The 288358-nt window shown below is 44.9% G+C and overlaps 1 protein-coding gene across 1 annotated transcript; it reads left to right on the plus strand.

Annotated features, from left to right (window-relative positions):
* The first annotated feature begins 20989 nt into the window (after nucleotides 1-20989).
* On the plus strand, nucleotides 20990-197923 carry GUCY1A2 (guanylate cyclase 1 soluble subunit alpha 2). Its single transcript, XM_083170033.1, has 8 exons — nucleotides 20990-21694; nucleotides 74863-74924; nucleotides 83684-83805; nucleotides 91076-91800; nucleotides 128886-129371; nucleotides 173783-173926; nucleotides 181456-181610; nucleotides 189977-197923. The coding sequence occupies exons 1-8, from the start codon at nucleotides 21269-21271 to the stop codon at nucleotides 190182-190184; spliced, it is 2328 nt and encodes a 775-aa protein (XP_083026159.1). The 5' UTR covers nucleotides 20990-21268; the 3' UTR covers nucleotides 190185-197923.
* Nucleotides 197924-288358: the final 90435 nt, after the last annotated feature.

Raw genomic sequence — 288358 nt, forward strand, 5'->3', positions numbered from 1 at the left:
CACTTATAGTGTATGTGGTGTATGTGTATATACATAAAGTCATAATGTTTTGGTGCAAGACAGAAGTTTAAATCCTCCCCATCCCCCTGTATCTGACCTTGGAAATAGCTCGTCATAAGGTACCTGATTAGAATTGCAGACCATGCACCACAGAAGTCTGTAGCCGAAGGCTTAGAACGTCACAGAGAAATGCTGCAAAATATGTGGATGTAGTACGTATATATAAATCAGGAACCCCTCCGGCGCTCTGATCTCCAATGGCTGACTAAACTTTAACATTCAACGTGGGGGAAATCACTGACAAGAAGTCCTATGACATGCTGCATATAGAAGGTCAGTGGGGGCCTGAAATTACCAGGTTGGGACCCATTTACACAGTAGGGACATCCCAGGTTGTCACCTTTCGAGCATTATTCTGTGAGCTTAAAATAGTCATAAACTGTAAAACTGGCTATTGCAATTGCCTGTATACGGGGTATTCAGGTAACAGTGGTGGAGGGTTGGGGGGGGGGGGGGTGTCATAGTAAGGACCTCTGGAATATGGGGTGCTCAGGGGACAGTAGGGCCCTGAATAGCTGGGTACATGTGTGTGCCCTGAAGTCGGGGCAGCATGCGTTCCAGGAACTGGAATTGCCGGTCGTGCAATTTTTAGACTTTGTGATTTTTGCAAAAAATGGCCGAATTCGCACATTTTCAGAAAATCATACATTTAATAGGATGCAAATTGAAATATTAGCCACAAAAATCGCATATTTTGACCTGTTGATTTTTTCTCACACTTCAATATGCATCCAGATGTTTTCTCATTATAAAGTATACAACTCACAAATTTAATAAGGTGTGATATTTGGTACACGTAGCCAAAAATCAAAAACAAAAATAGACTAACTAGGTTGTAACTGACAAATTTTACCGTACCATGCATAGATCATTGAGATTTGTGCATGGTACTGTCTTAAAAAATGTATAAAAGTAAAAATAAAAAATGGTATAGGATCCCCCTCCTGAGCATAACCAGCCTGGGGGCGGGCTCAAAGAATTAGTCCTGGTTCTCACGGGGAGAAAGAAATAGGGTCCCCTTGATTTTTTAAAACCAGCCCCAGGCGCAAGGGCTGGTCCTGGTTCCCAAAATATGGGGGACAAAATGACTAGGGGTCCCCCGTATTTTGACAATCAGCACTGGGCCCAACCAGCCAACAGAGTAATGTCACAGCCGGGGAAATTTATTACGTAAGTTCCCCTGGCCAAAGCATTCAGCCCTGTGGATGGTCAGCCCAAGCAGGGATCCTGGAGGAGTGCCCCCCCCCCCCCTTCAGAGTGACCCCTACCGAGTCTGAAACCCAGGGCTGTCCTCGATGCCCCTTGGGCATCGGGCTGTTACATTTTTTTAAGTAGAATTAACTATTGTGTATTGTTGTGGAACAACAAGTCTCCATTTTATCACTTTTGAAGTTTAGTTCATCTGGCTCCCAATCCCAGAATGAAGAATTATAAGGATATATTTCCAGTGAGTAAGAGTCCAGCTTTGGTACATGCTGGTTAAAAGTCTCCTGTGTGTCCAAGTAAAGTGCCCTTGGCGCGTTTCGAAAATCCAGGTATATATGCCGGCCTGTGAAAATAAGAAGACGAGTTACTTTTGGCCTTTTTCTTGGAGTATCAGGGAATACGCAGTCATACACAGTTATGTGATCCCAGCTCCGCACCCGTCTACTTTTATTGCAACCACCAAGTAAGTCCTGGTCTACGCATACAATGCACACACTGGAAAAATCATTTGATTCGCAGGCTTGCACGGGGCGGGATTATACTCTGGCTGGGCGGAGATTACCTAGCAGCCCAGTGATCAAGTCTGAACAACCCCAAGGATCGGAGCATGTCCATTGTTTTTGTTGTTTGAATATGACTCTAATGTCAAAAAACCAACTAGCAATCTTCATTCCAATTTATCATGCTCCCGTGTCTGCATTTTTACACCAGATGAATTATCATATAATATCTTTATGCTTGACCTTGCATGTAGACTGTATCCCTTTGCCCTGAGCATCAAATTATATTAAAAGCATTTCGAGCCTGTTTCATCTGCGGCATTGTACGTATGGAATTGTCAGTATTATAAATTGCAGAGGTTTTCAGAATAGACTGATGCTACGTAATTACATTTTCTAAAAGAAAGGTCGGTTATCATTATCTCAGTGTGGGTTTTTCTCTTCTCAATCTCTTCTTTTATTTTAAAATACAAATTATCTTATTCCCTTAGACCATTGAGGTATAGTGAAGAGGAAGAAAATGGGGGTCTCTGTTGAAGAAGATTAGTCTAAGTGAGCCCATCAAGCAAATTTCATAGCATAAGTAGAAGTCATTAGGAGAAATTGTTTCTTGTTCTATGGTAGGATCCGTATTGTAGACATTTCATTACAAAGAGTGCAACATTTTTAAAACTTCTTTTCATCTATTTTCCATTACCGTCATACATAGCCCTTATGCATTTTCATATAGTACAATGGTGAGCTAAGCGATCTATACAGTTTAATGCAATGCAGCTTTTGAACCCTTTAGGACATATGGAGGTATAGGACATATGGAGGAATACAATGTCCTATCCCAGTGATTACACAGAGCCAGGCTAGCCATCAAGGGGAAACAATGACCCCTACACCCACTCTTGGCACGCACAAACTTAGTAGGTACTCCTTACTTACAGTAGGAGCCCATTTCATCTATCTTCCTTAGGCCATGGCTCAGGATGGCTAGCCATGGCTATTCTATTGTTCTCAGCTGCAATACAATACATAGAACAATACAGTAGGGGATTAGCAGAGTAATCTAATTACTCACTTAATCCTACTATAGAGAAAGATTGCAGTGGCTACATCTGTAAGTAGGTGTGACTCATTCTCTGGTTTAAGCCACGCCCCCTCTTAGGGAATGGAGCCCAGCAGATAGTAGATGTCTATGTGGACATTCTGGGTGTAGAACTCCAAGTGGTTTGCCATATTCAGGAATTCCTGATTCTCACAATACAATACATTCTGTTGAGTGTCTACTCTTTTAGGGTCCCAGGACATTAACACACTGACAGTTGAAGTTCTAGATCAATAATAAAGTTGGTTTATTATGGACCAATCATGGGCTTTGATTAGCAGATTAAGATATGCTTTCATTATTCTCTTATGGGGTTTAATGACAAGGGCGGGATGTACTAAACCTCACTGATGCATCCTGCCACACATCACATGGGCATCGCATTGATACTAATGACCTAAGCACTAATATATGAGATTAGGGTTGGATTGCTGGATTGTTGGACCCGAGATATTAGAAATGTCCCTTTCACATTGCACGCCGACCCGGGTAGACCCGACTACAGTGGGATCGACCCGGGTTATTTGTGCAGTGTGAAAGGGATATTACACACAGTATATGAACCCAAGGGTTACATGTGGGCATAACACACAGGTGTGACCAGAGGACAAGGTAGGCAGGGGAGCCAGTACCTCACCTGTTATAGACTAGTATAATTTTACTATACTTTACTACTAGTATAATAATTTTAACAATAAATATGATTAGAATAGTGCAAAGAAGATATAATATATTATTTGTATTTCTCTAACGTCCATTATGGAATACTGGGGTTCAATACTATGGGGATAGAGATCCTCCGCAGGAGAGACAGGCACATAAGATCTTTCAGTGTGGGTGCACTGGCTCGTCCCCTCTATTCTCCCTCCACTAGTCAGTTTAGAAAAATGTGCCTCAGGAGAGGCTGCACTTCTGGGAGCTCCAGAGAGATTTTTCAACATTTTGTTTTAGTTTGTTATTTTGGGGCGCTGCTTTTAGACCTAGGCAGCAGTCCTGCTTCGAGGGTGCCAGGGGAAGGGTCAGTCACCGGCCTCTTCAGGCGCAGAGCTGCCATGCTGCAGGACTTTGTCTTGAGAGAGGTTTCTGTAACAGCACAGCATTGCGCTGGGGCGAGCAGACCTCCCAGCTGCAGCACACCCCTGGCAGGGTCTGAAGACTACAAGTGGTGAGTACTGGTTGGGGTCCCCACAAGGGGTACCCCGACTTTGGCCCTTATTCTGATTGATGCGGACTTTACCGCGTTCTTACGGATAGCGTCTTTACGGCGTCTGCGCATGCGTGGAGAACGCTACGCGCATGTGCCACGCCTTGACTCGGTACCAGTTCGGACAAAGCCCGTCCAAAACTGGTCCCCGCAATCAGTCGGGAAATAGGGGCGTATTATGGGCGTCATGCGGAATGACACATGGGCGTAGTTTCAAAGTGGGCAAAACGGGGCGGAAACATGGGCGGACACGGGGGAGTACACTTATGTTGGGGGGCGTACATTCGGAAACCACTCCGAATGCACGCGAGCAAAAAGGGCTGAAATGTGCGGTGTCCACAAGTGTACTATTGCTTTGCGGACACCACTCGTTCATGCGGTAGGCGAACGTACGCCTAATGACTACAACCATTAACACCTGAACCCAATACAATCTACTCCTTTACTCATTACTCACTAATAGGACGCTTGTCAGTGCTTTAATTGAAACCATTGCTGCTTCAAGGAAACCTTAGTAATCCCCCACATATGCTGTACTTGTCCCACACTTAAAAACTGCTAACAATTGACATGACAGAATATTAATCTTTTACACAGGGTGTAATACAAAGCATTGCACTTACATTGCTGTAAGGGTTAATGTGTGCAATGCATGTGTTAGGCATGCTTGTAAGGATATATTGGAATCTAATTGATTCCATTTCCAAATAAGCAGTTTTTTATGAGGATAGGTAATTGAATAAGTGGGTCATGTGATGTCTTGCAGAAGATACTTCATAGTGGGTTGTTTGGCGTAAATACTCCGCTTACGTGCGGTAGCACCGCTTGGCTCCCGGTCGGATGCGGTATTCCCGAGCATACTCTGTAATACTCTGTAATACCGTGCCGAATCGGAGTGTTTCTCCCGCACACGCATGGTTTGTATGTCGTCCGTAAACACGCCCTGTTCTTAAAGAGTGAGTCCGTCCGAATGCGGAGGACACGTGGGCGTTTCTACGGACGATGGCCGCACGCGGCAAAACACCGTGGCGTGCGGACCGCTCCGTAAGAATGCGGGAATTTCCGCACAGATCAGAATAAGGGCCTTTATGTGCGGCAAGATGGCAGTGACAGTAGCGGCGGACCTCCCGCAGGTACCGCGTGAACCCCCCATCTTTTATATATTTGCTGGCAGGTACAGATAGCCACTGGACCACCAGGGCTATGGCAATGTCTGGTTTTTGCATAAAGCACAGATAAGCCTAAAAATGCCCCCGAGAGAGGGGGGGAGCAGGTACTAATTACCCGGGCCCAGGCTTGCTGAAGGGGCCCCGCAGGGGCCCTGGTTCGACCCCTCCCTTCCCCCTCCGTCCCTCCCGGGTATCACCAGTAGCACACACTTCTACAGCATGTGCTGTTCTGACAGCAGGCTCAGCATGAGTGTCTCACTGACAGCGTGAGAGGTCATGCTGAGCCTGCTGTCAGCACAGCACATGCTGTAGGTGTGTGCTGCGTCTGAGATTACAGTTTTTAGAGTTTTCTTTTACCCACCTCTAAACATTTTGGGGGTGTGGCCTAAGTGTGGGAGGTGCCCACACCACACACACTTAGGCCACACCCCCAAATTTTTACCGGGGCCCGGCATTCCTCTCGGCTGCCCTGGCTGAGGTAGCCATTAACAGCTCCTCATCGGTGGGGTGGATCTGGGATCCTTCTGCCTGCAGAGACAGCAAGTTATAGCACTAATTAACACTTACATTGTGTTGCCTAGCATATGAATATTGCACTGTTTTTCTGAAGAATTACTGTGTGTTTTACTGTGAACCAGCTCTCTCCAATCTGTGAGCTCAGGTTACAGGGTGCCCTGCTTTCCCAAGTAGCTGTTTACCCCACACTGGCTAGTTAAGATCTTAGTATTTAGCACATAGCCAAAGAACACTTACAAATCAGTGTGAGTGTGTGTGTGTGTGTGTGTGTGTGGTGTGGCTGAGTCTCCAGCTTCACAATGGTGAAGAACCTGACCTGCATGGTGTGCAGCACCAAGTTTATCCCTGCCTCACAGTCACAGGTTACCTGTGAACCCTGCGCTTACTACCCAGAATATGATAAGAGATGAAACTACAAATGTAGTCAATAGGGTTAAAAATTAGAAATTAAATTGCCTTGCACAAAGTATGATATAAATAAAAAGTAATAGTTTATTCAAAACTGGTAATGTGCACAATTAGCACCACATTTATTAAAATATTCTAGTGGTTAAGCGTATTTGGAAGAGCTATTAAAACATCTAATACCGATATACAAGTGGACACAGGGGGACTGGGAAACACAGACAAGACAATACATATAAAAGTTCAGTACCGGTATGATCCTTGTTCAGCAACAGCTGAGGTTGGCTCCTTTATGTGGAGTGGTATCAAAGTCAATAAAAAATGTGAGTACCTGGTATTCCAAAAAATGCAGGGGTGTCTGCCGGCAGACTTACCCTTCTAAGCCGTGTGTGTACAACGGCAATATCAGGGTATCCACAGCGTCAACTAGTTTCGCCCACGGGCTTCTTCAGGATGGTGTGTGGAGCTCTCCCTGCTGGCTTGGATATAAGTACTCGCTCTTAATTGATACAGTACGCCCTACTGAGGGCGTTTTCGCGGCTTCTTCCGGCTTCCGCCCATACTCCATTGTCTATTTCTGGCGTCACTTCCGCCCTACGTTGTGCGCTCAGGAATGTGATCCCTCCACGTCGGGGTAGTCAACCACGGCCTGCAAGAAAACAAGACCAGGCAACCTAGGAATTGTGAAAGAAGTAAAATCAAATTAGAACAATAGAGTGCATAAAATCAGAGAACGCATAACATGCAACACAGAAGGAGTTATCTATATGCTGGAGTGCCCCTGTGGGCTACAGTATATAGGAAAAACGAAAAGGAAACTGCATGTACGCATCCAGGAACACATTTGCAATATCACCAATAAGAAAGAAAACCACAGTATTCCTTCCCACTACAAAGAAAAACACAGTAATGACCCAAGATCACTAAAGTTCATCGGTTTGAAAAAAGTTAAGATCAACTGGAGAGGAGGCAATCAAGATACGGCCCTGACAAAAGAAAGAACCAGGTCTTAACGTAGACTTCGATATAGCAGCCTTCTTATAAATACAAACACAATAAATAAATAAAAATGAAAATAAGAAAAACCGCATATGGACCACTACACCATTAAAAATGAAAAATTCAAGAACCCTATCCAATACCTTGCCCGTACAACAAAAGATAGCAAAATTTCACCTCTAGCAATTAAGTGGCCACATAATATAATTTAATTATACAATTTAAGTAATATGCCTTGGATTAAAAATCATTCACCCATTCTTCAAGCAGTAAAATATATGAAATATACATATAATTTATTTTAACTAATTAATTAATTTATTTTATATGATATTAGCTTATTGACACCTAGCCCTCTAATGGTATAGGGGGTTTTGTACTTCTATTTCTGTTTTTATACAGCCCCCTTTTTTGCATAGCCCTTTTTATAGCATTTCATCCACCTTTACATCAACTGATCCATTAGCCTAATCGGCACTATATATAATATTAGTTTTATTGATAGAACATATTATGGTACTTATGTAGTATCTGGGCTGCCGATTTTGTGATTGTATGCCTTACCTTAAGGCATACAATCAGATGCGATGCGATGCGATGCGATTCGATACGATTTTGCATAGGATTCAATGTTAAGAAGGTCCTGTTCATTTCCCCACTATCCAAGTGGGCATAGAGTTGATTTTATATAGCGTGGCGAGCGCAGCGAGCCACCGAGCCCGAAGCGTGGCGAGCGAAGCGAGCCCCGCGAGGGGACGCATATTTCTTAAAAAGTATTCCTTGTACCCTTGCGGGGCTCGCTACGCTCGCCACGCTTCGGGCTCGGTGGCTCGCTACGCTCGCCACAGGTTTATATCCAACTCCATGCCCACTTGGATAGTGGGGAAAGGAAAAGGACCCCTTTTTCCCATTGAATTCTATGTTAAAATGGACTCAGACCATTTTAACATTGAATCCTATGGAAAAATCTTGACCATCGCATCGCATACGATTTGGTCGCATGCGATGCGATACGATGCGATGCGATCCGATCCGATTTCTAAATCGGCAGCCCAGATACTACATAAGTACCCATATTATTATTCATTATTTGTCTCCCTTATGGATCTGTTTTAATGTGTATAACAGCCAAACTTAACAACGATGCCTCTGCCCACACTTAGGAAGGGCAAACCGATAGGCACCATAGAGGAACTGTGTATTAGAAAACACACACCTCACCCACGTCACAGATGCAAAGGAACAGATGACCCGCCGCGCCATGACAACGACGTACGATACAACCCGCCGCTCCATGGCAACGACCCACCACACAAACCCCCACCTGGCTAGGATGCCACAGGTGCTAATGATCCCACCCCCTAAAGCCATCACAGACGTAATCCATCCTCCGGCGACGACACCACGTGACTACCCCGACGTGGATGGATTACATTCCTGAGCGCACAATGTAGGGCGGAAGTGACGCCAGAAATAGACAATGGATTATGGGTGGAAGCCGGAAGAAGCCGCGAAAAAGCCCTCAGTAGGGCGTACTGTATCAATTAAGAGCGAGTACTTATATCCAAGCCAGCAGGGAGAGCTCCACACACCATCCTGAAGAAGCCCGTGGGCGAAACTAGTTGATGCTGTGGATACCCTGATATTGCCGTTGTACACACACGGCTTAGAAGGGTAAGTCTGCCGGCAGACACCCCTGCATTTTTTGGAATACCAGGTACTCACATTTTTTATTGACTTTGATACCACTCCACATAAAGGAGCCAACCTCAGCTGTTGCTGAACAAGGATCATACCGGTACTGGACTTTTATATGTATTGTCTTGTCTGTGTTTCCCAGTCCCCCTGTGTCCACTTGTATACCGGTATTAGATGTTTCAATAGCTCTTCCAAATACGCTTAACCACTAGAATATTTTAATAAATGTGGTGCTAATTGTGCACATTACCAGTTTTGAATAAACTATTACTTTTTATTTATATCATACTTTGTGCAAGGCAATTTAATTTCTAATTTTTAACTCTATTGACTACATTTGTAGTTTCATCTCTTATCATATTCTGGGTAGTAAGCGCAGGGTGTCCCATCCACACCTGTCTACACTCACGTCTATCGGGTATTAAGTAGTACACCCAGCTGCTACATCCAGAATAATAGGTCTGTGGCGCAGTATTCTCACCACCTACCCGTAACCAATACCTGTGAACCCTGTATGTCTCCACAGCCTAGTGGGACTACCCCTCTGGCTAGTGGTGTGCCCCCACAATATAGTGGGGTGTCACAGGGAGATAATGAGCCCGCATGGGCCAGCAGCATTAAAACACTGTTAGACTCAGTCTCATCCCAGCTAGCTGCTAATACAAAGCAGACTCAGAGGGTGCAGAAGGATTCAGCCATCCTGTCAGCTAGGGTGGATATCATCACTCCTTTTCCCAGCCAGTCTAGCCAGCCTCAGAAAAGGCCCGTGTCGGCTGTGGCCCCTGATACAGATGAGGATGATATCCTTGATGAGGGGGAGGAGTTGCAGGATCAGGAGCCTGTACAAGAACAGGCACCAGTACATGGCCCTGAGCCTCTTATCAGAGCTATTAGGGAGGTCTTAGAGCTCCCTCTGGAGGAAGTCACGGATGGTGACTCTTTCTTTAGGACACAGAAAAAGCAGTCTGTGTGTTTCCCAGAGCAGGCGGAACTAGAGGGTGTTTTCAAAAACGCCTGGAAAAACCCTGAGAAGAGGTTCCAGCTCACAAAGAGGTTCGCAAATGCGTACCCTTTTGAACCTGCAGGTAGAAAATTGTGGGAGGAGCCTCCCGTTGTGGACTCCTCAGTTTCACGCCTTTTTAAAAAGGTGTTACTACCGGTCCCGGCTGTTTCCACCCTTAAGGACGGGGCTGACAGGAGACTGGAGACCACTCTCAAGTCGATGTTTACGGCTAGTGGGGCCTCTCAACGTCCCGTACTGGCCAGTTGTTGGGTGGCTAAGGCCATTCACACGTGGTCAACCCAGATCCAGGAAGGTTTGCGGGGGGACATGTCGGTGGCGCAGATAGGTGAAAATCTGCGTCACATTCAGGACACGACAAAGGTCCTATGCGAGGCCCAGAAGGAATTGGGGGCCATAAATGCCCGCAACTCTGCAATGGCGGTCTCAGCCCGGAGGGCCCTGTGGCTGCGACAGTGGGTGGCGGACGTGGACTCGAAACGCAGCGTGGAAAGTATCCCCTTCTCAGGGGAGAGGCTTTTTGGGAGTGAGCTGGATGAGTGGATCTCCAAGGCTATGGCTGGTAAGTCCGTCAGCCCCTACTGCGCCAAAACGTCCATTTACCTTGCCTACCCAGCAGTCCTTTCGCGGGACTCGGTTCCGCCCAGGGCCAGAGGTGTGTCCAATGCCAACAGAGGTGAACGGGGTAAGTTCAGGAAACCTAACCCCTCTGGCACACAGCACTGTGCTGCCACTGCAGCTGCCTCCAAGCCGTCAGCATGACGGGATCTCCCCACCATGGGATCCTCTTGAGGTGGGGGGTCGTCTGTCGTACTTCAGCCAGGTGTGGGATGCCTCGTGCCTAGATTCCTGGGCCAGGACTCTTATTTCGCAGGGCTACAGGCTGGAGTTCGACAGACCGCCTCCCAGAAGGTTCTTCAAGTCGGCCTTCCCCGCAGCAGCGGAGGACCGGATTCTCCTACAAGGGGCAATCCAGGGACTGCTCCAGTCTAGGTTAATCCTGCCGGTTCCAGTGCAGGGGCAGGGTTACTACTCGAACCTCTTCCTGGTGCCCAAGCCAGATGGGACAGTGATGCCCATTCTGAACCTGAAGGATTTGAACCCGTTCCTGTGGGTGTTCAAATTCAGAATGGAGTCCCTCCATTCGGTCATCGTCAGTCTCGAGCCAGGGGAGTTCCTGGCTTCCATAGACGTCAAGGACGCCTATCTACACATCCCCATTTGGCCCCCACACCAAATGTTTCTGAGGTTTTGCGCTGGGAAGGGAACATTATCAGTTCCGGGCGTTGCCCTTCGGTCTGTCCACAGCTCCGCGCATCTTTGCGAAGATCATGGCGGAGATGATGTCCCTTCTACGGCAGCATCGGGTGAATGTCATCCCGTACCTCGATGACCTGCTGATCAAGGCAGGGTCAGCAGGAGCCTGTTGCAGTGCTATTCAGCTGACCAGGAGGATCCTCTCGGACCACGGGTAGATTTTGAACCTGAAGAAATCATCCCTGGTCCCAAGTCAAAGGATGCTGTTCCTGGGCATGATCCTGGACACAGCAGAACAGAAGGTATTCCTTCCACCGGAGAAGGTGGCTGCAATCCAGCAACTGGTGGTAGAGGTGTTGGCGGGCCCACAGGTGTCGGTTCAATGGTGGTTGGAGTCGACAAATCTACTGGCCTCCCGTTCCTTTCAAATCCAGGATTTGCTTCTGTTGACCACGGATGGAGGATGGGGGGCCGTGGTTCAGGGTGTCCATCTTCAGGGCAGATGGTCCCTGTTGGAAGCCAAGCTCCATATCAACAGGCTGGAATTGAAGGTGGTTTACTACACCCTGTTGAAGGCTGCTCCTCTGCTCCAGGGCAGGGCTGTGCAGGTGCAGTCCGACAATGCGACCACGGTTGCCTACTTAAACAGGCAGGGTGGAATGAGGAGCATGCCTTGCATGTGTGAGAAGCTGCCAGGATCATCTCTTGGGTGGAGCAAAACGTTCTGGCATTGTCCGCCATATTCATACCGGGAGTGGACAACTGGGAGGCGGATTTTCTCAGCCGCCACGACCTCCATCCCGGGGAATGGGAATTACACTAGGAGGTGTTCACTGCCATTGCGGATCTGTGGGGGACTCCACAGATAGACCTCATGGCCTCTCGAAGAAACCACAAGGTAACCAGGTACTGCTCTTGGACGAGGGATCCTTGTGCGGAGGCAGTGGATGCACTAACTTGGCCTTGGGAATACCAGCTGGTATATATCTTTCCTCCGTTACCACTACTGGCGAAAGTGTTAAAAAGAATAAGACACCAAGGAGCAGAGGCAATCCTGGTGGCACCAGATTGGCCTCGGCGAACCTGGTTCGGGGATCTTCAGGCCATGCTGGTGGAAGACCCTTGGCATCTGCCCCTCAGAGAAGACCTTCTTCTTCAAGGGCCGTTCGGTTACCAGGACTTGCCTCGGTTTCGTTTAACGGCCTGGAGGTTGAGCGGCAGATCCTGAGGCGCAAGGGTTTGGATTCCTCGGTCATAACAACCATGACCCAAGCCAGAAAACCGGTAACGGCCTCCCATTATCACCACATTTGGAGGGGATATGTGGCCTGGTGTGAGGGAAATGCCCTACCACCTGCGAATTTTAAACTGGGTAACTTCTTGCGGTTCCTGCAAGCAGGTTTGAACTTGGGGCTCCGGCTGGGGTCCTTAAAGGTCCAGGTATCAGCCCTGTCGGTGTTTTTTCAGAGAAAACGGGCATCCTTATCTGAGGTCCAGACTTTTCTTCAGGGGGTGTTAAGAATTCAACCCCCTTTTGTGCCGCCCACTGCGCCATGGGACTTGGATGTAGTCTTATCTTTTTTGAAGTCATCCTGGTTCAATCCATTAGATCAGGCAGATTTGCGGTTTCTGACATGGAAGACTGTGGTCCTGCTGGCCTTGGCTTCGGCCAGGAGGGTGTCCGAACTTGGGGCCCTTTCTTGCAAGAGCCCTTACTTGATTTTTCACGGCAACAGGGCGGAACTGAGGACTAGGCCGCAATTCTTGCCTAAGGTTGTGTTGGCTTTCCATCTAAACCAACAGATTGTGGTCCCGTCCAGTTTGGCTCATCCAGGGATTCAGGCATCCCTGGATGTTTTTCAGGCCCTGAGGGTCTATGTGAGGCGAACCTCTAGGTTCAGGAAGATGGATGGTCTGTTTTTGCTTTACGATACACAGAAGAAGGGTGCTCCTGCATCAAAGCAGACTATTGCCCGTTGGATACGTACCACGATCCAACAAGCCTATGGGATGGCTGGATTGACTATTCCATCCTCATTGAAGGCTCATTCGACAAGGTCTGTAGGGACTTCCTGGGCGGCTTCTCGAGGAGTCTCGGCCTTACAGCTTTGCAGAGCTGCTACTTGGTCGGGGCAGCATATGTTTGTAAAGTTCTACAAATTTGATGCCCTGGCCAGGGAGGATTCCCAGTTCGGGCAAGCGGTGTTACAGCAGTCTCCACACGTTCCCGCCCGTTCTGATGGCTTTGGGACCTCCCCATAGTATTGAACCCCAGTATTCCATAATGGACGTTAGAGAAAATAGGATTTTAATATACCTACCGGTAAATCCTTTTCTCGTAGTCCATACGGAATACTGGGCGCCTGCCTCAGTGCGGAATTTTCTGCTGCAGGTAATACCTTGCTTTCTTGGGCTTGTTGCCTTGTTGAAGTTTAACGTTCTTGTATTGGCTGGTTGCCTTTTTGAACGAGTGACGTTCTAATATTGGCTTGTTGCCATATATGCATATATATACAGATATATATTTATTAAATATTTCAGTTATGGTGTTCACCATAGGTTATTATTATAGGTTTCTTCACCTATTTTGTTATTTTTGTGACGGTGTGCTGGTATGAATCTCACCACATTTACTCGCTTACTCCTCATATACTTTGCTCTCCATCGGCGCAGTTTTTCATTAACTGACTAGTGGAGGGAGGATAGAGGGGAGGAGACAGTGCACCCACACTGAAAGATCTTATGTGCCTGTCTCTCCTGCGGAGGATCTCTATCCCCATAGTATTGAACCCCAGTATTCCATATGGACTACGAGAAAAGGATTTACCGGTAGGTATATTAAAATCCTATTTTTTCATATATTTTATATACTGAAGTCATACTGGAATATGAGAGGAAAGACTCTGCCTCACCTTCCTTATCTGCCATACCACACCTCACCTCACTTCGCCTCACCTCTCTGCACCTCACCTCATATCACTGTTCAGTAGGTGCAATTTTTGATAAAAACAAAAAGTATGTGCAAAGTGGCGTATGGGGGTGGGCATACGGACTCAAAGTGGTGGTGGCTAGAACGGTTGCCCTGACAACAAGCAGATCGACTGAGATATGGGGCAAACCAATGAGGAATCCCATAACAACGAGCAAGTACCATTGGGCATCTTAAACATTTTCAGCGTGGGGGTTCCTAATTTATACTTAAACCTTATAATCCACGATCTAGGGGCAATATGTAAAGGTGACTTAGGGGCAAGGTTGAGTGCCTTTGCCAGAGTTTAAACATAGTCCCAATGGTGTAATCCCCGTCCATTGATGCTAATGAAATTAGCACCAATTTCAGAACTCAGGCTAGTGTCTTGCTCAAACCATCAAAGTTTATTTTACATTCCGAGACAGCCTTATCTAATTTGATTCCCAAGACAAGATTTTGGTTTGTGCTCCTAGTATTGTCACTAGTTCTGCCCCTGACCCACTGCCCCTTATTCACATTACACCACACCGTATTGCTTCTTATTCATATTACACCATACATCAGTGCCCTTTATACACATTATGCCACACAGTAGTGCATCTTAAACACATTATTTTGCTGTACTCCTCAAAGACCAATGGAAGGAGTAGCTGCTGCAGCTGGTCATGCACTGCAGTCCCCCACAATGAAGATGGCAATTTTTGTTATTGCCCCCAACACTGCCTCCACTGTCTCTGCTTCCTGAACTGATGCTTCCACAGCTGATGACTCAGTTGTGTGAGCTGGATGCCCTTGGCATTTTAAATGATAACCGGGATAAAACGGCTCAGAGTCCACTATACTGATACTACAACCAACAGAATAGGGTCTATCTGCTTGATTGACAGATACCGTCAAATGGCATGACATAATTACCAACATATAATGTCTGCCTAGCAATCAGCCAGGCAAGTTGTTCAGAGAATGTCATTCATTGGATGACAGAATAGGCTTGAAGCAACAGAGTCTGCATTACTGTAATAAGCAGTGCCTCCCTCCTAGTTATGCAGCCAGTAGAAATCTTTAGTTTAATTTCCGACTCTTTGTCACTTTTCCAGTATAAATAAAGATATCTTAATGAGAGCACAAACCTTGCTGATATATTTACATTCCTACATGCAGTACAAGCAGATTCGGCTATCTCTCTGTGGTACATCCTCTTAGAAATTGCTCACTCAGATGTTTTGCTTCTAGCTAACACCGATAATGACAGTGTGAAGAATAGACTGACAGTGTGAGGAATTTAGTCTGGTTTGTATCACTGGGCTGAGGCACAAGAGTTGTGTGAAAGAATATAGGGGGAAATGTACTAAGCCTCAAAAGTGATATACAGTAATGGGGATGGATAAAGAACCAGCAAAGCAGCTCCTAACTGCCATGATAGAGGCCATGGCGATCAGTTAAGATGGATCATATATGCTAAGCTGCTTGCAATAGCTTAGCATACATGGGACCAGATGCATTAAGCTTCAAAAGTGACACCCTGGAGAGTGATAAACAGCCAGCCAATCAGCTCCTAGCTGCCATGTCACAGACTGTGTTTAAAAAATTAGTCAGGCAGGAGCTGATTGGCTGGATGTTCATCAATTTCCATTGTATCAATTTTGAAGCTTAGTTCATATGGCTTACCTACCCTCCCGGAATGACCGGGAGGCTCCCGAAAATTTGGTCCACCTTCCGTCACCTGGGAAGGTGGGCAAGTCTCATGGTTGTTGGCCAGAGCACCCCCTTGCTGGTTAAATTACCGCAAATCATGGGTCTGCGGAGAGGGGGCAGGGCTACAATGAAGCGATGGCGACATTTTGCATCATTTAAGCCACTCCTCTCTTCGCAGCATGTGAATCACAGAGTTTTCTGACATGGGGGTGGGGCCAAGTGATGCCAGGCTTCTCCCTAAGAGGTGAAAATCAAAGTAGACAAGTATGATCATTTGCAAGGCCGCTCTTCCAACAAGAACCATCTTTTGCAATGTGAGGAATTTGGGGTTTATGAGCCATAGGAGACACTGGGAGGAATCCTGTTGGATCCCTTGGGAAAGTCTGTTGCAAGAAGCCCATAGACTTCTATAAGGCCTTAAATGTCATTATTTAAAAGGCTGGCTGGATTTTTGAAGATAGTGCATCTCACTCTCTGGGGTAAATATACTAAAGGTCAATTTGGGATTTTTAGATCTTTTACCAAATGGAAAACAATAGCAACACAATAAAAAAGCCAACTGTAGATATTTTAGATCAGACAAAAAAAAAAAAAATCAGTTAAAAAAAACGATGTATATTTTATACAAGTTCAGGAACAGTGGCGTAACTACTGTAAGGCAGCCCCAGCTGCCGCTTGGGGGAGCAAGCAGCAGCGGGGTCTGTGTGGGCGCCGGCACCCACTCGACGCACTGACATGCTGCTGTCTGCCGCTGCACACTGCTGCCCACTGACTGAGCACTGGAGGCAAGTCATCCACAGCACGGGAGCGGCCATGGCAGAGATAACAAATCCCCTAACTGATTCAATTGACTGTACATAGAGCCAGCTATTGGCTACTGTGCACAGGATGGGAGGGCGGATGGGCGTGCTAGGGCGGCCTGGGATGCGTCGGAGCCAAGGGAAGCAGCAGTGTCTGCGGGTCTCTCTTCCTCTCTCCTGCTTCAGCTTCTCCGTTATGCGTGTGATGTCATCACGTCACACACTGGGGAAACACGCTGGAGAGGAGCCTGGGGGGGGCGACCTCAAACTCTTTGGCAGGGGGGAGCAAAATGTATAGTTACGCCACTGTTCAGTAACCACAGGTTTATTTTAATAGTTGATTTTAAAACTGTAAACCTTCACACCTGCTGAAAAACTAGACCTGAGTTCTGGTGAAGCTCTACACAGATCCCTATAAATTTTGGATTGTCACCCCCTCCCCCAATACCTGACTATTTGCAGCCACCCTCTTTAGGATGAGGAGTGGAGCAAGCGGACCGGGGGCGTGGAAATAAAATCACGTCAATAGACCCCACCCCCCCATGCTTTACAATGCCCACATGACCGCCATTGAAAAGTGGGGTGCGAAAATTGATGCCAAATGCAGCTGGCAGATGGTGTTTCAGCTGAAATCCAACGGTTATCTACTTGCCTTTTCTTAGCAACACGCCTTCTATAACCACCGTGAACCTGGCGAGTTTGGAATAATGTATATAAATAAACACCTTAGATGGGAGTAGATGTTGCATTATCATGTACGACGATGGGTCACTCAGTATTTAAATTTTATTGCTGAAAACATTCTCTGTTAAGTTAATGTTGGTTATGTACAGGTTATGTAACCATGGATACTCTAATGACGGATTCTTATTGGATGAGTTTAAGACACATAACAAACAGTTTGCAGTTTATTTACAAGCCTTGCATTGTAAGCCGTGCACTTAGAATCATGTTTATGCCCAATATTTAAAAGGCTTTTACTAATAGTGTCTTGTTGCGACATGACCAGGACAACTTGCAAATACAATAATCCACTTTCTATACAAATGTAATTGCACACACAGAAATAGAACAAAAATTCTATTAGTATGGTAAACTATAACAAAAAAGTTTGTTACAATGTGTGATTGATACTGATTATTATTTATTATGTCATTTTTCACTGTAGCCTATGGGCTACAAATTGTAGGAGTTTACTGAAGGTGGATCACCAAAATCCCTCCCCAGAACTGTCCACTGACACATACATGGTCAGCACTGTGATCTCCACACATTGCAACCCTGCAGAACTACATTTGGAGCCCTTGTACCCTTACAGGTCCTCGTAGGTGTATTTTTTTTTTAAACTTGCCATTCATTTCTTAGTGGTACAAATAACAGAAATAACATTTTTTCATTTCTGGGTCTAGAACCTGATAATAAATATTTATTCTCATATGTGAGATAAGTTTATTGTGGTGGCAGAGGTATTTTTACTAAAGAGAGCAGATAAGGCTTCTCCATCTCAAACGGTATCAAGCCCCCAGGTGGGTGACAGCTATTGTGCAATATCGAAATGATACCTGTGGCCAGAATTCTGGTGATAGCAGCAGCTTAGGGGACTAAGTAAAAACCGGACCCCGACAAGACCCCAGAACGCCGGACCAGACATAAAACTCTGCATTCTGGAACTTGTAGTGTCCGGTCCCGGAGGTGTCCCGTCAAGGGGGTGTCTTGTCCGTTGGTGATGCCTGTGGTACTGTAGCTTTCACCAGGGACATGGGGGAGGGGAGATGACAGCCTTCCCGTGTGGTCCGTAACGTTCCGGTTTCGGCTACATGCCCGGACCTTACAGGGAGGCTTTATTCTCCCCCCGGGCTTGACACTACAAGCTCCCGAATGCCGAGTTTTATGTCCAGTCCGGCATTCCAGGGTGTGGTCCGGGTTCGGTTTTTACCCATACCTTTAGCTTAGTACAGCAAGGAAATGTATTACTGACTGTATGTAAATTACACGTTTCTTCATACAGTAGAGACAGATAAACTACTATCTACTAACATCTCAGTTTTTCAAACCCAGGAAGCAAAATGACAGAAGCTGATTGGTTACTACTTTTTTTTACTCCACTTTATCTCTCTCCAATATGTAAAACATCTACCCCAGGGTGACAACTGTGCTTTTGAATATGTGAATGCACTACTGTGTGGGCTCTATGCCCTATTTACTAATATGGGAGTTCTATTGAAGATGGCATGTTGCTATGGGCAACAATCCGATTCCGTCTATTATCTTCTAGGAGGTGCTAAATAAATAGGTACATTCTAATTGGTTGCAATGTTCAACATCCCATCTTCGATAGATCTCCCATCTTAGTAAATAAACCCTTAGGGTATAATGGACAAATGCTGTCCCCCCTAGAAACTGCAAAAATGCCCCAATTACCAAGGTAACCTAGGAGCTCGGCGGCCCTGTTATCAGGTCTAATGGGCTACACTTTCGCTTTGTTTTCAGAGAGGGATCTAAAGGATCCCTCTCCACTATCGCTCATGCAATAGATTCCGGACCTGGAAGTTAAGTGATTGTCCAGGTGATTAGTTATATTTTTTTTAGCATTTGCTGGTTGGGGTTTTTATTGGAGCCAGTAACCTGGTGTCCATTTTCCGCTACACAGGAGTGACATCCCAGTTTTATTGTACTCTAGCTTGGCACAGCGGCTCGCCATATAGTGCCCCATTACATACATGTTATTTTCCTGTACCACCGCTTCATACAGGGGGCCTGATTCAGACCTGCTGTCTAGGCTGCATATCTCTATAACAGATGGTTACTCAACATCAAATGATATTTCCTCTGTTTGCAGCAGAACAATGGCCCAGGCCTTACTTTTCTGCTAGGGAAAAACAAGTGGTTGTTTTGCTCTAAAAAGGGGCTCCCCTTTTTCGGTAGTCTGGTCTAACAACTTGAACAAAAATTGTAGAAATATATACAATACTCTCCTAATAGGTGTAGTCTTCTTTACGATATCTTTTCAATTTTCCTCCTATTTCTGTGATGAATTCTCGGTGGAGGTTATGAAAAATAAAAATATGAAAAGCCAATGTGTAAAATACGTTTTCATATGTCAAAGATCAGTTGATTAAATGACATCACGTGAGCGTACATCAACTCACTGGCAGTAAGCTGAGACGCACATATAAAGGTATCTTTTGGTAATAAGATGGCGTACCACTACTCACGATTAAAAGTAGTTTTCCACGTATATAAAGAAACCTTTATTTCTACAATTTTTGTTCAAGTTGTAAGACCAGACTACCGAAAAAGGGGCGCCCCTTTTTAGAGCAAAACAACCACTTGTTTTTCCCTATTCTGTATTGGGTATTTTGGGGAAAATACCCCTTTGCTCTTTATAGGCGACCCAGAAATCATTTTAGCGCCAGGAGATTCATCCAAAACCTTTTTACATAGTTCACTTACTTTTCTGCTGCACGGTCTTCTCCCAATTGGGAGCGGGCACTGATGTCATGCGTCATCATCCTCGAGCAGGCAGGGGCACGCCTGCGTTTGCTGGGGTCCGTCCAGTGTTTCTATGGGCACGCCCGCCGTTTTTGTGTGCATGCCAATGAAATGCTGGGCATCCTCCCTGGAATGGCCCCTGCCTGTCAATCAGGCCAAGAGCACCCCAGCGGGGGACTGCACATGTGCATTAGTGCCTATGCGCATGGGAAATCCCCCTCCATGGGGACGGGGATGAATTCAATGATTTGGCCCTATGATACATTACCTTAAAAAAGCTTTCTAAATGGCTGTAATAAGCGATAATGACCAATGCTAATTTTCTGTGTGTGTGTGTGTGTGTGTGTGTGTGTGGGGGGGGTTGTTCTTTTAAATGTCAGACATGTGTGCGGGGGTTGGGCATGTTCAGTGCCTGGAGAGAGATAAAGGGGGACATGTATCAAAGCTTGGAGAAAGAGAGATAAAGGGGGAAACTTATGGAAGCTTGGGGACAGGTAACATACCAACCAATCATTGTTGGCACAGCATACAGATAGGAGCTGAGTGACTGTTACTTTATCCCTCTTCACTTTATTTCTCTAGAACTTTTTTTTTTACATACTGTATGCCCCATAGTATTATCTTACTATCATTTTTCAAACAAAGCCTTTAAAATGACAGATATAAGCCGATTGGCTGGTACTTTATCTCTCTCTCTCTATTTTGCTTTCTCCAATGTTTAATACATGAAATAGATGCTTGTGTATGACTGTGTACAATGCAGACATCTGTGCCCCCAGGTGAGAGTGTTACTGTATATACTGTTGTGGGGGGAGGGGTACTATGCCAGTACCCTGTGTGACTGTGGGGGAGCTGCACCAGCCTGCCATAGTGTGCATTGGTACCCATAAGTCACTATTCCAGCTTTGTGTGTCAGGAGGAGGGGGACGTGCCTGTGCATCACAGCTGTGAGCAGGAATCTCCACCAGGCACAGTGCTCGCATTGCACAGACCCTTTCTTCCTCCTCTCTGGCAATTGCACAGACATTAAGGGGGGTGGGCTTGTCCCCTTGCCATGCCCGGGCACAGAGTGCCAGTCTGGTGACACCGCATGTGATGGTATTGCAGCAGCAGCCTGGGCAGGAGGAGAGGAGGACACACGTATTATAGGATGGGAGAAGGAAGAGCAGCTGCCTCTGAATGACAGAGGGGGAGAGAAGCAGCCAGACGTGCAGTGCACCCAGCCTCGCAGGGATACCAGGGACCCTGCATAAGAGTGACGAGCTGGAGCCTGGCATCGCACCCCAGCATGACCGCGGCCACCCTCTGCAGCCCGGCATAGCGCACCCAGCAGCTCATGGTGGTTCCCCCAGCGCCGGCAGCATGTCCAGGAGGAAGATCTCATCCGAATCCTTCAGCTCGCTGGGATCTGACTATCTTGAGACCAGTCCGGAAGAAGAGCCAGAATGCCCACTGGCAAGGATGTGTTGGAACGGGAGCAAAAGCCCCTCGGGGTCGCAGGAGCAGCACCCACCGCCGGCTGTTGGCCCCAGAAGAGCGACCAGGAGGAGACGGGTGAATCTGGACTCCCTAGGGGAGAGCATCCGAAAACTGACTTCTCCCACGGTAATAAATGAGAGGGACCCTATAGGGAAAGCAAAGATGGGCAGAGGTGGATGACCATGTAAGGACCAGCTATAGATGGGCAAAGGTGGATGACCCTGTGGGGACTGTTTATAAGTGGGCAAAGGTGGGTGACCATATTGGGACCAGTAATAGAGGTCAGAACGGTTATAGATGTGCAGAGGATGATGACCCTGTAGGGACTGATTACAGGTGGACATCTAGGGACAAGTTATAGATGGACAGAGGTGGGTGATCCAGTAGGGACCAGTTATTGGTGGACATAGGTGAGTGACCCTACAAGGACCAGTTATAGGTGGACAGAGGCGGGTGTCCCAGTACGGACCAGTTATAGATGGACAGAGGTGTATGACCCCGTAGGGACCAGTTATAGGTGGACCGAGGCGGGTGTCCCAGTATGGACCAGTTATAGATGCAAAGGTGGCCGGTTGTAGATGTGCAGAGGTTTGTGACCCTGTATGGACCAGTTATAGGTGGACAGAGGTGGGTGAGTTAGTAGGGGTCAGTTATAGATGGGCAGTGGTGGATGACCCTATAGTGACCGGTTGTAGATGTGCAGAGGTTTGTGACCTGTATGGACCAGTTATAGGTGGACAGAGGTGGGTGAGTTAGTAGGGGTCAGTTATAGATGGGCAGTGGTATATGACCCTATAGTGACCGGTTGTAGATGTGCAAAGGTTTATGACCCTTTATGGACCAGTTATAGGTGGACAGAGGTGGGTGAATTAGTAGGGGTCAGTTATAGATGGGCAGTGGTATATGACCCTATAGTGACCGGTTGTAGATGTGCAAAGGTTTATGACCGTTTATGGACCAGTTATAGGTTGACAGAGGTGGGTGAATTAGTAGGGGTCGGTTATAGATGGGCAGTGGTGGATAACCCTGTAGGGACCAGTTATAGATGGGCAGTGGTGGATGACCTAGTAGGGACCAGTTATACTGTAGCTGTGCAGTGGTGGATGACCCTGTAGGGACTGGTTATATACGCGCAGTGGTGGATGACCCTGTAGAGACCAGTTATAGATGGTCAGAGGTGATTAACCCTGTACGGACAAGGTTTAGATGGGCAGAGGTGGATGACCTAGTAGGGACCAGTTATAGATGTGCAAAGTTGGAGGACCCTGTAAGGACCAGGTATAGATGTGCAGAGGTGGGTGACCCAGTAGATGGACAGAAGTGGATGACCCTGTAGGGACCAGTTACAAATAGAGATGCATGACCCTGTAGCGATCATTTGCAGATGGATAGGGATGCATGACCCTGTAGAGATAGGGATGCATGACCCTGTAGGGATAGGAATAAATGACCCTTATAGATAGACAGAGGTGGATGAAACTGTAGGAACTGGTTACAATGGTTACAAATGCAGAGGTGGATGACTATGTATTGACCATTTATAGGTGGACAGTGGATGTCCCTGTAGAGACTGGTTAAAGATGCAGCGGTGGAGCACCCTGTAGGTACTGGTTATAGGTGGACAGAGGTGGATGTCCCTGTAGATACCAGTTACAGATGCAGAGGTGGAGCACCCTGTAGGGACCGGCTATAGGTGCACAGAGGTGGATGACCCTGTAGGGACCATTTATAGGTGGACAGAGGTGGATGACCCTGTGTGAACCAGTTGCAGATGCAGAGGTGGAAGACTATGTAGCCACTGGTTATAGGTGGACAGAGGTGGATGACTCTGTATGAACCAGTTACAGATGCAGAGGTGGAAGACTATGTAGTCTTGGTTAGTCTTGGCACTGGTTAAAGGTGGAAAGAGGTCGATGACCCTGTAGCGATCATCAGAAGATGATAGGGATGCATGACCCTGCAGGGATAGGGATGCATGACCCTGTACTTATGGGGATGCCTGACCCTGGAGTGGCCAGTACAGATTTAAATGGATACTTGACCCTGTAGGGGCCAGTTACAGACGGCTGAGATGCTTCATCATGTAGGGATCGGTTATAGATGGATAGGATATGTGACTATATCAGGATTGGTTACTTAGGGGCATGGATGTAAACTGTAGGTACAGGTCACAGAGGTATAGGGATTCATGACACTGTAGGGATCAGGTGGCAGATGATTGGGATGCATAACCCTGTAGGTATTGGCTACAGATGGTTGTGATGCATGATCCTGTAGGGATTGGTCACAAATGGTTAGGATACATGATCCCGTTGGTATTGGCTACAGATGGTTGGGATGCATGACCCTGTAGGTATTGGTTACAGATGGTTGGGATGCATGATCCTGTAGGGATTGGTCACAGATGGTTAGGATACATGATCCCGTTGGTATTGGCTACAGATGGTTGGGATGCATGACCCTGTAGGTATTGGTTACAGATGGTTGTGATGCATGATCCTGTAGGGATTGGTCACAGATGGTTAGGATACATGATCCCGTTGGTATTGGCTACAGATGGTTGGGATGCATGACCCTGTAGGTATTGGTTACAGATGGTTGGGATGCATGATCCTGTAGGGATTGGTCACAGATGGTTAGGATACATGATCCCGTTGGTATTGGCTACAGATGGTTGGGATGCATGACCCTGTAGGTATTGGTTACAGATGGTTGTGATGCATGATCCTGTAGGGATTGGTCACAGATGGTTAGGATACATGATCCCGTTGGTATTGGCTACAGATGGTTGGGATGCATGACCCTGTAGGTACTGGTTACAGATGGTTGGGATGCATGATCCTGTCGGGATTGGTCACAGATGGTTAGGATACATGATCCCGTTGGTATTGGCTACAGATGGTTGGGATGCATGACCCTGTAGGTATTGGTTACAGATGGTTGGGATGCATGATCCTGTAGGGATTGGTCACAGATGGTTAGGATACATGATCCCGTTGGTATTGGCTACAGATGGTTGGGATGCATGACCCTGTAGGTATTGGTTACAGATGGTTGGGATGCATGATCCTGTAGGGATTGGTCACAGATGGTTAGGATACATGATCCCGTTGGTATTGGCTACAGATGGTTGGGATGCATGACCCTGTAGGTATTGGTTACAGATGGTTGTGATGCATGATCCTGTAGGGATTGGTCACAGATGGTTAGGATACATGATCCCGTTGGTATTGTCTACAGATGGTTGGGATGCATGACCCTGTAGGTATTGGTTACAGATGGTTGTGATGCATGATCCTGTAGGGATTGGTCACAGATGGTTAGGATACATGATCCCGTTGGTATTGGCTACAGATGGTTGGGATGCATGACCCTGTAGGTATTGGTTACAGATGGTTGGGATGCATGATCCTGTAGGGATTGGTCACAGATGGTTAGGATACATGATCCCGTTGGTATTGGTTACAGATGGTTGGGATGCATGATTCTGTAGATAATTGCAAATGTACAGTATAGTGATTATGACCCTGTAGAATTTGGGCACCAATGGCTGGGATACAGAATTATAGAGAGGGATACATGACCCTGTTGGGACTGGTTCCAAATGGGTAGGAATGCAAACCCCTGTAGGGATCAGTTACAGATGGATATGGATTCATGACATTATAGGGACCATTTGGTTAGGGATGTAGGGATGGTTACAGATACAGTCGATTGTGATACTTGACCCCGCAAGGACCAATTACAGATGAAAAAGGACGAATGACCCAATAGGAATCAGTTACAGATGATAGGAATATATGACCCAATAGAAATTGGTTATAGATGGATAGGAATGCATGACTTAGTAGGGATTGGTTACAGATGGATGGGCTTGCATGACCCTGTTGTGATCAGTTACAGATAGGCAGACCCTATAGGGTTCAGTGTGGTATGAAAAAATATCCCCTTGTGGGCTCAGTGGCTTACTGCGCTCACCACAAATTCTATTCTCCATCTATGGGGGGGATGGGGGTCGTTTACCCCCGCGAGGGAGAATATCCCCTGTTGGTCAGGATTCCAACGGTCAGCCAGTCATCCGGCACCCCAATTACAGATAGATAGAGGTGCATAACCCTATAGGGACCAGTTACAGATGGATAGAAATGTATGACCTAATAAGAATCAGTTACAGATAGATAGGAATGTATGGCCATGTAGTGTTACAGATGGATAGGAATGTATGGCCATGTAGTGACCAGTTACAGATGGATAGGAATGTATGGCCATGTAGTGACCAGTTACAGATGGATAGGAATGTATGGCCATGTAGTGACCAGTTACAGATGGATAGGAATGCATGACCCAATGAGAACCAGTTACAGATGGATAGGAATGAATGACTCTGTAGGAACCAGTAACAGATGGATATGGCTGTACTGTATGGCCATGTGGTGACCAGTTACAGATGGATAGGAATGTATGGCCATGTAGTGACCAGTTACAGATGGATAGGAATGTATGGCCATGTAGTGACCAGTTACAGATGGATAGGAATGTATGGCCATGTAGTGACCAGTTACAGATGGATAGGAATGTATGGCCATGTAGTGACCAGTTACAGATGGATAGGAATGTATGGCCATGTAGTGACCAGTTACAGATGGATGGAAATGTATGACCCAATAAGAACCAGTTACAGATGGATAGGAATGAATGACTCCGTAGGAACCAGTAACAGATGGATATGGCTGTACTGTATGGCCATGTAGTGACCAGTTATAGGTAGGTAGACCCTATAGGGATTAGTTACAGATAGGAAACCCAATAGGGACCAGTTACAGATGAATAGGGGTGCATGACCCTAAAGGGACCAGATACAGATGGATATGGATGTTTGGCCGTGTACAGTAGTGATCAGTTATAGATCGGTAGACCCTATAAGGATTACTTACAGATGGATAGAAATGCATGACCCAATAAGAACCAGTTACAGATGGATAGGAATGTATGACCCAATAAGAACCAGATACAGATTTATAGGAATTAATGACTCTGTAGGAACCAGTTACAGATAGATATGGATGTATGGCCATGTAGTGACCAGTTACAGATAGATATGGATGTATGGCCATGTAATGACCAATTATAGATAGGTAGACCCGATAGGGATCAGTTACAGACGGATAGGGGTCCAGGAACCTGTAGGGACCGGTAACAGATGAATAAGGATGCAGGAACCTGTAGGGACCGGACAGCATATAGGGACTGGCATGTCAGCCAGTTAGTGTAGATGAATGACATTTGTCCGGCCTGTCATTAGACATATGCTGTTCATTAGTGTCACAGCATCCAGAGACATGAGCCAGGCAGGCAGTATGGTCATAGCCACACAGTCACTGCACTATGTCATCTCTCTCTGTGCTCCCCTGCATACATACTGTAGGTATAGTGTAATGCACACATGTATATATATGTATATGTACTGCATATGCAGTGTATAGGTATATAATACATTAGAATAATACCACTGCAGACTAGAAGCCATGTCCCTGTTCTCTGGCACATCATAAGTGTGTAGGAGTGAAGCTATATACAGTGTGTAGACGTATACAATGATGTCCGTATGGAAACCTTCATTTCCATAGTAACACTGTCCTATATATAAAATCCAGGCATTGCAAGCAAAATGCTGTGTTACTTATTATGTATGTTACCTGATTTATCATGTGCTCAGTAATACAGGTTTGTGTATTAATGTGTGTGTGTGTCTGTGTTAGTGTCTGTGTGTGTGTGTGGAGTGTTATGTAATTGATAGTAGAGCTTTGACAGTAGAATTTTGCCTAGCTTTTGGCATCTAGTTTCATGTGTTCTCTGGGTAGAGGATACAGGACCCAAGCACGGGGATACCCCCAGGATGTGGTCACATTTATCCGATGGAAGGATGTTTGGAGGTTGTGTAATGAGATAATGCTGTGTAAAACGTCACCAAGGCTGTAATAGATGCAGCACGAATATACTATTACCCTTAGCAACGGGCTATTTCTGTGTATAAGCAGTATACGGCTGTGGACCTTCACACAGAGGAATAGACAATTTGTGGGGGAGTAGGTTGAGATCAAGGGTTGGGAGAATGTAGAAACAGAACGGACCAGCGCTGACTTACCCCCTTCACGTAGTTAGGAAATGATGGGAGCTATTGGGCGTATAATCGGGGAAGAGAGACTGGCTCATTGTAGTCTGAGCAATGCCTTGTCATTTGCAGTGTGTATTTACTGTCACAAGTCACCGCCACATACCCTGCTAATTGCACAGTCACCTAAAATGCTTACAAAGGACCTGTTTCTTGAAGGAAAGGGCAACAACCAATAGTTATTGGACAGATGGGAATGTAAATCACTGATGAGGGAACTTCCTCGCACACACTATATAATGGTCAGATTTATCAAATCTTAGAGAGAGAGATAAAGTGTTGTACAGGCAGTTCCTAACTGGCATTTTCAACAGCTTGTAGCATGATGGTTGGGAGCTGATTGGTGATTACTTTATCTCTCTCCACTTAATGTCTCCCCAAGCCTTGATAAACCTGTCCCTTAAACTAGTGTTTTAAAGTGCGTATGAAGAGGTAAGTCCTCCCCCATCCACGATTAATGCATAGCCAACTCCAATGGATGGCAGCCTTGTTGTAAGGGGGTTATCCCAGTCCTCGCACGGAGGACCGATGTTGTGCGTCTGTGCATGTGCAGAGGCAGGGTGCACCCACAACAAACATTCTCGGCGAGTGTGGGGGGCGGGGGGGTTTTGAGGCCGGGCAGCCCCATTACCATATGGGAATGCCCAGCATTTTGGCGACCATTGATAGATGTGGGTGTTCCCTGCAGCATGCGAATAGATGTTTATGTTAAACATCCATTCGCAGCCAGTGCAGGCGAACTCGCGCTGTGAAGGAAGGGGGGAGGGCGGAGGTCGGGCATTCGCCAGGCGGGGTTTGGTGTACTTGCAAGGCTGCAAATTCGCAGCCTTGCAATTCAACCAGAATAAGGGCCATAATCAGACGTAAGCGCTGACCAGTTTCTCATGTCTTGTTGCACCGAATATATGTGTTTGTATAGGAATGAAAAGTTTGTAGTCTCATGCATATCGGTTCGTTAAACAAGATGCTTAACCCTTTGAGTGCCAATGCTGCTGTGAGAGATCTTTAAAATATCCGCTAAAAATGCCAGCATCGCTCACAGCGACTGCTCTTTCAGTATAAATCAATACAAATACAATACAAACACAGCCAAGTCAGTTACTTGAAGTTTAGTTAAATATTGCACCCAAAAAAAGAACAGTCACTGTGAGCGGCACTGCCACAGCAAAGTGGCGATCAGAGGGTTAATGTAAAGGTTTGCTTGGCAACTTTCACACCAATTTTGACAAAATCCCTTGAAACACTCCAAAGGGTTAATTTCCCTCAAAATAGGTGACTGTGGACCTTAGAGGTCCACCTTTGGTATCAATACTGAGACAGATGTAGATTCAGAGCACACAGATTGGAGGGATCTATTGACGTGACCAATGATCTTCTGACTTCTAGTTGATTCTCCCCTATCCCCATCTACCATTTTGGAGCAGGCTGAGGTTACTGTGGGTTCAAAAAAACTGTGCAGATCATTAATCATTTCCATTCTGCCACCTACATGTTTATGATGTGCTTATTACAAATCATTACAGATGGGCGTACCTGCTCAATTCTTGATCTCTCCTAGTCCCCTCAACTCTTCACTTTATTCATTTTATTCATTTACTTGGTGTTTGTACTTCCCTTCTTCCATACTTATTCTGCATTCAGAGAATTCCCTTGATGCATCGATAACACTAAAGTTCCTCATCGTTCTAACTTAGCACCTTTCCTAATATCCATCAAATCGTCTTCATTTTCTTATCATCATTATCTTCAGTACATATTTATTCTTCCTCAAACCCTTCGGCTCCTTCACATCTCTTTATACGTCCTCCTTCTCCCGCAGACCCCACTGAATCCTTCCTCTCTTCATCTAATGTTCTCCACCGTCCCATCCATCATTTTTATGGTGGACTGATCATGATGTATCACACTGATGGCACTCCACCCACGATGTACTTTAATGAAAGGCACTGTAGCTGGAGCAGTAGATTTATCAGAAATGTCATGGTGCATGATTAATCATAATGATTACAGTCCTAAATTATTCTAATACCATCGGCGGTGCAACAAAGGCCTTCTTATCTGCTGCATTCATTGTGTGGAACTATGTAGGACTTTCAAGTTAACCAACAGATTCAAGCATATGCTTTGTACCTGAAATATGTCCCATTCTATTTCAGAATTGCTACAGTGTATCATATCATTCTATACCATTGTATCTTACCTTGCTCAGACAGTCATATGTAAACTGAAACGGATTAATTCTAAATTGAAATAAAGCAGAACTGTCCTTTAAGGGCGTTATTCTTATTCCCTCGGTCCTCTGTGCGACCGATGTTGCACGCATGCGCATAAGGTCGGAGGATGCTTACCGTGTCCTTCAGCGGCGGTGAGTATGACTGGAGCCAGCGGGGGAGAAGGGGGAGGGAGCTGAGCGATGATGGCTAAAAAAACATGACGTGGATGGTGGGGGTATGAAAAGGTCGGAGGATGCGTACCGCCAACCCGCGAGGGGTTGATAGCACGGGTTGATAGCACGGGTGGCGTGGGGGTGCTTTTAACATTGTAAGCACCTATTACGGTGCTTATACAATTATTTATCTTATAGGGGGCACATTTAACATTGAAAACACCCATTACGGTGCTTATACAATTTAAAATCTTATACCATTGTAAATGCCATACAATGGCATACAATTCGATGGTATACAATTTGAAATTGTATAACATCTGCTAACATTGTATCGCATCGCATCGCATACCATCGTATGCCTTATGGTATGCGATGGGTGCCGTGATAATACACAAGTACCGTAATCATAAATAAAAACAGAACAAATATATACTGTACAGTGCTTTAGACCTGAGACATAGGATAGAGAACAAAACAGCAGATGTATTAAACCTTGAAACGTGATAATGTGGCGAATAATAAAGGACCAGCCAATCGGCTCATACAGAGGGCGCGGGTCTCTTCTTTGCATCCCCTTTCGCACGGTTCCCCCGGGTCCCCGCCAGCTTGTCGGCGGTGACCCAGGGTCCACACCGCCTCCCCGCACACCCCCCTAACCCTGTCCGTCTCCCTGAAGCAGAGACGGGCAGGGTTCCCGTCGCCCCGCCGCCCGGAAACTGAGATGCGCATGTGCATGATACGCATGCGCGTCTCAGTCAGATGAGAGCCGGGCTGCTGGCGGATCGCCAGCGATGACGTTCTGGCGATTCGCCAGCAAGAGGGAGCCTGGCTCCATCTGTACCTATCATTTTACAGTCTGTGTTTAAAAAGGGTGACAAACTGACAGTTGGGATCCCAAAGGTCAGTATACTGACATCAGAAACCCGACTGTTGAACTGCCCGTCTGTCACGATTCCAACCCATAACGGCTATTCTTCGTGGGGGTACACAACCTCCATAGAGGCAGACTAGAACCTGTGGCGAGTGCACCGAGCCCACTGTGGGCCGGGATTCCAATGTCGGCATACTGACCGTCGGGATCCCAACCGTCGGCGAGTCATACCACACCCTTTTGAAAAATTGCAGGAGCTGATTGGCTAGTATTTTATCTTTATCACTTTTCAAGACTGTTTTTTATGATATCAATGCCATGCATTAATTGTCTCCATGTGACATTCCATTGCAGATAGAGCTCAGAGAGACACTTAAAAGCTTCTCTGCTCACTCCTTCATCTATAGTACCTTGTGGGGGTTATTCTGGTTCATTCGCTCGGATTAAAATTTGCATCCTTGCAAGTGAACCAGATCCCGCCTTGCAAATGGTGGTACGTCCATAAAATACTGGGCGTTCCCATATGCTAACCCCCCCCCCCCCCACACACACACTCCCCCATCCCCCGCCCTCCGGCTGCAAAGATGGGTGTGTGTGCCCAGCGAACAAACAAACAACATCGGCCATCTGAAAGGACCTGAATAAATCCAAAACAATTCATCACGAATAGCAGTCTGAAACCAACTTCAATTTTTTTAAATTTTTTATGGAATTGCTACTTTAATGAAAACGGTGGTAGTTTGTAGTCATGGATACATATAGTTTTAACACTTTAAGTGTAGAACCAAACCGGTAGTTTATTCTTTTTGGCTCTTATTGGTCAGCCCTTCAAGAACATAAATATACTTTATTTTAATAGATACATGAATGATGTTGTTCAAGAATTATGCTGCTTTCCCACTGCAGACCCGTTTTAAGTACTGGTATTTTGAAACGATATTTTTAAACGGTATTTAAAACGTTATTAGCATTCCCACTGCAGCAGTTTTAAATACCGTTTAAGTACCATTCCCATTGCAGCGAACCGTTTAAAATGTAAAGAGTGCCTACCCCCCCCAAGTGTAAAGAGTGCCTAACCCCCCCAAGTGTAAAGAGTGCCTACCCCCCCAAGTGTAAAGAGTGCCTAACCCCCCCCCCCCCCCAAGTGTAAAGAGTGCCTAACCCCCTGTGCCCCCATCTCCCCTCCCCTTGTACTTACCTGCACGGGGATCCAGGCCGGGGATGCAGGGCAGTGGGGAGGCAGCGGGGGTCCATATGGGGTCCAGGCAGTCCCTGTGCCTGATGAGAACTAGTAGTTCCAACTTTGCGCATGTGTCATGAGCGCAGAGCATAATAATGAGCCGCTCATTACATATGCGCATATGTAATGAGCGGCTTATTATTATGCACTGCGCTCATGACACATGCGCAAAGTGGGAACTACTAGTTCTCATCAGGCACAGGGACTGCCTGGAGTTTAAATACCGTTTAAAAGGCATTCCCACTGCCTTAAAAACGGTATTTAACTGTGTAGGACTCTGCTTTTTAAACGGGTTGAAATACCGGTAATCTTTAACCGGTATTTCAACTCTAGCGCTTTCCCACTGCAGCCTTAAACGGTAAATTGAGCTGAAAAATCTGCAATTTACCGTTTTAGACCTGCAGTGGGAAAGGGGCATTAGATTGCTGATGACTTGTCTATTTGTACATATTGTAATGTTTATTTAGCACCACCATATTCTGTTTTGCTTTACAATTGGGAAGAAAACAGAAATAAAACAAGACTTTGGAGTAGTAGACAGATATAGGGGTAGGAGGGTCCTGCTCTCTAGCTTTCAGTTTATAGCAGGCATGTCCAAACTATGGCCCTCCAGCTGTTGTGAAACTACAAGTCCCATCATGCCTTGGCACAGTTTTGCTAGTAGGGAATGGTAAAACTATTGCAAAGCATGCTGGGATGTGTAGTTTCACAACAGCTGGAGGGCCATAGTTTGGACATGCCTGGTTTATAGTAAAATAGCTATCGGATACATGAGGATAAGTGCAACATGTTCCAGGCAGGTTGTTTGTTGGCTATATTATTCAGTCACAGAGCAATGTTGGCCGGGGGGCAGCGGGTTGTGTACAAAGAGAACATATTTAAAGTTTTGAATGTGCAATATAAATGGGGAAGCACTTCGGTAGAATCAGTGTTGCAAGTAAGGGGGTACGGCGTGGTACGGAGTACCTGTAAGAAAGATGTTGCAGGTACGCAGTACCACTTACGCCCAGACCCACTGTTAATTCTATTTTCATTTTAAGTCTAAATATAATGCATCCGCAACCCGCCCACCCAGCATTATGATTGGTGCTGTATGCAGCTACCGGCTACTGCTGATTTAGCCTGTCACACTGACAGGCATCAGCGGCGCCGACAGCATGAAGAGCAGGCTCCACAATTGTAAGCACAAGCTGCCCGGCTCTCCCCCAAGCAAGAGCCAACCCACCCCCAGCCATCCCTATTTCCCATTCCTTGTCCCCTGATGCCACACCATTATTGTCATTTAGTCACTCCTCTAGCTTGTGTGACCACGCCCCCTCATGACACATGGCCACGCCCATTGTTGGTGGAGGCTATCAGTACCACCAAGAAAAAAATTCTACTTGCACCACTGGGTAGAATAGTCTGCAGAGATTAAGAGGGTGGCTCTGGAATGTGATAAACTGCTGGTGCCAACCCTTTTTCTGTGTTGAGCATGTGCGTTTTGACCTTTCGGTATTGGCCTTTTGACTGTCCATCCTATTATCTAAAGCCCTGTGACTGTGAGCAGGTAATGAGTGTGGATGTGAGGCTCAGATCTTCCACAGAGTGGAGGAGATGAATGTGGAGATCTTAAGATAAGGAACAAGGTGTTTGTTGGTGTACAGTAGGCACTTGTGGGTTGATAGCCTTTTATGTAAGCAGAAGTATTGTATACGGAAGTTGAAAAAAATACAGCTACCCAATACAAGGCAGTAGGTACAAGGAAGATCAGCCGCGCAGCTATGAACATTAACAATTGGTGAATATCTATTAGAGGGAGGACCAGAAAGGTGACTATTGCAAAAGTCATTGCGGGAGATGACAAGCACATGAATTTACATTTTATCAGTGTCTTGTGAGATATACAGTATGGGCGTATTCTGGGTATGTCATTTAAGTGTTTGTAACATGATTTGGATACAGATTGAATATGACGCACAATGGACAAGTCAATGATGACACCTAGGCAGTGAACGTAGCGATTTATTGCTTTGTTTTTAGCAGGAATAGAGCTGTCAGGTCAGCAACTATAATCGGATGATGGAATATTATATAGATTGAAAAGAAAAAGATTGTGGTTGCGATGGCGAGATGATATTCAAGGTCAAATGACAGAAAGGCAGTCAGTAACCTAGTCCAACATGTCTGGTAAGAGATCTGGAGAGGATTGGTGAATTTGAGAATCTTCTGCGTGACATAAACTGGGTACACATTGGCCAATATATCATTAAGAATATGACTGATATCATGAACAATATCGCTCAGAGTGTATGCACTATATTGCTCTCTCGCAGCGTGTATGCACTATATTGCTCTCTCGCAGCGTGTATGCACTATATTGCTCTCTCGCAGCGTGTATGCACTAAATTGCTCTCTCGCAGCGTGTATGCACTATATTGCTCTCTCACAGCGTGTATGCACTATATTGCTCTCTCGCAGCACTATATAGTTTACAATATCGGCGGTGCTGAGGATCGCTAAGTGTAAACCCAGCTATACAGTAGATAGAGATCTAGGGCTCAGCAGATCTAGGACTCAGCCTTGTGGAACTCCATCTGTCACAGAGGAATAAGGGCCTGATTCAGTGCCACTTGCTAAGCAGCAGTTGTTAAATGCAGAGAGCATGTACAAAGTCAAAGTTTAGGTAAGGCTTTTTACCTGGCACAGCAGTATAAGTTGATGTGACTTGCATTACTATACGATGAAATGGGCATTGATACTAAAGTATTTTATGCCTGTGCAGGGATACAGTCACTAGGTCTACAAGCATTAGGTTGACACCACTAGGTCGACATGCATGAAGGTCGGCATGAATGAAAATCGACAGGGTCATTAGGTCGACACAAGCATTAGGTCCACAAGGGGAAGGTCAACAGTCAAAAGGTCGACATGGGGTTTTTCACTTTATTTTTGAGCCGAGATGCCGACAGGTGGAAGCATGGCAAATGCAGCGAGCCATGCGAGGGGAAGCGGTGCTACGCTACGGTGTCCGTGTTGACTGTGTCGAAATTTGGGCCCCAAAAAAGTGAAAACCCCATGTCAACCTTTTGACTGTCGACCTTCCCCATGTCAACCTAGTGCTTGTGTAGACATAATGACCTTCAGTCATGTCAACCTTCCTGTATGTTGACCTTCAGTCATGTTGACCTTCATGCATGTAGACCTAATGCTTGTCGACCCAGTTACTGTCTACACTATGATCCATACCTTCTGTGCAATAATGCATTTTGGTCGGTGGTCCCTGATCACACATATTTGGGGTCATTCAGACCTGATCAGGTAAATGCTACCCCACCATAGTTTCCCCTACGCCTCTGTGCATTCGCAGCCGTGCACATAAGGGGAAATCAATTCAGAATCACTCACCGTCAAATGGATTTCCGTTTGCCGATGCCAAGTAAGTCTAGACTTACTCAGCGCTCCGATGGTCATGGGAAGAAAAAAGCCGCTGCTGGTGTCCCAGAAAATGCCGGCTAGCTGCACAAAAACAGGCTCCGGCTGTCAATCGCCTTGCGAATTGCCACCGCTGGCTTCGTTCAAAGGGGGGCATTGCGTGCCGCGTGAATGAAAGATGTTCGGTAAACGTTCTGGCTGCGAATCGGGTCTGAATGACCCCTATTTTGTCCTTTCTCCGCAATTGTGGGGGGGTATACCAGACTTCCTAAAATTCCGGGAGCCTGCCAGACAATCTGAGAGCCTCAATATGTGCGCTATTTATAATCAATATAAAGTTGTATTCTTCTTCTTTAATCCGGGGAATAAATACTGTGACAAAATGAATGATAGATATTTTTATAGACTTTGTTTCCAATGGAAAACATTTCTTTCAATGCAATTTTGTACTATTCAGTATCACACTTATCTTGTAATTACCCCCTTCTCTATAATGAACATGTGCTCAATCCACCCACAGGCAAAGGCAATTAATACCAAAGCAATGCTCTGTTACTGCTTCCTGTTAGTCAGCTGTTGAACATGTTAAAATACAAACTAATACATATAATCATTTCATTCTGCGGCATTAATACATGAGAGCATTGCAGCAATTGATGTGATCGAGTCAAGAAGCTGATCTCTGTATAACAGAGGGATCATTATTCTTTGTGTTTCCTGAATGACAATTGGATTTGAAGCTTCTATATTAATGCAGTGCAGAGGGTAAAAATATGCAGCCAGAGTCAGATTGCGGCACAGGTTTGAGGATGAAAGCAAACAATGAAATGTATTGACCCTTTTATGTTATATCATTTGGGAATGTGGTTAGAATCCCAGGAGTCAGGATCCTGTTGGTCACAATAACGACAGCGCAATCCCAACAGTCAGGATCCCAACCGAATCTGAATGTACAGCATGGTTGCCTACCTGACCCTCTCCTTCAGGGAGAAAATGCTCTGTTCCTGGACTTCCCTGGTAATGTATGATTGCCGTCACCTGTGGGGAGCTCAGTAATTGATAAGAAAGGTGTCACCACAGGTGATGGTAATCCTACATTACCAGGGAAGACCAGGAACAGAGCATTTTCTCCCTGAAGGAGAGGGGCAGGTAGGCAACCCTGAGGTACAGTAAGTACGGGCCTTGGGGTAGCTGGCTGCTCTCTCCAGCCACAGAGGGGTGGGGGGGATTTTGTCACATGGGGCACGAGTGGAGGTAAGTGGGTGGAATGGGGGTGTGGTGGCCGAAACATATTGTCGTAGCTGTGCCCCCCTTGCTATACTGAGATTACTGACATCGAGGGGGCATTGCTAGGATGACACAAATCAGCCAGAAAGGAAAAGGCTGCCTTTTATACTTGTAATGTGGGCGGCTGGGTCTGGGTTGTACAGAGATGCCGGTAGACTAGCCTAGACTTCCGGTGCTGCCGGGAGGGTCTCTCAATTTTCGGGACCCTCCCTCATGATTTAGGAGAGTAGGTGAGTATGGGTTTGGGTTAAGGGGACCAAACACTAGGAACATCTGCGATCTTAAGATGGACAAAAGATTTCAGGCAAGCGCACATCTTCACCAAAGATTTACAGTATCTTAAGATCCCGTGTGCGTTCCTATGGATCTTTTGCTAAATCTTCTGATCTTTCCTGCAGCATGTAAGATCAGGAGATTAAGCAAAAGATCCGCGGGAGCGCGCATCTGGTCGTGATTGGCCAATTGCTCGAAAATCGTCTGTTTGGCAATAAAATCGTTCTCATGTATGGGCAGCTTAAGGCAGAAAGGAGGGGGTAGGGATAGGCTATCGGGGAAGGTAAGGTTAGGGATAGGATTCCCTATCAGGACAGGATCCCAACTACTGAGATTTGTACCCAACCCATATAATTTACCTGGTGCATAACATAGAAAAAAAAGTGTGTTTTTTTTTCTGCAGGACTTGAACGTAGCTTAAAAATAATAATTTGGTAAGTTGTTGCCCTTTGGGGAGTATCCAGTTAGCGGCACTGGCCATGATTGGAAGGTGCCAGTATTCCGATTAATTTACCATTACCTTGCAGCTAGCTGCTTCCCAGAATTGACCTCGCACACCATAGAGGCACTCGTAGTGCAGTACACAGCGGCCCATCGCAATGTCACATCTCCTCTAATTGCTCGTGTTGGCAGGAGAAGATCAGCCTCGACCTTCCGGCGTGCCTCATTTAACATAATGCTAAATACTTTGCTCCCAATCTACAAACTCATTTTCCAGTTTCAGTAACTTGGGTTCAATTAATCAATTTATATGAGAGCTGTTTTTTTTAAACATGAATTAATGAATTCCTCCTATAATCACCGTAATAGGCTAGAAGAAAATAAGTAGAAAGTTCGGTACTTGTGAGTTATCCGGGCGCCCGATGTGGTCATCGCATGCCATTATAATAAGCATACGATACGACGCGATGCGACGCGATTTTCCATCGCGTCGTATCTCGTCGCATCGTATGCTTATTGTATGGTATACAATGGGATGCGATGCGACGCGACGCGATGTTTACACTTCCCGCCCATTTTTAAACCCGCCCTCTGGCACATCTGGCAGAAAATCATTGTGAGGTAGTTTCCAGAGGAGAGAGCAAGTGTTTGAGTGAGAGAAATTGATTTTCAGCATTGTCGCATATTACTGAGGTGAATTATTGGACATTTACCCCAATATTGCCCCATTTGGCCCTTTACACCTGCCCCATTTCACCCCTTACACTATTATTGCCAAAATGGCTGTGGTTGATGGCATCTTCAGCCTCCCAAAAACAGAGGAAGAGACAGTCACATTCCTGCAGGAGAAAGGGCTGCTCCCATTGACTGCCACATGCCCAAATGGCCACCCTATGCGCCTGTCCCTGAAAGAGCGCAAATGGCGCTGCTATATTAAAAGCTGCAGCAAAAAGCAGAGTCTGCGGGCCTCCCTATTTTATCCTGGGTGCAGGCTCCCCTTCATGACGATCCTGCGCTTTATCTGGTGCTGGTGTGATGAACTGACATCAATTGAATTCTGTGCCAAAAATTTGAAACTCTGCAATAAAAGCACCATTTTCTACAATGCCCTGATGCGGGAGGCATGCCAATGTGATTTAATGGCACAGCCACAGCAGCAGATTGGAGGCCCAGGGAAAATGGTGGAGGTTGATGAAACCCTGTTTGTAAAGCGCAAGGCCAATGTTGGCAGAGTACTCCCACAGCAGTGGGTGTTCGGAGGAGTGTGCCGGGAGACAGGGGACTGTTTTATGGTTGCAGTTCCGAAAAGAGATGCACCCACTCTCATTGGTGCAATTGTGCAGCACGTGGCACCTGGCAGCACCATTGTAAGTGATTGCTGGCGTGCCTACCAAACCAGTGAACTGGAGCGGGCTGGTTACAGCCACTTGCGGGTAAATCACCGCTTCAACTTCGTCGACCCAGAGACTGGTGCACACACACAGAACATTGAGCAACTTTGGGGGTGTGCAAAATGGCGCAACAAACGCCAGCGGGGAACAGCACGCCATCATCTAGATTCCTATATGCAGGAGTTCGTGTGGCGAAAATGCCTGGCGAGAGACAATGCATTTGAGCGTATTCTGCATGCGCTCACGTTAGTTGATAAATCATGATGTTGATTGAGATTATTGTGTGCTTTATGATTATTTGTTATTCTAATTTATTTCATTCTTATGTTAATTACACAGTTATTACCTTTAATTCAGTTGTCCTTAATGTGTCAGATATGCATGATATGGATGAATGATATTGGATGCTCACAGCCACTCCACTATCAACGTGAACCCGAAGCGTGGCGAGCGCAGCGAGCCCACGAGGGGCGGCGGTACGCGTCCTACGACCTTTTCATGCCCTACTATCCACTAGGGCGTGGAGTGAGAATATAATAGTGTGGCGAGCGCAGCGAGCCACCGAGCCCGAAGCGTGGCGAGCGCAGCGAGCCCCGCGAGGGGACACGGATACCTTCACAGGTAAGCGCGTCCCTTCGCGGGCTTCACAGGTGTCCATGGCGACGTGGACACCTGTGAAGCCCGCGAAGGGACGCGCTTACCTGTGAAGGTATCCGTGTCCCCTCGCGGGGCTCGCTGCGCTCGCCACGCTTCGGGCTCGGTGGCTCGCTGCGCTCGCCACACTATTATATTCTCACTCCACGCCCTAGTGGATAGTAGGGCATGAAAAGGTCGTAGGACGCGTACCGCCGCCCCTCGCGGGCTCGCTGCGCTCGCCACGCTTCGGGTTCATGTTGATAGTGGAGTGGTGTTAACAATGGGGATGGGACTGACATTGTGTCACTTTTTGGGACACTTTCTTGGGGGTTTTACACTGCAAAAATCGGGTGGTATCGCATCGCATCGCATGCCATGTGGTTAACATGCGATGCGACGTGATCACTTTACATAGTACCCGATGTAAAATCGGGTTCGGGTGGTCATCTCGTCGCGTCGCATCGCATGCCATTTGGTTAACATACGATGCCATGCGATGTAAAATCGGGTTCGGGTGGTCATCTCGTCGCGTCGCATCGCATGCCATTTGGTTAACATACGATGCCATGCGATGCGACGCGATGCGCATACGACCAAAAATCGGGCGCCCGGATAACTCACAAGTACCGAAAGTTCAAGATAAGAGGATTTAATAGTTGGGGAATAGATCATGTTAAGCTTGGTACACAATAGTCGACACTGCAAAGGATGTGATGTCGCTCTTGATTTCCCTGGAACTCCCTGGCACTCCTGGACAAACAATGTTGTTCATATGCACTAGGGTGGTCAATCCTCACCACAAAAACGCCAGGATTTAAATCCCGGGATTGCAGTTTCCAATCCCGAGATTTCGGCAGTATAATGCCGGGCCGCGTCTGAGCACCCGTTAAGATGCTGCCTGGCTTCTCCCGTCACTGCCTGTACTGCCTGCACTGCTCGCCCTCCACACCGACCCCCTGGCTACCGCACCGCCCCCATAGCTCCCACCTGCTCAGCTACCGCACCCGCCCGGTTCCTGGCCGCATCGGCATATGGAAAGTAAATATACGGTGCGGCCGGGGCATTTTTTTGTATAAGGGAAGCCAAATTGAGGATTTATCAAACCCGGATCCTGGGATTGGAAAAATGCCCCGGGATTGGCTTCCCTAATATGCACATCAGTGGAACATACAGGAGTATAGCAGTCATTGGTCAATATCCTCAGATTAAGCTGCATGTACAGTACAAATGAAAGAGGACATCGCTAATGACCCAGAGGTGTGTGCATCGTTAATGATATAGTGATGACTGGTTATTAATCATGCATACCATTTAAAATGTTGTCTAGTGTGTACTCGCCTTCAGAGCTGTGTAAACCTTTGCCAAGGTTCATCTCAAACATAGAAAAAATGCATGTAACCGAAGTTTACCAACTTATTTACTAATTAGTAATAGCCTTTGTAGATGTTAGTATATAAGTGCTCACTTTCCTATGGGTAGCAAACACTTTTCAGCAAAATCCTTCCACCATAAAGTCATTTATAACTTTGTTTACAGTATTTCAGTTCTATTGTATGTTGGATACATGACGCTTGTGTGATAGGTATCTATATGTATTTGTCACCTCTGTTTTTTTTAGATCCATATTCTCCCTAGTAGGTTCACCACTGCAAGCTTATTTCTTTTATCACTCCACCTACAGTAATTGATCAATGCTACTTCTTCTAACCAAGCCCCCTGTTTCCTTAACATATTTGGTACTTGTTTCCTAGCACGGCGCCAACGATTTTAATTGTATCCATCGGGTCGGAAAAAATCGGGACGATCACATCGCATGCAATGCGATCGACGCGACCGACCCAACTTTTAAATTGGAACCAATGTAAAATGGTCCCTGAGACCCAATTTTTACATTGGACCCAATGTTAAATGCCCCCCCCAGACCCCAATTTTTATTGTATACCCACCCTGATGGGTCAAATGCCCCCCCCATTATTAATGCCACCCCACGATGAACGCCAACCCGAAGCGTGGCGAGCGCAGTGAGCCCGCGAGGGGTGTCGGTACGCGTCCTACGACCTTTTCATACCCCCACTATCCACATCGGCGTGGAGTTGATTTTATATAGTGTGGCGAGCGCAGCGAGCCACCCCGCGAGGGGACGCGCATGACTTTACAGGTATTACGCGTCCCCTCGCCACACTTCGGGCTCAGTTGCTCGCTGCGCTTGCCACACTATATGAAATCAACTCCACACCGACGTAGATAGTGGGGTATGAAAAGGTCGTAGGACGCGTACTGCCGCCCCTCGTGGGCTTGCTGTGCTCGCCACGCTTCAAGTTGGCGTTCATCGTGGGGTGGCGTTAACAATGGGAGGGGGGGGCATTTCACATACAAATTAGCCATCAGGGTGGGTATATAATCAAAAATCGGGTATGGTGGGCCATTTAACATTGTTCCCTATGTAAAATCGTGTCCATCGCATTGGTCGCATTGTATGCCATTATAATGGCATACAATGGACCCGATTTTACATAGGAATTTAACATTGAGTACAATGCATACAATGTAAAATCGGGTTGGTCGCGTCAGTCGCATCGCATGCCATTATAATGGCATGCGATGGACCCGATTTTACAATTGTCGGGAAAGGTGAAAAAAGCCTGAAATCGGGTCGGTCAGGTCCCATCGCATACCTTAACTTAAGGTATGCGATGGGACCCGATGGGTGCCGTGCTAGGAAACAAGTACCACATATATTATTATTTCTGCTTAACACAAACATTTAGGATTGGTGTAACGGCTTAGAATTCCTTATTATGAGATACAGTAGCTACCAAATTTTCAAAGCTATCTATCCTGATTCCAAGCTACCACATGTCCCAAGGTATCTATCTTGATTCCAAGCTACCATATCTTCAGGGTTATGCTATCCCAATTCTAAGCTATTGAGTGTTCAGAGTTATATCCCGCTTCTGAGCTACCAGATGTTCAGAGCTATCTATCCCGATTCCAAGCTACTGTACCCTATCTTCAGAGGTATGCTACCCTGATTCCAAGCTACTGAATGTTCAGAGCTATGATATCCTGATTCCGAGCTACCAGATGTTCAGAGCTATGCTAGTGTAATGTGGACTAGCTAAAATGAGGGAGATTGGTAAACTGATGAAGGAGAGAGGGAGATTGCTATTATTTCAGGGAGTCTCCTGCAGAATGCAGGAGGGGAGGTAACTATGATGTAACAGTGTAATGTGGGCTAGGTGAAATGAGGGAGATTGGAAAACTAATGAGGGAGAGAGGGAGATTGCTGTTATTTCAGGGAGTCTCCTGCAGAATGCAGGAGGGGAGGTAACTATGATGTAACAGTGTAATGTGGTCTAGCTGAAAGGAGGGAGATTGGAAAACTAATGAGGGAGAGAGGGAGATTGCTGTTATTTCAGGGAGTCTCCTGCAGAATGCAGGAGGGTAGGCAACTATGAGTACATCCCAATTCCAAATGACCAGATGTGGTATGCTAACCCATTCCTAATTTCTAAATGGTGAGAGTTATGTTATAGTAGAATTGCAAGACATTATCAAGCCATACTCACTATTTAGTAAAATTACCATATTGCCATTATATAAATCTTACGCTCTTTATATGAATGGAATGTATTCTGCTTCCGATTTAATAACTAACGTTGAATGACTTACCTGAGATGTCGTTATAATCCATTTATGGTTTAAAATCGAACTAGCTCATTATTACCTATGGAATTGTATAACTATAGAGTATTACTCCCATTGTTATATGAATATTTCCTTAAGAAGACACCTAGAATGAGACAACTGTGTATTACCTGATATATATATATTTTTTTTTACATCTTGACGAAATATTAGACATTATTAGCTCCGGATATAAATAGACATGGAACAAGATCTACGTGGTAAGTATTAGATAAAGCAATGTACTGTACTAGAAAACAGTTGCTAGGCAATGTTTTAGTACATGCCTTGGAAATGCTAACTTCAAAACCTGTAACTCTAATGATAAATTGAGTACTTTAGAATTCTGCAGTAACTTCGGATGGCATTATCCTTTTTTTTGCCGGTGTCACCTTACATGGATGTTCTGTACTATCTGCATAATGAAGGCTTAAGCAACCATACATTCCAACATTAGAGGAAAAGCCAATTAGCTGCCTGGCCTATGGCCTGTGCTCATGGGTCAACATTACATGTATTTCCATAACATTTTGTATTGTAAAATCTGGATCCTGAAGATGCTGGACTTGTCCCCAGACTGTCCCTGCAATGTGAATAGATACTCATGGCTCCAGATAGATGCATGATTTATGCCCCTGTCATACAGTAGCAATAACCCAGGTTGTTGCCGGGTTGTTGCCGGGTCGACCCGTGTCAAGGTGCAGTGTGAAAGCATAAAACTGAACCTGGGTTGAATTGCCAGGTTGGTCGACCCAGGTTGTTCAGTTTGGTGCTTGTACCTCGACCCTGCAGCAACCTGGCAATAAGGGTATAACTCTGGTTGCCCTGTGCATAATGGGTCCGACCCTAGTTTGCAATCTGAAAGCGGTATCAGTCATAGGGGAAGATTCTCTAAACTAAAAATGCGGTAAACACCCCGTTATCTGGGTCTTTACCGCATTTTGGGATGCTCTAAGCATCCCCCGCTGGGTTACCACGGCGGGGGGCATCGCCAGAAAAATCTGGCGATGCCCCATAGAAGCCTATGGGCTTCTAACACAAACCTACCGCCGCCCCACACCGACCCCCCCCTCACCTGTGTCCGCACAACACAGAGCTGTGCTGCCCGGACTTGTGACCTCCTCCTCCCTGCACTATGATCCTCTTCCGTAATTATTGCATATGTTAGTGCATATGCGATAATTATGAATGCGGTAGCCGGCGATAGGGGGCGGTAAGGGGGTGCGGATGTTAGAGCATCTCCCCCATAGCCCTAACACATCGCAATGCTGGGTTAGACCCGACACCGGCATGAATCTGGCGGTTTCACAATAAACCAGGGTCACCCTTCTTTTACCCCATGTCAAATTGCTGGTTTGTTCGACCCAGGTTATAAGCGTTGGTGCTTTCACACCGCACCTCGAGCCAGGTGGACACATAACGAACCCTGCAATTACACAGGTTCGAGCTGCTGTGTGAAAAGGTTATTAGTCGTGTTAATTCTGCAAAGTGCAACCTACATCAAATGCAGGGAAGACTCGGGAAATCATCCTGAACCCCACAGAAACTAGGGAAAATAAGATAGCAGGACAGTGTAGAAGGCTGGCTCGGAGGCAGTTAAATGGAATCCAATGGTTAGTTTTTGAAACTTTTACAAATAATGGATTAATAACAGCTACAGTAACAAGTGATAAATATTACAGTATTACAGTAAATAAAAATGTTTGGAGTAGTGATTTCCAAACTGGGTGCCTCGGGTCACTTACAGGGGTGCCCTGGGTTTGGGTACTAGGACCAGTTGAAATTATTTATGGTCAGCTTAATAGGAACAACCAGTGCTTGTGGCTGCCAATAATAAAATATGTGGACAATCACAAGCATACTTGCAAACTTACTGGTTGTGTTTTATTTAAAAAATAAATAAATGACCCATTTGATTTGAAATCTTTGGCCATTTTCTCAGTGCTAAACCAACCTAAATCATTGCTCCTCCTCCCCCCTATGCCTCCTGGCGCTGCCCATCATAGGTCTAATAGGGCGTACAGTACACACGGTTTGATGTTGTCTTGTATAGGCAAAATCGAATCAAAATCACACAGTTTTTCAACCGCGATTCAATTCTGATGCGCGGCAAGACTATATAGGGTAAAGATCTCTTCTATACAGTAGAGTCTAAATAGAATTTGTACACTAATGTTGTCCTCACCAATCCTGCTGTTCTCCATGTTACACTGCCCAGTGGTGTAGCTAGGTGCCACGGTGCCCGGAGCAAGGGCATGTTTTGCGCCCCCCCCCCCCGATTTGTATAAGGCGAAAAGGAGGCGCGGCCTAACATTATACCACACACGTAATGCCCATTGAACATTTTAGAGAACTTTGTAATACCCATTACACATAAAGCCACATGCCGTATTGCCAATTACACATAAGGCCACACATGATGCCCATTACATACTATATAACACACCGTAATGCCCAGTACACACTATATAATAAACCGTAATGCCCAATACATACTATATAACAAACTGTAATGCCCATTACACATTTGACACATAAGTGCCACTTATCTACATGCTCATTGCTAGGAACTTCATGCTTGATGCCAAGGGGCTTCATGCTCGATGCCAAGGGGCTTCATGCATGTTGCCAAGGGGGACTGAAATTGCTCGTTGTCAAGGGGGACTGACCAGGGCTGCCATCAGAAATTGTGGGGCCCAGGAGCAGGAGACACTCTCTCTGACGCCGGCAAAGCGGGGAGCGGGGGAGCCGGCGGCTGAGAGCATGGCTGCGGTGCCAGGTGATATTTCAGCGCCTGGAGCTAGTGCTCCACCGGCTCCACCCTAGCTGCGCCCCTGACACTGCCTGTGCAACTTCTATGTATGTGATTTGTGGATCGCAATGAAATATGCATTTGTCCTGGAACCCAATATAAAGATGATTAGTATGAGACTGAGGTGTAAATGTATGAATCTTGGAAAAGTGGCATCTATCCCTATAAAGACCTTATGTGCAAGGTGATAAGCCAATCAGCTCCAATATGTAAATTGACAGTTATGAGCTGATTGGCTGGGGATAGATACCACTTCTCAGAGCTTCGTACATTTACCGCTGAGAACCAGCAGATACTGTACCGCCGTCTCCTTCTGCCTTCTTTGTTTCTTTTTATTAAAGATTTTAACTCTTTATTGACTTTCATCTCAGTGCTCAGAAACAGCTGCAGGGACCATATTGATTTTTCCTAGGGGGTAAACTCATTAAATGATACCACCAGAGAAATAGCTCTGTTTAAAAAAAAAAAAATCTACAATGTGCATTATTATTATTGAATAAGGGATGATGGCCCTGGAAAGTTAATTGAAAATGATGTTGAGGTGGTGTGAGTTGCATCTCTGTTGAATGTCAATGACACAATTAGCCTAGGAATTATATTGGAGGATGCATTAGTGGAGCAGTCATTTTTTTTTTGTGTGTGTGTCTTTCTTGTCTGCTCTGCTGGAATGTGGAAATCCTGCATGTTGTGTAGGTCTCCTGAGATCCTGGCATAGTGCGCCACTCTCCTGCCCATCCCCATTCAGTACATTCAAGTGTGATCAAAAGGATTGGTGCTACAATTCTAGTGGGGGGGACTCCCCAAGGTAGAACCAGCATTGTGAACATTGATTCAGCATAACTCCCAACTGTCCCTTTTTTTGGGTGGGGGGACTGTCCAGCATCCCACCAGGGGTCAGCAGTGTCCCGCGGTAAAGGGGGACCACTACCTAGCAGAGCAGCAGTGAATAGACACTGTGCGCATGTGCATAGCGTCTATTTCTGGAGACAGAGGAACAGGGAGTGTTGCCAGCAGCCACAGCGGCGCAGAGAAGGCTTGGCTTCATGATCACAGACATTCCCATGAAGCCATGCCCCTTTCTCTGAGGTCACACCCCTTACTGGTACCAAGCATGGGAGGATGCACGGGAGTCCTGCTTTGGTACAATAAAATGTTGAGAGGTATGTTACGGTGGATGTGTGGTGTTAGTAAATTATGGTAGATTAAATTAAATATTATTTTTCTACACTGGTGCACTACACTGACTGCACCTGTACAATGGCTAGGTGGGCTGGAAAACGTAAACCGTTGGTAGATCTCGAGGATTGGTTTTGCCACCCCTGACCTCATTGGTCAGAGCATGGGAAGAGTACTGTTTGTGCTGACCAATTAGAGAGTCCCAACACATTCAGTCCCAGCAATATTCTTACTGCGCATCCCAGGAATGTCAGGGAATTGCAGTGCCAGTGGTATAACTTTCGTACCAAGCCTTGGAAGCATTTTACTTTTACAGACGATTTTCAGACTTTTTGCTTGTGGTCAGGCTCAGGATTTATGTTTATACAGGCAATTAAAAAACTAATCTGAGAAGTAATTGGTTGTGCAATTTATGAGTAAAACGAGAAATGATATATTACCTTCCTGATTAGCTTTCAACTGATGACATTTAGATTTGTTTTTTTATGATCTATTAACTGATTTTCAGTTTTATAATATATACTTAAATAACTCAATTTAACTTATTTATTTACCAGTTATTTATACGGTATAGCGCATACATATTCCGCAGTGCTTTACAGAGAATATCTGAACATTCACACCAGTCCCTGCCCCAGTGGAGCTTACAATCTATGTTCCCTACCACATGTACATGCGCACACAGACATTCTAGGGTTAATTTTGTCAGAAGCCAATTGACCTACCAATATTTTTTAATTTGGATTGTAGGAAGAAACCGGAGTACCCAGAGTATAAACACGCAAACACGGGGAGAATATAGAAACAGTTAGGGCCATGTTGGGTATTGAATCCATGACCTCAGTGCTTTGAGACAGCAATGCTAACCATTACACCGTCTGTGCTGGCCATACAGTCATAAACTATAATCTCATATTTTGACTCGTTTTACTGTCTACAAAATGTTCTATTACCTAATTTCCCATTTCACCTTCCTCTTTTAGTAAGGAATTACCTGGTGTTAAATAAACAATTCCTCATTATGATGATGTAGCAGCATCCTGTGAATACAATCCAAGGAGTACATTTACTAACATGGGTGTTTTATTGAAGATGGGATGTTGCCCATAGCAACCAATCAAATTCCATCTATTAACTTCTAGAACAGCGGTTCTCAAACTCGGTCCTCAGGACCCCACACAGGCAGCTGCGCTGGTGCATTCATTACTCATTAACACATTTTAAAAGACCCACAGGTGGAGTTAATTATTTAACTTGTGATTCTGTGAGGAGACCCGCAAAACATGCGCTGTGCAGGGTCCTGAGGACCGAGTTTGAGAACCTGTGTTCTATAAGGTAATAAATAAGAAGTAGAATGTCATTGGTTGCAATGGTCAACATCCCATCTGCAAAAGAACTCACATCTTACTCAATTTACCCCAAAGTATCTTTTTTTTTCAGTCATAAAAAGAGAAAGATTTCTGTCCAATCAGGACCTTTTTACATCCAATATAGTCAATGGCTTGAATAATAGGTTTTTTAAGAGGGTGAATTGGCAATTAAGAAGGAATCAGCTGGAGTTCTTCGCTTCAAAGGGCAAAATGTAATCGCAATCAAGTTTTTATATGACATCAAGTAACATTTCCAGTGAGATAAGTTGAATGCAAATGGCCAGGGAAGGTCCTGTCTGTCTTATTGCATGTAATGAGAACAAGAATGAGACGCAGTCTACTGGGATTCACCCTAGAAGTATTGTATGGTACCTACATCTTATAGTAACAGTGTTTTTTAAATCTTATGAAGTGCTGACTTATGCTGGGTACACATTGGGTGGCGTCTACAGTGATGTTGGAGATTCCGACAAGTCGGAAAATCAAAATCTAAATGTTGTCCAGTGTGTACGCACAATATCGATGGTGATGCGCACTATCGTGGGTTATTAGCAAAGTCCTTTATTCAGTCTCATCAGTCTCTCTCTCTCCGTCTGCAGCTGCTAAAGCAGAGGTCATCAGAGGTCTTAGCTTCTTCCGCTTCTCCTGACTTCTTAGGGGTGGATTTTGGAAGGTGATGGTTAGCAAACATCAATGTGTGCACATTTACAGGTGTCCCATACCGAGACTGTATTTACAACGTGCGTTTCGCCTTTAGCATCTGGCTTTACTATATGGCTCTTATCAATTTTATAAAACGGGTGAACTGAGAAGTATCTATGCTTTCTTCATTTAATAAACGGACCCTTTTATAACAATTTAAGTTGCCAACAGTAGCCTATGGCGTATACCCGTGCAAATTTATGAAGCAGATTTTTGGTGCTTGGTACAGACTTTTATATTGGTAAGAAATACTACTTGTACAATCTATTATATAATATACATAATTTTCTAACCAAATGTGCCACCGAACACATCCATTGCATGGTACAGGGGGTATGCCTTCGGTTAGCAGTGGATTTACGCTGATTACCGAGCCTTGCTGAATTATCCCGCCCATTATGTTGTTTGTGGTTATGAAGTCTCTTAGTAAGACTGTAGGTCTGTTGTCATTTACATTTATAACCGCATGTTCCTGCACATACAGTTAACACAATATTTCAAATTGTTTAGGTAGTTAATCTATCTTACTATCTGTATAACTGTGACTGAAAAAGATTACATTTCAAAGCCTGTTATATGTGAGCATATTAAAATGATAAATGATAGGGCATGTACAAGTTGCTGCTTGACGTACCCGAAGGCTCAGCTCTGACCAATTCAGGAGCTAAGGGAGAATGTCAGAGTAAAAATGTCTTCTATAAATGTACAGTACCTCTTGTAATGATCATTAGGTAATGTGTTTTACACGGACTCAGTACCTTATTCTGGGTGACAGGCAAACCTGCACCGCCTACCACCCGCATGCACGCCCTCGCACGCCGAATGCAGGGACAAAATCAATGATTTTATAAGCACTCGCAGATCTAAGATACCTCTATGGTGTCTTAGATCTGCAGGCTCCCTGTACGGGAAGAGGGCGGGCAGCTGACATCCGCTGATGTCAGCTGCCCGCCCCCTGCACCCGCATCATCGACGAATTTCCATGGGAACACTGGACGTTCTCATTGGCGGGACCGCAGCCTGCAACACCACACCCCCAGAGCTGTGTGCGAACGGCCGGCAAGTTATCCATTTGCCATGGCCGCTCAAGCATGCGCAGTCACGAAGCCTCGCTCCACTGTGCGAATACGCAGGGGAGCGAATAGACAAGAATAAGGTCCTTATTTTTTTTTGATGTGTTGGCCTAATGCCTGTTGACCTGTATTGGTCAACCTAATGACTATTGGCCCAGGCACTGTAGACCTAATGATCCAGACCTGTATTTTAAGTGGTTGTGCTAATTAGTAAACATGATTAGATTACTATATAGGAGAGGTGCCACTATTTAACTTCTCTTCCCCACAATCCCTTTACCCAGATGTTCTCTAATTAGGTGCCATGGCAACCTGGGATCCCGCCCTCACTTGCAGGGCTGCCATTACAAATCATATTATTTGTGGTCAATGTGATTGGCAAAACAAGTGCTATTGGCTGCCGAGGTGGCAATCATAAAATATGTGGAGGAACAGAAGAACCACCGGGTCCACCACCCCATAACTGAACCGAAAGATGTCCCATTTTACTGAACGTATAAATTTTTTGCCTAGGGGTGCTGTAAAAACATGCTGAGACTCTAGGTTGCCATGATTCAAATATGTTTTTGAACCATTGTCTTTGGGCCAGATGCACTAAACTTCAAAAGTGATAAAATGGAGGGTGATAAACAGCCAGCCAATCAGTTCCTACTGCCATGTCAGGAAGGAGCTGATTGGTTGGTTGTTATAGAGGACGGGTTGCGAACTCCATTAATCATATCCAGAAAGCATTAAAATACAGTATGTCACATCCAGAAAAGATGTGACACACTCAGCCACATGTGTTTCCTCATAACCTGCACAGTTTGTTAACATAAAAATGTCTGGCATGCAGATGGAGCCGGCCTTGTCTTTGCAGGGGATGGCAGCAGAATCGCCAGCCGCCACCCCCCGCCAGCCGCCATCTGCTCTGCGAAAGGGGACGCGCGCGCATCTCGTGTCCCCTTCCGACGGCGCTTCCCCCGGGTCCCCGCCGGCTTGTCGGCGGTCACCTGGGGTCCCCACCGCCTCCCCGCCCCCCCCCAACCCTGTCCATCTCCGCTGCCCGGAAACTGAGACACACTTGCGCGTGAGACGCACGCGCGTCTCAGTCAGATGGAGCGCCAGGCTGGTGGCGGATCGCCAGCGGAGACAGTCTGGCAGTTCGCCAACAAGAGGGAGCCCGGCTCCATCTGTATGTACTCCCAGTGCTAGGCCCAAATAACATCAACATTATTTTTTTTTTTGCCTGACAGCCCTTTAATTTTGATTATTACAGTTTGTTTTGTTGTTTGTTTTATCAAAGGTAACATGCTCATATTGCACTCATCCAGCCCTTTGTTTGGAGGAATTTAGAAGCATAAATAGATTCAAGGAGCAGTGTTATGGTCCATCTGTTCAGATGCTTTATACAATACTCATTCTCCATGTAAATCAGATGCCCATGAATTGCAAATGAAACTGACTAGAAAATTCTCTACTTCCACATTAGGATATGGTGTCCTTTCTGACGGCTATGGGATATAGGGTCGACAGTATGAAGACCGACATACATTAGGTCGACTACTAAAGGTCGACAGGGCTTAGGTCGATACATAAAATAGGTCGACAGGTCCGGAAGGTTAACAAAAGCATGACTTTTTGTCGATTTTTGTGCCAAATGCTAATGTAAGTCGACATAGACATCATACCGTGCTTCGGGCACGGTGCTTCGCTGCGCGGTGCCTCGCTCTATTTTCCCTCCACGCCCTAGTGGATGGTAGGGTATGAAATACCAGCTATTTTTGAAAAATAAAAATGTGAAAAACTCATGTTGACCTTTTGACTGTCGACCTTCCCAATGTTGACCTATGGGCATACTTGCCGACTTTTGCTGGCTGCCTTCCGGGAGAGGGCAGCCAGCTCCGTTATACAGGGGGGCGGGGCTATCGCCGGGAGCTTAAGAGACAGATTGGGGGCGGAGCCACAGACGGGCTTCCCTGTTGGGGGGCGTGCCTACAGTGATCGCGTCATTTTAGCCACGCCCCCCGCCGTGCAATGCCGGTATTTCAGGCATTGCACGGCGGGGGGGCGGGGTTAAAATGCCATTTTACTCACGGACCCCCCCGCCGAGGGGCGGATCGCGGGGGATTGGGATTAATGCGGGAGGGTTGCCCCCCTTTCCGGGGGGCCGGGAGGGGGACCCGATTTCCGGGACCCTCCCGGCCATTCCGGGAGGGTACGCAACCCTGCCTATGGGCCGACCCTGTCGACCTATTTCATGTGTCAACCTAAGCCCTGACAACCTTTAGTGGTTGACCTAATGTAAGGTCAACCTTCATACTGTCGACCAAGCAGCTGTATCCCTTAAGGCCCCCATACACTGAGCCAGTTTGGTCTGATTTGGTGCCGAATCCGACGGATTGGGCCATGAAATCGGACCAACACGGCTGTGTGTGACATGCCGTCAGGTCCGATGCGCAATCCCCAGCGCATCGGACCCGTACCCTGTGGTCGTACCGGTGGGACAGCAGATGTGTCGCAATCGGACCCATCAGTGGCACATCGCGGGTGCTTTTTAGTCCTTGGGGTAGGCAGCTCCTAGACGCGGGGTCCGGCCAGCTCCTAGTGGCGGGCAGCGGGGTCTGTCCTAGCTGCGGCAGCGGCTGGGAGCTAAGTTGTAGCGACATTTTGCGGGGCAGGGTGCGGCTGCTTAATATTTTGAAATGCTTGGCCTGACGTTGATTGATTAAGAGAATTCTCAGCCAATCGATGGGAGGCTGCTGATTGGCTGAGAGAATTCTCAGCCAATCAGTGTCTGGCCAGTCATTTCAATCGCATGCGATTTACTGCATGTAAAAATGGCACATCAAGTGCCAAATCACATGTGAGCCTCCCGGGGAGCTGCGAGTGTGTAATTTGTTAAAGCCATTTTCTCTTGGGGTTAGCACATGCGCAGAAATGCGCAAACCCCAACCATCGTGGCTGGGGCCAAATTCGGATTGCTATGAATGATCATGAATTGGCCCCATTATTCTGGAGCAGACAGCAGAAGGCTTATCCATATGCTGATACAGGCTGAGTATCCCTTATCCGAAATGCTCGGGACCACAAGCATTTTGGATAATGGATTTTTTTCATATTTTTGGAATATTTATTTTTTTCATACTTACCTAGTCCCCTGGTGGTGCCCCGATGGTCCCCCGACGTCCACGGCGGCCTTCAGGATCCTCTTTAATGACATCTCTGGTCCATGGGGTGCATTGCACGAATTTGCAGGTGCGTCACCAGCGCACCCACGTATTTGCGCAGTGCACCCCTGGGACCGGAAATGCCGCTGAAGAGGATCCCGGAGGTCCTCAGCAGAATAACGGAGCCGCCGGGACCAGCGCGATAGGTAAGGCTGCGGGGGATTGGGGGGGGTTTGAATGGGCAGCGGGGGGGGGGGGGGGCACCCAAAACGTAGCTACGCCGCTGCTTAGTGGGTATGTGTAGTGCAAATCTGCACAATTGTCGCTACAGAATCTGGCATAAGTTCAGCTCTGCGTTAGGCTGCAGATAATAACGATGTTCCATTGTGCCTATGTTTTCTTACTTACCATAATAAATGTACTGTCACAGTCCTGTCATCTTTGTATATCAATACTCTCAGGACTGAAGCTGGTGGAAGGGACTTCTTATTACAGTACATCTGCTTTCCTAGGAGCGACTTGCAAATGATCCCACGTTCTTTTATCTCCACTCCCTGTTGCTAAATCAATGTTTTACATGTAGATAGATAAAATATTTATTTTTCCACCATAGCCGTAGTGTTTGTGCTCTTACGCAGTACGATGAGAGATTCATTCCTCTGCCAACGTGTTACTGCTGTTATCATTTTGTGTCCTCTTACTGCAACAATTAAAAATTTAAAACGGAATGTTATCTCTTTTGCACTGGGACCCCATTCCAGATGTTTCCATTTAACTTTGATGAATGTATCCCTTTAAGGTTTCGTTGTAGTAGTGCAGCAGTGGCGTAACTATTAATTATGCGCCCTGTTGTAGTGCAGCAGTGGCGTAACTATTAATTATGCGCCCCCCCTTGCCGAAAATTTTGCCAGTGCCCCCCCCCCCTCCAAGTACGGATAACAACCCCCCTCCCCATAGGGTTAGCAGACCCACCCCCCCATAGGGTTGACCCCCCCCCGTGCGGCCGGTACCTCCTGACGCATCTGTCTTGCGGGACCCGGCTCTCCCGGCTCCTGCTGCTTATAAAAAAAGTGACATTCGGAAAATGGCCGCCCCCATACCGACGCCGCCGCCTCCTCTAGCATCCTCAAAAACTGTCTTTCGTATGGGGGCAGCCATTCCGAATAACACTTTTTTGTTTATAAGCAGCAGGAGCCGGGAGAGCCGAGACCCGCAAGACAGAATCGCCGGCAACAGGACCAGACGGCAGCGGCTAACTATAGCCCCGCAGCCCCCCCGGTGCCCACACATTCTAAGCGCCTCCCACCACCACGGGGGCTGCGTGGCTATAGTTACGCCACTGATACACTGTACTTACATAGGGCTCTGTTGAACTAGTGTAGACACTGTGCAAATTACTTTGTATTCAACCCAGATTGAATTGCACGGCGCCATGCACACATTCAATTTAGGGTATATAGTACAGATCTGTACTGTATAGTCTTGCCAGGAAATGGTGGTTAGGTCGACACTGAAGGTTGACAGGCCTTATGTTGACACAGACAAAAGGTCACATGCCTAAGGTCAACAGGGTGAAAAGGTTGACAAGCATTAGGTCAACTTTGGGAAGGTCGACAGTCAAAAGGTCAACATGGGTTTTTCACATTTTCTTTTATTTTTTAGCTGACGTGTACCGACAGGCGTTATTTCGTGTCCTACCATCCACTAGGGCGTGGAGGGAGAATATATTAGTGTGCCCAAATCGTGACAAGAGCAGTGACCCATGCGAGGGGACAAGGTGCACCAATACGGTGTCCATTTGGGACAAAAAAGTGGAAAACCCATGTCAAACTTTTGACTGTCAACCTTCCCAATGTTGACCTAATGCTTGTGTCAACATTTTGACCCTGTCTACCTTTTGTCTGTGTCAACCCTAAGACCTGTTGACCGTCAGTGGTCGACCTAATGTATGTTGACCTTAAGTCAGTGCCAAATTAAGCCTTCAGGGGGTCCGGGGCACTTCCAAGCTCCCAGTTCCCAGCTCCCAGAGCTGCCTCTGATTAAAAACCCTCCCATGACTAGGCTGCTGCTGCTGTCCTCCATGGGCCTGAGAAACATGTAATGAGCTCCACCAATCAGACCTCAGCACAAACCTACAGAAAAAAGAGGGGGGTTGTTGCAGCGCTCTCAGATTTTAATGAGTAAACCAATCTCAATGGTAATAAAATTTAACATTTAATAATGACACAAAACATACAATAAATTGATAAAAATAGAAATGGAAAAAAATAAATATAATAATAAATAAAAACAACAGCAAGTGGACCAATTGATATATGTAGGTGATATAACCTGCTCTGGTAGACACAACGTGGGCTGTGTTCTCACGTGCACAAGCGGTCCAGCGAGCAGGTTGGGATTCCCACATGCCCATCGTAAATATATCTGCTGTGCCCGATCATTGTCTTAGTACATAAATGAGTCTGTACACTTCCGGCTTGCGTACCAATAGACCGGAAGTGATTAATATATCTTCCCCCTTGTGCGTGTCAAGGAGCCGGATGTAATGAATACACACACTGGCTCCACCACAGTGTGGGAGCATAATGAAGTCCGCATACTTCCGCCCAAGCTTGTCAGGGGCTGGAAGTCCGGACCGCCGCACTTTCACGAAGGTTTCTAGAAGGTTAGTTAATCGTTCCCCATAATTTGTGTATATGTTCTCCAAGCCCCACAGATATTTAGTGGATTAAATCTAATAGCGATAAGCGCCATATTCATTGGATAGCTAAATATGACCTATGGATAATATATCAACATCCGGGTCAAAGGTCATTTTGGCGTTTGTGACTGTCTTTATTCTGTTCAAAATCGGTAATCCTGATAAATAATTCTATGGTCTAACTACTGAAAGTCTGTCTCCGAGTTCTCTTAACAATATGTTATTGTATTTGTTTTTCTTTACACTATGACCAGTATCACTGTGATGTCATGAGGTCAACCCCCATTAATTGATTGTGGTATATATACCTGGCTGTGAGCCAACACTAGTCACCTTGATAAAGCTGTCCCTAGTGACAGCGAAACGCGTTGGTGACCAAGCCCTTCCTACTGTGGACATTATATTCTACCTGCTGAATCATTCTGGGACCCCACAATCATTTTACATTGGTTTGGAGCACTTTATCTCCTTGGCACAGAGCACTTTACAAATTGAGCCTCCCCGCATACTCAAAATCCGGATTGGGGTGAAGATCACGGCTCATTTGCGTCTTTTGGAGTACCCCATCTTTTCCCATTGCACCAATAAGCACTTTAGAGAGGATCCCTACAAGCAACATTGTCCAAATTGGACAGGGACACCTCCAGCGACATAATTGGGATTACAAATTGGACTCCAGTGCCCTCCTCAAATTGGTTGTGTCTACCAGAGCAGGTTATATCACCTATATATATATCAATTGGTCCACTTGCTGTTGTTTTTATTTATTATTATTTTTATTTTTTTCCATTTCTATTTTTATCAATTTATTGTATGTTTTGTGTCATTATTAAATGTCAAATTTTATTACCATTGAGATTGGTTTACTCATTAAAATCTGAGAGCGCTGCAACAACCTCCCTCTTTTTTCTGTATATTTAATCAGGGACCTGACTAGTCCCTTGTTGCAGCTGCTCACCCTGAGTATAACAACCAGGACATATATATATATATATATATATATATATATATTTTTTTTTTAAATACATGCCACCCACAGGTGGTCCCTAGCTAGAGGGGGGCCCAGGGGTACTGACCCCTTTTGCCCCTGCTTTAATCCGGCCCTGGTCAACATAATGATCCAAACCCGTCTTGCCTGTAGAGTCTATTTTTCTATTCAATTTCGATGCCACGGGGCTGCGCATCGGGATTGAATCGAAATCAAATGCGTTCATTTTCGATTTTATTTGGCTTATATAAGCAAAAGGGAATAGAAAGATAGACTACATCGAACCGTGCGCAGAGAGAGAAAAGCCTTTTCTATCAAGATGTCAGTACCGACCATGGCACTGCTGCTGCTGGAGATGATTCCTGTTGCATAGAGGGTTGGGACATTCAATTAAAATATGCTTTATTATTTGGAATAGTAAATCCAGTTAGTTAGTTAGTTAGTTTGTTTTTTAATTCTAAAATTAATTTCATGTTTTGGTTTTCGGGTTTTGAAAATCTCAGTGAAATGTTTTGATTTTAGATTTTCATTAAAAAAATGGAGAAAAACTGGTAAAATCCTGTATTTTGGAGCTCGTTGTGATCCTCCAGTGATTTCTCTTTCATGGATAAGTAATTTAAAACAATTTAAAGTCAATGAAGCCTTTAAACTTCTATCATTAATATTAATTTACCGCTACTGTCCCTCTAATGTCATCCTACTCCTAATATTAGCCCTTCGATGGTCATTTGTCTGCTTCTACCCTGTGCACAATCATTTAAAATACATCTGGGAGTTGGGGGGTGGGGCTTCAGAGGGAAAGTGGTCTGGGAAATGTCAGTGAAAGTAATTGGTCAATGTCCTTGAGCTGCAATTAGTGGCACCCGAACCCTTGATTGGGTAACACAGAGTACAGGGACAGTGGTACAGATTGATGTAGGGCAGGCATGTGCAAACTGTGGTCCTCCAGCTGTGGTAAAACTACACATCCCAGCATGCCTTGCCATAGTTTTAGCATTCCCTAATAACAAAACTGCGGCAAGGCATGATGGGACTTGCAGTTTCACAACAGCTGGAAGGCCATAGTTTGGATATGCCTGATGTAGGGACACTAGGCAGGTTCGAGGCAGAATCGCATAAAATCCTACATATTCAGAGTCTGTATGAGCAGGGCAATCACCAGGCAAGCCAAAGCCCAGGACACAGACCCCATGGGTGTTACTAGCAGGCAGGGCTGTCACTAGGAATTCTGGGGCCTGGGACTGATTTCCAGTCCGGGCCCCTATGGGCCCCCCTCATCTCCCCCCCTCCCTTCACTTACCGCCCAACTCCTACTCCCTCATCCCCTCCTGCTGAACACAGCGTGTCTTGAAGCACAGGCTTCGTCAATGCAGGACGCCTGCAACCAATTAAAATGCAGCTCCGGCTGTTGAGCCAATTAGAGCACGTGTCCTGGCAGCTGCTCTGATTGGCTAACGGTACACGAGCTCTGATTGGCTCAAAAGCAGGTGCAGAATTTTTATTGGCTGCCGGTGTCCTGCATTGAAGAAGCCTGTGCTTCGTTCAGTGCCCCGAGCGCAGCGCAGGCAGCACAGCAGAGGCAGTAGGGGAGGGTAGTTTGCGGTGGGCAAAATGAGCGGTCTGGGCACTTCCAGAGGCTGGGGCCCGGGACAGCTGTAGCCACAGCACCCTTGGCACTGAATGGGGTCCCTTATCCATACCGCCTAGCTATCCTGCTATCCTGCCACAGTTGGTTGAGCCAATGATCACTGATGTTTCGGCTCTGCAGAGCCATCTGGGATCACTGAATAGATGCTGTGCGCAAGACATCTACCAGTACAGGGTTTAGAGCTGGTGGCTACCCAGCTGCTCGGGGAGCGCTAGAAATGCCCCCAAAATGATGAAGACATTGATGATGAAGGCACTAGGCCATCCCTTTCCACTCAAGGACAAGCCCACCACTGTGGCTCCACTCCCTTTTCAAGGTGTGGCACGTCCCGCCTCAAAGTAAGATGAAGATGGGAGATATGCCTTTTCTGAATCCTGGAAATCAGTTTTGGAGGGAAACATCCCCCATTGTAGATCGGTAGGCCAGTTTCTCAGGATGAAAACCACGGGGTCCTCTTACCCCCTGCGTGATTGTGTACTGGAACAGGATAAAACAGAGCCTGCAAACCTTGAGTGGTGCATCTCTTCTGCAACATCAATAATTGAATATGCTGAATACCCCCAAGCAATATTTGCAAGGGGAAGAGTCTGTACAAAGCCTTTTTGAACTAAACTTGGGATCAGTTCGGGAGCAGATCTTATGCAGATCAAGTGCTTCAACAGATTGCGAGACAATCGTACATTCGTCTTACAATATGCTCCCGATCTCAATCATTTCGGTGTGTACCAGGCATAACAGGCGGTTACTGAAAGGATGAGGGTATCTCCTAAAAGCCCAAATCAAGTGGAATCCGATAAATCTTTGATCACCTGGTGCGGTGAGGTGCCGCAGATCACACCCCTAAATGTGTGAAAAAGGGAAAAATCTATAAAATACCCCTTTTACACCCAAAATCCCGAATCTGACCTGACATTTGGAAGACGGATCCTGGATTTGCACCATTTACACTGCGGCGCCTACCCGCTGTGTAGCCGGAGATGGCGCTTGGAGATGATGTCAATCGCCGGGACCTCAATCACCTCCACCGGGACCGCCGATCACTGTGCTGGAGGCAAGCCCAGCACCAAGGTAAGCTGCTGGGCTGCCCCCAGCCCCCGTCCGTGAGGTGAATGGATGCCGCACACAGGCATCCATTCACCTCCTCCCTGCCTTCGCTGCTGTCTGCAGAGTCAGGGCCGGCAACAGAAATCTTGGGGCCCTGTACAATGATATTTCTGGAGCCCCCACCTAATCCCAAATCCATACAACCCTCTTCTGCACGAGCCTCATTGAACCTTTCACTGCTCCAGAGCCTGCATTCGGGTGCGGACTTCACGGCTGTGCGTCTGCGGCCCCAGGGTGTGTTCGCACACAGAGTAGATGGCTCTGAGCGCCAAGTGGCAGGGTGCACACACAGTAAATGGCAGTGGAACACAGTGATACCCCTTTCACATTACACTTTTAAAATGGTATATTGTTTTTTTCCCATTTTAAAACGTTTAAGGCTGCAATGTGAAAGTGCCAAAGTTGATTTACCGGTTAAAGATAACCGGTATTTCAACAAGGTTAAAAAGCAGAGTCCTACACGCTTTAAAGCCGTTTTTTAGGCAGTGTGAATGGCTCTATTTCAATGGCTTGAAACGTGTCCCTTGGGGGTTAAACGGGTTGAATTTTAAATGGTATTAAATTATTTTTAAAAAGGTTTTCACCTGCAATGTGAAAGGTCTCAAGGCTCAGACCCGTTTTAAAGTCCCATTTAAGAATACCGTGTCATTACCCATTTCTGCAATGTGAAAGCAGTATGAGTAAGTCACTCAGCCACACACAGATGGTGCACAGTAGACGGCTGGGCTGTGAGGGTCACTGACAAGCCAGCTAGTACAGGCGTGGTCATGCCAGGGCATGGAAGCTCTGGGGCCCTTCAGATCGCTGGGGCCTGTCACACTTGTCCCCCTTGACCCCCCCTGTCGCCTGCCCTGTGCAGAGTACAGCGAAGGCGTGTTGCCCGCAGGACGCTGCGGTCTGGAGGTTGGGCTTCCCCCATTGATGTAACCTGGAGCCGTACCCATTTACACTACCCTCTACCCAGGTCCTAGTCGTGTTCAACCCAGGTCAGGTCCTGGGTAGAAGTCCAGTGTAAATGGACATGGGTTGACCCATTTATACTGCCGCTGACCTGGGTCTGACCTGCCGCTGGTGTAAAAGGGGTATCATTTATTGCTTAACCTCCAACAATAGTGAGTCATGGAAATAATTATTTTTTATATACAGTACATGGCATTACGCTGTTGTATATAGGAAAACCAACATGTACTGTATTAGTTTTTAAAAATACTGGAGGAAAACAGCTGTGTAAAAAAAAAAAAAAAAACGATTAAAAGGCAGTTATTAATAAAAATCCTTTATTAGTCATGCTAGAAACAGCGTATAGTCATAGTATACATATATTGTAGTGTAGACTACAGTAATTTACATATTAGTAACATTCTTGAATTTCAACATCATTTGCATAAACATTTCCTGTGGATTCCTCCATCCCCCTACACACTGGGAACAGGCTATAGTACAGGAAGGCACCACTAAAGGGTTATGGAATTTATAGCAGGTTGGAGGATAGGATTTTGCTGACTTTAGGGCTCTACTGCTGCAGATTGCAGGTACAGTGGATTTCGTGGGGTTTACAGAAAATCCCTGCAGAGATGTGTTAAGCTTTAACTGTGTCATACAACAACTGAACATTTTGGGAACAGATGGGGATGATTTTGAGTTCGGAGCAAAAAGATAAAAAGACCTAGGGGGTTATTCAGACCTGAACGCAAAGCTGCTTTTATAGCAAATGGACAAAATCATGCTGCACTGCAGGTGGGGCAGATGTAACATGTGCAGAGAGAATTAGATTTGGTTGGGGTGTATTCAAACGGAAAGTTAGATTGCCGTGTAAGAATAGAGCAGTCTGTATTTACCCTGCACAGAAACAATATAACGCACACACATCTAACTCTCTCTGCACATGTTACGTCTGTCCCACCGGCAGTGCAGCATGGTTTGTCCATTTGCCAATAGTAGATTTATCTGTCAAATACAAATCTTTAGGTTCGTGTCCCCAGCATTACTTGCTTTTTTGGCTTTGTTCCCGGTAATGTTTATGTTCCCTTTCTGATTTCTTATATTTGCATATATTTACAGTTAATTGTTTCAGATCTTTAAACAAAATTGAATATATGTCTAAGGGCAGTATTCAATGAGAAAAATTCTCCGTGCATGGCGAGAGATTTTTTCTCTCGCCATGCACTCGCCCTGTTCCGGAGGGCTCGCTGCCACTCCTGCTCCCACTATTCAATGTGGTTAAGACTCGCCGCCACTCGCGGCGAGTCTTAACCCCTGCAGCGGACGAGCGTCCGCGGCAGGGAGCTGGCAGGGAGCCGGGGGACGCAGGCAGCCAGGGAGATTAAAGTCTCCCTGGCTGCCCCAGAACATATGTGGAGGGGAGGAGGGCTCCCCGGGACCCAGGCAGCACAAGCCAGCGGGGGACCCAGTATTCAATGCACCCGATCGTGCATATGTAATGATCGGGTGCAGTGAATATATGAATATCTAATGAGCGGCTCGAGAGCTCCGGCCCCCTGCTGGCTGCTCTGTGTGAATTTTTTTTTTTTTATATATATTTTTAAATTAAATATATATTCATGTGCTGTAAGCACATGAATAAAAATAGCATGCCCCTTCACAGAAAAAAAATCCTGATTTTTTGACACCAAAAAAAAACAAAAAACTTTTAGTTTAAAAGTTCACATTCCAGTTCTCCATGAAACGATGGAGAATTGCTACACGGAGAGACACGGCGAAAATCACTTAAAAAGACGGCGAAAATATCACATTGAATAGGGTGGTTCACTTTTGGAGAGCAAAATGCTCCTTCCAAATAGCACAAACTCGCCATAAAACACGGCAAATTTTTCTTATTGAATACTGCCCTAAGACATTAGAATGGGGTACCAATATTGCGCTAAAGTTAGATCTGTTATGAACCTAATTGAATATACAGATTACAATGGATGTCAATCTCTGTAACGATTCTTTGCCTGGCGGGGATTAACTATAGTACAAAATATAGGTTAAAAGTTCATGGTGCGCCTTGAGGGATAAAATTGTCCTAACCTTATTATACATGAGAACACCGGAATAAGTCACTCTCCTTTGCAATCCTCCCAACTTTGATGACTAGAAGCAGCACTTCCAGCATGTGCGCGTCAAAAGAAAGTGATTCCTTTACAGGACCGGGACCTCAAGAGACATGGGCGGGCTTCAGGCAAAGAGGTGGAGCCTAGCACTGCACCCTTTGTTCTTTATGTTGGGGGCGTGTCCAGTACAACTTTGCTCTTCTGCTCCGGATTGTTATCAAGGACCACTCATTAGACTTTCTCCCTCAGTATTTTCTGGTAGAGCGTAAAATTCATGATTATGTCAAGTCTCCCCAGTCCAGAAGCAGCAAAGCATCTCCACACCATCACACTACAACCACCATATTTGACTGTTGGCGTGATGTTCTTATTGTGGAATGCTGGGTTAGCTTTTGTCAGATGTAACTGGTCCCATGTTTTCCAACACATTCAGTTATTTACTCATAGAACGTTAGACCACAATACATGGAGATAGCAATGATGAGACAAGCCTATTTGTTGCTCTTCGTAAGCTGTGATTCCCATCTTGCAACCCTCCCATGGATACAATTTCTCCCAAGCATCTGTATTATGGTTGAGCGAGGCCTGCAGGTCCACAGATGTTGTATAGAGTGGTTTGTGACTTCCTGGCTGAGTAGTTGATTAGCTCTAGGAGGAATGTTGGCAAGACAGCCACCCCGGAAGATTCACCACTGTTCCAAGTTTTCTCCTTTTACAGATTGATGCTCTTACTGTGAATTTCTGGAGGCCCAGGACATTCCAAATGGCTCTGTAACCCATTCTTACACTGCTATGTTTCAACAACTTTGGATTACTGCATACTGTTCTGGTTGTTGACACCTTTGAGATATTAAAGTATACTTGCCTAGCCTCCTGTAATGTCTGGGAGGCTCACAAAGTGTGGCCCTGTGGTGGAAGTGGAAGCAAGTGTACTGCATAACCCCAGATACCCCCATTGGCTGCTCAGTTATGAGCAAGACAAGTTGGTGAAGCAAGATGATGGGATTCGTGCTTATCAACAGATGCGTTTTTACACAACACAAAAAATATAAATCCACTGTACCATTAATAAAAAGGTAAACAAAAAGACAAGAGACAAGAAAAAACAAAAGTGATTTTATACTGCTACCTACTCTAGGTGTTTAGGTAGCGCCTGAGCACATATTTATCAATATTTGTGGGATCTCTCTTGAAAATATCTGTTTTCAGGAGAGATTCCACAAATATGTTGCATATTTTCAGGGGATCCAAACGGAAGCGGTACATCTGTCAGAACAGACTTAGGTCTACAGTCATTAGGTCGACCCCAGAAGGTCGACTGTCCCCAAGGTTGACAGGGTTAAAGGTCGACATGGCTCAATGTCGACATGACTTAAGGTCGACATGGGCCAAGGTCGACATGGTTTTAGGTCGACAGTCATTAGGTCGACATGAGTTTTTCACTGTTTTTTTACCCGAATGTCGACACAGTCGACATGGACACAGTTGGAGTCGCTTCGCTCGCAATGCTTCGGGCACGGTGCCTCGCTGCGCTCGGCACACTATTTTATTCTCCCACCACGCCCTAGTGGATGGTAGGGCATGAAATACCGCCTGTCGGCACATGTCGGCTCAAAAAACAGTGAAAAACCCATGTCGACCTAATGACTGTCGACCTAAATCCATGTCGACCTTGGCCCATGTCAACATTAAGTCATGTCGACCTTGAGCCATGTCGACCTTTAACCCTGTCGACCTTGGGGAAAGTCGACCTTCCGGGGTCGACCTAATGACTGTCAACCTAAGTCTGGTCTGACAGATGACCGTTTCCCATCCAAACACATATTTAGGATAGGCCATTTCTGACTGCAAATACAACCCATATTTACCAAGATCTTGAATGCTTGATTTCTGGAGCTCGGCTCCACTAATACCATCTGCAGATGGCATTACCCTATAGCGCCCATTGGCCCCTGGTGGCACATGCGCCGACCAATGCAGGTGCAATGTGCGCCGAGGACCTGAACCAGGAAACAGTGTTATAAAGCAAGCAATTACTCTGCATTCAGCTCTACCAATAAGATCCTGTCTCCCAGCAAGAGCAGAATGGTAACACCAATGAAAAAATGGTAACACCAATGAAAATATTCATTTTCACACGATTAATGGGGTTGGAAAATATTTATCACATCCTCATGGAAAATGCAGATTGTGATAAATAAAGGCTAGGGTGCTGGATCCATTGGCTCAACTATGATATGTTTTAAATTATTGTAAATAAAGGTCCATACACACTGGGAGTCTATGCCCAGCGTGTATGGACAGCGATGATCACTGTCATTGGTGGGGGGGAAAGACGCTCAGTGCGTACACACTGTGTGGCTTTCCCCCTGCCCGGCGCTGTCAGCGAGGGGGAGGGGGGGGCAGCTTTGTATAGCACAGCAGATGAACGGCTTCCCGGGCCGTACACAATGGGCGGCTTTCAGCTCAAAGTCGCCCAGTGTGTATGCAAGATGTCTAAACAGTGTACTAAGAATCTGTAAGGAATTATATGATTGTCTTTGCTGTGTTGTATATGTAACAATATACAGTATGAGAAATGGTAAAATGTTCCGATAAAGCATTCTAAGCACAGAACTATAATGGTGCTATAACTGCATAAAACTGTTACCAATAATGCAAATGGAAACAGGTTGCTATGTAGTAACAGTAATCTTGTGTCATTTATTTCTTATAATACAAAAGAAAGTACAGTTACATGAACAAGTGCACAGCATTAATGGCTACTGAAACTACACTTAATCAGAGGGCTATTGCTGGGATATAACACTTCCCACATCTGTTGTTTTTACCTTACATTTTGTTTGAGAATCTAAAACAAATTTGAAAATGAAATACCTTATTCTGGTCCATGCGCACGGGTGCCCGATGTTTTACAACTGCGCTTGCACATGCGCATTTCTGCACATGTGCATGCGGCAGATGCGACTGGCCGTGGCTAACAGAGTGTTCGTTGAGCGCTCACACCCACTAGTGCGGGCAGTGGTGTGGGGCGGTGGCGGGTAATCGTGCCCATGGGAACGCCCAGCAGTGGCGTAAGTTTATTCCAGTTGTCCAGAGGCAAGATATATAATATAATCTATATGGATAGATAGATAGATAGATAGATAGATAGATAGATAGATAGATAGATAGATAGATAGATAGATAGATAGATAGATAGAGAATACATTTATATTTCAGAACTCAACCACAAAAGCAATATATATATTTTTTAACTGATTTAAACTTGCAGGAGAGGAGAGGTGCCCCCTTGGGAGCAGGAGCCCGGCGGCAAATGACTCCATTGCCTCCCACAGTACTGCCTCTGACGCCCAGCGTTTCATGGGCGTTCTCTTGAAAATGCTGGGCTTTCTCATGCTAATGGGCGGAGGTAGGGTGGCCAATCCCGGGATCGGGATCGGCGGGATCCCGGGATTTGGCCCTAAAAATGCCGGGATTTGAATCCCGGGATTGGATCTTCCAATCCCGGGATTGCGGGGTTGTCCTGCGCATGCGCAAATCTAATGTCGGGCAGCGCTGAGACCAGCTGAGACGCTGCCCGGCTTCTCCCAAACCCCAACGCGCTGCTCTGCGGCTGCGTGCAGCGTGACCTGTTGTCAGAGGTCACGCTGCGCAGCCTGTCTGCGGCTCCGTGCCCGCCCACCGCCCGGTACCCGTGCCGCCTTCACTGCCGCCCGGCTACTCCAAGTCCGCCTCCAGTCCACCGCTGCCTGGCTCCCGCACATCTGCAGGCCTCCAGACCACCCGCACACGGCCCCCAATGAAAAGCCGGCCTCGGAACATCACTGCCCGGCTCCCGCAGCAATGGCCGGGTGAGTTAGACTGGGTTTGGGGGGGGACTAAAGTTTGTCATTCTATTTACAAACTCAATCCCGGGTATCCCGGGAATCCCGGGATTAGGCATTTTTCAATCCCGAATCCCGGGATTGAAAAATAGCCCCGGGATTGGCATCCCTAGGCGGAGGGGTCCCCTCCAGGGCACAGGCACCTGAAAGTATCTTAGATTTCCATGTGCGCTCTACATCATTCGATGGTCGGCGACCATGAAATGATGTGGGGGTCATGTTTATGCAAAACATCCATTTGCAGCCGTGCGGCCGAATTCGCCCTGCAAAGGGAGGCAGCGGCATGTGAAAGCGGCGGGCAGGCTCAAAATGACACACAGCGCTGTGAACTTCGAAGTGCTGCATGTCAGCCAGAAAAAAACCCCAATATGTAATTAATTGAGGTGATCCAAGAATGGTCATTCATCAAAGGTTTGACACCAGAGACATCATTAAAGTGTCTAAAATAGGGGTGGACAAACTTCAAGATTTACAAAATGTGTTTCAGACAACCTGTGGATCTACAGTAGGAATGAATTCAGCAGGTTTAAAAATGTGACAGTTAGTAATGACTACAGCTGTGCACCAGCTGGGTGATCTGGAAAATGAGGACTGTTGGTAGATCTCAAGGACCGGTTTGGCCAACCCTGGTCTAGAAGTTCTATGGAGTCCAGTGCCACCAGAAAGTCTCGGTCACATCACTATGACAATAGATACAATACAAGGTAACAAATGATCTCTTCTGCTTTTTGCTGCTTTTAGGTGCCCAACAAAAGACATATAATACCCCTTTCAGACATATGCGAAAATCCCGGGTTTTTTCACATGAACGCGCCCAAACCCGGGACTAGCGTATGTCTGAAAGGGTATACCCGGGATTTCACTCCCGGATACTGAGCACCTGCAATTGACCAGGGTTTTTCCCGGTATTTAACTCCCGGGTGTAATACCCGGCTTATGTCTGAATGGGTTTACCCGGGTTTTTCAGTTTTAAACATGTGATGTTGCTTTTTTTTGCTGCCAGGGCGTGTCCCATTTTAATGATGAAACACTGAAATGCTTGAAAGCCTGGCTTATGTGTGAAAGGGGTATACCCGGGTTTTTCCCGGATTTGAGGTGTAGTGTGAAAGGGGGTCTGTTACTAAAATCCCGGGAGTGACCTGGGTTGAAAATCCCGGGTAAACCTGGACAAAATCCCAGGTAGTATGTCTAAAAGGGGTATAATTTATCCAGTAGGATAAGGGATGTTTCTGGGTCTCACCCAGCAGCCCAGGCATGATAATTTGCAACAATACTACATTATGTATAACTGCATTTGGTGGCAATACAATGATAATTACATCCACCCACAACCACCTATGATAATTAGGCCCCTTAATCACTGTCTTTACAAATATAAGCTGTGTACTGCAAGAGATCCAACATAGGTTACATTTGATGTACTGATGTCTAATCAACTATTGTGAAAAGGAGTAACATACAGTTGATGGAAAAAAGTCTGGGGCTTCTTTTGTAGCATAATTACCCCCCCCCCTCCCACCCAGCCTATTGCGCAGCTGCTAAAAGGCATTGAGAACACTGACTCACTGTTCTGAACAAACATATAACAGGAAACCACAGGTGTTAATTATGAGACAGTGATTCACAATACATCTTATGGATCCAATCAGTCCTGCTGCTGCTGATCTGAATCTGAATCAACTTTATTGGCCATGTGTGCTTGCGCACACTAGGAATTTTTTGTGGATTACAGTGCAGCATCAAGCAGGGATGAAATGGGGTGGGGAGACATTACATACATTCCATTGAGACAATTATACACGTTACATTGAGAGCATTTAGACATCACTTGCGGGGATTCACATGCCCGCCGAGCTGCACAGCGACTAGGCAGCCATCAGCGGCGCCACTGGTCATTGCAGCAGCCAGGTAGGTAACAATATAAGCAGGGACAGTACAGTTATCGCACAGGGAACACATACCCGCCGAGCTGCACAGTGCCTAGGCAGCCATCAGCGGCGCCACTGGTCATTGCAGCAGCCGGGTAGGTAATAATAGAAGCAGAGACAGTACAGTTATCACACAGGGAACACACACCTGCCAAGCTGCACAGCGCCTAGGCAGCCATCCGCGGTGACACTGGTCATTGCAGCAGCCGGGCAGGTGACAGTATGAGCAGAGACAGTACAGTTGTAGCAGGGACAGTACAGTTATCACACATGAGACACGGGATACATATTGCTGAGCACAGATCCTAGGCAGCCATTTGCGGCACCATCTTGAAGGCCTCACCAGGCCATCCTCCTGTAGGGAGAGTCAGTGCAGGCAGCTGCCGGGGGAGGGGGAGAGAGAGAGAGTCCATGAGGCTGGGGGGGCTGGGGGGGAAGAGTCAGTGAGGCCAGGAGCCTGGGGCCTGGGATAGACAGTGAGGCCTGTGGCCAAGGCTAGGCCCTCTCTCTGGAGCCATGCCTTCTCCCAGGCAGCCAAGTTCATCCAGAGATCCATGGGGCTGGACGGGCTTCCCAATGCATCCTAGGGGTCGCAGCCAGGGTCTGCCTGGAGTCTCCGCAAAGTGCCGGGATCATCCACTGCAGGCCAGGGTCCTCTTCTGTAGGCCTGGATCCTCCACTGGGGCCGGGACTCCATCTCTGCTGCGGCGGCTGGGGGTCCCGCTGGCACGAGGGACCGGCAGCAGGTCCTCATGCCGGCGGCATAGCATAGTCATCTGGGCGCCAAGACTGTGGGCGCCATCCGTCTTCCCCCTCCTTGCTCTCCAGCCGGGGAACGCCGCGACCAGCGCCGGGGGATCACATCGCCGAGGGAACTCAGCGATCAGTGCTCTCTCCGTCTCCCCCGTCCCCCCGCCGTCACCCGTACCTTCTCCATGGGCCGGGGATGGGAGCTCCGTGGATGGACACCGGAGCTCTCCTGCATGCGACCATCCCCGGCCCCACCCCAACCTGATGCTCTAAACCCCAAAACTGGATATCACACATTCACTTCATGTGGAATTATACTGTCCCTGCCACTCTATGTTACTGTAATAGAAATACTGGTACATTAACATTGAACAAAAACTATTTCAAAAAGTTATTTCCAGCTAAACCGACTCTGTTTTTTAAAAGAGTATTAAATAGGTCTTGCTATTAAGATGCAAACCATGAAGGGTTAATGCAGGGTTAACCAGGATAGGTTAATGCAGGGATATCTATCCAGTCATCCATTAAACACCTTTCATTCCAAAAACAGAGCCCCTGTGCTGAGAAAGGCGCACCTGTAAAAGTTGACATTTTGAGAATAAGCGTTATCGTTCCATTACTCTGCAATCTGGCACAATCAAGTTGATGGTGGCTTATTTTGTAAGGCTGGAGGCAGCAACCAGGAGTACTTAATGCTCTGTTTGAAAGTGGAATCCTGGGTACTGTACTGTATATCCATGACACATACAGCTGGAGAAGAATAGATTCAATTTGTCAGCTAAACAATCCCCCTAATCTCCCAGCGGAGATTCTTTCTCCCTCCGAAAAGGTTAGACAGTCCCACTCTCAAGTGATGTGTATGTAGAGAGCGGGGGGACAGGGGACACACTCTCTTTCATCCCTCCTACCATTTATCAAGGTGTAAAACATGCGGCATTAACCGTACAAAGAGATCAAGGGATCAAGGCTTAGCAGCGCCCTTTCTTTAGAAGAAGTCAGGATTTTGTACATTTTTTTTATACTGTCTACTGAGATCTATAGATGCTCTTTTGTAGTGTTTAAGTTTACTGTATAATAGCTGTAGATGATATCATCAATGGTGACTAATATGAAAGAATGGAGATTACAGCCAGTGATAGCGGTACTGTAGCATGTCATGTACTGTAGCGTGTCATGTACTGTAGCGTGTCATGTACTGTAGCGTGTCATGTACTGTAGTGTGTCAGCCACATTAAAGCAAAACAGACTAAGGGGCCGATGCATCTCTGTTTGCACAGGTCCAAATTCATCCCCGTCCCCGACGGTGGGGATCTGTGCATTTGCATAGGCGCTAATGTGTATGCGCAAACAACCGCAGCTAGTGCCTTCAGTGAAAATGTCATTTGCCGGAGCACTCGCTGCCCGATTCACAGGCAGGTGGCGTTCTGGGGTGGACACCCGGTGTTTCATGGTTGTGGCCACCAAAAACGGTGGCATGTGCCCATTGAAATGCCGGGCGGACCCCAGTGAACGCAGGCGTGCCCCTGACAGCTCGGGGCAGGTGGATGATATCATATGACATCACTGCCCACTCCCGATTCGCAGAAGACCTGGCTTACTTTTAGCTTCAAACAGATCAAGAATGATTCGATGGTGAGCGATTATCGAATGATTTTCCTTGTGTGCGTACATATCCGCTTGCAGTGGTGCGAGGAGATTCGGGTGGCGGGAAGGAGTGCGTTTGGTGGGGCGGCATTAACCTGCTCGCTAATTGGTGAATATATACAGCCTAGCGAGCAGTTCTGAATCGGGCCCTGAGTTCTGGTGGGTATTGTCATTCTCATGGGTGTCCTTTAAATCAAAGCAAAACTGGTGGGTTTTTATATTAGTGAGCCCTGCATTTATCGTCCCAGAAAGATGGCGTTATTACTGCAAGGCTCCCTCCGGTGTTTTTTTTTCCCTTTAGTACATTTGAGCAGATCGAATTTCTAATTATAGGTATAGAATTCACAATCTGCTTACTAAGAAAATGTGATATTAAGGGCTTACAGGTGAATTTTGTGAATTCTTCAAAAACACATTTATACATTTTAATGAAAATTAAATACAGATAAATAACTAATGATAAACACACCTCTAAATTTGGAGAAAGTAAGGAGATTTCTAAAACATAGTTTATAAAGTACAATATATAGAGAATGCAGTACTGTATAATACATGACAGTTATTTGACTCAATGCAAAGCCAGTGAGTTTTCATAGCATGACACCAGGATCAGCTGTTACAGAACATCAACCTTTAGGGAGCTTGCTGTCTTATATAATCGCCCTAGTACAGGACAGGTTATTATTGTGCACAGCATGTGCAGAACATCGGAATCTAGAAAATGTTTTCTTATTATTGTATTAAGTATATACTTTAATGAGAAAAGTATTTAAAAAACAGCATTTCTACAAAATATAATTGAAATGGAACAAATTGTTCACTTTAACTATATTGTGCCCAGTTCACAAAGGACCAAAAGCAATTCAGGATACCCAATCATACATCCTAAAGCCCCATAAACACTACAGTACACAAGATAGTAAAAGATATCGCTCAGAAGGGCCCTTCTGAGCGATATCTTTTACTGTCTTTTCTAGTGTGTACACTCAACATCGTTAACGATGTGCACTCTTACACATCGTTAATGATCCCCTCCCTCGTCTGAACAGTTAAGACAAGGACCTCATCAACGAGTCCCCCGCTCCCCCCACCATCACTCCCTTCCAATTGCCAAGACCGGTGTTCGCACTGCCACCAAAATTGCTGGGTAGTGTGCCCGGCTTTACTGTGCTGTAGTCACTTATGAGAAGCTGTTATATACTTTGTTTCCACTTTAAAGACTGGAAAGTGGGTGGGTATTGGTGGAAATGTGGGATTTGGGGGGGGGGGGTGAGGGGGGTAGCCAGTAGGTTGAAATTTTGCCTAGGGTGCCATGAAACCCTGTTTATATTGTTTAACTTGAATGTCCATTTTCCTCAATATATGGCACTTTGTTGTTCCTTACAAATCAATGACAATATTAACAGAATTTCGGGTCCGTTACATCAATTTTAATGCTTGTTGGCATAGATTCTTTTGCTTATGGAGGTATATAGTCAAGTAATTTTTATCTTGGAAATTGAGGAGGCAAAGCCTCAAGATGCCCATACACGGTACAATTATTGTTTACAATATGGTATCTCATCTGATCTCATAGCGTAGGTTTTGCAATGCAATGAGATGAGATAAGATGAGGTCTAGTACAAAAAGTATGTGCAGCACATACTTTTTGAGCTGTGCGGTGAGATGTGTGATGGGAGCACGCATCTCATCGCACCCAGCAATTGTACCGTGAATGGGCACCTTCTGAGACAGTTCAGTATTACTAACTGCCATTTTGATTATAGTACACCAATTACCTGCACAAAGAGGAGGCAGCCATTTTGAACTCTGTCAGGGGCTTAATGATGACAATTGTCATGCCACTTTGTTCTAAAAATAGGCAAGCTTGTAATTTTAAAGGAGTAAGTCAACAAAATGGCCAGTTACTATTAGAAATCTTTTATGGGTCAAAGGTCATTTTGTAGGAAAATCCATGTTATTTTCAAAGATTTTTGTGTCTATGGCTCACTTCAAAATTATGTAAGAAGATTGTATAATTTTCTAAACTTATCACAGTACAAACACCTGATGGGTGAGCATGCACACTACTACCTCCTCATACGCCAACATAAAAGGTAATAACACCTAATGGTCTAATATGCACAGTACGAACACCTAATGGTCCAACATGCACAGTACTAACACCTGATGGTCCAACACGCACAGTATTAACACCCGATGGTCCATCATGCACAGTATTAACACCCGATGGTCCATCATGCACAGTACTAACACCTGATGGTCCAACATGCACAGTATTTACACCCGATGGTCCATCATACACAGTATTAACACCTGATGGTCCAACATGAACAGTATTACCACCTAATGGCCAACATGCACGGTACTAACACTTGATGGTCTAATATGCACAGTACTAACACCGGGTGGTCCAACATTATTAACACCTAATGTCCAACATGCACAGTGCTAATACCTAATGGCCAACATGCACAGTATTAACACCTAATGGCCAACATTCACAGTACTAACACCTGATGGGCCAACCTGCAAAGTACTAATACCTGATGGGCCAACATGCACATAACTAATACCTGATGGGCCAACATGCACAGTATTAACACCTAATGGTCCAACATGCACAGTACTAATAACTGATGGGCCAACATGCACAGAACTAACACCGGGTCGGAAAACACTAGCTTATTCCTGCACTGATGTGATATTCCAGCAGTGAAGGAGCTGGCAGATGGGCACAGTCATCACTGGCACAGTCTCATATTGGCTGCGCTGTCCGGGCATCACTCTAATGGTAAATGACACCATTAATTCTTGTTTTTTTCGCTGCAAATAATGTTGATACGTGTTAACTAACATGGCAAAAAATGTGGCACCTAAATCTGTTAACCTTCCTGTTACCCAAACCATTACATTTATGAATACAGATCCATCCATCCTGCCTGATACTGGGCAACACAAGCATTCCAAGGGCATCTTGGATCTTCCATCCTCACACACAGTACCTGCTCCTGGCTGCCCAGCCCCGGATAATGCACTACTGATTTTCTCATAAACAAATATTAGCTGACGTTAGTAAACATTCCAGTCTGCCCCCGCTTCCATAAATCTCATTTGTTCCATAATACGACTGTAAATCTAGCCCAACATTCTTCTTCATTGAATTCCACGTCTATTCTCTTTTCGTGTGGTCATACCACACATCCATCACCCTTATTGTAAACGAGATATGACTTAATCAGGTCAGGTTCATACATCGACTTCTACATTCCCACATAAATAGTAAATCAGATGCTATCAGACCTCATCCGTACTTCATTATCAGACGGGGAAGAAAATAGGCTGAAAAAGAGAATATTTTTTCCTGAAATAAAAAAAATCAAAGGTTAAAGAGAACAATGGGGAACTAATTCCGTTATTGTCATTGCTGGCAAATTAATGTGGATCTTGGTTTCCTTGTGCCTACAGTAAGCACTTGTTCTGTTTTTTTTTTTTAATTCTGCAGCCTCAGACGATTCAGCAGACGTTACAGAGAACATTGCAGTATTATGAGCATCAAGTCATTGGGTAAGGACAAACTCTAGAGAATATTAATAACTAACCACTCAAGTGGATCATTCTGTTCTGGAGACCGTTCAATGTGTAATGTTAATGTTTCCTGCTAAAGGACAAAAGCTTATACAAATAGGAATGATTGCAACATGTTATGAATTACTTTGCTGTATTCTTCTCTTATTCAATTAAGTAAATGGGAAAAAGTGTTCCCTTTCTTTTTGTTCTAGAAAAAAACAACAAAGCACCACCATATGTAATATACATAATAAAATGAAGTGCTGATAAAATAAAAAATGTAATCTCGTTGCATGGCGAGTTAAAAAAAAAAAAAAGATGAATACTTCTACAGACTAAGGTCACAATTAAGGCACAGATGCCCATGTTTAGTAATACAGTGATTTAATTCTCTCATTGCAAATCGTAATAAGTAGGAATGCTAGTTAGTGGATACAATTCACTAAGATTATACTATCTTATATTGTTTGGCATGGATTCGGTATGAAATACCGACCATCAAAATCCCGACAAGGTCAAAATACCGACATGGTCAAAATACCAACATTAAAACCCCGACAAGGTCAAAATACCAACATGGTCAAAATCCCGACATATAGAATGTAGACAGGTGAAAAAGTCGACATGACTTTCGGTCGATAGGTCGACATGGGTTTTTTTCACTGTTTTTTTTTACCTGAATGTCGACACAGTCGGCATGGGCACAGTTGGAAGCCGTTATGCTTCGGGCACACTATTTTATTCTCCCACCACGCCCTAGTGGATGGTAGGGTATGAAATACCGCCTGTCGGCACATGCCGGGTCAAAGAACAGTGAAAAACCTTGCGACCTATCAACCGAAAGTCATGTTGACTTTTTCACGTGTCTACATTCTATATGTCGGTATTTTGACCTTGTCGGGATTTTAAATTTCGATATTTTGACCTTGTTGGGATTTTGACCATTTCGGTATTTTGACCTTGTTGGTATTTTGACCTTGTCGGAATTTTGACCTTGTCGGGATTTTGACCGTCGGTCAATGGTTGTCGGTATTTTGACCGTCGGGATTTTGACTGCATCCTGTTTGGCATATGTATCAAAGCTTAGATAGAGATAAAAGGCGTCATTCTGGCGTCTTTCATGCAGCATAGTGAACAGGTAAATGCTGCACGCCCCCCCCCCCAGCGCCCGAATCACCTTGCTAGCATGAAGGAACACATCCCCTCGCATACGCCTAGTGTTTTTATGAGGACTCCCAAAAACTGCTGGGTGTTCCCCTTCTGCCGCCCCCTGTCCACCCCCTTCCTTCCCCTGACAGCGTAAATGCCATGGGGAGTGTGATACTCGCCAAAGGTGTTTGCACAGGGGGCTTGCACATGCGCATATTCTTTTATTTTTAAGAAATATTCTCAGGGAGAATTGCGGACAAAGGTTGTGAATTGCTTTGACATTTAAACCCAGCAGTGGGACTTCTTGCAGCCCTCACCCGCCCAACAGCGAATCACCCCTATAAGGTATTGCGCAGTTTTGTGCGAGTTTGGTTAATGTAAAGTGCATTGTTGCACTGCTAGTTCAGTCACGTGGATGTCAATATGCATTTTCACCTAAAGGGATATCCTATTAGCAGCGGTGGTTCACCACTTCTAATATGTTCGGTCAAAGCTATCCTGTTAGCGGTTATTGGGGATTATGCTTCACATGACTGAGACAGGCGGAGCAGAACCCCCCAATAAGCAGCCACCAGAATCTGGGATAACGCATGGGAACGAGGACTTATCCCTAATACCATGTGTTTTTGACCAATGGCGGAACTGTTTTCGGCCAATAAAAATGGCCACTAATTGAATATCGTGATACTGACCATCAGTTATTTATCACGATATCTGCCCATTTTTATCAGCCTAAGGACGATATTTCTGACAGATGGAAAGATTGGAATACACCTAATCAATGCCGGAGCAGATTGGGTCCAATCTCATTGAATTCGACAATTTAATGGCTGTTTTCGCCAATCCGCGCGCTATCTGACTTTCAGAAAATTTCTGATGATTGGATATATTGAATAGGTTGAATATAAATTCAACCTATTATAGGTGCAGTGTCCATATTTGGACTTTCGGAAGTATCGCCACTGATTTAAAACCCCTTAAGTGTTCATATGCAATTAGCCATATATTATTTTTGTTGGCTTTCCACATTTTTTCTTTTCGTGTGAATGGCATTAAGATATTTTGTAAACTTATATCTTGGCCTAAGAGGAGAAAAGTAAAGGATACATGGGGTAAATTTACTAAGATGGGAATTCCATTAAAGACGAGATGTTGCACATAGCAACCAATCAGATCCTATCTATTGTCTTCTATCCATTTTAATGTGAAGTGGGTAGAATGCGGAGATAATTACAGCATCTTTGCATGGTCTGCAGAGGGGGTGGGGCTAGATTATGCTATTATATGCTAATTTCGTAATTTTAGCCCCACTCCCATGCAGATTTTAGTCATTTTCTCATCCCCCAAAGCCCAAAGAGGAGGGGGGGGGGGGGGCATCCCCCAAAGAGGAAGAAGTCAAAGTAGGTAAGTAGAGTATGTCATGTAGTTATTGTGTGAGCAGTGCCAGCTATGCAATTGTTCAGATGAGGAGAATCAAGACTCTTTAAACAATAGCTCCTTACATTGGTGAGGTCACAATCGATACAGGGAATTACTGCATTATGAGTGCAGATGAACTTGCATATAATTCACACAGTTGCTAAGAAGACATTTGCGCCCCTCTCTTAATCAGACCCTAAGCTTGGCAAAAAAGAGTAAGTGGAAAACATTTCTTGGCCCCCTTTGGGCCTAGTCTATGGGAGACTGCTGCTGATTGCAGGCCATGCAAGTTATAGGTGGCAAAGACTCAATATTAGATTTAATACTCACAAATGGTGACAGGATATCAGACATCTATGTGGGTGAGAACCTGGGATCCAGTGATCATCAAGCAGTATGATTTAGTATCAAGGCAGGGTCCAACTCCAGTCACACAAAAACTAAGGTGTTGGATTTTAGGAAGGCTGACTTTGCAAAAATGGGGAGATGTTTAAGCGACTCATTAGCGGATTGGATGAACTTGAAAGGAGTGCAGGAGAGGTGGAGAATATTAAAAAGTGCAATACTAAAGGCAACGGACCTTTGTATCAAAAGGGTTAAGAAAAATACCAAAAAAGATGGCCTTTAGGACATACAAGCAGACTCAAAATAATAATGACAAAGAAGTGTATCTTGCCAGACGCAAAGAGGCTAAGAAAGTGATCAGGCGTGCCAAGGCACAAGCTGAGGAGAAAATGGCTCAGTCGGTAGATAAAGGAAACAAAACTTTTTTTAAGTATATAAGTGAAAGGAGAAAATCAAATGGAGGAATAATAAGACTGCGGACAGACACTGAGAAGTTGGTGGAGGGAGACAAGGCAATTGCAGATCATCTAAATAATTACTTTTGCTCTGTATTCACTATAGAAGGAGAAGGGAAGGGACCACAGTTAAGTTGCAAGGACATTCATAAAAATAAGGTAGATGGAGGTACATTTACTAGGGAGAAAGTCCTAACAGAACTTTCAAGACTGAAAGTGGATAAATCAATGGGGCCAGACGGAGTGCATCCAAGGATACTAAAAGAACTAAAAGATGTGTTGGTAGCGCCATTAACAGATTTATTCAACCAGTCACTAGATACAGGTGCAGTTCCAGAGGACTGGAGAAAAGCAAATGTAGTTCCACTGCACAAAAGCGGAAGCAAAGAAGAAGCAAGTAACTACAGACCAGTGAGCCTTACATCAGTAGTAGGGAAAATAATGGAAACACTATTAAAAGAAAGAATAGTGGAATATCTTAAATTAAACAACTTACAGGATCCAAAACAGCATGGCTTTACTGCAGGGAGATCATGCCAAACAAGTCTCATTGACTTTTTTGACTCCGTGACCAAAATACTAGATGAAGGGGGGGCTGTAGATGTGGCATATCTAGACACTGTCCCACATCGCAGGCTGCTAAATAAACTTGAAAGTGTGGGATTGGATTATAAAACAATTAAATGGATAAGAACCTGGTTGCAGGATAGGAAACAGACAGTTGTCGTAAATGGAGTGCATTCTATGGAGGGACATGTTACCAGTGGAGTACCCCAGGGATCTGTACTTGGACCAGTGCTCTTTAATATCTTTGTTAGTGACATTGCAAATGGTATTGAAGGGAAAGTATGCCTTTTTGCAGATGATACAAAGATATGCAACAGAGTAGACACACCAGGAGGGGTAAATCAAATGACTGATGATCTAAGTAAACTTGAGAATTGGTCAAGAGAATGGCAACTACAGTTTAATGCTAAAAAATGCAAAATTATGCACTTGGGACTCAAAAACCCAAAGGCTCAATATAGTATCAAGGGTACTATAATGGAAACTACTGAGGAGGAAAGAGATCTAGGAGTCACTATTTCAAGTGACTTAAAGGCAGGGAGGCAATGTAACAAAGCAATGAGGAAGGCTAGTCAGATGCTTGGTTGCATAGGGAGAGGAATCAGTAGCAGAAAAAAAGACGTAATAATGCCACTTTATAGGTCATTGGTACGACCTCATCTGGAATACTGTGTCCAGTTCTGGAGGCTTAGGCCCTTATTCTGGTTGGTGCGGCCAGAGCCGCACACGGGGCTCTGGCCGCACAAACCAATCCCCGCCCACCCTACGGATCGCCACGGCCGTCCGTACACGGACGGCTGGCGATCCGCATAAAAATGGTGGAGGCTACGCCTCCACCATGGTGGGAGCTGCCCCCTGCATTCGATGGTCGTCGACCATCGAAGGCAGGTCCGCACGCCGCGGCAGCTCCCGCAAGCTGAGACCACACGGACAATCGTCCGTGTGGTAGCTTGTATGGGGGCTGAAAGCTGACATCCGGCGACGTCAGCTTTCCGCCCCCATGAGTTGCGTCATGGCCTCATTACCATGCATACGCCCCGCGTTTGCATGGGAACGCCCATGAAACGCGGGGCGTACACATAGGGAAATGAGGGCATGATGCCTCTCACGCCCCTATCCGCCCCCTTTGCGGCGGACGAAATCCGTCTGCGGCGAAGGGGGCTGCACATGCGCAGATTCACCTCTGCGCATGTGCAGTGCAAAAACATCGGCGGTACGGCCGCACGCGGGCCGTACCGCACGAACTTGAATAAGGGCCCATATCTTCAGAAGGATATAAATACATTGGAGAGTGTACAAAGAAGGGCAACTAAAATGGTTCATGGCCTACATCACAAAACTTACCTGGATAGACTAAAAGATCTTAACATGTATAGTTTGGAGCAGAGAAGGGAAAGGGGGGACATGATAGAAATCTTCAAATATATCAAGGGTTTTAACATAGTACAGGTGGGAAATTTTCTTCAAAGGAAAACAAGTAATAAAACACGAGGACATGCACTGAAACTGGAGGGAGGTAGGTTCAGGGGAAATGTTAGAAAGAATTACTTCACAGAAAGGGTAGTGGATAAGTGGAATAGCCTCCCATTAGAGGTGGTAGAGGCTAAGACAGTAGAACAATTTAAACATGCTTGGGATAGGCATATGAATATCCTTACAAAGAAATAAGGATTAAAAAGGGTTGAGTTTACCTGAAGGGTAAAAAAGGGGCAGACTAGATGGGCCAAATGGTTCTTATCTGCCGTCAAATTCTATGTTTCTATGTTTTCAATGTTAGACTCTGAATGTCAGGATGTTCGGGCAATACCGGGCTATTTTCGTTCCGCTCGCCTGCAACTTAACAGGCGGAATTCAACGTGCCTCCAGTCGAGTGGCCAAAAGTGGGCGTGTTTGCGAAAACGGATGTGAATTGTCGAGATACGGCTGTGAATACGACAATAAATGTCTGTTTCCGACAAAACAGATCTGACTTGTTTTTAAGTCGGGCCTGTTTTGTCGAACTCCGGCTTCAATAAAACGGCAGCATTGAATAGACGGCGGGCGCTATTTCATCCGTCAGAAATAGCGCCAGACATTGAATACCGCCCTTATGGTGCCCACAGACGCTACAATTGTACTGTGCTATGCGTTTTTGACTGTACAATGGTTCTATACAATTTTTCTTCCAGCTTGCTATGAGATGTGCACTTGGATGCATGTGATGAACCTATGTTTGTAATGTTAAATTTCAGATGTAGTCTAAAAAGTACGTGCAGCACGTACTTTTTTAGACATACAATATCGGGCTCCCGGGAACAGAAACACCATCCAATAATTGTACATAAGATGCAATTTGTGCTTAAAAAGTACAAAACGCATTCGATAATTGATGCGTCTGTGGGCACCTTAAGTCTGATCTGCTCATTATCTTCTTGCCAACATAGGGGGTTATTCAGACCTGATCACACTGCTGCGTATTTGCAGGCCAGACAATTATCGATAGACTGGGCATGCGTACAGCTCGTAGTAGGCATGCGCGAGGCCATCCTGTGATTAAATAAAAAAAAATTTTTTATTGCAGCCCAGCGATCAGGTCTGAATCAGCTTACCAACCAATCAGCTTATATCCTTTTTTCATACACAGCCAGAAAATGTCAGTTGGTACTTTATCATCATGGTTGGCACTTTATCTCTTTCTGGATTTTGCCACATCTCCCCCATTGTCATAAGTAAATCAATGACCAAATTTAAATCCAGCTCTGTGCGGCGATTATTTATCAGAGTTTGTATTCACACTGTCTAGCAGAACATACAGTAGCTGGCATGTGCCCGCCGTTCAGGGATTTCTGTATTTTACATCTATTTATGTCCCCTGTGTATTATGTCTTATTACTAACAAGATCTCGGTAAACATAACCCAGAATGCATTTAGTGGATACGTATCGGCTGCTGTGTTCTATTCTTAGCCGGTCTTTAGAATCAGGGTTTTTCTCGCATGAAACAAATCTAACAGAACGCGGCATCAAGCCGAGGGTCACTTATATACTGCAGGGTCTTTGTAGCGAAAGTCATTTTTTTGTAATTAATTCGTAGAATTAGCACGCCAGCAAAAATACACGCTGGCTCGGCAAATGAGCCAAGGGTTAAAAAAGAAAAAAAGCTTCTATATATTATTATAAATTTCATTAAATCCTCATGAATGGGAAAATTGCATTGATTTGTACACTCGGTGACCTACCAAATTAAGTTAAGTCTGTGCAGTCTACTTACTGCATTGAGCTGTAATCTTTTTATGCGGAAAGAAGCAGCGGAGTTAAACCCCACTGGAGATGAATTGACAAACCTTTGCAAGCAAAGATTCATTTAGAGAGATGAACGGGAAAATAAAAGATCACGGAAGGGTAAAAACATTAATTTTCACATTCATTCGCTTTGACTAAAAATGGATTGATGTACAATTTTGCCTGACCTCCGAAGCACTCGTGATTTGATTTATCCTTTCATTCACTTGAATTACATTATAATAATAATAATAATAATAATAATAATAAGTGTTTCTCCAACTTTGCCATGACATTTACTAAAGTAGATTAAGATGCATAAATAGTTATTTAGGAAGCACAAACTATAATATGACACAGGTGTGCCAAGATGGTTGAACTGCTGATATGTCCGGCATTGACCTTGGAAGCTGCAGCATACCGGTGAGTATCTATATCTAATCTCAAACTTTAAATCTCTCGCGGTACCTAACAACCTACCACCACCAGCACCTTGCTGCTCCACCATCGCCGCTACCATGCTGCCCAACCGTAACCTCCTCTTGCAGTCCGACCTTAACCCTCCCGAGGACGCCTATCCTTAACTGTCGGCATCCTCAGAATGTTGAAATTTCACTTGGCAACATTTCGGGTATCAACTTCGTAAACCTGTCCACAGTTTCAGGATGTCAACTGGTGCTTGTTGACATTTTGATCCATGCCAACATTCTGGTGTTGACACTGTTGTGTCAGCATTGGGGAGGTCAGAATGGTTACTGTCGACCTTCTGACCACTCGGAAAGACACAATCACTCTCTAATGGACAAAACCATGTGCACTGCAGGTGGGGCTGATGTAACATGTGCAGAGAGAGTTAGATTTGGGTTGGGGGGTGTACTTCAAACTGATATCTATATTGCAGTGTAAAAATAAAGCAGCCAGTATTTACCCTGCACAGAAACAATAAAACACCCAAATCTAACTCTCTCTGCACCTGTTACATCAGCCCCACCTGCAGTGAATATAGTTTTGTCCATTAGAGAGTGATTGTGCCTTTCCGATTGAATCAGAATAACCCCCTATGTACAGTACATGTCGGCCTCTGTTCTGCTTATGGGAAGAACCTACATTCAAACTTAAAATGCTGGCAAAGTAGCCCATATACTAGATGAAATACCCCAAATTTGGCCACTTTTGTGTTTATAACAAAATAGCTCCCCCAAATCGAGTGCCCTGTACACACATTGATTTGACTATATAGTAAATGTTAGTAGAATACATTTTCATCTGCATTCGATGCCGAGTAATTAATTGTCTGATTCTTGTGGTAAAGCCATTACTGAAACATGTTTCCTCACATTTAAATATGAGGCCCCTTAATGAGCCAATAAATTAGCACTAGTGATGCAAGCTAATAACTCTCCTGGTGATGTTCTGCGGCACCATGTGTGAAATGATTTGCCTGAACGCTATGTGTTAATTAGGGATTTGCGAACATTGTAATGAGGGAAAGGCAGGCGGGAGGTTGCGTAGTTGTAAGGTTGCATTATTTGTGTCTTACGTGTAATTATTTCTTTTTAAGCTGTCGCGATGCAGAGAAGAATTTACACAATGCTTCAGTGAAATGCACCTACGCCGGTCTCTCTGGGAACGAAGACGCGGAGGATGTCTCAGGGATTCTGCAGTGTACGGCGAATGTGCTCGGTATGTTACCTGTTTATATGGCAGCAGCTCCTAGTTACACTATTTCAAGGCATTGTAATTAAATATTTAATATTATTTTGCAAATGTTTTTAGCTATGTTTTTTCCAAGTTATTAAATCATACTTCCCCACCCTCCCTCCCGCCCCCTTGGGAAGGTGGGCATCTCCTCAGCCTCCCGCAATCCCCTCTCAGCAGGGGGTCCGTGGGGATCTGATGGCGGCATTTCATAGCGGGGGTGTGGCCACGATGATGCAATCACAATGGCCATGCCTCCACACAAGGCTTAATTTTTTTGTATAGCTCCGCCTCTGGTCCCGCCCCTTTCACAGCACACCCGCTGGTCCTGGCCCCTGCTTCCTCAATCTGGCTGCCCTCTCCCGGAGAGGACAGCCTAAAAGTAGGCAACCCTGTATTAAATACATGATTAAAAACATTCTATGTAGGAAAAGGGTTGGACGTAGACTGCAATTGGGAGCAGGAAAGTGTACAGAGCACAGGGTAGTGGAGCAATGGGGATCATGTGCTCGTGTGTCGACATTCACACTCAAAAACTCATGTGGACCTTTTCATGTGTTGTCTTTTTCATGTCGTCATAATGATTGTGTCTATCATTTTGTCAATGTCAATCTTGTGCATGTCGACCCTTTGAGACCTAGACATTGTCTGTGAGCTACACCACATCTATAGGGTTGCCCATGTTTTAATGAAACCCAACAGCTCCCCATTACCAGTAGTGTGTATGGCGTTCTATGTGCAGCATTGGTATTATTGGAAGACCCTTTCCTCTACAGACCTCTATTAGGATTTGGATAAGTGACCACATACAGAGATCTACTGAGTAGGAGTGTGGACTTCATAGAATGCTCTAAAGGAAGGATTGGAGAGAGATCTACCAAGAAAACCTGATGGGTTGTGTGTGTGTGTATATATATATATATATATATATATATATATATATATATATATACAGGTTGAGTATCCGGTATCCGGACATCCCTTATCCGAATGATTCCAAAAACCGTGGTTTTTGGAATCATTTGAATTTATTATTTTTTTTTTTAACCCCTAACCCTCTTTTCATACTTACCAAGTCCCCGGGCGTCCACAGCAGGCCTCCGGCATCTTCTCCAGGGTCTCCAGCGGTCCCAGGAATGCATTGCGCGAGTGTGCGCGCGCGCCGGTGACGTCACCGGTGCGCGCGCACACTCGCGCAATGCATTCCTGGGACCGCTGGAGACCAGGAGAAGATGCCGGAGGCCTGCTGTTGACGCCCGGGGACTGCCCGGACGCCGAGGGACCACCGGACACCATCAGGGGACAGTATGGCTACAAAAATATATTCCAAAAACCGGAAAATTCCCCTATCCGGAATGCTCGTGGTCCCGAGCATTTCGGATAGGGGATACTCAACCTGTATATAGATTTTTTTTTTTTTTTTTTATTATTATTTTATATATATACTTATTATATATTATATATTCTATATATTCTATATTCTACTCTCCCTTTATGAGGATCTTGGACCCCCACAAGGGAGAATAGACCCTGTCAGTCGGGATCCCCCTGTCGGAACACCAGCAGTCGGGATGCCGATTATCGGGTAGTCACTCATCACCCAATGAGTGAAGTTGTGTGGATGGTATATGGAGCCGTATTGAGGAGATGTATTTAGTGATGAGCTCTAAAGAGGGACTGGATGTATTGTATTTTTTATTGTTTAGGTGCCACAGGGTTGTGGCAGACCTGTACAAGATGTTTCACGGCGGTTTGGGAGGACTCGGGTGCCTGAACTCTCCCGAGTCCCCCCGAGCCTCCCCGAACATCCTCGAGCCTGCCACCTATGTCACTACAGAAGGATGATTGGTGGCTGAAGGCGGGGGAGCTCCGGCGTACGTCAGGTATGCCGGAGCAGAGGGACCTGGGGGGACCAACAGAAGGGGTGGGGGGGGTGACGGAGGTAAAGGTAGTGTGCTAGTGGTGCTCCAATGGAGGCATAGTGGTATGCCCGGAAATTTTCTGGGACAGCCCGCTGCGGCAGTGCAGCTGAGCTTGGAAAATTTCCGGGCATACCACTTAAGTGGTTAAGCTTTTAAACAAAAACAATTATTCTAGAGCTTTGAGAAGATTTTTTTATATTATTATTTGATAATGTTTAAAAAAGGAAAGTTACCAGTAGTAGTAACCAATCAGAATCTGCTTCTCATTTATTTAGCACCTTCTAGAAGATACAGTAATAGATAGTATCTGATTGGTTGTCCATAGCAACATCCCATCTGAAATAGAACTCCCATCGGTACTCTTTACTTAGCACGGCGCCCATCGCGGCCATCGCGGGCATTGAATGCACTAAAAAATTGGGTGCGACGCGACCAACGCGATGCCCGCGATTTCCCATAGGGAACAATGTTAAATGTCTCAATTGACCCGATTTTCCTGTTCAATGCCTCAATTGACCCGATTTTTCCATAGGAAACAATGTTAAATGGCCCACAGAGGCCAAATAGGCACCCTGAAGTGTGACATGGCCCCCACAATTGTTAACGCCACCCCACGATCAACGTGAACCCGAAGCGTGGCGAGCGCAGCGAGCCCGCGAGGGGCGGCGGTACGCGTTATACCCCCACTATCCACGTCGGCGTGGAGTTGAGAATAGAATAGTGTGGCGAGCGCAGCGAGCCACCGAGCCCGAAGCGTGGCGAACGCAGCGAGCCCCGCGAGGGGACGCGGATACCCGTGAAGCCCGCAATGGGACGCGTTTACCTGTGAAGGTATCCGCGTCCCCTCGCGGGGCTCGCTGCGCTCGCCACGCTTCGGGCTCGGGGGCTCGCTGCGCTCGCCACACTATTCTATTCTCAGCTCCATGCCGACGTGGATAGTGGGGGTATGAAAAGGTCATAGGACGCGTACCGCCGCCCCTCGCGGGCTCGCTGCGCTCGCCACGCTTCGGGTTGACGTTGATCGTGGGGTGGCGTTAACAATTGTGGGGGCCATTTCACACTTCAGGGTGGCTATTTGGCCTCTGTGGGCCATTTAACATTGTTTCCTATGGAAAAATCGGGTCAATTGAGGCATTGAACATGAAAATCGGGTCAATTGAGACATTTAACATTGTTGCCTATGGGAAATCGCGGGCATCGCATCGGTCGCGTCGCACCCGATTTTTAGTGCATTCAATGGCCGCGATGCCCGCGATTTTTTTACCTGCGATGCCCACGATCAAAATCGTGGGCGCCGTGCTAGGTAAAGAGTACCCTCCCATCTTATTAATTTTACTCCACAAGCTGTCTACAAGAGAAAAAGTTCCAAAAAGGAGCTACAGTATAGGGAGGAAAAAGGAAGGCAGTGTAAGGACTTGTAAATGTGCATAAAACTATTTGTAATGTTTTTACATCAGAATGGATTTCTATAAATATTGTGCAGAAAACTATTATTTTATGTTTTTGTTTTACAAATCAATATGTTATATTCTGAAAACATATTATTATAATATTTTCGTATATACAGTTTGTGAAAAATCTTTGCTTGAAATTTGGAGGTCAGATTTAAAATCAGCATGCCGGAACCCACAAGAATCGCTCATTAAATTGCAGTTGACAATTTTGAATAACACCAACTTTTGCAGGCCTGTGTAATTTGATGTAAAATACTGTTTTATCACACTTGTCTACAATTCCAGAATCCAAAAGGAAGAGGAAACTGCCCTAATATAGAATAAATTCTAGTACACCATGAATAAATGCACATACACCAGTGGTTCCCAAACTGTGTGCCGTGGCTCCCTGGGGTGCCTCAGGACACTTGCAGGGGTGCCACGGGTTGGTGGTCCAGGACCAATACAAATTATTTGTGATCAATTATTTATGGACAAAACCAGTGCTGGTGGCTGCCAATCATAAAGGGCAGGATTTGCTTCTGATTGTACATATATTTTAACACATAACTGAACCTAAGAAGCACATATAAACACAATCTACTTAATTTAAAATATATTTTTCTGGGCCTAGGGGTGCTGTGGAAAAATTCTGATACTCTAGGGTGCCGTGATTTGGAAAAGATTGGGAACCCCTGACATACACAATGATAAAATGGAGACTGTTTCAATAAAAAGTAACAAAAAATGTATTTCTACAGATGAAGATATAAATTAGGTGGCCACCTATAAAAAATATAATATAATACATATACATACACACTAAAATAATGATCTATAAAACATTTAAAGAGGGCTTTTTATCAAAAAGCCGTATTTAGTTCAACTTCCTTTTATATGTTTTATAGATTATTATTTTAGTGTGTATGTTTATGTATTTTGCATAATACTAATATGTTTACATTTTATACTAAGTTTTTTATAGGTGGCCGCCTAATTTAAATCTCCATTTTATCATTGTGTATGTGCATTCATTCATGGTGTACTAGAATGTATTCTATATTAGCGCCGTTTCCTCTTCCTTTTGGATAATTGGTATATTCCTGTGTGGATTCTGGGTCCAGTATTATACCTGGCTCTGGATTTTACACAGTGTTTTTGTACAGACACTGGTACAATTAGAAAACTGCTGCTCATATTTATATCTAAATATAGCTATTACCAAAATTATAATAACAAATGGTATATTAGAGCCCAGTCGGCCACTGGCTTTACAGTGGTTGAATATACCCTTCCAGAATAACCGGGATCCTCCCAAAAATTAGGTGGCGCTCCTTGTCCCATGGATGAGTGAAATGAGATCAACCTGCGAATCGCGTCACGGTAGCCATGCCCCCACTGTGCAATGCCTGTAATATCAGCTTTGCACAGCGTGCGGAATTACAACAATAATGCAATCACATGGCCACTCCCACTACAAAGCCCCCTTTAATGCAGTCACATACCGGCACCGCCCCTTATTTTAGGCCACACCCCTGTCCTGACCTGAGTGCCCCATCCCAGATGTAGCAGCCAGAAAGTAAACATGTATGTGTTTCATTGAAATAACCAAAAGTATAAGAGCTTTGCATACTTTGCTACTCTACCGGAAGGTTCGTAAAATGTACAAAATTTGGGCTGCAGGGGCATCAGCCTTAAGGTAGTATAATGTCAAATTAAATCATAGGGCAAATTGCTCAGGGCTTAATATTTATTGTCACTGGCGGTTTTCACCTATGGGCTGCAGGGCTGCAGCCGAGGGGGGGGGGGGGGGGGGCATCCCATAGGTGAAAACCGCAGAGCATGTGCAGTATCATCCTCCCCCGGCCAGGACCCCCCCCCCCCCGGCCCAGCCAGCCCCCCCCCCCCCCCCCCCGCCCAGGTAAAATCTGCCACTGTGTGAAGCCAGATAGTCTGTGAGACTGCACTGGCTTTCCTGTGGCTGGCAGTGACTTCCTATTGGAAGTCCGACCTGCCAGTCACTCAAGGCAGTCGTATTGGGAGGTGTTTCCTCCCTCTGGGATGCCTCTCTAAGCATAGCTGCGGGGCAGCCCCTAAAAACAGGTTCTGCTCATGCGTAGTACCACGGACGATGCTTCACATGCTCTGAATCCGGGACCATCAATATAATTCTACAGATCTGCTCCCGAAGCAGCCCCATAGAGGCTGGGGCCAGCGCATGTGCAGTACCAAAGAGACAACTACGCATGCGCCAGTGCCGTGACAGTAATCGGGACAAGAAGATGGTGGTGGCGGGGACCAGCAGCAGTGGCACCGGAGGGGGGGCATCTTGGCAGCCCCTCTCCTCCGACAAGGTAAGTGCCACCACTGTTCATTGCCCTTAAGTGCAAATGAAGCCTGGTCAAGCAGTTTGCATAACATTCGGACAATCTCGCACAATGACCTTCAATCTAGAGACATTGCTCGAACTACTATATTTTCTGCTACAGAATGCAGTAAGATGAGTCTTATACCACATAATAATGTGTTTGTTTGTTTTTTTTGTTTAGCCCTGGCTGCATTTTGTATTTAGAGATGAGTATTGATTTAAAGGAGCAAAGATGATTGAGGACATCATCTGAAATATCCCATGATTGAATTGCTTTTTGTCCAATTTACCAGCAGGTGTTAATCTGTTTGAAACAGGTTCTCTGTTCTCAGATGTCTGGAAGCTATTTCCAAACAAGCAGTTTAGGACACTTCAAAGGGAATGGATCCAGAGAGACTTCAGGATTTTATCATGTAACCTTTTGAATATGCATACTGTAGAAGGCAATATGGAGACTTTGATTAATTCCCCCAAGAAATTAAATATTTAAACTGTTGGGTAGAAATTAAACAAACTGAAAGGAAATTTATTTTGTGCTATTATTCTTTTAAGTGGGGCATAGCGTATGATTAAATTGCTTTGGAAATCTAATTGGACAGTTTTTTTCTGTTTCTGAAATATTGATTAATCCACATTGTTCATTTGTATGTATTTTAAAAATTGCTTCTTCATATTCAGAAAACTGATCTGAACTGCAATGTCAATATCATTTTCAATTTCATTTTAATTCAGATAAACTATGAAAAAGTTTATGGTCAAACTGTACAGTGCGTAGTGATGTGCAGTGAGTTTTAATTGCTGGGGAGGCATGTGTGTGTGTGTTGATTTATATATGAGGGAATCAGGACTGTAACTAGGGTGAGGTGGTGTGGGTGGTGCCTAGCAAACAGCGTAGGTCGCCCTGAGAGCATAACCGGCTACTGCCACAATATCCGTTTTACATGGCAAAGCGAACATTGTGGTGGTGGACAATTCCAGGCAGTAGCAGATTTTTGTGTTAGGCACAGTGATGTGCAGTAGCCAGGTGTCACCATATGTAAGCAGTTTTGGTTCTGATTCATTATAATTTTTTAGTTTTGGCAAACCTCCATTGTTTTGGTTTGCATTCGGTGTTTGATTTGGTTAAAAATCCATAAAAAAAATCAATAATAATTAACAAAAATTTATGAAATCATGTAATTTTTGCAATCCAATACCCAAAATTCATCTTTAAAATCTAAATTCTGAACCGTGGAAAGAAACGGGACTTGGTTCAGATCAGAACTTCTCGTTTCAGATCCACAAATTTGTGAAGATTCAGATTTCTGGATAACTGAGACGAACATTTCTAGTTTCCGACAGGGTCGTATCAATACAGCTGAAGCATTGCCCCCAATTTATATCAGATGTATGGGGGCTTTTAGTTTTATCAATGGGCAAAAAAGTCTAACTATTTTTAGTTGAAAAAAAAAATACACACTTCTTGGCATCCAATTTGCCCTGAAAAAGTTAATACTTACCATATATTTCTAACTGTATTTCTAATGTTTCAGGTTTGAAGTTTGAAGAGTTGCAAGAAAGGTTTGGTGAGGAGTTTTTCAGCATCTGCTTCGAGGAGAACGAAAGGGTTTTACGAGCTGTTGGCGGGACACTACTTGACTTCTTCAATGGCTTTGATGCATTGTTGGAGCATATTAGGACTTCAATTGGAAGACAAGTGACCCTTGAATCCCCCTCTTTCCTATGCAAAGAGCTTGCTGATGGGGCCCTTGTACTCAGTTGTTTCCACCTTCATCCCATTGTAAGTTTTGCTATGCTTGGCATGATAAAGGCAGTGGGGAAGAAGATCTACCACTTAAAACTTGACGTTGAACAAGTAAACAACGTGACTGAGAAATTGTTTCCTGAAATTATAAACCCAGGTAACTGTAAATCTCTTATTTTTAAAATCAAGGAATGTGATAATGCAAACATCACAAAGTTACCTCCATTAAGGTCGTCCCAGGTTCCATCTGACTTGAGGATCAGTATCAGCACATTCTGTCGAGCATTCCCCTTCCATCTGATGTTTGACCCCAATATGCTGATCTTGCAGCTCGGAGAAGGACTGCGGAAACTGATAAAGTGTGAAGTCCACAAAACATTGAAGTTCCATGATAGTTTTGAAATAGTATCGCCGAAAATCATCTGTACTTTTGAACAAGTCCTATTGAGACTGTCAACACCCTTTGTCATACGGAATAGCCTAGATACGTCTGGCCTTGAGAATAAAGACAAGGTAATGTGCTTAGCATGTTCATTGTAAATTTCAACTTTATTAATCATTATTCATTTCTGATGGCTACAACATAGATACTATTTGATTGTGCACCGTAAGAGTCATAATGTACGCCGAAATGTATATGATTTAATACATACAGATGACCGGCAGTGGGGATGCCGGCAGTCAGAATACCGACGCCGGCATCCCAATAGAAAGAATCCCGGTAGAGGTCAACTAGGTATATTTAACTTCCCCCTGCCCCCCCTGCACCCCCTTTCTAATCCTTCATCTCTTCAGCCTAACCCTAATGCTCACCCGCTAATGGCTAACCACAATACTCCTACATCACTGCCTTAACCCCCCACCCACAGCCTAATCCTAAACCCCCCTTCTACGTGCCCAACCCTAACCCATCCTCCCTGCTGCCCTAGGTCGATAATAAGGTCGACCACTGAAGGTTGACCTGCATCAAGGTCGATACACTTGAAGGTCGGCGGGTTAGGTCAACATCGTCATTATATCGACACATGCATTAGGTCAACATGGGCTAGGTCGACAGTCAAAAGGATGCAGCCCATCTTTTGGAGCTTCTCCTGGTAATTACCCAACTTGGTTGGCCAGTGAGAGTTGCTAGCGTTGAGGATATATTGGCGAAATGCAACAGTGCAAACTAGAGTGGATGATTTCTTACCCTGATATGTACATCAATAGCAGAAGGAATGTTTGTCCAGTTTTGGATGTGATTCTCCACATTCAGCAGGAATAGAGTTTGTTTCCTTTTATGGTGCATAATATATTTAGTTTAAATGACAGCAGTGATGTACAGTCAGGGTAAGCAGGGGAGGCAGTGTATAACTAAGGGTAAGCAGGGGAGGCAGTGTATAACTAAGGGTAAGCAGGGGAGGCAGTGTATAACTAAGGGTAAGCAGGGGAGGCAGTGTGTATCTAAGGGTAAGCAGGGCAGGCAGTGTGTAGCTAAGGGTAAGCAGGGGAGGCAGTGTATAACTAAGGGTAAGCAGGGGAGGCAGTGTGTATCTAAGGGTAAGCAGGGCAGGCAGTGTGTAGCTAAGGGTATGCAGGGGAGACAGTGTATAACTAAGGGTAAGCAAGGTAGGCAGTGTGTAGCTAAGGGTACGCAGGGGAGGCAGTGTGTAGCTAAGGGTAAGCAGTGGAGGCAGTGTGTAGCTAAGGGTAAGCAGGGGAGGCAGTGTGTAGCTAAGGGTAAGCAGGGGAGGCAGTGTGTATCTAAGGGTAAGCAGGGCAGGCAGTGTGTAGCTAAGGGTAAGCAGGGGAGGCAGTGTATAACTAAGGGTAAGCAGGGCAGGCAGTGTGTAGCTAAGGGTAAGCAGGGGAGGTAGTGTGTAACTAAGGGTAAGCAGGTGAGGCAGTGTGTAACTAAGGGTAAGCAGGGGAGGCAGTGTATAACTAAGGGTAAGCAGGGCAGGCAGTGTGTAGCTAAGGGTAAGCAGGGGAGGCAGTGTATAACTAAGTTTAAGCAGGAGAGGCAGTGTGTAACTTAGGGTAAGCAGGAGAGGCAGTGTGTAACTAAAAAGCGATAAAAATGACTAGAATAATACAAAATAATGTATAACATAATATCATCTGTGTATTATTCTAATGATTTTTACATGTGTAATTCTGGCTAAGATACTAGCCAGTGCCTCCCCTGCCATTGACCACACTGCATGGCACTATATGACAGCATATAATATATATGTGATATACAGGGTCTCCGACAGTTCGGCCAGGCCCCTGTATAAAATGGAAGGGGTGTGGCCACTGGGCAGGGCATCTGGAAAGGGCTACACCCCTGTGATAAAAAAAAAAGAGGGAGAGAGGTGACAGGCTGCCGCTGCAGCTATCTCTCTCCTCAGCTCAGCACACGGCACTGAGCAGCATGTGCTGAGATGGGGAGAGAGGCTGTGCTGCTGCGGCAACCTGTCATCTCTCTCCCCATTGCCTGGCTCCCTGCAATGCAGGAGGGGGGAGCAGGACCAGAGCCCATCCAGCAGGCCCGGGCCTGGGTAAAAAAGTACCTGCTCCCCCTCCCTCTCCACACCACTATAGATATATATATATATATATATTAGTGTATTTGTATATGTATGTCAATTCTATTGACTGCAATTAACTATGTTCCATCTTCATGTCTAATAGAACAATCAATGTATTTTCCTTTGACAGAGCTGCTCTGAATTTTCTACCTTGTTGCTCACTAATGTGTATGCATGGTCAATTAGAAAGGGACTTCCACCTCGTGGTACTCATTGCTATAGGACAGCAATGGAGCAGAGCTGGCTGAAGGGTCATGAAAATATAGGAGTCATGGGAGAGCATTTAAATCCTGCTATACAAATGAAACAAGTATCATTTTCCTCCTTATTTCCCAAAATATAAATAAAATGATATAAAGATGTCACATAGCATTAGCAATAGGGGCACAAGTAACGTGCACCAGGGGCGGACTGACCATACGTTCCACAGGGAATATCCAGATAGGTCGATGTATATCGAAGCTGTTTTGATTGCTGACACGTAGTCCCACCCAACGCAGTCAGCTCACCATACTCATTACACTGCATTGGGTAAAACTGGGAGCCTGAGATACAAATAGAAATTTAAATATAAGCAATGTACCGATATATGCATAAGTCATAGCTGCTCACCCTCCTGCATTGTGTAGGAGGCTCCCTGAAATAAAAGCAATCTCCCTGAAGAGTCTAGCAATCTCCCTTATTTTACCTAGCTGACATTATGCAGCTGTTGGGGAAAAAAATAAATCAGATATATACAGTATATACATTCATATGGGATCATCAGTGCCATTTACCTGCATTTGCTGTAAGGCACACGGGGGCAGATGTATCAAGCCTGATAAAGTGATAAATCAGCGATAAAGTGTAAGGTGATGACGCACCAGCCAATCAACTCCTAACTGACATTTTTGAAACACAGTTGATTGGCTGGTGTGTTATCACCTACAAAAACTCATGTAGACATTTGGACTGTGGACCTTCCCATTGTCGACCTAATCCTCCGACCCTGTTTACCTTAGCCATGTCTACCTGTTTCCTGTGTCAACCTAAGCCCTGTCGGCTTTTAGTGGTCTACTTAATGTATTTTGACCTTGATAGTGTTGACTCCATGACCCATACCCCTTACAGTATATGAAACCACTTGCACAATAAATGAACAAGCTGATTCTTATCAGTGTCTTTTCTTCGACAAGTACAGTAAATCTTACTGACTGCTTTGGGGCTCATTTACAATTGGATGTCAGTCAGTTTATGACATGCCCCTGGATGTAGCAGTACAAGTCCACACCTCTAGGTGGCACCTTCACAATATACCTGACATGCTTTTTTAAAAGTAAGCAAGCACCAGTGGCGTAACTATGCTGTGGCAGCCCCAGCTGTGGCTTGGGGGAGCCAGCGGTCTTGAGGCGCACTGAAAAATACCTGATGCCCTGTACTAATACACAGTTTGCTGTCTCTCAGTAGTAGTGGGTGGCGGTGGCTGTGTACTGTAGCTGTGTACCGTAGGTGACAGCCCATCCCCCCTCCCCAGTCTCCTCACCTCCTCTGTGCCTGGGGGCAGCTGGTGTCATTACCCACACACACTTCCATGGAAGGCTACAGTATGTCAGCAGATGGGATGTCCTCCCTGTTACGCTGCATGGGCCCACGCCACTCCTGGGAAGCTGCAGCACTACACATGGCGGTACACTGTGGCCCAGGTAAACAGCACCATTGTCATGTTTTACTGAAGAAGGGGGGGGGGAGGAACAGTGGGGGGGCACAATTTTTTTCGTAGGGGGAGCTAAATTTATAGTTACGAAACTGGCAAGCACGCCATAACTTATGATGAAAACGATTACAAAACAACATAATACACCGGTGGGAAGTTGAATGTCTTCATCTTCTCACTGCTCTTGCAACTGCCATATGTTTTTTTTTTATCTATTCATAATCTATTCATAAATTATAAACGGGGGAGATGGATCAGAAATAAAGCAGAGAGAGAGAGAGAGAGAGAGAGAGAGAGAGAGATCATCAACCAATCATTGATGTTGCCTTGGACAGTTTACAGTTCTCTTGCTTGTTATATTACACAGATCACTGCTCCAATAAATGATTGAAAGCTTTCACAACAGCTGACTGCAGCCAATGGATGAGTCAAATCAGTGAGATAATTATTTCAACACAGAATCATTTCATCTTTGAAAATGTTTTTGGCCAGTGACGTTTGCAGTGAAACCTGCTTGAAGCCTATCTATTGCATGAAATAGTAATCATGGGAATACAGTTGGTCTCTTACTTCCCAGGGGACTAATGCCATCACTGAGCCAAGAAGTACATTGCCCATTAAGGGCCAGATGTATCAAGCTTCAACAAGTGCCAAAATGGAGAGTGATAAACAGCCGGCCAATCAGCTCCTACCTGTCATGTTACAGGCTGGGTTTGCAAAATCACAGGTAGGAGCTGATTGGTTGTTTATCACTCTACACTTTATCAATTTTTTGAAGCTTGATACATTTGGCCCTAAGTACATGGTGAGTGATTGCTATGTTATTCTGTAATATAGGGATCATGAAATCAGTGGGTGGCCAGGGGTGGTGCAGGTCGAGAGGTAGCTTAGCCATTTGAAAATTGGCGTCTATGTTGGTCCCTGAAGGGTATGTGGTCATTAGGTTGAACCTATTTGTTGACCTACTGCTTTTCTTGACCTTCCAGACCTGTCTACCTTAGCTATGTTGACCTATTTCTTGTGTTGACCTACATTAAGCCATGTCGAGAAAGGTAAAGTTGCCCTCCACCAAAGGATTGCGCTAGAAATGAAAAGTTATAACTCCCCTATTTTTGGACTTGGGGATGATTCTCCTTCTGTTCTGGATCTGGTAGTCTGACCATCTCCTGCAGGGAGAAAATGCTCTGTTCCTGGACTTCCCTGGTAATGAAGGATTTTCTCATTTCTAGCGCAATCCTTTGGTGGAGGGCAACTTTTACCTTTCTCTATTGCTTCCTTTTAGAGGTGTGGTGTCTCCTCCAAGCCCTTACCGATACCTGCCGCTAAATTGCGCAACAGGAACCCTACCCAATCTCCCGCTTCATTAAGCCATGTCGTCCTTCAATGGCCGACCCAAGGCATGTCGGCCTTCCTCTTGTCGACTTAGTGACCGCAAGGAGGTAGAATAAGGCGCAATGCGCTGCAAGGTATAATGTTACTCCGTATATTTCTGCTCAAACAAAAAAATGTCTAAATTTAAAAACTGATTAATAACGAGGTAGCATATTAATGTTGGGTCTCCGGGTCACCTGAGTACGCTACCTCATTATTAATCAGTTTTTATATTTAGACATTATTCTGTTTATTTATTTATTGATTGATTGATTTTCTTTATATATTTTTACTGTCTAATTCAGCAGTTCTCAAACTGTGGGTCCTGACCCCAAAGTGGGTCCCGGCCTTCTCAGCATGGGGTCGTGACCCCATGTTGCTGACCATCAGGCTGATGACTTTTGTAATCTCAGTCAGTGATTCAAGGAGTCTGAAAAGTCAGTTAAATGGTCTGTTATATAAGACTCCTCACATCATTTGGTTCCTCCACAGTGCTGCCATGTAGGTGCTGTCTGCTGACTACAGATGTGATGTGATGACCTTCTGCTGTAACTTGCTGGGGTCCCGTAATTATTTTTAATGTCTTATGGGGTCCCAGAGCAAAATAGTTTGAGGACCCCTGGTCTATTTATTGTGCTATTGCTGTGTGATTATTTTATATTTTAAAAATATAAATTTAATATATTGCTAAACAGTGTGTCCGATTTCATTTTGTTTGAGCAGAGATATACGTAGTAACATTATACCTTGCAGTGCATTTCACCTTATTCTACCTCCTTTTTGTCCTATATTTGATGTGTGAGCATATTCATACTCACATAGACACATGCAGCAGCTGGTATAAAATTTAACTTCACATATTTTTTGTATATTTATATTGTACATACCAAGTTTCCCCCCCCCAGTGGTACGGAATGGTGAGCACTCGCCAGTATCACAAATCAGTCTTGTGAAATTCAAAGCAAAATAGTCGTTTAATCACAGTCATCAAATCCACCGGAAATAAAGGGGTCTATTCAATGCCGTGGGCGTGCGGTGACAGCGAGCATGGCTTCCTGCTCGCTGTCACCGCTCGCCCTGTCAGTATTCAACTCACCCCCCTCATACGCCAATTCCACCTCGCTCTGTTTTTTGAGTGAGGGGGAATTGGCGTATGCGGCTGCAGAAGCAGCGAGATTCGCAGCTAAATACAGTGGGTTCGCTGCATTAGCCGCGGGTCTCGCTGTTTGGGGGAATCAGGACGCCACAGGATGGCGAGGATTCCCCCGGAACGCTGAATAGGGCGAGCGGCCAGCGAGGGGGTTAAACAGCGAGGATCGCTGGTTTTCTGCGATCCTCGCTGTTTAACCCCCTTGCCGGCCGCGACGAGCGGCATTGAATACTACCCAAAGTGTTAAATGTATGTCTACCCTGACGTTTCGGTCCAAATCATGGATCTTTATCAAGGAGATTAGCCATCAGAAGAGAAGTGGAATCATCGTCGACAAAGGTTGCCTATTACTGGTTAGGAACAGCAAGCCAACAGGCTTTTGGATATATTGTATATACTATATTTAATTAATATTTTATCAAGCGCCAGGTCTTGTAGTCTGGTGAGGGCTTCTAAACCCACCCAGTCTTCATATCCCCCTTCCTTTTTTTGCACATTCTTAGTGACCGTATACCATCATTTGTACAGTATAAGCCCCACTATGCTACTGTTTGAATCCAGTGAAATATTCTGTTCCGTTTTTACATTTGTCGCAAATCAGTTTATTTTATTTGCAATTATGCTGTTTATTTAACAAGTAATTACCCCAGTAATTACAGTGAGTGACTGCCCCTGTACTTCTAATTCTCCTAATCATGCACTTGATTTGAAAATCATAACATCTCTGCATAATTATATATGCACATTTACCTAACAAAAAACATTATTAATGTCACTTCTAAAACCTAAAGCAGTTAATTTTCAAATGACAACGTTGATTGCTGTTTTGCGCTATAAAACAGAGATATTGCCTTCAGAAAGCTGGCGCCACTGTTTAAGTTCCAAACTACTGTATTAGTTTATGCACTAGCAGAGCCAGCCCACCTGTTACATGGCGTAAGCAGCTGAGTAAGGGGCCAGAGTAATCACGGCGCTGACAGTGTCTTCTTCATTGCTGTCAGCTCCCTGATTACTATGGCGCCTCACTCAACTGCCGCACGCGGTAACAAGGACAGTTGCCTGCCAGGCAGAATTGAAAGTGGTGGCAGCCGGGCAGAGAGCGGTGGGCTTCCTGGCTGTATTCAAAATCAGAGCAGTTCTGCCACTATTTAAATTTCGCCAATTGAAGCTAGCCGCCCGGCAGCCATCACTGCCACTCCTGATTGGCTGCCAGACCATAAACTCAGGCAGCCCAATAATCTCTGCCCGGCTAGTGGCTGTTGTCGTTACTCCCCCCGTAGCAATGAGTATTTCACTCCCCCTTGGCAATGAGCATCTAACTCCCCCTAGACAACGAGCATGTAATCCCCCTTAGCAATGAGCATTTAACTCCTCCGTGTCAGCGAGCATTTAACTACCCCGTGATAGCAAGCATTTAACTCCCCCGTGGCATCAAGCATTTAACTCCCCATGGCAGCGAGCATTTAACTCTCCCTTGGCAACGAGCATGAAACCCCTTGGCATCAAACATAAAACCCCCTTGGCATTGAGCATGAAGCCCCTGGCATTAAGCAAGAAACCCGTAGCAATGAGCATGTAGGTAAGCGGCACTTATGTGGCATAATATGTAATGGGCATCACGGTGTGTGGTATAATATGTAATGGTCATCACAGTGTGTGGTATAATATGTAATGGGCAACTCCCCCTGCATTTCATGGCTATGGACAATTTCTCCCCCAAGGGAGATGCATTAGGGCTTCTAGAATGGTCATGTGGAGAAGTTTTTCAAACCAACCCATTAGAATGTTGTCTTTTTTTAGAATGTTTGATTTTTAGTTCACAGTAGCATTTATATTCTTCTAAAACTGTCTGTAGAGGACGTTAGTGGCAACATAAACACCTAAATAACAGCATACAACTTTATCTGAACAATTTACACTTGGATTTGGGATGTCTAATCTTTTGATGTCTCTTCTCCTTTTATCTATCTTTACCCACCTTGTTTGCTCAAAAAGTATTTTGGTGTCAGAATGTTTTACTATAATCACTGTTTCCTCTCAGCTGGAAGTTCTTTTGAAACCTCTCTTTCTATTACCGCCGTGTCATCAAAGGCCACTGGAACAGTTATTTCAGGGAAAGGCTCAGCGTGGCGCCATAAGGATAACCTTACTTCTTTCAGGCAAACAAGTGGCACTTTTATACCTCAAGGGTTGTGAGCTATACAAAAAAATCCAAATTAATCTGTGCTAACCTGAAAGTCTCACTTGCTGTTTTTATACCATATTTGCTTTCCTACCCGTCCTCTCTGGTGGTGTGACCAGGCTCTTCGCTTCAATAGACCGTTTCCCATTCACAGTAGATGCCTAAAATTGCCGATTGGAGGAAGGGGTTGCATATAAAAGGCTTGATTCACACCTGATCACTGCCCTGCGAATCTTCAGTGTTCAGTTAGCCGCCTACCCCCAGAGTTAAAACCCTCCCCTGTGTATGGCTATGGATGCGATCACAGCCGTGTGAGTAGGGGGAGATCCATTGGCAATCAGACACCATCAAATGGATCCCCCCTGTGTGTAGTGCAGTGGCTGAGAAACCATATAGTTATTCGGCGCTGCAATGAGCCGGGTCCGGAGCTGACATCAGAGATCCTCCCTTCCAATGCCGGTATCTCTTCTGCGCTTTTCAGGAAACTCCTTGAAAATGGCCAGGTCCCTCCTCCAAACGCCAGCTTCCTGTCAATCAGCCAGCATGCGACCAGCGTTAACAGGCCATCACTGGCTTTGATCAGATGGAGGGCTCGCCCATGCGCACTATGATCCATGCACGTGCCCGGTCTTCTGGTTATCGATTGAGCTGTAAATTCGCAGCCCCGCGAACGGTTCTGAATTCTGCAACATATTGGCCAAAGCCCCTTGCTTTAGACCCTCAGTTCCCTCCAGCAAGTGGGCTCAATGTGGGAGATCCACCTAATCCTTCAAGGGTCCTCTGCAACTTGCTGTGCACTGTTTGCTAGATGCACGGCAACCCCGTATTCTGTGCATTGTATTGAATATACTAGATTGCAGAGTATAGTTTGTAGACTGATCCTTTCTTTTAGCCTTGCCGCAACCAGGATACCGCCATATACATTATGTGCAGAGTAGTGACTATGGGCTTGAAAAATGATAACATGGAGAGTGATAAACCGCCAGCCAATCAATTCCTAACTGCCATGTCACAGGCTGTGTTTGAAAAATGACAGGTAGAAGCTGATAAGTTGGTGGTCTAAAAATGTTCATTTTGTCACTTTTCAAAGCTCAGCACATCTTGCCCTTGGTGAGGTGAGCAGCAGTGGCTCTGTGCACTGGAGGCACTGCAAGGCATAATGTGACCTGATTACACTGGGTGGCATCATGAGAACTGGGTGCACAACAATGTGGCATAATGTAAAATGGGGGCCATACAGTATACCTCCCAACATACAAGCTCCTGCGTGATGAAGCCGCATTAGTGCCAGAAAAGTGTGTATGACCTCAACTAAAGGGGCGTGGCTTTGTGGGAATTCCGCTGTTGTGAGCCACTCCACGGTTTCTGGCAGTGTGGGGGCCCCACACATAGTTGCCTACCATCCTGCATTCTGCTGGAGACTCTCTAGAATAACAGCAATCTCCCTCTCTCCCTCATTAGTCTAGCAATCTTCCTCATGTCACCTTGCCCACATTTAACTGTTACATTTTTGGGAAAAAAAGGAATGAGAGACAGATACATTTACATTGAACCATCCGCACCATTTCCCAGCACTTTACCAAGTATAGTAGCTCTTACTAACTGCTTTGGGGCTCATCTACTTATGGATATAAGTCATTTTAAATTACACACCCACGCTTCTAGGTGCCATGTTCACAATCTATTTTCACAATCTCTCCATATATGGAACTAGACACGCCCTTTGGATGGAGCATGACAAGCCCCCTCATTGGGGCGCTTTGGAAAATTCTATTGCCAACTATAATCTCCCTGAAACTAGTTTTCACAATTATGGAAGTATGGCCCAACACCACTTCCGTCTTCCGTGAATAGTTGCTGTGCACATGCAGAGATGTGCAAAATATCCACTAAAAATGCCAGTGTCGCTCACAGCCACTGTTTTTTTGGGGGGGCGCAATATTTAACTAAACTTCAATTAATAGACTTCAAATCATTTGCTGGCAATAACGAAAGTGATTAATTTTCCACGGCTACGGCGCTGACATTTTTAGCGGATATTTTGCACATCACAGCAATGTTGGCACTTAAAGGGTTAAATGCCCGACAATCAGGATCCTGTGAGGGGCTATTCTCCCTGGTGAGGGTCCACGACTCCCATAGAGGTAGAATGGCGCCCACAATGGGGTTTCTTTGCGCCACCCCCCTGTTGGAGTACTGGCAGTCGGGATGCCGATGTCCCGTACACTGACCATTGGAATCATACACACACACACATAGGGCCTTATTCTAGTTCACTCTTTCTGACAAAATCCTTCTTAGATGGACAAAACCATATGCACTGCAGGGGGGCAGTTGTAAAATGTGCAGAGATATTTATATTTGGGTGGGGTTTTAACTCAAAGTGAGATCTATATTGCTGTGTAAAAATAAAGCAGCCAGTATTTACCCTGCACAGAAACAAAATAACTCACCCAAATCTAATTCTCTCTGCACATGTTCCATCTGCCCCCCTGCAGTGCACATGGTTTTGTCCATCTAAGGAGGATTTTGTCAGAAAGAGTGAACTAGAATAAGGCCCTAAGTTATGTTCATTTTGTTTTGTTATCAAAGAGCTGTAATGTTTTATTGAACACCATGACTAAGGTAATTCATTAATGTAGAATCCGAAGACCATACATGATGTTGCACAACATCCTCTCAAACAAGTAAAATCCAAATACGACATCACACAAGTGAAATACATTTTATCATTCCAAAATACACATAATCATTTGCCAGCAATAAATAGCTGTAATTCATGCAAATCCGAAACTGTGACACTTACAAAAGCGGATAAATATAGTTTGCAATACGTAGTATTTGTTGCCAGGCAACACAACAAGACGACTGCTTAAATATGTTCTTCAGTTGAGAATAGAAGCTATGTATTCATTTGCCCCAGCAATAGTGCCCAAACAGAAGAGAGTTAGGGTTAGGCTGTAGGGGGAGGGTGGACAGTTTTAGGCCATAGTTACCTACCCTCCTGCATTCTGCAGGAAACTCTCTGAAATAGCAGCAATCTCCCTCTCTCCCTCATTAGTCAAGCAATCTCCCTCATGTCACCTAGCTGACATTACACTGTTACATCATAGTTACCCCCCTCCTGCATTCTGCAGGAGACTCCCTGAAATAGCAGCAATCTCCCTCTCTCCCTCATTAATCTAGCAATCTCCCTCATGTCACCTAGTTGACATTACACTGTTACATCATAGTTACCTCCCCTCCTGCATTCTGCAGGAGACTCCCTGAAATAGCAGCAATCTCCCTCATTAATCTAGCAATCTCCCTCATGTCACCTAGTTGACATTACACTGTTACATCATAGTTACCCCCCCTCCTGCATTCTGCAGGAGACTCCCTGAAATAACAGCAATCTCCCTCATTTCACTTAGCCCACATTACACTGTGATATTTTTTTGGGAAAAAAGGAATATATATATTTACAGTACATTGAATCATCAGCACCATTTCCCAGCACTTTACCAAGTATAGTAGCTCTTAGTAACTGCTTTGGGGCTCATCTACATTTGTATATAATCCATGCTAATCCATGCTCTCATCATCTCACGCATTGATTATTGCAATAGTCTCCTTATTGGCCTTCCCCAATACAGACTATCACCACTACAGTCCATCCTGAATGCAGCTACTAGGCTAATCTTCCTAGCCAGACGTTCATCATCTGCAAAGCTACTCTGTCAGTCACTTCATTGGTTATCTGTATTCTACCATATTCAATACAAAATTATTTTAATTACACACAAGGCCATAAACCAAACTACACCTCTACGCTCCTCCCATGATCTGCCTCTCTCATCCACACTCATTACTCGCTCCCATTCCCGATTGCAAGACTTTCTTCGGGCACCCGCTCTGTGGAATGCCCTCCCAAGCACAATAAGACTCTCCTCCAGTCTCCAAACCTATAAGCGTTCCTTGAAAACTCATCTCTTCAGAATCAAATTCCAGAAGCAGTCACGGAACCTTGCATTTTGACGGTCTGTAAATACCCTGTTTGTTGAATATGCTGCACTATATAAGAAACTGTTAATAAATAAATAAAGTCATTTCACAATCTCCATATATGGAACTAGACACAACCTTTTGTTGGAGCATGACACGCCCCCTTAATGGGGTGCTATGCAAAATTCTACTACCAACTAGAATCTCCCTGAAAATAGTTTTTAAAAGTAGGCAAGTATGTTTTAGACACTAATGAGGGACAGTTAGGGTGGTACAGGGGAGGGTTAGGGTTTGTCATAAGGAATGGATGGCTAGGGTTAGGAGGGTAGGAGGAGAGGGGTATTATACTTAATTAGTAGCTGTCGCAATGGCGCTTTCGGTCTTATGACCCCCAGCACTGATATCGCGTATCACACCTGTCTGGCTTTTTAATTTTTATAGCACAATCCTCATTTGAGATGGCTGGCTCATGAGTTAGCACGTTTGCCTGGTCTTATGTCCCATAAGTTTAGGATGTGTTACTCAATGCGATACTGTACATCCTGGCACTGACCGCGTTCACGAGTGTAGATTGTAAGCTTGCCTCTTCGTACACCACAGTCTGCCTCAGTGGGTCTGTATACTCTCACCACACCACTCTGACCCCTGTGACAAACTTGCCTGCTCCCCAGTACCCAGACAGGGCACAGATGGCACCATGTGGTCCGGATATCCCACCAGAAGGTTGCTGTCATGCCTATGTACCAGAAGACGCTGGCTCATGGCACTAGAACCCCAGCCAGTGAATCTGCTGCCATGTTCAGTGGAAGAGTAGCTGCACAGTCACCATGTTTGAGAGGCTTCTGTCATCCTGAGGCTGTGCCTATAAGTCGCTGCTTTGCCTTCTCACTCTCTCATTAGTCAAGGTGGCTCACATAACCAAAAGACCCTAAATGGCCGCTTTGGTTACTAGAGATAAATCTGCTACTGCCCTTCTCAGTGGCGTAAGTTTGTCCCAGTTGCCTGGAGGCAAGATAAATATTGGTGCCGCAAAAATAGTTCAGTCAGTAAGGTGTGTGTCTCCAGTGATACAGGTCATGGGTTCTAATACAGGGTGTGACACTTGCAAAAATGCTGTTAGGATGGGGAGTCACCCACAGAGGTGATATCAATGGCTTTCGAATTCGCTGGGGGGACAGGTACCCCCTTGCTAGCAGGAGCCCAGCGGCAGTAGACTCCATTGTCAGACCCATTGCCACTGCACCAAGTTTTCACCAGAGGCAGAACTACTAGTGGTGCAGCAGGTGCATTGCAACGGGGCCCCTGAGGACTAAGGGGCCCAATGCTGCCACCCACTGCTGAGTGGCATATTGTAAACTAGGGTTGGAGTGGAGTAGGGGCCCAAATTATATTTTTTGCACCTGGGCAAAGTTCCGCCACTGATTGGCACATACCTTTTATACCCCTTTCACACCAAGAAGCAAATTACCGGGTTAAAGCTTTTCAATCCGGTAATTTTCTGAAGAACCTGGGTTTTTCGGTGGTGTGAAAGGGTCAACATGGGTCTTAAATCCCGCACTCCAACCCTGCTCTTGACCCTGGTACATAGGCATGGCAGCGACCTTCTGGTGGGATATCCGGACCACATGGTGCCATCTGTGCCCTGTCTGGGTACTGGAGAGCAGGCAAGAGCAGGGTCGGTGTGCAGGATTTAAGACCCGTGTTGACCCTTTCACACCACCGAAAAAACCCGGGTTTTTCAGCAAATTACCACGTTGAAAAGCTTTAACCCGGTAATTTGTGGGTGGTGTGAATGGGGTCCGGCTGCACCCAGCAATATTACCAGGCACTCAAAAATGCTGGGTAATTGCCGGGTGGCCGGTGTGAAAGGGGTCTTAGTGAAACTGCTGTAACCATCTCTGTATTTATTTATCACATTTTAAGAACTTCATTTGCATATGTATTAGATTTTGTCTCTCTTTAATCTAATGCTAATGTGATATTTAATTCATCATTTGCATAATCACTTTAAGAAGCTATTTTAATAGTATAACGTAATCTTGCTACTTGCTACTTTTCAGCATTTTTTTCTTGCTGCATTCACCTCTGTAACTTTAGTATGTTGTAATGTCTAATATTACATTAATGTCTCATTTCGTGAAGGTTTTTCTCGTTTATTCCCAGTTATCAGGATGTGTTGAAAACTCTGCTGTACGTGCTACAGAACTAACCATGGTTATTCCAAAAATCAATTCAGCCCATCTCTAGCTGTATCACAGTCTAGCCTCACTTACTGTGGGCAGACAGCCCGGTGATAACTGCTGGTCTATGTACAGTTTAATTCTAATAGCCTTGATAGGCATGTACAAACCAAACCAAGTGTTTTAAGACGCTCCAGAAGTACAGTGGCATTGGGTACTACTGGCACCAGGTCACAGCTAAAAGAGATTGTGGAATATTTTGACATCTGTGATGTCAACATCCATAATTTTGATATGAGAAAGGTCCATGTGGCTGTAATGTCAGGGACTTGGCATCTCAAAGTGGACCACGTGGACTTTCAATATGTTGACACTGATGAATTGTCGACATATCAACAAAACATCCCTTTTGGTCTAGTGGGGACTCACCTGGTATGGTGAACTGTGTGGTTCTAGCTGCTTTTCTGGATCTGGCAGTAATATGGTGGTGATTGGTGAATTTGTGCAGATCCAGCTTGTGCTTTGTGCAGTAAATATATTGCTAATCCGTAAACCTCCCCTAGTTGCTAACCCTAACATCCATTTAAAAATCCTAATCTCCCACCAGTAACTAACTTTAACCCCCCCCCCCACCTAGTGGCAAACCTAAAAATTGCATCTCACAACCTTAGTTCCTCCTAGTTCTTAACTCTTACCTTCCGTCCTGTAGCCCTACCCTCCCCTAGTGTCTAACCCTTCCCTTCTGTAGCCTTACCCTCCCCCTGAGTGCTTAACCCTTCACTCCTGTTGACTTACCCTCCCCCTAGTGCCTAACCCTTCCCTCCTGTAGCCTTATCCCCTAGTGCAGGGCTGGGCAACACCGGCCCTCCAGATGTTGATGAACTACACATTCCAGAATGCTTTGCATTAGTTTTGCTATGTGGCCATGCTGAAACTGATGCAAGGCATGCTAGTATGTGTAGTTCATCAACATCTGGAGGGCCGGTGTTGCTCAGCCCTGCCCTAGTGCCTAGTCCTTCCCTCCCGTAGTCTTACCCCCCCCCCCCCCCCCCCGGTGTCTAGTCCTTCCCTCCCGTAGCCTTACCCCCCCCAGTGCCTAGTCCTTCCCTTCTGTAACTGTAGTAGTAGTATGTTTATTTATAAGGCGCCGCAAAGTGTCCGCAGCGCCGTACATAGCAAACAAAAAAACAAATTACAAGGTAACGTACAGGGTGTGTTGAAAAATACAGTATAAATAGGGGTATAGCTGGTAGAACTAAAATCAGCATCAGTTTAGAAGTAGGTGTGGAAATTGTCGAGGAGACTGAAGATGAAGTAGAGGAAGGGAAGAACAGGACAGGAGCACAGGTGAGGTAATGAGGTAGGGTGAGTACGTGAGGAAGGAGGACCCTACTCATAAGAGTTAACATACTAAAAATAGGTGGGTGGACGAACGAAATACAATAGGATAAGTAGGAACGGAGGGGAACGGAGGCAGGATAGGAGGATCAAAAGAGGTTAGGAGGAGGGATAGGCTAGTCGAAAAAAGTGGGTTTTGAGGGAGCGCTTGAAGGAGGTAAGGGAATCAGATAGCCTGATGGGTGGCGGGAGGTTGTTCCAGTGCAGGGGGGCAGCGCGAGAGAAGTCTTGGACACAGGAGTGGGAGGAGGTGATTAGGTGAGAGGTCAGTCGGCGGTCAGCGATGGGAGGGAGTGTGGATAGAGATCAGTGAAGAGAGGTAGGGAGCTGTGGAGGAGGAGAGAGCCTTGTAGGTGGTGGTGAGGAGTTTAAAGAGAACTCGGAAAGGAATGGGGGGCCAGTGAAGAGATAGACAAACTGTACCCTCCCCCTAGTGCCTAGTCCTTCCCTCCCGTAGTTTTACCCCCCTAGTGCCTAGTCCTTCCCTTCTGTAGCCTTACCCTCCCCCTGAGTGCTTAACACTTCACTCCTGTTGACTTACTCTCCCCCTAGTACCTAGCCCTTCCAACCTGTAACTGTACCCTCCCCCTAATGTCTAACCCTTCCCTCCTGTAGCCTTACCCCCCTAGTGCCTAGTCCTTTACTTCTGTAGCCTTACCATCACCCTAGTGCCTAGTTCTTTACTTCTGTAGCCTTATCCCCTAGTGCCTAGTCCTTCCATTGTGTAGCCTTACCTCCCCCAGAGCCTAACTATTGTCTCCTATATCCTATTCCTTTCCTTAGTGCCTACACCTTCCATTTTGTAGCCTTACCCTCCCCATAATGCCTATTTCTTCTGTTCTGTAGCCTTATCCCCTAGTGCCTAGTCCTTCCCTCCTGTAGCCTTACCCCCTAGTGCCTAGTCCTTCCATTGTGTAGCCATACCTCCCCCAGAGTCTAACTCTTGTCTCCTATATCCTATTCCTTTCCCAAGTGCCTACACCTTCTGCTCTGTAGCCTTACCCTCCCCATAGTGCCTACTCTTTCCTTCCTGCAGCCTTACCCCCATAGTGCCTATTCCCGTACTTGTATACTATCACGGCTCCCATCGCATGCCATATGTAGTGGCTGCGATGGCATGCGATGGCATGCGATACGATGCGATTTTGCCGGGTTTTATGCATTTGATGTAAAAATCGCATGCCATGCGATGCCATGCGATGCGAAGCTATGCGATGGCATGCGATTTTGATCACAAATGCATCCAAATGCATTTAAATTATTAGCAAACATGTTAAATGCACCCCAAATGCACCCCAAAGGTCGTAGGACGCATACCGCCGCCCCTCGCGGGCTCACTGCGCTCGCCACGCTTCGGGTTGGCGTTCATAGTGGGGGTGGTACAGAAACAAATGCCCTTTGGGGTGCATTTAACATGATTTTAACACATGTCAATGATTTCTGTGAAAAATGGCATCACATCGCATCGGATCGCATGCGATGGCATCAGATCGCATGCGATGCGATTTTTTCGTATACGATGCCCATCGTGGGAGACGTGATACTACACAAGTACCCCTATTCCTTCTGTTCTGTAGCCTTAGCCTCCCCCTAGTGCAGAAATCTTCCCACCTATAGCCTATACTTCCACCTAGTGCCAAACCTTTAGCCTATTTCTCCCCTAGTCATGAACCCTTCCCTCCTGTAGCATAATTATCCCTCTTATACCTATCCCTTCCCTTCTGTAGCCTAACCCTATGCCTAGTGACTACCCCTCTCTCCTGTAGCCTTATCCTCCCCTTGGCCCTTAACCCTTCCTCTAATGCTTAACCCTTACCTACTGTAGATATTTCCTCCCCCTAGTGCCTAAACCTTCCCTCCTTTAGCCTAACTCTCCCCCTAGTGATTACCCCTTCCCTCCTGTAACTGTACCCTCCCCCTAGTGCCTAACCCTTCCCTCTTGTAGCCTTTTCTGCTCCCTACGGCCTTACCCTTCCCTCCTGTAGCCTAACCCTCCCTCTAGTGACTAAACCTACCATCCTCTAACATTACTCTCCCCCCAGTTTCTTACCCTTCTGTCTTGTAGCCTAAACCTACCCCTAGTGCCTAGCCCTTCCCTCCTGTAGCTTAACCCTCCCCCTAGTTCCTCGCCCTTCTCTCCTGTAGCCTAACCCTAGTGCCTAACCCTTCCCTCCTATAGCCTAATAATCCTCCTAGTGCCAAGTCCTTCCATCCTGTTTCCTAACTTTACCCCTCCCCTGCAGTCTGTTATCAGAAGTCAACATTGTAGACATGTGAAAACTCTGCACATGACGACATGATCAATGTTGATATCGTAATGTCAATTGTAGACATTGTGACAGCGACATTATGACTACCAGAGGCAGAACTCTGGGAGGCAATGGAGTCATTTGCCGCTGGGCTCCTGCTTCCAAGGGGGCACCTCTCATCCCCTTCAAGTTTAAATCAGTTAATTGAAAGCAGTTGATATCGCTAATCTGGCTGACTTGGTTCTAATGTCATTTTTGCAGGTGTCACACCCTGTATTAGATCCAATGACCTGTCTTACTGGAGACAGACATCTTACTGATTGGGCCATTTGGGAGCACCAATATTTTTCTTGCCTCCGGGCAACTGGGATGAACTTACGCCACTGATGACTACATCTTCTATCCATACACCTTCCAGCAACCACTTTTCTGGTTCCACCTTATATTCCACCATATATTTAATAATGTGCTGCACAGACCTTCTGGGAAATATTGTCAATTTATTTGATTTGTATCCTTCCTTTAATTATTTTATTATATTATATTTCTTTTTAGTCTCCATAAGCGATTCTTAGAAATGTATTTATGTCACCAGCAGGTTTTTGTTACAGCAGAAGATTTGTTCTCTGGATACATATTCAGGGCAGATGGCAGAGGAGATATGACGTTCGCGGGCAACACAAATACACCACTCTGCCCAATCTTATCTATATTATTAGTCTAGTGCCAACATATTGCATGGTGCTTGATTCATAGTTGTATACGTATGTCGCCTCAAATGCAATCTTTTACTCCGGATATGCAAAAAGATGCTAATATTGCAGCTACCGGAATGTGGATTTATGATTACCGGAGCCTTCACCTGCATACACATTTGCAGCATCGATATAGATCAGGAAAACATTGACCTCCTGAGTTAGGGGTGATTCAGATCGGCACGGCATGGGATGAATTCGCTCCCCATGCCGAAGTTTGGGGTTTGCGCATGCGCCCTTATGCCCATGTGCGAGCCCCAAGAGTGAATGCCCATATGGGTGCGCCCATAGAAATGCTGGGTGTACCTATGTTAATGCCTGCTCGGGGCTGGTGGCTGACAACATGACGTCAGTGCCCGCACACCGAATTTGGCCATCTCTGCCTAGAATAAAAGTCAGTCTAGAATAATCTTTATTGGCAAAGGGGGGGGGATCAGTCGATGGTGAGGGACCGCACGGCCGCATGCGAGCGGATGTGTGTGCAGATTTTTTTTTGGGGGGGGGGCTTGCAAATGAATCCTCACTTCAATTGCTATTCAATCTCCCTTTGCAGGACTGATGCATGTGCAGTCCACCACTAATCAAGCAACATTGTAATAGTATGCAAATATAAATATAAAGGCTTTACTGAGGGATCACAGTGCCTGTTTTCATCATGTTCAACTACGCAATAAAATGGTTACCCCATTTTATTGTGTAGTGGAACATGACGAAAACCACACTGTGTTTTTTTTACCCAATCAAGTTATTTGAATGTGTGTGGCCTGCATAAAGATTGGACTCCTTTAACATTCTTCCTACTGAAAAGTGGGGAGCGGTCACTCTTCTGTGCCTGAGCCTACCTGGGGGGATAATCACAACCCAGGTGCAGGCCTTCCAGGATTCAGCTAAGAGACCTAGCCCACCAGCTCTAGCCAAACTTGCCAACTTTGGATTTCACCTCTCCGGGAGAAGCCCGGAGAGGCAACTCGTCAGGGGGGCGGGGCAAGGCTGACATCACTTGGCCCTGCCCCCATGCTGGAAAATGCTGTGATTCGCGAGCAGTGGAGAGGGGGCGGGCGGAAATGACGCGTCATTTAAGCACCGCCCCCTCCCCGCGGACCCGCGATTTTACAGTAATTAAACCAGCGGGCAAGGGGATAGCAGGGGCAATCACCAGAAAGCAGGATACTTGCCCACCTTCAGGGGGCCCGGGAGAAGGACCCGATTTTCGGGAGGCTCCTGGCCATTCCGGGAGGGTAGGAAATCTTGGCTCTAGCTCACAGCTCCGGAGATAGGCAAACAAGAGCCCCAGTCCAGAATCTCCTGCAGCTGGCTCTATACATACTCCACTGGTGAGATGCCCACTCTAAGCATTGTGGATATGGGGTTCCCAGCTGTCTGCGCGCACACACCGTACAGACCTTAACAATTCACTCCTGTTGACTTTCCCTCCCCCTAGTCTCCCTGCTTACAGGTTCCCTCCTGGCAGTGGCGGATGCTATCAGCCACTGGGCAAATGTTAAAAAGCAGCCCCTTAGTTTTACTCTGGACCCCGGGAGGCTCCAGGAAAGAGCAGATACTGGTAAAACATGAAGCCATGTTGGTCGCTATTTTCCAAAAATCTATGTTCTGGTGTGCTACCTAGTGCTGGTACAATTTTCTCACCATCGATGTTTGTACCGATGTTCTTAACCTAATTCATTCATGAAAAATACAATTTTTGAGCAGTTTTTGTTCAAGGTTCTATTGCAAAGACTAATACTGTACTGTAGGTTACACTGTCCCTCCTAGAGAAATTGGAAATTGCCTACTTTTGAAAACTAGTTTCAGGGAGATTATAGTTAGTAGTAGAATTTTGCACAGCGCTCCATTAAGGGGCGTGTCATGCTCCACCCACAGGGCGTGTCTTGTTCCATATATGGATAGAGTGTGATAGATTGTGAAAAGAGATTGTGAACGTGGCACCTAGAAGCGTGGGTGTGTACTGCTACCTCTGAGAGGAATCTTTTAAATTAATGACTTATATTTAAATTTAGATGAGCCCCAAAGCAGTTAGTAAGAGATACTATACTTGGTAAAGTGCTGGGAAATGGCGCTGATGATTCAATGTAAATGTATCTATCTCTCATTCCTTGTAACAGTGTAAGGTGGGCTAGGTGAAATGAGGGAGATTGCTAGACTAATGAGGGAGAGAGGGAGACTGCTGTTATTTCAGGGAGTCTCCTGCAGGAGGGTAGGAAACTATAAATTGCGGGCCTTATTTAGCGTGAAAATCAGGGATGTGCTTTAACTTGTATCAACCACTCCGATATTCATACCCACTCTGGTCAGTAGAGGTGAATATGATTTCTTAGACCCGTATGTCCACTTTGTACAATCTGGAATTTCTTACATTTTCGATTTAATAAAAAGGTACCAAATAATTTGAGCTTGTTAAATTTTTATGGCCAGTAAAGACAAACCTGCCTCTCAGACTTCAGTAATCTGTTTCTGCAGGAGTTGGGCATAATTCGGGTCTCCGGGGTGATGGTAGCATCTGTTCTAGGCCAGAAAGGGAAAGTGTCACCCCTGACAGCTAGATTATTACAGACTACTGAGATTTTCTTTAGCCCAGATGTCAGCACATGTCCTGTAAAGGATATTTATCATTTGTATAGAACAAGACAATTTAATATTAGGACAACATCTAAATGACATTATGGTGAGGAGAGAGCTGCTGAACATATTGTCAATGTCTGCACATGTATTATTAAACTTGTGTTTAGCAGCTAATCATTATGATAATTGGCAGGGAACTGAGGCAAAAAAAAAGCTTTTCAAATGTCAACTTTCTGGCTTTGACCTTTCTAAATATTAAGGTAAATATTTGCCTTGGAGCATGCAAATAACTTTTCTGCAGAATAGAAATCTCAATGTCAGATGTTGTGCATTCCCATTCTGCTATGCATGTGAGAATATGTTGCCCAACTGCGTGATCCTGAATTAGAGGACAGTAACCAGCATATGGGCCAGATGTATCAAGCTTCAAAAAGTGGAGAGTGATCAACAACCAGCCAATCAGCAATTGCCTGTTATTTTTCAAACCCAGCCGGTATCATGGTAGGTAGGAGCTGATTGGCTGGCTGTTTATCACTCTCCTTTTTGAAGCTTGATACATCTGGCCCCCACGGATCATGTATTCTAAATATATTAATAAAAGTAACAAGGACAAAAAATACCTGCATTCAACTGAGTCTCAATGTGGTTCAATTGCAAACTAATTTCTGATACTGCTGTGGATGGAAGTGTACTGCCACCTAAACCAGTGCAGGGGTGAGGCTGCATGACCAGTCTACAAGATACCCACTCTCTGGCCTCTGTAGGGCAAGGTTGCCACCGTTGCCTACTTTTAGACTGTTCACTCTGGGGGAGGGCAGCCAGCTAGAGGATGCAGGGGGCGGCTGGCATCCCATGAAAGGGGAGGGACCAGGGTCGCACTCAACAACTGATTCTTGTTTGGGGGCATAGTCATTGTGATTGCATTATCTTGACCATTGGGTAAGACTGATAGGATTTGCCCAACTTCCTAGGGGGTGGGAGGTGGACTCAATTTTTGGGATCCTTCTGGGTATTCCAGGAGGGTAGGAATATATGCTGGGGTGGGGTCAGCACTGAGATGCCAACACCCCACACACACACACAGGCATACACACAAATATGTCAAGTGCAGCGTGGCATGCGAGAGGACGCGGTACCCTTATACTGTACCTATGTCAACAAAGACACCCCAACCCCCTCCCCCTCATGTTAACCTTTTTTCACATCGCCCTTCTGCTTATGTTGACCTAGATCATGTCAACCTTTTTAATGTGTTGACCTTTTGACTGTCAATCAGTAGTGGTCGACCTTTTGACTGTTGACCTAGACATTGTCAATCTAACAACCCGTACCCAACTTGAAATCCTAGTTCAGCTGTATAGCCACTGGACCCCTGTTCTTTCCTGCCCAAAACAGGTCAACAAACAACAAAGGGAAAAAATGGGGACTCAAACAAAAGAGGCAGATCCCTTGCCTACCCGTACACTGAGAAAATTGTGAGGGAGAATTATCAACGTTCAGAGAGAGATAAAGTACCAACCAATCAGTTCCGAAGTGCCATTTTACAACCACAGCCTGTAACATGACATTTATCAGCTTATTGGTTGGTACTTTATCTTTCTCCACCTAAGTGCCCGCCCCTAATCCCGCCCTTAACACCACTATAGCGAAATAGACACTAACATTAACCTATACACATGGAAACTGTGGGAGGCTCCTGATTTTCTGGAGCAGCCCCCCACAGGCCCGAGAAAAGAGTACATGGCTTCCCTGCATCCTGCCCGCTTCCTAGTGAAGCAGACAGTATTGAATGTTATTCGCCAACAGTCTTGGGAGAGCCACTGAAAGAGGGCGGGGTTAGAAGTCTGGCATGCATCATATAGCTCCGCCCCTCTTCACATATCACAGGTATTACCCTATGTTTCAGGGTGGAGCTTAATGATAAGCCAATTAAGGCCCCACCCCATGAAGTGCCTTGCAGTGTTTCCTCACTGGGTTCCACCGGGAGAGATTTACAAAGTAGGTAAGTAAACCTAGGGGTTTAAAGTCCGTAATGTAGAATGAAAGGGAATTATCGTGCCTGGGATAAAGAGTACAGTGTTTCTCTAATTGAATTATTCCAGAGGACACTACCATTCAAAGGTTTGGGGTCACCCATACAATTTTATGTTTTTCATGAAAGCCTTTTTGTGCTGTTCTCTGAAGAGAGTAGTACAAACAGTTGTAGGAAATGTTCAGTTTATTGGCATTTTCTTGCATGGAATAGCCTTCCTTTCGAAGAACAAGAACAGGCTGTCCAGTTTCATATGAGAGTTCTCTTTTTCTGGCCATTTTGAGAGTATAATCAACCCCACAAAAGTGATTCTCTAGATACTCAATTAGCTCAAAGGAAGCCCAGTTTTATAGCTTCTCTAATGAGCACACCCATTTTCAGCTGTGCTAACATACTGTAATTGCACAAGGGTTTTCAAGGGTTTTTTAATCATCCATTAGTCCTAATGAGATTAGCAAACACAATGAGTGATGGTTGCTGGATATGGACCTCTAGGTGTCACAAGAGCCCGCCGTGGGTCATGGCAGGGCTGCTACTCACCTGTCCGTGCACGGCGGCGGCTCTCTGTGGGGCTGGTGCAGCGTGCAGGAGGCTGTCCGTGTCTGTCGGGTCCGGCGCGGTGAGACGCGGCTGGCAGGAGCAGTGAGCAGGCTCTGTCTGATGGACGGCGCCGGGAGGCCAGCTCCATCATCTTGGTTATGGGCAAACTTTACCGTACCGCCCATTTCCCAACCCCAGGCCCTGTGCAGCCAAAGGCAGCCACCCTGAACACTTAAGAGGGATCTTCCTAGGCAGCACTGGGTCAGTGCAAAGTGTCAGCTCAGTGTTGTGCTTCCTGGCTCTGTTCCTGGCTACTTCAACCTGATTCCTGGCAAACCTAACCAGTCGTGCCAAGGGCTTCTGCTCTTGCATCTGGTATGGCCTGCCTAACCGCCTATTCTTTGCCGCGGACCCAGACTGGTTTCTGCCATCCTCTCCTATGTCCGCAGCTCCATTGCCATCCAGCGGCTCCATGACCTGTCACCCTGCTCCATCGGCACACCTCAGGGGGCTCAACTCATCCGGCCTCTTCTGCTCCTACCGGATTCAACTTCATCATCCTCGGAATACCCGAACTTCCTAGTGTCCCTATTTCCCACCCATCCCTTCTGTCACCGGATTCCATAGTCCTCTGCTACTGGTCCCTGCAAACTGACTCTCAAAGACGTTATTTGGGACAAGTCTTTTTCTTTTCTGTAAATGCAGAGGTCTCTCATTAAACCCGCACGTTTTCTACCTACTCCTTCTGGCTCAGCAGTTATTCCTGACAGTCACACGAGCTCATCCAATCCTCAATCCATGACACTAGGTACCTATAGAGAAGGTTTTTACCAAAAACCACAGGGGTGAAGCTGCTCACACAAGGGAAGGGTCAAGTCCCAAACAGGGATAACGAGTACAAAATAAACACTCCCCATATTTTTGGCCAACAAACTGATATTGAACACTATAGCACTAATGGGATACCACCATCTGCCAATCCTTGGACCTCCAAGGATTGGCCACCTTGTTTACTTTGTACTCTGCACTTATGTAGGTGTTCCTTTAAAAAAAAGATGTTTGCAGCTCTTTTATGCGCATATGCAGCTGCTTTGTGCGAGTGGGCAGGCAAATTACTTATTGCTGGCCCGTTCGCACCTAGAAGTGCAGGCAGGGGGCATGGGGCGGCGTGGGGCAGCACCCTATGAAAACACACGCCGTTCCCGTGCTAATGCGGCTGTGACATGGTTGCGGGGGGCCGGCAGCTGATGTCAGCAGGTGTCAGCTGCCTGCCTGCGTCCCGTACATGGGCACCACAGATCTATGATCTGCGAGTGCTTCATGGTTGGCGACCATCTAATGCATGCGTGTAGGGAAAACAGCATGCGAGGGGGGGGGGGTTTAGATGACCCGCAAAGTTACAAATTTCGCAGCTTTGCGGGTGAATCAGAATGTCCCCCAAAAATGTATTTTTGATTAATTTAATGTTATCTTCATTGAAAAAAAAACAGTGCTTTCCTTTCAAAATAAGTGCTAAGTGACCCCAAACTTTTGAAAGGTAGTTTACACCTGTATGGTTCCACGTGTACCAATTGTGGGAAACACTGGATTAGAGGTTGATTATAAAAATTCCTGTTTTCTTTATAAAAAAAAAAAAAAAAAAAAACATTGCACTAAAAAGCCTTTCTTAGGAATTTTTACATCCTAAACACTTTTTGATATATTATTGTGTAAAACTGTATAATTGTTACATCAAAGATATTCTGAAGGGCATCTTCACATGCGTATTATAGAGAAAAAAAAATCCCCAAAAATTATACTTTATAATAACTTATTATCTCTTTTATCTGCCGTTTTTTAATGTTTCGCCTTAGCAGATTAATTATGGCTGGACAATTTATGTAGCTTTGAAATGAGTTTCAGAATGGAACTTTTTTTTTTTTGCAGAAAACCGTATTGGGAAAAGCGAAATAAAAAAAAATAAAAAATAGAAGTGAGATGCGCTGATGATTTCTGTGAGTCCCCAGGAAAATCCATGTCTTAGCAACTCACATTTACAATTCAATAGAATTTTAAATCAGCCGAGATGAATGAATCTTGTGCACATTTGATTTATAAAGACAGTTTAATATGAGCAGTGCTTGAGTTTCAAAAAAAACACATTAGGCCTTGATATCGTACAAATGTTTTCTCTCCGGTGTACTCCATAAATCATTTAGATCCATTTTATATGTGCATATTGCCGGGCATATTTATACTGGGCCTGCAGCCATCTTGTCAAACGTACTCTCCTATTGCACCATAACGCCCAATCTAAAAGACCCCTTCAATAAAGGCTGAATGTCTTCTAATCAGAAGTGACTGTCCAAATTGAGAGATCACTTGTATCCTACGAGAGACATTGCAATTGCTATGGAAATGGCTTTGGAGCCTGAGAAGGGCATTTCATACTACATCGATACCTAAACAGACAAACGTGTCTGAATTCAGCCGTGGTTTCAATGGTGGGTTGTCTGTGCATGCGTGAATATGCGTATGTGCAGAACGCCATTGGTAAATATCACACTTTCTGTGGTGTTCACACGGGCAGGGGAGAGAGGGGGTGGGCAGGGGCCGGCAGCAGGGGAGGGGGCAGGTCGATGCCTGCTCGGGGGCAGGCAGCTGACATCACATGACTTCAAAGGCCCTGCCCATTTTTGTCGATATGCTGCTGACAATAAAATAATTCGATAGTCGGCCAACGTTGAATGATTTCTTTCCACTTCGGCAGCATGCAAGGGGATGTGTTCTCATGCACATGCCCTCACATGATAGCGAGGGCATGCGGGCAGCGGGAAGGGGGGCAGGCGTTCGGCGTGGGTGCGCTGATCTTTTCACTAGGCTGCACGTTTACGCAGCCTAGTGTACACATCTGAATCAGGCCCACATTTTTGTGTGGGGATTTGAGACATTTTGAAAGATTTTATGTTCATCGCATTCAGCATTTGGCCGCAGAATCTTGCACATTTCTCCAATGCTGGGGGTCATTCAGACATAATTGCACGACTGCGATTCGCAGGTGGGGAGGCATTCGTAGGGCCAAAAGACGCATGCGCTCCTCCTGCGATAAAATCCTGCTACTTTTTTTTATCGCTGGCCATACTCAAGTTGATTGACAGGAAGCCGGCATGTGTGGGCGATAATCAACTGTTTTCTGGGAGTGTCAGGGAAATGGCAGCCACGCCCAGGTGTTTGAGGGGAAGACGCGTGATGTCGGCTCCGGCCCAATCAGTCTGTTTCTATCGCAGCCACCGAGTAAGTTCTGGCCTACGCACAGACTGCACAAACTGGTGAGCGGCTTGCGAATGGTTTTGTAGTGAATCGGCAACTATTTAGCAATTCACAGACTTGGCCAGGGCTGGGCGGCGTATAACTGATAGCAGGGCTTTGCAATTAAGCAGAACATAGATCAGATATGAATAAGCCCCATTATAAGCCTGAATAAGCCCCATCGGCACTGGTCTTGTTCCAGCTTTATTTATAGACTAAATTAAAATGACTTTTTAGGCATGCCGACCCCAGGGTCTGCGGTCACGATGCTGCGTCTTCAGTTGCAGCGCAGTTACTGGCGGGAGGCGTTTTATTGCCTACAGATGCCTCCTGCAGCATTACCGTACACCTCTAAATCAGGCCGACAGTTTACTCTGCATTTTCTTTCTTCTTGCTTCCCAAATTTCTGTTATACCTGGGAAGAAGTTATTGGCCGACTAACAAAAAAACCTTGAGAGACTTTCTGAGTCCCATGAAGAGGCCCAGAGGAGAAATGGTCAATTTTCTATATCTGTATAAATAAATTAACTTTCATATTATTCCGAGACAGTTTCCATTAAGTCATTGAGTCTGTGCATTCACTCATGGTGTGTACACCTTTAAGATATTACAAATAAATAGCGCAGCAATTCCCACTTTTGTGGTTACATTTTGGTCAATTGGGTTTGATGTCATGTTATGTGAGGTGGATCTGGTATGTACTGGTGGGGAGGGGTGGGCAACCCCCCCATGCGATATTTGCATACAATTTGCTTTCGATTTGCATCCGATTTGATCCATGATGCGATCTAGCACACCCTCACTATCCACATCAGCCTGAAGCGAGGCGAGCGTAGCGAGTCCTGCGAGGGGACCCGTTCCGCGTCCTCGTGACCTGTTCATACCCTCACTATCCACGTCGGCGTGTGGCGTGTTCAAGTGTGGCGAGCCCGAAGCGTGGAGAGCGCAGTAAGCCCCACAAGGGGACACGGATTACTTGACGTGTATTCTCATTTTCCACGTCCCCTTGCGGCGCCCACTGCTCTCGCCAAACTTTATAAAATCAACTGACTAAATCGCATTGCAGATCGCATTGTATACAAATCATATGCAAATCGATTTGCATACAATTTGCATACTATTTGCATGTGTTCCGCTGGGAAGTGCCGCCGTCAAACTACAAAAGTACCATAATATTGTATTTTATTGATTAAAGGTCTATTGCAGCCAGGTGATGGGAACTGATTTTCGGTGCAATATATGTGTCTGGCTGATGTACTGTATGCAGGGATAAGCTGGCAGGTATGTGCAGGCAGAAGATGAATTCTAATTGGTGTACACAGCCAGCTTTTGTCCTGTGACAGATAAGGATTTGAAGTTTGTATTCATGGATCAACACACCTGTCGTATACAATTATATCACGTGTTTGTCCCGCTGTAATAACAGGCTGTCATACGGTGGCATGATACAGACATTAATCCTACAGCTGGTGACAGACATTAAGCATCATCACGGACCAGAGGTCTGGAGCTGTGATACGGTGGGGTCATATACAGTGACTCCTCCTGCAGGCAATCCAGGTTATTGTGTGTGTACAACAAGCAGACGTGAGACACAATTACTGTGCTGCTATTCTGTGATTTGCATAGATTATGGGCCTCATTTACACTGATAGGAAAAGTCGGAAAAAGAGCGTTTTCTCCTGGACAAACCATGCGCCGATGCAGAGGGCGCAGATGCAGTGTCATTCATTGCTGCAAGTAGCGTCATTACACTACTGTCTGCTTATGAATGACTGCACTCATGGCTAGGTATGGATCATTGGATCGAAAGCAACTAGGTCGACACCACTAGATTGACATGGGTTAGGTCGACAGGGTCATTAGGTCGACATGCATTAGGTCAACATGGGGAAGGCTGACCATCAAAAGGTCCATGGGGTTTTTTTTTTGTCCCGGATGTCGCAATAGTCGACATGGACGCTAAAACGTAGCACCGCGTCCCCTCCCATGGCTCACTGCACTCGCCATACTTCGGGCTACCCTCTGCACACTATATTATTCTGCCACCACACCCTAGTGGATGTTAGGGCATGAAATACCGCCTGTCGGCACATGTCGGCTTAAAAAAACACACCATGTAGACCTTTTTCACTGTCGACCTTCATCATGTCGACCTTATGTATGTCCACCTAATAACCCTGTCGACCTTCCTTCATGTTGACCTTCAGTCATGTTGACCTTCATGCATGTCGACCTAGTAGTGTCGACCTAATGCTTGTAGACCTAGTGAGCGCATCCCATGAGAACGCCCAGTGCCTGGGCAGTCCCATGGGTATGCAGGTGGGCCGATGTCTGCAAGGGGCGGGCGGATGATGTCACATGATGTCAGCCTCCCCCCGTTCAGTCTTCGTCCCGTCGCACGGAAATAAAAGTCTGTTGAGACTGACTTTTATTAGTGAAGGCCGGATGAACCATCGGATGATCGGCGAACATTCACTGATTTCCCCTGCTGGCGGTTATACGAGGGATGTGTTCCCGTTACACTTCCCTTTGCATGTTTCCAGAGCGGATTCGGCAGGGAAGGGGGTGTGTATTTAGCGGGGCGGCATCTCAGGTGCTAGCCGTGCAAACCTGGATCACGGCCAATATGCCGAATGCTACATCTGTACTTCATGTTATACTGGACCTGTTTTATTCATTCTCTAATTCCCAGACTGTGCATAAATATAGGGATGATACTGCAGCTGTTGCACAGTCCACAGATCCTTTGAATAATCCTGACATGGGAAATGTTCATTCCTTACTGAAGCCATTGTTAAGACTCCACTAAGCTCTGTTATCCTGATATCTCATAGTGATATGAAACCTGCTGCTTCCCACACCTATGAATCCTTCCGTGCCAACACCTATTCACAGAGGCATATTAATGCTTAAGGAAGATGAGGTGATTCAGCACAGATCATCAGGTCCCCTTGGCCCATCTACTTGTGCTCTACTGTGGGTGGCTGAATTGGGGTATCGGAGGCTGTAGGGAGATGGAGAATGGAGAAGACTTGCCCATCTTTACAGGGGTGCAGGAGCCCCACCAGGAGAATGTTCTACAATGCATATTCGATGTAAAACTCAAATGTTCTGAACCTTTGGTAATCTTACGCTGCATACAGTATTTTATAGCGCTTCTTTTTATTGCAATAAATTTGCATTCCTTAATAAACATCATTGAGCATTTTTTAACCCTTTGTCAAAATTGGTGTGAAAATTGCCAAGCAGACACTTTTTTTCATCATAATGACCTGCAATGTTTACCTTATATAGGAAATATTGGGTGACATATAGGGGGAAATTTACCAATATGAAAAACCTAGTTTTTCATATTGGTATTTCCCCTACGACTGCATACGACTGTTTCAGTCGTGTGCAAAGTCGTGTTCCGGAGGGGAATGTACAAAGCAGTCATATACGACTGCTTTGTAACCGTCTGATGTCGTATTCATTCGTATTAGCGGCACATATATACGGCCGCTAATACGAATTTTTCTAGCAGTCTGCACGGATCAGTCAGATCCGTGCAGGCTGCGGTGTAAAAATAAATAAAATAAATAAATAAAAAAACGGCGTGGGGTCCCCCCCACAGCAGAAACCAGCACCAGGCTGACAGAGCCGGGGCCGGTAATTAAAAATCAGGAAACCCGACAAATAGGGGTTCCCTGATTTTTAACAACCAGCCCCAGGCTCCTGCTCTGGGGCTGGTTCCCAAAATACGGGGGACAAAATGAGTAGGGGTCCCCCGTCAATCATACATCACATTGCTTTATACAGGTGAACTACAAGTGCCAGCATGCGGGGCATTAATGGGCCCGCTGGGACTTGTAGTCCTCCCGTAAAAAGAATGTTAAAATAAAACACACACTAACAGAAAAGTAGAACTTTATTACATACACACACACACACACACACACCTCAATTTTACACCACTATACTTACCGACCCAGAGTCCAGCGCTGACTCCCTCATCCAGAGCCAGCTCACCCCGCACTGACAGTAGGGTAAGACGGCTTTCTCCGGCGCTGATCACAGCTTCTATGTAATAAAGTTCTACTTTTCTGTGTGTGTTTGTTTTATTTTAACATTCTTTTTACAGGTGGACTACAAGTCCCAGTGGGCCCATTAATGCCCCGCATGCTGGCACTTGTAGTTCACCTGTATAAAGCAATGTGATGTATACAGGCCGGCGTCCAATGGCCAGGGATGCCAGAGACAGCCCCGGGCTTTAGCCCTGGACGGTTAAAGCTTGGGGGGAACCCCCACTCCCCTAGGTACCCCGTCCAAGGCAAACCAGCCACGGTGCTCATGGTACGGCTAGGGGACCTTATGCAAAAAGTGTCCCCTGCTGTGGCATGACACCGCGGGCTGTTAGAGATTGTTTGTGCCCCGTATTTTTGGAAACAGGTCCGGTCCAAGAGTCCGGGGGCTGGTTTCAGAAATAGGGGGTACCCCTACGGTTTTCGCTCCCCCCCCCCCCCCCCCCCCCCGTATTTTTGGAACCTGGTCCTGCTCAATGAGCCTGGGGCTGGTTATGTTCAGGACGGGGGACCTCACGCCATTTAATAAAATTATAATTAACACAAATTCGCACATTTCCACAAATTTGCACATTTTCATGACAAAAATCACCCATTATCGCACTTTATCACACTTTTTTGCCCGGAACACGCAGCTCAATAAATATGCGATTTCACAGCAAAAAATGCGATTTTAAAAAGTGCTATAATGGCCGATTTTGAAAAGTGACTAAAACTCTCATCCTATTAAATATCACCCATAATCTTTTTTTACACAACATTTTTTGTTTGAATTGATATAACAAATGTGAGCGACACCGGCATTGTTAGCAGATATCTTGAACCTCTCTCACAGAGATGTTGGTACATATAATATAACAAATGACCGAAAACTGCGAGCTTTAGGGCCTTATTCTGGTTCATTTGCTCAAATGCAAATTTTCCCAGGGACCGATGTTTTGCGTATGCGAATGTATGTTCATGTGCAACATCCATTCGCAAGCCTTGAGAATTAATTCAGCGTGCGAATGGGGGGTGTGGGCTAACCATTCGCAAGGCGGGGTTTGGTTGATTCGCAAGGGTGCGTGCACCCAACCGAGCCAATGAACCAGAATAATACACACTGTACAATTTTTTGGACCAATTTGGTTGAAAGACATTTCCATTGAACCCAGTGTCCTGGACTAAAGATGTTGACGAAAAATATTGACGACAGACAAAAGAAGAAAGATCTAGCTACAGTTTATAGGCTCTTTTTGAAAGATATTCAAATTGAGCTGCATGCACAGTTGACGAACAATCTTGATGAACAACTGGCGGGTATGCTCATCATCATTCATCGTTTGTTTGTTGACAATATCTTTTGTCAACATCTTTCATCCAGGACACTGGGTTCAATGGAAATGTCTTTCAACCAAATTGGTCAAAAAAAATTGTACAGTGTGTATGCACCTTTAGCGTATATCGGCTGTGTTCACTTGCATTCATGTGAATGATCTCTTACATAAATAAAAGATAATATTTATAACAATAACAACTGATACTTTGTGTTAACAGTGTTATGATTGTCTAACTCCAAAAAAAACAATGTTAGAAAGTAACAAATCAAGGTAATTTAATTCTTCTGCAATCTTATTCTTTCTTGAGCTGCTCACCTCGTTCTTCCAGTGAGCTGCTTACTCTGCAGTGTACATTCATCTTCCAACGTTACACGATTTCCTTTACTGCATTTTTGCTTCCCACTGTGCAATGATTACATTCTATAAATACAATCACAATCATTTCTCTTTTATCCGTGACACTCGAGTCTGCACCATCTCCCGTATTGCTGTTATCTCACCTCATAGCCAAGTTTAGATTTGTTTTTTTTAATATATTATTATAATCTTAGTCTTCAGCTTTTTATTCTGTTGTTGAATGTTTATCTAATTTATTCTTTTATATTACTGAAAAAAAAAAAAAAATTCACTGTCAATGTCTTGGTGCTTGGCATTGGGTTTTTATAGTACATGATTTTTTTTTTCCTTTAGCCTTCAAAAAATATGTTTAGATTATTATAATCATTATGATCAGCATCATAATCAGTTTAGTTATATATTCCATAGCAATGTACAGTGGATGGAAGATTTCCACATAAATCCATAATCCAATAAAGCTAACAATCTAATCTATATGATTACTATGATTTATTGTGAATTCACCCATAGGACCTTATTTAGATCCATTCACTGCAGCCGGGGACTGATGTTTTTTTACTGCACATGCATATTTCTGTGCATATGCAGGGTGCGTAGACCCACTGCGAATAGTCGCATCGCAGGGTGACGCACCCAGGGCGGGTGGCGGAGAGGGGTGGCCCGATTAGCATGTGGTAACGCTCTGCGTTCTCATGCTATGAGGCCGTGACGTGGGTGCCGGGGGTGGGCAGCTGACATCACCGGCCTGTCTTTACCTTACTCACAGCTCAGTGCTGCCTCTGATTAAAAACCTCCCATGACGAGGCCGTGGCTGCTGCTGTCCTCCATGGGCCTAAAAAGCATGTGATGAGCTCCGCCAATCAAAGCTCAGAACAAGCCTCTCAGCTTCTGCCCTCTTGTGCAGTCTCATGGGACTTAGTCAACTCCCAGTATTTTACTGCACACTTGTGCAGTCAGTGTGCCTCAGCTCCCGATGCTCAGCACCATTAATCATTGTCACATTGGCAGATAGGTGAAGCTGCAGCACTACCCCACTCCCATGCAAAAAACCTTTAGCTAAAAAAAAGAAAAAATGTAAATTCATGCCGACCACACGGGGGCCCTAAATAGAGGGGGCCCAGGGGTACAGACCAGCCCTGAAACCGCCCCGCCCCCCCTTAATCCGGCCCTGATCTTGACAATTGTTACTAAATACAAAATGCTAATTAAGAAAATGAAATTGGAATCTTTGTTCATGCTGTTTTCTAAATGCAAATGTCTTTTATGTAATGAAAGTGAGCTACAAATGTAATGAGTTTAGTAGATGTATGAAGCTTTCTAAAGCGTGGACAGGTAGAGAAGTTGTCAATAACCAGCGTTCGTCAAGCACATAGAATGCTAGCTTTTACAGCGGTACAGAAGAACAGTAAATGACATTAGAAAGTTACGCCTCCCTACTTGGACACTCAAACTGTATAATAACACTATCCAATTTCATTTGCGAATTGATCCTATACTTCTTTAAGGCAAAAAAATAAAATCACATACTAACACCCACAACGTGCTATAATTATTAGTTGGTCCGTGCATAGATGACATAAGTAGGGGATGTTATGATTGCAACACAAAGATGACAAAACGATTATATGCTCCACATGTAATATTAATAAGCTGTTATGATTTGAAAACATAAAGTGTTCCAATTGCGATCAGTTCGGAATATTTGACCTCTGAGTTTTACTGCTCACCGCTATTATATTGGTGCAGATGCTGAATGTAGAATGATGGGTACTTATATGTTAGTTGGGCGCCCACTATAGTTAGTACGCTCATACCCCCACTATCCATGTCGGCATGGAGTTGAACTTATATAGTGTGGCGAGCACAGCGAGCCACCGAGCCCGAAGCATGGCAAGCGTAGCAAGCCCCACGAGGGCATACGGAAAACTAAGCAAATAGCTTAGTGAGCTCCCAACTAACATATACTGTAAGTACCGAATGATGTGACACAGGCAGACTTAGCACCAGATTGGTACAGTATATGTCACATTGACAGGTAGGAACTGTTCATGTTACATGTACTGTATATACTGTATTTGACAATGGTTAGCCCAGGAAATATTTAATAAGGAAAATTAATTTATATTATAGGTTACAATCAGAAATGGCTCCTACCTACTAGGTAGTACCTAGGCATTGGAAGGGAGCTGCCAGATCTCCACCATCCAGGCTCCTCACCTCTGTCCAGGGTCCCGGTACCTGTACAATGAAACTGCCTGTGCATGCGCAGTACCGGGGATGGTACTGCGCATGCGCAAAAGCCTTTCTTCTATGGGCTGCATCGGCTGCAGCCCAGAGAAGCCAGCTTGGGCTGACGATGAGGCAGGGAGCGGCATCCTACAGAAAGCCAACTCTTTGCTTATTTCAGCCTATACTGGCAGTCCCAGAGGGAGGAATTACCTCCAAATGGGACTGAATTACCTCCAAATGGGACTGTCTTTACTGTTGGTGATTGGCAGGTAGGACTTTTAATAGGGGAACAGTGAAGCCAATGGAGTCTCTCAGACTGCATCTGGCTTCACTAACACTGAGCAGATGGGTGGATTTTACTGATGGGAGGGATGCCTTCCTGCTGCCCATAAGTAAAATCCCCCACTGGCTACAATCATATACCTGCACACAGCCTGATATTCTGGCTTCCTCCTCTGGAAGGGAGCAGACAGGTCAATGCAAGCAGGGGGCGTGGCATCCTCCATGGTGGACAGCTCAGGGGCGTGGATGCTCCATGACATCATCGTGGCCACGGCCACGCTCGACAGTGCTTAGATTACTGACATTGTTGGGGACGGACCAACAATTACTTGATTCTGCAACAATTGCATCAGCGCTTCTCCGTAGCACCCACTTCAGTTACCTGGTGTAAGGGATACAGAGGTGGGGAGGGGCCATATGCGGTGGGTCCTGGGGGAGTTGGCTTCTTTCCCAGTGGAGGGGTGAGGCCATCCTATATTTTGGTGCCTCCCCTCCCATCCATTCTGGAAGAATGACCAGGATTAATCCTGTAAATGGTTTATAGGGACTGCTCATATATATGTTACAACAATCCATTGTTCTCTAAAGGTCCAACAATTAATGTCTGACACACGTATATTTCAAAGGCTGTGTACGGTACAGTAAGCGAAAGGACAACTTGTTTGTCGAAGATCTTTTTATAACTAACCAGGAAATGAATTAGCTGGCAAATGTGGCCTGTCCAAATGCACAGTGATAATTGGTTGATGAGGGTCGGAGAAGGGGGTGGTAGACGGCTTGGTGCTGGTGTTGTATTTGGTGACATCATTGGTGCAATTGAACACGGAGCGCTTTGCCAGCTCTCCCAGCAGGCGTACATCATTCATTCATCTCAGTTTTTTTTTTACCATATAAGTAAGATCCCAACATAACTCTGTCCTAAATGTGCAGAAGGAAACATATGCTGTTTGTAATGGAGAGAGGAAATCATATTTTAACTAGTTAATGGGCTGTCAAAATGACGGCTTCTGCAATGTACAGTACTTTCGCTATAAGCCGTGACAGTTTGTACTTTAACTTTGAGCTGTGACCGTTTTTAGCCCACAATATCCCCACCCCACCCCCAGTCCCTATCTGCTCCTACCCCCAGTCTCTTTCTTAACAGCTCCCTCTCTCCATATCCAGCAAGTTTGAACAGATCAGTGTCCCTGCAAATATTGCTTTTACACTTACATCTTTTAACACACAAAGGAGTAATTTGGTCCATTGAGTGGCCTCTAGTGGTTACTGGTGGTACTTCAACTTATGGAGCTGAGGAGTTATAGATTTTTAACGGAGCTACTGTACCATGCAAAATCTGCTTACTGCTGAGTTTATCACCTCTCTAATTTTGTTATTATATTTTTTATTGCAGGTTATGGAGGTAAAAGGACAAATGATCCACGTCCCTGAGTCCAGTTCTATTTTATTTTTGGGTTCTCCTTGTGTCGACAAACTGGATGAGCTGATGGGGCGAGGCCTGCATCTTTCCGACATACCCATTCATGATGCCACCCGTGACGTAATATTAGTTGGCGAACAAGCCAAGGCTCAAGACGGCCTGAAAAAACGCATGGATAAATTGAAAGATACGTTAGAAAAGACCCACCAGGCTTTGGAGGAGGAGAAGAAGAAAACAGTGGACCTTCTCTACTCAATATTCCCAGGAGACGTAGCTCAGCAGCTTTGGGAAGGGAAGACGGTGGAGGCCAGGAAGTTTGACGAAGTCACAATGCTCTTCTCAGACATTGTGGGGTTCACTGCGGTGTGTGCTCAGTGCACGCCCATGCAAGTGATTAGCATGCTGAATGAACTGTACACTCGATTTGATCATCAGTGCGGCTTTCTGGACATATATAAGGTAATACATTACATTTTCTTTCTCATTATTCAGTAATGCACATATACAGCAAAAAGTTAGACAGGTGTATCTTTTGAGATAGTGACACCTTTTGCTTTCTGATTGGACCTTATTCTGGTTGACTTGCAAGGTTGCGAATTTGCCCGCCTCCTCCCTCGCACGCCGCGATCCCCCACAGGCATGCAAACGAATGTTTTTCATAAACATCCATTCCTAGCTTGCGTGTGCGGGCGCCCTGTGTGGAAAGCAGGCAGGCAACTGATATCTACTATTGTCAGCTGCCCGTCTTCCGCAAATGCGCCATCACCTTCTGACTATGGGGGATTTAAATTAGCCTTGGTTTAACCTGTGCTAATTGAGCAGACGGAGTCTGTCCAATTAGCCGACAGTATCATATTTTTTTTTTCACATGCCAGAGGGAAGGCCCAAAATTGCGGCCACGCTCGCAAAATCACATGAATCTGGTAACTTATCTTGGATCCTGTAATAGCAGAAATGTGCCAACGCAAGCGTTTCAATGATTTAGACAAAGACGGTTCTCAATATAAACAATTATATATTTTAATTACTAAAAATACAGTAAAATTAATACAATACAATCTAAAAGGTGATTAGCAGATTTTGATGCCGTATTGGGGTACTGTTGCATTGATATTAGCAAAATTCAATGGTGGTATTGGAAGATTTGCTGATAGATGAATGTTATATTACCATCCAATGATCCCGTCTGGTGATTGTTAGGTCCAGATAGGGGGTGACAGAGTCCAAAGAGTGCCCTATGTTTTCAAGGGCTCAGGCTTCCCATTTAGACGTTTCCTTTTTAGGCTGGAACAATTAGGAATAATTGCATGTCCCAAATGCGAGGGTCCAGTTGTTTGCAGGCACGCCAGTGGGAGGTGGACAAGTCACACGATTGATGGGGAGGTCAGCAGATCAGATATTTAGCTCAACGCGTTTCCCCGGCTCTTACACGTCCGGCTTCATCAGGAGCTCCTGATGAAGCCGGACGTGTAAGAGCCGAGGAAACAAGGCTCTTACACGTCCGGCTCCATAGCACTGTACATACTGGTGGTTATAGAGCAAATAAGTTGCATATGAACTGATAGAGAAAATGCCAGCCCCCGCCAGCCACCAGGTCCCACCATCCGTCGGAAGGGGGCGCACGTGCATGAGACGGAGCTCCCTGTTGGCAGTGGTGCAAGTAGAAAAAATGTCTTAGTGGTACTGTGCCGCACGCCGAAGGCGTGGTTAGGGGCTGTGGTCATATGACACGAGGGGGAGTGGCTACATGACAAAACTGTAAACACAATGACATTTCTGTTTGGGCTTGTGCATTGCATCCTGCACACAAAATGTAGGAGCCAGATAAACTACAAACAGGGATTTTGCACGCCGAAATTTACACAGTAATGCCTGTTATGCGTCACACACCCAATACATAATACCCATGCCATAATGCCCATTGCGCCGCTGCTGCACAACTGATGCCCATTACTAATATGCCCCCACAGTGCCAGATATCATATACCCCCACAGTGCCACACACATGCCCACCACAGTGCTAAGTATGCCCCTAGTGCCAGATATGCCCCCACAGTGCTAAGTATGCCCCCAGTGCCACAAATATGCCCCCACAGTGCCACACATATGCCCCCACAGTGCCACACATATGCCCCCACAGTGCTACACATATGCCCCCACAGTGCTAGGTATGCCCACAGTGCCCCCACAGTGCCGCACATAAATGCCCCCACAGTGCCAGAAGAATAAGCCAGCAGCAGCAGCACAACTCACCCTCCATGTCTGCAGTGCTGGCTGTCTTCGGGTGTCTGGGTGTCCTCTCCCCCTCCAGTCCCCCGCTGCCACTGCTTCATTTGGCGGGGAGGGGAGCGCATCACGCGTCTCTCCTTCCCCGGCTTCACTGCGTCCCTGGCTGTGACTGTCAGTCAGCCGATCATATCTTGCGGGCTGGCTCCTGATTGGCTGCCGGTCCGTGAGCTCTGATTGGCTGACAGGCAGCCCAGTCACAGTGACACAGGGAGGAGAAGGAGAGACGTCTTATGGTTACGTCACCTTTTCGTCAATGATTCTGTAGACACTGGAAAGTCAAAAATCTCAACATGGTCATTTACCCCCCCCCCCCCCCCTTCCTAATTGGGTAACACACGCCTGTAATATATTTATGAGGGGTTGGGATCATTTGGTCTATTGCATTATGGTAGAAAGTCATTAGGTCGAATCCATTAGGTCGACATGCTAAAAGGTCGACATGATTCTAGGTCGACATGGGAAAAGGTCGACATGATTCTAGGTCGAAAGGTCATTAGTTCGACAGGTCATTAGTTCGACAAGGTCATTAGTTCGACATTGTCTATGTCGACATTCACAAGGTCGACATGGGTTTTTTTACAGTTTTTTTACCTGAATGTCAACACAGTCGACATGGACACAGTTTAAAGTGCACTGCATCCCCTCGCATCGCTCGCTGCGCTCGCGATGCGTCGGGCACGGTGCCTCGCTACGCTCGGCACACTATTTTATTCTCCCACCACGCCCTAGTGGATGGTAGGGCATGAAATACCGCCTGTCGGCACATGTTGGCTCAAAAAACAGTGAAAAACTCCATGTCGACCTTGTGAATGTCGACATAGACAATGTCGAACTAATGACCTTGTCGAACTAATGACCTGTCGAACTAATGACCTTTCGAACTAGAATCATGTCGACCTTTTCCCATGTCGACCTAGAGTCATGTCGACCTTTTAGCATGTCGACCTAATGGATTCGACCTAATGACTTTCTACCATAATGCAGTAGACCAAATGACCGCATCCCTTTATGAGGTACATCATCGTTAATGACACCCTCCCTCATCCAACATATTCAGACTAGGGATGGCCATCGCTGCCTTTGCCATCAATGGCAAAAGTGCAACTTGCCATCAATAGTGTAGATGTGTCCACATACATCTTGGCTTTTTTTCTCAATTTGTCACAACATGTAAAACACGGCTTAGCTGTTTTCCAAATGTAGCAAGTAGATAGAGTCTAAAAATTTTCTGAAGCAGTAGAACTTGTATAAAGTAATAGATTTGAGAAGCAAATTTTTAGAAAAATCACAAAGCGTGTCTTTTGCAGAGTCCAAGGTGTGCCATATTGTGCCATACATGCAGTAAAACCAAGATGTACGTGGACACATCTGCAATGGATGACCATCTATGTTTTTACATATAGATAGTCATCCATTTGCTTTGAAAGATTGGCCTGCGGGCCAATCAAAACATGGGGGCGGTGCTTCATGAATGTTGGCGGTGGAGCTGTGCTCCGTGTCCCAGACCCTTGATGAAAAAAGAAAAACGAAACTATTCGTTTCAGCTTGACATCAATGGTGGGAAACCTTCTGGTTCTCCCCCATCAATGTCAAAACTATTCGACATTGGCCATAAACCATTGATTTCTAATCATCGATGGTCGATGGCCATCCCTAGTTCAGACGAGGGAGGACCTCATTAACAACGGTCATGCTGCAGCATGACCCTCGCTCCCTTTCCACTCTTCATCAGCAAGTGTGTATTCAATTGCCCATGCCGGCTCTCCCACCAGGTCCCTGCCACAGATATTGGCGGCGATTGGCTAGTGTGTGAATGGGGGCTTTATATTTCCAGATGACCTGAAGGTTAGCAGGCAGCGTAGTCCAGCATTGGGAAATGGAAATAATAATTTGCTGATTTTGCTTCGCTTGAAAGAAAAATACGATATTGATTCAAAGCTACAGCACAGGTTCCACACATCTCTAATATCATGTTCCATAAATGTCGAGAAAAGGGGTGGCCAAACCTGTCCTCAAGATCTACCAATGGTGCATGTTTTCCAGGCAACCTGTGGATCTATAGTAGGAATGAATGCAGCAGGTTTTAAAATGTGACAGTTAGTAATGACTACAGCTGTGCACCAGCTGGGTGATCTGGAAAACGTGGACCGTTGATAGATCTCGGGGAACGGTTTGGACACCCCTGGTCTAGAACCTCCGATAAAGTGTACATTGCCAGCATGCTCGTTCTCTCTGCATGCTTGTCTATATGACTTCAGAAGCTGTAGCTGCTCCCTCCCCCATATTGGAGAGAGATACCAGTCTGAGAAACAAGTTACTGTCTTTGATCCAACATTTTTTTTCATGACACAATTCCCACATTAAATTAGACATGTTAGCCTCTAAGGAGCACTAACGTTGCTGTTCCCATGTTCCTTATTTCCTGTGGATCCTGGTTGCAGGGACTCTTGGTGAAAATTAACTATACATTTGGGACTAACGAGTATTTGCAGGAGCTTGTATTTTTCTTACTAGCTATGTAAATAAATAGGAGAACACGTTCAAGCAAAAATGCGTCTGTAGAATTGGCAGACTTGCCCACTTTTGAAAAATTATTTCAGGGAAATTATACAAGATATACCTAGGTGTGGCTCAAACTAGGCATGTTCTACTCTTGCCTAGGGGAATGTTTATCTCCCCCATCTCTCCTGCTCATCCACAATGCTGCATCAAAGGGGGCATGTCCTACTCTGGCCTAGGGGAATGTCTATCTTCCCCCATCTCTCCCACTCATCCACAATGCTGCATCAAAGGGGGCATGTGCTATTCTGGCTTTGGGGAATGTCTATCTTTAGCCATCTCTCCCGCTCTTCCACAATGCTGCATCAAAGTGGGTATGTTCTACTCTGGCCTCGGGGAATGTTTATCTTCCCCCATCTCTCCCGCTCATCCACAATGCTGCGCCAAAGAGGGCATGTCCAATTCTGGCCAAGGGGAATGTCTTTCTTCCCCCATCTCTCCTGATCATCCACAATACTGCATCAAAGGGGCCATATCTTACTCTGGCCTAGGGGAATGTGTACTCCCATCTATCCTGCTCATCCACCATACTGCACCAAAGGCGGCATGTTCTATTCTGGCCAAGCAGAATGTTTATCTTCTCCCATCTCTACTGCTCATCCACCATGCTTCACTAAAAAGGGCATGTGCTACTCTGGCCTAGGGGATTGTCTATCATTCCCGATCTCTACCACTCTTCCACCATGCTGCACCAACTAGGGCATGTCCTATTCTGGTCAAGGGGAATGCCCCTGTTTTTCCCCATCATGGAATGGCTGTCTTTACCATCTCTGCCGATCATCCACCATGTTGTACCAAAGGGGGCATAGCCTACTCTGGCTAAGAAGCACTGTTAACAGAAGGTCTACAAAGATGATGTTGACATGGTTAAAATGTGAACATCATTAATGTTTACAACTGCAAAATGTTTAGGCTTAGGCTTAACATTTGGGTTAAGATTAGTATTATTATTTTTATTATTATTATTATTTTATTTATAAGGCACCACACGTGTTTTGCAGCGATGTACAAAGGAGTACTACAGGGAAACAAAACAGTATTATATTGAATAAATAACAAAAATAGAGTACACGTAAAGAGCGACACAGTTTAATACACATTACAGCTTAAATATACTGTAAGTAGTGAGGACTCATCAACATACTACTAGAGGCTTGTGGCCAATGATGGAGATGAGTATGCGGACAGAGATGGTTACTCAGGGTTGCCGACTTTTTAATGCTCCTCTCCGGGAGAAGCCCGGAGAGGAGACTTTGCTTACCCGATCGGGGGGCGGGACTTGACGGTGACGTCATTAAGCCCCGCCCCCTCTACGGGAAATAGAAGAAATTACTGATATCCATGGAGGGGGCGGGGCTAAAATGACGCGATTGTGCCATTTTAGCTCCGCCCCCTCCTCTGAGACCCGCGGATTGCCCACCCTTCCGGGGGGCCGGGAGGGGGACCCGATTTTCGGGAGACTCCCGGGAATTCCGGGAGGGTCGGCAACCCTGTGGTTACTGAGTGTTTGCGTATAGGAGAGCTGTAAATGAGAAGAGAAGAGGGCTTTGACAACAGGCGGAAAAAGAGCCCTGCTCTGAGAAGCTTACAATCTAGTAGGAAGGGGAGACAGACATTACATGAGGCGCAAGCAAGTGGGCGGTGGCTAGATAGGAGGATGTAATATGAGAGCTACTGTTTGGTTTAGGGTACAAATTAGAGAAAGGGTTTGGGTACTGTTGGGTTTAGCATTTTCATTCGGGTAAGCCTTAGTGTTAGGGATACTGTTAGGGTTAATGAGAGAATGAAAAAGATTATGTAGGGTATCCAGTTAAGTGAGTTGAAACATCGAGAGTTTTGTGTGATTTCTCCTGATGTGTCACTTGTTTTTTTATGGGGTATCCAATTAGATCTCATGTAAATATATATATATATATATATATATATATATATATATATATATATATATATATATATATACACAGGTAGATTATCCCGTATCCAAAATGCTCGGGACCAGGAGAATTTTGGATAACGGATTATTCCGTATTTTGGAATATTTTAATATTTCAATGATGTATTTTGAAGTATCTTGCATTTATGCTGTATAAACACATAAAATAAACACAAATATATTTTATTACCACATAAAATACACATAAATATATTTTATTTGTTCAAAAAACAAGGTTTCAAAACATGAAACGAAATTTGTGTACTATCTCAGATATTGAATTTGAATGCCAAGCAATCATTTTCTTGTACATATATAGTGCCAGTTACATATCATGTCCTCAGTAGTGCTGTTACATATGTCCCCAGTAAGTTTTTAGCTAAACAATTTTTTTTTCCACTTTCTAGAAAGTATGGTTTTCGGAATAATTCGGATAACGGATATTCGGATACGGGATACTCAACATGTATATATATATATATATATATATATATATATATATATATATATATGTTTTCCAATAGTGGAAAGGCGTCTATAATACAGAAACACAGTCCATAAGTGATAATACTTTTTCAATGATGCAACGAGGATTTCATCCAATATTAGTTTTTATTTTGTCCTTCAATGGAGAGTCAATAGTACAATCAGATGCATAAAAAACGTTTTTTATGCATCTGATTGTACTATTGACTCTCCATTGAAGGACAAAATAAAAACTAATATTGGATGAAATCCTCGTTGCATCATTGAAAAAGTATTATCACTTATGGACTGTGTTTCTATATTATAGGCGCTTTTCCACTATTGGAAAACATTTTGTGGGCTTTATTCCTTGAACCCTCTGGGAATTTTGTGGTCAGGCAGCCAAGTCACGATTGTTTTAACTTGTATACCTTGTTATATTTGCATTTCTGGTAGCGCGTTTAGGAATATTGGGGATTATAACATATATATATATATATATATATGTAGGTAGGTAGGTTTTTAACGCCGCAGCCCCAAAAATTATTTTCAGGGATTATGTTTCACATTCCTGAGGCAGGTAGAACAAAATCCGATAAGCCGTGGCACATGTCACCTTATTGGGGCTAATTGGATAGCCCTGAGTGAAGCAATAAACATTATATGGTTTACAGATTTAGGAGCCTGCAAAAAACTGCTGGTTAGGAAATGCACCAAGATGGTATGAAATACCGACACGTGCAATCCGTAAAAACAGGCAAATTTGCACAACATTAGGAAGACATCAAAACACTGCACCCGGGCCTGGAACCCAAGGTTCTATCAATGGCTCTTGCCGTCTTCTAAACACTATTAGAGACGGCTCATTATCATTCATTTTCAAAGAAGTTACATTGGATCTGATACGAATTATGCACTAAATTGCTCATTCTTAAAACATTTGGCCTTTTCCATTTGACATTAAATTCCTTTTCTGAAACGTCGCTTGACAAGATATAAAGAATTCAAACGGCGCCCTAGGACTGTGGTGTCACGCCGAATTAAAGGTTGTGAGTTTAACTAAAGTGCTGTTTTCAGAAGATTTCGATTAAAAATGTAGCCTGTTTTTCTCCAACAGAGAGGATGGCTATCTGAGGTAATAGCTCACAGAAAGAGCAGCCATTTAAAACCTGAATGCACAATTAGGATAATTGGATGTAGCTGTTGTACAGAGAACGTACTCATCTTTTCAGGCAATTCAGACACAGTTTTATTGATATATGTAACATTTAATTCAGAGGTATGGCGCTGGTAATTCCTAATCAAGAACTTGAATATATTTTTTTTCTCTCAGTATTGTTTTTCTCTTGCCAGTCATGGATCTACACACATGGGGCCAAATGTAATAAGGTGTAAGAATCAGAAAGTGAAAGATTTTGGGAGAGTTTTCTCTTCTTCTTTTTTTTTAAAGCGGCAATCAATTACATTGCAAAATCAATCTGTTTTTGTCAGTGTGAATGATTATCGCTTTAAAAAAATCTCTCACACCCTATTATATTTGGCCCATGATTTGTAGAAAACCTGACTGTAACGTGGCAGGTATGAGCGCGAGGTGGTGGGCAGAGCTCTCAGCTGGGACCGCTATTTAGAACGGCCACGGCACACCCTACACTGGCTCTGTTGACCTCCTCGGGCAAATGGCCGTAGTCTGCAGATAGCTAGGCTTCACCTATAATCGCCGCGTTCGAAGGAGCGAGTTAGGCTCGCTCAGACCCCGATGCGACTAGGTCTTACTAGATGACAAAACTACGGCGACCGTCAGAGGTAGTGCCAAAAGGAGATCTATCACGCCAAAGCAAAAACTGGATACCAAATAACTGACTGTACCACAAAGCAGGCGTAAACCCACAACCGTGGGCCTCTCCGTACCTAGGAGAGCTGGACTAAGAAAATAACTAGAACCAAGGACAAAGGTCAGCTTGCCCACCTTAACAAAAGAAAGTAATAGAAACAGGCTCCACTAGAGCACTTACGTGACCAAACTGCGAACCCTGGCAGCACAGGATGGTGTAGTGGCAGGACAGGACGACAGCTACACTCACCAGAACTGGACCAGGACAGGACCAAACCAGACGGGACCGGACAGGCCCAAACCAGGACAGGACCGGGCAAAGACAGGACCAGGACGAACCAGACCAGGACAGGACCCAGACAGATCCAGACCAAGACATGACAGGACCAAGATGTGACCGGACAGGACCAAGACGTGACTGGACAAGACCAAAACAACAGTGCAGCCAGGACACACTGCAGGAAGCAATATCACCGGCAGGGCTGCACTGGGCCAGATCCCTTAAAAGGGATACACTGGCCAATCAGCCCCTGCCATCAGCCGCCCCCCTGTAATTAGAATTTCCATCAGGTGGCCGAGCGCGTGCCACCCGGCGTCCCCTGGTTGCATAGCAACTGCCGGAAGATGCAGCCTGTCTCCTCATAGCGCCCCCCCGTCGGGCGGAAGTGACACTGGCGCTGCCGGGCGGAAGTACCCAGGCCAACCATCTGGGGGTTTGCCGCAGCAAAACGCACGTCAGAGCTGCTGGCACTGACAGTGGCATATCTGTAATGGGTACAGAGAGGTCACTGTGCTTTTCACTTCCCAGGAGTCAGAGCTGCACAAATAAATGTGAAAGGTTCAATCAGCCATTTTACTACATGGGCGGTACAAAAAGTACTTGGAACGTGGCGCCATGTTCCTGGAGACCTGCACACTGCACATGAGCAGTACAGAGAGTCTACTCACTCGTACTGCCTGCAAGAGAAGAGCGGGACTGCATGGAGACTGCAAATGGGTCCACTCCTCCCTTGAGGGGACCTTGCTTCCTGCACTGTGAGACTATGGGAAAATGAAGAGGGTTTAAATAATTCTCCCAGAATGGCTGGAAGGCTCCCAGAAATGGGTTGGCACTCCGGGCCCGCCTATCTCATATGAGACAAAAGGGCATATCCGTTTATGGCAGATATTTGCACTTATTAAGTAACCACCAAACGGTTCTTCTATTTCCATAAGCAGCCACAACCTTCTTAAGTTTTTATGGAGACTTTAAAGCTGTTCAATTTACCAAGTCCTATGGGGACTGCAAAGCTGTCACATATACTAAGCCCTGCAAACATGTCACTTTATACAAGCCTTATGGGACTCACAAGTACTAAGCTCTATGGGTGCTGCAAAGCTGTCACATTTACCAAGCCATATGGGGGCTGCAAAATCCACATTCACCTTCTGTTTGTGCTCACTTTTATCCCTTCTGTGTCACCCCATTCTGTCTGCCCCTTCCCTTTAGAATGTAAGTTCTCATGAGCAGCCTGGCCCCTCTCTCCTCATGTACTTTTCTTAGAATATAACTCTGCCACCCTGATACAGGCTTGCCTACCCTCCCAGAATGGCCGGGAGCCTCCTGAAAATCGGGTCCTTCTCCCGGCCCCCCGGGAAGGTGGGCAAGTCTCCCGCTTTTGGGTGATAACCAAGTACCATGTACTTGTCCTAAATTGCATTTTACTTTAATTCATTATTTTCTTGTATTTCGCTCATACAGGTATATGTATTGTAAGGTGCTGTGGAACCCTTGTGGTTCCATATAATAAATGATGATAATAATAGTAGTTTCAGGGAGATTATAGTTAGAATTTTGCACATTGCCCCATTGAGGGGGCGCGTCATGCTCCACCCAAAAGGCGTTTCTAGTTCCATATATGGAGAGATTGTGAATAGAGATTATAAACGTGGCACCTAGAAGCGTGGGTGTGTACTGCTACATCTGAGGGGTATCTCTTAAAATGACTTATATACAAATGTAGATGAGCCCCAAAGCAGTTAGTAAGAGCTACAGATGGGGCAGGTCCCATCTTGGCAGGGGATGGCGATGGCGAAGCCAGTCGCCATTCCCCACCAGCGCCATCTGCATAACGAGAAGGGGACGCGCGCATGAGAGGCGCGCGCGTCCCCTTCCGACGGCGCTTCCAGCCGCTCCCCCGGGTCACCGCCGGCTTGTCGGCGGTAACCCGGGGTCCCCAACGCCTGCCCGCACCCCCCCTAACCCTGTCCGTCTCCCAGAGGCGGAGACGGACAGGGTTCCCGTCGCCCCGCTGACAGAGATTGAGACGCGCGTGAGACGCACGTGCGTCTCAGTCAGATGGTGAGGCAGGCCGCTGGCGGATCGCCAGCACTGACGTTCTGGCGATTCGCCAGCAAGGAAGAGGCCTTCCCCATCTGTACTATACTGGGTAAAGTGCTGGGAAATGGCGCTGATGATTCAGTGTAAATGTATCTGTCCCTCATTCCTTTTTCCCCAAAAATATAACAGTGTAATGTGGGCTAGGTGACATGAGGGAGATTGCCAGACTAATGAGGGAGAGAGGGAGATTGCTGCTATGTCAGGGAGTCTCCATCAGAATGCAGGAGGGGAGGCAGCTATGACAATAATACTAATAATACCAATAATAATAATAATAATAATAATTTAGCCCTATGGCTGTGGCACATTTACCAAGCCATATGGGGGCTGAGCAGCCAGCCAGAGGAGAATGGCTCCAGCAGGTCTGCTAAAGCAGCATGTGACTAAGTGGACCGCCCCTAGATGCATCCTGCCATCTACATCTACAAGTAACAGCAGTGATGTATATCTAGTACACAAGCAAAAGACATTTCAACACATGTGCATGTGACCCCACATATACAGTAAACATTCAAGAATGATAGAATCAACATAAAATACATACAAAATTGACACAATATAATGCAACCATGTTATAACAGTTTGGGGTACAAGGTGTGACAAGTAGACTTCTCAAGTCAAGTTAAGTGCCACTGAAGTTCCCAAAATTATTATAGAAAAGGTGCAGCTCCAATGGAATTTTTTTTATTTTTTTTTAACTATAGGATTATGCAAATACATACAAATATATGAAAAAGACCAGGCGAGGAATGTGTTTCTATTGATGTACTGTATTGTGTAATCTGCAAATCCAAAGAAATATCCAGATCAATTTAATAATAATGAAAGTCCTGTAGAGAAATCATTTCCCCAAATGTATTTCTCCAATATACATGATGGAATACAGAAAGTGTTAGTCCGTATAGAAGGGAATTTTAATCCCCCGTTATCCAATCATTATTTAATATTCCACAGTTTACATTCAAATATCACTGAATATAGTGTGTATTCATAGTAAATATAAACATTTAAAAAATGTAAGTTACAAATGGGAATATATTAGCAAGAAACTATTAAAATGTAGAAAATTAAAACATTGGCTTATAGTTTCATCCGATACCATATGTTTAGTGCCATCTTCCTATAATAGAACAAAACTGCATTAATTATTAGAAATAAACCATTCATACATTACCAATGTCTACAGTATAATGTATTATACAAAGAAACATAAAAGTTTTGAAGGTAGTCATAAACGTATTGAGAAAGATGTGCCGTTGCCTATTTCTGTTACAAGCTGTGCTGGTGGCTCACTTCAGTAGCAGGTCCTTGCCGTTACTAGGCATCCAGGATGCCACACCATACCAGCAACCAGGGTCTCTGGCCCCAGCGGGTGCCAGGGCGGCCATGATGAATCTTGGTGCTTGTGGTCGCTAGGCAAATGGGACTCCTGGCGGCTCCGCTGAGTTTTGGTCACAACTATTGCCTAGCAGATGGGAGGCTTGTGTAAGTACAGCTTATCAGATCAAACGTGTGCAGTTTTAATTGGGGATGGGCTGTATGGCTCTCTCCCATTGGCAGCTGCCCTGGTAAAAAAAAAAGTTCACTGCCGGTGATGGTTTCATGCTGCAAGATTCTGCTGTGGTGTAAACTACTTGGTCCTACTTGTGCCCTAAAATACCGGTCTGCTGCTTGAGTTAAAGTCCTAACCTTGCTCTTTGTGTCTCTTCATGCCAGCTCTCTCTACATTACATTCTAGTCCTATATTGGAATCTTTGGTTACCCCTGCATTACTTCTAGTCTCTACCTGCAGGTTACTACTGTATAGTCCCTGTATACAAAAAGGGGTCATTACACTTGCCACTCCAGCTACTACTGAGTGATCACACAGTAATTATATACTGTAAACCCCTACTGTACTGAGTTTAAGACCTGGTGGTATCCTAAGTAAGTAAGCCCCCCTTACAAACACACAACCTTATATATAATCAGTTCTGAAATATATATGTGTTTTATAAATATTTATATGTATTATAAAGAGAGAGAGAGAACACATATATATTTCAGAACTCAGCCACAGATGCGATATCGATGGCTTTCAATTAACTAATTTAAACTTGCAGGGGAAGATAGGTGCCCCCTTGGGAGATGACTCCATTTCCTCCCAAAGAACTGCCTGGGGGGGGGGGGGGGGAGGGCATACACACTGTGGGTGGGTGGACCACATGTCGACACTGGAGAAGACACTGATTCTAAAGGTGAATAATTACAGACTAATCAAGCTGAGTGGAAATTGTCAATTGCTTATTTAATCCTCGGGGTGGGGAATGAATAGGCCAAAGCAAGTCCCCGTGATTTTTCTTAAAATTAACAAATTTAGGAAAAATCTGACTTGTTCTGGGGTTGTGTGGAAAAAGACAGTGATTTCTGCTTCTCATTTTTTAGTCCTGCAACTGAATAGGAAAATCACGCTGCTGTGGGAATAAAAACTGCGCTGTGTGATTTTTCAGATTATGTTCCATCAATTGATTTTCCCCACGGAGTTAGACTTGTTAGGGATTTAAACTCATGACCTCAGTACTATATGGCAGGAGTTTTAGACCTGGGTCCATGTTTTTAACTGTTTGATCAGATTAGAAGATCTGCTTATTGAAAACCAAATGAAATAGACCTATGATCCAAAGCAGAAACATTACATGGAAATGGGTTATTTGGTAGTAAAGGTGTTCTATGCCACTTGAGAGCCTCTAGGAAGTCTGACTGCATTAACACTCAGCTTCAAACAAATCCAGATTGTGTAAAAAAAATAACTCATACTTAGAGCAGTTCCTTCTAAATCTTCTAAATTGCCCTTTAGTAATAGTCTTAATCTAAAACGTGTTCCAATTGCTTTTAAAGTATTACTGTTGCAATCTACAGTTTCAAGATAGGTCTCTAAGATAAACGTATTGTCCTAGGCTGTGAGGTTGATACCCAAATAGTTTATTTGCAATGAATCCTACTTACTAGTAAAAGGGATTAAAGGAATTTAAATTTAAGGGAGTGATAAATAAAATGTATGTCCCATTCCAGATGTAAAACAAATCATCAATATATCTGACATAGAACACTAGCTTAGCTCTAAATTGGCTTATTTCAGATGTATTACTCTGCATATTTATCCATGTATAAATTGATTACAGTATGTAGGCAAGATGCACAAAGCTTCAAAAGTGATAAAATGGAAAGTGATAAACAGCCAATGTCCAGACACAAAAGAACCCGATTTCTGACTGCACACTACAACCCCGCTACTCCTTAATATAAGGGCATGCATACCGCTCACTTTCACGCCACTTGGAAGTACTGTACTGTTGAGATTTCAAATTGAGAAGAAGGGATACTCATAAATGAAAAGGGGTACGGGAGAGAAAAAAGATGGAACCTATGATTTAGGTGATACACCTTAATGCTTTGCCTCAATAAAGAGGCAAAGCATTGAAGAGCTATTATGGCACGATACATGTCGCTACAGTAAATCTACCCACGTACCCTGAAACATTTTCATTTAAAATTTAGATGCGATCATGTCAGGAAAACCCCAGCTGGGCGTGGTTGCATCTGATGCGTCCACACCAAGCAAGTGGTTAAAGTCCTGTTGCATAAGAGAGAAAGAGGGTGGGATGTGTCAACCTCTTGCAGTGGCACCACACATTGCGCTGATAGGAATCACATATGTAGTAACATATGCCGCTAGTAGGACAAAGGGCAGCTCTCCCGATAAGAGCTGCTCTTTGTGATCAGCACTGGACTTACGGGTTTAGGACCCGGGAGTTTGTCTGCTAGGGTTCTGGGAGGAATCCAATCAGATTCCTCTGTCAGCACTGATGAAGAAAGAAAGAAGCTCGTAGGCTTCTATAGAGTAATACCAGCTTTAGCTGATGTTACCCCTCTACACCGAAGCTTACATATGGGAAATGCAGTAAAAACCAATTTTTCCTTTAGTACATCACATTTACTAAGAGGTCTATTTTTATAAAAGAAGGTCTCGGACTCAAATTAATCAACAACTGTTGCTGCATATGTCTATACCTTTGTCTATATGTGGCTATTATAAAGCATATATATTTATTATAACATACTAAAATAGTGGTTATTATACTTTGCCTAGTAAATGTAGCATTTAAAATCAATCTACGAAAATGTGTTGTAGTTATAATTAATTTTCCTAGTTTAATAATGAGCTTCTGGCAGCAGACCTTCCTAATGATACAGTTAATATCTCCAAGTCCTCATTACACGGCTCGTTAGAGCTACCCACAATTGATTATTGTGGATAAATATTTAGCAAGTATCTGTTTACGCATCCCGCATCTATATATGTTTTTCCTGTCTATTTTTTTTCCTGACAGGAATAAATAAAAACAGCGGAAAAAGAGCAGCGGATCCGATTTTTCCCAGAATCCCCATGAGCTTGCCAGGATTCCGAATCATTAAGTTGTATGAAACGCCCTGAGGTCTGGTGAGAGCTATTGCTTCTTAATTAGGCTCTCAGGGAAATCGCTAAGCTTTATAACTAAGGCACATAGGTCTTTAAAGAAAGGACTTTGCCAGATGAACATATCCAATAAATCCCTCGGGTGAATACTTAAAACAATCCCACTGTACTGTAGATGGGAATTCCAGCAGTGATGGCCTTATATTTTACTTATTTAGTATGCAGAGCAATCAATTGTAGAAGAACTATTGCATATCGTGTCACTGAAAGAACAATGTGTCATGTAAGATTAATTACAACACTTCATGATGGTATATTAATTAATTCCTGATGTGCACCTACCTTGTACAAATTGAAGCAAACAATCCTGACTCATACTGACGGTCATGTGGTTGAGAAAATAAAGGTTCTACAAGCAAAAGCTAATTTATATACTACTGTATATTTGAGAGATATATATATATATATATATATATATATATATATATATATATATGTAAAAAATATTAGTATCAGCAGCGCTCCTTGCAATCCAATAAATCCACAAAATGTGTCCAGCAAATAAGAATATCCTTTTTACAAAGGTATCTTTATAGAGTCACCAGAGTCTCCTTTAGCAAGACCGCAGCTCCCTCAGGCAAATAAGCAGCATCCAGGGTCAGGATGAAAGGAAAATCTAGAAATACACAGAAAGAGAGAGGGGCGCTCTATGGTGCATGTAAAAGTGATTTTTTATTTTGAGATAAGTACTCAAATTGAAGTAAAAGCTGTTGCTCGTACCAATAATAAAACGGCAGTGGGCTGGTTACCACAAGGTGAAAACATAAATACCCGGGACACACCGCTCCTGATGTGACGTCCGCTGGCACTGAAGTCTGGAGAGCCGAAAACGCTGGGTTGCGCCGCCGAACCACCAAACCAGGCTGGGAGGGACACGACAGTCGGGGGACACCGGGTTGAGCAAAGCACAGGTATCACAGGCCACGCCCTAACGCGTTTCGTCAGGGACTTCGACTGTCGTGTCCCTCCCAGCCTGGTTTGGTGGTTCGGCGGCGCAACCCAGCGTTTTCGGCTCTCCAGACTTCAGTGCCAGCGGACGTCACATCAGGAGCGGTGTGTCCCGGGTATTTATGTTTTCACCTTGTGGTAACCAGCCCACTGCCGTTTTATTATTGGTACGAGCAACAGCTTTTACTTCAATTTGAGTACTTATCTCAAAATAAAAAATCACTTTTACATGCACCATAGAGCGCCCCTCTCTCTTTCTGTGTATTTCTAGATATATATATATATATATCTGTGCACAGGACCGGCACGCCGTTTCTGGGTAGACAATTACCGGGGTGCACCCGCCAGGAGGGAGATAGGTAGGTTGAAGATAGCGGCACTCACTCGGCTTCCACAAATAAATTCACAACCAGTCAGGTCAAAGTGTCAGATAACGTTTCGGAGTATCAGTCCTTTATCAAATAAGTACCTCTTCCTAGAGGGGACAGGCTGTCCCCTCTAGGAAGAGGTACTTATTCCCTTTCATCGCCTGATGCTGGTTTTTAACTTCACATCTAGCTCCTTGAAAAAGGTCCTTCTGCTTGGACCGAAACGTCGGGGCATGTGATTCGATTACAAATAAATACTCTTTAATCCTTTTATCAATTTGATACCAACTTGTGGATGATTGTTGACTTTGTAGTAATGACACACCTCCCATTGAGCTGTGTTGTGACGAGTGCCCCACATCCCCAATCTGCCGACTGGAGAGAATACATATATATGTATGTATGTATGTATGTGGCAAGGACAGCATACTTCCACATGAAAGTAATGTGGAGGATCTGGTCCAGGTTTTAGAGCAGCAGGAAAACTGATGTGATCAGGGTTGGGCTGATTAGAAGCACCTGTGCTTTCCTGATATAAGTGTTTCCAGGGTAGACAGTCAGGGCTCCTAATGGTGAAACAGCTACCCAGGTGATAGGCCGGGAGGTGTGGGCTACAGTAAGAACCAGTGGAACATACTGATGAGTTTGTGCTATGCTCTGACATCTGTTTTCTGCACTGCTGTAACCATCCTTGCCTATGCTGTTTATCTGGTATGCTGTTTACCTACTACAAAATAAAGACCAAGACTTCATCTTATCCAGTGTACAGATGGAGCCGCTCTTATTCAGCGGGAGTCTGGCGGTCGGATCACCAACTGCCAGCCCCCACCATCCATCCATCGGAAGGGGACGCGCACGCACGAGACGCTCGCTCACGTCAGTCCCCGTCGATCGCCGCCAGCTCCACGCACCCCCCCTACCCTGCCCATCTCCCTGAAACTGAGACAGGCAGGGTTTGCATCCCCCACCGCCCAGAAACTGGGATAGCTGGGATGGCTGTGCGTGTGAGACGCTCGCGCGTCCCAGTCAGATGAGGCGCCTCTCCACCGGTGAAGGCCAGTCGGGGCATTCTGGCGAGCCCTGGCGCTGGCTGAAATGCGCTCTGTATGTGATTCCTTGTCACTCTATTGAAGATGGGATGTTGCTATGGACAACCAACCAGATTCTTTCTATTATCTTCTAGAAGGTGCAAAATAAATAAGAAGTAGAATCTGGTTGGTTGCTATGGGCAGTATCCCATCTTCAATAGAACTCCCATCTTAGGGGTTAATTAACTAAGATGGGCGTTCTATATCAGATAGGATGTTGCTTTGGGCAACCAATCATATTTCATCTATGATCTTGTAGAAGGTGCTAAATAAATAAGAAGTATATTCTGATTGGTTGCCCATAGCAATTTTCCATCTGAAGTAGAACTCCCATCTTAATAAATAAACCCCAATTTTTCATTTATCTAGTACACTATAAAAATAATAGCTAAAACCTACCTCCATCTCCCCCTATATCTTTACTTTTGTTATTACATTAGATTGGGAAGACCCTCTATACTCTGGTTGCTATGGGTTACTGAAAACCATTGCTTTATGCAGAACATTATGTAATAATTCCCAGTCTGTGACTCTTCAGTACACTGTGAATAATAGAATCCCTAAAGCTAAGGAATCAGGCCAGCGAGTTACAGCTTAGTGACACGCAGCTATTAGTGTCATAGGATTCTGTCTTCATCCAGCTGCATGGAATATGTAAAAATACTAACTGATCGTATTGATATGTTGGATGATTTTGCTCCCCGGGGTGGTTAGTGTCTGAGTCAGGTAGCATCAGATGATTATGATATTAGAATGGAATAACAGAATACGTTAACTAGAAGAAATATAATGCAAACGTTAAAAATTATATGGATATTGGGGACTAGGCGCCTACATGTAAGTTATCGGGTTCTAGACCCCACAATTAATATTTCATATTGTTGCTTTTTGCCACAATAAGATCGCATCCCTTCTTTTGCGGGACTCAGTGACACGACTATGCATGTGTGGACCATTGATGATGCATGTGCCACCGGTATGTTTGCTGGGAAGGGGCAATTCCTCATCCTTTTTCCTGGTAACTGCAAAGTGGACCCTACAGGTAGGGTTGCCACCTCATGCATTATCGATTCCTGGAGATCCACTCCCCCACCCCCCGCCCCAACCCCCAAACAATAAGCTAGTGTTCTCAGCCTAATTCAGTAAGAGGGCGGATCTATGGTCGTGACCCACAATCAGACAAAAAAAATAAAAAATATGGATTGAGAGTACCAGCTCCCTCACTACAAATCTGGCAAAATCACCATCCACCTCGTGCACACACACTAGAAACAGGAACAGTGTGAACAGCTAAAATGTACACTGTAATGCCTACGCTACTATACATTATGCCACACACCTTAATGTCTACTTCATATTATGCCACACACCGAATTAACTACTACACATTATGCCACACCAGAATGCCCATTAAATATTATACCACACACAATAATGCCCATTGCACATTATACCACATAGCATAATGCCCATTACACATTATACCACATGCCATAATGCCCATTACACATTATACCACATGCCATAATGCCCATTACACATTATACCACACACCTTAATGCCTATTGCATAACCCAAAAATTTGGCATTTGCTTTGCCATACAGTATGAATGCACACAAAATTTCTGAATTCTGATTTTCAAAATGGCTAGGCCTGCTGTAGTCTTACCGTGTGTGGTGGACTCACAGGCAGCCTGGACATGCGGCCGGTGGCTGAGCCTCAGACGGGCTCTCTCACTCTCATCCGCATACAGCACGTCCATGTGTGTGTGGAGGTCTCGTGTGGACAGAACAGTGGCCGGTGTCAGCAATTGTGCCTCTCTCATCCACGTCCAGCTTTATAATCGTGGCGGCGGTGCCAGGCGAAGCCTGCAGGCTGCTCGCAAGATGATGACATCATCATCTTGCATGAGCACGGAGCTCCGCAGCAGATGGGCTGCCAGACAGCTCAGCATGATAACCTCTCCGGCCCCCGCCCTCTCTCGCATCCACTGATGACCCCCCCACTACAAGTCCACTTGCTCTGTGCAGCAGCCAGCAGGCCAGGCAGCTGTAGCGCCGCAGTAACTGAGGCTGTCCTTGCTTTTCCAGTCACCCGGATTCTGGGATTCTCCGGACTGGAAAAGTCTCCTGGAGGGTTGCCACCAAATCCTGGAGAACCCCAGAAATCTGGGAGAGGTGGCAACCCTACATACAGGCTACAGTGGTTAATATTATCTATAGAGTTAGGTATTTGAACCAAGTTTTGTAAATTTGTCAAGAAAGCAGTCCCCATATAGCACCCACACTGTGCAATGTGGGCTTTGAGGAGCAGGTGGTACGGGGTTGTCATGAGGCAATTCAGTGCAAAATGTGCCCACTTTCACTTGATAAGCAGACAGCTACTGTGGAATCTGGGCAGTTGCTGGTGTGTATAGGTGAAGGCTGGCTCAGGAGATCTGCCCTCTTCTCCAGGAAGACAGGAGTGCCACGCAATTTTCAGGAGCCTCCCAGCCGTTTTGGGGGATTAGGCAAATCTGGCTAATTTTCCTAACATTACACTTTCATTGTGTGATTACAGTGAAACCATAGGACTGGATCAATCTTATACCGCTTTCAGATTGCAAAATGCAGGGTCTCACCGGGACTTGGAAACAGTTCAGTGCTGAGACGACCCTGCATTTTGCTCTCTGGCCTCTTCAGAAACCCAGCAATATTGCCAATTCGCTGATGTCATGTGAGGGTGGGGCGTCATCGGGGTGGGGGAGGAGGCAGCGCTTGGAGCTGGTGCTGCTCCAAGCATTGCCTCCTTCATTAGTTTGAACAGGAACTGTGTTGCTTGACCTGATCAACCCATTTACACTGCACAGCAAACCGGCAACAAACCGATAAGAACTGCTTTTTTACCAGTTACTAATGCCGGGTTGCTCCCTGTTTTCTGGACCTGGTAACCCCTTTCAGAACGCACCTATTGCTGGGTCGAACCGGCAACAAATCGGTATGAACCCGGTAATTAGGTGCGATCTGAAAGGGGTATAATTCTCAGTATTATAAACAGAGCTGCAATAACAAGGGTACCAGCTAAATCAGAAAATATTCTTGAAATTAAAATATTCCAAGGATATGGAAATCCTTCACTAAATCAAATAAGCGGTTGTAAATCCAATTATAACGAAACTTAGATCTTGGAAAGATAGAATTTATATCTTGCACCGCGGGCTGCCATCTACCTCAACACAAGTCTCTGAACGTTCTCCAAAAGAGACCTGCTGAGATTTCATGTAGAGTTCTGATTATTTCCTCTGAAAAGACAGTGATTATCTGTACTGACTAACAGCCAGTCATCTGTCAATGAGTCAATCATACCATTACATTATTGACACTAACATTTGGTTAGGTTCAGTATAGAATATTCCGGATGTATGTAAAGTACTTAATTGTAGTTTACGCTTTATAGCATCACATTTGTAGTGTCCACATATTTAAAAAAAAGACCAAAATCAGCACACTAAAAATAAATACCTTGTACACGACTGTTGACAGAGAGGAGGCGTGGTATAAGGAGCCTACACACAAGACCTGTCACCCAGTAGATTCTTGCATCGTGCCAGTGCCTACTTTGCACACAGGTCTCCGGGAACATGGAGTCTGCGTCATGTACTCATGTACTCAGTAACTTCTCTACTGCGCATTTGAAAATCTCGATATTCCTGGTAACACAGGACACAGCTGACAAAGAACTCCAGAGAGGTATGTATATTTACATGGGTGCAGGGTGTGCCGTGAGGGTTTAAGTAGCAAGGGTGTCTATGGTGCTATGTGTAGATGCTGAGTGTATTATATACCAGCAGCCTTTACGGTAGAGGGATGCCACCCTCTAATTCAATTCGTGGAACAAAAAGAAACAATACCGTTTGCATTTGGCATATAAATAATGAATCAATTGAACAATTAAAAAACACAATTTTAATTAAAACAAATCACATAACATTACACAGAATAACATTTAACAAATCATATTAGCTATGAAACAATTACACTAAAATATGGACTCAAATGGACCTTAACATTTCTGCAGACCAGTTGGTTAGCTTTAATTAATTCGGTTCCACGTAATGCGGGTTTTTACTCCATAAATTGGAGTCCAGGTGCCCTTAAAAGTAATTTTATGCAGTCTCCAAATGATCACTTAACATGCAGTATAGATGGATTTCTCCTTTTGAATCCGGTAAATTGGTGACCGGGGGGCACCAGATGCACACAGATGAACACAGGTGTAAGTGGTAGGATCCACAAACGCCCTCCTCGCTGTCAGATGGTTATTACAGCTGGGTGTTTTAAAGGCTCCTGAAATGCTGGTTTACCCACACAGCTCCACCGGCCATCCTGATTTGTGGGCAAGGATCCGCTTGAAGTACCGGCAATAGTGTACAGCCGGGGGCCGCCCACATGTCAATCAATCAGGCACAGTCCGGAGTATTAGGCAGCACGGTGCCACATGTGCCGCACTCTACAAGCCGGGTGATTGTCTGCTTCTCCGACGGATACTTCACCGCGCCATAACAATAGTGCTTGGGGATGCCGGTAATTGTAATGGATGCCGGCTAATTGTGATGGATGTCGGTTCCTCCTAGGGTTAATGCTGTGTGGAGTGGTGTTGTTTCTTTATAAGACACGTTTCGCCGCACGCAGGGTGGCTTTGTCAATTTAGAATGTGCCGTGAAGGTACCTGTGGATCCAGGATCCAATGTACATCTTACATTATAGAATCAGCTTTATCGGCCAGGTATACTTGCGTATACTAGGAATTTGTTTTCGGTTTGCTGTGCAGCAGCCAGGTGGGTAACAAGTAAACAGCATACAGTATAAACAATAAACAATATAAACAGGTGGGGGAACGTGTACAGTCATACAGAAAGTTATTCTGAGGGGACACCGTGTTAGAATATGTGCAAAGGGTTTTGGCGCGACTAGACAGTGAGGCGTTCATGAGTTCCCATGTCAACAGGTGAACCACTTGGGGGAAGAAACTTTTTAGGCTTCTGGTGGACCTGGTGGGAATAGCCCTGTAGCATCTACCTGATGGCAGCAAGTTAAACAAGCAATGGCCAGGATGTAGTTGGTCCTTGACTATCTTTATTGCCCGCTTTTTTGTTCTGGACAGGTACAGGTCCTGGACAGAGGGAAGGACTGTCCCGATTATCTTCTCCGCAGTTCTGACTACCTTTTGGAGTCGGCATTTGTCTCTCTCGCTGGCGGAGCCGTACCAGACCAGTACTGAGGAGCACAGGACAGACTCCTCAATTGCAGAGTAGAAGAGGAGCAGAAGCTTCTGTGGGATGTTGAACTTCCTCAGTTGCTTAAGGAAGAATAGCCTCTGCTGCGCTTTTCCAACAATAGTATTAGTGTTGGGCCCCCATAAGGTCCCGGGAGATTGTGGTTCCTAGGAACTTGAAGGAGTCCACTAGCGACACCACACTGTCAGCACTTGTTAGCGGAGGAACACCAACAGCCTTCTTCCTAAAGTCCACTACCATCTTAACGGTTTTGATGGTTGCTGCTGCACCACCGGTCCAATCGGTCCACTTCTTGTCTGTGGGCTGATTTGTCCCCATCCTTGATAAGGCCAATGATGGTAGTGTCATCGGCGAATTTGATTATATTTACTGATTGTGCCTCTAAGGTGCAGTCGCTGGTGTACAGGGAGAAGAGCAGGAGTGAGAGAACACAGCCCTGGGGGGCTCCTGTGCTGATGGACCGCACTTGGGAGGTGAATTCCCCCACTTTCACAACTTGTTTTCTATCAGTTTGAAAGTCCACAATCCAAGAACACGTAGCTTCAGTGACTCCTAGGCAGAGTAGTTTGGGGTGGAGGATGTTGGGGATGATTGTGTTGAAAGCTGAGCTGAAGTCGGACCTGAACAGGACCCTTGCATAGTATGCCAATGAGGGCTGTGCATAGCTAAAACACAAAAAGGCATCTATTGGTGGTAATTCAATTAACAGTGGAAATCTCTGCAGGCTTTTTGCTCCTAGGTTTAGTGCCTGGATCTATTTATTTCTATCCAGCAGTAAGCCCCATACAGTGTATTGTAGTAAGCACCACGCCTATTGTGCCTGAATAACCATCAGTCGTACTTTTTTGCTACACCCCTCCACTAAAACAGTCTGGACATGCCTCCATTGTCTCGACCACAACCCCACAACATCACGTGTGTGTGCATGAGCAGGTTGCCTAAAATCTCCAAATACCCATTTCGGTAATCTGCGTATGTTACTGAAATTATCTCAATGTGCAGTAGGGCATACATTTTGTGTTAAAAATCAGAATCAGCTTTATTTGGCAGGTATACTTGCATATACTAGAATTTTTTTGCAGTACCAATGCATCACCAAATAACAACACAGGGGGGAATACATAGCATACATTACATACATAACTAATATGGGATCACAGTGTACATTGCATCTCTGTGCATTTGGCCCTACATTTGAACCATCAGTTGGTGGACAGCTAGGGGGAAGAAGCTTTTTGTGGATTGTTCTTGTACAGAGGGGAGCACCCACGATCAATCCCACCATCCTCACCACCCTTTGTAGCCTCTGTTTATCATGCTTGTTGCTCCATACCAGACAGTGATCGAGGAGCATACAGTAGGACAGACTCTACAATGGCTTTGTAGAAGATGAGCAGCAGTACCCAGAGTTATACAATTACTGTGAGCTATAAACCCACATGTATCCCCAAGGTTGCACTTCACATTTGTGACTGATAACAGATGTATGTTGTACTTTCTTATTTTGTATGTTCTCCACTGAGTATTCCAGCTGTACAATTCTGCTCTCCCACACAATTACTCTGCAACACAAAAAAGTTTATGGCGATCCCCTCCCTATAGCATTTTGGTAAAACAAAAAGGGCTTCTTTTAGGCAATATGGAACAGTACAAAAAAAAAGGGGAAAGACTCCAGTTTTGTAACCTGCACACCCACTGTAATGTCCATTACACATTATGCCACACATTGTAATGCCAATTACACATTATGCCACACACAGCGTAATGCCAATTACACATTGTGGCACACATTGCAATGCCCATTACAAATAAAGCATTATTGCACACCTTGTAATGCCCCTTACGTATTATGCTACACACTTTAATGCCAATAACACATTATGACATTGTGGCGCACCCTTTACACCCTTTACATTTCATACCATACATACTATGCCACACACCTTTATGCACATTATTCCACACACCACAGGGGCAAGTGCAGGATTTTTCGGTACTTATGTAGTATCTGGGCTGCCGATTTCTAAATCGGGTCGGATCGGGCACATCGCATCGCATGCGACCATCGGATGCGATGCGATGCGATCACCCGATTTTTCCATAGGAATCAATGTTAAAATGGACTGAGTCCATTTTAACATGGAATTCAATGGGAAAAAGGGGTCCTTTTCATACCCCTACTATCCAAGTGGGCATGGAGTTGGATATAAACCTGTGGCGAGCGTTGCGAGCCACCGAGCCCGAAGCGTGGCGAGCGGACACAGAATACCGTCCCCTCGCGGGGCTCGCTTCACTTACCACGCTTCGGGCTCGGTGGCTCGCTACGCTCGCCACAGGTTTATATCCAACTCCATGCCCACTTGGATAGTAGGGGTATGAAAAGGACCCCTTTTTCCCATTGAATTCCATGTTAAAATGGACTCAGTCCATTTTAACATTGATTCCTATGGAAAAATCGGGTCATCGCATCCGATGGTCGCATGCGATGCGATGCGATATCGCATCGCATCGCATCTGATTGTATGCCTTAACTTAAGGCATACAATCAAAAAATCGGCAGCCCAGATACTACATAAGTACCGATTTTTCTAAGGATTTACTTGGAGAGGCTTGGTGATGGCCTGATGACCTGAAATTGATGTGTTGCCCCTTATAGAATATCACAGCCCCTATACATAGACACAAGATAAAGGCCTCAATAAGGTGACACACAGCTAACATATAAATGTACTGAAGTTACCCGTTGGATCAGCTAGACTGCGGTACCACCTTCCTGGCTGCCTCACTGAAGATCCTGCTCTGGGCCCCAGCTGGAGCTGGCTCCTTACTCCCTGAACCCTGCTATGGTTAGGCCTTGCCTCTTCCTCTCACACAGGTCCCACACACACGTCATACAGCCCGGCACAGCCACCTCCGCTGCCCACCACCCTCACCTTCCAGCCCAGTCAGCAGCACCTCCAGCTCGTCGCTGCCGCCTTTCTTCCTGGTAGGTGGTGACTCTTGTGTCCTGACTCCTGGCATCTCCTGGGATCCTCCAATTGGCTGGCCCCAGGCTGTGCTCCTTGACTGGTACTGGCGGCATCCATCACTGCAGGGAAGGTGGGCTGGTGGATCTGGGACCCACGGCAATGAAAGAACTCACAGCTATGGACTGTGACATTACTAGTACTAATACTAACATCCACAGCTGTGGGCCCTTTCATTGCCATGGGCCCGATGCAATGCACCGACTGCACCGCCGTTAGTTCCGCCGCTGGCAGGGGCCCCCCACCTGAAGTAACCCCACCTCCCTGTTTACATCTACGAGAGGGGCCGTGGAGCCGTTCACCCCAGGGCATCCATGCGCTGGTTAGAGTTCGGACCACAGCTTCCTCTGTCATCCCAGGAGCAGGGGCTGAGCATAGGCTGATTGCATTTGTTGCTCGTGCTCTGTGGATCTGATCAGGCATTTCGAATTTCAGCAAGGACCTGGCAGCCAATCAGGATCATCTGCTCCTGATTGGCTGCCGTTTCAGTGAGCTTTTTTGCGTGCCGCCAGGCATGTAACAGCCCGGGCTGCCGTTCTGTTTATCCCTGCTGGCTGCTTCAGCAGGTATTTTGTTGTTTCTTGTAGACCCCGCCGAAGTCACTTGCTGCTGCACCATTGTTATGCCAGAGTGAAGGTGGGAGCCGCGATGGAAGAGGTGGGGTCCCGCGGGCCACCTAACATCAGTGCGCCCACACAGACCCTGCTGGCGCTGATAGGACTCTCCTGTGTCATCTCAGCCAGCGGGCACCGGGCAGGGCCGCCTAACATCAGTGTGCCGGACAGGTGCCGGCACCCATACAGACCCCGCTGGCGCTTGCTCCCCCAAGTGGCAGCGGGGTCTGCCTTACAGTAGCTACGCCACTGGTTCAATCCATTTTCCTATGCTGGAATGTCCTTTTCCAGTATCGGAGGGTAAGAGTAGCAGTATGATGCAAGTCTGCTTCGGTGCGAAAATGTTTGCCCACTTTCTGGGCATGCACATAGCAGTTTCACGCATCTAATGCTACAGTGTATCATGCCCAGTATGAGGAGATTTTAAACTCAATTAATATTCTGTAGTAACAGTAATTCCACTTGCTGTTTCCCTGCCTTCACTTGCTCTTTTTTATTTGGATCATTAAATTTATTTTCAATAAAGTTAGCTAAAATAGTGTTTTGCTGATGCATTAACTGTGATATTAATTATTAGAATTGCAGACTGTTTACAAAACATTCAGCGCGACTATGGCCCGGCCGCCCGTGTTTATTTATATTAAAAGTAAAACAAGGGGACACCGTGTTAGAATATGTGCAAAGGGTTTTGGCGCGACTAGACAGTGAGGCGTTCATGAGTTCCCATGTCAACAGGTGAACCACTTGGGGGAAGAAACTTTTTAGGCTTCTGGTGGACCTGGTGGGAATAGCCCTGTAGCATCTACCTGATGGCAGCAAGTTAAACAAGCAATGGCCAGGATGTAGTTGGTCCTTGACTATCTTTATTGCCCGCTTTTTTGTTCTGGACAGGTACAGGTCCTGGACAGAGGGAAGGACTGTCCCGATTATCTTCTCCGCAGTTCTGACTACCTTTTGGAGTCGGCATTTGTCTCTCTCGCTGGCGGAGCCGTACCAGACCAGTACTGAGGAGCACAGGACAGACTCCTCAATTGCAGAGTAGAAGAGGAGCAGAAGCTTCTGTGGGATGTTGAACTTCCTCAGTTGCTTAAGGAAGAATAGCCTCTGCTGCGCTTTTCCAACAATAGTATTAGTGTTGGGCCCCCATAAGGTCCCGGGAGATTGTGGTTCCTAGGAACTTGAAGGAGTCCACTAGCGACACCACACTGTCAGCACTTGTTAGCGGAGGAACACCAACAGCCTTCTTCCTAAAGTCCACTACCATCTCAACGGTTTTGATGGTTGCTGCTGCACCACCGGTCCAATCGGTCCACTTCTTGTCTGTGGGCTGATTTGTCCCCATCCTTGATAAGGCCAATGATGGTAGTGTCATCGGCGAATTTGATTATATTTACTGATTGTGCCTCTGAGGTGCAGTCGCTGGTGTACAGGGAGAAGAGCAGGAGTGAGAGAACACAGCCCTGGGGGGCTCCTGTGCTGATGGACCGCACTTGGGAGGTGAATTCCCCCACTTTCACAACTTGTTTTCTATCAGTTTGAAAGTCCACAATCCAAGAACACGTAGCTTCAGTGACTCCTAGGCAGAGTAGTTTGGGGTGGAGGATGTTGGGGATGATTGTGTTGAAAGCTGAGCTGAAGTCGGACCTGAACAGGACCCTTGCATAGTATGCCAATGAGGGCTGTGCATAGCTAAAACACAAAAAGGCATCTATTGGTGGGAATTCAATTAACAGTGGAAATCTCTGCAGGCTTTTTGCTCCTAGGTTTAGTGCCTGGATCTATTTATTTCTATCCAGCAGTAAGCCCCATACAGTGTATTGTAGTAAGCACCACGCCTATTGTGCCTGAATAACCATCAGTCGTACTTTTTTGCTACACCCCTCCACTAAAACAGTCTGGACATGCCTCCATTGTCTCGACCACAACCCCACAACATCACGTGTGTGTGCATGAGCAGGTTGCCTAAAATCTCCAAATACCCATTTCGGTAATCTGCGTATGTTACTGAATTATCTCAATGTGCAGTAGGGCATACATTTTGTGTTAAAAATCAGAATCAGCTTTATTTGGCAGGTATACTTGCATATACTAGAATTTTTTTGCAGTACCAATGCATCACCAAATAACAACACAGGGGGTAATACATAGCATACATTACATACATAACTAATATGGGATCACAGTGTACATTGCATCTCTGTGCATTTGGCCCTACATTTGAACCATCAGTTGGTGGACAGCTAGGGGGAAGAAGCTTTTTGTGGATTGTTCCTGGACAGAGGGGAGCACCCACGATCAATCCCACCATCCTCACCACCCTTTGTAGCCTCTGTTTATCATGCTTGTTGCTCCATACCAGACAGTGATCGAGGAGCATACAGTAGGACAGACTCTACAATGGCTTTGTAGAAGATGAGCAGCAGTACCCAGAGTTATACAATTACTGTGAGCTATAAACCCACATGTATCCCCAAGGTTGCACTTCACATTTGTGACTGATAACAGATGTATGTTGTACTTTCTTATTTTGTATGTTCTCCACTGAGTATTCCAGCTGTACAATTCTGCTCTCCCACCCAATTACTCTGCAACACAAAAAAGTTTATGGCGATCCCCTCCCTATAGCATTTTGGTAAAACAAAAAGGGCTTCTTTTAGGCAATATGGAACAGTACAAAAAAAAAGGGGAAAGACTCCAGTTTTGTAACCTGCACACCCACTGTAATGTCCATTACACATTATGCCACACATTGTAATGCCAATTACACATTATGCCACACACAGCGTAATGCCAATTACACATTGTGGCACACATTGCAATGCCCATTACAAATAAAGCATTATTGCACACCTTGTAATGCCCCTTACGTATTATGCTACACACTTTAATGCCAATAACACATTATGACATTGTGGCGCACCCTTTACACCCTTTACATTTCATACCATACATACTATGCCACACACCTTTATGCACATTATTCCACACACCACAGGGGCAAGTGCAGGATTTTTCGGTACTTATGTAGTATCTGGGCTGCCGATTTCTAAATCGGGTCGGATCGGGCACATCGCATCGCATGCGACCATCGGATGCGATGCGATCACCCGATTTTTCCATAGGAATCAATTTTAAAATGGACTGAGTCCATTTTAACATGGAATTCAATGGGAAAAAGGGGTCCTTTTCATACCCCTACTATCCAAGTGGGCATGGAGTTGGATATAAACCTGTGGCGAGCGTTGCGAGCCACCGAGCCCGAAGCGTGGCGAGCGTAGCGAGCCCCGCGAGGGAACACAGAATACCGTCCCCTCGCGGGGCTCGCTTCGCTTGCCACGCTTCGGGCTCGGTGGCTCGCTACGCTCGCCACAGGTTTATATCCAACTCCATGCCCACTTGGATAGTAGGGGTATGAAAAGGACCCCTTTTTCCCATTGAATTCCATGTTAAAATGGACTCAGTCCATTTTAACATTGATTCCTATGGAAAAATCGGGTCATCGCATCCGATGGTCGCATGCGATGCGATGCGATATCGCATCGCATCGCATCGCATCGGATTGTATGCCTTAACTTAAGGCATACAATCAAAAAATCGGCAGCCCAGATACTACATAAGTACCGATTTTTCTAAGGATTTACTTGGAGAGGCTTGGTGATGGCCTGATGACCTGAAATTGATGTGTTGCCCCTTATAGAATATCACAGCCCCTATACATAGACACAAGATAAAGGCCTCAATAAGGTGACACACAGCTTACATATAAATGTACTGAAGTTACCCGTTGGATCAGCTAGACTGCGGTACCACCTTCCTGGCTGCCTCACTGAAGATCCTGCTCTGGGCCCCAGCTGGAGCTGGCTCCTTACTCCCTGAACCCTGCTATGGTTAGGCCTTGCCTCTTCCTCTCACACAGGTCCCACACACACGTCATACAGCCCGGCACAGCCACCTCCGCTGCCCACCACCCTCACCTTCCAGCCCAGTCAGCAGCACCTCCAGCTCGTCGCTGCCGCCTTTCTTCCTGGTAGGTGGTGACTCTTGTGTCCTGACTCCTGGCATCTCCTGGGATCCTCCAATTGGCTGGCCCCAGGCTGTGCTCCTTGACTGGTACTGGCGGCATCCATCACTGCAGGGAAGGTGGGCTGGTGGATCTGGGACCCACGGCAATGAAAGAACTCACAGCTATGGACTGTGACATTACTAGTACTAATACTAACATCCACAGCTGTGGGCCCTTTCATTGCCGTGGGCCCGATGCAATGCACCGACTGCACCGCCGTTAGTTCCGCCGCTGGCAGGGGCCCCCCACCTGAAGTAACCCCACCTCCCTGTTTACATCTACGAGAGGGGCCGTGGAGCCGTTCACCCCAGGGCATCCATGCGCTGGTTAGAGTTCGGACCACAGCTTCCTCTGTCATCCCAGGAGCAGGGGCTGAGCATAGGCTGATTGCATTTGTTGCTCGTGCTCTGTGGATCTGATCAGGCATTTCGAATTTCAGCAAGGACCTGGCAGCCAATCAGGATCATCTGCTCCTGATTGGCTGCCGTTTCAGTGAGCTTTTTTGCGTGCCGCCAGGCATGTAACAGCCCGGGCTGCCGTTCTGTTTATCCCTGCTGGCTGCTTCGGCAGGTATTTTGTTGTTTCTTGTAGACCCCGCCGAAGTCACTTGCTGCTGCACCATTGTTATGCCAGAGTGAAGGTGGGAGCTGCGATGGAAGAGGTGGGGTCCCGCGGGCCACCTAACATCAGTGCGCCCACACAGACCCTGCTGGCGCTGATAGGACTCTCCTGTGTCATCTCAGCCAGCGGGCACCGGGCAGGGCCGCCTAACATCAGTGTGCCGGACAGGTGCCGGCACCCATACAGACCCCGCTGGCGCTTGCTCCCCCAAGTGGCAGCGGGGTCTGCCTTACAGTAGCTACGCCACTGGTTCAATCCATTTTCCTATGCTGGAATGTCCTTTTCCAGTATCGGAGGGTAAGAGTAGCAGTATGATGCAAGTCTGCTTCGGTGCGTAAATGTTTGCCCACTTTCTGGGCATGCACATAGCAGTTTCACGCATCTAATGCTACAGTGTATCATGCCCAGTATGAGGAGATTTTAAACTCAATTAATATTCTGTAGTAACAGTAATTCCACTTGCTGTTTCCCTGCCTTCACTTGCTCTTTTTTATTTGGATCATTAAATTTATTTTCAATAAAGTTAGCTAAAATAGTGTTTTGCTGATGCATTAACTGTGATATTAATTATTAGAATTGCAGACTGTTTACAAAACATTCAGCGTGACTATGGCCCGGCCGCCCATGTTTATTTAAGCAGAAATCATTTAATAGGCAAAACCAATCCTGTTTTACCTTTAAGAAAAATATGCATCTGGCACAGTGCCGCTGAGTACTTTTTTAAGACTTGCACCACTGGCTGGGGGGCATTGTTTACCTGGCACTGCTGGGGGGCATTGTGTTTCTGGCATTACTGCGGGTATTGGGGCATTGTGTAACTGACACTGCTGGTGGTATGTGTATATATGGCATTACTAGTGGCATTATGTGTATATACGGCCCTGCTGGGGGTATTGTGTATATATGGCACTGATGAGGGCATTATGTGTAAAAAAAAAAGTTTATGCAACAGTCGATGCCCCGCCCCTTTGGTAGCTCCACCCACAACGTCGCCCACTTCTGCCCCGCCCACAGTTCCTGAACCTATTTTCCTACAAAAATAGCACTGGCTACGTATGCACATGCACCCACATGTATAAACACAGCTACATATATACATACACCCACATGTATACACACAGCTGCATGTTTCATCTGTCCCACCTACAGTGCAGCATGGTTTTGCTCATGTTGAGAACAAATTTGTCCTGGGATCAGCTGTGAATTAGGATCATCAAAGCATGACTGTCCCGCATAAATTAGGACTGGTGAGTGGTATATATATCATAGAATTCTGCAGGAGACTCCCTGACATAGCAGCAATCTCCCTCTCTCCCTCATTAGTCTAGCAATCTCCCTCATGTCACCTAGCCCACATTACACTGTTACATCATATTTACCTCCCCTCCTGCATTCTGCAGGAGACTCCCTGACATAGCAGCAATCTCCCTCTCTCCCTCATTAGTCTAGCAATCTCCCTCATGTCACTTAGCCCACATTACACTGTTACTGTACATCATAGATACCTCCACTCCTTCATTCTGCAGGAGACTCCCTGACATACTGTAGCAGCAATCTCCCTCTCTCCTTCATTAGTCTAGCAATCTCCCTCATTTCACCTAACCCACATTACACTGTTACATTTTTGGGGAAAAAAAAGAATGAGAGATAGATACATTTACATTGAATCATCAGCACCATTTCCCAGCACTTTACCAAGTATAGTAGCTCTTACTAACTGCTTTGGGGCTCATCTACATGTGGATATGACATTTATTTAAAGATTCCTCTCAGATGTAGCTGTACACACCCACTCTTCTGATTGCCCCGTTCACAATCTCTTTTTCACAGTCTCTCCATATATGGAGCTAGACACGCCCCCTGGGTGGAGTATTACACGCCCCCTCAATGGGGTGCCGTGCACAATTATGCTTATCTCCCTGAAACTAGTTTTCAAAAGTAGGCAGGTATGATACATATATTAAAAGTAAAACAATAAAAGACAGGCTCCTGAGCATCTATTTGCATGTGAATTCCCACCTTTATCCCACCTAATTTTTCCTGTGGCTTACATTAATGAAGCCTTTCTTTTGTTTGGGTAATGAATTAATGTTGATGATAAATACTGTAGATTACGTGTTATCATACCATGTGAGAATTTAGGAAAGAGATCTAGCAAAAAGAAAAAAAACGTATGGGTTTTAAAACCCAAGGAATACAATTGACTCATACTAATCTTCTGGTCTATTTTAATGCAGTTTGCCATGGGAACGGAAAGGATTTGCTAAAGCCATTTTTGATTTTGATGAAGTAGTGACACCTTACAAAACATATTACAGGGAGACAAACAAAGTTAGGACTTTATTTATTCTGTTTCCATTTCATGTAGTGTGATTTCTATTTAGACATTTTAAAGGTGGAGCCCAGGTGCAGTGCAGACAAGGCCTGTGAGCAGGGCCGGTGCAAGAATTGTAGGCACCCTAGGCAAACAAACCCAAATGCATCCCCCCCCCCCTTACTGGTCAGCCACAGTGGCCGCACCCCCCCCCCCCCTGCTGCCCACCACTAAGGTGAAAAAGCATTGCTCCAATTATTATGGTGTGTGGCAGATTAACTTTGACCAGCTGGGGGGGGGGGGTGGCAGACAGCAGCGGGGGGAAGGCAGCGGGTGCCAGCAGCAGATTAGCTTTACCAGCACAGGGGGGCAGCTGGCTCCAGCCACGGATTACCAATGTTTGGAGGGGGCGCCACCCACGACCGGCTCCAGGGGGTTGGGTGCGGGCGCAGCTGACCAGCAGGGTGGGGGGCAGTGGGTGCCACCCACAGATTAACGCTGATCCACGTGCGGGCTCCAGGGGGGGTGGGGGGTTTACGCTCACCTTCTCCCTGCTGGGTTGAATAGCTGCTGGCCTGGTACTTGGCAGGAGCTTTCCTGCTGCAGCTCAGTACCGCCCTCCAGTGTCCGGCGCCCTAGGCAAATGCCTAAAGCTGCCTAGTGGTGGCTCCAGCCCTGCCTGTGAGGCCTTGTTCTCCTCCACCTGATCCTTCAGACAGTAGAACCTTTAGATGGCTGTCACACATAATAATGATAGAATGGTTAAGGAACATATTAGATATATGCTTGATCACCACACTTCCCATGTACTCCTGGATCTCTGCTGTACTGCACTGATGACTACTACTGATGATGTCACCAGTGCTATGCGCAGAGCACCGGCCTCATGAAGAAGCAGCACGAAATGTGTACTGCAACACTCTGACCAGCAAACGTTGCAGCAGGGGAAGAACTGCTGGCACGGGCAAAGGTGGAGAGCAGCATAAAGAGTAACATCCCTTTAGTCTAGACCCGTGATGGCTAACCCATGACACGTGTGTCACTCGTGACACACCAAGGCACTTTGAGTGACAAGCTTCTGATCCACCGGTGTGCGGAGAGGAAACCCCGGAAGTGCGCAAGTGAAGCGGCTAAGCCAGCACGCATGCTGCGCCGCCAACTGGAAGGGGGCAGATGGGGCGTTGCCTGTCCCCTGGAGGGAGCAGAGCTAGCTCCTGCTCTCTATAGTCCACCACCGCTGCTGTAGTGGGGCCTGTGCTGGGGACTACAGACCCACCTCCTGCCGCTGAGTCCTGGCACCTGATCAACAGAGGCTACCAGAGGAGCTTTGGGCGAGGACTGGGCTCCGGCATCCATTTTGAAAGGTGAGACACCTTTCTCACACATGGGCACTATTCAGTGCTTCTATTGGCACTGGTAGCTGCCTTTTTGACAGACACTGTATTAGTGCAGCCTTCTTATATTATATCTTGCTGTTTCACCTTGACTTTCATATTTATAATGGGCACCACAGTGTGTGGCACATCTATAATGGGCATCATGGTGTGTGGCATATGTATAATGGGCATCATGGTGTATTGCGTCAAATTATCGATATTTCTTGAAGTGACACGTGACTCGAGGAAGGCTACACGTTTTTATGATTTTCGACACACCAAGGTGAAAAGGTTAGCCATCACTGGTCTAGACTGTTCCTACTCTCAGGACAGAATCCTGATAATGCTGGTCAGCTCCCCTAAAGCAGAACAGTTCCATCATAAGTACAGTTGTCTGGCTGGCTTGCTTTTTCCTACTTGCTCTTGCTAGGTCCTAGAATGTTGCAAACTGTTTATAAAAGGGATAAGAACACTGTAGGGATCATTAGATCTTTCCTTTAGATATGGCAATAGTCAACATGGACGCAGGTTAAAGTGCACTGCGTCCCCTCGCATGGCTCACTGCACTCGCCATGCTTCGGGCATTACCTTGCCCTAAATCTACATTTAGGGCAAGGTAATGTACTGTAGGGCACAGTTAAAGGAGAACTCTGTAAAACATCGTACTGCTGTCATTGACGATGAACTTTAGGTGAATTTCTTAAGAAAGTATTAAATATTTTGGAAACCCAATTTACTGATAGCCATCAACTTTTTTATAGTTCAGCTTTTAAGCCGCATGAAAATACTAAGTGAGCTGAAGCTCATTTTGTGGATTACTGATCTGTGTTTCTTTATCAACTGCTGATTAGTGATTTCCAAATAAATCCATTCTTCTTAGCAGCCGTAGAAATATTTCCTACTTTTTTGATTTATTTTGATTTTCACTGGGATTTGCTCAGCCTGTTCTTGGTCCACTGCACAGTGAATACCTACAGTATATCCGGCTGGGCAATGAATGAAACATGATTTTAATGGATGACTTGTTGTTTGGTCTAGCTTGTAATTTTTTATATGCCTAATGCCCAACTTTACATAATCATTCTCCTGTAAAGCAGTTATCCAAACAATGCTATTTTTCAGGTCAATGTAGATGATTATTGCTAAAGTTCAGATTATGGGAGAAATAATACATTTAAGTTTAATTGAAATCTGTATTTTAAAGGTGTACGGTTTTTACAGTATGCAGTGATGGTAATCATTTTCTATGTCATAGCTAATCGCTATATATACAATTAGTAATTGACATCATTTATAATTAGTCCCTTTGCTGTTGACAATGAGTGGGGCTCATCTGTTCCCATAAACCACGGAGGAATAGTTAGTGTTCACCAATGACTGGTCTGCCATCGATGGTCAATGGTTTGTTTGTTTGTTTACAGCTGCAATTCACCACTGGGCTTGGCCATCGATATTGTACCATTTGGTGAAACCGCTTACCAGTAGAATCAGACTATCAATGTATTCTAAACCATTAATGGCCAATGGCTAACCCTACTCGTCCATGGGATAGCTGTGGTGCTACCTGTATTTCCAGAGACCTTGCATTGTTGTGTTCCTTTTTTAACCAATCGTAACAACCCAGCTAATCTTGTCATCGGTAGGGGCTACCTGTATGGCTGATTGCACTAGAGATAATGCTTTGATGGCGGTTACTTCTTGATAAAAAATGGTAAATACCAAGCATCTAAACTTTTGATACAAAAAGTTTCCTAAAAAAAACACAGTAAGGGAACGTTTTAGAGGTGGATACAGTGGCAACGTCAGATGCAGATGGTCAATGTTTTCAGTGGCAACTGGTTTGGTAGCTTGTTGTGAGTGTGTTGCGTCCGAAGACACAGTCGCACAGATAACGACAACCAAGCTCAGAAAACAGTGCCTAAATAGGGCTAGTGCACTGTCCAACAGTGCGCTGTAATAATCGCATCAGCAGATTGTCGCTGTAGAGGTGGACATCTCAGGAGGAAGCCCACTGGCTTGTGAAATAGCCTACACTTGCAATACCCCTAGGGATGTCAATCCTGGCTAATTGTTTTCAATACCGGGATTCCAGATTGAAAAATGCTCATCTTCGGGTATTGAGCCACTTCAATATCTATGCATTAATTTAAATAAATTGCATACTCCCACCCTTCCCAAATTGGCCACCCTGCAGGTTTACTCACTTTGGCTGGTCGGTGCAGTGTCCAGAGCGGTGCAGTGTGAACGTATTGGTGTGGTGACGGGCAGCGCCGCTTGACCTCTGACATCACATTATGCTATGCAGAGCCGCAGGGAATATAGCAAACGGGCAGCAGGTGCTCAGACACTACTCTATATTAGATTGTGCATGTGCAGACTAATCCCTGAATTCCGAGATTGGAAGGTCCAATCCCTGGATTCAGGGCCCGGCGATTTTAGAGCCAAATTCCGGGATCCCGCTGATCCCAGGATTGGCCACTCTGAATCTGACCCCCCCTCTCTGAGTTATGCCATAAATTGGCAATTCCATTAGGTGTGTTGGCCTAGTAAAGGTCATAACGCTGGCAAATGACAATTAAACAAACAAAAAAGTAATCATTTGTAATTAACAACACAACACCTCCCCCGGGAAGAAGGATTGATGTTGTGGCTTTTCAGTTGCTGCTTACTGTACAGGAACTTGGTTCTAAAATGAAAAGTTACCAATGATAATAATAATATCAATGATAATAATAGTCCGTAAGACATTCTACTCCTTCCGCAGTATTGCTTTGTGTTTCTGCAGCAGCTGATGTACTGCGCTCTCTGCTTGTTTACAAATATTTATGTTCTTACAGCCATCTGTCCTTAACCCCTTCCTGACAGAGCCAGTTTTTGCGTTCCTGACAGAGCCCTTTTTTTCAAATCTGACAGGTATCACTTAAGTGGGGATAACTTTTTTTTGCTTATACTTATCCCAGTGATTTTGAGATTGTTTTTTCGTGACACATTGTACTTCAAGTTAGTGGTAAATTTTCGTCGATACAGTCTGTGTTTTTTTGTGAAAAATACCAAAATGTCGGAAAAAAATGGAAAATTTAGCAATTTGCAAAATGTTAAATTTTCTGCTTGTGAGACAAATAATCATACCACTCAAAATAGTTAATAACTAACATAGACCATATGTCTACTTTATGTTTCCATCATTATTTCAACTTCCTTTTAATTTTTTTGGACACTAGGAGGCTTACAATATGAATAGCAAATTTTCAAATTTTCAAGAAAATTTCAAACACTGATTTTTTTAGGGACCAGTTCAGTTCTGATGTGACTTTGAGGGACTTGTATGTGAGACACCCCCATAAATGATGCCATTTCAAAAACTGCACCCCTCACAGTATTCAAAACAGCATTTTGGAAGTTTGTTAACCCTTTAGGTGTTTCACAGGAATTAAAACAAAGTGTAGGTGAAATTTCAAAATTTCATTTTTTTTGCAGATTTGCAATTTTAATACATTTTTCTAAGGAACACAGTACATTTTACTAGAGAAATGTGACTAAAAATTGATTCCCCCAATTCTTTTGTTTTCATAAATATCCTATATGTGGCCCTAGTGTGCACGTTGACCAAACCACAGGCTTCATAATAGAAGGAGCACCTACTTGATTTTGGAGCCTCCTTTTTATGAGATTATTTTTTAGGCACCATGTAGGTTTCTAGGCACCATAAGATGCTAAAAGTTAGGAACCTCCCCCACAAGTGACCCCATTTTGCAAACTACACCCTTCAGGGAATTCATCTAGGGGTATAGTGTACATTTCAAACCCCCAGGGGTTTCACCAATTTTGATACAACTGGGCTGTGAAAATGAAAAAATTAAATTTTTCATTTTCACAGCTCAGTTGTATCAAAATTGGTGAAACCCCTGGGGGTTTGAAATGTACACTATACCCCTAGATGAATTCCCTAAAGGGTGTAGTTTGCAAAATGGGGTCACTTGTGGGGGGGTTCCACTGTATGGGTGCTTCAGGGGTCATTCAACCAGAATCTGTGCTGCAAAATCCAAAAATCACTCCTTCCCTTCTGAGTCCTGCCATGCACCCAAATGGTATTTTTTGGTCACATGTGAGGCATTGCCGTACTCGGGAGAAATTGGGGCACAGATTTTGGTGTGCTTTGTCTCCTTCATTCCTTGTGAAAATGAAAAATTTGGAGCCAGAACTGCATTTTTGTGAAAAAAATTGAATTTTTCATTTTCACAGCTCAGTTGTATCAAAATTGGTGAAACCCCTGGGGGTTTGAAATGTACACTATACCCCTAGATGAATTCCCTGAGGGGTGTAGTTTGCAAAATGGGGTCACTTGTGGGGGGCTTCCACTGTATTGGTGCTTTGGGGGTCTTGCTAATGCGACATAGCACCCACCAAAATTCCACCAGAATCTGAGCTGCAAAATACAAAAATCACTCCTTCCCTTCTGAGTCCTGCCATGCACCCAAATGGTATTTTTTGGTCACATGTGAGGCATTGCCGTACTCGGGAGAAATTGGGGCACAGATTTTGGGGTGCTTTGTCTCCTTCATTCCTTGTGAAAATGAAAAATTTGGAGCCAGAACTGCATTTTTGTGTAAAAAATTTAATTTTTCATTTTCACAGCTCAGTTGTATCAAAATTGGTGAAACCCCTGGGGGTTTGAAATGTACACTATACCCCTTGTTGAATTCCCTGAAGGGTGTAGTTTGCAAAATGGGGTCACTTGTGGGGGGGGTTCCACTGTATGGGTGCTTCAGGGGTCATTCAACCAGAATCTGTGCTGCAAAATCCAAATATCACTCCTTCCCTTCTGAGTCCTGCCATGCACCCAACTGATATTTTTTGGTCACATGTGAGGCATTGCCATACTCGGGAGAAATTGGGGCACAGATTTTGGGGTGCTTTGTCTCCTTTATTCCTTGTGAAAATGAAAAATTTTGAGCCAGAACTGCATTTTTGTGTAAAAAAATGTAATTTTTTACACAAAAATGCATTTCTGGCTCAAAATTTTTCATTTTCACAAGGAAAGAAGGAGACAAAGCACCCCAAAATCTGTGCCCCAATTTCTCCCGAGTACGGCAATGCCTCACATGTGACCAAAAAATACCATTTGGGTGCATGGCAGGACTCAGAAGGGAAGGAGTGATATTTGGTGGTGGAATGAATGGTGGGTGCTATGTCGCATTAGCAAGACCCCCAAAGCACCAATACAGTGGAACCCCCCCACATGTGACCCCATTTTGCTCACCAGCTTTGGGAGGGGGGCTGGCGCTGCGGCTGGTGGGGGGGTGGGAGGGGTGCTGGCACTGCGGCAGCCGGGTGGGTGGGAGGGGGGGCTGCCGGGTGGGAGGGGGGGGGGCTGGCGATCGGTGGTGATCGGTGCTGTACTTAACAGCACCGATCACCACCGATCACTGTGTTACCGAGCGGCTTAGCCGCCGGTAACACAGAAAACGCTGTGATTGGCTGTTCACATTTGAACAGCCAATAACAGCGATCGCTGATTGGGAATCAGGGACAGCAGACATCTCCAAACTGTCACCGCGTCTATAGACGCGGTGACAGTTAAAACCATGACGTATATATACGTCTCCGGTCGGGAAGTACCTCCCGACCATGACGTATATATACGTCATATGTCGGGAATATCTTTCTATCTATCTGTCTCTATATATATATATATATATATATATATATATATATATATAGGTCAAAAAACATTGATGCACACCTTTAGAAGCAATAGGTCAAGTGCTGTAGCCACATACTGGTAATCAATAAGGTAAAAAAAGAAGCCAGCACATCCAAATTCCTTTTAAACAGGAAAAAAGTCTTTTATATTCAACACGTTGAAAACGACACCACAGGTCTCCATACAGGCGATACAGCAGTTAGAAGCATAGTTATACTTATGTTCACAGAAATGAAGTCAGCCATGGAGATCTTGGAAGTGGGAAACTCATGCCCGACGGCCGTTTCGGTGGGGTCTCACCGTCATCAGGAGCATGAGTAAACCATTCCCCAATACAGATATATATAGGGCAAACAATCATGGTTAATTGCACATACCTGGACTATCAAGGCGGGATCACATCGCTGCGCTACACGTCCGTACCAGCCATGCTCAGAGTGCAGCCTATGGAGCATCACGTAGGAAACGGCAGACGCCGGTCACCACGTGGATCCAAGGGGCGGCTACCTCGGGCTCACACTGTAGGCGTCATCACACGCGACGCGACGACTGGAAGGGAACTACCCCCAACAGCCGTGCGTCACCATGGAGACCGTCAAACAGTGCGTCTCCTGAAGCATAACAGTTGTAGAGACGGCGGTAAACAAAATAAATCATCCACCGCCGAAACTTAGCTGTATTTGCGTAGCAGGTCAGGGCTACATGTATCAGACTATACACACTGAATCTGGACCTAAGATCCAATGTCAGTGTGGTCAGACATGTATTTGGTATAAGACGGAGCGCACACTGTTAGTTCCCCCTATTGGTTCACAGGTGAGTATGGTACAGTCGACATGAAAAAATGCTGACATGATTGTATAACATCCAAATATAACTGAAAAGGGTGCATGATGAAAGCAAGAATTGCAAAATAAGAAAAAAATATCATAAATGGAAAATAAGTCACATATCATAAAAAGCAATGAAAGGAATGTTCCTCATTAAGTCCATTTGGAGAGATGCAGTCCAACTGGTGGATCCAGTAACTTTCACGCTGTAATAACAAATTCTTAATTGTTACTCCAACTTTCCAAGATCCACGATCCTCCAATTCTTATCCGATTAGACATCATTTGGATTGTGATAGCCGCTATGTGGTTTATGCCATCATCTGTACTTGCAAGCTGGTGTATATTGGCAAAACGATACGGACACTAAAAGAAAGGATTGCCATGCACCGCTCATCCCTTAAAAAAGCTCTCATCTCCACTGATGCCACCACTCCCCCAGTGGCTAAGCATTTTTCAGAGAAAAATCATACTATGAAAGACTTTCGTTTTCTCCCTCTAGATCACATCCCCCCATTGAGGAGAGGAGGGGATCGTGGGACTTTGTTATTACAGCGTGAAAGTTACTGGATCCACCAGTTGGACTGCATCTCTCCAAATGGACTTAATGAGGAACATTCCTTTCATTGCTTTCTCAGACATCTCCAAACTGTCACCGCGTCTATAGACGCGGTGACAGTTAGAACTCATGACGTACATTTACGCCATGTGTCGGGAAGTCCTTCCCGACCATGACGTAAATGTACGTCAAATGTCGGGAAGGGGTTAAAGTGAGTTACATTTTTATTACTTCATAAACTGCTTTCTATGATAACCCGCCACAAGGTTCTCCCAAGTTACTGTAAAGTGCATGCAAAATATTATTTGACTTTGTGACATAGTTGCCTACCCTCCTGCATTCTGCAGGAGACTCCCTGAAATATCAGCAATCTCCCTCTCTCCTTCATTAGTCTAGCGATCTCCCTCATTTCACCTAGCCCACATTACACTGTTACATTATTGGGGAAAAAAGGAATGAGAGATATATACATTTACACTGAATCATCAGCACCATTCCCAGCATTGGGGATAAAACACAATGATCCCTCTGGCTACATGCATGTCTTGTGGCCATTTATATGGAACCATGGGGGTTATTCTAGTTCACTCACAAAGGCACAATCACTCTCTAATGGACAAAAGATTGTGCACTGCAGGTGGGGATAATGTAACATGTGCAGAGAGAGTTAGATATGGGTACTGCAATATAGATATTAGTTTGAAGTACAAACCCCACCCAAATCTAACTCTCTCTGCACATGTTACATCAGCCCCACCTGCAGTACATATGGTTTTGTCCATTCGAGAGTGATTGTGCCTTTGCGAGTGAACTAGAATAACCCCCCCATGTGTAAAACACAATAGATGAACAATCCCTGACACATATCTGTGACTTTTCTTTAGCAAGAATAGTATCTATAACTAATTCTACTACCAACTATAATCTCCCTGAAACTAGTTTTCAAAAGTAGGCAAGTATGCCAAGTATGTGAGCAGATGAAGCTGTCCAACATATAGTGTTCACAACAGTGCGTAAACAAAACAAGCAGCTAGGTAAGATATGTTCAAGGGGTTTCCTTCAATACCCCAAACGTAGATACAAGTGATATGGAAAGTGAAACAATCTTTCAACCAGCGTCCCAGGGATGCAGTTATGTGTTATAAGGGAAATGCAATCTTTGTGATATCCAGATTCGCGGGGACAAAACTTTCCTGCAAGCTCTCTCCCTGCTTGAAATAATTTATACATCCTTGCGATGTATTCAATTATCACATTGCATATACAATGATTTTACCACATCGGTATCCTTAGATCCACATTGTGATAAAACTGCCCCCAGTAAGTATTTATAGAGTTTTATTGATTTGGCTATCCTGATGTCCGTCATTGTGATGAAGAATGTTTACGATAATCAGCCCTAGTTTTGTCCTTCATTAAAGTTGCCCTAGACGTTTGATGCCAGGCAATCCGGCATCGAACGAATCCCCATTACTCCAGTGTATACCCAGCTTTAGTGAAGAGAGAGAACGTACCAGCCAATCAGTTCCTACCTTCCATGTTACATGCCATATTTGAAAAATGACAGGAACTGATTGGTTGATAGTTTATCTCTCTCCACTGCAAGTCTTTGAACTATATGAACTGCCCCTGAATATGTTGTGTGAGCAATGTAACAGTCATTTGTTTTATTCAGATTACTGGCAGAATTTCTTCAGTACGGCTAGTGTAATGGTTAGCATTACTGCCTCACAGCACTGAGGTCATGGGTTTGATTCCCACCATGGCTCTAACTGTGCGGAGTTTGTATATTCTCCTTGAACTTGAGTAGGTTTCCTCTGGGTACTCCGGTCTCCTCCCTCAATCCAAAAATATACTGGTAGGCAAATTGTCTCCCAACAATTTAACCCTAGAATGTCTGTCTGTGTGTGTGTGTACATGTGATAGGGAATATAGATTGTAAGCTCCACTGGGGCAGGGACTGATGTGAATGTTTCTATATTCTCTGTAAAGCGCTGCGGAATATGTGCGCACTATATAAGAAACTGTTAATAAATGAAATAATTCCTGACATCTACTGCCGGCTTGCAGTCTCCCTGCCTTATCCTCTGTTTTTTTTTTTCTGAAACAGGTGGAAACTATCGGTGATGCCTATTGTGTGGCAGCTGGGCTGCACAGGAGAAGTAAGAGTCACGCCAAGCCAATCGCACTAATGGCTTTAAAGATGATGGAACTCTCTGAAGAAGTTCTCACACCTGACGGGAGACCTATTAAGGTAGACCTATATTATCACTTAAATGAGAAGCCATCATTTGGTTATTATCCTGCCAGGATAATACTGTACATGTTGATACAAAACGGAGCCTCTGTTTCATATCTGTAACCTCTGGTAGTCATCATTGGACGGAAACGCGCCTGGCAACTTACATTCCCGTTGCATGGACTGTTATGCCCTGGGACCTCAGTGGACATCTCTGAATTCTCCTGTGGACCTTTTTAATACGTATGGAGATATGCGTTGCGGTTAACCTCTATAAATGGCAGTTTTCAGAGGATTTACTGAACTTTTATGTTTGATACATCCGGCACATGGCTGGAAGAAAGAAAGAGTGATGGGGAGAGATAGAACAGGAAGAGAGAGGAGGAAAAGAGAAGGGGATAGGATGAGTGAGATAAGAAGAAAGAAAGAGGAAACAGAGAGGTGGCATGCACTAACCACTTCAGTAAATCCCACCCAGGGCCGCCGACAGCGCCACCGGGTATAAAAAGGGGCATGGCCAACGGAGGGGAAATTAGCAGGGGGTGAGAGAGGGAGAGAGGACAGGATGCTGCTGCAGGCAGCTGCCTCTCTCCTGGTTCCAGTTGATAGATGTACAGTGTCCCACGTAGTAAACCGTATTGGGCCCCTGCCCTGATGGTTGGGGTTTGCACATGCGTCTGCGCATTTCTGTGCATGTGCAAACCCCAACTGCGAATGGCCGTGGCGAGCTGCTCACTCGGCAGGCAGTTCGTAGAGGGGAGCGAGGGATGGGTGCAGATGAGGGAGGTGCCTGCACTGGGTCATGGGAAGGCCCATTGTTTATGACCATCCCCATGTAAACGCTAGGTGTTCCTATGGGTTTGCAGGTGGGCCGATGCCTGCCAGGGCGGGTGGCTGACATCACATAACATCAATCGCTCGCCCTGTCTACGTCCCAGGAGAAGGAAGGAGCAATCATTGAATGAACTGAACTTCATGAAAAGATGTCGAGAAGTTTTCTTAGTTACTGCTAGCGAAAGACTGAATGAGGTGGGTGAGTGAATGGCTGCTGCAAATTCAACTGGAATCTACCTTCTTGCCACAGTCCAAATGTAAATATCAAGTAATAGGATATTACTAGCTAATAGCACAGAATTGACAGGTATGGATGACCTATCCAATGATCCATACCCGTCAATTCTGTGCTATTAGAATTGTCGGGTATTCCACTAGGTCAACATGACTGAAGGTCACCATGGGTTAGGTGGACACGGTAATTATGTAGACCTAAGCATTAGGTCGACATGGGGAAGCACAACAGTCAAAAGTTCGACATGGGGTTTTTCACTTTTTTTGTCCCGAATGTTGACACAGTCGACATGGACACTGAAACATAGAACCGCGTCCCCTTGTAGGGCTTGCTGCACTCGCCATGCTTCGGGCACAAAAGTGAAAACCCCCGTGTCAACCTTTTGACTGTCGACCTTCTCAATGTCTACCTAATGCTTGTGTTGACATAATGACCCTGTCGACCTAACCCATGTTGAACTTCCTGCATGTTGACCTTCAGTCATGTCGACCTTCATGCTTGTCGACCTAATGATTGTAGACCTAGTGACCGTATCCCGAGCATCTGAATCAGCCAATCGGTTAGCTGCTGCTGCTGATTGTCATCATCTTCAGTGCATGTTGTTGCAGCTACCATCCAGCACCTGCAGAAGATGCTCTAGCTCAGTGGTTCTCAAACTCGGTCCTCAGGACCCAACACAGTTCACGTTTTCCAGGTCACCCAACAGGTGCACTCATTACTGACTGACACATTTTAGAAGATCCACAGGTGGAGCTAATTATTTTATTTCTGTGGGCTGTGCAAAGTGACTGTTGATGAGGACAGCTGTGAAAATGCAAAATCTGTGTAGCCAGAAATACTGTAGGTGTTCCTTACCAGGTCTGGTGATACCTAATGTGCAATCCATAAACCTCGTCCGCCATGCGCCGCAGGTGTGAATGTCTAAAAAAGGGATGTACAATAGCCTAGTATAAAGGTTTGTGCCATCACTCCTGGGGCTGCCGAGCAGCTCAGATATGTTTAGCTGCTCCTGGAGACTAGTGCCTGCACTTTTGGCTCCTCCTCAGTGACAGGAGCCAGTTGCTGCAGGATTATGTCACACTGCAGCACATGACTCCCAGTCAATGCAGAGAATCTGGCATTTTGATGCTACCCTGTCTGTGGGTGACACCCTGATGCAGCCCATAGCCCCATAGTGATGGCACTGATCTTAACTCCATATGTAGGAACTGCACTGAACGTTTGATACATGTACATAGCACCCCCACAAGTCAGGGTGGATTTGTGTGATCGCATTGTCATAAGGGCTGGTTTAAACCTTTAGGAGACCTCAAAGGCTCAGCGCTACCTCTGAGTAAAAACCTTCCCATGATGAGGCCACTGCTGCTGCTGTTCTCCATGGACATGTGAAGCATGTGATGAGCTCCACCAATCAGAGCTCAGCACAAGCCTTGCAGCCTCTGACCTCTTGTGCAGTCTTATGGGACAGTCAACTCCCAGTTATGCACTGCACACTTGTACAGTCAGTGTGCCTTGGCTCCCGATGCTCAGCACCATTAATCATTGTCTCATTGGCAGATAGGGGAAGCTGCAGCACTACCCCACTCCCATGCACAAAACCTTTAGCAAAATATATATATATATATATATATATATAGATACATACCCTCCAACATGACCCATTCCATTAGGTACAAAATGCTCTGTTTCTGGACTTCCCTCTTAATTTATGATTGCTGTCACCTTTGTTGAACTAGTTCATTTATAAGAAAGGTGTGTCAACACAGGTGAAGGCAATCATATAAGTACGAGCTAAAACTCATTGATTATTGGCCCGTTTATTTGCCAGCTGGAGTTGTATCTTCATCGATAGCAGTGCTAATGTTGGCATGAACCCGTTCACAGATCACCCTTGTTTTCAGTGGCTTTTAAGATTTTATGAAATATACTTTACCTCTTGGCACCACAAGATTCACTTATATAACTGTGGACGTGCTTATGTATTGCTACTATTAGGATGGTTTGCAACTCCGCTTTATTTCCTTAAATTATTAATGTCGCTATTTCTCTTAGTCAAGTAAATAATTCATGGAGGTTATTACAGTACATCAGTGCTTCTGCTGTACAATATTTGTGGAAATGTATGAATTTTATGCAGATTAATCTACTCAATTAAGATGCAGTCAAGACCAGCCTTAAATATCATGGTGTGCGTTTGCTGTGTTTATCCCTTTGTATTAGAGCCAGTGATGGCTAACCTTGACACTCCAGCTGTTGTTGAACTACACATCCCAGCATGCCCTGCATCAGTTTTAGCAAGGCCAAATAGTAAAACCATAGCAGGGCATGCTGGGATTTGTAGTTCAACAACAGCTTGCGTGTCAAGGTTCGCCATCACTGTATTAGACTGTTAGCTCCTTCAGTCAGTGGCTTGCAGTGGTACTGTAAAATAAGCTCATTGGACTGTCCTATAATGTGGCTTTTCACAGCAGAAGTTTACAGTACACTGGGGCAGATGTATTAAGCCTTAACAGGAGATAAATGCAGGGGTGATAAGGAGAGATAAACGTCCAGCCAATCACATCCTAACTGCCATGTTACAGGATGTGTTTGAAAAAAGTCAGTAAGGAGCTGATTGGCTGAACGTTTATCTCTCTTTATCACCCTTGCATTTATCTCTTGTTGAGGCTTAATACATCTGCCCCACTGTATATGATAATATGCTACAGTGAAAACCTGCAGAGAGTATAGGAGTAATGGAAATGTTATTCCATGTTAATAACAGTAACCAGAAGCTTTTGTTCAAAATAAACTTAAATAAACATTAACAATGTATTTCCTACACCTACAGTATTATCGGTCAGCTTGTACTGTAGATGAAAACATAGCTGCCAGCTGTGTAGACTATAAGCCCATGCTCACCTATACACATACTGCGCTGAGTACCAGCTGCATGGCGATAAAAAAGGCCGATGTGTATTTATTCCAAAAGCAACATTGTTGCCAGGGCGTCTCCTTGTTGCCAGGGCGTACCCTTGCTATTGAAAACCTGCATAATGTCTACCTAACATAACGGATCCAAATGTTGGCAAGTTCCGGTCAAAATAAAATGCTCGCCTCTCAGACACTGAGGGGGGAGGGACTAGGATGGAGGCACCCAACGTTCGGGAAAACTGGGATGGTGTCGCCCCCTGTTTTCCTGGGCATGGCGAGGCCACGGACTGTTTTGCATATTCAATTCCTTAGCCCGCAATGCCCCCTGCAACTTACAGGACAGAGAGCAGTCAGCTGGCCGATAGGCAGCGTTCACCTGTCCACTAGACTGAGAAAATCCACAGTCTAGCGAAGAGGTGAGAATCAGGCTCTAGGTTTGGTCCCATCTACACAGGCCCGATTTGCCCTGTTTTACCCGGTTCCATCAGATCGGGTGAAAAGTGACCAAATTGGACCTGTCTTGATGGTCTCGTGTGCATCGGATTGTAGCCGGAGATCATATGTGCTGCACGTATGATCTCCAACTTGACCCCCCCCCCGCATGCATGATGTATTGCATGCCATCCTGCTGCCCGGGAAGGTCCTGTTCAAGGGGACCAGATGCCAATACAGTGAGAGGTAGGAGCAGTGATAATATTCTGATTAGAACGCACACGATTCGCTGCCATGTGCGAGCCATTCATGCGAAGGGAGCCTGCAACAGGCTGATTGACATTCTGCCGGCGTTTAGGGGACGGTAACACAGCGTTTTCCTGGAGTGTCCGGAAAACAAAGGCCTTCCCCAGCCTATGGGAGGGAGGACTGCTGACATCATCAGCGGCCTCCTTTTCCCTAAGGCCATCCCAACTAAGTCAAGATTTACTCTGCGCTGCTACGAGAGTGGAAAACCATTTGATTGTGTGTAGATTTATATGGTTTTCCCCACATGTGCACGGCTGCGATCGCATTCTCAGGCCTGCACATGGGAGGGGGGATAACAGATGAAGCGGCGGAGGGGCAGTTTTAACCTGATCACCGGGCTCCAGAATCTCGCAGCCCAGTAATCAGGTCTGAATTAACCCATGCACAGGGCCGGCACCACCACTAGGCAGCTCTAGTCATGGGAGGTGAGCGGAGGTGCAGAGACTGGAGCTGGCAGGAGCAAGCAGGGGGGTCCGTGGGGCGCCGGGGTACCTGCGGCACTGTGTATTAAGCTGGCGAGGTTCCTGTAGTGATTAGGAAATAACTAGCGCTATCCACCGGGCGGCGCGGGAAGGGGTGCTGGGTTTGAAAACACTTGCCGCACGCTGATTAGAGTATGGCCAGTGTTTTCAAAATCAGAAGCTCCTCCCCTGCCACCGCCCGGCGGATAGTGCTGGTTATTTCCTAATCACTGCAGGGACCCTGCCAGCTTAATGCACAGCGCCGCAGGTACCCCTGTGCTGTACGGATCCCCTGCACGCTCCTACCAGCTCCAGTCTCTGCACCTACGCTCACTTCCATCCGGGGGGGATGGGGTGGACTTGACCAGACGGCGCAGCAGGTACCCCTCAGACCCCACCCCCCCTTCCCCGGTGACCCTCGCCACCCCTCCCCCCCCCCCCACACCGGGACGCTCCCACTCTCCGCTCGTCTGAGACGCTTCGGTGCCCCCACCGGCGCCTGCCCATGCATAACATGGCAGGGCCATGTTTATTTTTTTTTAACTTTTTTTTTAGTAGAACATTGAGAAAAGCGCTAACATACTGCACAGATGACGATAATACTGTATGGATGCTTATTTTATTTGTGTTTTGCATTTGATGCATTCTCTAGTCTTGATACTTCGCCTGGACTTGCTGGCAAGCTGCCAATGACATTTGCTAAAAATGAGATGCAAGTTGGCTAATGTGCCCACTGATGGGATTGGCATTGTATCATTAGCAGAGGGAATCTCATGCAATTCTCTCTCCCGCTATACAAAAGTAGTCATTATTAGAATCGCACTATTATAAAGAGAATGTGTCTTGTCTAACAAATAGCAGATGTTTTGTATGAGCTTATAAGAAAGTTTCTTATAAATGTCACCTTGAAAATGTAATGTTCCTAAGCAACCGTCTCACTCGTACAGTTGTCTGTTCATCTCAGGCAGCCGAGTACAAATAAATGTCGTTTTTTTTTTTGGTAATGTAAAAATTCCTTTCATGTGCTAGATCAGTATTCGATGTACCCGTACCAAAGCTAGATGTGGGACATGTGTGAGAACAATCAGCCCGATGCAGGCGGAACTTACACAGTGTTGTATCTATATTGGGTGCCGCAGAAATCACTGGGACAATGGCATGGCGGGCATTTTTCTGGGTATTTGGGCATGCAAAGTAGAGAAGAACCAGAGAGCAACAAAAACAAGCGCCATGTTCCCAGATGCTATTTGATCACCCAGGAGTAGATGTATGAAGCAGTGATAAGGGAGGAGAAGTGAGCCATTGGTTGCCATGGACCACTTCTCTTCTGGTTCCCTTCTCCTCCCTTATCACTGCTTCATACATCTACCCCTCAGTGTGGTCCAATGGTGCTTCTTCAGATTAATGAATCAGGCAGGAGGCATCTGTTTACACCAGACGCCTCCTGCTGCATTTGCATCATACTTGCCCCCCAGGAAGGTGGGCAACTCTTCCATGTGCTCCCCAAAGCCCCTGCCACCCCTGCACCCGCTGCCATGAGTGCCATGATTCAAGTAATTTTGCGTCATTTTAGCCCCGCCCCTTGCTCATGGACCCGTGAATCAGGGAGTTTGTGTGGCTTAGGGCAGGGCTTTGTGACGCCAGCCTTGTCCCCGCCCCCTTAAGTGCAGATTTGAGTCTCCTCCTCGGGCTTTTACCGGAGAGGCAACTTAAAAAGTCGGCAAGTACAGATGGAGCGCCTTCAGGCAGGAGTTCCATCTGAAAGGAGACGCGCAAGCGTCTCACATGCTAGCGCGTACCCATCAGCAAGGCGATGGAGAGTGACTTTCCTGCCCGTCTCCGCTTCAGGTAAACAGGCACGGAGTGGGGGCAGCTGGTGGGGGCTGCGGGGGAGGTGAAAGGGACCGGCGGCGGGCGGCGGCGGGCTCTGACGGAAGGGGTTGCATGCATCCCCTTCCGTCGGCTGTCGCAGGGCGGCTCCTGGCGATTATATCGCCAGGAGCAGCTCCATCTGTATGATTTGCTTATGGTTGTGTCATAGTGTACAATCCTGAATTGTCTTCTATAAAAGATCATCTGGATCCCCATTAGATAATGTACCATCTTCAACAGAACTCCCATCTTAATAAATATAAACCCCATGGTATCTACACAAATGATCCCGATTTTCCCATGTATCTTCTGAAAGGTGCGGAAGCTTTTACAGTACATATTGGTAAATGTTATCAGTAGATCTTTTTATATGAGATAAGTCACATGTTTAAGAGGAGGGATCCTTTACATTTTTATATAAAACAAATAAATTGTATATGTCATGCTTTGATACAGAATGGTTCTCTAATAGGATGTTCTGTTTGCAGATGAGAATAGGCATTCACTCCGGCTCAGTGTTTGCTGGTGTGGTCGGCGTGAGGATGCCCCGGTACTGTCTGTTTGGAAACAACGTCACATTGGCTAGCAAGTTTGAATCAGGGAGTCACCCTCGACGCATTAATGTCAGTCCAACAACATACCAGTAAGTACTTGTACTGTTTATATTAAGACTGTAGCCTTAATGCATTCTCCAATGTCTGTGTATGATCTGCAATCTATTATTCTTCCCTTACTGACTTTTATATTTAATATGAAACCACATTTAATTTAGACATTTCCCATTATGTCTATAGCCCTTCTGCTAAGTATGTGGTCCAAGGGGATCTATTAATGTTCAGCGTAGGGAAGTGGTTTTAAAAGCCATCATTATTATATTATATATTCTAATTGCATCTCTGCCCAGATAATTCAGTTAGGTGGTAATATTATAGGAGCCAACTTTCTGGTTGCCTCCTCTGGGAGGGGACACACAGATTGGCAGTGCGGGGGTGGGAGTGGCTGTCAAGAGGGCAGAGCAGAGGTAGTGGCCCAACATTTTGAGCATTGTGGCCCTAAATTTTTAGCATTGTGGCCCCTCCACTATACGTAATTGAGATTACCAGCATTGTGAAGTGGGAGCCATGATGACACGATTCAGAGGGAAGCGGGAGACACACGTACTGCCTCCAGGAGACTTGTCTTGATTTCCAGATGTCTTCGAGAGACACTAAAGGCAACTATGGGTAACAGGTCTGATTACTGTATTTTGGAGCTCTATCAACTTTAAAACAGCTACAATTTTGCAAAAGACAGTGGAAAGTTATATGACAAGAGTTAGCACACCAAGGAGAGACCTATTTTGGAGGTCTACTGAATACCATCCCAGTATATGGGCCGAGTGAGCTTCTTCCGTTTGTTATATCCATGATCTAACAGCAGCCACCATGAACATCATGGGCAAAAACCATCCAGGCTCCATTTCCAGCTGAAACAAGGATAATAAAGAACAGCTACTGTCTCTCAGCTACTCCATATTGGTGGCTAGTTGCAATAGTACCACAAACAAGTAGAAGTCTTTTGTAGCTTAGAAGAGGAAGCTGTCAGATGGGATGAAATGTGAAGGATTTTTATTATTATAATTTTATTTATAAGGCGCCACAAGTGTTTCACAGTGCTGTACAAAGGAACAATACAGGGAGACAAAGCTTGGCATAACATTGAATAAATAACAAAAATAGAGTACAAATAAAGAGCGCCAAAGATCAATACACATTACAGCTTAAATATAAGTAGTGAGGACTCAATCAACATACAACTAGAGGCTTTAGGCCAATGATGGAGAGGAGTATGTGGACAAAGATGGTCACTGAGTGTTGGAGTATAGGAGAGCTGTGAGTGACATGTGAAGAGAAGAGGGCTTTGACAACAGGATGGAAGAGGGCCCTGCTCGGAGGAGTTTACAATCTAGTAGGAAGGGGAGACAGACAGATTACAAGAGGTGCACGCGAGTGGGTGGTGGTTAGATAGCAGGATGTAAACAGGCAAGGGGTCGGAGAACCATCTGGTTTATGCAGTGGAAGGGTACGCTTTGATGAATAGGTGAGTTTTCAGTGCACGTTTGAAGCTTTGCAAGGTCGGGGAAAGTCTAATGAAGCGAGGGAGTTCGTTCCACTGAAGGGGTGCAGCACGGGCAAAGTCCTGTACTGTAGCATGGGAAGCAGTGATCAGGGTGGACGAGAGACGACAGTCGTCAGCCGACCGTAGAGGGCGGGAGGGTGTATGAATGGAGATGAGGTTAGAGATATATGAAGCAATGGGATTAGAGATGGCCCTGTATGTGAGTGTGAGGTGTTTGAAGAGGATTCTGTAGGGGAATGGGAGCAAGCCAGAGGATCCCCTCTGGCTGAAGGATAGTCAGAGGGGATCCTCCACCGGTCCGTGTATGCTGAAACTATGTTTAGCGGTACCCAGCTCTCTGCAGTCGTAGCTACAATACTTATCATTGACTGATTGTGGTGGTAAATGCTCAAAGGATCAAAGATTTGGGCAGTTGGGGAGTGGGTGGTGAGATGCCGAAATCAGATCATCCTACCTCCGGTCGCCACAGGCGTAATTCTGCCACTAGCTATGATCTTCTTATTATACTGTGCTTAATAATAATTCACTGCTTTAAAAATCAAAGATGTTAAAAATAATGATAATGTTGATGACTACATTCATATACAGAGTCTATTGCAGCAACATTTCTCCATGTAGAAATAGGCTATGCCATGTTGACTTCAATACTTCTACCTATAGCGTCTCTTCCCCGCATCTCTGCCAACAGAATAGAGGCAGCCTCTTTCCTGGGAACCAACTGAGATGCAGAGAGATGAGATGTAGCCTACAGTATGTTCCATGCAGGGAGGTCGTACATGCATTTTACATCCCCGTGTGGGTGTGACACTTCTTTCCCTGATACTGTGCACTCCTGTTTATCTTTTTGTATATGATTTTGTTTTAAAGATAATTCCCATTTAAGGTTAAGAGTAGCTCAAGATTGACCAATTTCTACTCTAGATAAACAGTAAAACTTGATTAGCTTCAGGCTATTTGTATGCTTCATTTGACCTCCAGCTGACTACTGAGGCTACTTAATAGGATTAAATTAGAGATAGGGTCTACATATATAGAGGAGTGTACTGGAACGTACAGTAATCCGTCTTCTGGTTCAATTTAGCAGCGAAAGGTGTAGAAACGTAGAGATAACAGACTCATTTCTCCAGAGGCCGCCCAGGGATTAAAGATACGGGATAACTGAATTACATATTTAAGAGGGCAAGGATTTTTTTAAATGCAATATAGGAGAGAAAAACTACACATAGCATTTCAGATATGTTTTACCTCAAAAGTTGCATTACAGCTACTGTATGTGATGTTAAAATAAGATTTAAACTTGAGTGAATGCAGAGTAAATTGCAGGGGCAAACGCAGGATTTTCAGAAGGGGGTTTCCAGAGTGGCGGAGCAAAGCACGGAGATGGACACTTAGGTGACCCACTATATGCCGCGTCAGCTAAAGTATTATAGCTAGACCAAATGTATATAAATAATAATAATAAAAAATTGGGGCCCCTACCAATCCTCCAGTTGTAGGGGTGGGGAAGCTTTGATGTCCCAAGGGTGTCCTAGATCAGTAATTTCCACTAATTACCCCTTTACTGCACAGAGGGTGGGAGATGGGGTGGGAGAAGGGGGAATTAGGCTGAATGAAGGGGCCCTGATACATAACTTCCAGGGTGGTAGAGGATGTTTAATACGCAGAGGAGGGGTGTATAGTGGAGTGGGCTTATTATTCATAATTTTCTAGTGGGAGGACAGCTTACTTGACTGCAGATATCTCCAGTTTCCGGAAATAGATTTCTTAGATTTTAATGGAATTAAAAACTAGAGAATCCCACCTACCAAATGGTATTGGGGACTAGGGGATCAGAGATTAGGAGGCAGAGCAATCTGCCAATGAGTATATAAAACTACATACCAGGTGTGTGGAGCTGGAGCAGTAACCAGCTGCTGGAAGGCTGATATTTCTGGTTCTGGGAACAGTAGAGACAAGCTACTAGTATCAATCAAAGGGGTAGAGTCTCAGCTTTTGGAATATATCCTCAGAAAAAACTCTAAGTCAGACAGAACCTGATATATCTGACTGGGAATAGCAATTAACAGGCTTGGATGGGGACTACTGCTTTGTAGTCAGATATCTCCAGTTAGACTCCTGGGGGGTTTCTGGGTACTCAGAAACCCCCCCTGCGTGCGCTACTGAATTGAGATATATGAGAAAACAGAACACTCGATTTTAATTGTGGATACATTACTTGATCCTTGAGTCAACTCTACTGTCCATCATCCTGTATTTCGGAGAAGATAAAAAAATTTAGAGAGAGAGAAAGTGTAGGAGTTCCCCATAGCAACATGCTTCTGAATGTTTTAATGAAACTAGGTAATTTAGGGTTAGAAGGTAAAATTTGTAATTGGATTAAAAACTGGTTGCACAATCGGGGACAGAGAGTGGTTGTAAATGGCATACATTCCAGGTGGGGTAAGGTCCAAAGTGGAGTCTCACAGATATTGGGGGCCAAATGTAATAGGGTGTGAAAATCTGAGAATTGGGAGCTTTTGGGAGAGTTTTCCCTTTTTTTTTTTAAACGGCAATCATTTTCACTGATAAACCAAGTTGATTTCGCTATGTATTTGATTGCCGTTTAAAAAAAAAAAAAAATCTTTTCCGAAATCTCTCACTTTCTGATTCTCACACCCTATTACATTTGGCCCGCTTTGTGCATTGAGCACAATTCTAAAAATGTCAGCGTTTTTCAAACAAAAATAAAGCAAACATATATTGTACGTTTTTCACTTAAATGGGAAAACATTCATATTGCCTTATTAGTTATTGTAACCTGTCAAATTATGTATGCAAGCCATTTGTTTTGTGCTGGATGTATTCAGCAGTATTGCTGATAACAGCCGCAGTCTTTCTTCAGACCTGACAATTAAACAGGAAAAAAATAACGCTGCTGTTTTCCAGGCAAAGTCAATTTGTAAGTTGGGAGAATTTCCATATAAGCATATAATTGATCTGAACCTCCACATTGTAAATATTATTTTATTGATTTTCTGACTGCAAAAGTTATATTTGTACTGTATGTTAAGACAACAACCTGTGGGTATCTGGGCACAAAAAGACAGGTGCTAATCTTTACATGGAGGGTGTAATGGTTATCATTACTGCCTCACAGCACTGAGGTCATGGGTTCCATTCCCACCATGGCCCTAACTGTGTGGAGTTTGTATATTCTCCTCCTTTATTGTGATGAACAGTAATGTGTCTATTGTGCCCCAGTCCCCTACCTCTAGATGACTCTAGGTCAGGCATGTCCAAACTGTGGGCCTCCAGCTGTTGTGAAACTACACATCCCAGCATGCCTTGCCATGGTTTAGCATTCCCTAATAGCAAAACTGTGGCAAGGCATGATGGGACTTGTAGTTTTGCAACAGCTGGAGGGCCATAGTTTGGACATGCCAGCTTTAGGTTCTGCTGCCATAGGTGAATTCTGCCTACATCCCTTCTCTACTATTTTGAGACATGCCCAAATAGTAAAGGATGTTTCCTCCTGCATCCTGCTAGGGATTGTTAAATCCTAATAAATCCCAAACCAATGGACAATAAGTAAGTTTCACAGTTTACGTAAAGTGTCCGTTAACTTTTACCCTTTATTCCGAACTACGGGTGAACCAATGCGTAGCGCCACGTAGTGTACCTTGTCTGTGTATCTCTTGCTACACCGATACCCTTAGTGCAGTATCCTTACCAGTATTATGTACTTAGGCACACTCTCAATGTACCAGGTATCATTACTGTAAACACTTCCGCTTATTGCAAATAAATTACAGGAGACTTGGTATAAATTCGGAGTTAGGGTACAAAGTCCTTCACCGTATGTATTAAGTCCCTAATGGACAAAAGGGGTAACAGAGTATAACACAAGAACACAGTATTCAATTCTTAACAATAACTAACGAAATAGGGGAAAAACAAATGCAAGTACAACTCAGCTTAAATACAACTACAACAATACAAAAAGTACAGTTACCGTCTCTTTCACACGCAGACGCCCCCCCCCCCCCCCGGACCAGGGCACTGTATTCAAAATCCTGAGCACAGTGGACTAGAATGTCCCTAGTCCATGCACATCATTATATAGGGTCCAGACAATGGGATACATAAAGTTCTTCATTGGTCAAGAGGTCAGGTTTTGCTTCTACTGATTGGTACAGTAAAGAGGCACAGCTGGTTCTCTGTTCAAGGCTTCGTCATCGTCTAGAGGTTCCTGCTGTGTATGTGGTTCCAACTGGATTTTCCTTGTGAGCCTTTCCTCGTGACAATGTATAGATTCATAAATATAATGTCCATAACTTATGAATGGTATATGTTGCGCATTTCAAACAAACACCGGAGGGCTGCGTGTGAGAGGCTGATCGCATAGATACCAAATATGTCCTGGGGAAACTATATTTTATTATTTGTGAATGTGGAGTATGGGTCTATGTGTATAAGTATGGCTGCCCTCTGAGTTTGCACAATATTCCTACTTGCTTCTATACACTATTAACATAAATATGCTAACGAAAATGGCTGCCATAGTATGTTAGTGCAGTGTGGATGCAACACAACCTCAACCGGATGGCCATTGGTGCAATCGCCATCGATGGTTACCATGGATGGCGATACTGCTACCAGCCATTGATAGTAACAACCTATCTGATAGACAACCATCAATAGTTTTAGCTATCGATAGTCCACCATTTTCTTTGACTGGCTCATCGGCTAATAACCATCAATGATTTTCAATCATCAATGGTCAATGGCCATCCCAACATCCTGCCCATTTCTGCAGTGAAGTTAATGGGGCAGGTTGCGATGTGTCATCATCTTCCTACCCTGAGACTTAATGATGTGTGTCCCATAGCCACAAAAGTCAATATAGGTATGTTACATAGCCATTCCACCAATATGGGCCGGGGCAGTGAGCCTCAACTGTTAAAATCTACACGGATTTACTTTTCCTGGCCTGACAGTTCTGAAAACCAAGTTTTTGCCATCACGCATTAAGTATCAGTTATGAACCAACATCTATAGACTATTCTGACCATGATGGAGGAGAGAGTGCCTTGCTTTAGGAGGATTTTTTGTGCCCGGTCTTGTTTCCTATTGTTTCTAGAGAAGGTATAAATCCATTTTGCATGAGAATAGATAATAACCTTATTCTGCACTATCTTATTGCTTCCCTACATGAGGTTCTCTCTTGTCAGTTGTCTATTATTTACCACGGAATGTAACCTAATATTACTGCTAATGTAAAACCAATGCATGTATCTTGCCTTTGTCTGGAAACAAGTGTGTGGAATTTAGAACACTTTATTTATTATTATTCAGAAAGGGATAACATTTCCAGGAGGCTTTTGCTTTCAACATCATAATAGCCTTCAGCTGTGATTCCACAACAATTGCTCATATTACAGATAATTATAGCACTTCTTTAAAAGGATGAATACTAATGATATTTTTGCCAAGCTAATTGCTCTTTTTTTTTTTTTTGCATCTATTTCTCATGGTGAGAAAACGGTGCGGGGGGGGGGGGGGGGCTCTAATTATTGCACTTTTTTGTAAATTACTCACTGAAGAATAATCCCCAAATGTCTACCCCCACTGGCTATGTGCAAATAATAATCATTGTATTATGCGGGGAAAAAAACTGAAATGTGTTTAGTGAGGCATTTTCGGTTCAATCTGCAACTGCCTCTTAACAGTAACTGCAAATAAGTCCATGGTTATCGTACCCTTGTATTGTGTAGTGTGGCAGATACAGCATATGTCCACATGAGGATAATGTAGAAAATCCAGTCCAGGTTTCAGAGCAGGAAAATTAGATTCAGTCCAGGTTTTCAAACTGATGTGATCAGGGTTGGGCTGATTAGCAGCACCTGTGGCTTTCTGATTTAAGTGTTTCCTGGGCAGGAGGTCATTGTTTCTGATGGTGAAATAGCTACACAGGTGATAGGCCGTGGGTGTGGGCTATGGTAGGGACCACTGGAACACAATAAGGAGTTTGTACTATGCTGTGACATCTGTATGCTGCAATGCTGTAGCTATCCTTGCCTATGCTGTTTATCTGGTATGCTGTTTACTTGCTACAAAATAAAGACCAAGACGTCATCTTATCCAATGTATGTGATTCCTTGTCATGGTAGTTTAATTGTAGAATGTAAAACTTTTGAAACAGTGTGGGAAATATCGAGGGGCACAATACACAAAGTGAATTTACGTTAGTATAATGCATTGCAATTTAGACATATCCTAAGAGCAACATGCTAGGTAGGACACATGGTGGCAGTAGAGCCTTACCTAGGAATGTGTGAATGAAGCAAAAAGCCATGGGGGGGGGGCACCTTTATTTGGCTTGCAGGGTTCCAGACATGGCAGCCTGCAGCTTAGTCAGATACTCAGATTTGTGGTTCCGGTGGTAGGTAAGCCCCCTACAGTATTTGTGATGTCATGACATCACAAGTACTGGGGATGGACCTAGTCCAGGGTACAGCTCCATGTAATGTGTAGATAAAGTAAAGGAATGTGTCAGGGAGGAGAGCCTGTAGCAAAATACAGGCCTTCCCTTGATCTCAGCCATTAGTTAAGCAATATATATTTAATCAAATATACTGTAGGTGTCTATTTAAAGTATATTAGCAGTAAGTATTTTAATGTAAGATAAACATTTCTGCTACATACAAAACTGACAGTAAATCAAGAAGGAGCTTGGAGCTGCCAGTGAAGACACAAGAATGACTGGTTGACCACTGCTTGCATAGGCCCGTTCCTTTTTCTAAGCTCTTTAAATGAGATACAGTACTAGTAGTGGTGGCTTTATATTTTATTTTAAGAGAGTATATTTATTTTATGTATTAACTATGTTTCTTTTCTCATCCCTGCACACAGGCTTTTAAAAGGGGAAGAAACTTTTCAATTCATTCCCCGGTCACGTGAGGAGCTTCCAGAAAACTTTCCAAAGGAAATCTCCGGGATCTGCTATTTCTTGGAGGTGACAAGTGGTCAAAAACAGCCAAAGCACTCCATAACAACCGTCAGAATGAGAAAGGTTACCTATAACATTGGCACTATGTACCTGAGGGAGACGAGCGTATGAAACCTTCAACAGATCAAAGACTCTTGAAAAAAAAAAAAAGCACAAACCCGTAACTGGGTCAAGACAGGAGTATAGAGCATCCTTCTGTGCCATTAAACTGCAAAGAACTCAGCGCTGAGAACTCTGCATTAAGCCAGGCAATAATTATTTATTTTGGTGGTGAGTGACACTAGTCCGGAATCCAGCTGGTCATAGGATAGAACCCAGACGTTCCGTTCCTTGGTGTTTCCATTTGAACAATGAACCATGTCACCCCAAAATATCCAATCTAGGAGTCCACAAAATGTTTCACAATATTCATAATTCTAATAAGAGACTATTTTAGGTTATATTTTGTCACCGTGTTTGTACACCTGATTTTTAGCCATCTGCTTGTGAACATTCACCATGTGAATGGCAGCTACGTACCCGACTAGGATTTCATAGCCAATCTCCACAGTGACGTGCAATTGTTAGTTAAGTGACCCGTAATTATATAAAACTCATTTCAATTTGGAATATTACCATGGCCAATATAATTGTAACACAGAATTCATCATAGTTATGATGTCATAGTTTTGTGCGTTACGCAGCTATCATATATCATTGGTAGGTGATTAATTTTAATGTAGTGTTACACATTTCGGGTTCTGGTTGTTGTTTTTTTTTTTTTACCCGTATTAGAAGGATTTTTAATCAGCATGTGTATAAAAATAATATATATTTTAATTATGTCTAGTTGCGTAAAACTCAATATGCAGCATCACATGAGTGTGTTACGGTAAGACTATAACTGACCACCATAGCATCTGAATGTAATTTCTAAATGCTGTTATATTGTAACAAGAAAGCATTTTTCTGACCATTTCTATTGAAATATTTAACCGTTCATCAGTGTATATAATGATAGGTACAAGCATTTTTAAAATTTCAGCGAAATGCGTCACTTCCGGTTTATCACTCCATTAAAATAGTTAGTTGCCAGTGTAACACATGGCATTAATATGTATAACTCAATCCTAACTAACAGCCATGCTTACACAACACAAAAATGCACTGTATGGACAATGAAATTTACTATCATTTTATAAAGAAATCTATTATTGCATATTCAAAACAAAAAAAAAAACAGTCAGTCATTGTTTTTGGAATGTTTGAAAATTCAATTTCTGAATTTTTAGTAAAAACCTAATTGTAATAATTTGCCAAACTGAATACTGTGAGGTTTGGTGTGTTATTTATTTATTTTGTTTTCATTTTGTCCTTATATTTTATCTTAAGACACACTTTGAAAGATGTTCTTCCTTTTTCAGGTCAACCAGTACTAAAAATGTTTTTACCTGTTTCTAAGTATTTTAATCCTTCTGAGACCTGAAGAAGGGAGAGCGTTTCCTTAGAAGTTGGTCTTGAAATATTAATTGTTATTCTGAATTTGAAATCATCAAATATTACAGTAGTCAACTTTGAAAATTCACAATTGAAGAACTTTTTTTTTTTTTTTCTCCAGAACGGCTAACGATTAACGAGTACAAAAATTGAAATAATCTTATTTTTCTTCCTTTATATAATAGAGGCGGGGGAGACTGTAATACAACCAAAACTAAAAGCATGTTGCGGAAAACAACGATGTTTTGCTGATTTAGAGCATTATTCAGTACTGATTGCTTAAGCGATTATTACAGCAGTTTCCCGATTATCTGGAAACTGTGCATGGGCATGAACCGTTCTGCACATGTGCAAGACGGGTCATGAGATCGCATCCTGAAATCACATTAGCAGGCATAGGTGTTCGCGGAAGCAGCTGGCGCACAGGAAAATGGGGGTATATGACCCACGTTTGTACCTTCTACTACATTTGATTTTGTAAGGATTGCATATTGCTTCAGTCAATATATTATCCATACTGAATAAGGGGCCTATTCAATGAGTTTTAAAGCAGCAATTGTATTGGAGGTATTGCCTTTAAAACAATTGCTGCTTTAAAGTCCCATAGAGTGAGAATGAAAATATTAACACAGGAAAATTCCTAGGTCTCAGCCACAACCCTGCAATGTCGTTGATCCAGGACGAATACTTTCACACACAAAAATATCGGGTTGATGCACTTTCACATTAAAAAACTTGGGATTTTTGTGCTAGATTAGCGGTTCCCAAACTTTCTTGATTCACAGTACAGCAAGTATTTGTTAATGACACCCCTAATATTTTTTTTACTAAATTGGGATGTTTCGCAGCAGTGTATGTCCATCCGATGGCCCTTGAGCCGCACAGGACCTTCCCAGGTGGCAGGACCGTATGCGATCCTTTCACATGCAATATATCACATGCGACCCTGTACCCCGCCTCCGGGAGGGAGGGTCTGAGTCGGAGGACAGACCTGCATGCAGGTCCAATTCCTGACTCCGGCTTAATGCACATGTGGCACCGCATTGCACCCGTTGGGATGTCAAACATACCCAATTTGGGCTATTTTCAGACTAGTCTATGGGGGTCTTTAGGTTCTGCAATATAGTGGCACGCTGTTGTGCTTCTTATGCCCATATGTGTTATGATTGCCAAGCCACTGACACTGGTTTTGCCTATCATTTTGACCATATTTAATTTTATCTGGTCCTGGGCCAACAAACCGAGGCACCCCATTCAAGAGCCTCACAGCACCCCAGGGTGCCTAGGCACACAGTTTGGGAACCACTGTGCTAGTGTAAAAGGGTATTATTGAATTATTGGGAACTGGTTATCAACTCTTTGAAATGCATTATGCTGTTGGCTTAGAAAATTCACCACTTAGAAGATAATTTGTGCTCTTCATTTCAGTGTAGTTGGCATTTTATTTACTTATAGGACACAGGGATCAATGTTTCTACCACAGTATATGGAAAGCTTTTAAGACATCTGTAAAATAGGAATAATGTCACAATATAATCACTATAAAAATATAACAACAGGTAGTGCAAAGCAAAAGTGCACATAGACTGTCTTTATATTTTAGAGGGGTCACCCTGGATGGTTCTGGATGTCCCTCAAACACTTCTAATACGGTTGTTCAAGAGAACCATGGTCATGTCACTATTTTTGGGCTAATTCAGTTGCATCTCTTGGGGTAGGTGTACTTTAAATGCCAACGATAATGATGACCTCTACTCTCACTTGTGGAGGAGACGGAATGTGCTGTTGCATAGTTACGTATGCTTTAGAATGTGTGTATATATTGTAGATGCCTTCACATTCAGTTTGCTTGATTTTGCAAGCGGACATCTGGAGTTGCATGTGCATTATGTAAGACTGGGAATTATTATTATTATTATTATTATTATTATTATTATAATTTTATTTATAAAGCGCCACAAGTGTTTCGCAGCGCCATACAAAGGAACAGTACAGGGAGACAAAACTTGGCATAACTTTGAAAAAATAACAAAAATAGAGTACAAATAAAGAGCGCCACAGTTCAGAGTGTTTGAGTATAGGAGAGATGTGAGTGAAATGTGAAGAGAAGTGGGCTTTAACAACAGGAGGGAAGAGGGCCCTGCTCGGAGGAGATCCAAAAGTGTACGTCAAAAGGAAAATGTATAGGTGGGTGATGTCCAAAATTGATAACGCAGTGGGTTTTGTGAGGCTATGGTAATGCACCAATAGTAGTGGGATCTAGTTAGGTGGCCGACTGTCTTTCCCTGAAATTCTGGATTCTGGAGTAAGCAAGTAGTTCTGGCCCATATTATCCCATTACTTGTATTTAGGTGGAAGGCTTGCATTGCAAAAAACAGAGGACACACATAGCACACATAAGTCCATTCATTTAGGTGTGTTACATTGAAGATCTGCAAGAGCTGGACTGAAAGTTACAGGGAGAACTTTAATTATATGTAGTCTTAGTTGCGATTGAATAGTAAAGAAGGAAAGGAAAGAAGCTAAAAAGGCAGACCATATACTGATAATAGTTAATAACAGTGGCAACTCCTACTTACTTTTAGGAAGGGGGCAGCTGCTACCCTCTTGCCAAGAGAAAAGGTAGCCAATCCCAGGTTATGCAACTGCTCAATGGATCTGGCAGGCACCAGGATAAGGGCATGCGCAGAAGCTGTGGTGCAACTGCACATGTGCAAACTCCCGGCTTCTATGGACTGCATCAGCTGCAGCCCATAGAAGCTGGCTAGGGATGATGAGCAGGCAAGAAGTGGCTTCCTACAGGATTCCAGCTTTCTGTTTATCCCAGCCAGGACTGGCAGACTCAGGGGGAGGAAACAACTCCCAATGGGACTGCCTGTAGTGTCTGTGACAGACAGGTGGGACTTCCAAAAGGAAGTCACTGCCAGTCACAGTGAAGCCAGTGCAGTATCTGGCTGCATCTGGCTCACGGACACTAAGCAGGTAGGTGGATTTTACCTGGTTAGGCTGCAGACCTGTAGCCCAAAAATAACATCTGCCACTGGTTAATAATATTCTGGAGATGTTGGCCAATGTTTTCAAATATATGAGTAGAAGCCATATTGAATCTGTAAGTGATTTCTATACTTCACAACTTTCTGCAAACCCCCCCCCCCCTTCCCCAATTTTGTTTAAAAAAAAAAAGGGAATCTAAATTATAGTATAGACACATTTTTCTAATAAAATCAGCGATGCCATATTTAAATAGTGGGATTACCTGAACCAAGTAGCCTAGTCTGGATTGACAACCACATGCAGTTCCCAAACTTTGCCATTAACAAATTATCCATTACATGTAAATCTTTGCAGATAGAATCTTCAATTTACTTTAAAAAAAACTTGTCTCACCAAAATGAACCATCCTAGGTTATTGCCATCATTTCTAGGTGAGAACACGTGTATGCGGGTCTGTGTATAGAGGCAGCAGTAACAATTCTTCCTGTCTGTTTTAAATGTTCGGAGATATAATTTAAAATCACAAAGCACCACTTATACTATGCTAACATTGTTATATAAATGAGTTTGCGTGTTTATTCATATCACTTGTGAATTGTTTGTATCCCCTGCCTTAAACTGTGGTTCTGCCATAGCAGTACCAAACACAACATTTTAGGATAACTAGTGACTTTGACCACATCAATATTAATTTAAACTAGCAAGTCTACACTTAAATGATCACCGTGGAAACAACCGTTATGTGGAATGTTTGAATGTTCAGCCTATCATCTAGGACAGTGGTTCCCAACCTTGGTCCTCAGGTACCCTCAACAGGTCACATTTTCCAGGTCGCCACACAGAATCACAAGTGAAATAATTACCTTTACCTGTGGATCTTCTGTATAATAAGCCGAAGAGTGTGTGTGTGTGTGTGTGTGTGTGTCTGTTGCATTGTGGACACACCGTTACCAAATTCGGCAACAAGGTACCTCTGGACCCAATGGTGTGCTCCTCTAAGCTGTTTTTGGGAAATGTCACTTAGAAATTTAAAAAACACCAAGGTTCAATTTGCCTTGATTGATGATCTGGGAAAAAAAGATTGACGATCTGGGAAACAGATGACAAAAGAACACCACCACACCTGATTTCATTGCTGTCATTGAGTATGAATGCAAACACATTCTAACATTATGGTGGAGGCTTTCTACAATAAAGAATAATTGGGCATATACATATACCACACATCACACACATGTACACGTTGCACACACACAGTACACCACATACGCACGCACAGCATACAACACATACATATATACGTAGCATACCTCGCACACTCATTGGACAGATACACACAACACACACTCCACACCACATGCAGTAAAAAATACACCCACATACATTACAACACACACACTTAAACATTGCACATATGCAGAAACACACAAAACACAGTGCAAAGACACACACAGCACACTACACACATATATACGTAGCATACCTCACACATTTACACATTGGACAGATACACACAACACACACACACTCACAGTACAACACACACCCACATTTAATACAACATACATCTAAAAACAGTACAACACACACAAACACACAGAACACACACTTGCACAGATACACAAATACACAACACACACACACTTAAACATTGCACAGATGCACACAGCCCACCACACACACATATATATGTAGCGCACCTTACACACTTACACATTGCACACATACATACATACATACATACATACATACACATACAGGACACACCACATACAGTACAACACACACCCACATACACTACAACACACACAAACAGTACAACACACACACAGAACAAAAAAAGGAAATCCATCATAGGTGCTACATCTCAGGAGTGGATGTGGAATTCATCAACACACACCAGCTATCGAGTCAGGAGTGGTGCGTTTCAAATAACACCACCACACCTGATTTCATTGCTGGCATTGAGTATCAATGCAAACACATTCTAACATTATGGTGGAGGCTTTTACGTATTACAATCTTGGGCCTTTGGTAACAGCATAAGACAAAATTTTACAGCAATTTTGGAAATTAAAAACCACCAGGGTTTTCCCGGACAATGCTGGGATGGTCAGCTAGTTTAAAATATGTCAGTGAATAATTAATACATCTGTGCACCTGCCGGGTTACCTGAAAAACGTAAACTGTTGGTGGTACTTGAGAACCGTGGTTGTAAACCAATGGTCTAGGACAGGTGTTGCCAGGCCAGTCCTCAAGATCTACCAACAGTTCATGTTTTCCAGACCAACTGTGGATCTGCAGAATGTGTTGGTTAGGAATGAATGCAGCAAATGTTTGAAAATGTGACAGTAATGACTGCACCTGTGCACCAGATAAGTGATCTGGAAAACATGAACTGTTGGTAGATTTCGTGACTGTTTTTGCCAGCCATGCTCTAGGACAGGCCTGGCCAACCTGTGGCTCGCCAGACGTTGTCAAACTACAAATCCCATCATGCCTTGCCACCGTTTTGCTATAAGGGAGTGTTAAAACTGTGGCAAGGCATGCTGGGATTTGTAGTTTCACAACATCTGGAGAGCACAGGTTGGCCTGTCCTGCTCTAGGAGCTAATGACATCACTGCAGTTCTGCAACAGTATGAACTTTCCATAGACAAAAATAGCGAGATGCTGTCCGGAACTACACCAAAATGAACAGGTGAAGGGCCAAAATAATAAAAAATAATATCGTTTTTAAATAAATTGTAAAGCGAAGATTATTTATTGCCCTTTCATAGCCTAACAACAATGTTTAATGATCATTTTACAGGACATTGTGTATTCTGTGTACATGCCCTGTCTACATATTCTCCATTTTATATATATATTAATAAAAATATGTATAACAAACACCCAATAATTGCATGTAAGTTATCGTCACAGGAGCTCCTGAAACTATCTACTACTATTATTTGTTATTTAATCAAATTTATCTGTAATACGTTTGTTTTATTTTGTTTGTTGTAGTTGCCATAGTCTCAACTTGTTATCCATCATCACATTAATCTTGTATATAGACTATTTCAGAGTCATCTATATAGTCACTTTAAGGCTGTAGACGATGTATGATTGACATTATTTAAGATTTTTATTAGACAAGTGTTAAAGTCATAACACAAATTTTAAGAAAAATGATGTCATTTGTTTGGTTTAGTACGAAATTATAAAAAACTAAAAAGCAATTGCCAAGAGGTGACCAAAATATCACACGTGTAAGACTTATTTTGGTTCACAATATAAAGTCTCATTTTTTTCCTAACATGCACTAAAAATATTTATGAATGTAACCATTTACTAACATTAATAAAACTGAAGATATATGGTTCATAACTTACGTTTATCATTGTTTCAGTTTTTCAGTATAATGCCCATTTATTTACACAAAACACTCATCAACAAAGCAATTCAGCATGCTCAGAATTTGAGTCTAGAACCGGGTTATATATGATACCCCGATGCTTAGGATGCCGTCGTCCACAAGACCAACTCCGGCATTCCGATACGGAGAATCCGGACAGGGGCTCTGTAGGGTACCTAACACACTTCTCATACTCCCTTGAAGCAGCCTAACCCTCCCTCCCCGTAGCCTAATCCTAACCCTCCCCACTAGTGCCTAACTCCCAAATCTCAACACCTAACCCTCGCCTCGCACCTCTCCAATCCATTCTTAACGCTGCTGCTAGGCTCATCTTCCTCTCCCGCCGCTCTACCTCCACCTCCCCCCTCTGACTATCTCTTCACTGGCTCCCCATTCCTTTCCGAGTTCTCTTTAAACTCCTCACCACCACCTGCAAGGCTCTCTCCTCCTCCACCGCTCCTTACCTCTCTCCACTGATCTCTATCCACACTCCCTCCCGTCCTCTTCGCTCCATCGCTGACCGCCGACTGACCTCTCACCTAATCACCTCCTCCCACTCCTGTGTCCAAGACTTCTCTCGCGCTGCCCCAGTGCACTGGAACAACCTCCCGCCACCCATCAGGCTTTCTGATTCCCTTACCTCCTTCAAGCGCTCCCTCAAAACCCACTTTTTTCGACTAGCCTATCCCTCCTCCTTATCTCTTTTGATCCTCCTATCCTGCCTCCGTTCCCATCCGTTCCTACTTATCCTATTGTTTTTCGTTCGTCCACCCACCTCCTTTTAGTATGTTAACTCTTATGAGTAGGGCCCTCCTTCCTCACGTACTCACCCTACCTCTTTACCTCACCTGTGCTCCTGTCCTGTTCTTCCCTTTCTCTACTTCATCTTCAGTCTCCTCGACAATTTCGACACCTACTTCTGAACTGATGCTGATTTTAGTTCTACCAGCTATACCCCTATTTATGCTGTATTTTATCAACACACCCTGTACTTTACCTTGTAATTTGTTTTGTTTTTTGCTATCTACGGCGCTGCGGACACTTTGTGGCGCCTTATAAGTAAACGTACTACTACTAACCCTCCCTGCCCCACAGTCTAACCTTAAACCCTCCCCACACTTAGCCTAACCCTATGTTCACCCTCTAGTTCCTAAACCTAACCCTCTATCTTCAGTAGCACACAAGTGGGATGCTGGCTGTCAATATTCATCAGCATCCTTATCTCTTTGAGATCCCAGTGCCGGTCTTCTGACAACAGTTTGCCAGTGTCAGTATACTAAACATCAGATTGACCGACAGGATGCTGTCCTCATCCCCTAGAATCAACTGGTGAACTGGTTCTCAAGTCACTACTAGACAAAAACAGTATTTGATAAGTGGAATTTATACAATATAATTATTTGAATGGTGTTCTGCAAAAATAATTCTAATATTTGTTTACCAGAACATGTTTCCTTTGCTATGTGGTCTAGAGCAGTTGGCTTTGTAGTTGAAGTCCAGTCTTGAACAATGTCTTCCCTCTGCTCTGCCTCTTCATTTATCTTTAGGTTCGGAACAATTTCACACCGGTCCACATTGTCCTCTTCTGTAGACCTTCATGGGAGGCTTTTTTTAAGAGGATCGGAGAAGTTGAGTCTTCCTGCGCAAACTCACAGTTCTATATAGAGAACTTTTTTGTGGGTTTATGTAACACAATTGGTTTGGAAACAAATAAATCAATAAAATGTGATTTGGTCCTAAAAACTGTATATAGGATAATAAAATGCTGAAATAGCATAAAATCACATAAATAAATAAAAATGTATATAAATAAAAACACACTTCATAAAGCCCATAGACTGCTCTATTGTGGATGAATATGTTGGGTAATGTCCATTCATATGCTCCAGAGGAAGGTGTGGGCATTTCCACAGTGAAATGCATTGAGCCCCCTCAGAGACACTCACTGTGGATATTATATAGCTGGACCAGCTTTTACAGCTGGAGGATCAGATTTAATCCTGGATCCACCAGATCCCCAGGGCCTCTGAGAGGGGGGGGGGGTCAGGTAGTTTGTACCCGGGCCCGGGTTTGCTGGAGGGGCCCGGCAGGGGCCCTGGTCCGACCCCCCCTTCCCCCTCCGCCCCTCCCGGGCAGCAGCAGCACACACCTCTACAGCATGTGCTGTGCTGACAGCAGGCTCAGCATGAGCATCTCACTGACAGCATGAGAGCTCATGCAGAGCATGTTGTCAGCACAGCACATGCTGTAGGTGTGCCGCTGCTAAGGGGGCGGGGATAACACCCCACCCCCCTTGACTAGAGTGTTTTTCACCCCCTCTAAACATTTTGGGTGCCTGGCCATACACAGGAGGTGACCAAGCCTCCCGTGATAGGCCACACCCACAACATTTTACCAGGGCCCGGCATACCTCTCAGCTGCCCTGCCTTTCCCTGAAACTGTTGCCTAATGGACTGGGTAATAATATTCTGTTTACGGGCAATTATACTGGAATCGTCCGCATGATTACAATTGTCTGAATCCAAGGGCTGTGCAACCTGTTAATGTGTAAAGACTATTTTTGTAACACACTTTAATGGGGGAAGCAGCTCTGATAAATGATATGATTTAATTGGTGTTATAAGAGCGCTGGTGTCAAATATGTACAATTTAACATTATTTTTGTACTAAAAAAGCAACCTTTTCACATTATTTTAGTATCACCTGAATGTACTAAAGGGCTTTTGGGGCAGTTTTTATTAAAAAAAAACTGTTCCAATCACTTTAAGTGCGGGAATCGGGCCAGGGTGATCAGCTCTGTGTTTATGGAGGCTGATCGAAGTATAAAGAAAAAAAAAAAACATATTTAGCTCTCCAGGGCCCAGGTATCAGTGCTCTTGTGTAGCCTGCCAATCTCCCAGGATTCCGACTGCTCTATGTAACCCCCCCCAGTGAAGGGGACAGCCCCGGGCTTCAGCCACGGTGCTCAAGTGACTGCCGAGGCACCTTGTGTAAAAAGTGTCCCCAACTGTGGCATGACACCACTGGCTGTTGGAGTCCGGTGCTAGTTCCAAAATACGGGGGACCCCTATGATTTTTTGTCCCCTGCATTTTTGGAACCAGGACTGGTCCAAAAGCCTGGTGCTGGTTTCTTAAATACTGGTGATCCCTATTATTTGTTTCCCCCCATATTTAAGGAACCAAGACTGGCTCAATGAACCTGGGGCTGGTTATGTGCAGGGGGAACCCCACTCTTTTTTATTTTTTTTATTTTATTAACTTAACAAAAAGAGGGATTTTTATCACTAAATTAGTGAATTAAATCACAATTCTCACCCAATTACATTTGCGATTTCGAAAAAATAGGTGAATTTGCCTGTTTTTTACCCCAAAATTTGCGAAATTCACAAAATCACACCCTATTACATCTGTCTTTATTATTATTTATTTATTATTATCTTTTTGGATTCGCAGCGCCCAATTACAGAGTGCATAAATTAATAAACAAAATAGTGACTTACAGTTGAATTCAACCGAGGACAAGTACAGGGTACATAACCATAGATGCACCAGCAGGGGACAAGTACAGGGCACTTAACCATAGATGCACCAGCAGGGGACAAGTATAGGGCACATAACCATAGCTGCACCAGCAGAGGACAAGCACAGGGCAGATAACCATAGATCGCCAGCAGAGGACAAGGTACAGGGCACATAACCATAGATGCACCAGCAGAGGACAAGTACAGGGCACATAACCATAGATGCCCCAGCAGAGGACAAGTACAGGGCACATAGCCATAGATGCCCCAGCAGAGGACAAGTATAGGGCACATAACCATAGACGCACCAGCAGAGGACAAGTACAGGGTGCATAACCATAGATGCACCAGCAGAGGACAAGCACAGGGCACATAACCATAGATACACCAGCAGAGGACAAGTACAGGGCACATTATTCTTATTATCCTTTATTTATATGGTGCCAAAAGGGTTCCGCAGCGCACTGTTACAGAGTACACATAATAATAGATGCCACAGAAGAGGACAAGTACAGGGCACATAACCATAGATGCACCAGCAGAGGACAAGTACAGGGCACATAACCATAGATGCCCCAGCAGAGGACAAGTACAGGGCACATAGCCATAGATGCCCCAGCAGAGGACAAGTATAGGGCACATAACCATAGATGCACCAGCAGAGGACAAGTACAGGGCACATAACCATAGATGCCCCAGCAGAGGACAAGTACATGGCACATAACCATAGATGCCCCAGCAGAGGACAAGTACAGGGCACATAACCATAGATGAACCAGCAGAGGACAAGTACAGGGCACATAACCATAGATGCACCAGCAGAGGACAAGCACAGGGCACATAACCATAGATGCACCAGCAGAGGACAAGCACAGGGCACACAACCATAGCTTCACCAGCAGAGTACAAGGTACAGGGCACATAACCATAGATGAACCAGCAGAGGACAAGTACCAGGACTGGTCCAAAAGCCTGGTGCTGGTTTCTTAAATACTGGTGATCCCTATTATTTGTTTCCCCCCATATTTAAGGAACCAAGACTGGCTCAATGAACCTGGGGCTGGTTATGTGCAGGGGGAACCCCACTCTTTTTTATTTTTTTATTTTATTAACTTAACAAAAAGAGGGATTTTTATCACTAAATTAGTGAATTAAATCACAATTCTCACCCAATTACATTTGCGATTTCGAAAAAATAGGTGAATTTGCCTGTTTTTTACCACAAAATTTGCGAAATTCACAAAATCACACCCTATTACATCTGTCTTTATTATTATTTATTTATTATTATCTTTTTGGATTCGCAGCGCCCAATTACAGAGTGCATAAATTAATAAACAAAATAGTGACTTACAGTTGAATTCAACCGAGGACAAGTACAGGGTACATAACCATAGATGCACCAGCAGGGGACAAGTACAGGGCACTTAACCATAGATGCACCAGCAGGGGACAAGTATAGGGCACATAACCATAGCTGCACCAGCAGAGGACAAGCACAGGGCACATAACCATAGATCGCCAGCAGAGGACAAGGTACAGGGCACATAACCATAGATGCACCAGCAGAGGACAAGTACAGGGCACATAACCATAGATGCCCCAGCAGAGGACAAGTACAGGGCACATAGCCATAGATGCCCCAGCAGAGGACAAGTATAGGGCACATAACCATAGACGCACCAGCAGAGGACAAGTACAGGGTGCATAACCATAGATGCACCAGCAGAGGACAAGCACAGGGCACATAACCATAGATACACCAGCAGAGGACAAGTACAGGGCACATTATTCTTATTATCCTTTATTTATATGGTGCCAAAAGGGTTCCGCAGCGCACTGTTACAGAGTACACATAATAATAGATGCCACAGAAGAGGACAAGTACAGGGCACATAACCATAGAAGCACCAGCAGAGGACAAGTACAGGGCACATAACCATAGATGCCCCAGCAGAGGACAAGTACAGGGCACATAGCCATAGATGCCCCAGCAGAGGACAAGTATAGGGCACATAACCATAGATGCACCAGCAGAGGACAAGTACAGGGCACATAACCATAGATGTCCCAGCAGAGGACAAGTACATGGCACATAACCATAGATGCCCCAGCAGAGGACAAGTACAGGGCACATAACCATAGATGAACCAGCAGAGGACAAGTACAGGGCACATAACCATAGATGCACCAGCAGAGGACAAGCACAGGGCACATAACCATAGATGCACCAGCAGAGGACAAGCACAGGGCACACAACCATAGCTTCACCAGCAGAGTACAAGGTACAGGGCACATAACCATAGATGAACCAGCAGAGGACAAGTACAGGGCACATGACTATAGATGCACCAGCAGAGGACACTGAGATAAGTATCAGGATATTACAAAACAGAATTTGGGGGGGGCAGTAATTTAGACCTGCTCTGTGGGCTGCCGAACGCACGCTCACCATCAAATGATTTCTCCTCTGTTCGCAAAGAAGGTAATCCTATTCTTACTTTTGGTTGGACGGTTCCTGACGAATTTGGGGTGGGTGCGGACGTCATGTGACATCATTCGCCTACCCCAAGCAGGCAGGGCCGCACCTGCATTCACAAGTGTCCACCCAGCATTTGCATGGGTGCCCCTCCGTATTTTGTGGGCATGAAACGCTGCGGACCCCAGCGACCGTCCCCTGCTTGTCACTCATTTTGCGAATTAACACCCCCCCCATCCCCCCCAGAGTGTAAAACTCACCAATTCACTGTTTTTTTTTTTTGCATTCACATGAGCGACCATGTACACCCCCCACAAATGTTGGACCTGTGCTAACCAGTCTGAATCGGACCCTTGGTGCCATCGAAGATGGTTTAAGTGAGTTACAAACTTTACCGTTCCCAATCAGATTCCAAGTCGACCATGGTGTTGAGATATTGGCTGTCAGATGGATACCAGTTTAAACTGCTGGGCAATTAAAGCAATATCTGATTTGTCGTAAAGGGACCTCAATGTGTCAACAACATACTTACCTACCCTCTAAAATCTGGTCCCCCTCCTGTGGGCAAGCCTCCTGCATTTAGCAGTGCCTCAGCCATCTGCACCACCTCCATCTGCCAATCAAATACCAGCATTCGTGGCTCTTTTGGGAGGGGGCTGGGCTAAAATTACGCAAATGTAGTCATTTAGTACCACCCCTCCATGAAGAGCCGCGAATCTCTGCACTTAATTGAAAGGGGCAGGGCTTAATGATGGCAAGGCCCGGCCTAACCCCCCCCCCCCCCCCCCCACCCACAAAAGCTGCAGAAAGTCTCCTCTCCTGGCTTCTCCTGAGGAGTAGAGACTTACGGTAGACGAGTATGGTCTACAAAATGCACTACCACTGAGTTTACAAAACCGATGTGATGTACTGTATTATATTAAAGAACAAATTAGGAAAGGACTCAGCATGAAATAAAGAATTCAGCAGTGAAATACAAATATCACTGTAGAGACTGCAATCATGCATGCACGCCAGCTAATGGTATCATTAGGAACGTTAAAATATGAATTATATTTTTATAACACGCCGCCGCTTGCTGTATGAGGCTTTCGCGTAACACCAGCTGCAGTGCTAACACCACCTTTATTTTGCTTCTTTTTGTATTATTTGTAATACCACATGTTGGCATCTGCTGCAATCATTATTAGATCAATGCTTATGGCTGGTGTGTTTCTTCCCATGCTGTTTTTGCAGACAGCGGTCAATTAAATATCAATTTTCCGAGGCTATATTTAGCAGGCAGCCTGCTGTATTCTAGAATTCAAGGCTAATAAACGCATCAGAAAATGACATTACCAGCAGAACAAAATGAAAACAGATTTCTGCAGCATACTTGGAACATTCCTGCTTAGCGCAACATTTTTTGCAACATTAATCCTTGGCGGTGAAGCTACAGAACTCAGGGATCCATTACCTGCGCAACAGAAGTTTCAGCCCTCCGGCATGTTTCAAGTCATTTATAATCGAAGACAAAAGATGCCAGTTAATGTTGCCACGGAGACTGTGACGTCTTTTATGAATAAATCAGCAAGCCAAAGACACCAAATGTGTCTAAGTGTGCGGTAAACAGTATGCTCGCTCCTTACTAAGTTATTGAACGCTAATCTGTTTCAATCAAGAGATAGAGACGTCTTCTGCTGACGATAAACTAGGGGCTTATGATTGTAGGAGTCAACGATAGTTTCATTATTTTTAATATAGTTTGATTATATGCCGCCACAAATATCCACAGCTCCGTACATTTTTATTGACAATTCAGCCCGTACAGTCTGAATCCTGATTGGAATACCCCAAATTGTCTGTGAGCTAGTCCACACCCGATACAAAGGCACAGTATCTAATGATGCCCATACACTTGTGCGATCGGATTTGATGCGACATCGAAGTGCGATGTCCATCGAACCCGATCGCATCTTGTGGAGTTAGAGTGCCCTCTTTACAGCACCCGATGTCGCATGCCATCTTGAGATGGCACATCAGGTGCTGGAAGAGGGTGGGCAGAGGGCAGCGTTGTGTAGCGCAACAAGTAGCACTAGTGGGCAATGGGGGTCAGCGATGGCGGCAGAAGTGTTTAGAACACTGGGCAGCCCCCTGATTGGCTGAGATAGCTCAGCCAATCAGAGGGCTGCCCAGTGTTTAAACAATTATGCCGCCACAGTAGCACTAGCAGACGGCGGAGGTCAGTGGTGGCAGCAGAAGTGTTTAAACACTCTCTTATTTTTCGCGAAGAATTTCTTCAGGAGCAGTTTCCTGCTAAACAGTTTGAGGTCCTTTTCCCACTGGAACCTGTCGAAATTTTTGGCTGGTGAGAAGGAAAGACCCTTTTCTAAAACTTTCTGTTCAATTTCGTTGATTGTGATGTCTGACAGGTTAATCACCTTGAGTTGGTCCATTACCGTCCTCTCCGGGTGTGCATCTGATGGTTGCTTGGGGATGGTGACTCCCATCTTTGCCTTTGTCTTTCCCTTCTTGTTTGCCCTCCGTATCTTCCTCTGTGGTTGTGATTGGCCCCTGAAGGTCCCCCTGTGTTCTCTAAAAAATGAACACCAGAGGGTGCGTTTCTTCTTGATTGGAGATAGTTACGTGTGTCGTTCTGTTCTTCTCCTGAGGACTCAAACTCGGAGGAGGTATAGTCCCCCCGGGGGTCTTGATTGCGGCCTCGTGTGGTTGTTCTCCAGCGGAATATGTTTCCTGATGCGAAGTCCTTCTTGTCCCTTATAAATTTATTGCGCTTTCTCTCTATGATGACCTTCTCGTATTCTTCCAGATCTTTTTTGGTTTTTTCAAAGGTTTTTTGGAAATCACTCTCCTTTTCCCACTGCTCCAGTTGCTTCCCAATGATGTCTATTTCCTTTCCGCATTCTTCTAAATTCAGGTGGTTATGTTGCAGTAGGATATTGATGAGATCTTGTGAACACCTTAGAAGGCACGCTTCCCAGTCCTGTTTCAGTTTCTCAGTGGCAAGGGGGTATGCTGGAAAAACCCTGGGTCTCAGTCCCCTTGGGGTGATCTTTAATTTCTGGTAATTTTCCAGGGTCGTTAGGTCCCAATTTAGTCTTGTTTGTTTTTGTAATAGAAAGTTCAGTTTGCGGAGGTCCTCTTCCCATCTGCTATTGGAGGGTGTTGTGTAGTTGTCACTCTGGAATATGTCACCTGTGTCTTCTTTACGTCGGCTTCTTGTGGTTAATTCCTCCCTAAGGTTGAAGCTTGTCATTTCTATTTCCTATTTTGGAAGGAGTCGGCTTTATTGTTATCCACGAGTTGGCCTCTGTGGTAATGTACACCTCGTACTTGTATGTTTGTGGGGGGTTTCCCTGAGCCTGTGCTGGAATCCTGAGACTGAGAGAGCTCAGTTTAGTAATCAGGTTGGGGATAGGGTTTTGTTTGGATTCCGCACAAGGTTGCCCCCACTCGGGATGGGGGGGATCAAGAGAGATCCCTGCCCCCCGTGCTGGGGTTCGGCTTGAGTAGCCTGGAACCAACTAATAATGTGTGTCTAGGTACCTGATTGGGCGGACACTACAAAGTTGGTGGTGCTCCCATGAGTCCGGATGAACAGTACAAAAAAAGGGGGAGAGAAAGGGGACTCTGTTTTTGGGGCACTCTTTTGATATGACGATTTGATAATAAAACTTGACTTTTATTTTTTTTGATTTAAAAATAGAAGGCTATAATTCATGGATAAGGTAGCCGTAAGAATTCAATCTCCCTGCTGGCGGTGAGCTTTTTTAAGATATATTCTATGCACTAGGGATTATGAACAATGGTCCAAAAAATGGTCGGACCAATTAGAATTATTGATGTGTTACCTAGTAAGCCTTGCGGCAATGGTAACTAGGGCTCGTGAGAGGCAAATTATAAAAGTTTAGGAGGGGTTAATTCCCTATATTTGTGGAGACTGCTCACACATTGAGCATGGTTTCTATTTAGTACTAAGTTGAGTAGTACTTATGTTGACACCGCAGTGGTTTTTTAATGTGCAAATAAAACGTTCCTAGTAAGGGTTTCGCACGATTCTGTTGGTGTGTAGTGTGCAGCTCTTAAGTGGGTGCTATCCGGGAGTGCCTGGTTCCTTAGTGAGTTAAATTATACGCTGCGCCTTGCTGGGCTAAAGTAGAGACCAGCATGATATTCGCCCCACCGTGAGAGTTTTAATTCCACTCACGCCACAGTGATAATTGACGCACAAAAGAACTTAACACAATTCTCTTGCTACTTCAATAGCTGTACCTCATGCTGCTCTGGGATTGAGCTTAAACGCGAGTTTAGCTATTTAATGGGCACCAGTAACCACACAATTTACATCGTACACTTAATGTCAGATCAGATACTTGCACACCAAACTAGTGGTTGTGCACAGTGTTGCTCTCAGGTTGGTATCAGCTATGAAGTACAGGCAACTGTTGCTAATTTTAAACAGACACCTTGCTGTTGAATGAGCAACTGTTGTCGTATGACATGTCGACAGTTACAAAGTACAGGCAACTGTTGTTGAATGGGTGAGCACAAAAAACATTAAATGTTAGCAGATTGTAGTTCGATATCTGCTGGGCTGGCTGCACATCAATCAAGTAAAAATCCACATAGTTGCTCTTAGATTGAGCTTAGAATACACACCTAGCTGCTAAAGGAGCATCAATTAACAGGCAGGTAATTACAGTTGCAAAGTACAGGCAACTGTTGCTAAATGGGTGAACACAAATAACAATGAATGTTAGCAGCATGTAATATAATATCTGCTGAGCTGGCTGCACATCAATCAAATAAAAGTCCACGAATTTGCTCTTAGATTGGACTTAGAATACACATCCAGCTGCCAAAAGAACATCAGTTGACAGTTTCAAAAAGCAGGTAATTATTGCTGAATGTCGACTTAAGCTGAGTTAGACAGTATATGCACTGCTCTTAGCCAAGCATCACACTAAACATTTGAGGCTAAGCATTCTTTTAAAGACTTTTGTCCACACAGTACAGACTCCTCTTACTTGTGTCGACCATCGGTATTAGTCTGTACAGTTAGCAGTCTGTACTGGTTCAGTAGTTAATGCTCACCCCTGTATAACAGTATAGATAGACCCCTCAGTTTGCAGTTGTGGCTTCTATTTACCTAGAGCAGGGGTGGCCAACCCGCGGCTCGCGAGCCGCATGCGGCTCTCCTCCCATTGATCTGCGGCTCGGCGGCTCCGGCGCACACAGTACCGCGGGGACACATAAGCAGTGACCCGGCGCATATATCGGCAGTCGCAAGGACCATGGAGGCCCTGGCGACCGCACTCGGAAGCAGGCTACTTGCCGGCGTACGTGGTATATGGTGCGCGCGCCGCGCAGAGAGAAACAGTAGAGACAATCTTCCCCAGCCCACCACCAGCGCTGTGGCGTCACAGCATCGCGCGCTAGCGCAGGGGACGCACTGATCGTGATCACGTCCATAGAGCGCTTGGGCAACTGATGTCTATAATGTGGGTGGAAGTGCGGTCGGTATGGTGCTGCTGTGCTCGAGGGAGTTATGAGGACGCCAGCTGTGACTGCCAGGTAAACTGCTTGTGTGGCATTGGCTGGCTGTGTTTTTCATGCTGCGGCCTCCCACTAGTAGAGCAATACATAACATCATGTTTTACAGACATTATTGGGTCCATATGCTCACATCCATGAGCCCTTCTTCACTTACTGCCCTCATCCGTTCAGCCATGTACACCTACTTGATCAACTAATACGCCCTGTACCATTCATGACCAAATGCCCCATGCCCTGCCTAACCAAATACTTCTAACGTCTATGTGCAGTTGGTTGACCAAGTGCCCCATGCATGTACACCTATGCCATGTCTAATGGCTTCTATATGTGTGCCCTGCCTGACTAGTTGTCCCCATACAGTATGTACCCCTCCCTTATCAAATGTATGTACCCCTGTGCCCTGCCTGACTGACTGCTCCCACCTATGCCTTGACTGACAGTCTGCTTCCACCTGTGCCTTGCCTGACCCACTGCTCCCATCTGTGCCTTGCCTGACCCACTGCTCCCACCTGTGCCTTGCCTGACCCACTGCTCCCACCTGTGCCTTGCCTGACCCACTTCTCCCACCTGTGCCCCGATTTGCGTCTGAACCATACTTCCACCTGTCAGCTGTGTCCGCAACTGCATCTCCCCTCCCGACCACTGGCAGCATCTGCCATAAGGGGGATGACAGAAGGCAGCACTATGGAGAAAGCTGGGGACAGTGAGAGTACCCATCTTAACTAAAAACTAGGTTTGACACAAGGTCATTCTACAAACGTCATTCCAAAGGTGTGAACACATAAATGAGATATGGCCTTGTGCCAGCTAGGCCAAAACCCATTTAAAAATTGGGCATAGCCTTTTGGGATCTAGGCCACACCCATTTTTCATGCTGTCGGCTCTTTGTCTTACCAGAACATACTTTTTGGCTCTCTGCCTCTGATTGGTTGGCCACCCCTGACCTAGAGTCTTGCATACGTGCATTGGACTCCTGGGTGAGAGAGTCTCAATCTGCACTGGGGGGGTCAAGTGATGGTAGTGCAGGTAGACACTTCTGCTGTCGACAGTGGGGTTAACAGTGTGACCCTGTTGCTAAGGTAAGCATAGCAGGGTGTTAAACTGCCCCTAGCCTGTCAATGAGAGAGTGCCTGAAGGGTAGAGAAAGGGTGGTAGACAGAGAGGGAAGGATAAATTGCTTGGCGGCACGTCTGGGTTAGTCCTTCTGCTTCCCACTGAGTCATGCTCCCGCAGTGGACTCCGTGGGTGAGAGAGGCTGGTTCAGAGGGCTTTGAAGCAGAGTATATAGGTAGATAAAAATGAATCGCTTCTACTGTCAGTGTTAAATGTCTGGTTGCCCTGTTGCATACGAGCAGAGCAGGGGCACCCCAGACAGGTCACTGACGTTAGGGCGAAGAAATACCTTGGGTGTCTCTCAGTTGAAAGTTCCCCCTTCTGTCGTTCTCTAACAAATCCCCGGCTGCTGGCGCTGGTTAATCTCTCAGGTGTGGGGGGAGAAAAGTTTTTGCAGGGTTAGTGGTTGTCCCCGACTGGTTGGTAGCGAGGGTGCTTGAAGGCTTGGTGCCCAAGACAGCGGAAAGTGGGGGACGGCGCGTGTCTGCGCCGGGTGTTATCTCCTGGCTGCTGGCGGTAAGGGTGCTGGGCGGCTAGGTGGCCGGGACCAGGGAGACGAGAGCGGCGCGTGCCTGCTCCGGATGCTCTCTCCCTCTCCTGTGCGGCTGCTGCTGCTGCTGCGTGCGGTTGCGGTGACACGGGCTGTGTGCGGCTGTATTGCTCTGCAGTCCCCTGACACTGACCCACCGGCGCCGGTGGTCAGTGACGTTTAGATGACGCGCGTTTCGCCTCGACGGCTTGTTCACATCAGGTGACATATGCCGTATCGATTCCAGTGATTTAAACTGTCTGGGGGAAAGAACCCCCCGCCCCTTGCGTACTGCAATAGGCTACTGTTGTTTGAGTGACACCGTTTTCCTCCTACTCTGGGGGAGGTGATGCTTCTTTCATATGGTAGTGTGTTTAGATTAACTCACTGGTAAAATGATCCCTTCAGATCAAAAAGTATTTTCTTGTGTGGCCGATGATGCCCTGTACTGGGGGTATTAATGTTGGCATCATAAATTAACATGAACCTTCTGTGACTGTATTTCTATTTATATTACATTGGTTAAAGATAAGTTAAGATAGTTGTTAGAGCTCCAAGGTTCGTAATCTTATTAGTCTATTTGAGTGGCAATGTGTTATTACACATGTCCACCTGGTCCTCATTCTGGGGTGTAAAAATGAGATAGAGGAATTCATTCTCCAGTAATCCCTGGAGATATTAGTCGTATTCAATCGAACATCAGAGTCTGATCCTGAATTGAGGATGTGCTAGGTCATCCCTATGTGGGATGTGGTATATCCGTGTCCAAGCAGGGTGAGTGGTATAGCTAGGGTGGGTGAAGTATACGTCCAAAGTTGGGTGAGGTGTGGTGGTATATGCCCCGGAGGGGAATATGAGCTTAGTGGGCATCACCAAGGTGAAGGTGTCATGCTCTAATGTGGTGAGAGGGTTCTCACTTGTGGGTCTGGGGATAGTGTGGATGAGGGCTCCTAGGGAGTGAATATTGAGGATGTGTTCTCTTATGAGTGCTTAGGGAATATTGGGCCGTGCATAGCGGTGCTAGGTAGATTAGGGCCGGGATAGCCTGGCGGTGAATACTTCTTCTGTGATTGTCCAGTGTGGGCAGTGGTGTCTAAAAAAGCCCACTTGGGAGGTGCATGGTTGGACTACGGTCCGTGCCCTAGTGTTTAAGGTCATGTGATAACGTCAAACAAACCGTGCAATAACCAAGTGAAAAAATATATATATAAAGTGCACACAGAACACGTGAGGACGGACTGTTCTATTGAATTAAATTAATTTAAATTAGAGGAAGGCACTATAGTTGATATGTTCGTTGAGCCCTCCCGGAGTTAGGGCTCCGAGTTCAAACGTCCAGAAGCTTTCGCGTTTGAGTAGCTCTTGCGTCATGTCTCCTCCCCTGATGCCTAAACGGACCCTCTCTAGGCCGAAGGCTTTGAATGTTTTGAGGCTTCCTTTGTGTTTATAGTGAAAATGTCTGGCCACTGTGGTCAGTTGTTTCATTTTCTTTTTGTCTTGTTCAGCATTTCTGATGGACCCCAGATGTTCTAGTATGCGTTGCTTCAGCATTCTTGATGTCATTCCTACGTACCTTTGGCCACATTCGCAGGCTATGCAGTATATTACCCCCTGGCTTCTGCAATTGATGTAGTCTTTGATTTTAACTTTGTTACCATGTCGGTCCAGGGTTTCCGTAGTTTTTGGCATGACCTCGCAGGCTTTGCATGAGCCACATGCATACGACCCAGTTGTTGTTGTCTAAAGAAATAAAAGTCAAGTTTTATTATCAAATCATCATATCAAAAGAGTGCCCCAAAAACAGAGTCCCCTTTCTCTCCCCCTTTTTTTGTACTGTTCATCCGGACTCATGGGAGCACCACCAACTTTGTAGTGTCCGCCCAATCAGGTACCTAGACACACATTATTAGTTGGTTCCAGGCTACTCAAGCCGAACCCCAGCACGGGGGGCAGGGATCTCTCTTGATCCCCCCCATCCCGAGTGGGGGCAACCTTGTGCGGAATCCAAACAAAACCCTATCCCCAACACTTTTACCCCTGTAACACTCCTAATACCAGAGATGGAAGTACCAAAGGTGCAGCAGGTGCAGGGCATCATGGCCCCTGAAGACTAAGGGGCCCATTTTCCTGTCCTTTTCACCCTCTTCCTAGCACCCACTGCTTTTCCCTGTCACACTCTGCTTCCCCCTGCCTCTCCCTGTCATTCGTTTTCCTCGCAATGTCACCTTTTGCCTTGTTGCATAGTGTGACCTTGGGCTGGGGTGGAGGAGGGGGGCCCCAAATTATATTTTTGAAACCCACATGTTCCGCAGCTGCCTAACATCAGCTCTCGATCTTTAACATTTGCAATATTTAAATAGTGTGGTGCCGTGGAGTGATTTGGTTGGCTGACTAGGGGATGGCCCACCCCTTACCCCCCAGGGACGTACCCTAAAAGGTTACCTAGAGCTGGTGGGAAAGTCCATCATTGCTTGTATAAGACAATGCAAAAAAGCTCTATATAAATGCAAAATGTATTATAATGTTTGAAAAGTGCACTTGCATTCTTCTTTTGTGTGGTGCACTACAAGTCTCAGCAAGGTTGTCTCATTGCATATAGCTGGGGTGTGCACACTATGGGCCCAATTCAGATCTGAATGCAGGGCTGCAAATGTGATTACACACGATACGCTGTGTGTGAGCCGGCCGTGCAAAGGTAGCCTGTGATGGCTAGCCATCGCTGGCTGCTCTCACGGTGATTGACACAGGCTTGCCTACCCTCCTGGAATGGCCAGGAGCCTACCGTAAATCGGTTCCTTCTCCCGGCCCCCTGGGAAGGTGGGCAAGTCTCCCACATTCTGCTAATTGCCCCCGATCCCCCCCTTGCCCGCTGGTGTAATTACCTGAAATCGCGGGTCCACGGAGAGGGGGCGGTGCTAAAATGACATGATTGTGTAATTTAGCGTCATTTAAGCCCCGCCCCCTCTCGGCGGCCCGTGAATCTCTGAGTTTTCCGGCATGGGGGGCGGGGCCACTGATGTCAGACTTGCTCCCGCCCCCCTGACGTGTTGCCTCTCCGGGCTTCTCCCGGAGAGGTGAAATTAAAAGTAGGCAAGAATGGATTGACACCATGTGGCCATTTGGGGGCAGTAACCCTGCATTTTCTGGGACTGCCCCCGGTCGTTGGGAGGGAGGGTAACTGATGTTAGCAGCAGCCTTCTCCCCACCCCCATCGCATCGAATATGGAAATGAACTAATCTGAGAAAATAAATCTCCATAGAAAGCACTAACATTAGAGGAACAATATCACACAAATCTGTTTTCTAATTTTCTTATCATTTTCATTCTCTTACCTTAATCTTTGTTCCTTTATACTCTCAGAACACCTACGAGAATTCACAACTGGAAGGGGACAAAAGTACTTTACCGTCATCAATTGTGAATAGAATGATAATCCCAATTATTTCAGACTTAGTTGCTATTTCTTTCACTTGTAACGAGGGAAAAGCCCATTAACTAAGTACAGGCTGTAGTTTAGGGCACAGCATGACTTGTTGCCCCTTCATGGTTCTTATGGGGGATTTGTCCTAAAAAGAAAGTTCATGAAAGAATGACTGTTGCATATTCATATTGCCAGGGTAATTTGTTTCTGACAATTACAAAGTATATCACAAACTGTCTAAACCTGCAATTACACTTTCAATGCTGCTTAATTAATTATAATGTCCAATTACTTTCTTTAATCTGCCATCAAAATAAGTGAAAGAGTGAAAACGTCAGCCACGGCAAGTCATTCTGATGCGTTAATGTAGCTTCAGACCTCGTTACGTCAGGACTACAAAAGCGATTTTCAGGGAGTGCGGGATTAGTTGCTGGTTCCATTAAACTCTGAGCTGGGCGGATGAATCACTTCTCAGTGGTGGGAGGTATTTAAACTGCTCCATTGCCCAAGAAGATCTTTGTCCTACAAAATGATAAAATGAAAGTTTGTATAGCAGATGGCAATACATTACAAAATAAGAATTATGATTGTTAGCTATTGAGATTGCTCTATAAAAAGGTGACATTTACCCTTATTTCACATATACTGTATTAGAATACATACTGGCCCTTATTCTGGTTCACTCGCAAAGGCAAATGCTTTCTCAAATGGACAAAACCATGCGCACTGCAGGTGGGGCAGATGTAACATGTGGAGAGAGATTTGGGTGAGTTATTTTGTTTCTGTGCAGGGAAATACTGACTGCTTAATTTGGTACTTATATGTTAGTTGGGTGCCCACTATAGTTAGTACGCTCATACCCCCACTATCCATATCGACATGGAGTTGATTTTAAATAGTGTGGTGAGCGCAGGGGACGCGGAAAACTAAGCAAATAGCTTAGTGGGCGCCCAACTAACATATACAGTAAGTACCCTTAATTTTTACACTGCAATATAGATCTCACTTTGAAGTAAAACCCCACCCAAATCTAACTCTCTCTGCACAAGTAACATCTGCCCCCCATCCCCCTGCAGTGCACATGGTTTTGTCCATCTCAGAAGGAATTTGCCTTTGTGAGTGAACCAGAATAAGGGCCATTATTAGTTGTGATAACGAATTGCATCAAGATGACACTTATAGTAATTAAATATAAATGATTGTATCCTGTCATGTTAGAAGAAAATTAAGAGGGGAATTCAATCTGTGTTGATATTTCCCAACAAGTAAAATATCGTCACTCACCTATTCAATGCTGAATCACCTATTCAATTTTTAAAAATTGGATCTGCTTTGTTGGAAACGGCCGCAGATTGTCGAATTCACTGCCGTTTTTCGCCAATCCCCGGCCCTCTTTGGAGATGCGCGGACTTTACGACACTCCACAGCCGGAACATTGAATTCTGATGATGAGTTACAGTTGGGAAGAAACTAAAATGGTCCGGGATTCTGATTGTCGGGGCGTTGTTCGCATACGCCTGCACAGAGGATAAATCATTTGATGGTTACTCAACATCGAATGATTTTTCCTCTGTTTGCAGCTATAAGTAAGCCAGGACTAACTTTTCAGCTGGCCAGTCTTCTGCGAATTGGGAGCGGGCACTGACATCATGTGATGTCACATGCCCTCCCCAAGCAGGAAGGGTCACCCCTGTGTTTGCAGGGGTCCACCCAGAGTTTGTATGGGTGCGCCCACTGTGTGCCCACCCCAAAACATCAATCAGCCCACGAGCGCCTCGACAAATGAAAAAATTGCCGAAGGCGCTCGCTGCGGGGGTTTGCACATGCGCATTACTGTGTATGCGCAGACCCCAACCATCTGGTACAGGGCTGAATTCAGACACGTCTTTATCGGCCCCAAAATTCACTAGGATTGCACAGTATCTATGAATATCAACATAATAAAATATTAGCATGTCACTATGCATTACAAGTGCCTGGGACATCCGCAGCAAATTACACTTATACCCCTTTCACACCAGAAGCAAACTACCGGGTTAAAGCTTTTTAATCCAGGTCTTAAATCCCAGCTCACCAACCCTGGTCAAGAGCAGGGTCGGAGTGCCAGGATTTAAGACCCGTGTTGACCCTTTCACACCAAAGAAAAACCCGGCTTTTTTAGCAAATTCCTCAGTTGAAAAGCTTTATCCCGGTAATTTGTGGGTGGTATGAATTGGGGTCAGACTGCACCCGGCAAAATGACCGGGCACTCAAAAATGCTGGGTAATTGGCGGGTGGCCGGTGTGAAAGGGGAATATGAGTCACTATAGTTATGGCGCTACTATGCTAAATGGATGGCCAACTGCAGCAATGATGAGCGTGGCTATACCTGCATTTAGAATATTAATAGTGTAGCAGAATCGTTCTAGTAAATATCCAGCAATATGAAATAAATTGAGGATTGGAAATTATAAACTGTCCAACATGTTTTTGCAACTTCTATGGTGGAGCAAAGTGGATTGGTGCACATCGATGACCGCCAGAATGTTTTCAATAAAAAAGTTTGGTTGATGGTGCAGGAAACAAATAAGCATCTAATGTCACAATATAATGTTACCCTTCAAAAGGCAATGCTGATAGCTCACTGTAAAGAGATAGGGCGTGCCCTGGGTTCATTGGAGGAAGTTGCCTTGTTTCTGCCGGCGGGTGTAGTGTTTACACATCATATACAGATGGAGCAGCTCCCGTCAGAGCTGCTGATGGTGATAGAATCGCCATGCACCGCCAGCTGACGGAAGGAGGCGTGAACCAACGAGATGCTTGCGTGCCCAGTTCCATCGGAGCCCTCCGCCACCCGCCGCCGATCCCCAGCACCTCCCCGCAGCCCCCGCCGGCTCCCCCCACTCCCTGAAGTGGAGTCGGGCAGGGAAAGCGCTACCTGCCGTACTGCGCCACACTGACGGGGGCGCAAGTGCGTCTGAGGCGCTCGTGAGTCCCCGGCAGATGGAGCACCTTTCCGCCAGCCAGCGCCAGCTCAGGGAATCTGGCGATAATGTATAAAAGTATAAAATTTGCATTTCTGTTTTACACATTTCTGCATTTTTTGTACTTTTATATATATTTAGGGTGATATTGGGGCATATACTGTAGTGTATGGGTTCTACATGCCTTCTTGGAATGGGCATCACCTCCTGCGCTTCTCATAATATGCCCTTGAATGAGGGCTATATCAGATGTGAGTTAGATGGCTGTGCTTTATATTTCCCCCTGTGTAACCTACAGTATAGAAAATCCATAAGCAGGCTGGTAATACTGTAGATTGTCCGTGCTGGTAACAGACAGATTGTTTATTGGTTGTTTATGTCTCTCTTGGTTTCCCCTTCTCCCTTCTCTCCTATGTATCATAATATTTCTACACGTCCTTGCTTTACAAAACTGGTACATTCCTCACTTCATAAGATCCCAGAATTCCTCCTCCTCTTAGAATACTGTTGCCATGTCAACTTAGCTTTGAGTTGAACTCAATTAAACTTTTACTCAGCACCGATGATCTTCACATTTTACCTATATACTGTACTCTAGCCACGGGGATTTTCTTCTGACCATAGTTTGGGCCTAATTCAGCATTGAACTCTAGGTACAGAAAAAGCCGCAGGCTGCAATCAAATAGTCGCTGGCCAGACAGAATGAAAACCGGCCCTTGCTAAATTGTGAATGTATTACAAATAGCGATGCATTCGCAGATCCATTCGCAAACCTGAACCATCAATTTTTCCCATCTGGGTTAATCTTGCAGCCACGTGGAGTGCCGGCCTGTATATTTGTGTAAGTGTGTATATATAGAAACATACATAGAAATATAGAATTTGACGGCAGATAAGAACCATTTGGCCCATCTAGTCTGCCCCTTTTTTTACCCGTCAGGTAATCTCAACCCTTTTTAATCCTTATTTCTTTGTAAGGATATTCATATGCCTATCCCAAGAATGTTTAAATTGTTCTACTGTCTTAGCCTCTACCACCTCTGATCGGAGGCTATTCCACTTATCCACTACCCTTTCTGTGAAGTAATTCTTTCTAACATTTCCCCTGAACCTACCTCCCTCCAGTTTTAGTGCATGTCCTCGTGTTTTATTACTTCCTTTCCTTTGAAGAAAATTTCCCTCCTGAACTATGTTAAAACCCTTGATATATTTGAAGATTTCTATCATGTCCCCCCTTTCCCTTCTCTGCTCCAAACTATACATGTTAAGATCTTTTAGTCTATCCAGGTAAATTTTGTGATGTAGGCCATGCACCATTTTAGTTGCCCTCCAATGTATTTATATCCTTCTGAAGATATGGTCTCCAAAACTGGACACAGTATTCCAGATGAGGCCGTACCAATGACCTATAAAGTGGCATTATTACGTCTTTTTTTCTGCTACTGATTCCTCTCCCTATGCAACCAAGTATCTGACTAGCCTTCCTCATTGCTTTGCTACATTGCTTTCCTGCCTTTAAGTCACTTGAAATAGTGAATCCTAGATCTCTTTCCTCCTCAGTAGTTTCCATTATAGTACCCTTGATACTATATTGAGCCTTTGGGTTTTTGAGTCCCAAGTGCATAATTTTGCATTTTTTTAGCAATAAACTGTAGTTGCCATTCTCTTGACCAATTCTCAAGTTTACTTAGATCATCACTCATTTGATTTACCCCTCCTGGTGTGTCTACTCTGTTGCATATGTTTGTGTCATCTGCAAAAAGGCATACTTTCCCTTCAATACCATTTGCAATGTCACTAACAAAGATATTAAAGAGCACTGGTCCAAGTACAGATCCCTGGGGTACTCCACTGGTAACATGTCCCTCCATAGAATGCACTCCATTTACTACAACTGTCTGCTTCCTGTATTCCAGTTCATGTTTCCTAGATGCAGGTATTTTTAAATTGCAATCATTTACAAGGCATCACCAACCTGGTTTCACCTTGTAAATAATTGGGACTTTAAAATACAGTTATCCTGCACGTACAGCCACTTACGGTCCCCACACACAGGTCTGACTTGTCTGATGGACAAGTCGGACCTGTTTTCTCTTGAGATCCCTCGGCACCTTCCCAAGAGGGCTTCATCCGGTTTGGCACTTGATGTGATTTATTGCATGAAAAAGGACTCCAGGGGAGCTGCCAGTGGAGTTCAAGGAGAATCGGATGCGATGCATCATGGGTGCTAAAAAGCACCTGCAGTGTGCAGCTGATGATCCAATTCCAATATATTATTATAATTTTATTTATAAGGCGCCACAAGTGTTTCGCAGCAACGCACAACAGGGAGACAAAACTTGGCATAACATTGAATAAATAACCAAAATAGAGTACAAATAAAGATCACCACAGTTCAATACACATTACAGCTTAAATATAAGTAGTGAGGACTCAATTAACATACAACTAGAGGCTTGAGGCCAATGATAGAGATGAGTATGCGGATGAAGATGGTCACTGAGTGTTTGAGTATGGGAGAGCTGTGAGTGAAATGTGAAGAGAAGAAAGAGGGCTTTGACAACAATAGGGAAGAGGGCCCTGCTCGGAGGAATTTACAATCTAGTAGGGGAGACAGACAGATTACAAGAGGTGCAAGGAAGTGGGTGGTGGCTAGATAGCAGGATGTAAACAGGCAAGGGGTCAGAGAACCAGCCTCAGGACTAGTTTATGCAGCGGAAGGGTACGCTTTGATAAATAGGTGAGTTTTCAATGCCCCTTTGAAGCTTTGCAAGGTCGGGGAGAGTCTAATGGAGAGAGGGAGTGCGTTCCACTGAAGGGGTGCAGCATGGGCAAAGTCTTGTACTCTAGCATGGGAAGCAGTGATCAGGGTGGAGGAGAGACGACAGTCGTCAGCCGACCGTAGAGGGGGGAGGGTGTATGAATGGAGATGAGGTTAGAGATATATGGAGCAATGGAATTAGAGATGGCCCTGTATGTGAGTGTGAGGTGTTTGAAGAGGATTCTGTAATATATCATATGCGCTACATATGTCATCTACAGGTTCCGGTCCAATGCGCACGTGAACACGCATCGGATTGAACCTGGTGTCAAACTCCTCCAATAAGGGATGATTTCATCCAATATATTGGCCCAATCCATCGAAATTGGATGATATAGGACTAATTCGGACCTGTGTATGGGGACCTTTAGACCGTATTACCACTTAGTTGGAGGTGCAGAACATAGCTTGAAGTACCGATGTTCATGAAAGTGTGCATTATGGGTCTGTAATGTCAGTAGTCAATATTTTGCCATATGCAATTGCAATTATATGCTAATATATGCAGAAGCTAAACTGACCATAGGGTTGGCCACTGCTATTGCATGGTATCCATTCAACAACATATAATTGCTGATACATTTGGTACCCTCTTTGCATATCCGATCATGTCAAAAAGTCTTTAGCATCTCTGTAGACATGCAGGCTAAACTGCTCTTCCAAGATGCAGAGAGTTCTGCAGTAGCAAGGGAGATTACAACTGATAATTTATTCACTCCCAGAAAACGTCATCAGAACGGCTCCATTGCAGGGAGCGAAAGAGAACTGCCGCAGCAGCAGCCTCTCTCTCCATCCCCACACACACTGCTTTATCAAAGCTGCCAGGAGCAGCGAAATGCGTCAGCCAGTGTTGGTTCCTCTTCCACCACCCACCAGGATTGAATCCCTCACCTCTTCCTCAGCCGGCACATGGAATGAGAGAAGATGTGATTTAATGCATAAGCATCATGAAGACAGTAACAGCTGTATTACCCCAAATCACTGAAGATATCCCCAATGTATGGGTGTATATGGGAGTTTTGGAGACAGGGAACCTGCGATTCTGTAAGAGGGCTCCGCAATGTACGGGGGGCGCCGCCGCCACCTTATCCATTTGAAGGGCACCTAGTGAGATTAAGTATAGTGCTCCTCTGCTACATTTTTATATGTGTTTTTATATTGTATTGGTATATTTCACACACGTTAGTTTTTTTAATACCATGCTATTTACATCCTGGAAATCGGTAAGACTCACATGGTCACCAGGGAGGTGAATGTCACCTTGCAGCACGGCTAAGGGAACTCATAGTTCTCCGAGAATCATCCAGTGTTCCTAATAACATGTCATGGGACAATGGGCCCCATTCAGACATGATAGCAGGGCCATGAATTTGCACAGCCACCGTTCAGTTAGGCCACCTCCCCTCTAGAGTGAAATCCCGCCTTGAGGATCAATGTGCTCGCTGTGCGCATGGATGATGTCTATGCCGTACAAGAGTGGACTTACTCAGCAGAACGATGATCAAAGATATATCCGGCCTGGAGCTAACGTCTCACACCCTCCTCTAAAGCGCTCAGGCACTTTTGCAGGATTTCATCCCGGCAGGGCCTTGGGCATGCGTACTGCGAACTGTACGCATGCGCAGTGTATCAGTAATCGCCCACCATGAAAATTCACAGCCGTGTGATCAGGTATTCCAATATTCCAAGATGGCTTACAAAACAATGTCATCGTACCGTCTGCACGATGAGTGAGTCGCACAGACAGCGATGTAAGTGACAAGAGGCTGATGAAAGAAATGTATAGCAAATCGTTTAGGATCGGAAGTGACATTGTACAAGCGTTCTGCTGCCACTGTACTATAAGACGCAGCTATGGGTTGGCAGTACTGTATATCCCGGCTGGCTCACTTTGTGCTCTTCCAACCTCTTCTGGGTGTTATATCAGTGGATGGAGTACTGCATGATTGTTTCAGACGCTATCAAGTTGCATATGTACACAGAGTCACAGATGGAGCAAAGTCTAAATAGACATTTAATGCATCACGTGCCATGCATGTCAATATGAAGCATTTAAACTCAATGGAAAGTTAGATACAGTTGTATACAGCATAATCCAGCAGGGTTTGCATTAAAAGATGTACAGTATATGGACAGTCAATAGGCCAAAACCAGATGTTCAACTGTCGAAGGGTGGACAAAGCCAAAAGATCAACAAGGTCAAAATATCGACAAGCCAATGGTCAACAGATGTTATTGTCATTTTTAACCCTAACCCTCAACCTGGTACCTAACCTTAGCCATCCCCTTCTGCAGCCTAACTCTAACCCTTCCCCTAGTACTACCCATAATGCTCCCCTGATGCCTGACCTTAACCACCTCCTTCTGAAGCCTAACCCTAAATCTCTGCCAAGTGTGTAATTATAACTATACTCTCCAGCAGCCTAACCTGCTCCAAAGTACCTACCCCTAACGTTAACCATAGCCCTAACCCTTTAAAAAAAACATGGATCTTGTCGAATTATGTTGACCATTTAAATGTCGGGGGGTTTTTTTGACTGTCAACTACTAGTATTGACTTCGAGCATCTGTCAACCTGTTGACTGTCAATCAATTTACTGTCTATCTTCCATCTGGGTACTGATCCAGCAGCCATTGATAAAGGTAAGGTACAAGCTCCTATTTGGGGACCGACAAGAACAGTTCATCTAATATGAAATGTATTTTGCTGGCTCTGACATTATAAAGCAGCAGTAGACGTTTGCTGCTGTGTGGCATTCACTCTGGGGCACGGTAACAAAGTCTTTGATGTACAATGCAAGATGCTTTTAGCTTACGTTGCTTGTCTAGTCTCTGTTCTTCGGATACCCTCCTGTGAACTAGAAGTGTGCCTCAGAATGCGAGAGGAAGAAATGTTACAGGTGCAAAGGGGGAAATGTTTAAAGTGCACAAAGCATGAACTTCTGTTGTTTTAGGAAAAAGTCGGAATTTCCGTGTTTCTCCTACAACAACCGAAAATGTCCGCACAGGGGTGGATCCAGGAGAACATGACAGGGGGGGCACCATGATAGGAGAGGGGATGGGAGGGGGAGGAGGGTGTTAGTGGTGCCAGTGTACACGCTAAGAGAGCGGCATGAGAGAGGAGAGCAGAGAGAGGACAGGAATGGGATTAAAAATAGGCACTGGTGTTTAAAGTACACAGGCCCATCTTGGCGAAAAAAGTGAAGGATGTAGTTGTGCGCGCACTGGAAACTGTGTCCATGTTGACTGTGTCGACATTCAGGTAAAAAAACAGTGAAAAACCCCATGTTGACCTAGACACTGTCAACCTAATGCTTGTATCGCCCTATTGACCTGTTGACCTTACCCCATGTTGACCTAGACCCATGTCGACCTTCCACCATGTCGACCTAATGATTGTCGACCAACTTGCTGTAAACCCAATGATCCCAACCCTAATAAACAGGGACATTGCTCGTTAAAGGCCGGCATTAAAGATGTACATCATAATGCCCATTACATGTTAAGCCACACATCATAATGTCCATTATGTATTATGCCAAACACCATAATGCCTATTAAAAATTATGCCACATAATCATGATCATTGCCAATCATGCTAATTTCCAGGGGTTCCATGTTTGTTGCCCTGTGGGATTACATGCTCATTGCCAAGGGGGAATACATGCCATTGACAGCCGGGCAGAGAACGGGGGGCTGCCCAGCTGTATTAAGAACACTGCTACCCCTTCCACACCAGAAAATGCAGGGACTTACCCGGGAATATGGTCCAAGGATCATGCAGGTACATTCCCGGTTTGGCTCCTTTTACATCAGCCTAGTCTCTGCATTTTTGTGGTATAAGAAATGTGCCCTCAAAGAACATGAAATTACATTTCAGAAATAAAAAAATTGGTTTACCCACAATAGCTCTGGAACCAATTGACTCATATGAACCAGTCTGGTATGAGCTTCTGTGATGCTGGGGGGAGGGGGGGGGGGGACTGGCAGCCGTCGGAACCGAGTGGGGGACGGCATCAATGGGTCCTGTGTTATCCTATGGGGAAAACGCTCCAGCTTTGCCCGGCGGTTTCTCCGGTTCCCAGGGGGCTAGCGTATATTAGCATATTCACATGCGCAAAGCCAAAACATCGGTCCCTAGTGCAAATAAGCCGTGGACCAATCAAGCCTGGATCAGGCTATTGGTTCCTTTTGCAATCTATAGCACAAAGGCTACAATGGCTCCAGAACATAAAAAATATATAAATGGTTTTGCCGTGTAAATGATTGCCCCTACAAAAAACCCTTCAAGTTCTGCTGGCATCCTGGGCAACTGCCGGATTTACAGAGCATTACATCCAGCCAATATTCTTTGTTAAATAAGCCACTATTTTTCACTTTCTATATATATAGCTTTGGCTTCTTATCACTAAGATTTATTAACAATACAGTATTTTCACTGGTGTGCTGCCCTGATATAGCGCTAGGGACACACTTCTTCGTCTTTCCCATTGGGCTTAATTGGCAGTTGCCAAGGGGCCCAAGAATTCTAAGGGCCCACCCCAATGGGGAAGATGGAACTGCCCCGGGGAGCGGCTGTGGCGGCGGGTGGCGGTGATCCGGCCAGCGGCGGCTGGGAGATGGTAGTGCTATTTGCCAGGTAGGAGTTTGTAGCGCTATTTGCTGGGAGGGAAGCGCTGCTGATTTTGAAAAGACTGGCAGGATGCTGATTGGCTGAGCTTCCGGTCAATCAGTGTCTGGTTAGTCTTTTCAAAATCAGCAGCACTTCCCGTCCGCCAAATAGCGCTACAACAAGCTCTAAGTCCCCGCTGCCCAGATCGCCGCACCGCTGCACATAGGTGCGGGGGGTGTGTGTGTGTGGAGTTGTGTGTGTTGGAGGGGGGGGGGGGGGGGGCTCAAATGATTTTCCAATGGCCCCGCTCTAGTGTTAAGACGGCACTGACTAGGGACCCCCAATATACAGAGAAGCCCTGTCAACAGCTTAGGGCTTATTCATGCATTTACACAAATATATGTAACCAATATCTCTGAATTCTATTATCCTGTAGTGTTCAAGACTGGTTACTAATGCCATTCAGTGAGCTGGAGGGAACAATGTATTTTTTACTTACCCAGTATTACCCCTCCCTTTCATGCATCTGAGTGGTATTACTAAACTAATTGAGCACCAGCCACTATATACAGTATATGTCTTTAAATAGGCCACAACATTTGCAGAGCTCCCCTATCAGTGCAACGGGGAAGTGCAAGTATGACCACTTTTATATTTACAAAAAAAAAACCTATTCACTATATTTTATTAACAGTTTCTTATATAGCGCATACATATTACACAGCTCTTCACAGAGAATATTTGAACATTCACATCAGTCCCTGCCCCAGTGGAGCTTACAATTTATATTCCCTACCACATGTACACACACACACAAACATTCTAGGGTTCATTTTATTGGAAGCCAATTAACCTATCTGTATATTTTTGGATTATGGGAGGAAACCGGAGTACCCAGAGTAAACCCACGCAAGCACGGGGAGAATATACAAACTCCGCACAGTTAGAGCCATGGTGGGGATCGAAACCATGACCTCAGCGCTGTGAGGCAGTAATGCTAACCATTACACCATCTGTGCTATATCTTTTTTTTCCACTGATATCATCACTCTTTCAAGTAATAATAAATCAAATCACTTGTGCCCACATCCTCTGTCTTTGTCTAAAATATGCAGCTGTACTTTATCATTTTCATTTAACCTTAGATAATAACAAATACAATTTTTTATCAGCATATCCTAATATCTTTACCAAGGATTCAGTACCATTGTAATATATAATTGAAATGAATCTGTGATATAAAAAAAATAATTTCCCAGTTTCGTAGATATAATCTTGTTGAGAAGAGAGCTTGAATTTAGTGGATAGAACACGGTTTTGATGTGAATCCTTCAAACATATTTAGATGGCATTTATCATTTCAATAATTCTATTAAACGGCCTCTTCAAATGATCCTGATTAATTCAAATTGAGAGCAAACAGATTACACCAGGTCTATGACGACAAATCACACAGAACGCAGGTCTGCAGATAAACAAAATATAATGGATTTTCTAAAACCTAATTTTCTGTAACACATTCAATATTTGTCCCTTATCGGAAAAGGTATCAATCTGCTTCGGCAAACTTCAGTTGCTCTGCAGTAATGCAATTTACCAATATTTATTTATTTATTTATTTATTTACAGTTTCTTATATAGCGCAGCAGATTCCGTTGCGCTTTACAATAGTAGACAGAGATAAAACAAACTGGGTAACAACAGACAGACTTGGAGGTAGGAGGGCCCTGCTGCAAGCTTACAATCTATAGGGATATAGGAGGGAAACACAAGGACAGGCATCAGTAATACCATAGCAGTCCCACCAAGTTACAAGTGCAGAAGGGAAGCTATATAATACATAAGTGCCTCAGAGGGTTATGCGTGTAGAACTTAAATATGATAGGCTTGCCTGAAGAGGTGAGTTTTCAGGGAACGCTTGAAAGTTTGGAGGCTAGTGGAGAGTCTTATTGTGTGTGGAAGGGCATTCCATAGGATGGGAGCAGCCCGATGAAAGTCCTGTAATAGTGAATGGGAGCTAGTGATCCGTACAGAAGAGAGACGCAAATCTTGTGCAAAGCGGAGTGGTCGAGATGGGAGATATTTTCTAATAAGTAAGGAGATATATGCTGGTGCAGTATGGTTAATAGCTTTATATGCGAGTAGAAGTGTTTTATATTGAATACGCTAAGATACAGGCAACCAATAGAGGGACTGGCAGAGCGGATCAGCAGACTATGAGCATCTTGCAAAGAAGATCAACCTAGCAGCAGCATTTAAAATGGGTTGCAGTTGTGAGAGTCTGTTCTTGGGAAGAACAGTTACAGTAGGAGACTATTGCAATAATCAATGCGGCATATAATGAGTGCATGGATAAGAGATTTGGTAGTGTCTTGTGTGAGATAAGGTCGTATTTTTTATATGTTTTTTAGATGCATGTAACATGATTTGGAGACAGATTGAATGTGGGGAACAAAGGACAGTTCAGAGTCAAGGATGACCCCTAAGCAACGAGCTTGTGGGGTAGGGTAGATTGTCGATGGAGATATCAGGATGGTAACTGTTCTTAGCCGGTTGGAATATAAGTAATTCCGTTTTGGAAATATTGAGTTTGAGTTGGCGAGAAGACATCCAAGATCCAATAGCAACTAATTATGTGTAGAGTAGTAGAGTTTTACAATGATATTTCAGATGGTTAGTGGGTGCATGGTTGACCCAAAGTAAGAGCCAGTGTAAACATTGTCATCTTGTTGAGAGACTTCAGAAGTTACCCGTGTGCAGTGAAAATGGCTTTGTCCCTAGATTTGTCCTGAGCCTTTCTGTGGTCCAGAGTCTCACCCATTTTCGAACTGTTTTTCAAATCTTGGGTCAGGTTTGGGACTTTGGTGTAGAAGTGATATAAGTAAGGTAAAAAATCCTCTCGTGTGTGTAGTGTTCTCTATTCCGTTCTAACTTCCTGTCAGGCCAGAACTAGTAGACCACCACTTCCAGTCACATTTATAAGACCGTGTCTTCTATCGGTCACACTGATTTTTGGACTGGGAGAAACATGGCCAATCTCTGAGGTGTACAGTGACAATGTCATGGATACAGGATTGAGATTGGTGTGCAGGAAACCCCCACAACGTTTGCTGCCCCCTGCATATATGCCTTTACTAGGCACATAACACTGGTACAATGTGCACTGACATATGGGTAAATATATACATTTAGTCATGTGCTTTCAATGCAGGAGCAATTACAGCCAACTTGCATTCAACACTGAACAATTAGCAATCATTGAAATACATTTACAGTAAGTCATTGTTGTTATTTACATTATGTACATGGTATATTTCATGCAATGATACACACTCCCAAGAGATACTACAATTGTATACGGTTGACCAAAATGTTGATTGCGATTGATTGGTTGATCACGGACACGTGACCAGTCCATAACGGTGGGTGCAGTCTGCAGAAGCCATCCCAGCAACAGACAATAATAATTAGGCTGATTGTTATTGGCTGAGACAGTCACAAGTTCCTCCATTCCCACTGTGCTGTTGCCGGTAGTGATGGGAAATCTAGTTCATTTTTGTGACTAGTTCATTATGATCTAGTTCACTCAAAAGATTAGATCAAAAGATTAGTTAATCTAGTTCATTTAGTTCATTATTCACTCCCTGACTTAGGGCCTTATTCTGGTCGATGCGTAAATTTCCGAATTCTTTCGGATGGCGTTTTTTAGCCGTCTGCGCATGCGTGGGCAACGCTATGCACATGTGCCACGCAAGGTCTCCGTACTCGTTCTCACTAATACCGTAGAGAAAAGTGCACCGCATTCACTCGGGAAATATGGGCGTAATATGGGAGTCATTCGGAACTACACAGGGGCGTAGTTTCAAAGTGGGCTAAACTGGGCGTAAACATGGGCGTACACGAGGGAGTGCACTAATTCTGGTAGGCGTGCATTCGGACAGCACACCGACTGCAAAGGAACCAAAAAGGCAGAAAATATGCGGTCTCCATAAGCAAGTATAGCTTTGCAGACACCACTCGGTCATGCGCTAGGCATTCGAAACGCCCAATTAGTACGGGCGCACCTCAACCAATGGCCCTCATTCAGGTTCATGCGCTCGCATGCACATTCGCAAGCACTCTTATGGAAAAAACCACACGCACGCATCGGGCGAAGGCACGCCTACAGTGCTTGCGAAATCATTCGCACGCAACCATACTAAGAAGGGGGGTGGTCTATCATTGCGCGTACGTGTAACTGGTCGCACGCACCCACACATTTGCGCACGCACACTCACCTCAAGCTGCTAACGAACATGCTCTACTCCCCAAATGTTAGCAAACCAAATACTAGTATGCACATGTGTTGTGTTGTAAAGGAAGTATCTGATATCTATGTTGCATGTGAGGTGACACATGTCGACTAATGTTGACAGGAGCAACATGCTAAATATAGCAGAGTAGAAATGACAATAGTGGTGGTATGTTACATAAGGCAAATTTATAAGGGTGGGATTTGTTTGGTTTTAGCGCATTGGTTTGGTCAAAATAACTTTAGCAACAGAGGAAGTTTGTATCTGCTAACACTTGATTGCTGGTGGTATGCAATCAGAAGTTGTGCTGAGGTAATTGTCTCATGAAATCAACCATGTATTGGTGTCAATAGTGTGCAGGTGCCATTGATTTACCCATTGATTTAGCCATTTCGTGCGTGTGTTTGCTCCGTACGAATGAGCACATTACAAGGAGCAAGGTGTGCGAAACTAAAAACCTGCTTTGAGCTGGCGAAAAGTTTTGCATTGGAGGGGAACAATCCCTCTTGCACTAATGCGAAAGCACTCCCACCACTCATAGTGAACGCCCATGTGTACGCCCATGTGTACGCCCACTTTTGCTCATTATAATGGTCGCGACCATGCTAACGCCCACTGCACGCCTACTACCAATGCACTCGTTCGCACGGAGAAATCTCCGCGAAAGTTTGCTTGCGAGTATTTTTTAATTACATTGCACATGCGCAGTGCGCTAGCTGCACATGCGCAATGGGGGTAGCAGGGTGAAACGTGCGAATTCGCATGCGTACGCGCCAATGTGAATAAGGGCCAATGTCAGCTGAACACAATACAATCCACTCCTCTACTCATTACTCATTAATTACACTCTTGTCATTGCTTCAATTGGAACCATTGCAGCTTAAATGGACCATTACAAAACACACAAATATATGCTCAAAGCACGGCTGCTTTTTTTACACACATTTACATTGCAAGCAATGGTCAGAACTTGCTATCACTAATATAAATATACATGTCACTTTTACATTCACCAATAACAGCACACATTTGGGGATAAAAATAAAAAATTATTACATTTAGGGAAAACATAAAATTTAAAGAGCATGTTATTTGGCACATGCCAAAAATTAAAGGTACCATAACAGGAATTTCACAAACAAACAAAAAAGTAAAAATTTTTTTATTATTTTCATACATAGCCACAGCAGAATCATTAGGAACACATCAGGTGGCTTCACAACAAAAGTATAGCACCAACACTTCAAGTACAGCAGACAGTAACGGTAGCCGAAAGAGGGCAACAGGGGAACCAAACAAAACATTTGAACCGAGGGCAAATGTGGGTACCCTGTGCATGGGATTAGGTTGCACACATGAAGCTGAAACACACAGCTAAATGAAAGATTTGGAAAGACATAAGGGTGGAGATTAATGCGGAGACAAGTTCATTTTCTGGCACGTTTGGCCCTGGTAGGGTCCTTGCCACGTGCAGCAGCTCCTCGGCCATGGCCACGTTGGGATGGTGGGGCAGGTGGAGCAGATGCTGTGGAAGGGGGGGGATGGTATTCCCCTTCTGTCAGCAGGGAGTGCTGGTGTAGGGAATGCACCAGAAATGGCTGACAATAGGGCCCTATTGGTGGTAAGTAGCTCCGCCACAAGCTCGTTATGGCGGAGGAGGAGGTCATTTTGGCGCAGGGCTTGCTCTGCCAACAGCTGCAGGCTGCCAGCTATGGACTGCTGGGTGGCAGCCATGGCCTGCTGGGTGGCAGCGATGGTCTGCTGGGTGCTGGCAATACCCTGCATGACCTCCTCGGTCCTACGCAGCCGCTCTGATGTTAAGTCTCCCTGCTGGCGAATCTGCCCAAGCATCTGCACCCACCTGTCCAAATCCTGTGTGGCCGTTGGCTCCTGCTGCTGCACATGGCTGGCACGTGTGCCAGGTGGCACTGACTCCTCCGCCTCCTCAAGAGTTTCACTGCCGCACGGTGGGGATGATGCTGAAAGAGAAACTTACAATTACAACACATTCCGATAAAATTAGTACAAACTACTTATGCCATGCAAACAAATTACCTTCTAAATCAGCCGCAAACACTTCCACTGGGGCCTCACTATCCATGTTGCTCACCCCCCGGACCTCCTCAATTGCAATGCAGGCCTCTGCCATTTCCTCCAGGGGGGTGAGCTTCAGGCGGCCTGGCATTGGGCCAGCCCCAGAGGTGTGGCTGTGTTCCCACCGTTTGGTCAGTTTCTTCTTGAGGTTTGTTTTGAAGTCATGCCACCTACAACCAAAGTTTACATATTATTACATGTCACCCCTGACGTTTGATGTAGCACGCACTGTAATCTGCTACCGATTTCAACGTGTGCTTCATTCAACATAACTTAATTATGTTAAACTATAAAACCAACACTTAGAATAAACATTCACACTCACCCTACAATAAATATAGAATAAGTGACATGGCAATTATGTCTGTTGCTCCTAACAACGTGACCGACCATTAACCAACTCCATCTAACATCTAATAAAAACATTACTGGTCTTGTTCTGCTCAAATGTAACACACTCGAACTTGCCTCTTTTTCACGTGCTCTGCCTCACGAACTTGTGGAGGTACCGCATTAATCTCCACAGTTATGTCCTCCCAAATCTTCCATCTCCTTGTGTGTGTCAACCTCTCCTGTGGACACTCTATCCAATCCTGTGCACGGGGTACCAGTATGGCAAGCTCCTGCGGTTCGAATGCCATGTTTCTGCTGGTTGGTTCCTCTGTTGGCCTCTTTCGGCCACGGCCACGGCCACGGCCACCAGTCGCTGAACTTGAAGTGCTGGCCAGGCTACTCTCTTGGAAAGCCACCTGCTGTGTTCCCAATGATTCTGCTGAGGCAGAAGATGGCCCAGCTGTAGGTTGGGCAGCTGTAGATTGGCCAGCTGCCTGCTCACCTCCCAATGTCTAGTCTCTGGCAAGGGCCACATTGGAGGTGATTGGGTCCAGGCGAGCTAGGAGGTGCTGATGCTCCTGTTCTCCCTCTGATTGAGAAGCAGACATGTTTGCAGCACAAAGTTGTATTTTGTGCACACCTATATATACACATTGATGTAATAGGCGTACATCAGCTCCACCCTGCGTTCTGTACGGCTACGTACACCGTGCAGTGCTTAGGCCACGCCCATACCAGCGTACAAACAAATGTACAAAACCAGGCATACTTTCCAAGTCTGATTTTGTACTCATTGCCAGATTTGAACACCAATAAACACCTACAACTTTGGCCAGACATAAAATCTATATGTGAATGTTCATTTGTACTGTGCACTTGTTTGGTATGTACAACAAATGACACTAACCCATTCCATATGTTAATCCAGTCCACAACTCATGCATTAGTAATCACTGCTTGCCTATAAATACTGCCTTGATGCTAGGTACATAAATGGCACCATGGGAATGGGAAAAGGTATAGCACTATTTTGTATGTTAGTGGTGTATTGCTTTCTGAACAATAAGGCTGACTAATGTAGTACCTTGTACAGATATGTGTAACTGTATATTGTGGCACACTATTTCACCTGTTGTTTTCTGCTATGTTTGGTGATTATATTGGTTTTCAAACTTCTTTCACCCTGTCTGTTTTGAATATACTAAGTACTGCCAAGGTTAGCTCAGCGATGCCAACCTACAGGAAGGGTGACATTCTATGGGATGAGATAAATGCGCATGTTTTTTGTGCGCACCACATCGCCGCAAATCGCACTTTTTCAAATCGTTCTTTTCAGGCAAAATTCGCATATTTAATGTGATGCGCATTGGAGCCTGAAAAGTGCGAAGTGGTGCGATTTGCGGCAAATTGGTGCGCTGTCTTTAGTCCTGAAAATGTGCGATTTTCATGTCTGAAAATCGCACGTTTGCAGGAAAGCGCAAAGTTAAAAAAAAAAAACGCGCGCGGGGTCCCCCGCCCGAGCATAACCAGCCCCGGACTCATTGAGCCGGTGCTGGTGACATAAAATCAGGGTCCCCGACAAATCGGGGTCCCCTTGATTTCATGAAACCAGCACCAGGCTCCAGGTCCGGCGCTGGTTCCCAAAATACGGGGGACAAAATGACTAGGGGTCCCCCGTATTTTAAGAACCAGCACCGGACCCAACCAGCCAGCAGGGTAATGCCACAGCCGGGGGACACTTATTATATAAGGTCCCGAGGCCAAAGCATTAACCCCCTGGCTGGTCAGCATGGGCAGGGGTCCTGGGGAAGTGGGGACCCCCCAATGAAGGGGTCCCCCCCCTTCAGGACTTACCAGCCCATGCTGATAGTCCGGGGCTGTCCCCGATGCCCCTGGGCGGTGGGCATCGGGCTGATGAATTGTGTAAAAAAAAGAAGTAAAACTATTGTTTTCTACTGGCGAACTATGAGTCCCAGCAAGCCTACCCCGCATGCTGGGACTTGGAGAACCACAAGTCCCAGCATGCGGGGCATTAAAGGGCCCGCTGGCACTTGTAGTTCTGCAGTACAAAAAATAGTTAAAGAAAACACACTGACACCCTGAAAAATAAAAGTTTAATACACACAGAACACACACACACTGATACTTACCTACCTTGAGCCCGTAGATCGGTCCCTGGATCCTGGGTCCGGGCTCCGGGGCTCCAGGGCAGAAGAGTCCAGTTCCGGGGCCTTGGTCCTGGTTCCGGGGCTGGTCCTGGGGTTCCGGGGCTCCTGTCCTGAAGAATCCAGGGTCCGGGATCCGAGGTAGTCCCCAGGGGTACCTAAGGAGGGAAATCCTACTCACCTGATCCCCGGCGACGACCTCGGCATCCTCTCCGGCTGAAGCGCTGCTCCCATCTGGTACCCGGCTTACAGGACTTCACCGGCGCAGAGATGTTTCTTCCTCGGCGTCTCTGGACAGAATGATTTCTGGCCAATCAGGAGCCGAGAAAGTCGGCTCCTGATTGGCCAGAAATCATTCTGACTGGAGACGCCGAGGAAGGAACATCTCTGCTCTAGATGCGCAGAGATGTTTCTTCCTCGGCGTCTGTATTCAGAATGATTTCTGGCCAATCAGGAGCCGACTTTCTCGGCTCCTGATTGGCCAGAAATCATTCTGTCCAGAGACGCCGAGGAAGAAACATCTCTGCGCCAGTGAAGTCCTGTAAGCCGGGTACCAGATGGGAGCAGCGCTTCAGCCGGAGAGGATGCCGAGGTCGTCGCCGGGGACCAGGTGAGTAGGATTTCCCTCCTTAGGTACCCCTGGGGACTACCTCGGATCCCGGACCCCGGATTCTTCAGGACAGGAGCCCCGGAACCCCAGGACCAGCCCCGGAACCAGGACCAAGGCCCCAGAACCGGACTCTTCTGCCCTGGAGCCCCGGAGCCCGGACCCAGGATCCAGGGACCGACCTACGGGCTCAAGGTAGGTAAGTATCAGTGTGTGTGTGTTCTGTGTGTATTAAACTTTTATTTTTCAGGATGTCAGTGTGTTTTCTTTATTTATTTTTTGTACTGCAGAACCAGCGGGCCCTTTAATGCCCCGCATGCGGGGACTTGTGGTTCTCCAAGTCCCAGCATGCAGGGTAGGCTTGCTGGGACTCATAGTTCGCCAGTAGAAAACAATAGTTTTACTTCTTTTTTTTACACAATTCATCAGCCCGATGCCCACCGCCCAGGGGCATCGGGGACAGCCTCGGACTATCAGGATGGGCTGGTAAGTCCTGGAGGGGGGGGGACCCCTTCATTGGGGGGGTCCCCACTTCCCCAGGACCCCTGCCCATGCTGACCAGCCAGGGGGTTAATGCTTTGGCCGCGGGACCTTATATAATAAGTGTCCCCCGGCTGTGGCATTACCCTGCTGGCTGGTTGGGTCCGGTGCTGGTTCTTAAAATACGGGGGACCCCTAGTCATTTTGTCCCCCGTATTTTGTGAACCAGCGCCGGACCTGGAGCCTGGTGCTGGTTTCATGAAATCAAGGGGACTCCGATTTGTCGGGGACCCTGATTTTATGTCACCAGCACCGGCTCAATGAGCCCGGGGCTGGTTATGCTCGGGCGGGGGACCCCGCGCTCGGTTTTTTTTTATTTTAACCGTTTTTTTTTTTTAACACCAGAATCCTGCACAGAACATTGCGATCTGTGCAGGGTTCTGGCTCATTCGCCAAACAGACCCTGGTCTGAAATAAGTGCGATAATTAGACACCTAAAAATTGCGATGTGCAAATGCGCATAGCATTAAATAAGCGCGTTGTATAGTTTTCTGTACGAAAACATCTGGATGCGATAAAAATGCGAATTAATGTCGCACTTTTGGTCCGCATGCCTTAACGCACATAATATGCGATTTCAGTCCCTTAGCGCATCCCATTAAATTTGCGATTTTAAGGAAAAATGCGATATCGCCATTTTGCTGTCTAATTAACGCAAAAAAAGGCAAATCGCATTCCAGAGAATGTCACCCTAAGTGTTGTTTTGCCATTCGATGATTTAGCCATTTGTTGTGGCGCATACACGCTGTTAATGTAAAAATGATCAATAAAGTTATTAACAAATTTCACTGTGAACAACCAATTACAGGACATGATTGCTTGTATTGCGCCATTGCTAAGATGGTGGCCTATGGGAGAGCAGCCCCATTCTCGCCTGCGGAGCTTAGGGCACTGGTCTCCGTTATGGAGAGTAGGCTGGGCCGTACGGGCCCTTTTATAAGCAATAGGCAGAAGCGCAGTGCTTATGCCGCGGCCCGCCGACGAATATTCGCCCGCACCCAGGTGCGGAGGACCATCGCCCAGCTGGAGAGGCGATGGTCAGACCTCCGGAGGCGACAGCCAGAATTGCTCCAGCAAATAAGGGGCAGGATAGCTCAATGTGAGTGTTTACACAATAAATGCACATTTTTAAATGATTGCTTAGACCATGTCTGAGCTTAGCACTGTCACCTGTGGTAGCTACCATGTACTGCCTCCTGTGTATTGCATGAGAGCTGAATAACATGGCTGCTGCAGAAGCACCTACACAGGTCCCAGCAGAAGATTTAGCACAGCAGTATGCTCAGGACCCAGAACCAGAAGCATCAGCAAGTGTTTGGACATCAGGACTAATAGATTTATCGGGTCCTGTCCCGCTGTCCCACCCGCTGCAGGCATTGTCCCGCTGCGGGGGGTGGCAGTTGGGAGACCCCCCAATCTAATAGAATAGACGCTGTGCGCATGCGCACAGCGTCTATTCTCGTATGAAAATGAGGTTGTGGCTAATTAGCATAAGCCGCGCCCTCATTTGCATACGTCCCGCCCCCTTTTCGGGCGCTCGCGCGATTTCCCCAACACAGAAGTTGGGAGGTATGGAATATTAATAGAATCACAGAAAGGTGAGCAACATGAGCACACATGCTCACTCACAGACACACCACACATAGACTTTGGCTAGGCAGTGCAGATTTTTCCTTTATTAGATCTGTATTTGCTGGGCTTTGTTGTACTTTTAACTTTAGATACAGGAAGGAAAGATCCAGTAAATGAGCCTTGGAGCTGCTGGGCTCTGTCTGTGTTACACCTCCCACTTGCTTTACTTCCTGGTGAACTAAATGAACTAATCTTTGCCAGAGCAGTGATCTGAACGATTTAGTTCACTTTGACCATTAGTTCATTTCGAACTAATCATTCATGAACTACCCATCATTAGTTGCCGAAGAGCGGAGTTGATGGGTGGCATGGGGCACAGCAGCCGGCTAGGTGGGGAAGAGGCAGTGTGACCAACAGAGGGACCACCTCACCAACCAAGACATGGCAATAACAACAGCCACCCACCACACTGCTGCTGGGCCGTCCATGGCATTGTGTTATTTCAGACAAGACTGTCCCCTACGCGGTGAAGCCACAACCGCTTTTGGTTACACCAAGCCGCCATTTTTGGGGAAACGCCTACAATGCACCCTTATGTTCCGTCCAGGAAGATTTCAAGAACTTTACAGTTTTCAAAGTAGATCATCCACTTCAAAAGTCTGACCACCCCTGGTATGAGTAGACGTCAAAGTGTGTATTCACCACCTGCAGGGAACAGTATGTACTAAAGAAGAAGAAAATGAATAAGTAACTGCAGGCAGCCAACACAGGACAGACATTTGTAAGAAATATAATGAAGATGGTCACAGCCTAGGAGATCATCAATAATACATACATTACATGAGGACATTGCTGTCATTTATTATTCAGTGTTTGATAGTTTATTCCAACTTGATACTGACCTTTTTTGTTTTATCAGCTTTACTCTTTTTAAAAAATGGCCCCCCCAAAAAAATGAAAGGTTAAAATATGTGTTGTTATAACATTTTACAAAGATGTGATTGAAGTGAGGTTATAAGGAGCAGGAGTGTATCTAAAATAGCCAGAAATATCCATATAGGCCAAAACAAGGAAACTCAGAAATGTCACAGTATGGCTGATCTACCATTGTATATTTATATTTGATTACTATAGCAATAAGACAAGACTGATAATAACAAATTAATATATTTTAATTTAATAAAATCTCAGTTTCTTTAATAGGTATCAATCATATAAAAGAACATACAGATGGCGCCATGTTCAGCTGAACGGATTCCGGCACACCATTCAGTGAGCCACGGTGTGAATTATACGCGTCTGCCTGTGAGATGCTTGAGCGTCCCATTCGCTGCATTGGACGCGTGCGCATGTCAGATGCTCCCGCATCCCTGTCCTGGCAAGCAACCCGCCGAGGCAGGTCACCTTGGCGTGCTGGCTTAACAAATAACCGTGGCCCCATCTCTATAAATCCTTGATGCATCAATAAATCAACATAAATGTATATATTTGTATATGTAATATGTAAGAGATGAATCAATAAAAAAAAAAAAGATATCCCAATAAAAGAAAAAGATAAAAAAATGTAATATCATAGAACACACGAGCTTCCATGTCAAAGAATAGTTCATACCGTGCACATTCTTCCCGTAAAAGAGCATAGTGAGCATGTAAGCCGCTGCCGTCCAGCTGCCCTCGGCAAGTGGTGTGACGCGGCTGGTTAGTAGCAGACTCCTCAGGCAAATGCTGATGGTAACGACGATGAGCGAGTCCTCAGCACCACATCAATTGCTGCCATCCAGCAGCCTTCAGCAAGCTGCATGACGCAGCTGGTTAATAACAGACTCCTCAGGTAGAAGATGATGGCAACAGAGGTAAGCAAGCCTTCGGCTGCCTGTTGTAGTTTATGATCCACAGGTGAATGCAAGGCTGCCATTTTGGGAATTTTGGGGTCCGGAACTCATTTCCAGTCCAGGCCCAGCCCCCCACCCCCCCCCCTTTTCACTTGACTTACCGTAACACGGCGTCTGCTCCCCCATCTCCTCTTCTGCTGTACTGCAACCCGGAGGTCCCAGAGCGCAGGCTTCTTCAACTCAGGATACCGGCGGTCAATTAAAATGCAGCACCGGCTAGCGAGCCAATCAGAGCTCGCATACCGGCAGCCACTCTGATTGGCTACCGGTACGCAAGCTCTGATCGGCTCAAAAGCCGGTGCAGCATTTTAATTGGACGTCAGCGTCCTGGGTTGAATTAGCCTGCGCTCCGCGACCTGATTTTTTTAGCTCGCTGAGCATAGCGGAGGCAGTCGGGGGGGGGGGGGGTAGTTGTGGTGGGCAATATTAGCTGCTCGGGCCCTTCCAGAGGGCAGCGCCCGGGACAGATGTACCCGCAGAACCTCCCATTTGCTGGCCCTGGGTGTATGTTCAACAGTGGGTGGTCCAGTATTGTAAGCTTGCAGTGGGGCCCTCCTACCTCCATGTCTGTCTGTTGTTACACAGCTTGTTCACTGTCTACAATTGCACAACGGAATCTGCTGCACTAAACAATACACTTTAAATATATATCATCCAACTGACGCATTTCGCTCCAGCATTGGAGCCTTATCAAAGAGACTCTTGATGTGCACAAACTTGGAACCAGCTTCTGGCAACTTAAAGCCAGAACAAATCACAGGAGACTCAGAACAGGCACCTGGAAGAGCAACCAATGGGAGACTGAATGCACAGTGGAGGTCACCTGCTAAGACATAAAATGGAAGGAGTGACCCTACAGGAGTGAGCATGATGGTTGTAGGTGGAGGATACCATGGACAGGGCCATGGACACTTCCACTGCTATCAGGAAAGACTGTAGTTGGAGCACAAGGTAATGAGACCAAGTTTAGGAACCTCTGGCCTGGCTGGCCTAAGAAAGGGTATTTCTAGTAAAGTACAGCATAGGATCACTGTTGTTCATGGGTGCCGGACGGCTCCCCGACAGTCATTCCGACAGTCATTACGCCGACGTCGAAATCCCGACTGCTCCCTCGTGAGGGTCCACGACCCCCATAGAGGGAGAATAAAATAGGTGGAGAGCGCAGCGAGCCCGCAAGGGGCTTCATTGCACTCCCCCCCGCTGTGCAGTTGGGATTCCGACATCGGAGAAATGACTGTCGGAATCCCGACTGTCGGTGTGTCATACCACACCCGTTGTTCATAGCTTTGTAGTGTAATGCAAGGGTTAGAGGAGCCTAGAAGGAAGGTATTGTAGAATACAGAAAACGGTGTGTTTGGGACTAGGTTTACACACCATGGATATGAGAAGGTCTGTGGGCACGTCCTTAACCCGAATAGGGGAGCGACTTCATTGGAAGGGGCATAGCCTACCAGAAGCCCTCATTTACATTACTGCAGGGCTTTACCAACGTTCTCAGTGTGCTAGGCTGCCCCACTGCCTGCACAGCCATCTCCCCATCAGTGACAGGAGCTGGGCATTGCACAATGATGTCACAGTGCAGCACCTGCTTCGCGGGTACTAAGGGCCTGATTCAGACCTGCTCGCTAAGCTGCTTATATTCACTGCCTAGCAGCAAGTGAACGCCTCCCCACCGAACACACGCCCCCTGGCGAGCAAATCCTCGCTCTAGCATTCAAGCGGATGTGTACGCTTCACCATCCGCTCGCATGCGGACGCACGGAGGATAAATCATTCGATGGTTGCTCACCATCGAATAATTTCTCCAGCCTTCGCTCTGAAAATTAAGTCTGTACTTACCTTTCAGATGCCCGCTATCCGCCGAATTGCTGAGATTGGTGCTCTGTTGAAGATGGGATGTTGCATATAGCAACCAATCAGATTCTGGACCAGATGCACTAAGCTTCAAAAGTGATCAAATGGAGGGTGATAAACAGCCAGCCAATCAGCTCCTATCTGCCATGTCACAGACTGTGTTTGAATAATGTCAGGCAGGAGCTGATTGGTTGGTTGTTTATCACTCTCCATTTTATCACTTTTGAAGCTTAGTCCATCTGGTCCTCTATCTATTGTCATCTAGAAGGTTCTAAATAAATAATAGAAAAATCTGATTGGTTGCTAAGGGCAACATCCCATCTTCAATCTTAGTAAATTTACCCCTCTGAATATTTTCGCTCATCATATTTGAAACTCTCTGAAAAGTTTTGGTGTAAACATACATTCACAATTTCCTGGGAATTTCGATTCCAAAAAGTATATCCAAAACTGTGACCAGAGGCGCGTGGGAACTCTCATGTGGAAAATAATTGATACAGTCGTAGAATAATTGATATTAAAGCCAGTGCCAAAGGCATTATTTACATAGGGTCACATTAATTAGATATCACTTGCAATTTAGGCCTTTCCATCAGAATATCTGACATTTCCATGTATTCAGGAGGGCAGCTTTGATAACCCCATTAATCTCTGTTTGCACATGAGAGAGGTGTCACCTGTCAGCGAGGAACAGCTGGTGCGAGACAGCTACTGCTCAATCACTGCCTTGTATACTGAATCATTGCTCTATAATACAGTGTGTTTATCTTCTCCTGCAGTGAGAGTGGTGTCATTAAATCCATCATTATTGTTTCGCTAGAAATAATACAACAATGGTGAAATGGCTACAACTAATGCTGAGCACACACAGGACGATTCCCATGGCTGCCAATATAGTTAGCTATATCGGAATGATATTGAACTGGCCAATATCGTGAATAATATTGGTCAGTGATGTCACACACACACCCCGCCTGCACTCCTTTCATGCCAACACTAATGTCAGATTGTCAGATTGAGCTGCATATACAGACAAGAGGGGGGTTGTTTAACAATCCATGTCCTTAAAAAAAGGCACAGAAAATGGTCAAAGCTTCCCTGGCAGCAGCACATCCCTGCCTCCTTGACAACTGCAAATCCTTGCCTCACTGATAGCAGCACACCCCTGTCTCACTGACAGCAGAACATCCCTGCCTCCTTGACAACTGCAAATCCTTGCCTCACTGATAGCAGCACACCCCTGTCTCACTGACAGCAGAACATCCCTGCCTCCTTGACAACTGCAAATCCTTGCCTCACTGATAGCAGCACACCCCTGTCTCACTGATAGCAGCACACCCCTGTATCACTGACAGTAGCCCACCCCTGTCTCACTGACCGCAGCCCATCCCCACCTCACTGACAGCAGCGCATCCCTGCCTCGCTGGCAGCAGTGCATCCCTGTCTCCTTGACAACTGCAAATCCTTGCCTCACTGACAGCCGTGCATCCTTGTCTCACTGGCAGCAGCACATTTCTGCTTCACTGACAGAAGCATACCCCTGTCTCAATGACAGCAGCACATCCCCTGCCTCACTGACAGCAGTACATCCCGGCTTTACCATCAGCAGCATATCCTTGCCTCGCTGGCAGAAGCACATCCCCTGCCTAGTTAGCAGCAGCAAATCCCTGTCTCACTGGTAGCAGCACATCCCTGTCTCACTGAGAACAGCACATCACAGCCTCACTGACACTAGAACATCACTGACTCACTGACAGCAGCACATCCCTACATCAATGACAGCAGTTAATCTGTGCCTCACTGACAGCAGTTCATCCTTGCCTCATTGACAGCAGCACATACCTGTCTTATTGAGAACAGCACATCACAGCCTCACTGACACTAGCACATCACTGGATCACTGACAGCAGCACATCTCTGCCTCAATAACAGCAGTTAATCCGTGCCTCACTGAAAGCAGTTCATCCGTGACAGCAGCACATCCCTGTCTCAATGACAGCAGCACATCCCTGCCTCAATGATAGCAGTTAATCCGTGCCTCATTGACAGCAGCACAAAACCACGCCTCATTCACAGCAGCACATCACTGTCTCATTGACAGCAGCACATCCCTGTCTCAATGAGAACAGCACATAAACAGCCTCACTGACACTAGCACATCACTGTCTCACTGACAGCAGCACATCCCTGCCTCAATGATAGCAGTTAATCCGTGCCTCATTGACAGCAGCACAAAACCCCGCCTCATTGACAGCAGCACATCACTGTCTCATTGACAGCAGCACATCCCTGTCTCAATGAGAACAGCACATCTAAGCCTCACTGAAAGAAATACAAATTTCTGACAGATTTTTAACAGTTCTCTCATACTGTTAGAATATTTTATCTATTTTTCCCTATTTTGTCACAACAAGGGTCATTATATAAGATACATATACTATACCATTCTGTGTGCTGTTATGCTTTGATACAAGGAAGACAAATGTTGCCAGGCAACAAAACCGGGCGCTGGCTAGGGGTGCGTGTGCGAAGCAGCTACTAAAAGGGGTGAGTAGTCCCTTAAAAAGATATGTAAAAGCAAAAGAAAAGTAGTGCTGGTACACCAATGAACATTCACAATATTTAATATCAAAATCAAAGCATGTAAAACACTGTTAATAAGACAGCAGGATCCGTTCCTATGTATGCCACCACTGTTAATGACTGACTCCAATAATGTCCAAAGGAAAACACATGGTAGGTACCAATTGGTGGTATGATGATAGTGGGTGGAATTTGATAGTTACCACAGTTGAATCACCAGGAGGAATTGTTCCATTTGGAATGCATAACAGCAGTGTCTCTCCAAAATGGGTGAAGGCACCAGAATCCAGTGGTGTGGAGTGAATGGAGTGCGCGGTTGTAGCGCTGGGGGTGGCTGGTCCGGATCCAGGGGAAATAAAGTGCTGGGGGCAATGTCCAGGGCTTTCTGTTCCTGTTATGCATTCCGAATGGAACAATTCCTCCTGGTGATTCAACTGTGGTAACTATCAAATTCCTCCCACTATCATCATACCACCAATTGGTACCTACCATGTGTTTTCCTTTGGACATTATTGGAGTCAGTCATTAACAGTGTTGGCATACATAGGAATGGATCCTGCTGTCTTATTAACAGTGTTTTACATGTTTTGATTTTTATTTTGATATTAAATATTGTGAATGATCATTGGTGTACCAGCGCCACTTTTCTTTTCCTTTTACATGCTTTGATACAAGCATGGCTTGGGTGGTATATCATAGTGTGACCACACACCCAAAAGTAGTACAAGTATATCTGTTAAATTATAAACATATGTGTCCAAACAATGGGCTTAATTCAGACCTGCCACTTCCAACACCCGTCTCGCTCACGAGCCTCCCCGGCAGCCGTGGACAACTTCCGGCCACTTCCGGTCCCGCCAGCGAGCGGCACGGCCAGTCAGACACACTCCAAGCAGGCAAAGAACATCCAGCCACAGTGTAATGCTGTGTACACACGGTGAGATGCCCTTGCTATTCGACTTAAGATGCGAGTGCTATACAATCTTTGCTAACTCTGTACTATTTACATACAATTCATGCTATCAACATTCCTGCCCTGTCTATCTGGGTTTCGATTTGTGCTGTCACGGGAGTGACATCGGGATCGCAAGGTAAAAAACCTGTGCGATCTGCATACGATCTGCTTTGCGATTTTGTCTATATAGTCAAAATCTCATGCTGATGTGTACACAACATAAGTCTCTCCGGGTAGCTGCCCAAATTTCCTGCGGCTATCACGTGCAAGAGGAGAGTGAAGATCGCGGACATCAGCGTGCACTTTATAAGATGGCATAGCTCCAATCCTCCACAGTTAGTGCAACTTAGGGAGAGTGGGGGTAAGGAATACTGGCACCTCCAATTTTAAAACAATATTTTTATATTAATCTTTCAAAACATCCCCAAAAGGGTGTAAACATTATCCTAACCAATATTTTCAATGACAGGTACCACTCTTTTCTTATTTCATTGCATATATCTAATTTTTTCATTTATATATTATTTACATATTCCATAGCGCTCTTTTTCTACAGTAGAACGTTTCTCAAATAATTAGAGCAGCATATTTGTTCTTAAAATGGGCAAAACCATGGTGCACTGCAGATGGGGCAAATGTAACATGTACAGAGGATTTAGATTTGGGTGAGGCATATTGTTTCTGTGCAGGGTAAATACTGGCTGCTTTGGTTTCACACTACAAATTAGATTTATGTTTGAACACACCCCACCCAAATCTAACTCTCTCTGCACATTACATTTGCCTCACTTGCAGTGCAGCATGATTTTGCCCATTTTGAGAACAAATTTTCACTGCGATCATGTCTGAATTAGGCCCAATATGTAAAGACCCTTACTAGCTACACCTCATATACGCGTTCCATGATGCACTGAGATGCTGGAGAGTGTAATACTACTTTATGTCCACCAGATGTCGTTTTTCCTAAACATTATTGCTCTTCCATCCAATAACCAAAGTGCTCCTGTGGCACTGTCCACTGATTGGCTGAGAGAACTGTGTGGGTAGTGTAATTCAGAATGCTGTCGTTCTGGCTGTCCCATATTTATTTATTTTTATTATTATTGTTATTATGATCACATTTTATTTATAGGGCACCACACGGGATTCGCAGCTCCATACACATATCTAGCCATTATACTTTGGTTACTGAAGTTGTAAAAGACCACTCAGCTACACAGCCAGGAAGGGCTAAAAGAAGAACTACTGTACATTTATTTTTAAAGTCCCTGGTTCTAACAGAGGTACCAGCCCTGAGCTCACCATTTACTATTCACATCCTTGCTAAAGATTTTCATCTACACTACTCCAGTTTTAATTTTATTTATCTTTCGAAAATAATTAGGTGCTAATAGACAATAACATTAACATTGAAAACTGGATAGTTCAGAAAACATAAAAAATAAAAATAAACATACCGGTGGAGCACCTCTGATCCTTGGCCGGGGATCGCCAGCAGGGTCTCCGCTGGTGATCGCCGGCGCAGAGGCACCCCATCTGACTGGGACATACGTGCGTCTCACACGCACGCGCGCAGTGGCGTAACTATGAATTGGGCGCCCCCCGCCATTAATGGGGAGCGCCCCCCGCCGCACCCCCCGCCCGCAGCCTTACCTGTCTTGCTGGTCCCGTCCCGGCTCCCTTACTGGCTTCATTCTTCTGCTAGTGAGACGGACCAACACAAAATGTCCGCCCCCATACAGCAGACAGTTTCAGAGAGCTATATGGGGAGGAGATTTTATTGTGATCCGTCTCACTAGCAGAAGAATGAAGCCAGCAAGGGAGCCGGGACGGGACCAGCAAGACAGGTAAGGCTGCGGGTGTCAGATGGGCGGCAGATGGGCAGACGGGAGGGGGCTAACTATAGCACCACAGCCCCCCGGCGCCCACACATGCACAGCGCCCCGCCGCGGCCACGTGGGCTGCGGTGCTATAGTTACGCCTCTGCACGCGCGTCCCAGTTTCCGGACACTGCCGCTGCGGGTCCCTGTCCATCTCCACTTCAGGGTGACGGGCAGGGATAGGGGGGACAGTGGTGCGGTGAGGGGGAGGTGGTGGGCGGCAGAGAAAGCTCCGTAGCCACGGGGAATGCGCGAGCGTCTCGTGCGCATGCGCCCCTGGCGAGAGCCGGCCGCTGGCGGGGGCTGGCGATAGAATCGCTAGCCCCTGCAAGGAAGAGGCTGGCTCAATCTGTATGCATACCATAGATGAGTAGATCCAACAAAAATCGATCATCCGGACAGAAACAGCTACAAAAGAGGCCACTGCGCACCTCAAGGACAACAAAGCGTCCTGGAAAGGGAAGAACGCTGCCTGAAGACCTGGAAAATAGAATTCAGATCAAAAAGCTTCCATGGATCCAAATAGTTTATAATTGGTAAAATACAGGTTGAGTATCCCGTATCCGAGTATCCGTTATCCGAATTATTCCGAAAACCAAACATTCCAGAAAGTGTATAAAAAATATTTTTTTTGCTAAAAACTCACTGGGGACATTTGTAACAGTAGTACTGAGGACATACTATGTAACTGGCACTATATATGTGCAAGGCAATGACTGCTTGGCATTCAAATTCAATATCTGAGATAGTACACACATTTTGTTTCATGTTTTGAAACCTTGTTTTTTGAACAAATAAAATATATTTGTGTGTATTTTATGTGGTAATAAAATATATTTGTGTGTATTTTATGCGTTTATACAGCATACATGCAAGATACTTCAAAATACATAATTGAAATATTAAAATATTCCGAAATACGGAATAATCCCTTATCCAAAATTCTCCTGGTCCCGAGCATTTTGGATACGGGATACTCAACCTGTACATTATAAAAGAATGACATCAAATGCAAGTTATGCAACCAGACTATATGGCAATTATTACTTTGTATGGAAACAGCTGTCTGCAGAGAAAATGAAATATGAATAAATACTTTACCAGTGGACTAACCTTAATTATATGACTGCTGATATAACATGTTGCTGTAAGGGATCACCCAAAATAACAAATGTCAAGAGAAAAAGAAGAATCAATAAGATTGCAGAATGTTAGTAAAAAATGTATTTTCATTAATGATAAAATACTTACCCCAGGCTAATCTGCTAACAAGTGATTTTTTTATATTTAGATATAGTAAATACCATTTTTACAGAGTTTTATGAATTGATTGTTGTGAGGGCCACTGTAACAACATTGTAGGCCCTAGGTAAAGCAATGTGCAACGGCCCCTAGCAACCCATTCCCATTCACAGTAACCAATCAAAGACATATCATAACTTACCCCTCCTGCTGCCCGTGCTGTCTCTCCATATGCTTCCATACAGGGAATAGCTTCCAGCCAACCAACCATCAGCACGGTGATAGCCATTCACCATCCAGTTCCATCTGGGACCTTCTAGTCCAAACTGGTGTAGAATGATGGATTCTGACTGGTGGATAGCTCTAGCTATTCACCAATCAGCATGCTGACTTCCATTCACTAATTGGCTTCTGACTGGGAGATGACATGGTCAATGCATTGACCATGTAGTCACCACCCGCCCTGTTCAAAGGTCCCTAGAAAGGTAGGGCAACTGCCTACTGTACCTATATATTAAGATAGCCCTGCTTGTCGATACAGTAAGAAATGCCAGGGCCATTACGATGACATACTGTAGGATCTGATTGAGAATTGTAGACAAACCCAGTGATTTGCGAACAAATCTGATATTGAGAGCTCTGTGCATGTGTAGATGCCACACTGCACATGTGCAGGTCTCCCCCAGTGAGAATGAATACAGTGCTCCCAAGATGCAGTGGGATGGGGGTGACAATGGGGCCCTCAGATCTTGTGTCTTCTGATGCAGCTGTTCAGGGCCCTGCAGCGTGAAAACACCAGCCAGCTTGTGTAGCCTAATGATCGTGTATGTGTCCGATGTTGCTGCAGAAGATCCTGTGGATGTTGCAGGGGAACACAACATGAGGTGTTGATTTGCACAAGACTCCTCTGGCATTAGCATACATTCACAGCAGCTGCTACTGCACTGCGTCCTCCCTGAATCAGCCCCATACCTGTAATTATACAAACCATACATGAAACGGTGAGGGATTATAAGCAGGGGAGGATCCAGGGGAGTGGGGACAGTTCACAATTCAAATAGGGGAGGCCCAGCAACTGACACTAACTGACTCACTGGCATTTAGTGTTCCTTTCCTATTTTAATTTTGGACTGTGCTGCATCTCCAGTTTTGGTGCCGCCACTGATATAAGGGTAAACATGCTGGCATTTCAGTGTCCCCATAAAGATTGTCACCATCATGACCATGGACAATCTAACATCATCCCGCTATTAAATATCCTTTATGGGGGCGGAAAAGAGACAGAAGAACATCCCAATGAGAAATAGTCCCAATATTGTTTTACGGATTATATTTATCGCTTGATAAAAACAGCTGTACCCCAGCTTTATTACACTGTACATCTCCTATAGCAGAGGACGTTCCCTCAGCAGAATCAAAGGGAGACTTTATATTAGGATATTTGTCCTCCCACCACAAAAATTGTATCCAGCTGTATCAGAAAATGAATGAACATTAGGAATAACCTAAATGCTATAATCTGAAAAATAATTGTATTCATTTATTGTGTTCAATTTCTTTTTCTGTGTTGATTTTATGCTAAATATATTTCAGTTGTGTTCCATATCTAGATCATTGCCCTTTATACATTGTGCTTTATGCAGCTGTCACTCATTTTTTTTTATATTTTGTTATATTTGATGTATTTGTTTCCATTTACACAGAGATAAAGTTCCAGCCAATCAGCTGCCACGTTGTTATCGTCTTCATTCTGACAAAGGGATACTTAAGTCATGCAGAATCGGTAGTTTCCACATAATATGGGGCAGTACGGATGGTGTAATGGCTAGCATTACTGCCTCACAGCGATGAGGTCATGGGTTCGATTCCCACCATGGCTCTAACTGTGCGGAGTTTGTATATTCTCCCCGTACTTGCGTGGGTTTCCTCCGGGTACTCCAGTTTCCTCGGTTTCCTCCCACAATCCAAAAATATACTGGTAGGTTAATTGGCTCCCAACAAAATGTCAACTAGAATGTCTGTGCATGTACATGTGGTAGGGAACATAGATTGTAAGCTCCACTGGGGCAGGGACTGATGTGAATGTTCAACTATACTCTGTAAAGCGATGCGGAATATGTGCGCACTATATAAGAAACTGTTAATAAATAAATAATTGAAGGGAACCCATGGAACTACACATGGGTAGCCCTGATATTTGTACAGTGTGTTTGCGCGAATAATCGGAAACATGTCTGTCCGATGCAATATATGCACTGCTGCGGCTGCAAGGGGACACTGCAAAGGGGACTGGAACAAAGATATTGTGGGGCACTCAGTGAGATGCATGGTGAGATGCATCAGTCACCGCATTTCCAATGCAATGCATTACACCATTAAAACAATGGGGGTTATTCTAGTTCACTCGCAAAGGCACAATCACTCTCTTATGGACAAAACCATGTGCACTGCAGGTGGGGCTGATGTAACACTTGCAGACAGAGTTACATTTGAGTGTTTTATTGTTTCTGTGCAGGGTAAATACTGGCTGCTTTATTTTTACACTGCAATATAGATATCAATTTGAGGAACAAACCCCACCCAAATCTAACTCTCTCTGCACATGTTACATCAGCCCCACCTGCAGTGCATATGGTTTTGTCCACAAGAGAGTGATTGTGCCTTTGCGAGTGAACTAGAATAACCCCCAATGACCGCATGCATATCAACATTTAGTGATGCCGCATGTATGACTAATATCATAAAGTACGGTTCTTGTGGTTATAGCTGCCTTTTGCAATAATGCAACTTATGATTTAGGAGCCTGCATCCTTTCTGCACATACCACAGATGACGGGAGGGGGGGCCATGTGTGCCGAGAAGGATACTATTGCATACAGTACCTCCTAACTTTTAAAGGTCAGCGATCTTGACTCCGCTCCCAAAAGGGACGTGGTCTCTAAAAAAGGAGGCATGGTTTGCAGCAATGCTGCAAATGTGATCCACTCCCCTGTTTTTCGTCACTGGGGGCATAGCCAGTGTTCTAAAAGCTGCTGGCCGTGCCCCCAGTCACTTTGCGCATGCATATTAAATTTTCCATTTTTAGATATAAGATTTGCAACATGAAATGAAAATCAACTACAAATACAAGAAAAACCCAAAAATAAATAAAATATACTATAGCTTGGTACACAAACATTCCCATGGTAGTCGGTGAATTCCTATGGCCGTACACTTCAGAAGGACGGAACAAGATATCATTTCATCCTTTTTTGTTTTGTTTTGCATAACACTAGGTCGCTAGCAATGTTTTCTGATGACCCCGCAGAAGGGCCATAGCGTCCTGCCAGAGCGCGCAATCGCAGATAAATATTGCCTGATGTAGGTCATTTTTCATGCCGACAAATCAAAGCATGCCGACATCATGTGAGCATGTACTAGGCTTATGTGTCAATTACCTTCTCTCTTTCCATACAATGGGAGCTATTATTGGGGTAAGGGAGGAAGGGAGTCTCCGCTCCTGCTTCATATGTTGATCTCTGATCATGTCATCATCTGTTATTTTATGGGTATTGCCGAGAGTGGGTCTCATTCTCTGACAGCTATGTGCATGCAGAGAGAACCTGCAGCCCCAGCACTATTGGCCTGGTCTGTGACTTAGGAAGCTGAGCACAGATGTTCCTGACCTGTGCATTAAAGCTGACACTGGGGGTGACAACTTTTATTCCACCAGACCATCCTACCAGAATATATAACCCACTGGATGGGCTATTGATTAAAATAATCAGAAGACAAAAATGTGTGTTGTAGACATTGTACTGTAGGTCAGGGGTGGCCAGACTTTTGTATCCCAGGATCTACTTTATGTATCTATCAGCATCTCTTCCTGTGCAAAATGCCCCCCCCCCCAGTGCATTCCCCCTTACACATTATGCCACACTGAATGAGCCAAAATTCAAATGACATTATACCACATGGAATGAGGCGAAATTACCATTATGCCACACAGTAAGAGCCAAAATTCACATTCTTTCACACGGAATGCGGTATTGCCACACAGTGTGAGCCAAAATTACCATTATGCCACACAGTAAGAGCCAAAATTCACATTCTTTCACACGGAATGCGGCATTGCCACACAGTGTGAGCCAAAATTCACATTATGCCACATGGAATGAGCCAAAATTTACATTATGCTATGTGTCAAATAGACGCGAACAGAACAGCAGGGTTAATCATGTATTGTAACTGGACTTTACATGCCTGGGATCACTCACGCCATATCTCAATGAATCAATTTTTCAAAATAAAACGTATATTACTTTTAACATTTCCATTTCTCAATAATATGTTGTATATATGAAAGAATGCGATGATTTATGAAACATGAAAATATATGTTTATTGCAAGCCTGCACATAAATAATCCACGTAACAAGCCCTAATGCCGGCTAAAAATAAATAATGACATTCATAAATAAATATAAATTATATATTTCTTTACAGTTTCTTATATAGTGAGTCTGAGAAAGAAAAACACTCGCTCTTTGTGGGGGCGCTCTTAATTTAAAATATAACTTTTAATTAGTAAGTTAAATTTCTGGATTTGGAAATTTCCAGATGGAAGGACACACACACAACACAACACAAGAAATACTACACAAACAGAGAGTGACACAAGAATAAGTGGTAATGGCCAAACATTTGGGGCCTGCGAAGTATCAAATAGATAAATAGTCCATCAGATAGAGAAATATCAAAAATCTAAATAAACTATGCTGTAATTATTAAACTATCTTTTCTGACATAGGACTAATATTAACCCTAAAAAGTTCCAAAGTCCACCTTAAATCTTAGTAATAGACTGTACTAACATACATACAGATGGAGCCCCTGCCATCCTTGGCCGGGGCTCACCAGACCCTCCCCGCTGGCGAGCGCCGGCGGCCGGGGCTACACTGAACTGGGACGCTCGTGCGTCACGCACGCGTGTCCCAGTCTCTTGGCGGGGATGCTGCATGTCCCTGCCCGTCTCCGCTTCATGGAGATGTGCAGGGTTAGAGGGGCGCTCGGGGCGGTGAGGGTGATGGGCGGCGACGGCGGGGGAGGCGGCGGGGACTGGAGGCAGGCTCCGTGGCCCAGGGGGCGCACGAGCATCTCGTGTGCACGCACCCCCTGGCAGGGCTGGCGTGATGGCGGGGCTGGCGTTAAAAACGCCAGCCCTGCAAAGATGAAGCCAGCCCCATCTGTATACACATACAGCTCTGCAGGATGTACATAAGCTTCAGGTGGATACATTTCAGGTGTGTGTTGAATTGAAAACACACATCGCATGCATGTAAATCGCATGCATGTACCATTTTGATCCCCATATCTTCCTCTGAAGCACATTATTATATATAATGTTGTGTTTAGTTGATAATGATGACCAATTTCACTGTCTATCATACAGTACTATCTATTATGTTTGCATTTTACTGCTATAAATGAGCCCTTCCATTAAGTAACAAAGGTAGCCTTACAGTATATCAGATATAGTAATTGCTTTTTACTGACATTAGAACGGATGTGCATGGAATAGCAAGTACTTCGGGGGAATGTTGTTTTTAAGCATCTTATATTTTATTGAAATATTTATATTATTTGCTTCCATGTTACTATTTGTACAGTGGTTTTGGAAGATGAAAGCAAACAGTAAAATCAATATTCCAATAACAAGACCTGACATTTGATTTGACTACAAATGGGAATACAGTAGAGGCGAAGAAATCAAATAATACGGATATTTGGTTCTGAAAGAGAGCAGCATTGAACTGAGGCTGATAGAGGAAGATGTACATTCTTCTGGAACACGAGTACATGACGTGCAATTACTATACCAGCTAAACAGTGCAGAGGTGGCCAAACCGGCTCTCAAATCTACAAACAGGCCAACAGTGGATCTGTAGAATGTGTCGGTTAGGAATGAATGCAGCACACGTTTGAAAATGTGTTAGTAATGACTGCACCTGTGCACCATCTAGGTGGTCTGGGAAACGTGTTGGTAGAACTTGAGGACTGGTTTAGCCAGACATGGCCTCCTGTATGCCTAGCTGTGACAAGTGCAGGTGACAAACATCCTTACCATTGCTTCTCATGTGACCCACCGCACTGCTATGACCTTGGAAACCCACCATAATAACAGTATGTTACTTTTGTGACAATTTGGTCTTCAACTGGCTTAATATTATGAATTTGAAGCAGCACTAAGGCACAAGGGCCCTTGCGTTTAGCAACCAATTCTACCCTCCAGAAGGACTGTATTGTTCAAATCTAATTATTCAGAACTCAAACTGACAAGCCATCAGCATTTAAACTGTTTCATGGGACAAATTAACTTGTTAAACTAAATTATACACCCCATTGAAATGACATTGTGCAATCACATGGTCACGGTGGTATGAAGATTCGCCAACCAAATTTTAAATCCTGACCTATTAAATCTGTGAAAACATTGGTGACTATATGAGGCTAAATGTGTTCCACTTCACTGTGTGGTCTCCGACGGTATGGAAGTAGATCCACTCCACAGGCAATGAATGGCATGTGACAAGGAAAAAATAACAAGAACACTCTAATTATAGTCAGGAATGGTGCAAATTTTGTTGGCCAGTATGTCGGGTTGAAGAGAACTGAGCAAATCGAGCCCTTCTACGGTTAACATGTCGCATGCATTATATTGTATGAGGGATTGAAAAAGGAGGGTAGGAGAATGGGAACTTCAGCATTGTGGGCGATATGAGATTTTTACTTTTTTTTTTGGTGTTCACAGGGGTCCACATGGACAATATATATTTGCATGGTATCCCCTCGCATGGCTCATTGCACTCACCATACTTCAGGCACGGTGCCTCGCTACGCTAGGCACACCATGGTAATCTAGACATCGTAGATCCGGATACCCATCACTGATAAGCTAAGTTTAGTGAGGGCGGGTCAAAAACATGCAGGTTGTGCAGAGTTCACAGAACACATTAATATATATCTTTTTTTAGATGCATTTCTTACACCAAGGGTAGAGTTGGTGCAAGGGGGCACGGATAATGATGAAGCCACCAATCAGAGTGCATAAAGAGTTGTGGTGCAGTCCCATGTGTGTCTACAACTACCTGCAAGGATGAATAAACACAGATAGGTACAGTATGTGCATGCAATGTGATGGAATTTATGGGAGACTTGCGTTAATCCCTGCATTGACTATGAGAACATGGTACCGCATTCATAAATAATGCAGTTTTACACTATGGAATGGGAACTTAGGTCAAGTATGGTCTGGATGTGTTCACTAGAGCTGCATGAATTTGCAATTATATTACTTCCCCTCACCCCTAAATTGATCAGTACTGTATGTCTGTTGCTGAATGGATTGAAGACCGACGGATTAATTAACTGTAATTAAAACCTCCCTCAGCTTATAATGACTCAGGCAAAAGTTCGTAAACTCATTACACTTCCAACATCAATTTTAATTGAAATCATTAGAATTTACATAGTCCTGTGTCACATTAATTTGACGCGTAATTTAAAAATTATTATTATATGCAAGAAATGTAATTATAGCATACTCTGTGCAATCTAATGCCTTCAGTTCTTGGAGAACGATGGCAGGCAACATGGAATGTCAATCGGAATAAATATCGTTAGACGCAATGGGAAATGACCTTTACATGGCAGTAAAGTCAATGGTTTATCAGAGTTTTAAACAAGCCAGCATTGGGGCAGAGGGAGAGGTTTATCAAAGCTTGGAGAGAGATGAAGTACCCGCCAATTGACTCCTAACTGTCATGTTACAGTCTGTGTTTGAAAAATGATAGTTAGCAGCTGGTTGGCTTTATCTTTCTCTACTTTGGCCAAAATGATTCACTGACCGTGGGTTGTTTCAGCAGGGGCTATACAATTAGCTCCGATGCCGGTGGCTTTATCACCTGATGCTTGCACTTATCAGGGATTATGCTTTAGGTGCCTTAGGTCCCTGATAAGCAGGTCCCCCAATAAGCAACAGCCAGAGCCACGTTAACACACGGGATCAGGAACTTATGCCCTATACCATGAGTTTTCAGTGATCGCAGGTCCACTTTTGGCTGGTGAACACATCCTCTAATTGAATACAACGATGATGACCATAAGTCATGAATAGAGCTATCAGGTTGTACAGTAAATAAAGTTGAAAATAGTTACAGGTCTATGGAGAATTACCTTTTTATACATTATACTGTACTTCTGTGGACTATTTTTAGGGATTCCGTATTTGTAAGTGGATGTGTTTACAGAAGAAAATTATTGTGTGATAAAGTTGCCCATGATTTGGTATTCTAAGGAAACTTGTGGCTGTGGCGTTAGGTCTGTGCCCCATATAAGTGGGTCATAGTTTTCAGGACATAGACCTGTGTCACTGCTGCCAACATATAAGTGTGTGGAGAAGCTTGTTAGTCCCCACACTATTGAATATTTATTTCACTCAAACTCACCATTCTTCTGCCGTATATATACAGATGGAGCCGTGCTCATTAAACCTGCCGGCATGCCACTGCTTTCCGTCTCGATGTGCCATTCGCTGAGACGGGGATGCGCAAGCATCTCACATGTACGCGCGTCCCATTGCCTCGAATGGGGTGTGTGTCTCACACACGTAATGTTCTTGGAAAAGTCCTTGGAACCCCCCCCCCCCCCACCACCACCCTTACTGAATATTAGAAAATACATGTATAGTTTAACAAATCAAGCACATGATCCACAGGGTCTGCTTTATTTGTGGCTGAAGTGCTTAGTTTGTCTGGGACCCGACAACACAAGCTACCAATGAGCCTAAGGCAGATAAAAGTGTTAGGGGCAGTATGGATGGTGTAATGGTTAGCATGCCTGCCTCACAGCGATGAGGTCATGGGTTCAATTCCCACCATGGCTCTAACGGAGTTTGTATATTCTCCCCGTACTTGCGTGGGTTTCCTCCGGGTACTCCAGTTTCCTCCCACAATCCAAAAATATACTGGTAGGCTAATTGGCTCGAAACAAAAATTAAACCTAGAATGTCTGTGTGTGCGTGTATATGTCGTAGGGAATATAGATAAGCTCCAATGGGGCAGGGACTGATGTAAATGTTCAAATATTCTCTGCAAAGCGCTGCGGAATATGTGTGCGCTATATAAGAAACTGTTAATAAATAAATAATAATGATAAGTGTTGGTGTCGATGGGCTTAAGACAGTTAAGCTAACAATACTGTCAATGATCTCTACAGTGGCAATATGTGATCGTAATTATCATCTTCACCCTCATCATTGTATACTTCATCTGTGTAAAACAGTGGTCAGGGAACTCGGTCCTCATTACCCCACGCAGTGCATGTTTTGCAGGTCTCCTCACAGAATCACAAGTGAAATAATTAACTCCACCTGCGGACCTTATAAAATGTGTCTGTGAGTAATTAGTACACCTGTGCACCTGCTGGGTTACCAGCAAAACATGCACTGTGTGGGGTAATGAGGACCGAGTTCCCTGACCACTGGTGTAAAATATTAATTCATCCTCACTATAATTCATTATTACTGAAGTCTCTTTACTAACTGCCAGTAAATGTTTTACTGGTGAAATGTGCAGTTAGTTTTTGATTAACATAATTTTTAAACACATTTTGAGGAAATAGCCTCCTATGCTGATTGCTGACAATGTTCCCAGCCTTGCTGAAAACTCCAGAGGTTGATCAGCTTAAATAATGCAAAGAGAGTTTGTACAAGGGCCTCCTCAAGTTTTTCATCAAGTAGTCAAAAGACTAACAAGCAGTTTTTGTACCATCAATAAAATAATCCCCATTAAAAGCAATACAGTATGTAGCGCTCTAGATAAATAATTTAAAAAATGAGTGGGATTGTCAGTAAAATGATCATTAGAATAGAATAGAATAGAATCAACTTTATTGGCCATGTATGCTTGCGCACACTAGGATTATTTTGCGGATTTACAGTGCAGCATCAGCAGGGATTGGGGGGGGGGAGAGGACATTGCATACATTACATTAAGGACATTACATGTAGGGAACACGAGCTGCACAGCGCCTAGGCAGCCATCAGCGGCGCCACTGGTCGTTGCAGCAGCCGGTAGGTGACAATATAAGCAGGGACAGTAGTATATCATACAGATAGTGGTAGATGCTCAATTAGTTCAGTAGCATTTCCCAGGTGCATGAGGGAGGTAGTAGTAGTATATCACACAGGGAGCACTTACCTGCCGAGCAGCACAGCGCCTAGGCAGACATCAGCGGCGCCACAGGTCGCTGCACCAGCCGGGCAGGTAACATTGGAGCAAAGACATGGGCTAACATAGCTGAGTGCACAGTTCTTTGGCAGCCATTTGCTGCGCCATCTCGTAGGCCTCAATAGGCCATCTTCCTGTGGGAGAAACCAGCGTGGAAACTTAAGCCAGCGTGGGCGGTGGTGTGGTGAGGGTCATCCAGTTAATTCAGTCATCCACTAAGCACACACTAATTATATGTGCATTGTCTTGTGCGATATATCTGGACTGGACCCTAATTGAAGAACTGGGGATTGCTTACTCCTTGTTATCAATGTATAGTTCACATACAAGGTATTTATCAAATGACCATCACTGATGGAGGAGTATTCCAAAACTCCTCTGTGGATCTGTATTGAATATGGAATATGGTGGAACTCAGTAGATCCAGATGGATCAGAAATGTAGTAGTGATGATCCGTGCAGTTTTTACAGGATCGAAGTGCAGTTCAAATATCCAGTATCAAGTCCAGATACTGGTCCAAGCAATAGTCCAGAGTAGATTAGTAGAGTTATAAATATAAATTGAGAGCGCTTTCACATTTTAGACAGTTTTAGTTTATTCTTACACAATAAAACAATATAAACAAATATAAATAATCAATATAAAAAAAAACACAATTTTATTAGAACCACATTTTGGTCAGTGCAGTTGATCTAATTAGATTATAAACATACTAGAATTATGAACCACATTTTATTAATTAATACTTAGTGTCATATCCATTCAGGTTCTGTGCTGGCAACAGAAGACTACTCAGGCGCTATACTCTACCTCCAGATAATGCTCCAATTAGTATAGTGAATTTTTGGAAATTTTGAAGTCCTCAAATAGAAACTGTCAAATGCCCCATAAGCAGAGAAAAAGGAGTCTGGCAGGTCCAAATTAAATTAGGCCCATATACCTTTATTGATATATGGACAATCCAGACATCGATATCTAGATTGTCTGTATATTATTTGGCCCGTGGTGGCCATCCTCCAGCCAGGGTCCACTAGCACTTGGATAGGCTGAGCCGTGATCAGCCCAGCTGGAGGATACCCAGATTTACTCTATGAATCATTGTTTCCTTTGAAAGAAATAACTCGGCACACCTGTAAGGAACAGGCAAATGGGCCTAATTTACTTCTGACCTTACAATCATTGTACAGATTGCATCTGCATCACCACTGGGCCTCGGGGGAAACCTCAGTTTTTCTGGCAGCAACAGTTGCTGGAGAAACTGAAGGAGGATACATCATCCAGTTAAGTTCCACTTGAGCTGCCAACTTGCTCACAAGGACCTCTTTGCATCTCTTAAGATCTAAGTCAGATTTAAAGAAAGATGTGATGTTCAACTTAAACCTATGATTAAGCATCATCACAAAAATGTAGTGATCCAATATTGACAACCTTTGGATTCTGACAAAGTGAATAAAGGACCTGATCTACAAGTCTGATATACTTTGTTACATCTCCTCCTTCAATTTCTTATGCTGCTTTTACAAAAGTGTTATTAGGGGAATCATTTGACTTAAGCTAGCAGTGTCACTCACTTCACATATGACTATTTTGAATGGTTTCAGCACTTTGCACTACACAGAAAGTATTCTCCACTGTGCCGGACTAAGGTACATTCCATTTCTTTTTCCCAATGTCATGGCTTGTTCTGTAGGTTTGTATGGCTTTTTGCTGTTCCTCCATAGGCTGAAGCATATAAAGGTCGAAATTCCACCTCATGTATTGGCTGTGATTGGCTAACTACATTTCACAGTGGATTGGCTGCCCCTGTGTGTAGATCTCATCTATACTGCTGTGCAGAGAGAGGTGAGAAAACAAAAGTAGCAGCCTCCCCAGCAAGCTGAGCCACAGACAAGAGTACATGTGCTCCATGGATTTTCTACCACAGGGCATTTTCCTTTGCCTCACTTTCAGTTTCAGCAGAGAAAATTATAACAATTGTGGAACAACTATCCATGGTGTCTTTTGCCACACACCTTTTCATTGCCTGCAGTAATCACCATGTATTGCAATGGCCATCATACAATACAGGGAGCGTCAGAGTGAGCACTATATAATACACTGAGCAACAGAGTGACCAGGAATTATGTGTAGAAGATAGAAGAATAAATAGATTTTATTTTTTATTGTTTTCCAAGGCGCATCAGGCTCCACTTGGGTAAATCAATCGCAAGAGGCGTTCACCATTGCCTTATGCAATGTTTACACTTTGTTAGTCATACTGTACAGTGTGTAACGCTTACATCATGTAAACTTTGGGTGCATTATGATCGCACACAGCCTGCGTTCTCCTTTATGAACATTTCATCCTATTCTCACGTTTAAAATGAATCATTTAGGAAGCTTCCATCTCTGGGGTGCACATTCTATGCTCAGTGTTTTGTATCGATTTTCCTCATCATTTGCTGTTGATTTTCAGTACTGTTTGTCTTGCATTAAACACTCATATACCTTAGAGACAACAATACAAGATGCTGTGCAATTCATTGACTTTCTTTTCCCTGGCTTAGCAGTCTTAAATCCAAATATTCAATTAAAAATGCATAAATATATACTGTACAAACATAGATACATTATAATTATTTATTTGTTTAACTTAACACCTTTTGGTGTATTGTGTATGATTTCCGTGTACCATCTATCTGGATGAGTGTGATGGGTAGAAAAGCTCCAATCCAGAAGGAGGGAGGCAGAGAAATAGAAATTGCTAGGTAAATATGAACGGTGACAGCTTGTTGCTGGGTTATGTGGCCGTTTCCAATACTACTGTGGACATACTGTCCATACTGGCAAGTAATGGGCATTGTAATGGACAGCTTAGCGGGTATTACTGCTGATTATCGGTTATGTTATCTAAATGTTCACTAATTTTCTTGATGGTTCTCTGATTCGCCGATAATGCCACTAAAAGGTATCCTATTGGACGTCTCCTTTACTAATGGTCATCTGTATTGCATTACTGCCACTAATAGGCACCTTACTGGTAAGAGCACCGGAGAACTTTTATATTGTAACAGGAAATGCCACTGATGCCGGAATGTGACCAATAACTAAAAAAAAATAGGAGTAAAAATATCCGCTAGACATGTTTCGTTAACAGTAAAATACAATTCCAGGTCATTTTCTCAACTTAATTTGAATTGTGTAAAAGTTATAATGGAGCATACTTACCTATTCTCCTGGATCCTGTGGGGGTTAGTCTCCCACAACCTCGGAAGAGTGGACAGCCATCCCACATTCTGCCTATGCCCTAGTGAAGTGGACAGAATGGGGAGCTTACCAGCAATCCGGAGGAGGGGCAACAATGCTATGCTAATTGCGTCTTGTCATGCCATTTGCCTTGATGTAAATTTGGTCCAATCGCAGCATTTTCCCCTCAAATGGGATGGGCTTAATGCTGTGATTAGCCCAGTCCCGCCTCCATCACCTCCCACCTGCTTAATCTGTCTGGCTATCTCCTGGAGAGAAAAACATCACAGTAAGTAAGTCAGTGGCAAACACAGGATTTTTAGAGGGGGGGGGGGGTTAAAATCTCCTACTGGAGTAAGTACGCGAGTCTGGGGGAGTGGTAACAGCCCCAAAAAATTGGTCTTTTTATACAGTGGATACTGTATGGAATACAGTATTTATATTTAACAGTACAGATGGTCTATAATATAGGTTGTTTCAAGCATTTAAATTAGATAAGTGGTCAGGAAAAGGTTAAACATATAATAAATAAATACATAAACATAATAGAACCAGAACTGCACTTATCTCACAATCTCCCACTTCATGGTAAGGCTCCTGTCTTTTCCTCCTGGCAGCTGCTCTCTGGTCCATTGCGATGTACTGTATGAGGGCTCAGATCCACACATACAGTAAGCGTGGTAGAAGAAGCTGGTACACAGCTCTGCTCTGTCCCTTACACTGCATGGTGTGGTGGCAGCTCTATGGATCATATTATATACCAGCTATTGTTGTCATATTTTAAGGCACATGCCAAGAGGAGGGGGGTTTCCAGGCAAACAGAACCCCCCCCCACTGTGTTTGCCTACGTAAGTAGGTCATGGAGACACAGGTGCTGAAGCTGGATATGTAAACCTTAAATATGTAGTCAAACCTCCAAAAAGTGCCAAGTCCACACATCGCAATGGGCGGCTGCTATCGGAAAAGCTGAACTTTGCTTAAATCTTCATGGATCTGGTGTTAATATACAGTATGCTGCTCTGCATTGTGTAAGAGGCAGGATGTACAGCTTTCAAAATCTGATGCTTGATAGTGATCGCATATTAGCAATGCAATTTTAATATTTGGCAATCGCATCACTGGGAAGGACCCAGCTTGTTAGCGCCAGGAAGTGTAGTTTTAGTAATTTTCGCAAAATTACAACTCATACTGAATCAGGTCCAGTACAGATGGAGCGGGGCGTGTCTTTGCAGGGGATGGCGATGGCGACGCCAGCCGCCATCCCCCGCCACCTGTATCTGCGAAAGGGGAAGCGCGCGCATGAGATGCGCGCGTCCCCTTTCGCACGGTTCCCCCGGGGTCCCTACCGCCTCCCCGCACCCCCCCTAACCCTGTCCGTCTCCCTGAAGTGAACTAGAATAATGGCCTCAGATCCTGCTGGAGCCTGCACAAAAATAGCCCTGACAGTAAGTAAGTCAGTGGCAAACGCAGGATTTTTAGAGGGGGGGGTTCAAAATCTCCTACTGGAGTAAGTACGCGAGTCTGGGGGAGTGGTAACAGCCCCAAAAAATTGGTCTTTTTATACAGTGGATACTGTATGGAATACAGTATTTATATTTAACAGTACAGATGGTCTATATTATAGGTTGTTTCAAGCATTTAAATTAGATAAGTGGTCAGGAAAAGGTTAAACATATAATAAATAAATACATAAACATAATAGAACCAGTACTGCACTTATCTCACAATCTCCCACTTCATGGTAAGGCTCCTGTCTTTTCCTCCTGGCAGCTGCTCTCTGGTCCATTGCGATGTACTGTATGAGGGCTCAGATCCACACATACAGTAAGCGTGGTAGAAGAAGCTGGTACACAGCTCTGCTCTGTCCCTTACACTGCATGGTGTGGTGGCAGCTCTATGGATCATATTATATACCAGCTATTGTTGTCATATTTTAAGGCACATGCCAAGAGGAGGGGGGTTTCCAGGCAAACAGAACCCCCCCCCACTGTGTTTGCCTACGTAAGTAGGTCATGGAGACACAGGTGCTGAAGCTGGATATGTAAACCTTAAATATGTAGTCAAACCTCCAAAAAGTGCCAAGTCCACACATCGCAATGGGCGGCTGCTATCGGAAAAGCTGAACTTTGCTTAAATCTTCATGGATCTGGTGTTAATATACAGTATGCTGCTCTGCATTGTGTAAGAGGCAGGATGTACAGCTTTCAAAATCTGATGCTTGATAGTGATCGCATATTAGCAATGCAATTTTAATATTTGGCAATCGCATCACTGGGAAGGACCCAGCTTGTTAGCGCCAGGAAGTGTAGTTTTAGTAATTTTCGCAAAATTACAACTCATACTGAATCAGGTCCAGTACAGATGGAGCGGGGCGTGTCTTTGCAGGGGATGGCGATGGCGACGCCAGCCGCCATCCCCCGCCACCTGTATCTGCGAAAGGGGAAGCGCGCGCATGAGATGCGCGCGTCCCCTTTCGCACGGTTCCCCCGGGGTCCCTACCGCCTCCCCGCACCCCCCCTAACCCTGTCCGTCTCCCTGAAGTGGAGACGGACAGGGTCCCATCGCCCGCCGCACGGATACTGAGACTCAGTCAGATGGAGAGCCGGGCTGCTGGCGGATCGCCAGCGGTGACAGTCTGGCGATTCGCCAGCAAGAGGGATCCCGGCTCCATCTGTATGTGCAATTGCCCACATTTGTAAGTAAGGAAACAGGTTCTGAGTCTATGGGGGTCATCCTGGTCTCAGGGGCGTAGCGAGGGTGGAGCCGGCGGAGCATGAGCACCAGGCGCCGAGAGTTAAGAGGGCGCCAGAGCCGTGCACCATAAAAGGCACCTGTACAGCTCACCCACCCTCTATGTGCTGCCCACCCACCCTCTGTGTGCCACCCACCCCCCAGCTCTGTGTGCCGCACTGCCACCTGCTTGCTCTGTCTGCCTCCCGCTGCTGCCCACTGTCTTCTGTGTCCTGACTCCTGCACCGCCCGGCCATGGCTCACAATATCGGCTGTGGGAGCCACGGTCGGGCAGCGCAGGAGTCAGGACACACACTCCCTAAAGGCTCCTCATACTCTCCGGTCTCCCCCTCCCTTTGCTAAAGGTAGCTGTAGTAATCATTAATGGGGGGGTGGGGGTGGTTGGGGATAAGAGGTGGCTGCCTGCTACAAATGGGGGGGGGGCTGCTACAAATTGGGGGGGAGACATGTCCATGCTCCGGGCATCGTGACACGTAGCTCCACCGCTGCCTGGTCTGTATGGCCCATTGCAAATTCGCAACAGGGTCCAATATTGACGGCCTGTGCATGCACATAATTACTTATGCGCATGTGCAGGTCTTCACTGCCGGTGCCTTCGGAGACTTGCCTAGCCCCCTGAGGCGCTTGTAGCGGGTGGTGGGCATGCAGGGGGCATTCGCATGCGAACGCCCTGCATTTCCTGGGAATACCCAGGAAAACGCTGGGTGCACCCAGGAAAACGCTGGGCTTCCAAACAGCGGCGGCCAAGTGCCTTCCGGGAGCAGGCAGCTGACGTCACTGGATGTCCGTTGCCCATCCTGTTCTTGGAGCAGGGCGCCGCTAAACAGAGACTGACTTAGATTTGCAAGTGCTACAAAAATCATTCGATGGTCAGCAACCATCGAATGATTTCGGGCCCACGCGCAAGCATGTGAATGGATTTTTAAGCAAAACATCCTTATGCAGTGCCGCGGGAAAATTTGCAGAGCAGCAGGGGGCAGGGCTTTGTATGGGCGGCGTGGCAACCTAATGCTGCTCGCAAAGCCGCAACCTAATGCGGCTTTGCGAGCCAACCAGAATCAATGTCTATGTGTCACGTAACCTTGTTGCACTATTATGTCACAATCGCTGTAAAGTCATAATCTCATTGTTTGCTTTGTAAAAGTACGTTCCCAATAAATATTAATTTACAGAGCTCAGAAAATAACAGCGGTAGTAAGAAATGCATCTTATATAGAGAAACACATAAATGGCACGCTGCAGATCCCCAGTGTTACAAAAAACCTAGGAAATTCCACGGCTTAATATATCCAGGGATAAACCTGTAAAAGCTGATGCTCCCCCAGGAAATTAGGCTGGAAACTGTGTATGCATAATAATATACACGTGGTGCTATCTAAAGTACACAGCACCACACAGCGTAAATGACAAGGAAATTGGAATAAACAGAGACTGCTCACATAAGAGTACAATAGGAAAGAAGCCCAGGCACTAAGTGCTTCAACTCTAACGAGGTAGGTGGAGGAGTGGGAGTAGGTACATACAGTAGCTGCATTCTGCAGGAGACTCCCTGAAATACCAGCAATCTCCCTCTCTCCCTCATTAGTCTAGCAATCTCCCTCATTTCACCTAGCCCACATTACACTGTTACATTTTTGGGAAAAAAAGGAATAAGAGCTAGATACATTTACATTGAATCATCAGCGCCATTTCCCAGCACTTTACCAAGTATAGTAGCTCTTACTAAGGCCCTTATTCTAATTCGGACGGTACGGCCCGCGTGCGGCCGTACCGCCGATGTTTTTATTCTGCACATGCGCAGAGGTCAATCTGCGCATGTGCAGCCCCCTTCGCCGCAGACGTATTTCGTCCGCCGCAAAGGGGGCGTATAGGGGCGTGAGGGGCTTCATACCCTCATTTCCCTATGTGTACGCCCCGCGTTTCATGGGCGTTCCCATGCAAACGCGGGGCGTATGCATGGTAATGAGGGTATGACGCAACTCATGGGGGCGGAAAGCTGACGTCGCCGGATGTCAGCTCTCAGCCCCCATACAAGCTAGCACACGGACGATTGTCCGTGTGGTCTCAGCTTGCGGGAGCTGCTGGGGCGTGCGGACCTGCCTTCGATGGTCGACGACCATCGAATGCAGGGGGCAGCTCCCACCATGGTGGAGGCGTACGCCTCCACCATTTTTATGCGGATCGCCAGCCGTCCGTGTACGGACGGCCGTGGCGATCCGTCTAGTGGGCGGGGATTGGTTTGTGCGGCCGGAGCACCGTGTGCGGCTCCGGCCGCACCAACCAGAATAAGGGCCTAACTGCTTTGGATATCAGTCATTTTATAGCAGTACACACCAGCGCTTCTAGGTGTAACATTCACAATCTCTTTTCACAATCTTTCCATATGTGGAACTAGACACACCCTTTGGGTGGAGCATGACACGCCCCCCTCAATGGTGTGCTGTGCAAAATTCTACTACCAATCTCCCTGAAACTAGTTTTCAAAAGTAGGCAAGTATGAGTAGGTACCTGCTCTAGACTGTGGCTCTATGGGAATATTCCTTGAAAGCAAGCTAACTTTTTTGGTTTCAGGTGTGCTCTGATAGGAATGGTATTCATCATTTGCATCAGCTAGACAAAGGCCTAAAATAAATGTTTTCATCACCATTACAAAATAAAAAGTAACATCCTGCATTGTAAAGATCACACTTAAGGGCAGACGTGTCAAACTCTCTAAACAGTGTAATGCCGATGGCAATGACATACTTACCTACTTTCCTGGAAGTTTCGGAAGACTCCCAATAGCTTGGTTAGTCACCTGCACCCCTGGACGAGCAGGCAGATCTCCCGCATCCCACCCGCTTCTTATTGGGGACTTAACGCTAAGAGAATAACACCTCCAATCAGGGTGCGATTAAGGGTTCCAGACGCCCTAGGCTAATACAAGGGAAGTAAAGGTGGATTTTCTTTATGTCGCAATAAATTGTCCCCTTGTGATTCCTGTCCTGCCAGGGCTCAGTCATCAGAGGTTAAATAGAAATTATAGTCCACCCTGCAAGTGAGGCTGACAATTTATGTTGCTTTCAGGCCTATTTATCAATGGGGCAGATGTAATAAGCCTTAACAAGAGATAAATGCAAGGTTGATAAGGAGAGATAACTGTCCAGCCAATCAGCTCCTTACAGTTTTTTTTTTTTTTTAAACACAGGCTGTAACATGGCAGTTAGCAGGTGATTCGCTGGACGTTTATCTCTCTTTATCACCCTTGTATTTATCTCTTGTTAAGGCTTAATACATCTGCCCCACTGTTACATGATGCCCAAAAGTACAATGAGACCCACTCATCCGGCAGCTAAGGATTCCCATTGCTTCCAGGGAAATGTGAACTTTATTTATGACAAATTATACTTGATAGACTCAAGTCCAGGGCCCCCTTTCCGGCAGTCCCCCCCCCTGATAGTGACCCTGGCAGAAGACATCGATGGGCATATTACCACCGGAGGGAATAGTTTTTAGGGAACCTAATTTTTGCTTCCCTGAATTTTGGTTGGCAAATGAGCAGATGACAGAGACGAATAAAGGAATATAACTAACAGGACAAAAATATTGCCTGTGCGAGGTTATTTTATTGAATACTGCATCAGTCTACAAAATGGCCGCCTTTGTGTGTAGCCAAAAGGTTAACTTTAAGCTCATTTCAATTTGTATAACACTCTTACTAATCGTTTCGGTCACTCTATTGATGTAATCATGGAATATTATTGTAAGTACTTGTTTCTAATTACATTGTTCTGCACTTTCTGGTGTCTTGCACAACAGTCTCAGAGATTGCCCATTAATAATGTGTCGCTGTTGGTTAATCTGCTTTCTTTTAAGCCAAATTGTAAATTCCGAGTTTGATCATTTCAGCCTCGCATTTGCATTCCAGGCTCTCAGGTGTATTCATCCTGTAGTTAATATTATGGAGTATGCCAGCCCTGTTGACTGAATGCAGTACATTATGTTGCCAACATTAATAAATCAGATTTTGGAAACTATAAACCTTTCAAGTGAGAAGAAAGCGAAAAATGATTACAAACTGACAGCTATAACAAAGCTTTCCAAGTTGAGAATGCAAAATAAAATTCATTACTTTCAGAAAGTAATTAACCTTGATCGTTAAAACTTTTATCATTGTTACAAGGAAATACTTCAAAACATTCTTCTTGTTTAATGGCCAAACATTTGTGTCTCTCTGTCTGATGTATGGTTGTATGGCTGAAGCTGACTTTATGTTTGTGATATTTTAGTGTGTGTTGGTGCTTTCATGTTTGTGTTTCTCCATGTGTTTGTATGTAAGCCAGATTAAAGTGGGCACAGATAGGATCTCTGTAGATTTCTGAAGGTCTGGATCTTTGAGAGAACATCAAAGAAAAATTTGGATGGGCGCCGTAAGTGGTCCACATATTGGCTTTGTATTTCTGTCCCCAGCAAATCACATCCTTTCATTTTATGTAATAAAATACAGACAAATGTCGGAACGCATCGCTGAAACCATGTGAACAGATAGCAACAATATTTGTAAAGTGCTACAGAATGAGGGTTGTGTAGCAATAACGCATTATTTCTTAATGTGGTCCTTTCAGGTCTCTTCATCTATTACCAACAGTGGTGTAACTAAAAATGTTGCACCCCCTCGCCAAAAGAAATTCTGGTGCCCCCCCCCCAAAATAAATAAATATATAATTATTATTTATTTTGTACCCACATGCTTGTTGCCAGAGGTTTCTATACTCATTGATCGGGGTTTACATGGTTGTTGCCAGGGGTTTACATGCACATTGCCACAGGTTTCTCTGCTAATTGTCAGGGAGCTAGATGCTTGTTGCCAGAGGGTTACATGATTGTTGTCAGGAATTTCTATGCTCATTGCCAGGGGATTACATGCTTGTAGCCAGGGGTTTCTTTGCTCATTGCCAGGAGGTTACATGCTTGTGCCCAGGGGTTATTTTGCTCATTGCCAGGGGGTTGCATGGCTTATTGCCATGGGGTTTCCACTCTTGCTGCCAGGGGTTACATGTTTAGCAGGAGTTTCTACGCTCATTGCCAGGGGTTGCATGCTTGTTGCCAGGGTGTTCTATGCTCATTGCCAGGGGATAACTTGCTTGTTGCCAGGGGTTCCTTTGCTCATTTGCCGGGGTTACATGCTTGCTGCCAGGGGTTACATGCTTGTTGTCAAGGGGTTACATGCTCATTGCCATGGTGTTCTATGCTCATTGCGGTTGCTTACATGCTTGTAGCCATGGGTTTCTATGCTCATTGCCAGGGGGTTACATGCTTACTGCCAGGGGTTACATGCTTGCTGTCAGAGGGTTACATGCTCATTGCCAAGGGGTTACATGCTCGTAGCCAGGGGTTTCTATGCTCATTGCCAGGGGGTTACATGCTTGTTGCCAGGGTTTTACATACTTGTTGCCATGGGTTTCTATGCTTGTTGCCAGGGGTTACATGCCTGTTGTCAGGGGATTACATGATCATTGTCAGGATTTCTATGCTCATGTCCAGGAGTTTCTATGCTCATTGCCAGTGGGTTACATGCTTGTGGCCAGAGGGTTTTTATGGTCATTGCTAGGGGGTTACACGCTCATTGCCAGGGGGTTACATTCTCTTTGCCAGGGGTTGTCATGCTCGCAGCACACCAAGACCTCCCAGAATCTGGCACTTCCAGGTAGTCCTGTATGTGCTGCACTCCCCTGGCATCCGTCTCTTAGAAGGCAGAGGCCATTTTTGGAGGGCCCTTTTAGCACATTTCATGCAGTCCTTTTGCCGCTGCACCATAGCCCCCCTCCCCCACTTGGGCTATTGTGCCCTAGTTTTGTCACTGATGACCACCCTGTTGCCCAAGGCATCCAATAAACTTTTAGGAGGCATTTATAAAGAACGGCCTATAAAACTGTAGGTGAAAGCTAAGGGCAACATCTCCACACTGCCTGATACATCTCCCCCATAGACACAGAGCTCTACTATAACTATCTACTATAACTGTCACCATTAGCACAGACAAATGATGCTGCTTTGAATAGATGATGTACAGTAGGAGCAGCAGACAGCACTACATGGAACACTACAGCACTACATGGAACATCACAGCATCTGAATGAAAAGACATAACATAGTAACATGCATACATTTATGCCATATAGAACATACTGTATCAAGAATTTATCATGCATTTTGTCTCTGTACTACATTTGCTTTAAAATTCACCCTCCCACAACACAAACATGCTCATGGTAAATGTAATGCAATTATCACTGCTATTTACTTTCATTGAGATATTTTGCAGTTGGCAGAGAAATATGACATCACACCTCACTAGTGCCTGCACCTGAGATCCTTCTATGTGAGGCACCTGTTCTCAGCACTGCTTGCCTGCAAAAGGTATGAGTGTATGTGGTGTATATTCCATTAGCCGATGCTAGGCTTGGTCATATTTCAGACCTAGTTCTGTTTTTCACTTTTTAAAGAAAATGGAACACTCAAGACCAATACACACTAGAGATTATTGCAAAAGATGTTATCTTTCACAATATCCTCTAGTGTGTAAACTCAATATCATCAATGACGATCGTTCCCAGACATGATTTACGATGGCTGATTTCTGCTGAACATGCAGGTCAGTTTGGCTATATAGCCAAATGACCCATACGTTTCGCGGGTCTCGGTGACATCACTATTGTATACTGATAATGTTCAGTATATATGCACAATATCGGGACCCGCAGTTAATTTTGTTAATTATATTGCCCACAGCCCCTATCATCTAGTGTGTATGGGGCTTTAATAGGGTGGCCAATCCCGGGATTTGGCCCCAAAATGTCCGGGATTTCAATACTCCAATCCCGGTATTTTGGGATTAGACTGCTCAGACGCTGTCCGACTGTTCCCGACCTGGTGTGTGGCCTGCGCAGCGTGATTCGGTCATAGGTCACGCTGCGCAGCGTGGCATCACAAGCACCTGGAACTCGCTCGCCAGCGGGCCTATCCCAGCCTCACGCATCATTTCCAACGCCTGCCCCCGCACCACTGCCGCCTGCCCCCCTCCACAGCTCCCAAAAAGTAAGTTATGTGGGGGTACAGCAGCAATTTTCTTTTAGGGATACCAATCCCGGGATCCCGGGATTCCTGGGATTGAGCATTTTTCAATCCCGATTCCCGGGATTGAAAAAATGCCCTGGGATTGGCATCCCTAGGCTTTAGAACCCTTGACAAAAATTACTTACCAATGTAGAGTTGTATAATATTCAATCAGGATCCTGGTGATGGAGGAAATTAAGGTTAGGCTAGGGGGGGGGGGGGCACATAAATTAATATTATAGCGTCTACAATGTACGTCTATTATTTTCTCATCAATTGCTGCAAGAGTACAGACTTTAGGTGCAAGAATATCTGACGGTGTACCTATAGAGATAAGGGGGGGGAATTTACTAAGACCTATCCCCATCACTCCTGTCCAAGGTCTCTGAATGCCTCATGGCCAACGCTTCCTGAAACTAAACATGGCTAAAACTGAACTTCTAATCTTCCATCCCTGAACATCCCCTCTTCTCCCACTATCTCCATCAGCATTGGTGAAACTAAGATCACCTCCACCGACCAAATGCGCTGCCTCGGTGTCATCATCGGCTCCTCCCTCTCTTCACATTCGTGCTCTCTCACAGTCTTGCCGCTTTCACCTCCGCAACATCTCAGGCATCAGACCATTCCTCTCCACTGACGCGACCAAAATTCTCATTCACTCTCTTGTCATCTCCCGCCTTGACTACGGCAGCATCATTCTCTCCGGGCTACCTCTCGCCCCTCTCCAATCCATTCTTAATGCCGCTGCTAGGTTCATCTTCCTCTTCCGCCGCTCTACCTCCTCCTCCCCCCTCTGTCTATCTTTTCACTGGCTCCCCATTCCTTTCCGAGTTCTCTTTAAACTCCTCACCACCACCTACAAGGCTCTCTCCTCCTCCACCGCTCCTTACATCTCTCCACTGATCTCGATCCACACTCCCTCCCGTCCTCTTCGCTCCGCCGCTGACTGACCTCTCACCTAATCGCCTCCTCCCACTCCCGTGTCCAAGACTTCTCTCACGCTGCCCCCCCTGCACTGGAACAACCTCCCGCCACCCATTAGACTTTATGATTCCCTTACCTCCTTATAGCACTCCCTCAAAACCCTCTTCTTCCGACTAGCCTATCCCTCCTCCTCCTCCTAACCTCTTTCGCTCCTTCTATCCTGCCTACCCTACCCCTCCATCCGTTCCCATCCAATCCTACTTATCCTATTGTTTTTTGTTCGTCTACCCACCTTCTTTCAGTCTGTTACTCTTATAAGTAGGGCCCTCCTTCCTCACATACTCACCCTATCTCTTGACCTCACCAATGCTCCTGTCCTGTTCTTCCCTTCCTCTACTTCATCTTCAGTCTCCTCGACAATTTCCACACCTACTTCAGAACTGATGCTGATTTTAGTTCTACCAGCTATACCTCTATTTATGCTGTATTTTATCAACACAACCTGTACGTTACCTTGTAATTTTTTGTTTTCTATGTATGGCGCTGCAGACACTTTGTGGCACCTTATAAATAAATGAAATACTACTAAGATGTGTATTATACTTCACATGTGTTGTTGCTTTGGGCAACCAATCAGAATCTACTTCTTATTTATTTAGCACCCTCTAGAAGATAGTAGACAGAATCTGATTGGTTGCCCATAGCAACATCACATGTGAAGTAGAATATACATCTTAGTAAATTTCCCCCCTATAATTCTTATTACATCTTGGCAAAAAGCATTCACCACAGGACAAGACCATAGCAAATGCCAAAGGGTACTGTCCAGTGAGTCACACTTTGGGCATTTCGTATTGTTCCATCCACCTATTCTAAACAGGCGGTTTGGGGTGATATATACTCGATGCAAAATAAATAAATGTAGTTGTTGGAAGCAGGCAGAAGTCGTAGCCACACGAGAGGCTCCCAGGGCATCTTCCCATGTGTTTGGGGTAATAGGGCCCAGGTCTGCAAAGTCATTTTCTATTTACCAGGTGGAGCATTGTACTCCTTATTCCTGCTTAGTTGGTCGCTGCAAATCACTGTCACAGTTTCCAGACTAGCAAACACGAACCAGGTGGCGCTTATTAAAATATAAACACATAGAATGAATAACATATAAAATACAATTTATTAACACAACACAGTATCTAATCAAATTACCTCCCGAGGGTATAAAACATCAATACAAGTGCGTGTTATAGAATTTAAACTTAATAGCTAGATACTGGCATTATTAGAATATCTCCGTAAATGTTGGAGGGCCACTGGGAGCCATCTGCACGGCTGCTGAATGTAGTGACTACGGAAAGTAGAATCGGCTGTGCACCATTGCCTTGCTGTCAGAGCTCTATAGCGACGGCAGCGCTCTGTCACCACCTGGCAGATTCTGCTGAGTGGCCGTGCTGTGCTGTCAGAGCTCATTGGTGCTAGAAGAGCTCTGTTGCCGCCTGGCCAAGCTGCAGGCATCCGCTGGTATGGAGAAAAGGACATCCAAATGAGCTCAATCGGCATCAGATGGACATGGGTATAAGAGTAGCATAATGGTGGGCCCTTGAACAAAAAGCACCAGTTACTTGACGCGTTTCACCGCACGCAGTTCGGCTTTTTCAGTTTCCAAAAATAGTAGGCCAAATATTCCAGGTCAACCAGCATGTGCACAGGGAGAGTTGAATAATTCACATTTTCCAACAACACAATGGTCATGCATTGTAAATGGCAGGCTAGCGTTTTGCAACATATCTTTGAAACAATGGCATAATAGAAATATATATGTAGATGATATTGCAAATAATATGAGACTTGGGGAAACTCATACGTATAATCATAGAAGGCTGTTCCAATATTGCATTAAATCTGTTTACGCTAGAGATGTGCCCCATGCCATTTTTTTTCTGATTTTGTTTCTATTTCATCATCCAGGTTTGGTTTTAGATTTGCCTAAATGTTGTAACTGATTTTGTATTATTTTTTTTTATTAAAATCACATAGTTTAGGCATTTTTTTTGTTCCTGAAGTATTATTAATCTTAATAACACTAATGTCCAGTCATTTCCAGTCAATTTTTACCACCTCTCAGCCCACCCTTATGTTGGATATTAAAAAGTACTGTATATGCACAAATTAACAAGCCAAATGCATCAACAACAGGGACTGACACTTTTGTGGCTGAAGTGCTTGGTTTGTTTGGGCCCCTACAAAACAAGTTACCATTGGGCTTAAGGTAGCTATGCTAATAGCTCTGGAGTGGTAACATTTCATTCATTCATTCATAAAGTTGGTTCCAGGCCCTGGCAGCAGTGCAGCACATCAATAGCCCCGCCGACCCCCAGCGCCCACACTTACTCAGCACCTCCCCGCGACCGCGGAGTCTGCAGGGCTATTGTTAAGCCACTAGTTACCAAGTAGACTGTGGCGTCTCTAAATATTTGTTTAAGCAACTTCTCTCAGGATGTCTCCCAGTCCCAAAAAACTGCCCTGATTTTATCAGGCAGAGCTCCAACGGGAGGGGGCAATAGCTACGCCCCGTGAAAAAAAAACAAAATTTTTGCAGGGAGCGGGTGGTGGGTGGAATCATCATTGATAATTGCACACACAGAGGGAGAGGACAGGCTGCAACTCAGCACATGGCACTGAGCAGGGGAGAGAAAGGCCCATATAAAAAGTAACCTGAATTCCCCCCCCCCCCTTGACACCACTGTGTATGTGGAATGAGGTTTGCCCATACCCCTAAGTGCAACCACATCTCCTTTAGCACCTGCCTGGGCCCATATGATGGCTTAGCGACCCAAACAACAACTCTTCTATCAAAATCACAAAAGTCTCTTAGTTTAGTAAAACTAACATTTTATGTAAACTCCTAAATACACCAATGATATTTGATTATCAAAAATTTGTGCTTATTATATTTAGCATTTATTTACTAAGATGATTGACAGTTACTGTCAGACTGATGTAAAAAAAAAAAAAGATCTGCGCTTTTATGTCCCTTTGTAGGCGAGAAATTATACCGGGCCGCTGAGTTTCAAACACGCCAGCGTATGCTTTGTTTTATTGTGACATCAATTATTTTCAAGAGTCATTCACAATTCATGATCTTTCTCTTTATTTACTGGTGAATTATTTACTTACCTCTACCCAGAGAACTTTCATACCTCTCACATATGTATGGCTCTCCCTGGTAACTATAACACATTTGTCAAAAAAGGAAATCACTTTCTATTGTGCTGTCATTCTGAACATAAACTGGACCTGTCACTTACATTAGTTCCTAGGTTGTATTCTCAAAAGACTTGATTCACACTGCAAAATGATTGGCTGCCATATATACGAAGGTGAGAGGACCATTTTTTCAATTGTTTCGTAAAACTGAAATGCGTTTCCCATTATGGATAACAAAGCTTATAGAAAACCCTTAATGGATTATTAATTTAACTATGGTATGTATGGAAACCAACAAGTATAATAGTTGTTTTGTCTGGTTATGAAATGTATTAAATGCAACGCTGTAGACTCAAGGTTAAATATATATATATATATATATATATATATATATATATATATATATATATTGCTTGGAGGTCCCGGCACTCACTATTAGGGTAGACGGTTTACTGTTCCCGGTGCCTTCACATAGACAGGACTTGTCCACAGACTAGGTCCGTCCCGATATATGCAGTTTTCAGCGGCACTCAGTAATATGAAAGAACGACAGAACGCCAAATGACGCCAGGCGTCATTTGGCGTTCTGTCGTTCTTTCATATTACTGAGTGCCGCTGAAAACTGCATATATATATATATATATATATATAGAAGACTTGCGGTGGGGCACTCGTGGCAATTGTAGAGAAGCAAAAAGATTTGCCAGCTGGTTTTCAAGCAGCAAAACTGCTTGAAAACCAGCTGGCAAATCTTTTTGCTTCTCTACAATTGCCACGAGTGCCCCACCGCAAGTCTTCTATATCCGTTTTGTGCTGGCACCGGCGTAGCTGCATTTTTGTCACAAGGAGTGCCAAACCCCTGCTCTCTCTCTCTCTCTCTCTCTATATATATATATATATACATATATATATAGAGAGAGAGAGAGAGAGAGAGAGAGAGAAAGTTGAATAAACTGAAACGTTGATCACAGCTGTGGTGTCCCACGCCTGAATTCTTATCTTTAAAAGTCCTGTGAGTGCCTCTGATATTCGGTTATATATATATATATATATATATATATATATATATATAACCGAATATCAGAGGCACTCACAGGACTTTTAAAGATAAGAATTCAGGCGTGGGACACCACAGCTGTGATCAACGTTTCAGTTTATTCAACTTTCGTCAGGATGTATATATATATATATATATATATATATATATATATACATACAGGTCGGGTCTCCCTTATCCATTTATTCCAAAAAACAAAATATTCCAAAAACAGTGGTTTTTCAGAATATTTCCGGGTTTTTTTCCCCCCACACTTTTTTTCATACATACCTCATCCCCCGATGTCCAAGGCGGCCTCCGAGATCCTCTTCAGCGACATATCCGGTCCCGTACCAGGGGTGCTTTGCGAGAGTGCTTGGGCGGGCTGGTGATGTCACTGGTGTGCCCGCGCACTTGCGCAATGCACCCCTGGGACCGGAGATGCAGCTAAAAAAGGATCCTGAACGCTGCCGTGGATGCCGGAGGACACCATGGATGTCGGGGGACCATCGGGGCACCACCAGGGGACCAGGTAAGTATGGGAAAAAAATATATACCAAAATGCATAAAAATCCCTTATCCAAAATGCGAAAAACTCCATTATCCAAAATGCTTTTGGATAAGGGATATTCAACTTGTATATATATATATAGTTGCCTAAAATCTATTACATTTAAACAAATACCTTAATATTTCCCAACACTGTTACTATTTCCCACTCCGACTATCATGGTTTAACAGTACTCTTTAAAGTGAGGTACCACTTGCTGAACATTTCTATGTCCTGTATATAAATGTACACACTAGACTTTTTTTTAAAAAGATATCACTCAGAAGGCTCCGATAAGTAAGAAATCCATACCACCAACCACTTACACTACAGCGGCCTTCCACATTGTAATTGATCTCCTCTATTTGAAAGTAACTTTTCTCCAACTGGTATTCAGGGCACAAACTAATTATTATTCCAGGACACCCTGGTGCTGGATTTACTGCGGACATGCTACCAGGATTCAAATCACAATGGAAAAATTTTGCTAATTTACCCAAGGTGTATTGATTAAACCTTTTGTTGTTGTTGTTTAATTCTGCGGGTTTGGATCTGACATAGTTTCATTGTTTGCATCAATGAACTGAAAAAGGAAATGGTTACTGGGACTGTTTAGCAAAGTGTGGTCACATAAGGACTCATATAACTGGACGGTGGGTTCATTAGTAAATTGACAGCTCTGCCAGTGTCTAAGAACTATGCTGTTTCGTTATTTTAATTCATGGATCCAGGGCACAATTATATTGTTTCTAGCGCTTCCTATACTCATAGTACAAAGACTTATTTTATATAAAGAGGCAAAATTTTATTCAGCATTGACAATTTCGTTTTATAAATTATCTTTGAAATTCAACCTCCTCCTGACTGGTGTAAAGTCCAACAGGAGTTGAAAGCTGTGCTAAGTAAATTAGTACAGGCGGTATACGGCTGATTCAATTACCCATGGTGTTTACTCCAGGTTTAAGGCCCGGAGCTATTCAATTATCCTGCAGTTTCCCCACACAATAAACATGTAGGTAATGCACATTATCTCATAGATTCCATGTGATATGGGGTTTCTCACGCGGATAGCCCCAGAGGGTTTATTTGATGCATTGATACAGCTACTGAGGTTCCGAGTGAAAATATGCGTTAAGTGCACCCTCTAGGGTAAGGATGTGCAAAGTACTTGAATTACTCCAGGCAGAGCAATTAGCTAAGGGTAAACCAAATCAGTCTAAAATAGGATCCATTCTAATTTCATTAAAATAAACTACAGTATGTATGAAAGTGAACTTGTCTGTTACTGCTCTTAATATCTAACTCGAGAGTTTGCAATGCTGACTCTCACTGCCTAAGAGACATCTGTGACGTTATTCATTTTATGTTTTCAATTTGAAGTCATCCAGTCATATCACCTATTTGTATGCCAAGCATTGTGATTGGCACATCATCCAGTCATGTCACTATTGTGATGTCATTTTGAGGTAAATTATCAAGATATCATCTGTGATGTCATCCATTTGTAATGTTCTCTTTTATGTCATCCATTGTGATGTACAGTTCGCTGTGATTTTATTTATTTGAACAAATGTGATTATATCCTCTATGATATCCACTATGATGTCTCCTATTCATTGTGATGTAATCTAGGATGTTATCTATTCTGATGTTATTCACTGTGATTTATGACAACACAGTTGACATCACAATGAATGACAATAAAAAGTACATCACAATAGTTGTTGCGAACATAGATTGCATTACAATTGATAACATCTTAATGGATGATATCAAAAATTATATTAGAATTGATAATATAACAATACATGACATATTATTTCACAATGTATAACATCACAGATCAAATGGCAATGAATGCAACCACATAATGGATGCCATTCCATATAGCATTACAGTGGATTACAATAAGGCACAAAAAACACCCATTCTCTACTCCCTTCACTGGCGTCCCATAAAATGGCAAATCATTTTCAAGATTTCAAGGTATAGATATATCGATGATATTCTCATTCTTTGGGAAGGCCAGGAAACTGAATTAACTGAATTTTTGAACACCATAAACAACAATTACTTTAATATTCAATTAACAGCAACCATCAGTAATGTACAAACCAATTTTTTGGATTTAACCATTTACATTAATAATAATCAGATTAATAAAAAAATATATCAAAAACCGACAGATACCAATACTTATATCTCAACAGATAGTCAACACCATGCTACATGGTTGAAAGGTGTGCCAAAAGGACAATTTTTGCGAGTCAAAAGAAACTGCAGTGACCAACAAGTCTGCAGACAAAAGATGTCAGAAATGAAGAATAATTTCATAGAAAAAGGATACAAGGATGAAGACCTCGCCCCTATCATGGAAGAAGTAATGGGAAGAGAGAGAGAAGACCTCCTAAAAGGGGAGAACAAAGATAAGAAAAAACTTCAATATAACAAAGATAAAGCAAAGTGGTCTCTAATTACAGGTTACGATACCCAGTTTAAACAAATGGAGAACATAATATAAAAAAACTGGCACCTGTTAACCAGAGACCCTGTATTGAAAGAAATCATTCACAAAAAACTGTCGTTCATTTATAGGAAGTCAAAAAACCTCAAAAGTTCCCTAGTTCGCAGTGCACTCCCAACAACCACAAGAAATCTCATCAGATCGAAAGGATTCTACAGATGCGGCATGTGTTTGGGTTGCAGAAACATAAAGGACTCCACCTCTAAATACACAGAAGTCACAGTCAATAACACTAAAATCAAAGACTTCATCACATGTGATACACAGAACGTCATTTATTTGATAGAATGCTCATGTGGTCTAAGTTACATTGGCAGAACAACTAGGGCATTAAAGATAAGACTATCAGAACATCTGCGAAATATTCGGAAAGGATTACAAACCCACCACTTGTCTAACCATTTCAGATCAACATATAACTGCGGCCCTGAACATATTAAAAAATTCATTGGCCTGAGACATATAAAAAGTACCTGGAGAGACAAGAACATAGAATCAAACCTGGCGAAATCAGAAATGAGACTTATTTTCGATCTAAAAACTCTGAAGCCCTCAGGTTTAAACAACGATTTTGAGTTAAAATGGTTCCTATAAGCCATAATGTTTTTAATTCCTTCTCCCTTTTTAAAAAAATGTTCTCCTTCCTATTTTTGATGAATTTTGATCTTATTTCATTTTTATAATATATTTATTATGCAATTAATTGATACCTACTATCTTTGTTTTTTTTTCAGAATAAAAACAAATAAAAGGGATACATAAATTAATGGAATAACATTGTAGGGGTCACCATGGCAACCTCATGATCATTTTGCTATTTAGAAGAAAAGAAAACTCAGAAATGAAATATCATCATTTTTATTCTTCCCCATTTTTCTTGTTCATAAGCATCGATTTCATTCTCATATTTGATAAAGAATTATGGCGCATATACATTTTAAACTTCGAGGAATATCTAGAACATCCACGGCGCCAATAAGACTACATTATCCAGAAGCACACATTAGTAACTTGATGACAACTTCCGGGAGGATCGGGCAGATCCGCGAATGAAAGAATGGCATTCTCTGGACTAGAAAACAACTAACTACGATCCCCAGAATGCCGGAGCAAGTGACGCGTTTCCGACGGCACTTCAGGCGACGCCAGACGAAGCCGCCTGTGGGAACTACGATCCCCAGAATACAAACGGAGCTCCGTGACTACTTCCGGTCACGGAGTTATAGTGTATGCTATGGAAACTACAGTTCCCAGAAAACCCGGCGCCTAGTAAAACCGCACCAGGGTAAAACCAAGTCCCCCTCTCCAAAAAAAACTACATTTCCCAGATACCCCGGATGGAACCCCGCTCATTTGGCGGGAAAAAGACTCTAATTTTGAACTAAGTTTTTATTACACATTCCTTTTTATTGTAAAGTGATAAAAATAAGTATATAAGGGTCTATAAAGGATAACAATGTGTAACACAAAGGGAAATTCGAAAAAGTTAAGTTAATTAATAGACAGGAACAGGAAGTTCAGCCATTTTTAAGATATCCTATAAATATGATTTCAGCCAGCATTACCTCCATGCCTTGATAAAGAGCAACAGCTCGAAACGCGTTGGAAGGAGGATATTGCCTTTCAATCTGTAAGTGTTTGAGGTGAAGGTTGGAGAAAAGGTAAGATCCCACCATTTAACATCTGGGTGTATACCGGTATTACACTGTGGATCAAGACCCAATCTCCTTACCTCCCTCATTTCACCGAAGGAGTGAAGGACACATTTTAATATAATTTTTAATTTTTGGATGTGTGTTTTATACCAAATAAATTCTTACTTGTCATAAGAGAATTGCACACCCCCTTTCTTCCTTGAATAAGGATATTTGAAAAAAACCTTTTGAGGAGTATCATCGCCTAATACTCCGTGAGTACGGGTACGCACCCACCATTTGAAAAGATACCATTATATATGTACCTTATAACATTTCATTACGAATAATGAAGTAAAAGAGTACCAGAAGTCGAAAAGGATTCCCATGAAAAGATAAGTACAGATATTTCCTTCATTCAGCGCCACTTTTTCCAGAACCCTACCCCACTTTTTCGCTTGCATTTTCAAGATCAACTTACTAAGTTTCAAAGCCCTACATGACCAAGACCCAAGGTACCTGAAGCAGCTTCTGATTCCACACTGTCCCACCCGATTACTGCGGTATGTAGATGAAGGATTTATAGCAGTACCTAGGATCTCCCGTAATTCATCTGGGGGTCAAACTTTTAGCCATGCAGCTCTGATTTTATGGAACACCCTTCCCAGTGGCGTAACTACAGCACCGCAGCCCCCGTGGTCGCGGGGAGGCGCTGGGAAAGTGCGGGCGCTTGGAGGCTGCGGTGCTATTGTAATGCCCCATCCCCCGCAGCTTTACCTATATTCGCTGCGGTGGTCCCGGCTCCCCTGGCTTCATTCTGATGCTATTGCGAAGGGCTATCATAAAATGTCCGCCCCCATATAGCATACTGTTCCGTGAAACTGTCTACTGTATGGGGGCGGACATTTTGTGATGGTCCGTGTTTCATAGCATCAGAATGAAGCCAGGAGGGGAGCCGGGACCAACGCAGCGAATACAGGTAAATATGCGGGGGATGGGGGGGCATGGGCGGCCAGGGTGGTGGGGGGGCGTGCTTTATTATCGTGGGGGGGGCAAATTATAGTTACGGCGCTGGCCCTTTCTCTGCATAGTTCGAGAGGCCCCCCACTCTAGAATGCTTCAAAAACAGACTGAAGACTTTTCTGTTTACTCAAGCATTTCCTTCAGTCCCTTAAGTATTGTTTATGAAAAGCTTTTCTGTACTTCACTGTTCCTGTACTGTCTTACATTCATTCTATCTGTTAAGGACCTTGAGTCCTATTGGAGAAAGAGCGCCATCTTATTATTACTATTCCCATGGTTAAATTTACAAAAAACTAAAATAATGTGAAAAAAGTTTGAACACATACTGTATTTGCACATTATTTTAGTATAGATTTATAAAAAGTAAATATTATATAGAAGTAGTAGGTCCATTAATCACAAATTTCTAAATTTCCGTTTGTTTAAATATACAAATTGTTGCATAAAATCGTAATAAAAAATTCACTCAACTGGACACTATTTTGGATTTAATAAATACATTTTTGGCAGAACGGACCCAAGAGCCTTGAAGCCATATCTAGACTATCGGTTTATCAGAGGCATATATTTATAGCGTGCAATGGTCTCACACATAAATATAAATGTATTCAATATTGAATCTGACGGTTAAATAAAATGGCATGTCAAGCAGCCTAGGCATCTCCGGTTTGGAGGCTGAAATCCTGCCAGCTTCAATAGATTACGGTTCCGCTTGTTATAGAAATATTATCTTTAGTTTGTAAGCTCCAAGGTCAAGCCTGGATGAAGGCAGTCAGAAATTGCTTTATGTTTTCTCTTCCTTGTAAGCCACACGATATCAGTAGAGATCACAAATAGAGGGCATGTGACACCTTGTTACTGCACAGTCCTGCGCTCTGCCCTTCACAAATCCCTATGAATCTTTTGTACTCCCTTTCTGCGCACAAACCATATAGAGCGTGGCAGACAGCCTGCGGCCTAAGCCCGGCCCATTTGGTTAAAACGCCAATTGTGGCACTGATGGGGTCCAGTTGGCACTAGACACTATTTTCAAATTAAGCTTGCGTCGACTTTTTTCCAGTGTCGACCTAAGATATGTTGACCTTTTTAGGCATCGACCTAATCACAGTCGACCATTAGTGGGCATTGTCTATCCACTGGCTGCATACCGGTTAAATGTATGCACCGCAAGTCATACTTGCCGATATTTAATGTCTCCTCCTCTGGAACAGAACCCTACATCATCAAGCCTTGCCCACATTGCAAAAAAAAACCACGATCCGCAGGTGTATGCGGAGGGGGTGGGGCTAAAATGGCACAAATTGCGCCATTTTAGCCCCTCCACGTACACCCACGAATCGGCCGGATTTTACAAACTTCTGGTGGGCCGGGAGGGGGCCCTGATTTTCAGGAGCCTCAAGGGCCATTCTGGGAGGGTAGGCAAGCCCTAGAAATTATCTGCAGCATTACAGTTGGAGCCTGCGGGGCTGGGGATAAAGAGAGAGCGAGAGAGAAAACACATATACAGTATATTTCAGAACTCAGCCACAGAAGCTATATCCATGGCTTTCAATTAATGGATTTACATTTGCAGGGGAGGAGAGGTGCCCCCTTGGGAGCAGGAGCCTGGTGGCAGATGACTCCATTGCCTCACAGTCAGGGCTATTTTTGTGCAGGCTCTAGCAGGAACTGTGGCCCTTATTCTAGTTCACTCTTTCTGACAAAATATTTGTTAGATGGACAAAACCATGTTCACTGCAGGTGAGGCAGGTGTTACTTGTGCAGAGATAATTAGATTTGGGTGGGGTTTTACACCTGCCTCACCTGCAGTGCACATGGTTTTGTCCATCTAACAAATATTTTGTAAGAAAGAGTGAACTAGAATAAGGGCCACAGTTCCTGCTGGAGCCTGCACAAAAATAGCCCTGCTCACAGTTATTCCTCTGCTCCCAGCACCGAAAAAAAGGATAACGAGGATGGCGGTATTCTGGCCTGATCCAGCAACTGCAGAAATGTGGCAGGTTCCGCTACGGACACTACAGTCACACGCTGCAGGAGGTGGAGACCAATGTTCCCTCTAATTTTACGAAGGCTGTGTGCGGCTATAGATTTTGGCTGTGCAACTTTGGAAGAAAATTTAAATTTTTGTGCGCCACTTATATATATCTGTAAAATGACGTTCAGCAATTGTTTTAACTTTACTTCAAAATTATATTAAACATTTAAACATTCAAAACACAGCAGACAATGAGGTTAATGGGTGAAACACACATTAATTGAGTCCACAACTGCAAAAAAGTGACAACTTCTGCTTTGTGCGCTCTGTTGTAATGTCTGTGCACACGCTCGTCGAGTTGTGTGCGCACGTGCGCACAGCTTAGAAGGAACACTGGTGGAGACCAATCTGGATCTCTTAGCATTGTGTATTGGGAGGTATGAGAAGGTAGCACCTGAACTAGCTAAAGCCCAATCACTGGATGCTGGGACTTGCATTATAAATACACATTTTAGACAAATGATACAAATGACTAAATAAAGGAATTAGAATGTTTTGCTATAGGGCACTGAGGCCCTATAACAAAACATGTGACGTCAGCCGCAACACTGATTCCAGCAGCGATGTTCACTCCAACCACATCTGATAAAAGCACCATAATACACGGGTAAGGTACGGCATCAGTATAATAATATACTGTGTGAATCAGGACAGATGTGTCCTAGACTGCCTGCTGTGAATGTTCCTGTAAGTACTAGATTTCTCCTAGGAGCTCCTGCTAATGTTCCCTGAGAATGTCATGTCACACACAGACACACGATGCCAGTTACATCTGTGCCAATCACAGCACTCACAGATGCTGGCAAAATAAAATGCCCTGCGGGTATAACGTAGCTGAAATGGGAAAATAAATATTAGTGGAACGTGTGCAATGTAATGTAATAGATTTACAGTATTACATTGTGCAGAGCCAGAAATGCAGGTTACTGATCTATCAGAGGGCCCGATTCAAACCTGATCGCACAGCTGCAAATTCAAATGGCTCTCGCCAGGGCCGTGCGCGCATGAGACACTCGCGCACCCTGCAGTTACGGAGCTGGATCCGCCGCCCCCGCCGCCTCCCCCTGTGCCCCTCGCTGCCCCACCATCCCCCCTATCCCTGGCCGTCTCCCTGAAGAGGAGACGGGTAGGATGCCGCCGCGGCGCCATCCTGAAACTGGGACGCACATGCGTGTGAGACGCATGCGCGTCCCACTCAGATGGAGCGCTTCTGCGTCGGCGATCACCAGCGCAGGCAAGCTGGAGATCCCCGGCAAAGGATCAGAAGCTCTCCATCTGTATACTGCTAGATAGTTAGTATATTAGCATTTAATTGAAGTCCTGATATTTGTTTTATATCATTACATAACTAGTTTTGTAATATTGTATAACATATTTAAATACCCATTTATCAAAAGAAATTTGTAAAATATTACCCCAAAACACCTGTGGAGCAGATCACAGCAGACATCAGAGATATCTGCTTTAGTTCCACCATTTTCAAACTGCAACCAGAACCCTTAGATCTCCCATTGAAGCATTCTAGAGCTTGCCCCCAGTGGCTAATGCCATCTAGATGGTGCAAATGATTGTAGCCTATGGGCTATTTTCAACACAATTTTCCAGGAGAGGGATCTGTAGGGTTCCTCCCTGGCTGTGGCTGCTCTGATGGCCTCACAGCTGCCCCAGAAAGCAGCGATCAGATTAGTGATCAGCATTTTATTTTACACATCAAGTGGTTTTAAATACATTTGGGCGAACCTTAATTTCTTGCCGCAATAAGCCGTGGTAATATATTATCCTATTTTTAGTATACATAATATACTATTATTACTCTTCTATATTTCTTTACTGGTTGTTTTCATTTAGGAGGTCATTCTGGTTGGCTCAGTAAGCTGCAAAACTTGCAGTTTACTAAGCCTCTGTGATGCCGCCACACCGAATAGTCGCCGACCCGCCACCGCCGTTTCCCCTCGCCACCATGACAGGGGATGTGTTAGGAAGGTGCATCCCCTAGCATTTACCCTCAGCAACAGAAATCATTCGATGGTCACCGAGACTGACTTATATTTGCGGCCACCGGTACAATGACAGGGTGGGCTTTCCACCCCCGGCACACTTTCTCCCGCCTGCGTACCCATGGGAATGCCCAGCATTTACATGAGAACACCAATGAAACAAGTGATCATTCCCATGGCCTAGCGCTGCCACTGCCCCCGTCCCTGCGAACGGCACAGCAACAGTATAAATCGCACTCATGGTTTGCACATGCACGGGGCAGGGGCCAAATTGAGTTCACTACGAGTGAACCGGCCCCTTAGGGCTATTTCACACACTCCGGCTCCTGCCGGGCGGCGAAATCCCGCACGGCCAAAAGCCGTGCCGCACACAGTAGTTGTTAATGGACACTATTGTGTCCATTCAAACGGGACGGCCACGGCCCGGCCGTCCGGTTGCAGCCGGATCCCACCACTGGAAGGGACGGCTGCTGGGCTGTGGCCATACCCTCCATTCTAAACTGCTGTGTGCTGCACGGCTTCCTGGCCATACTGGTTTTCCCCGCCCGGCAGGAGCCGGAATGTGTGAAATAGCCCTTAGTGTCATATTTTTCTTGGAATGGATCGGGTTTTTTCTTTAGATTTTTTTTGTATAGTACTAAAAACGACACAAATCTAATCTTTCCTACTGTCAGTCACATAGTTGCCAATGACTATTGTAGTTTGTGTTCTCCTTGTTTTACAGTCAGTGTTCGTAGTAGCTCACCATTTGTCCCCATTTAGTTCCTAATTTGGTGTAGCGAGGCTTGCTGACTCCTGGGCATTTATTATGCAATAAAATCATTGCTATTTTGAGCGTGTGCTCAGGTACGCTCAGTAATATTTTGGCTTTCTTAGTAAATAATTGATAAAGGGCTCATTGAGATTCACACTTTTATAGAGTTTGCTCACAACAGGCTTCAATTGAGATGAAATGAAATGTAAAGCACTCAGCTTTCCCTGCAAATGGGATCATTCATCCTATTGGCTGCACACATCTACTGACCACACAGACCGGAGCATAACCTGCAGGTCTGGGAAATGCCCAAACTATTCTGTAAATAACACTGCAAAAAGCCTACTGTAGGTACACACCTGAATGATCATAATCGTGAGCAGATTGTGAGAGGATCATACGATGGTCGCACGATCTGTTGGAGCATGCGATCAGCATGTGATCTGCTCATGATCTGTACCCAGTTGCAGGGATCTTTTACAAATCCTGAGTGCAGCAGGTAGGTAGGTAGGTATCTCTAAAACGAGCAAACGACCAGCGGGGACGCGCATCGGATCGGAATCGGATCTAAAACATGCCAAAACATACCCAATTTACATACAATCGGTCAAAATTGCCTAGAAATTGATGGGATTGAGGCCAAATCGTTCTGGTGTGTACCTAGCTAAGAAACTGTATAAAGAAATGTAAATATACACACACACACACACATATATATATATATATATATATATACAGGCGTGGGCGGTCCGGCACTCTCCCCTCTGATACTGGCGACCTCGGTGCCCTCCAAACAGGTAGACAATAGAGACGAAGAACAAGGCGGCACTCCAAGGGTTTTCAATTTCAAATAAGTGTATTCAAGGTAACACCAACGTTTCGGAGCGTGATATGCTCCTTTGTCAAGGCGAATAAAACAGTGAACACTGTTTTATTCGCCTTGACAAAGGAGCATATCACGCTCCGAAACGTTGGTGTTACCTTGAATACACTTATTTGAAATTGAAAACCCTTGGAGTGCCGCCTTGTTCTTCGTCTCTATAATATATATATATATATATATATATATATTCCATGTACAAGGATCACACTATCCACTAATAGTCCAGCAGCTGCCAGGGTGTCAGCTCAGGAGCTCCAGATTACTCTGATAGTCCAATATAGCTTGCAGAAAAAAATGAGGACACTCACTGGACTTTCAATTTGGATGTCTTTTTAATCCATCTCAATCCATCAAAGTATAAAGTACAATGTGCATGACAGTGGGCCACGGGCCAACGTTTCGGTCCACCTTTGGACCTTTCTCAAGGCCCCCACTCTCACCTCCTAAAGTGCATAACCACCAACTGACCAGATACTACCTATATACCCACACTGAGCCTGTGGACACTCCCATCAATTAAGCTCCAATTACACAGCATATGCATAGTGCAGCCAGTGTCTCAAAAGCCACAGACAACTATAATTGCACATCCACATGAACAAAGGAATATCTATCTGTCTCACAAAACGTATATTTATTTTCTCACCTGCCACGCTGGGTAATAGTGTCAATGCTGCCCTGTATTCCGGCGTGCGGGTCACAGGGCGGAAGTGCGTCATACACTACATGTCACTGCCGCTCAGTGGAACGCAAAACCCGGAAGTGTGCGTTCCACAGCACGCATAGAGCCAGGCACCTTAGATTACAGCGTGCTGGGCTGTAAGAAATATCTATATTTCAAGTGGGGCATATATGATGGACAACCGGCGCTTCACTATGCAACTTTATAAATAACAATTCGGACAAGCATCATTTATATTACTTTTGAAAAATAGATATCATCTATATTAATATTATGTGGCCACAAGCTCACTGGGTATATTGGGTATAGCCAGCACTACCGCCACCTAGTGTACGTAAAGTGTCAAGTACAAAAAATTACTTTAAAAAAACACAAAAAAATTTACAAAAAACACAAAAACACATATATAAATAATTTATATACATAGGAACTGCTACTATTGGTTGCTCAGAACATCATCATACTTATTTTAAATTCAAAGATAAACTGACAAGGAGTTATTTTCATTAAGACCCTTCGGGGCCAGTGGATCCACCTAGCCTCCTTCCTCAACAAGACTAGGCCACGATCACCACCCCTCAACATCGGCGGCACCCAGTCTATAATCATGCACCTCAGGGTGGAAATTCGGTGCTTTAATTTTAAAAAAAGGTCCTTACGATGGACCCCCTGTGGAGTTTATTTGTCAGCTGATTGAAGTGGTGTTGACTAAAAAACATTTTTTGTACCATGGCGGTTACTACATGCAGGTATATAGAGATATAGAAATTTACTAAGCTTCTGGGATACGGCCGATCCCGGGTACAA

Source organism: Crinia signifera, chromosome 2, assembly GCF_055691185.1.
Source record: "Crinia signifera chromosome 2, ASM5569118v1, whole genome shotgun sequence".
Lineage (NCBI taxonomy): Eukaryota > Metazoa > Chordata > Amphibia > Anura > Myobatrachidae > Crinia > Crinia signifera.

Bases quoted from the DNA above. Each gene is read 5' to 3' on its own strand.
- GUCY1A2 (XM_083170033.1), top strand. From the start codon at position 21,269: ATGACAGAGGGGGAGAGAAGCAGCCAGACGTGCAGTGCACCCAGCCTC. The intron at 21,695-74,862 runs GTAATAAATGAG...TTAATTCTGCAG, and splicing joins GAAAACTGACTTCTCCCACG to CCTCAGACGATTCAGCAGAC. The intron at 181,611-189,976 runs GTAAGTACTTGT...CCCTGCACACAG, and splicing joins GTCAGTCCAACAACATACCA to GCTTTTAAAAGGGGAAGAAA.